This window comes from Lycorma delicatula, chromosome 10 (genome assembly GCF_047948215.1).
Source record: "Lycorma delicatula isolate Av1 chromosome 10, ASM4794821v1, whole genome shotgun sequence".
NCBI classification, from domain to species: domain Eukaryota; kingdom Metazoa; phylum Arthropoda; class Insecta; order Hemiptera; family Fulgoridae; genus Lycorma; species Lycorma delicatula.
In genome coordinates, this window is record NC_134464.1 from 7,870 (window position 1) to 293,159 (window position 285,290).

The 285,290-nt window shown below is 31.0% G+C and overlaps 2 pseudogenes; one reads left to right on the forward strand and one right to left on the reverse strand.

The window, feature by feature from the left end:
* The first annotated feature begins 386 nt into the window (after positions 1 to 386).
* LOC142331637 (dynein heavy chain, cytoplasmic-like) lies at positions 387 to 101,613 on the forward strand (annotated as a pseudogene).
* A 97,353-nt stretch (positions 101,614 to 198,966) lies between these two features.
* Positions 198,967 to 238,970, reverse strand: LOC142331269 (methionine aminopeptidase 2-like; annotated as a pseudogene).
* Positions 238,971 to 285,290: the final 46,320 nt, after the last annotated feature.

Consider the following 285,290-nt stretch of genomic DNA (forward strand, 5'->3'; position numbering starts at 1 on the left):
TGCATTAAAAAAAATACCCCGTCCAACATGTTAAACATATTTCATCATTACACCTTTTTTTTTTTGTGTACCGCCATCATAATCGAATTACACTGTAATCTCAGTAGCTTTCTGTGCCTATGAGATCTATTTTAAAGCACTCGATTCCTGCTAAAAAATTATCTTGATTATAATGCTACCACTTTTTTTAACTTTTTCATGAATTTTGTGTCTCAGTATAAATAACAATGTTGTATTACTTTAGCTGGTACTTTTTAAGGATATTTAGAAAAAAACACATCACAGCTCATGTTTGAATTTGCAGCTGAATAGAATATAGTTGCATTACAAACAGTTTTATCTCTGTAATTATTTCTACGAAATGTTTTTGTTAATTGTTTTTGCAGTTCAAGTATGGAGAGTGATGATGAAGACTTTGAAAGCAAATGTTCAGACTCACATCAGTCATCTCCTGCCAAAGATGTGTACACATCAGGAATTGTAACATTTCAGTCACTTTTTCCATCAATGAAACAGACATACGGTGTTGACATCAGTTCTCCCTTACGACCAGATTCTATGTTATATAAGAGGTATGTAATTAAATGAATTATTTTTAATAAATCTATTTAAACAATTAATTAGTTTTACATATTCTTCCGGTGATTATGTTATGTTTCTGTTGTTTTCATAATTATTCTATATCGCTTAACTTTACCAGGAACAAGTAGCTTGTGCAAATTAATGTAATACTGGAGTGCAACTTAAAACCAAACCCAGCCAGCTTTAACTGCAGTTATTTGAGTCACCTTTAATGCACCTATTACTCATGACACTACCGATTATGTATGTTACTGCTGTTGTCTATTGTTGTCGGTTGGAAAATGTCCATACTGCAGTGCAGAATAGTTTCATTCTTTGTAGTTATTCAGTCTTATTCAGTTACGCCTTATTCACTTGAGGAAAGGGTTCCTACAGTGGAAACTTATTATCCAGATTCTTTAAAGAAATGCATCAAGTATTCCAGGCATAATTTACCAGTACCAGTAGCAAAGCGCAGCATACACAAATCAGTTAAAAAATGGTATACAACACAGTCGGTTTCAAACACAAAACGAAACAGAGAACTCACTATAGTCTAGTCGATATTCAAAGAAGAATTTCTACCGGTCTGAAAAAATCTATACATAAGTTATCATAAAATGTAATGTAAAATATACATCTTTCTATAAGATTGTTTACGATTTAAATTTGAAAACTATACAACAACTTAAGAGAACAGAAAAACTGAAACATCTTAATTATTGCAACCGTCTTCTCAAAAACATTGCCGATGGATGCTGTATTTTACGTCAGACAAGGCACGGGGTCATTTATTTGGGCTTGTTAATTCTCACACTAGGTATCATACGACTGAAAATCGTCACCAGATATTTGAGCATTCATTTAACATTAAAAGAATTTGTGTATGGTGTGCTGTTTCTGGTAATTTTATAGTGGGATTGATATTTTTTGACCAGACTGTCAATTCAAAAGTACCAAATAATTTTCAAAACATTTTACACTCCATTAACAGATTGTGAAAGAGAGTATGTTTTTTCCAACAAGAGAGAGCAACACGTCACACATCAAATGACTAGCACGTATTCATGCAGCTTTCACAAAATAATGAATTGAAAGCGAATGGTGGTGGCCTTCTCCATTTCACAGATTTGTTTAGTCGAATCAGTCGACTCTCAATATGATCATTTGAGACAAAAGTGCAGGCACTCACTTTGAACATCTTTTGTAAGTATATGGTAAACATATAAACTTTTGCTAATCTAAAAACAGAATGTAATTTAATTTGTTTTCATTTCATTCATAAAATATTACATGACATAAAATGTTACATGTGTGTAGTCTGTAGCAGTTTAGATTTAAATTGTTCACCCGGTATATAAAAAATATAGCACAAAAAGATGCCAAGCTGTCTGCCGGGCATTTAGAGCAATCAGGCTTTTTCTATGCGTTGTAGAATTTAAAGTCAGACCTTTCCAGGTGAAAAACAGAGATGTTTCTACACCAGAATGAGATCGGTTGTAGAAATTTAAAACCTCCAGAAAAAAATATAAAAAGTAATTTTTACTGTAGGTGAGATTAATTTTAATAATTAATATTGATTTATTTTATTTCTGTTGTCACAGAAAACCTTTGGTCCCAAAGGGCGGTAGGCACCATGTCATAAGTATATATAAGTATACACAAAATTTAAATGCAATACATAAAATAAAGTACCTACAATAAAAATCAAATAAACATAAACAACAAAATACAAAAAAAAATATTTTAAAATACAATCATTTTACATGAAAAATCATGACACACCAAATGACTCATAGGTAGGTCACAAGATCACTGCTGGTCATACTTTCTACGTCAAAATGTAACTAGATATACTGTGTGTCCCACAAAGAGGTATTGCTTTTAATTTAGTATCACTCACCCATTCCTCCACCGATTCTATTGAAACTTTGCAGACCTTTTAACGAAGGTTCTAAAAATGTTGTGTGAAAATTTTAATCTTCTAGAATTTATAGAAGCAAAATGGCACCTTCCAAATAAAAACATACATTTGAGATAAACTACATTTTTTATTCATTACAAAATAGCTGTTAAAAATGATTAAAAACAGATGATAATTAGAACTAGAATAATTAAAAACAGTTTGATAATTAGTCATGGCTATGACTAACTATTAACTTGTTTTATTCATTTTGAACGGCCGTTTAACAATAAATCATCTGCTTTTAATCACTTTTACCAGCTGTTTGTAATGAATAAAAAATGTAGTTTATCTGAAATGTACGTTTCTATTTGGAAAGTGCCATTTTGCTTCTATAAATTCTAGAAGATTAAAATTTTCACACAACATTTTTAGAACCTTTGTTAAAAGGTCTGTAAATTTCAATAGAATCTGTGGAGAAATGGACGAGTGAAATCAAATCAAAAGCGTAAGCCTCTTCATGGGACACACAGTATATTAATATTAAGTATATAATTATATTATATAAAAAAATGTTAAAATATTTAAATATCTGAATCTGTACTTGCATAAATATTATGGATGAACATAATTAATGATACGAACAATTTTTTTTATACTCTTGTTGGTCGATGAGCTCTCAAAAATTACTCCATAAGTCAGCAGTGAATATGTTTGTATAATATATTTATAAAACCAAAATATACCATTAATAAGGAATTAATACTCAATCAGATTGCAAAATAAACGTTATTCAGTCTCTCAAAGTCGATCTGTATGTTCCTTCCATGTCAGTCATTCATCTACGATACCGATGAAGAAAATCTGTGGTACCAAATCCAGATCTACAAGCAATCCAGTGAAATGATTTAAGTGACGACTGATGAGATCAATCTCATAGAAAACAATAACGATCTATCCAAGGCACTAACAGTGCAAGATTTCGATTCATTAATCTCTCCGGTGGTATTTCTATTTTTATGAAAACCAAATTGGCTATCTGATAATAGTTTATCGCCCTCAAAAGTTTTCGACTGTTCCGATTGCTGCTCTTTCAAAACTTTTAGAAAATGATGATAAAATTGATGCAGAGTCATAATTGTTAAATTCGAAAAGAGAATCTTTATTTTTAAAAACTGGAATAATTTTACTATATATGAAATAATCTGGAAAAACTCCTGTTTTAAATGAATATTTATTAACACGGTGATAGGACTTAAGCCTAATTTGTAATCCAATTTCTTTCTCGTCGTGTCAATTATCAATTTTTTTTGCATCTCTCTCTGGTATTCTACTTTTCTTACATTTGCAATCTTCTTTTTTGTTTAGATCCTACAAAGATAACAAAATTTTATTGCAATACACTGATCTCTTCAGTTTTCATTAACTACAGTGAAATTTTAGCATTAATGAAACTTTTTTCTACTAAATGTTTAAAAAAATTTATATATATTTTTTTTAGTAAAAATATTTTATTGTATCTGAATCAAAAGAATAGTCTTTATACTGGTCTGTAAATTAAAAGAATAATTTTGGAGCTGAAATACAAGTTTTTACCATAGATTCCTTGATCCATCTAGGCAAACACTGAGCATTTCATTTTTTTATCTGTAGAGACATATATAATGTATAAAACCTACCGATCAGAATAAAAGGTTTATAAATTCAAGTCCATTATATACTCCAATTATAATTCTACGTACATTTCTCTCTAACTTTAAAAACTAATAGCAATAATGTAAACCGATGCGAGGATGAGAATAGCCATCCCAGTCTCTAAAGATTGATTGAAAGAACAGCTAAAATTGGTGTGAAATTGTTCAACTTGTGTTATTAATAAAATAATATGAATCGTATCAAAATGTTACAAAGTAATGACAATAGCAAAATTACTACATAGTTCTGGTTGTTGACTCCAGGAAGATATATCTTTAGATAATTAGAAATAATGGAAATGAAATTCATAAGAACCTTTAGTAATGTTATTCCATCTGATCGAATGAGAAGTTATCACATGTAACCAGATTTTCAAAGAACACATACACTTTATCAGCATCTCAGTGAAATTAAGATAAGCAATGTACTGCATATATTCCAAAGTGACTGCCACAAAACGCTATTAGATTAAATTATTAGGTAGAAGTAGTTTTAGAAGACAGAACCGGTCGACAGACCTTACATAACATGAAAATGTTGTAGCCTTCTTTTTCCTTTTACTTTTCCATCTAGATAGCACTATAGCTCTAGAACGGAAAGTATTGTAATCGGTTTAATTTGGGCATGATTATCACCAGATCTTGACATTTTGACACCTAAGGAAACTTAAAAACCGGATGAAGATTTTCCAGATGTTAATATATGTATGTAAGTGCACACGCGTGCATGTGTATGTGTGTTCAGTATAGGTCTCTAAATCACCTTATACTATCAGAACTACCTAACTAATTTTGACCAAACTTGGTCAGATTACTTCTATATATGGGGTATTGATGCCGTTAAACTTTCAACTTAAAAGGCCATGGGGGTGAGACTGTTTTTTTAAATCTTTTTTTGAGCATGAAATGCTTCCATATTATCATCGCCCAGATAAATTTGTAGAGCAAAGTCTCAGTACTTTGAGATTTTGGCTAAGTAAAGTCATATTTTTCTTAACCGCATTTTTTAACAATTAAAAAATAACAATTTTCGCAAAACAAAAATTTTTGCAAAATCGCACCCCCACTCCAAAAAATGCTGTTGTAGTAGTCTGTTATGCTGTGACGTCACAGGCGAGTGGGAGAATTAAATAAATGAATAATATTTTAAGTGTAAAAAAGTAAGTCTTGTTGAGCTCAATCACCAGTGCGATCAAGTTGGTAGCTGGTGCATTAAACCTTGTGGCTACACCAGCTGCCGACCGTACAATATACAAGCAAAATCTGTTGTACTTAAGTTGTGAAATTATATTACTTTATTTAGTGCTGACTGTCGCCGTTAGTACCGCCACATTCACACGAATTAAATACGGTATGGGTGCACACTTTACTTGGAATCATTGAATTAAATATAAATGAATAAAATATTATGTTAAAATAAAATGATAAATATTTTTAATTAAATTGTGTGTGTAAACCGTGCATCAGAAACAACCCACAGTTGTAGAACTTAAGTCCTACAATTGTATTGTAAGCTTTTTTTAAGTTCTAATTTTTTAACGTTTTTCTGTAAAGTAAATTATGAGAAACTATTACATTAAAAAATGTTTGAATTATGTAACAGAGCTGGGAGTTCTTTTTTTACTTGCTTTTCTTTAACTAGATGCTTTATTCATGTTTGTCCTCAAATTTGTATCTTTAATTTAACATACTTCGTGACATGGGCTATTGATGAAATTTTGCACAGTTACTAAGTTCAGATGACAGTACAATATTTCATCATTACTTTAGCAAACATCCTCTGTACTGGGGTAAATTAAGGGTACGGGGTGTAAAAAATTGCAAAACAGCTACATAGGGTTTTTGGGGGGGGGTTACAGATGACAAATCCAATAGCTGTTTGACATAAAAAAATGACAGAAAATTGGTATGGGAGTTTTTGTGGTTTTGAATTTAACATTTCATCATCACTCATGTGTGTTTGTGTGAAAATAGCTATGTGATAAAATTAAGGTAAGATATATGATACCTCAATATTCTGTACTAGGTGATTTATTTAATAGAATTTAACATATAACAGTACAGAGGGCTAATATGAATCTTAGAAAGATTAATTTCAATAAAATAATATATATGTAATATATTTTAACAATTATAACTAATAAATTTCTCAGTTAACTAGAGTATGACTGACTGCCTGCCTCTACGCTAGCTGAATTTGGAAAAAATTAAAATTTATACATCCTCTTTGGTTGTAATTAATTTATTAAAAAAAAAAATTGAAAAAGTAATACATCATTTTATTCTATGAAGAAGTTGCATAACAAAATTTTATTTTTTTCAATGACATCTAATTTGGACTGAAGTCACAAAAATGTTTGCTAAGTTTGTTTACCTTTATCACTGATGGTGGTTTATATTTTATTTTATAATAATTACACCATTTTAAAACCTAAATATTTGAAAGTGTTTCTTTTCTTTTTTTTATATAATTTCAAATTTTTTGTTTTTAGAGAGAGTTGAAATAACTAGAGGAAAATTTTCTTCTTACATACACACACATACACACATGCACATGCACATGCACATGCGTGTGTGTATGCACACTGAATCATAATGCCCTTTTTTAATATCATTTGTAGTAGCTGCATCTATCATTACCACCTGTACTATTTTTACAATTTACAAAAGAAATGTTAAAGTGTGATAAAAATAGACATTAGAAAACTTATTTTTCAACCAGGATTAAATTATACTGGTTGTCACATTGAAATTTTACTGTACATTATTATTATTATTACTATTTTTCAAATGAAGTTTCGTAACAAAACTTCATTGATTTTGAGCTAAAGGTTTTATTGGATATATATTCCTCATAAGAAAATAAATATCCAAAAATTAAAAAAAGATAGAAGAAATCAGTTATTTGCTTACCTTATCCTGTTAATATATGTAAAATTGTTGGTTATTGTTTATTTCATTCGTTGTGCAGACTAGTGTGGAAAGGTGTTCAGTAATAGACTTAAAAATAGATGTTATAAAACAAAAAATGAGCTTAATGACATTATAAAAGCAGATGTTTTATATATAAATCTGTATATACAGTGTGAGGTTTTCTTAAATTTACAATTGTATTTTATTACATTTTTGTCTCTAAAATATTGTTATTGAAGTTATATTATTTTGTTTGTTATTAATACATTTTTTGTTATTTTTTAGGCCCTGCTGGTACCGGTAAAACAGAATCTGTTAAAGCACTGGGTCACCAGATGGGTAGATTTGTTTTAGTATTCAATTGTGATGAAACATTTGATTTCCAAGCGATGGGAAGAATATCGTAGGTTTATGTCAGGTAAAATAAAGTACATTTATAGATGTATTTCTGTGTTATAATTACTTTTTTATGACTTATATTTGGGATTAAGTATTAAGTTTTATTTGTTTTGAAGATTATTGGGTTAAAAAAATTCAAAATTTTGTTTCACCAAACTATATTAAACTTTTGTTTTATATGTGGATTAGTGTTACTGTCAGACTTATTTTGTGTATTTGTAGTTTTAAAAAGTGAAATATTTGCATTTATAAAAAAAAAAAAATTGCTAAATTCTTTATTGTTTAAGACTGCAGAACAGCAATTTGTTACTATTAAACAATATTTAGTTATTTTCCTTTGTGACACCAGGTGGTGTAGTAAGCGTATAATACACTCACATATGCAGTAAGTTTTTATATATGAAGTCTATTTTTTTATTATATTCTGAGATGTATTTTATCTTTAAAAAAATTTTTTTTTATGTACTTTAAAAGTCTCATTATTTAATGTTTTTTCTGTGGTTTTTATTGATGCTCATAATTTTATAATATATATATATATCATGCATAATTTTACATACAATCAAAACTTGAAAATATTTTTTTTTGGAAACACATTGTTTCTATCCTATTGTATATCATTTATTTTACTCTATTATAAATTTTTATCAGAAATATATAGATATGATTTTTTTTACATAAAAATTTTCTTTTTAAATATCTGTTTGAATTAGGTTGGTACTTGGGGTTGCTTTGATGAATTCAATAGACTGGAAGAAAGAATGCTGTCTGCTGTTTCACAACAAGTTCAGACTATTCAAGAGGCTTTAAAATCTCAAACTGATTGCAAGAGAAACGGTTGTAAGTTTTTCTCTTTTACATATTTTTATAAATAATTTTATTTTTGTGAAATTTAAACTAAATAAATGATGATCTATAAAATTTGTTATTTTTATTAGACTTTTTTTCTGGTTGATGTGTGAATTTAAAAAAAATATTTTTTTAGTGTAATAATACAAATAAATTTGAGAATATTCATTGTAAAGCTACCACAACTATTGTTAAATTTTTCAATTTTTTAGATTGTAGTTAAGCGACAGTATAAAGATTTGTCATTAATTTATTATTTTTTTAATATTACAGCGATTACAGTCGAACTTGTGGGTAAACAAGTTAAAGTATCAACAGATATGGCCATATTTATTACAATGAATCCAGGTTATGCTGGTCGTTCCAATCTGCCAGATAATTTGAAAAAGCTGTTCCGTTCACTTGCTATGACAAAACCTGATAGACAGCTTATTGCAGAGGTTATGTTGTTCTCTCAGGGCTTCAGATCTGCTGAAAAGTTGGCGTGCAAAATTGTACCATTTTTCAAGTAAGTTATAACTTAAATTGAAATATATCAGTAATATAAACTAATTGGGATTGAAGGTAATTAAAATTGTTTAACATTTTTAAAATAAGCATTGTGTATGTAACTGTAATTGATATTTTATTATTATTATTAATTTGTTTAATGGTTATAATTCAAGACATAGAAATAATAAGGTTACTAATTAGATAATATTTAAAATAATTGAACGTTGATAAAAAAAATAATCTTGGCTTATTTTTAGTGCTATACTGAGCATCCTTTGTCATGAAGAGTTACATATTTTTTCACTACATGGACTATTGTCATGGTTTAAATTGATTTGGCTCTTTAAAAACTTATCTTTTACTCAATTTAAGCAATCAATTTACAAAAATCTCTTTTTATAACAGTTCATATTAATCTTATTACAGTCATTAACACTACTGACATGTTACAGAAAGTATCATTAATCTTGCTACTGGTTTTAAGTAGTGTTTCAATAAATTTAAACAGCTTTTTGTTGTTAAGAAAATGTATATATAAATACTGTATAGCTAGCTCATCTTACACAAAAAAAGGTAGTGCATTTAAAATATAGTTACAAGGCAATAAGCTTACTTATTACATTTAGGTTAAGAAGGTGCACAACTTTATAATCAAGGTGGCAGGATTAATATTATTTATTATGTACTTTTTTACTGTTGCAAAATTTCTAATGGATATGTTATAACATAATATGTAAGTTGCATTAAGTTTTATTCAAGCTGTTCATTTCCCTTGTTTTGTCAGTTCTGTTTTTACATACCAGTGGCTGATGTTAGCATACATGACTCGTTAGATTTTCATATTTCAATTTATTCTTTAGGGTTGTCATCCTAAATATATAGTTTAGCTTTTTATTTATTATTATTTTAATGAAATTAATTTTTTCAAGGTTAGCATTATTCCTCTGTACTGTTAAATGATATTTTAAATTTTATTAATATAAACCACCTAGTACAGAATATTAAGATAAGATATATCTTAACTTAATTTTACCATTAAAATACTTTCAGGGATCCCACATTCTCAGTTATGAATGAAATATTTAATTAAACTGATATTGAAAATTAAAAATCCAAAAATAATGAGAATTGTGCATTAATTTATTATACAAGTTCTGTCTGTTGTAGTTTTTGTAATACTGTGTTCTCAAACATGGTCTGATGGTTTATCAAATTGAACCTTGATATATTTTACAAATTCTACACAGATTGTTTATTTTATTATTATTAAAATAAAATAATAACATATTTAATAACATATCTGTGTGGAATTTATGAAATTAAATATAATGATTGTGACTGTATTTATATAGGAAATACAAACAGATCCTTTAAAACTAGATTTTTGATCTTTATAAAAATTACAAACATAATAAATTAGATTTATCTAATGCAGCAGACCATATAATAAACAGTAAAAATTCTATTTCTGATGTTAGCACAATTTTAGAAATATTAGAAATTAATGAAGATGGCATAAAATGAAATATATTAGAAAGATACTATATATTTATAACTACAAACAAAATTTCAATTTGATAAACAGACAGTGCTTGAGGGGACAGTCTTATAAAAACTGCAACAGATAGCAGCACTCATATTTTAAATTAATAAGCAGTTTTTATTATTTTACTATTTTTAATGAGGAGTTTAATTAAATATTTCAATCATGACTCAGGATGTGGGATCCCATGAAAGTACATATGGTAAAATTAAGATAAGGTATGTCATATTTCTTTATTATATACTAGGTGGTTTATATTAATAGAATTTAGAATATTTTAGCATTTATCTATGTAACTTCTTCAGAAATTAGTATTTTTTCTTTCTTCTATTTTGTTTTAAGTGGCATCAACTACTGTGATTAATAAATGATTTAAAAAAATGCTGAAAAATCATGGAACTAACTGCATCCAACATTCTTAACTTGAGATATAATCAATTGTATTAGAAACTCATTTTTTGAACTAACAGGCTTTGATTTTTAGTATTTTATCTTGCATCATATATCAACTTCCAGGATGTTATTGCTGAGGACAGTCTGGGTTTTGTAACATAACATCTTTATCATAAAGATGCAGTTTTATTGTCTTTGTTATGTAATTTATTTTTAAATTTATATTATTCTGTTATTTCATTGATTTATTATTAGTTTTGTTACATATATGATGCTGATATTTCTAAAATACTTTACATAGGTTATGTGATGAACAGTTGTCAAACCAGTCTCATTATGACTTCGGTTTACGAGCTCTGAAATCTGTGCTTGTGTCAGCTGGTAATGTTAAACGTGATCGTATACAGCGTATAAAGGAACATAAAAAGAACAGCGGTGAATTCATTGATGAAGCATCTATTGCTGAAAATCTACCTGAACAAGAGGTAATAACTAGCAATTATAATTTTTCTTCTTAAATAGGATTAGCTGGTACGATCATGATCGACAGATTGATCATGATGCACAGATTGTGATTGTCATGTGTAGAGAAACCATACTCAGTAGTAAGTAATCTGATACAGACACCACATGACTTCCTTGTATGCCAATTAAATTACAAATACAATTTTTTTTTTAAATGAAAAGTACATAAAATTTTATTTCACTAATAACTTCAGATTTTTTTCATATTTTTTTTTTTTTTATTGGATTATATCTATTGTAAAAGACTTAAGACTTTTTACAGTTAGAGGTTAATAATTATTAATAAACTAATATATTTAAATTAAAAAGAGAGAAAAGAAAATTAAGCCCGATTCGAACCAATGTGCCTTCCCCTTGTAAGATCTAAATATTTCATTAATTAAAATTTTATTTGGTTATAACTCTGGAATCATTGAAAATAAGTACCACTTATGATATATCATTGAAAAGCTCTCAATGAGGAAATTACTGCAGGTAAGAAAAAGTCCAAAATCCAAATTTTTTGATTTTCGGCTTTTTTGGACATTTTTGGTCGTTGATTGCAATCAAAAAGGAAGGGATCACAACTAGATGTTACAACAGTCCTAAATCCAAAATTAAAACATTCTACGGTTAATCGTTTTTGAGTTATGCGAGATATATTGGTACGTACATATATATGTACAGATGTCACACTGAAAATAGTCAGTGGATTCAGGGATGGTGAAAATGGATATTTCTGTTGAAATCTGAAAACTAAAATTTTTTTCGCGATTATACTTCTTTTACTTCATACAAGGAAGTAAAAAAAACAATGATATATAAGAAATAATTAATCCTTTGAAGACTTGATTGAAAATAAGCTGTATGCAATTCTTATTTTTTAATAAATAAGCTCAGAAGTAAATAATCATGTACTTTATTTTTATCTAGTATCTATTCATAAAAAGTTTAAGTTATATTTTTGTTTTTATAAATTATGCGGTTGTTGCATTATTACTTCATTGTTTGCTGTCATTACTTTTATTTTATTAATCATCTGAATTTTATGAATTTGTGATAAAAATTTACGGAGGATCTAATTAATTGTGAATTTCTTCTTAATTATGCTATTTATAATTATTTTTTCAGTGGAAATAGTATTATTACAGTGTTATTATTAGTTTGTATTATTTGTATCATTATTGGTTGTCTTTATATTAATTTGATAAATTATTTAAATTTATGTTTCTGCACTATTAAATGGGTAGTGTGTAGGAAAATAATAATGTGCAGGTCTGAAAGTTTCTTTGTTTTTTATTTATAATTATTAAATATTAAATTTTAATTTTAATATGAGCTGAAATTACGTTAAGAAATACCAATTTTTATTGAAAAACAACTACAAAAAAATATTGTTATTTTAAAATTGAATTACTGTAAAATTGTCAAAAAATAATAAATAAAAACTTGTTTTATATTAAATATGAAGAAAATTAAATTCATAACAAATTTATAGAAATAAAGTAAATTAAAGGTTACAGCAAAAAACTGATTGATTCTTATGGGATTTTTTTAAAAAGTATAATTTATAATTTTTTTATGAGAAATCAATACTGGCTGTGATCTTACTCATATAAGTTTTACTGTGTAGTTTTTAATAATAAAATTTTACTAGTCAAGGTTTTTCTTACGTGTGTTTGTTTAATTATTAATTATATTTGTGAGTATCTTCTTTTATTTCAGATTTTGATACAGTCAGTCTGTGAAACAATGGTACCTAAATTGGTTGCTGAAGATATACCGTTATTATTTTCATTGCTTAATGATGTTTTTTTGCCTCAAGTTCGGTACACAAGAGCAGAAATGACAGGTAACAATAAAATTATTTATTTCAGTTTTTATAGTTATATATTTACATCGAGGTGTCATCTAACATCATGTATAATACATTAATGAATATATTTAGAAAAAATCTTGAACAATTAAGTCGATGTATTAATCCAGAAATTAATTACTGTGAAACTTGGATAATTAGTACTTGGTAAGGACCACATAAGAACATCAGATCATCAAAAAATTTGTCAAATTGTAAGTTAGTGACTTACAATAAAAAATGTACTGAAATTTAATTTTCCTTTGATTTATTCCTTGATTTCATCCAAGAAAAATTCTGTACCCCTAAAATCACCTGAGTTATGATAGACATCAACAAAAATTTAAGGTGAGGTTTTAATGAAATTGTTATACATCATTTTAATTTTCAGTGAAGAAAATGGTACTTTTTTCTCCATGATGGTAGTTTTTCTCCCATCATTGTTATAGTTGAATTTCTTTTACATCCATCGTTATATCAACATGTTGATTAGGTATATAATTCTTTCTTTCTGTACTGCTTAAGTTTATATGTCTTATAATACTTATGAGATGTTTGTTTTGTTTTTCTCATTTACTATTTTATAAAGTTTCCTCAGTTTTAGATCTTATGTATTTTACAATTTTTAGTATTTTAATCATAATATCAGTGATTCAGGAAGGACTTAACAAATTTAAAAGCATATAAAAATTTATTTAGATAAACTTACAGATTCGGGTGAGGTCTCATTTCATAGCAAAATTTAACAAGTTTTGATTCATGTAGTTCATTAGTACTGAATCTGGCCACCAGCACTGTCACTAGTGTTGTTAAAAATGGCTACATTTACTGGTGCAGAATGTGGTTGTTGCTGTGTGTTTTTGTTTCACGATTTGCACTCGGCAACTACAGTTCAGCATAATTTTCATAGAAAGTATGATAGGGAGCCTCCTAGTAGGCATATAGTTTACTCTTGGCACTAAACCTTTCTTGGTTGTTCTGTTAAACATACAAAATCATCAGGATGCTCATATGTCCCTGAAGCTGCTATATAACTCAGAGAAAGCTTTGCACATTATCCAAAAAAATCACCTTGACATGCATCACATGAGACTGGCATTCCAGAAACAAATGTTTGGTACATATCATACAAATGATAGCACTTGAAGCCAAACAAACTAACCATGTTTCAACACATTACAGATGATGACAAAGTTACCTGGCTACAGTTTTGTGTGGAAATGATGGATAGAATTGCAGACAACAATACATCTTTAGACAATGTAATTTTTAGTGATGAGTCAGTGTTTCACATTAGTGGCAAGGTGTAACAGCCAATTATGAGGTAGCAAAAACCCTCATGAAACTTTGCAGCATATTTGTATCCTAAGGTCAGTGGTTTTTTTGTAAATAAAGATTGTAAGGCCCATTCTTCCCAGAGGCAACCGTAAATGGTAATGTTTTTCTGGACATGCTTCAGTTAGATGATGACCAAGATGAAAGCCATTACTATTAACAAGATGAGGCACCACCACGCTACTGCCTAGAATTCCAAGATTTTCTAGATACTCGATTCCCAGATCTGTGGAGTATTCATGATGATCCAATGCGTGGCCACCTTGTTCCCAGATTTGACTCTGCCAAATTTTTTATTGTGGGGTTTCATTAAAGATCAGGTTTATGTGTACCACCTTTGCTTACTCATCTTGGTGAGCTGACTTCAAATTAACACCACAGCTGCAGAGGTAACTCCTGACTTGCTAAATACAGTCAAAATCAGTGTTTTTCAACCTGTGCGGTGCCCCCTCCTAGGGGCTATGATAACACTAAATGAGGGGTGTGAAAATATTGAAAAGAAAGTATTATTAAAATAATTTATTTACTTAAAGGAAAGCAAAACAGAATACATTCTGACATAATAAATAATAAAATACACATTTATACTGATATAATACACTTCTAAAGAGGTTTGTGTCAGTTCTGCACAATGTATTTATTAATAATTAATTTATCAATACTAAATTAAAAGCAAGTTTAATTATTATTAGTGACTCCCTTCGGCCTGTCTAGCAGAGCAAAGTTTTTCAAAGAAAGGTTTGATATTAGAAATAGACACTCTTGAGTTCTTTTTTCTATTTTTAGCTGAAATCTATATTTTGTCTTCAAAGCAGCCATCACAGAAAATCCAGTTTCGCAAAGGTAATGGTATAATAGAAATGGTAATATGCTAATAAATGGTATAGTATTTCATATTCTCTTGTTTCTGTGCAGAAAATTCATCATCCACCCCTATTCAATTCTACCAAGTTGTCATCAGCAAGAAAATACTTTTTAAAATTGTTTGCCAACAAGGCTAAATGATATTCAATGGTTATAAAAACAACTTTCACATGTTGTTCTTCAGCCTTGTAAGTTTTAACACATTTGCAAACATTTGTAGGTTTTTTGCTTTAAATTTCTGCTCCACAATTCTAGTTTTCTACAAAAAGCATTAAACATTTTGTAGAAAAAAGCTTAATGTTTAATTTCCCTCATATCCAACAAATGTGTATTTGCTCCTTGGAGTTGAAGATTCAAGGTACTTAATTTTAGTAATATATTGACCAAGTAGCTCATTTCCATCACAAATAAACCATCTCAAAACTTCTGTGCTTCCGGTTGTTTTTCCTCTTCTAGAAAAATGGTAATTTCATCTCTTAATTCATAAACATATTGCAAAAATTTCCCATGTGATAACCATCTTGCCTCGCAATAAAGTAATAACGCCAAATATGATGCATCCATGTCTTTACAAAGTACAGAAAAGATTCTTGATTTTAGGGGTTTATAAAATCATTTAAGATAGCAAATAATGTGAGTGCTGTTGCTTTGAGTTCTGTTGGTTTGCAGAAAAGTAGTTCTTCTATTGCTGACATACCATCACAAAATTGAACATAGGAAATGAAATGAGCATCTTTATTGTTACCTGTCGCCTCATTAAGCTGAATTGAAAACAATTTGTCACGCAACTTCCGTAAAAGCTGATGCTGTACATCTTCAGCCATATCACCAATTTGACAGGCAACATTATCATTTGATAGAGGTATGGAATGCAATTGTTTGACAAAATTATCTGCAAACATAGTTTCTACAATCTCAATTGTAACTGGCAAAATAAGCTCTTCACCAATGGTGTGAAACTTCTACATCTGGTTATTTTATATGAAACTTTATAGGAGGCAAGTAAAGCTGTTTCATTTGCAGGCAAAGGTTTTTTAAAAATGGTGTTTGCTTTTCATATAATTTTAATTTTAATTTTAATTCGAAGAGTTGTTAGGGTTTGTTAACGTACTCATTATAAAGCGTTTCCAAATGTCGTTTAAGTTTATTAGGTTTCATGCTGTCTGCTGCCAAAATTTTTGAGCAAATGACCCACAGAGACCTTTCTTCTTCATTTACTTCAGTTCTGGTAAACCCAAAATTTAAGTATTGTTGAGAATATTTTCTTGATTTTATTTTTGGAACCATGCTTGTCTGTGCACTTGTTGATGTTTCACTATTGTCTAATGCTCGCTTACACCCACTTAAATATTTATCCATGATTCTGTATAAACCTACTGCCGTAATATTTAATTTTGTGAATTGTAATTAACATGCAACTAACACGCAAATTACAACATACACATTCACGATAGATTCGATAGCAATAGAAAGATCGACTTGACTGAGACTGGCTGGAATTGAATGAAGTGCAGGATTTATACACATTTGTACAGATGGTCCAGAATGTTTGAGACAAATCGTAACTTCTCGCGAAACCATGAGAATGTCCAATATGGTAGACACAAGACAGAGAGCAATAGAGAGACAGCGATTCTCTCTACAGCGGGTTCTTTGCAGCGGGTTGATGTTGCCAAATATTAATAAATTGACTTATTCTTGGTAATTTTTAAGGTTTGTAATTAAGGTCATAGTGTAGCTTTAGCTTCAAAATACATTATTATTGTATACATTGTTATTATGTGAGAGAGGGGGGCACGATGAAAATTATGATCGAAAATTGGGTCGCAAATACTGAAAGGTTGAGAAATGCTTGTGTAATTGAAATTGACTTCAGGTGGTATGTATGTTGGATTATTAATGGAAGCCATATCGAATCAAAGTAAATGTTGGGTGACAAATTTGATTTTGTTTTTCTATGAAATGAAACCTCAACTGAATTTGTAAGTTATCTCACTAATTTGTATATGCTTTTAAAGTTGTGAAGTCCTTTTTGAATCACCCAGTGTTTTGGATTATAGCAACATAAAAATATTTTGCAATTTTACCATTATTTCATTTATGAGAAATAGGAATATGATCTATAACTACTTATAAATGAAATGAAAAGATGTAACTAAGTCCTAACTGAACAATTGAATGCTGTTATCTATATGTAATTTATATGAATATATTTTAATACATTTTTTTTATACATTGGTTAAAGGTCTTTTAAAGACTTTGTATTATGATAAAATAATATTAGACTCATAATGATGTAATCTGAATTCTGTATTACTGTTATCGCTTAATGATAACAATGGAATTTTGTCTTCATACTATCTACCTGAAAATAGCAATGTACAAGAGATATTTAAAAAGTAATGTCTATCTCAAATCTGCCACCAGAAATGTTTGTCCAGATTTCTTAGTTAAATAGTGATTTTAAACATCCCGTGTTTTTAAATTTCACCAATTCAGAGTGATGCTTTCTCAGTTTATGTAGAAGATTGAAAACACTATGTAGATTTCATTTTTTCCATTGACTTTTATACTTGTTATATCAAATAAATGTAGTTTTTGAAAATAGAGATCTCTTCTTGACAAAAACTTAGAGCAGATAGGTGGACAAACCTGCATTGTCTTATTTGTTTTGGCTGGGCTTTAAAAATGTATGCTGTTGGCTTTCACTTTTTAGGATCTGTAGGATCTTCAAAGTTTTAGAGAACTTTGGCAGAAAATCTAAACATTTAGACTCATTTTGCTATTGAGGTAATGAAATAATAAATTAAAATTTGTAAAGTTTGAACTGAAAATTAAACTGTGGAACTATTGTTGACCAGTCAGTATTACTACCAACTAAGCTACAACACTAAATTTTGATTTATAATATTTTATTAGAAACATGTAATCATGTCTTGTTTAATTTTATTAAATTAAAATTTATTTTTTTTTAAAGGTAAGCATAAATGAAGAGTGGAGTTTATGGTCAAATAAAGTACCTCAGATAAAAGTAGAAACACACAAAGTAGCTGCTCCTGATGTGGTTGTACCAACATTGGATACTGTACGACATGAATCGTTGTATACTTGGCTTGCTGAACATAAACCTTTAGGTATGTATTTTGTTAATTATTATATTTTTATGAATCAATTTTTGTTAAATTGAAATGAATCAGATGTTGAACTGACCAGCTGAGATATAGGAACTGAATAAGTATTCCCGAATTTTAATTCAAACATCAGTTAACTTATCAATTCTTGACTTTACACAAAATCAGTTCTCTAACATCTGATTAACAAAGATACCAGAGTTTGAGTTGTAATAATTTACAAACAATAAAGTTTGAACTTGTTTAAACAGCAAGTTAGTATTAACATTTTCTATAACATACGAGGGACATTCATTAATTAACAAGACAAATTGATGTAGAGAAAAAACTATTTATTCAATGACAATGAAAATTGCTTCTTTTCAACATAGTCTCCAACAATTTTTAGACCCTTGTCCCACTGTTCTCTAAGCTTTCTGATTTCCGCAGTGTAGAAGTTTACCTTGCTGTTTGAACCATTCATGTACCGCTTTTTTGATTGCTTCGTTGGTTGTTGTCAAACTTCTTACCATGTAAAATGTTTTTAAGCAGGCCGAACAAATGAAAATTGGATGGGGCGAGGTCTGGGCTGTAAGGAGGATGTGACAACACCTCCCAACCCAACTTTTTGAATGTTTCTCCTGTTTTCTGAGTGATGTGGGAGTGCAGGTTGTCATGCAAGAGAATCACACTTTTTGAGTGTACCCTAATGTTTTTGCCTTATCGCAGATTTCACTTTCTGTTAGAGCATGTTAGAAAAGTACTCGCTGTTCATGGTATGATGTCCTAAATAATTACTAAAAATTGTGCCTTGCGAGTCCCAGAACATCAACATCACTTTACTGGCTGATGTGTGAGTTTTGAATTTTTTTTGGTGGGCAAATCCGGATGTTTTTGCTCAGGACTTTGCCGTTTGGATTTGTGTTCGAAATGGTGTATCCATGTTTCATGTACGATCTAGAAAGTTACCTTCTACTTCGAACCGTTCTTTGATCTTAGAACAAATGTGAATCCAGGTGTTTTAATAGGCTTAAGTCAACTGTCTTAGAACTCATCTTGAACATGTTTTCTGATTTCACCATGTCATGAATGATTGAATGCACGGTTCCAAATTGTTTTGGAACCACGCATTCACAAACTTGCAGTTTGGAAAATTTTGACTCGCTCATCTTCACAAATGAGATTATTTATGTGATTTTACAGTACAGTTGTCAAACTTCAACTGGTCTTCCAGAGCAATGGAGATCAGTCACACTTCTTATGCCTGAATTAAACTGTTCCACCCACTTATACACATTACTAGGGGTTTAAACACTTTCTACCATACTGTTTCAACATTCTTAAGTAAATTTCTGCCGGTTTCACACTTCTGATAGCAAAAATCGTATCACGATTGTTGCTCTTCTGGCATACACGTTTTAAGCGGAGGTGACATTTTGAAACCAGTAAAAGAGATGGTTATGTTTAGATTAATTATGTTCAAACATCTGATTTAATATGTTCCCAGAGCTGTCAACTTGACCCTCAAAAGGTTTCATTGTCATTCTCTACATCAATTTGTCTTGTTAATTATTGAACATCCCTTGTATGTTTTATTCCTTTTTTCAAATGTAAGAAATTTCCAACCAACAATATTTAAAACACTTTTGTAAATTGCATAGTAAACATACACCTAAACAATGGATTTTTTTATTTTACCTGTTTAAATTTTTAAATAGTATTTGTGGCAGTGGCATCTCCAGTTATTGAATTGAAATTATTTTTTATAGTAATAAAAGCTTTTTAGCCAAACATTAAAAAAATGTTGTATTCAAAATTTGAATAATATTTTTAAAAGAATGTTTAAAAAAGTTTTTTTTATTGATTCTGAGAATTATTCTTGTTATTAAGAGTGTTAAATCAAATACACTCCATGTGAATTAAGTAAACTCCAACCTATAAACACTATTCTTGAGCAGTAATCAACTCTAATTTTGAAGAATAAATATTTTGCTTTTACTTACAATTGCTTAATATTTCATTAAGTAGCCTTTACAAAGTATAGGTAATAATTTTAAATTTAATCTGTACAAATAAATAGTCTGCTGAAAATTTAAACAGACGAATGACACTGATACTACCATTCTGCCTGGTATAGTGGTAGCATCTCTGTCATTCACCCCCAAACGTTCCGGGTCAAATCCTGGTATATTTTAATATGCTTCAAATTTTATCCTTCATTAAATAACTGTAATTAGGAGCCTATTTGCTGTATGGGAGAAAATAAAATAACTGTGTATTACCGTTAAAGGATAATTTCTATATAATTACTGAAAGTAGAATAATGTTTTTTGGATGATCTGTATATAATCATTAAAAATAATGGATGATTTGAAATAAAACCTCATCTCATGAAGAGTTTTATGTGCATATTTTTTATGATTTTGAAAATCTCCCCTTTTTGTATAATAATTTCCAAATCCACATAAGAAGTTTAATACTAGGAATATATTCTTACCTTCTTGACTCATTATTTTTAGATAAATCAGTTGTCCTTGGATAATCAGTTAATTTTTAAATAACCTGATTGTTTTAAAAAATTACACTTGTGCCATGAAATTGAAATTCATTATAATTTAAAAAAAGAAAAATACATATTTGTCAAATTCTTTCATATAATTGAATTTTATTATCATTATTTGTTGTGAACAGAACCATCAAGTTGTAAGGGAAAGAAAATACAAATACAGGATAGAAGTTTTTACTCTGTGAATATGAGGGTAGTTAAAGTATAAAAAATAATTTTATTTTTTAAATTCATTACTCAAAATTAGTAAAAATAATTATTTTTGTATTTATTTGTACAGTTCTTTGTGGACCACCGGGTTCTGGAAAAACGATGACATTATTCAGTGCATTGCGTGCATTACCAGATATGGAAGTTGTTGGACTAAATTTCTCATCGGCTACTACACCTGAACTTTTACGTAAAACATTTGATCACTACTGTGAATACAGGAAAACTCCTAATGGTGTCATGTTGGCTCCTGTTCAGGTAATCATTATGTGTCATTAAAAATATATTATGATTGGTCATGTTATTAATTTTTGTACAATTTAATTTTGTCATCATATATCTGACTAGTTGGTGCATTTCTCAATTTTCTTATTTTCTGAATTAATCATTCTATGAGGGCTAATAAGATCCATTTTATAATATAAACAAAACTTGTAAAGATATTGTCAAAAAAATTGTTTTATTTTACTCTTTACACTTTATGTTATTTTTCTACATAGTTACCTTATTTGTTTAAACCATTGATTCTTAAACATTTTCACCCATCGCCCACATTAAGAATTACAAATTTTCTAGCACCCCCAAAATTTTTAAACTTACCATCTATTAAAAATAAAATTGCAATTACTGTTTTTTGCAATCATTGTTTTTAAACATATTTTTGAGTTGAACTTATATTTTACTTTACATCTTAGTTTTTCAAATATTAGAAAAATATAATTTTTGCCTTTTTTTAATCAGTCATTGAGTCTGTGCATAATTTTTGACGAGAGATCATTTGTCTATTCCAAAAATCTCTGTCATTTGTCACCTAATTCACCTCATTGCAACATTGCAATCATTAACTTTGCTTGACCACAATCTTCCACTCTCATGGGTTTATATCCAACTTTATGTATTATATCATCATCACTTTGGTCACACTTAAGCCACAGGCCATCTTTCTGCTACCCATTATTGCTGTGAACTGTGTAACTAGATTTAGCACTTTTCACAAATTGACATTCCCATTTTCCAATCGAAGTCCAGCATGCCTGCCTAAGGATGGGGTTACTACCAAAATAAACTTTTTTTGGGATTCACATACATATTTTGGGGCCTACCAATTGGATATATGAAAAATTAAAAGAAAAAAAAAGAATTACTAAACTAGAAAAATTAATTTAGTGTTGATTAACACCACTATATCCTTATATGATTTAAGAGTATAGCCTCAGAAATATATTTTTTTCAAGTTTCCTTTATCTTCTAATTCATTTATTATTTATGTATTTTATAGTCGTTTTGACTTATTAGGTAATGATCAGTTAAAATGTATAGTTTTTTCATTAGCTCTTTTAAATTTATCATCATGCTTGTTTTTAATATTTATTTTCATTGTGATGGCTGGCTGGTTGTGATCATGATGTTACCAAAGAAAATTTAAATATTCTAAAAAAACATTCATTATTGTTAAATCAATTTTTTTGTATAATCATAGTTGATTAGTTTATAATTAATGTATGTCTTATGAATTTTTTTTATTTAATCTATATAGCTTGGAAAGTGGTTAGTCCTATTCTGTGATGAGATTAATTTAACTTGGAAAGTTAAATTAACTTGGAAAGTTAACTTGGAAAGTTAGCTTGGAAAGTGGTTAAAGTGGTTAAATTAACTTGGAAAGTTAACTTGGAAAGTTAGCTTGGAAAGTGGTTAGTCCTATTCTGTGATGAGATTAATTTAACTGATATGGATCAGTACGGTACTCAGAGAGTTATATAATTTCTACGTCAATTAGTTGAACATCGTGGCTTCTATCGTACATCAGATCAAGCCTGGGTTACGTTAGAACGTATACAGTTCGTTGGAGCATGTAATCCGCCGACTGACCCTGGAAGAAAACCGCTTTCACATCGTTTTCTTCGACATGTACCTGTTATTTATGTTGATTATCCTGGAGAGACATCATTAAAACAGGTAAACAATAATAATATTTATTGAATTAAAGAATCAATAAATTATATTATTCTGTGTGTTTATTGAAGTTAGCATAAATTGACAGTTAAATAAATGTAAAGAAACTGCCAATTCAACTTGAGATGCGTTATCATACGTCTTTCTTTTGTCTTTACTCACATCTCATCCTGTTACAGCTATTTATTGACCATTATAAGCAAAAACATCATTAAGAAGAATTTACTCATCTTTATTTACATATGCTACTGTAAATCTCATCATTAAATGTTGCAGGGAAATAAAATCTATTTTCTTTAATTAAAATTAGTATGTTGATAGCTTTTTATGAACTGTCTTGTTTGTAGTTCCAACACCAATGTTTTTCTGTCAGGCCAGCTCATTCACATGGACTTGTTGGGACTAAGTTGCAGCAGCAACAACTTAGTCCCAATTTTAAGTAGCAGCTTATATGTCTTGAAGTTTTTCTTCATCAAGTATTGATGGTCTACCACTTTACTTACAATCCATTACAGATTCTGTCTCCTTAAATTTTTTTAGTAGCCCTGTTACACTATGTCGATGGGGAGAGAACTGGTGTGCCTGGTAAACTAACAGAAAACTGGTCTTTCACTGTCTATGTATACTCAGTATGCTCAAGAAGATGTATTCAACAAGAAATATACACCATTCTGAGCACACTCAGTAAGACATGGTGTCAATCTTTTAAGGTGTCGAACACAACAGTGAACAACATAGAGGCAGACTTATCTTGATTTGTCAATATCACCAGCCTGACTGGTTCATGGAAGCAAACTGCATGCATACATTGCAGGATTACCACCAACATTTGCAGAACCATTAATTGTAGCCCACAGAATTCAAACTCACAATATATAATTGTGTTTGTACAGGTGTATAAAAATACACCTTAACACATTTCAAACACATATTGTATTACAAGAGAAAATGTATTGCTTTTGGTCAAAAAAAAGAAAAGAAAAGAAAACCCTTTTCAGGTATTCATATTTTGAGCCCTAGGTATCAAAATGAGGACTTTAAAATTTTTTTTTTGAAAAATCCCACATATATGGAATGCATGTATATATGTGTATTGTTCCCGAAATTGATTTTTATCTCAACACCAGAAGATCCCCCAAAAAACTGGATCTGGCATGGTGCCTTTATATATGAAATAAAAATTTGATACTATCTTAAGTGGGTGAAGAAATTCCAGATGGTTGGGGAGGGGGTCATATCTTGAGAAAAATTTGATGAAAAGCTTACTGCAGTACATTTTGAATACTAGTCTAAACATTCACAGTTACCCAAATTAGTTTTCAAATAAATAATCAACCCTATCCTTAAAATAAATAATATATTTCTTTTTATTTTTTGTAATGATACAAGAGGTGAAGGAAGTGGTTTGGGGGTTAGGGGTGTATCAAGTGATCTACAAAAGTTGGCCAAAAATGTTTTGGCATATTTTAAACATATTACATTATTAATGTATTAATAAGATTATTAAAATGTTACATATTTTATTTTATGAATAATATTTTATATAGATATTTAAGTAATCATTACAGGTATTTTATAGTAGCATAGTTTGCATATATATATATATATATATTTCATTATAATTTTTTGGGGGAAACTTATGCGATTTGTTGCTGATTTTTTTTTATATGTGTTTTCTAGATTTATGGTACCTTCAGTAGAGCTATGTTGAGATTAATGCCACCATTACGAGGTTATGCTGAACCATTAACTAATGCTATGGTTGAATTTTATCTTGCATCACAAGAAAGATTTACACAAGATATGCAACCGCATTATGTATATTCTCCAAGAGAAATGACACGTTGGGTACGTGGCATCTGTGAGGCTATTAGGTAACTTATTAATTTGTATTTCTTAAATGATTTTTTTTTAATAATTTCTAGAAAAAATTATGGTTTGTGTGTAATCGTATAAAAATACTTCTTTTGGAGCATAAAAATTACATAATACTATGCTTGATATAATGTTATGATTTTTCATAAAAACTGCATAAAATAAATACCTTTGGTTGTATTTTTTTTTGGTAAATCTTTCATAGTTTATTACATTATCATTTGTGTTGTACATTATTTATGGTAATCCACCTAAATAGTTGGATATTTGCTTCACTTGTGTAGTTACAATTATGCTACCTTGGCTATTTTTTTTTAAGTCGTATTTTTTTTTTTTAAAAAAGAACTTTTTATTTATCAAGATCTCAGTCCCACTGGGCTGGATTAGTGGTTATATCATTATCCCAAATCAGTTGTTTAACAACTGATTTTTGGAAATTGAAGGTTCTGAGGTTCAAATCGTTGTAAAAAGTAGTTGCTTTTATATGGATTTGAACACTAGACAGTGGATACCGATGTACTTGGTGGTTGGGGATCAATTAACCACATGTCTCAGAAATTATCAGCCTGAGTTTGTACAAGACTCTACACCACATTTATGTTATACATACTCTTTTCATTGGGCCGTGGTTGGTTTACATTGTTCACTAGTTGAACAGATTTACAACATACACATTAGAAAATAAATAAAATTAAAATAAAGATCACAAATTACCAAAAACATTTATTTAATATTCACCCCCTCTCCAAAAAAACATTGTATTTTTTTTTGCTATATCTTGCTTCTGAAAAGAAGTTAATGGGAGTTATTTTAGATCCAAATTTTCTGCTTCAATAGCCCTGTAAACTGCTATAAAAAATATAAGCCCATCCCATTCCAGTGGTATGTGGTAACAAAAAATATTTTTGTAAATTAAAAAAAAAATTGTTTAAAATTTTAAATATTATTTCATCTTGCAAGTATAATACATCTTGCAACTGTGAAAGTATAATGCAGTTCATTGCCAACTATTTTAAATGCATAAGTAATATGTACCCTTACAATTCTGTATACAAATTGTTATTATTTTGTAATTATTTCATTATATATTTAATTTAATTTTATAATTATTACATAGTGATTGCATAACTATTATTTAATGAATTTATTATTTTTGATATTAGTATGTGCTTAACTACTTCTACATTATTTTTTATAATTAAATTGTGTATTTTGTCACAAGTACTCTAACCAAAATTTTACCACAGTTTCCATTGCCTGATCTAGGCAAATACTGTGACAAGTTCTTTTATTATTCTTAGATATGCACAACAACCTGTTGATTGTGTGTTGTTTTATTATATACTAGAGTATTTTTGTATATTTATTTTCCCATTACTAATGAAACAGAGATGGTATTTATTTTTGTTTAAAATCTGTGTTTTTTTGTTATTCCTGCAGTAGCGTTTGGCTAGCAAATAATGAGTAATAATGTTACTTTGTAAATTAATTAATACCATCAATTCTCTTCAACCTTTATATATTTTATAAAAATAAAATTAAGTGACATTCTATAACTAAAGATTAACTATAACATTTTAATATATCTCATAGAATTTTTGCTTAGTCAGTTCATTTTGGCAGCAATTATGATGAGTTATGTATTTATATGTACAATTTTATATATTTATAACTGTTAGTATAATTATTTCTTTTTTTTTAGGCCATTAGAAACACTTACAGTAGAAGGTTTGGTTCGTTTGTGGGCCCATGAAGCTCTTAGATTATTTCAAGACAGGTTGGTTGAGGAATCTGAAAGAAGATGGACAAATGAAAACATTGATTTGGTTGCAATGAAATATTTCCTTACTGTAGATAAACAATCCGCTTTATCTAGACCTATATTATATAGCAATTGGTTATCAAAAGATTATGTTCCAGTGGATCGCAATGAACTAAGAGACTATGTTAAAGCAAGACTCAAGGTATGTGTATTTTAAAAATTTTTTAAATTTTTTTTAAACAAAAAAATATAGTTATTTTTTAAGACATGACCTGTATTAATTTATGGCAGGTGAAAAATTTATTGTTTAAGACTTAATGTGCGTATTTTGTTTATATTATGGTTTTAGAGTTCACATTGATTTTGTCACTGTTCTTTTTAGGATTGAAAACTGAAATCTGTATCAGTTATGGATTGATTCCTCCTGTTATTTTTAATAGGTTGATACATTTAAATTACATCTCTCCCTCCTCCAATAACAAGTTGTATAAAATTCAGAATTAATGTAGTTTATTTACTTAGACTGTTAATAGATTAGCCTTTGGACATCCTTTTCATAGCAACATAGTGCATGTACAGTAGACATCAATCACCTATGCTTATTGTTAAACACAGTCAGTCACCATTCCGTTTTGTACCGCTCGAGTAATACATGTGAAATATGGAGGCCATTATTAAATTTCCCTTCAGTTGCAAGGAACTTGGTGTGATTCATCTTTTTGCAAGCAGAAGAACATTTGTAACCAAGATCCACCATTGGCTGTGTATAGTTGATAGTAATGAGTGATGGTTCTGTGAAAGAATGCTGTACATTCCATTGATTTATGAATTGTTAAAAAAATTAAACAGCATATGTGATAAATGTCACTTCATAAATATTGAACATTGTGATAATTTTCCTCATATTTCATCATCTACCCTTTCTTGGAATTATTAAAGGGCGATTGGGTTTTTGTAAGTACTGTGCACAATGGGTATCAGAACAACTTACAGATGTCCACAAAAAAAAAGGTGGCATTTATATTTTAACAATACCAGAATAAAGAGATAGAATTGGTTCTTGGGACAAGACGTGGATTTGGATCATTAATATTGAGGCTTAAAGAGCCATCCAAACATGCACACACATTGAACAAGCCCAAAAAATTCAAACCAAAAAAGTGATTGGCTACTGTTTTTTGATTGTAAAGTGATTTTGTTAGAATAATATAATGGTGGATATAACAATAACCACAAATAATTATTATGAAATGCTGATAAAGCTTTAGAGTGGTACAGAATAAACAACTAGAGAAGCTAACAAAGGGGTTCATTTTTTTCCATGACATTGCATAACCTCATACCGCCACTAGCACTAAGGATGTACTAACAAGTTTAAGTGGCAAATTTTTGACCATCCCCCTTACAATCGTGATTTGACACCATCTGATTTATATCTTTTTACAAAGTTGAAGAATTGGCTGGCTACTCAACACAGTGATGAACTCTTGAACGGATGAGTACTTTGGCAGCACCATTCTTTTAAAAAGAAATATACAAGCTGGTGTCATGATAAAAGTGCTTGAATTTGGATATAAAGACATAACATAAGTGTGTACCTAACTTATTCATTTTCATTTTTTTTTTTTTTTAATTACTTAACTGGAGGTTAATTTATAAGAAACCCTCATACCAAAATTTTATTAAATTTAAATTATTTTATTTTCTTTGCTTATATTATTTAAACCATTTGCGAAACTGATATCCCTTCATCTATTCTTAAACTTTTAATTTTAGAGAGAGATAATTTTGATTAATAATAATTTATGATGAATATAGGTAATGATTTATGGTTAATATAGGTATTTTATGATGAAGAACTTGATGTACCATTAGTTCTATTTGATGAGGTGCTTGATCATGTTTTGCGTATTGATCGTATCTTCCGACAGCCTCAGGGGCATTTGTTGCTTATTGGAGTATCTGGTGCTGGTAAAACAACATTGTCAAGATTTGTTGCATCTATGAATGGATTATCTGTATTTCAAATTAGGGTAAGTTTTTTTTTCTAGTAACAGATGAATTTTTTTTATTAATGTTATATATGTTATTCATTACGGCTTACACAATGTTTCAGAATTTTTTTGTCTGTAAATTTTCCATATATAATGAGTGTAGAGGGAAAGAAATTGTAATATTATTAATAAATTAGAACTGTTAGATGAGTATTATATTTGTAGATTTAAAAATAAATCTTAATTTGAATGTTGAATTTACAGGCAGACTAAGGGGAAGACTGTAAAATCTATGACCATGATAAAAGATCTGGTTACACTGTTTAATAAATGCCAATAGTTTAACATAGTTGTACGTGAACTTTTGATAAAGTAATGTGGCTATTCTATTTTTTTAAATACCTTATTTTATTGACTCATAGACTTAATAGTTCTTTTCTATGAAAGAACTGTTGATGCAAGGAACAAATCAGCTGATTTGAAAGTCGAAAGTTCTAAGGTTCATATCCTAGTGAAGGCAGTTACTTTAATACAGATTTGAATACTACTACATCATGGATAGTGGTGTTCTTTGGTCCTCCGTTAAAGCCACTACTGGCTAGGAACAGAGGGGGTGGTGTAGTGACCGGACACGCCAAGAGGCGGGATCTCTTCTCCCCTCAGGGGGGAATCGAGATGGTGTTCTTTGGTGGTTGGGTTTCAGTTAATATCACATAATCACACATAACAAGAATGGTCGACCTGAGACTGTACAAGGCTACACTTCATTTACATTCATACATATCATCCTCTGAAGTAATACCTTATGGTGGATCTAGAGTCTAAACAGAAAAGAAAAATTTGTTGAGGTACTTCCAAAACATGTTCTACACTTATCAACAATTTATTATTAATATAAGAATTTCTTTTTTAATTTTTTCTGGTTAAGTAAATTCATTAAACGTCTTATACAAATCAATGGTAACAATAATAATAATAATGTGTTCAATAAAATTAAGTCTATTTTTTATTATTTACTTCTTAATTTGTTAATTGTCTTTTGTTAACAAAACATTTTAATTTTATATTTTAACTTTATCTCCATTGTAATATTTGTCAGTATCAATTATATAATTTTTATTTTATTTTTATATTAGGTACATAATAAATATACTGGAGAAGACTTTGATGAAGATTTACGTTCAGTTTTAAGAAGATCCGGCTGTAAAAATGAGAAAATAGCTTTTATATTGGATGAATCTAACGTTCTTGAATCTGGCTTCCTTGAAAGAATGAATACATTACTTGCTAATGGTGAAGTACCTGGATTATTTGAAGGTAAATTTCTTTTGCTTAAAATATTTTTTTAATACCTTTTTTATTGTTAGGATCATTTAAGCAAATATTTTATTCTTCTTTTTTAATAAGTATCTTGAAGAAATAATGTGAGTCATATATTGTCATATAACTCATATTACATAAACTGTTATATGTTATGTTGTGGACCCATGCTGTAATATTTGGAAGATCCATGTACCTTACTACTAGTTACCTGTTTATTAATTTCTTCTATTCATATTATAGAATAATGTTTGTCTTTGTAATATATACAATATTGTTATAAATATTTAGGTTTTGTTTGATGAATAAACAAATGCATAGATTTACCAGATTTGCTGTACTTACTGCATATAATGGAGGTTGTGGCACAGGCTAAGAAGCTCTCTCAACAGCATAAGGTGCATTAATACTGGTTTTTTTATACTTATTAAATTATTTACTTAAATTTGTGTTTTCTGGAATGCCATGGTTGTGTGTGAAATAAGAAATTTATTTAATAATTATTTTGTTTTAAAGGTGATGAGTATACTACTTTGATGACACAGTGCAAAGAAGGTGCTCAACGTGAAGGTTTAATGTTGGATTCAAATGAAGAATTGTATAAATGGTTTACCGGCCAAGTTATGAAAAATTTACATGTCGTGTTCACTATGAATCCATCTTCAGCACTGTTTTAACAGATGCGTACTTAATTGGTTTGGCGATTGGTCTGATGGTGCTTTGTACCAGGTGTGTTTATTTTTAATCTTTTAAGTGTACGATTAATCAAATATGTTTTTTAAAAAATTAAATATTAGTAATGTATTGATAACTAAAGTGATGCAACAGATATATTTTTCAATTGTATCTACATTTCAAACGATTAGTCTTCTATTTAGCCTTATTGAATTTAGTTTATTAATTTGTATTAATTTTTATAATATTTACAGGTGGGAAGTGAATTTACAAACAAATTGGATCTCGATGGTCCTCCAAATTGGAAAGCTCCCGATTTCTTTCCAGCTGCTTATGCTGGTTTACCTTCAACACCGACTCATCGTGATGCTGTTATCAATGCTTGCGTTTATGTTCATCAGACATTACATAAAGCTAATGCTCGTCTTGCTAAACGGGGTGGACATACAATGGCTATCACACCACGGTAAATTATTATTCTATTTTAATTAATGATTTTAGTAAATGCTCAGTGTTTTTTTTAAACTTGTAAATAAATTTTTCATGATAAATATATTTATTGAAAAACATGGTTTGACGATTATACAGATTTTTTTTATACCTGGTACTCTAAAACCAGTTATATTTTTATTGTTTTCTATGTTTATATATGTATTTTAACAGAAATAGAAATATTAGATAATATAATATAAAATTAGATAACATTAAAATTAGATAATATAATATTAGAAATATTAGGTAATACAGGTGTCGCACAAAGAAAGAATTTCAGGACATGTTCTAAAGTGAAAATAAAATAAAAAACTCTCCAATATTTTAATGACTGTATCACTACAGTAAATTTTTTTTAAATTCTGTCTCTTTCTCAACATGTTCATTTTTAGTTTCTATCTTATTTTCAAATTTATTATTTTGTTCCCTCTTCACATATACTCATTGTGTGAAATTTGCAGAATTTTTTTATCACCAGCTTGAATTTTGCTGAAAGTACTTTTAATTTTGCTTTTGAAAGTACTTTCACATCATAGGTTATTTTGTCTGTGATACATTAGTGTTCGTATACATTATAGGAGTTTTTTTGTATATTAACATGTTTGAATTGCGTGTGTTGTAACGCACAAATGTTTAAAGAATTATCTCCTTAGGCTCTTCTGTTGTTACACTTACTCTTTCCATCCAACTGTCAATACCCTACTATTCTGTACCACTATACATACTAAACTTCTGCAATTGTATTTTTGTATTTTCCACTGTTCCAATTCAACTTATCCTAAGACCATTGTCATTTACAAATATCTATTGAATGGTATTTAGTTGAATGCAGTTTGAACAATCTTGCTGATGTATATTAAAATCATTAAGTAAAAAAATCTTTCAAATATATTTGTACTACGTGTCTCATAATGGATATGATAAAATTTGTAAATGAGTAGTTTATAATACGCAGGAGCCACCAGTTTTACAAAATTATTATTAGAAGAAAGCTATAGTTAGAGTTGAAAAAAGTTATTTTTTTTAATTAGCAATTTACTTATTAGAAATTAAATTACCAAATTAAAAAAAATGATTTTGTCTATAATGACTATAAATTATTATATGCATGCATTTTTTAATGATCTGTTTAAATCAGCAAAATTTTATTTTGTATAGAATTGAATAAATAAAAATCATATCATTTTTTATGATGTAAATAAGGACTTATGATCTTAAGCATAGTCTTAATATGAATTGTAATTTAATAATGATTCCTGCAATAAAATATTTTTTTAATTTAATTATAATTTTAAACGCTACTTACGCAGCAAAAACATCCTTCCACCTGAATGAACAATCAAAAACAAACAGACTCCAGAAAATCAGAAGAAGAATTGGAAGAACTTGCATCAATAAAAAGTACCAGAAAGACGAGCAATGATGGATTGTGACCAACAAAGTCGTGTACAAAGAGTTAAAATCTATCACAGATATTGTGTGTAAGATGAGACTAGGATTCTTTGGAAGTATCATTAGGATGTAAGATTCAAGACTTCTGAAACAGCTGTTACAGTACAATCTTGTGTCAAAAACCACCAAGACAGGATGCAGATAGTTCAGAGAAATAAGAGAGGATCTGAAGACAAAAAGATCACGTACTTTTATCTTGGTAATGACTTACTACCAGACAAAGATAAGACAAGAGAAAATTAGACAAAGACAAGATAAAATTAAATGAAAAAATCAAGGACAAAAACACTCGCTTCACACTCACAAGAAAGAAACTCATAATGTGAACATTTTCAACACCAGAAAGAGCACAAAGATAGGGACATATGAAAAAGTACTGGAAGAACTGCAAGGCCCAAACAGTCCCATCGAAGAGACTTGGATAATTCACTAAGTGATCTATGTGGATATCATAAAAGAAAATAATAATAAAAATCCTACTTCATATGAATTTTTGTGAAGTTTCTTTATCATACGTAAAGCATAGCCTCTCAAAAGAAATGCAAATTATTTTGGTGTCTTGTTTAAAAATTGTATTATTTCAGTTTATGATACCAGTGTTCTTTGACAAACTACTGTGGTAATATTTATTCATTTATTATAAATTTTTTTGGCTTTCAAGGTTAAGTTTGGTATCATATATTTTTGTGTTTACAGATTAAAAAATAAAATTTTACTTTTGTTTTCAGTCATTATTTGGACTTTATAAATCATTTTGTAAAATTGCATCGTGAAAAATGTTCTGAAATGGAGGAACAGCAGTTGCATCTCAATGTTGGTCTTGGTAAAATTGCAGAGACTGTTGAACAGGTTGAAGAAATGCAAAAATCATTAGCCGTAAAATCTCAGGTAATTGTATTTTCTGTAGAAGGTAATTGTTTTCATTTTAGATTTAATTTTATTACTTAGTATTGTATTCAACTGTACTTCCTCCCTCAACAAGAGAAAACCAACAAAAACAAAGGATCTACCACCAAAGAAAAGTGCTTTGCTTCTTCATTTTTTATGTGATCTCGGACTGTACCATTTATATGTAGTTATGTAAGTAAATGTTATTTACTTGTTTCATTAATTTAAAGCAATATAAAAAGATGGTAATTTGTGATAGGTATCTGTTATATTTTTTGGCATTAGTTATACCTTAATTTTCCTTGTACCCTCATTTCCTCGTAGTAATCTTACTTTATTTTTAAATATATCATTGATATTTTATATATAGAATGCAGAATAACAATGAAAAATATTCCAAGTTATTGATGAGCTATGAGGAAAGGAGTTTATTTAAAAATTTTCATTCACCTGCTGTCAGTTTTATTTTACGATTTATGTTTATGAATTACTGTGAATTCTATTTATTTATTTTTAATTCTTATCTGTTAAATTTTTGTATTATTTTTATATTAAAAAATAATTTTGTTTATTTTTAATTTAGGAATTACAAGCTAAAAATGAAGCTGCTAATGCAAAATTACGTCAGATGCTTCAAGATCAGCAAGAAACTGAAAAGAAAAAAGTTCAAAGTCAAGAAATACAGTCTGAAATAGAAAAGCAAACCATACAGATTGCACAAAAAAGAGAAGATGCTATGGCTGATCTTGATAAAGTTGAGCCAGCTGTTATTGAAGCTCAGCAAGGTATTGCTATTTTTTAATACAATATATTTTATCAAATACTTATTCCCATTTTAACCATTTTCTGTAGTTTATTATAATGCAGTAAGTGTTATATATATATCCAAAACAACCATTGAAACATGTCTGCTTATAGATCTATTCTGATATAATTATTATTGTTCTCCATCTGTTTTGTTGTTTTAACATTTAGTGATGTTTTATTCGAATAGTAATGTGTCAACCTACGACCCATTATTTTTTAAATTGACCTTTGCATTTTGAAGAGATGGATTTTTAAATCAGGAATAAAGTAATTGTCTTGATAACTTATTATCTGGAATAACCTATATTTCCCATATTTTCATTGCCAAATATTCTTTCATATGATTTCAATTCAGTATTTGTGTGCTTTAGTTAAACTATATAAAATGTGGTACATAACTCAATTACTGTAATTCAGAATTTACTTTGGGACAAGTGATTTTAGAACATGCAGTATTCAGTTATATTGGAAGAAAAGAGATTGTACTATGTGTCTCCATGTGTAAGCTTGCTATTTTCCTGATGCAAAACAATTAGTCATCATGGTTACTGTACAGTTTTGCTATTACAAGGCTGCTAGGTAGATATTTGGATCTAGACCAGAATGACGATAGTGTCATCATCCATAATGCTCATTCCACAGATGAAAGAACTTATATAATCCAGAGTACATTGGTGCTGTTAGTCTAATAATTTGCATAATCTAATGCATTCAACTAAACACCATTCAATAGCACTAATCCGTTTCTGCATCTAAGATAAAGATAAGTTTTTCTTATTAAGATTTATATTCTCATCTATTTAAAATTCTGAATCATAAAAGTTGAAAAATTCTTGACAATTGCATGAATGAATGGAACAAGTGGCTGGGGTATAGTTAATCTGCTGACATGATAGGCTCATTCTTTTTTAAGTTTAATAAAAAAAAGGACTTAGACAATTCAGAATATTATCTACTCATAATTTTTTTTAACTGGTTTCATCAAGGCAGGAATGTATATATACTTTCAGACTATAACATCCTAAGGTTACTTTTTGTTATAGAAATAACAATTTTTTGGTTGGTTCAATATTCTTGATCTTCCTTTATTTGGGTGTTTAAAAAAAAGGTTATTTTTTATGTTCAAAATGGTTACAAATTAATGAATAAATTAGGTAGCTTAAATGTAAGTAAAGACACTAGAAGGGCTCGTTATAACATAAGTAATAATAATAATTCATATTTTTTTTATTTAAATTTTTTTAATAATATAGTTATTGAATTTAATAAAAAATATTATATACAAAGAAATACCTTACCTATGGGATGTCCACTATCAGCAATTATGTCAGAAATATATTTACATAATTTTGAGAGTAAATTAGTACATGACTTCACTCGTACACATTTAGTTATAATATGGGCATGGTATGTTGATGATATTCTCATAACATATAACCCTGTAATAAACAGTGAACATCTAATAATATTAAACAAATTAAATTTAGATAATAAGAGTTCAAAATTCACATTTGAAATACATAAATAATAGAATGTTAAATTATTTAGATGTTAGTATTGAAATAAACAAGGATAACCAAACTGAAACAATCAGTATATAGGAAACCTACTTCTAATAATATTCATCAAAAATCAAATTATCCTAGTTCTCATAAAATTAACATTTATACGAATATGATTAATTAGGCAATCAAATATATATATAAAAGTTAAATAAGGAAATAAATATCATTAAACATATTGTGGTTGAAAATGGACATGATACTACTTTAATAATTTTTATAAAAAAACGAAATAACTCTCTACAACCAATATATGATACAAAAGATGAAATATACAGAAGTATTTATACACTAATAACATCACTGATAGCATTATTAAAACTTAAATACAGGGTTATTGAAAAGGTTGCAGCAGTTTAAAAATATCATCTATCTCAGAAACTACTAGAAATAATAAAACTAGTATTTTTTAAAAATTCACCAAGTCAAAAAGTTTTTGTACATACCTTAAAATGTTTCAATATGAGCTCCTTTGGTTACTCATAATAATCGACTTCTGCCCAGCTCTGCTGGTTCATCGCAGCTGTAACTGTGGCAATAAGAGTTGTGATCTGTTGTCTTAAATGTTGTACATCCCTGATTTTTTCACTCTAGACAATGTTTTTACTTATCCCCATAGAAAAAAGTCTAGGGATATAAATTATGGGCTTCTTGGAGGCAAAAGCAAAGGACCAGCCCTGATCAATTCCAACAATTAGGTTATTCACTGGGAGTGCATCAAACACCTAGGCTAAAGTGTGGGGGCACACTATCTTGTTGAAACATTACAGCAGCATTACTTTCTTGATCAGTTTGGTCAACTTGTGGGGAAATGTACAGTTGTAGATTGTCTATGCTCAACTGCTTCATCACTTGTTTTGTGCTGTCCAGGGGACTTTCATTCCACATTGCCAGATTCCTTTAACCGCTCGTACCATTGTCTAATGATGTTTGTTTGATGTTTGAGGGGAATCATTGCAATAAACATACTGAAAAGTCCATTGAACAGTTATAACTAACTTATACTCACAAAACGCTAACCATAAAACACATTGTGCTTACTGCTGAACTGTCCCCATTGCACTGACCAACAGTGGCACAGAGGTGTTGTTAGTTGTGCTCTTGTGTGCATCGCCACATCTAAAAACGGTCGGCCACATCTAAAAACACTTGGATGATATCCCGATTATTTTGCAGTTCCAATTAATACTTTATTTCAATTACATATGTTTTTTTTTGTTGCAACCTTTTTCAATGATCCTGTATTTAAACTAGCATAGAAACCTAATAACCAAATAATAATAAATTATACAATCTGTGTGGAATTTATAAAATGAAATGTAATGATTATGATGATATTTATATATAAAAAACAAATAGATCCTTTAAAACTAAATTTCTTGAATATTTTAGAAATTACAAAAGTATTAAATTAGGCTTATCTAATATGGCAAACCATCTAATAAACCATAAACATTCTATTTCTGAAATTAACTCAAATTTAGAAATATTAGAAATTAATAAAGGTTACATAAAAATTAATTATAATAGAAAAATATTACTTCTTTTTCCTCATCTTTTATGACGGCATGGCTTTTTTTAGCCAGTCCATTATCCAAGTCTGTTTGATTGGACTGCTTGGGCCTTATGGTCCTCCCAGTACTTTTTCATATGTTGTAATATCTGTGCCCTTTCTGATGTTGAAAATGTTCATGTTGTCAGTTTCTTTCTTATAATTGTGATGCGAGTGTTTGTGTCTTGATTTTTTTGTTTAAATTTATCTTGTCTTTGGTATCTTCTGCTTTAAGGCCAATTTCCTTCAGATCCTCTCTTATTTCTCTAATCCATTTGCATTCTGTGTTGGTATTTTTGAGTGTTGTTTCAGAAGTCTTGAATCTGGCATCCTCATGATGTGTTCAAAGAATCATAGTATTCTTTTACACATGGTATCAGTGATGAATTCTACCTCTTAAACATGACTTAGTTAAGCCCGCTCCACCACTGCCTGTCTTTCTGGTACTTTTTGTTATGCAGGTTCTTCCAATTCTTTTGATTATCAGGACTCTGTCAGTCTTAGATTGTTCATTGAGGTGGAAGAAAAAATTTTGTGTTGGTCCATTAGGTCGGTTATTATTTTTAGTTTACCAGTCTGCATGAGTGAGTTTACCTTGTTTGTGGAGAGTAGGTGATTTGCTTTGATTTGATTTTGGATTTTTTTATTGTTCTTGTTCACGTGTGGGATGTTAGGTTAGGGCTTTCCAATGTCTCTCATTGCATGTTATCTTTTAAGTAGCAGCCTACTGTATCCAAGTGCTGCCTTCTCGAAATTCTAGTGTTGCTTGATTCAGCCAGTGGTGTATTCCTGAAATATATATTCATGGTTGACTGTCAAAAGGTCACCTGTGGTAGGACTTGGTCCTGAGTTACAACTCTAGATGTGATCTAGTGAGGTATGTCTTGATGATAAATGAAGGTATGAAATTTGTTTAGATTCAGTTCACAGGACAAATTTCTCCTATTTGTTTCGGATATATCCAGGCGCACCTCATGGAGGCTCAATCTGACTTTTGTTAAAGTTGTTATTTTGGAGAAAAGTTAAAAAAGTTCAATCCTAAACTTTACAATGAAAATTACATATATAAATACAAACAAAATTTCAATTTGATATACCATCAGACAGTGTTTGAGGAAGACAGTCCTATAAAAACTGCAACAGATAACAGCACTCATATAAATTAATATGCAATTCTCATTATTTAGTATTTTTATTTTTAAATTTTTACTATGCCATAAAATTATTTTAATCATGACAGGATGTGGGATTCCACGAAAGTACTTTCATGTAGAATTAATGTAAGATATGAGAGTATGTCTTATCATGTTATTCTGTACTAGGTGATTTAAATGTAATTAATTTTATAACTTGATCAGTTGCTATAATTATTGTTCTTTGTATATTTTTACTGTTAAATCCATTTAATTAAGCCACATAGGTGTTAAGGCAGGCTTAGATTGAGTGTGAACTTTTAAATTTTATCATATATAGATTTCGGCTTTTAAAAGGTAAGTTTACGTGAAGTGCATCAGTAATGAGGAATTTTGTTCTCTTCCCATGACCTTATACTGCTTATCAATCTTAATGCCACAGTTATAGCATATTACATACCTTCCTGATATGTAACAGTCAATTAATATGTAACAGTCAAAAAGGACTGAAGAGAAATAATTCAAAACCCCTAAAAACATTCCTTCATCTCTAGATTCTCACAGTAGTAGTTTATCTTAATTTTAATTAGGTTTCTAAACATTTATACTTGGAGCTATAAATGATTGTACCTTTACTTCCTCACTGGATTTTGAGATCTGAACAAGGACTTTCTCTTAGTTATATCATGTTTTCAGACAGTTTTTTTTTTCTTTCATCTTTGATCCACCTAAATGTTTTTACCTTAATTCTAGAAGCAGCGGTGGCAAAGTTCTGTGTAGATAGTCTACATATCATTTATTAATAATTTATGTATTATCCTTTAATAATAGCTATAAATTTTAATATCAGTTCTGTTAAATTTGAGAAAGTACAAAGATAAGCGATAAAAATATGGCAAATCAAAAATTTGTTTTTAGAATTAAACTGAGTAGTTGTAACAAGGAAATTTAAAAAGTGAGCCCATAGATTCTTATTGTTATTTAGTAAATAACCTGAAATTCTTGCAGATGTTATAGCTAATCCATAATTTGAGTTACCATCCTCAACTTCACTAATACTAGAAATCTGAATTATTTCAATATGTATGTTTCTAAATTCATGTAATATAAATGCATCTTCATTGGCTTTTAAATATTAATTTTATATTTTCATAACTAAAAGTTAAAAAAAAACAGTGAAATGTACAGAAATGGAAATTAATTTGTATAATGAGCAGCTGTTAACATTTTAATGAGCAGTGGTAACATTTTCAAAATATTAATACATTCATAAGAACACAGATATCAATAGTAGTTGGTTCAGTCAAGACAAAAATTAACAAAAAAATATGAACATTTACTGAAGTGCTAATACTTATATTAGTAGAAATAACCAGTGTCAGTTTTTTGACTTCGCTGTTTGAAATGCATTATATCTCAAAATATCAGCAGTTGCTGCTTCCAGGATTAAACTTCTGTAGATTTTCAGTGACACTATTTTTTGTTGTTGCAAGTTAATAGACAGTCCTCCAGTAGTAGCCTTTTCTTTATATTAGACAATACTTTCTTCATTCCTCTGTGCATTCAACCTTCAGTTTTATCCGTTTACTCTTATAACAAGTTGACGTACAACAAGTATGATCCTGTACAACAAGTTGACGTATGTTTTTTAACTTGTTGTTAGATGTACGTGCCTAATACCTCATTATATATTTCACTTTTAATTTATATATATATATATATATATATATATATATTCTGATATATCTAAACCATTTGTAGGCAGCAATTTAACAATTTTATTTAATTTTTTGTATATCAGTATAAATTAAAATATGTTTTATACAGGCAGGTTGTAACCCTTCATATAATTTAAGACTAAACTTTTTTAATTCAGTCATAGTTAAACATAACTGGATTTCTTTATTTTGTGGTATTTGCATAATAATTTAATTTTAATTTTTTGAAATATCTACTCATTAAAAGAATTGAAAGAGCCTGCCTTTACATTGAGCATTCTCAATAAATTTAAATTAATAATTTTTTTAAATTAAATTTTGGTTTTGTACATATTATTGACAGCTGTCAAGTCAATAAAGAAACAACATCTGGTAGAGGTTCGTTCGATGGCGAACCCGCCAGCAATAGTGAAAGTGACATTAGAGTCGATATGTCTTCTACTCGGGGAAGGTACTACATCTCCGGTTTGGAAAACAATAAGATCTGTCATCATGCGTGAAAACTTCATTTCTACTATCGTCAACTTTAATACTGAAGATCTTAAGTGTGTTTTTTAATCATAACGCCTGTTTTATTAGATAGATAATAAATATACTTAATTTATTTTACACTCCTCCCTTCTCAGATATATATGTTTCTAAGCTGCTGCATGTTAGGCTGTAGTCACCTCATCCTCCTAGCTATAATATATTCGGTGTATATACGTACATGATTCCAAAAGTTTTACTGTAAAGAATATTCTTTTGTTTTAAGTAATTCTTTACATAAATTTTAAATTTAAAAACGAATAAACATTTTTACAAAATGCATTTAATTGCAAAATTAGACAAAGATTTAATAATTTAATTAATTACATTTCAATACTTACTTAACTACTTTTTGGAATCATTTTCTGATTGTATTGTAGTTAGCTTCATTTTATATTTAATTAGTATATGTTTAGTTAATGGTTAGTTTTTCATATTTTTATTGGCAATAAAAGAAATAGTAATTAATAGTATTTACCCTTTGCTTATATTTAGAAGTGTATTTATATACTTTTATACATTTTTGCCTAAAAAGTTAAAAAAAGGATTTTCATAAATATTTACTTAAGTATTTTTTGAGGAATGTAATGAATGCTTCATTTAATTATAGAATTTTTAAAGCTGTTAATTTTGTGCTCAATGTAGCATGAAATTATTTAATTTTATTTATATTTTTTTAATGCCCCAATTAGTGCACATTTTTTTGGGTTTATTGTAATGTTTAGGAATATATGGTAATTTATCATGATGAGGTATGTTTTTAAAGTTTAAACAAAGAAAGACATGTATTTTTGTGATTTAGATTTTAATGTCATTCAAATTCCATAGACATACATTCTATTACTCTTAATTGTCAATTGTTAGCTTCTGCACAAGATGTGAATTCAACTTTTTATATTTCTTTAAAGTATTTTCATCATAATACAGGTATCAGAACAACATGCTATGTTAAAAAAACAAGCAATTTTATTTATACATGTTTCCTTATTTATAAAAATGGTTCACAAATTTTAAAATAATTTCCATTACTTTCTAATGATAAATAATATATGTTGTAGCCTGTTGAAAGTAGTTTATTGAAGAACATTTTCATATTAATTTTATTTTTCTTAGTTTCATAGTAAGTACAATTCATTATTTAATTTATTTAATACTTACTCCCTGTATACATTTTGTACCACTTTGACCTGAAGTAACTATTTTTTTTTTTAATCCCATTTTGTACTATGATTGTTAGTCATGAACTGTGAAGTAAAACTATGTGCAGCATTATTTAATTTTAGTAATCATTGTAATAATTTAATTTTAATTTTTTGAAATATCTACTCATTAAAAGAATTGAAAGAGCCTGCCTTTACATTGAGCATTCTCAATAAATTTAAATTAATAATTTTTTTAAATTAAATTTTGGTTTTGTACATATTATTGACAGCTGTCAAGTCAATAAAGAAACAACATCTAGTAGAGGTTTGTTTGATGGCGAACCCGCCAGCAATAGTGAAAGTGACATTAGAGTCGATATGTCTTCTACTCGGGGAAGGTACTACATCTCCGGTTTGGAAAACAATAAGATCTGTCATCATGCGTGAAAACTTCATTTCTACTATCGTCAACTTTAATACTGAAGATCTTAAGTGTGTTTTTTAATCATAACGCCTGTTTTATTAGATAGATAATAAATATACTTAATTTATTTTACACTCCTCCCTTCTCAGATATATATGTTTCTAAGCTGCTGCATGTTAGGCTGTAGTCACCTCATCCTCCTAGCTATAATATATTCGGTGTATATACGTACATGATTCCAAAAGTTTTACTGTAAAGAATATTCTTTTGTTTTAAGTAATTCTTTACATAAATTTTTAATTTAAAAACGAATAAACATTTTTACAAAATGCATTTAATTGCAAAATTAGACAAAGATTTAATAATTTAATTAATTACATTTCAATACTTACTTAACTACTTTTTGGAATCATTTTCTGATTGTATTGTAGTTAGCTTCATTTTATATTTAATTAGTATATGTTTAGTTAATGGTTAGTTTTTCATATTTTTATTGGCAATAAAAGAAATAGTAATTAATAGTATTTACCCTTTGCTTATATTTAGAAGTGTATTTATATACTTTTATACATTTTTGCCTAAAAAGTTAAAAAAAGGATTTTCATAAATATTTACTTAAGTATTTTTTGAGGAATGTAATGAATGCTTCATTTAATTATAGAATTTTTAAAGCTGTTAATTTTGTGCTCAATGTAGCATGAAATTATTTAATTTTATTTATATTTTTTTAATGCCCCAATTAGTGCACATTTTTTTGGGTTTATTGTAATGTTTAGGAATATATGGTAATTTATCATGATGAGGTATGTTTTTAAAGTTTAAACAAAGAAAGACATGTATTTTTGTGATTTAGATTTTAATGTCATTCAAATTCCATAGACATACATTCTATTACTCTTAATTGTCAATTGTTAGCTTCTGCACAAGATGTGAATTCAACTTTTTATATTTCTTTAAAGTATTTTCATCATAATACAGGTATCAGAACAACATGCTATGTTAAAAAAACAAGCAATTTTATTTATACATGTTTCCTTATTTATAAAAATGGTTCACAAATTTTAAAATAATTTCCATTACTTTCTAATGATAAATAATATATGTTGTAGCCTGTTGAAAGTAGTTTATTGAAGAACATTTTCATATTAATTTTATTTTTCTTAGTTTCATAGTAAGTACAATTCATTATTTAATTTATTTAATACTTACTCCCTGTATACATTTTGTACCACTTTGACCTGAAGTAACTATTTTTTTTTTTTTAATCCCATTTTGTACTATGATTGTTAGTCATGAACTGTGAAGTAAAACTATGTGCAGCATCATTGGAAATTTGTTTTTTAAATACAGCTGTAATCTTAAAAATGTTATCTTTACTCCATTTCCTGTATTTGCCTAGCTACTATTGTCTGTTGTAGTATATTCCAGATGTTGTGGAAAAGATTACTTTATAAAGGATGCAGTTTACTATCTAATACACAACATGGCCAGTTAAATTCTGATCAAAAATTAATTTCAGGTGTTGTAAATAATATATTATTCTGATCTAAAAATTCATTCAGATCACTGAAAAATGAAAATGGATCAATAAATCACAGTTAATTTTAATGTTTTTCCCTTGTTATATAATGTTTTCTAATGTATTGCATTTGCAAATTAAATCAGCCTAAGCATGTTAATATTTTGTTTATTATATTTTTGTTTTTATTTATGTATGTATTTTATTTATTGTTCATATTAGTTCTATATTTTTGTCATGTTGCATGTAGCTGTGAAAGAGATCAAGAATCAGCAACTCGTTGAGGTTAGGTCTATGGCAAATCCTCCTCCGATTGTTAAATTAACTTTAGAATCTATTTGTCTTCTTCTTGGTGAAAGTGCTAGCGATTGGAAAGCTATTAGAACTGTCGTTATGAGAGAGAATTTCATCAATTCAATTGTTTCTAACTTCAGTACTGAAAATATCACGTAAGAACTGTCCAGTTAATTAATTTTTTAATATGTGTTCAATGATTTTATTAAAATAACTTTTTTTCATTCATCCGTTTAACGTTCCATATCTGAATCACATTAATTAAAATTTGTGAGTTAAAATGTAAGTTGACTTTTATATAAACCTATAAAAAGATTATAACAGTATTCTTAAGTAAAAGGAAACAATTTTAATGTGTAAAATTAGTTGACTTTCTCCTACGTTTAGAAAGTTGTTGTGTTTAATCACTGATTTTTTATAGTATGCTAATAAAAAATCCCCAATTTTGGTGAACCGATTTCTTACTAAATTTAATTTTAGTGCCACCATTAAATAAATCTAACTATCTTAAATCAATCGTCTTTCATTTCAATGGATTGAATGTCAGATGAATTGATTTTTATGTCCACAATTGAACTAAATTAAAATCCCTTATTTAAATTTTGTCCAATATTAGTATTGGTGTTTGTCTCTACATTTATTTTTCTTAACTGGTAATGATATCTAACACGACATTTAATGAATTAAGCATTAATTATTTTATCTGATAAATTTCAGCGTGCAATTATATTTTTAACAAATCTTTAGTAATAATTTTGCTTTTCTTGGTGAATTAATAATTCATTAATTCCCCACTGAAGCTTTGAAGCTTGTACATGGGAATATGGTAATGGGATTTTGTAGCATATAAAAAATGCCATGTCTGACCAGGATTCGAACCTGGGACCCCCAGATGAAAGACTGAAATGCTATCACTTCACCAGAATTTTTAAAACTTGGCAAGTTGAAATCTGCCTTGGTTCAATTAAGATTTTAAATTATTAAAAGTATACAATAGACAGATCGAAAAGAAAAAAATTGTTAAAGGGGCTTAAAATTGTTAAAAATTGGTAAAGGGGCTTATAATAAACGTAAAAAAAATAAATGTATGAGCGTGGTGATGGAGGGTTGATTTGGGAGGGGGGTTGAATAGGGGTGAAAAATGATATTAATGTGATTTCCAATGAAAGTTGACGTCAAAGAAATTTGTGGTTATTTAAGACATAGAAAGGTATACTTTCACCAAGTTTCGTCAAAATTAAATTATTTTTGCGGAAATGAAAAATAAGAAAATAAAAGATTTTTCGCATTTTTCTCAGAAATTTTCAGGTTATGTTATAAAGTGACCTCTACAAAAGTTGTAGATCATGCAAAAATCTACAACTTTTGTATTGGAAATTTTTTCCTTAATCCTTTAAACCCCCCCCCCCCGCCTTCAAATCACCTCTTCACCACATCCACTCATGCATTTTTTTTATTTTATGTTTATTATTAGCCCCTTTACCATTTCCACTTATAAAAGTTCAGGTAACAATTTTTTTTCTTTAAGTATAATTTGATTGGACTACAAAGCAACATCATATGTTGTGTAAAACCAGAAAAATTGTTTAGTACAACTTACTTATTGAGTCACCTCACCATATTGATCATCTTTTACTGATTTTATTTTAACATCATATCATGTTTATATTTACGTTACTTCATTATACTTATCTAGTTTCCATTTAAATTTTAAACTACAATTTACTCAAAAATGGTAATATTATTGTTGTGAGTTTATTTTACTGAACAGAAATTCATAATTCATTTTCTATCTTAGCCTATTAATTTCATCATAATTAATTATTTTCTCATTCATCTTCTTTAAACAATAAAAATAATGCATGGTATTTTTAGATCTGTATGGTTTGTTGCATGATCTTTAAGTTTATTGTTTTTTATTTAAATTTTTAATCAATGTGTGTAAATCATCAGAAAATATAAGTCTAAATGTGCAGTACTTCCAAAAAGTAACTATTATGTGTGTGATTATCCAGCACATACTTCATCTTGGTATATTTATTGCCATCATCAAATTTTTGTATCTCATAAATTATTTATTTATTAATAAGATAATTATTTTTTATTTTATTTTTAATTATAATTGTTCATTGAATAAAACTTATTTCATTTTGAAAAAAAAAAATTTATTATGCAAGCATGCAGTTAATATATATGCATGCATATTAATTGATATATGCAAGACTTGTTTATTGAAATTAATTGAGAGAGAAAAATTAAGAGAGTATTGGTATTGTATGTGTGTGCATGTATTATGTGTATTTATAGAATAAAACTTTTTTTTATAAAAGAGTGTAATACTGTTACTAGTATCATATTCTACAATATGGTAACCAGCGTTAATTAATTAATGAATGAAGATTAAACGTCTTTATTATTCGATTATTTTAGATGTATAAGACGTATTAATTATATGTGCCTATACATATGTGAGCATAGAAATAGATGAAAAATTGTAACAATGAAGCCAATACTGTACAACGTTCTGTTACATGCTCTCTCATACTGTCATATTGTCATTCATTTACACATATTGTAAGTCATGATAATGGAAAGTAAAAGTATCTATGCTAATAAGGATTAAAATCTTTTTTTTTTTCAAAAGAATGTATTTTTTAATCAAAAGGAAGACCATTTCTAAATCATTCTTATTAATTTTAAAGAACACTTCACATTCCTGCATTTATTATTTTGCTCTTCATGGTTGGAGATATTAAATTTATCATAAATTTAAAAAATTCAAAATTATTTATAAACGTGTCTTGTTATATATAAAAATTTGATTAAGTGAATAAAGATTTAAAACTATATCATGTTGCGCTTATTAAGGAAGGTAAATGGTTCCCTAAATCATTTACATGGGATACAAAGACCACAAAAATGTATATATGCAAAACTAGTAGTGACTTCTTTACTGTGTTCTCGAAGTGATGGATTGAATATTCAATGTCATTACTTCAAGAGAAATCAACTCTTATTAACTGTAAAAATTACAGACTGAGAAATTAACTCTTATGCTAACTGTACTTTGAGATGCTTCACATACATCAGATCCAAAATTAAGGTTTGGATAGATAGTGTAGTGCAAAAATGAATATACTTGTGTTAAGATAGATTGCATCGCACAAGACATGAAATGAATGTAAGGATTAGAGTTGCTTGAAATTATGTCACTTTCAAGTTGAAGTGGTACAGTTAGGTGAAAAGTATGGAAGTAATATGTTGATTACTATTGTATAAGTATAGTGCTGTAATCTAAAGGCTTATAAATTTAATGTGCTTTATCTAATTTTTCTATTTGTCTTTTTTTAATGTTAAAAAGATTATTCATATGTATCTTAATTCTAATCTATTATATTTTTATAGCTGGTTTCTTATTCATTTAAATTTATATTATAAACAGTATATCGCTTATGATTTATATTTTTATTGAAGTTGTTACTGATTTAGACTTGCTTATGTTATGATGCATGTAATTTTACACTTTATTGTTCTTTATATTTTTATGTATATAAAACATGATGTAAGCTTTTATTGATATATATTCTATTTTGAATTTAATCTCAAAAAAAAAATATATATATATATATATGCATACATATTTCAGCTGTATGGTTACAATTCAACAGAGCTAGCACAAGATATTTGATTGTTATGAAGAAAAATTATCAATTTTATTTCGGTAATGCTGTGTTTTTACCCATGTAGCATTTTTTTTCTGGTTGAAATGAGTAGTATAGAAAATGATAAATTTCTCGGAAGCTCTTGTACTAGTGAAGATGTCAGCCACATTTGATAGTTTTTCAGGATTCCAAAGACAAAAGTCTGCACTGTAATTTAAAACTTGTCACTGTAAGTGATACTGTGTAGAAGAGATTATGATTGCAAATGTGTTGACATCAAGCAAGACATAAAATCAAAACTAATGTTTGTTTCAAATCTGCTTTGGTTTCAATTATTTAAGTAACAATTGCTTAACGACATGAAAATTTCTTGATACATGTTTATTTTACATATGAGCAACTTTTTATGATAATCATCTGTATCAGTTTGGTTGCTGAATTCACCGATGGGGAGAGGGGTAAGAGCAATCAAATTAGGTGGTTGAATTTGTTTAAGATTTTTTTAAGAGAGAAAAGTTTGGTGTAACATGTATACAAAAATTTTGTAGGCTTTTTTTTACTTTTTGGAAAACACCACAACTACCAACTATCCAGACATCCTTCAGTTGTTCTTTTGCTTACAAACTGATAAAGTTAAAGAATACAGTCAATCATGTTGTGCAACAGGATGGTGTGCTTCCATACTTATTTGGAAGATAAGAAATGTCCTCAGCAGAAGTTGTTCCAGTCAGTGAATTTGTAGAAGTGAGCCTATCATGGAATGAATTACAGATCTTGTTCTATTGGAAGATTTTCTGGGGTTATATAAAGACCATTGTTTATTTCTTTAAAAAAAAAGAAATTATAATTTAGACCATTTTCTAGATTCATCGAATAAATTACTTAAGCAATACATTTCGATTTTTATTTTCATTTTAATCTTAGTAAAGTAGTAAATATCTAAAGAATGCATATGGAATTTTTTGTATCATTTAGATATGTTATCATATTATATACTTTTGTATTATGTATTTATTTTTTTCTTATCACTAATTAATTTCAACATTTTTAAACTATAGCACTGATTTATAGATTCACAGAAGGATGTTCCTGGGTACATTCTGACCAATAATGATGGTGCCATCTATTAATCCAGTTGTTATAATACTTGGCATTGTGAATATTTATATCCATACATAATTAATTAAAACTTCAATAGAATTTTAACAGATTCATTGGATAGCTGTTTCAAAAGCCAACTTGCTAATTTATTAACCTCACGTGCATCATGGAGGTTGTTTTAAATTAAATAAATCAGTTAATAATAATAATAAAAAAATAATTTTTATATTTTAGTGATGAAGTTCGAGAAAAGATGCATAGCAGATATTTGAGCAATCCTGAATATACATTTGAAAAAGTAAACCGAGCTAGTATGGCATGTGGTCCTATGGTGAAGTGGGCTGTCGCTCAGGTCAGTACGTTGTTGTAAAAATCCTTTAGTACACGTTATTTAATGTAATCAATAAGAATTTTCCACAAGACTCGCATATGTGGTATTCATATTATTTTTATAAGTATATAGTAAAAGGAAAGATTGTCATTGTTTTGATGTACAATATTTTATCAATAAATCGAAAGGAATTTTCCATCCTGTTAAGAATGGAAAGGGGTGGTTAATTGTATTATTAAGGATACAAATAGAAATATGAGTTATAATTCTTTAAATATGATTTAAAGAATTTTTCTTAAGATGTATTTCCACGTAAACCATTTTTTTTTTTTTTTACCATTTTAAATTGGTGACCTAAAACTCATCTTTTACAAGTATAGTTTTGGTGCTCAATTGTTAGGAAAAAATAGTGTACCAGAAATTATTATTACAACTTTAAAGTATGGTTTAAAGAAGCTATTGAACAATTTTTAATTGTTTTATATAAAATGTTTAATTTATATAATTTTCATTTGAATCTTATTTAATTTTATAATTTTTGTTATTTTGGTTTTTATTTCTTAAAATGCCTTGAGGTAGCAATAAAACACTAATAAGAGGTCGTATTAGTGGATTGTAATTAATATATTGTACAGTTTTACCAGAAAAACACAATGTAAAAAAAAAGAAGAAAAAAGGGTAATGTAACAGTTGAATGAAGAAATAACAAAAGTGTATCATTTCTAATTACATAAAAATAACTGAACTATTTGGAAGTGATTAGTAAGTTCTTGAGTTAAAAGAAGGGCCTACTTAAAGATAATTATTCAAGCCTTAGTTTTTCAAATGGCAAGAATGTCAAATAAACTTGTGTTTAAACATTTAGTGCGTGTTTAAAAAATGACATAGCTTATGGAATCAACTTTGCAGTAAGACCAGTGATAGATGTTGACCCAGTGATCTTTCTGTAATGGAAGAAACTACTCTTTTAAGTTGTAATGTGCCAAAATAGATCTTCTTGATATCCCACACCTATTTAAGAGATGTTTCATTGTACCTTTTTTAACATTTATTATTGTATTTACTGTTTATCTTTTTTTTAATATACTTTTATTTTTTTAATCAGGTTAGTTATGCCGATATGTTGAAGAAAGTTGAACCATTGAGAGAAGAATTACACAGTCTTGAAGTACAAGCCGATGAAAATAAAAAGAAAGGTGAAGAAATGAAAGCTCTTATTGCACAATTGGAACGTATTATTGCTGCTTATAAAGAAGAATACGCTCAATTAATCTCACAAGCACAAGCAATTAAGGCAGATTTAGAAAATGTACAAGCTAAGGTTTGTATTATCTCATACTTTTACAAATTTCTGTATCTTTATATTATTAATACTACTTTGTTTAACCTCATTTACTAATTTTTCTTATTTGTTGAAAATTATTTTTTATTTCTTTCCTAGTTTATTTATTATGTATAATTGTATTAAATGTACATCATAAGAATTAAAATAATTTAGGGAAACCATCTTAGTTTTACAACATGTTTCATTTAATTTAAGCAAGTAGTAAGGTGCAATATTTATGGCAGTTAAAAGCCTATTGCGTGTATTAGCTGAGCTAGCTCGTGTGTTATGAGTAGTCCCATCTAGTTGCACGAGAGCATTTTTCAACCACATAGTAATGTTATGTAACCACATTGTAATAATATATATTACATTCCTTCTTGTCTTAAACAAGCTAAACTATGTAGTGTTTTCTAGATCATGGTATTATTTTTAAAAAAAGTTAACAGACAAAATACTTCATACAAATATTATTTAAAATTTCACTTTTTTTAATCCTTACCCCCAGAATGCTTTCTCAAACACATTAGATTTCATACTAGAAAATTTTTTACTTATATTCATTGTAACATTTAAATTGAAAAAGTTGTATTAAAAAGAGAGAAAGTTTAATTTTTATATTATTTCTTTTTTATTTTTACTTTCATATCTGCTTGTCATACTGTATAGCTGCACAGGATACAATATGAGGAACAATACACTTATCAGGTCAAATTTTACTTGTCAGTGTTTTTGTAGATCTTATGATTTCATGATCTTGCCTAACCAAAAAACAAAATTTTAACATTGAAAAATTCTAGATATATGTAGATACACATATATATATGCCTATATTTTGCTTTTACCTCCAGACTGGTTGGACCAATTAGGTTGAAGTTTTGCATGATGATTTCTGTATATGGGAGATTAATGCTGTTTAATTTTGATCACAATCAGACAAGGGGACAGAAAGGTTGATATGGACTTTAGGTCCTGTATTTTAAAATTTCACTCAAAGGTTGGAAATATTTTTCTCATAGTTTAATGCACATTATGTAGCTAAAATATTTTCTGATGGTGTTTTGTTTCATTCAAATCCCATAAAGAGGTAGAGGCAAAAGCCCTTTTTTCATCTTTGGCCTTTATTCTTGTACTGATTAGATGATTCCATTTCATTATTATGTCAGTTTGGCTTTTTATGAAGTTTTGTATGGTGCCTTTTAATTTTGATTATATTTGGTCAAGGGAATGGGGAGAATAATTTTCTTTATGTAATTCTTTACTTGCATATTTATATATTTTAATTTCCTCTTAATTTTTCTCAGAAGTAATAATGTGCCAAGGTAAAGCCCTCGTTTTGAAATAGGCTGTATAGTTTTTGTAACCAGAATTCAAGATGATAGGTACAATTGATATAAAGAAAGCTATTAAATTTCTTTTACTTTAGTTTTGTATTGAACATTATAAAATTATTATAGTAATTATAATATTGTTGTATTGAACATTATTATAGTAATTATTCAAAGAAACTTCAAATCGTTTACTTCATCTTGTTTGTACTTCAATAATAATTAAAAACTGCATTATTTGCCTAATTATAAAAACTATTGCATAATAAAATTTAATGTGAACATAATTATTCAGCGATTCAAAATATCACATGAGAAATAATTCTGAAATATGACATGCTCCTGTTTTAGCTACATTCACTAAATATCTAGAGTTATGTGGATAAATTTATGCTTAAAACCATTCTAGAAGTTCAAAAATTTATTAAAAATCATTCAGACTAGCCCAGCAGTTCTTGAATTCTAAATGGATATCTGCACAGAATACACTGTATATTATATTAGATTTATACTAAGATGATGAATTTTTAAATTAGATAAAAGTATTCAGTAACAAGGGTAGTCTAAAAAGCAAAGAATGTTTTGATAATAGGAAATCAAGGTAAGAAGAATTAATTAAACAATTTTTATTTTATATTTACTGGAATACTTAAACTATGTTTCAACATAGTCACACACAAATTCAAACACTTGTCAGAGTGTGGTATCATGTTTTTTGTATACTTTTACTGTACACTTCTGCCATAAAGTTCTTCAACCATTTACTAACAACTTCTTTCAGTTCATTATAATCATGAAAATGCCTGCCTCCTAAAAATTTTACAGAATAAATGATAGTCGCCAGGTCCAAGCTAAATTTGTAGGATGGATCCTGAAAAACATTCCAGTCAAAACATTGAAGCAAAGCTCTAGTTGTTGCAGCTGAGTATAAGCAACCATTATCATGGAAGAAGACAATGCTGCTGGACAACATATTGCACTGTTTGCATTGCATGCCATATCAGAGGCAATGGAGTATCTGACATATGCCTCTGAGTTTATTTTCTGACCTCTTAGCATGAAGTCAACCAATAGGATGTCCTTTCAATCCTAAAACATGGTTGCTATCACTTTGTCTGTACTTGTTTTGCTTTTCTTATGTCCTACATTTAGAGATCCTTTTGAAAGTTGGCTGTTAATATCAGAACATGTTATTATCATAGAAATTTAATTAACTTGTTTTTCTATTTGATAAATTGTGTTAAAATTATCATCCATAAATTTTATTAGTTATGTTGCTTATTATTTTATGGTTTATTCATAATCTAGATGAAGATTTACATTTAATGTAAATATTCTGTTAGATTGGTCTACTTTTGCTTGTTGAAGTAATTTTAGAAATTTGTCTTGTTTTTATGTAATTTTTTCTTTTCATAAGGACTAAAATATAAATGTAATTATATTAAATACATTGAAAAGTTGTCAGAGTAAAAAATTATATAAAATCTGTAAAAATGTTTAGTTTTAAAAATAAGGAAAAAATTAATGGACTTGTAGTAATTTTTTTTTTAATTTTTGTTATTAATCAAAAATATAGTAATTATTTAATGCATAAAATGCTGTTTTGAAATGACAAAACTGGGAAAATGGCAAAAATGGTCCATAACAGCATCAATTATATTTATTAATTAATATTTTTGACAGAGCCTCTGTCAAAAAGAACTAGCAATAGTTCTTTATTTTATAATTAAATTTATATTTCCATAATTTGAAAGAGCGATTTTGGGAAATTTTATTATTTATCATTAATATTTGTATTTGTAAATTTCCTCCTATATTGATTCTGATGATGCACAAAATTGTCCGTAACTCTCTGAAGAATATCAGATTTGGTATTATTAATTTTATGGTGGAATTTTTTTTTCAGTTCATTTATCACGTGATTTCAAGTGGAAAAAACTCAACTTTTAAGGTACCCCTATTAAAAAAGTCAGTGATGCATTTATTGCTGAAGCAAGCTGGTCACAAAATATCACTGAAATAAAAGATAAGAAAGAAGGCTTGGAGATAGGTTACACAAAATATACAAGATCTATTGAGCAGTGTGGTTTGATGGCATACAAGTTCCCAATTGCCTAAAAACGTCCACTTCGTTATTACCCCCTTCTTAAGAAAGGTTTGGCGCTTTTATTTTGAAATTACAGGGCAATTTTGTTTTTTCCATATTTCCTAAAGTATTTGAAAAAGTGTGAAAAATTGATTTTACAAACTTTAAGCAAACATTTACTTTCAGCATGGTTCTAAGGAAAAGTTGTCTAATGACCCAGAATTTCCCAACTTTTAAAAAATATTTTAAATATAGATAATAAAACAATTCCATTTTCACCTTGTGCACAATCTCAGTAAAACATTCAATTTAGTTCCACATTTTTTACTGATAACAAAATTTTGTCATGGAACTGCATTAATTGGTTTAAGTCATCCCTTATTAACAATTAACAAGCAGTTGAAATTTCATCTTTTGATAAGAATATGCTTGTAAAATTTAGGTCCCCACTTCAAGATGTGAAATGTGAAAGTGTCTCATGCTTTTTTTTAATACCTTCTTCAAAATCTTGACGTAATCATTGTAACTCTCTTTGCAGACAACACGCTGTATCTACATCTGAAGATAATTATTTAAAAATAATTGAAAATTCTACGATAATTGTTATTCACTGGGTGGATTGTAACCATCCTCTTTGTATTTGGATAAACTGTGCATTGTGCTTCTTAGGTAGACATAAGATTTCTGATTGCGTAGTTAGAATACCTGTTAATGATAACTATAATTTTTCTGTTACCCATAAAGTGAAATTTCTGGGTATTTTATCAGATGACAAGTTGTGGGAGGATCAGTTTAATCTTGTTTTAACAAAATCAAGCTGTATTGTTTTGATTTGAAGTTTAATAAAATACTAAGCTTATTATGCAAGCTTGTATATTTAAGTAATATTCACTTCTATTATGTATTACTTTTGCTCCTTTTTTTTCAATAATTGAGTTACACATTATGTATTAAAAATTATTATAAGTTATAAAATTGCACAAAAGAATAGAGATATATTCTCTAAATCTGTGTGTGATATAACTATTTAAAAAGAAAAAAGATTTTAATCAATTATTATTGAGAGTCCATATTTACGGTCTCGAAACAATTTTCAATACTTAATATATTTCACTTTTTTTTTTATGAAGTAGTAATACAATTAGTATTGTGTTAAAAAATACAAAAATAGGAAATGAGAACTACTCCAGTAGTAGTTTTGATAAAATATTTTATCAAAATTATTCATAGATTTAAATACATATTCAAATCAATGTTGAATTTATACTTAGTTTGATGTGTAAGTTATTTAATCAAGGATGCAATAGTGGTAAATTATTACTGATTATTTATATTTATTATTATTTTATATAGTAATATTATTTATTATTTAATTACAGAGATTCAATCGTTATCCTTTGATAATTGATCCATCTGGTCAAGCTACAGAATTTATATTAAATGAATTCCGTGATCGTAAAATTACAAAAACTAGTTTTCTGGATGATTCATTTAGAAAGAATTTGGAATCAGCCCTTCGCTTTGGTAATCCTCTTCTTGTTCAGGTAATTGAATATACATATTTATACACATTTTTTTTACATTTATTAATGTTTCCTCTTGAATTTAAAATAGGAGTTGGTGATTGAATTAAAACCAAAAATTATGATTTATGTTTTATTGTGTTTATTGTTTCATAAAATCTCTTTTGGTATTGCTACTTGGAAAAAGAAGGGCCTAATAATTATGAGATCATCATAAATGGTTCTTCCTTCAAAACTGACATTTTAGATGAACATTTTAAAACAATAAAAGTAGGTTAAAGTAAATAATAGTAGTTGAAACCTTCTAAAAGTAGATATAAAAGTTAGATTTCTATTAAAAGTAGATATAAAAGTTAGATTTCTATTAAAAGTAGAAGATATAAAAGGAATTAAACCTTCATATATTAGGGAGATTGTATTATCCACTCGTGTAGACATTTTTAATGTTGTTTTAGTAAATTGCTTGATTATTTTAGTAAAAACATAATATTAAATTAATAAAAAAAATCCTGATCATTTTATCTAAACTGGCATCTGTGAAGTATTTTCAACCAAAATATTTATTTCCATAAATTTGAAAAATAACTTGAAGTTGTTAATAATATGTCCCAAACTTTAATCACCCCATCAACAATAAACCTATTAAAATGTTATTTAAATTAACCCAGTATTATTGAGAAATTCTATTTCAGGTTTACCATTTTTAGGAGTTTTTGGATATCAGATTCATTAACTATTGTACATATTTCTGACATCAATGATGTTTGTATAACATGATGTTATGATGTGATTTTTGTTGGTAACTTTTGTTCGTTCCATTTACATAAAAACTTATTTTCTATTGTGTATTGATGTGTGTAGTTTTCTAAAACTGTATTGTTTTCATATGGCTTTTCTAATCTTAAAAGTATCACACCACACAACAGTAAAAACTAATCTCTGAAAAGATTTTTGTGTTCATTTTACAGTATAATTACCATTTATTAAAATTTAATTGTTAAATTTAAAATATATAAATAAACAAAAATTTTTTAATCAAGAAGTTTATAAAAGTAAAATCAGAAAGTATGGAAAAGTAAATATGTTGGTTGATGGAAAAGCTTGATAACAAAACTGGAGAAAATGCTTCTCATAAGAAAAATATATAAAGGTGATGTTTAAAAAAATTAATGATAATTTTAACTTCTAAATAGTCTTAAAAATAATAAAAAAATACACTTGCCTGATCAAGCAATATTAACTTTCTTTGCAAAAAAAAGTGGGGAAAACTAAATAAAAACAAAAAAAGAAACTTCACTGTAATTAAAATTGAAACTGATTGCTGAATTGTAACAACTAAAGCATCAAAAATTGCCTTTATGCTCCAAAATTGTCAGAACAAGAAATATTTGAGATTGCTGACTTGCAGCTGTAGCAAGTTTGAAAGATTATCCATCTCACTTAGTGCAAAAAATGATAATATCAAGATGCAATTCAGAAATTAGTTCATCATATATCTGGCCAATTCAACCATAATACTAAGGCTTACAACTTTGTACGTAAGTGCATATCAACTCTCTTATCCTGTGAATTAATTAATTTTTTCAACCAGTTTTTTGTATCCACTTTCTATGTCTAAGAGAATAATCTTACTTCTTAGAAGAAATAACTCTTTAATACGCAAGCTTTTACATAGTTTCACTTTTTATTTTATATATGCTTTTGACTTTTATTACATTCCAGTCATAATATTTGAGTTTATTAAAAATGATTTAAAAAATTAATTACAATAAATTTTTTGCAGGATGTTGAAAATTATGATCCAATATTGAATCCAGTATTAAACAGAGAACTGCGTCGAACTGGAGGTCGAGTTTTAATTACACTTGGAGATCAAGATATTGATTTATCACCATCATTTGTTATATTTTTGTCTACCAGAGATCCTACTGTAGAGTTCCCACCACGAGTGACGTTCATTAATTTTACTGTTACTCGTTGTTCACTTCAGTCCCAATGTCTTAATCAAGTATTAAAATCTGAACGTCCTGATATCGATGAAAAACGTTCAGATCTTCTTAAATTACAAGGTGAATTCCACTTGAGATTGAGACAATTGGGAAAACAATTGTTGCAAGCTTTAAATGAAGCTAAGGGTAAAATATTAGATGATGATTCTGTTATAACAACATTGGAGACATTGAAACAAGAGGCAGCTGACATCAGCAAGAAAGTTGAAGAAACTGATAAGGTCATTGCCGAAATTGAAACTGTATCTCAGCAATATAAACCATTATCGCAGGTGAGTGTATCTAATTCAATGGTATATATGTGTATATAAATATATTCATACTCATAAATTATATTTGCTTTTGTTCTAAAGAAAATGCAGATAGTTTTAATCTGAGATCTATTTAAACTGACGTATAACCTACATCCTGTAAAACCTGCAGAAGTATTTTCAGATTGCTGTTTGTGTATGTCAAACATTTTTTTTTTAATTTTGTATCTTTTGAATGTAATAATAATAATTTTTCTCCTATACTGATACCTTGCAATCCAATTAGGCTTACCATACGTCTGGTGGGATTAGCCTGGACCGTCCTGTTTTTTAATTCTGTCCGGGGTTTGAGAATTTTATGATTGGCAATGATTTTTTTAAATTTTAGACCTATAAGTTTGACTTCATGTTTTTAAACATTTTCTTACAGCCGTGCGTCTTTTAGCCATCCTTGAAGCAAGTATTGATGTTGATTTTGACGGAGGTGTAGCTACCGGCCTCACCACAACTTTTAATTAGTCATTTGGCAAACAACAGGGGCAATGTGTTTTTGTTGTTTTCATCTGTGAAGTAACTCGTCTGCATGTTTTTGATCATTTTATCTCTATTTGTTTTTTATCTCATCGTTTAGCAATGGACAAAAGAAAATGTATGTTTAATGTTAACCTGCATAGGAATACAAATTTTTGAAATTGTGAAATGACAGTTAAATGAACGTGTTTATTGCATACTATGTACTGGAGAATTTTCTGTTGCTTATAAAGGAAAGGGTGATATAACATTATATCGCCATTTATATTTGATAATGTGTTGCGTTCTTTGGAAAATATTAATTATATAACAACATGATGGATACCTCAAACAGAAGTGAAGTAAAACTTACTGCAATTGTTGTAAGTTATTTCAGCCTGGAGGAGGGAATTCAAGTTCAACTTTTAAATTTTGATGGAGTGTCTGTGAAACTGCTGAAGTTTTAACTCTATCTTTTGCAGTGTTTGAAAAAATACAAACTTGAAGAAAAGTTGGTTTGTTATACTGCTGATAACACTAACAGTAATTTTGGTGGTGTGAGGAAAAAGGGGAATGAAAATGTATTCAGGAAAGTTCAAACTGATTTAGATAGACCTATTTTAGGAATTGGTTGTTCAACCCACATTGTACACAATTCAGTATAAACAGCATTGTGTGAGGGGTGCTTCTCTACTCCTGGACATAGAAGTTATTGTTATAAAAATTCATAATTATTTTCACATATTTACAGTAAGAGTAACAAAACTTCAGAGTTCTGTGAATTTGTGGAAACACATTACAAAAAAGTATTATCTCATAGCAGCACAAGGTTTCTTAGTTTGTTACCTGCAATAGAAAAAATTCTTTCCATTGTTGATTACTTAAAATCATACTTCTTATTGTGACAAATGCCCAAAATTATTGGATTTTATGAAAATCTAGAAAGTAAATTGTTTTTGAAATTTTTATATGGTACTCTACAATTATTTAATAATGTAGTTCTGAAATTGGAAGCTAATTCGATCACAGCAACAAGCATTTCAGACATAGTCTGAATTAATTTGTCAACTTCAGGAAAGAAAAACTCACAAATTTATACCATCTTCTCCCAAAGAATTGCTATGCACTCTAAAAGAAAATAATGACATTCAGGAACAAAAAGTCTTCTCAAGCGTAGACAATTTTTATAATTCTAGTATCCAATACTTTAGAATTGTGGAGAACCAGTTTTGATAGTTAGTAAGTTTTAATGAATAAATTTACAAACTGAAATTGTCTGGTCTGATTTAGAAGCGAGTGCACAAGTTAATAAAATAATAAAAGATATCTTAAATATTGATTACCTATTTGATGAATGTACATTATTAAACCAAGTAATTCAAAACTAAAGGATTAAACTAAGTTGTGGTTCAAGTTCTGAAAAAGTACCAGCTATTATTGAAGAGAAGTGGAAAGCAATTTTTAAGGTGTTTCAAAAGACTGATATTTCATGTTGCAATATTTCTAAAATGTTTGAGTTTGCGATGTCTTTGCCTGGGTTATCTACTCCAGTTAAGAGAGTTTTTTCAATTACAGGGAACATTTGATTTGCATAAAGGAGTAAACTTTCAGTATCTACTGTTAAACATCTGCTAAATGTTAAAAATTAATTCAGAACTTTCTTGTTGTGAATTTTATGATGTAATTAAAACAAACAAACCATTTCTGAAAAAAGTTATGTCTAGTGAAAAATACAACTGAATATATAAAGTTTTTAATGTTTTAGTAAACTGGTAAGACTTTTAAGTAATTTCAAAAATATGTCCTGGGTTGGACCCAAAAAAATATGGCAAGCCTAAGTCTAATGATCCACTCTTAAGTAAAATGTGTCAAAGAGTTGAACTTAGAAAATAAAAGGATGTGGAATAGATTTAAAGGGAGTAGTAATAATTGATTGCACATTTAATATACTTCCTTAATTAAAACACGTTAAAGAACACTGGATGTACCTACCTCTCTTCTGGAAATTCCTTCTGCATGCCATTGACATGTGGATAATGACAATAATAGTTGGTGTAATTCAACAGAAAAATGTGTGTGTATATGAGTACTTCCTTAAAAAAATATTAATGCTCCATAAGATTACATAATGCCTTATTAATTATGTTTACTCATTGACCTAGTTTTGAGATATTAGTAAATATTGCTTTTTAAATATTTCCACAGTGGTGAAATGTAGGATAAAACATGTACAAAAAAAGCTGGCAGAAAATTACATAATTTACCTGATGATGGCAGTCAAGTTATGCAGTTCATTTTTGAAGTTTAAATATTAATATATTAGCATCACAATTTCAAAGAAATATGTTTTCGACTTTTGGCTCATGCATCAGGGAGCTTTTCTAAAGATTAAATATTCACTAAAATTGATTTTAAATAAACTAAAATAAAAATTTAATGGAAAAATTGTTCAGTTTTTTTTTTAGTGATTTATTGTTTGAAAAATAGGTTTTGAGCATTAAAAATTTTAAATGCGAAAAGAAGACTTTTTCGTTTCGAGGACTCTTACTCTAGGGCAAGCGTTGGGGTAAAATTAATTTTGAAGAAAATAATTTTAAGTGCTGATAATAAATTTAAAAAAATGTTTAAATGTTTAAAAAAGACAGATACAGTAATAATTCTAAATAAATAAAATTGTAAATTTCTAGTAAGGCGATTGCAATTTTTGGCTGAAGCAAGATATAGCTAAAAAATGAAAAAATATTAGTCATTTTTTGGGAAGTGGTGAATATTAATTATAAAGTTTTGCTAATTTGTGATCCTGATTAAAAAAAATGTCAATTTTTGTAAGAAAAATTGTTTGCTAAAATACCCCAAAAAGTTTTGAAATTTTAATTTTGCTAAAATACCCCTACTTCTTTATCCAATTTTTGCAAAAATATAATGCATTATTTTCCCTGAAGGTGATACCTGTTACAAAGTTTGAAGAAAATCATTCAACAGGGTATAGAGTTATAAAACCAAATACATGCCAACATACTTTGCACAAACATGCATCTGACAAAAATAGATTTTTGTTGACTTGGGAGCAATAGAATAAAAATTTCTTCACAGATTATTTACAGTTTTTTTTTTTTTAGTTTTTTGACCAATTTATTTCATCTACTGTCTGGAGAAGTTAGAATGCCAATTGAATTGTCGGATTGCTCTTGAAAGTGACTTTTTTTTTTTTTTAATTTTAAAATGATACCATTAATTTAATTAAGTAATTTGTTTTTCATTCCATACTTTGTTTTCTTATTAGTCACAGAAACTATTTCTAAAAGTTTGTATGAATTAAAATATAATTTTTAAAAAATAGAGAATGTGAAGAATGAATTAGTTTTTTGTGTGCTTTCTTTCACCGAACCAATGTAATTTTTATGTTGGATTGGTAAGTGTCACTCATGCTGAAACAATTGTTCATCAAAAATTTATACGCTTTGTGTTTAATTTTTTCAGGCTTGCAGTAATATGTACTTTACAATGGATAGTTTAAATCAGATACATTTTCTGTATCAGTACTCATTGCAGTTCTTTTTGGATATATTTAGTTCTGTATTGTTAAATAATCCTAAACTGGATTCATTGTCAGATTATAACACCCGTCTAACTACAATAACAAAAGATCTGTTTGCTGTAAGTAATATGAATGTTTTTTTATCTGTAAAATTTTTTTTAATTATCAGATGTTTGACTCAGATGAATTGGTAAAATTTTCAGTGCTTAAATTAACCAATTAATCTACAAAATTAATCATACTTGTTTTAAATATTGTTTACATACTAGATTCATGCTAATAACCTGTTTCATTGTGATCATCATATTTGATCAGTTGCAGGATGTGTTTATTGAATTTGCCATTGCAGTCAGTTATGACTGCATTTAAATAAAAAGTTTTTCATTTTGTTTGCTGCCAATCAGACTTTTTCTAGTTCCTTCATTAAAAAGATCACAATACTAAGGTATACTGCTGTCTGAATTGCTATAGTATACAAGCTGTGGCTATTAAATAACATGACTAATGCTGCTACAGAAGAACTGCGCACAAGCCAAATTTGTACAACCGACAGCTGTTTAGCATGAAGCCTTCTCTTTCGATTGTTGCCACCCCAGTTTCTGTAGACACATTAGTCTGGCCATGGCCTTCGTTTAGATAACATCTGTTTTTTTGTTTTGCGGAAAAAATGAGTTTTGAAATGAAAAGTGTTTTATTAGAGCAAAGGATTGTCGGAAAATTTCATATGAAACTTGGAAAAACTGCTACTGAAACTTATCTTTTATTAAAAAAAGTATATGGCAATGAACATTTATAATGTGCATGGGTGGGTTTTTAGTGGTTTAAGAATTTCCAAGATGGCGAGAAGACATTGAAAGATGATGTTCACCTAGGCCGCCCTTCCACGTCAAAACTGGATGAAAATATTGAAAAAATTGGTAATCTGATCCAATCTGACTGTCTGTTAACTATTCATGCGATTGCTGAAACTGTAAGAATCTGCAAGGCAAATTTTACGTAACAATTTTAACAGGCAAAAAGTGTGCGCAAAATTCTTGCCTAAAATTCTCGTAATCGAACAAAGAGAAGCTTGTGAAAATGTTTATTCTGACACTTTGAATGCCATTGACAATGACCTAAACTTCCTGGAAAGAGTGATAACATGTGATGAATCTTGGTTTTTCACTTCTGATCCAGCATCAATCTATGCATTGGAAGGCCCCAACTTCACCAAGAGCTAAAAAAGCTCGAATGAGCAAATGATAATTCAAAGCAATGATGATTGTTTTTTTCTATTTTCATGGGATTGTTTACCTTTACTGGGTTCCTGAAGGTCAAACTATTAATCAACATTACTACCTTCAGGTCGTTGCTCAACTCTATGAATAACAACCTGAGTTGTAGAACACGTCATGGGTTTTTCATCAGGATAATGCACCAGCTCACACTGCACTCTGTCAAGATGTTTCTAGCCAAGTATTAACATGCCAGTGTTAGACCATTCGCCTTATTCACCTGATCTGGCACCATGTGACTTTATCTATTCCCCAAGGTCAAATCTGCATTAAGAGGAACAAGATTTCAGACCGTTAAAGCTGTCAAAGAAAATGCAGCATGTGTCATGAAAGAGCTTGCAGAAGAAGACTTCCAACACTGTTTTGAACAATGGAAAATTCACATGGAGCGTTGTAGGGTTACAGGAGGGGTGTATATTGAAGGGAATAATAACTAAATATGTATAAATTCAAAATAAAATATTTAACAGCATTAGTCTCATTATTTAGTAGCCACATCTCATATATGCCAACCTCATTGACAGAGTGACATTGTCTGCATTTCATCTAGAATGGTCTAAGGTGAAATCCTGGTAAGACTTAGCATTTTTCATATTTTACAAAGTTTTCATCCCTTCTAAAAAAAAAAAAAAGGCAGTCATAATTGGACATCAATTTATAATTTTGGTTGAACATAAATATGTTTATAACATATTAGTTAGAACCTGACATGTACTATTATCTCTTTTCTCCAGCTCACTTGGGAGTGAAAGCATTCACCCTTCAATATATATGTACATATATATTTTTTTTTTCTATGTAAGAAAAACCTGATTTTAGTTGATTTTTAACATTTCCAAATCAATTTTGCAAAGGCAATGCCAAAAATTTAAATTTTCAAAAATAAATAATTATCTGAATAATCTTTAAATCCAAATAAGCAAGATTCTATTGATGTTAATTGTAATTATCTGAACATATATTGTTTTCCATTTTTACATATACCTTACTTTTCACTCTTTCATTTTCTGTTACTCTTAGGTTTGTTATGAACGAGTTGCCAGAGGTATGTTACATACCGATAGATTGACATTGGCTATACTACTATGTCGTATTCATCTAAAGGGAGTACCTAGCGAACCATCTTTAGATCAAGAATTTCAGTTTTTCTTATGTGGTAAAGAAGGTGTACTAATTGCTAGAGCACCAGCTATTGGAGGTCTTTCACAGGAACAGTTAGATGCTATGTTAAGACTAACTACTCGGTAAGATTTCTATTATTTTTTTTTCAATATTGTTTTGGGATCAGTCCATTCAAGAGGCAGGGCTAGCATGCACAGTTTAAATTATTTTTTTATATGTAGGTATATGTTGGTAGTTTTACCATAGTAGTATGTTTTATGGTATACAATGATGAATATACTTACCCCTAAATTTTTATGAATTTTTGAAAACTAATTTTTTTTTTTTAAATTCAAATTTACACAACTTAGTGTTTTTGTAGATGTTTATGGCAGATAAAAAAGTTTCTTGTATATTGAACCAATAAAAAAAAGTTATAACTTCTCAAAAATAATGAAAAACCTATTAAAAGTGATATTTTGACTCACTAAATAATTGTTCCATGGGGGTTTCTTTTCTTCTTGGCACTTTAATATTTTTATACTTATTACTGTAGTTGAAATAGACTTGTTTGAACCATTCAACTGTAGGCTTCATGTCACAGGCACTTGAAGTCATTTCCAGTCATCAGGAAAATTCATGTTGCAACATGCTCATTTGTGCCTTTTGTATCATTTAGCATTGCATTAGACTGATCAGTCTGACATTAGTCAGTGACTTGTACACATCTTTACCGAATGTCTCAAATTTCATCCTGCTTTTGAAAGTGTTTATTAAATAAATAAGTTTTACTTAATAATATTATATTTGCAAATTTTAAAATCTGTTAAATTTTTACATTATTTTCAAGTAATTTCACGTAAAACAATGGAAGAACAATGTTCCATAGAAATTTATATTCTTCTGATACATAATATTATTGAGCTAAGCTGATAACTGTTAAAAGTGACTGTGGCAATAGACTACAGCTCACTTGTTTCACTTTCATCTTTGCCCAGCCAAGTCAAAAATAACTTGACCAGATCTAAAATAATATCAGAGTTCAGTGTGTCTGAGCATTTGGTTAGACATACTAGAGAATTAGTTAATGAGCAAGGCATTCTACCGGAGTTAGTAAAAGACAAAAAACAGGAATTAGTAATGAGACAATTAAAAAAGTTGTGTTATTTTATGAAGTAAAACAGTGGTACAATGCCAAAAGAACTCATTAAAATTTGTGAATTTAGTGATGAAAATCAACAACTTATTTTTTTACATGTTAATTCAGATATCACTAGTGTTTGTAAATATCATGAAAAAAGTTATTGTCAAAATTCAGTCACTTGTATGGACAGTTTTGTTGTGACCCTTTGAGAACTCATAAAAAAACAGTTAAAAAAAACTTAGAAAAATAACATTAATGCAAGCTCTTAAAGAACACATTTATTTAAATTTAGTTCCTAAAAGTCTCTTTGTGTTAGCTGTTTCAAAGTATTTTTTCTCAGCAGAACAAAGAACTAACTATATGAATGCGAAGACCAAGAACAATACATTGCCCCACATCACAATATTGAACAATTGGATGCTGCTTGTAGCATTTTGGGTTATTGCCTCCATCAAAATTGAAAAAATTGAAGTACAGATCAAAGGCCATCAGCATTAAATTTTAAAATAAATAAGGTATCAAAAAAATTAAAAAAGAATCTTCAATTCTGTTTGACACAAATTTCTGAAATTGAAAATCCAGCTCAATCTTCTTCACATGAATATGATGATCTTATTTTATAACTAAAAGAAAAATGTGTTCTTGCTTTAAAGAAGATAAGGTTAAAATTATCAGTTTACTTCGCCAATCTTGGACTAGATCTAGAATAATATCAGAGTTCAATATGTGTGAGTGTTTGGTTAGATTTACTAGAGAATTAGTTAATGAGCAAAGCATTCTACCAGAGGTAGGTAAAAGTCATAAAACAGGAATTAGTAATGACACAATTAAAAAAGTTGCATTATTTTATGAAGATGACAATAATAGCAGGCTATGTCCTGGTAAAAAGGATTGTGTTAGCACACGTGTTGATGGTGTCAAAGTGCATAAGCAAAAGCGCCTTGTTCTGATAAAGTTGAATGAATTGTATGTCTCCTTTAAAGTGAAAATCCTGAGAAAAAAATTGGAAAATCAAAGTTTTGCGAACTCCATCCAAAATGGTGTATCTTGGCAGTTGCATCTGAGACTGATACAGTTTGTGTCTGTCCCCACCACCAGAATATCAAACGCAAGATTGATGGTCCCAAACTTAATGTTGATTATAAGATTAAATTTTAAAATAAATAAGGTATCTAAAAAATTAAAAAAGAATCTTCAATTCTGTTTGACACAAATTTCAGTAGACAGCTTTGTTTGTGACAAGGATAACTACAGCTGTATGATTAATGTCTGTACCAAATGTCCAGGTAAACAGGCAGTGTTTGACATGCTCAACTTTTCCGAAGAATATATGTTGCCAGATACAATAATGTGGATACAATAAACATAAAATAATGTGATACAATAAACAGTGGATAACAACTGATAGAGCAGAGATTATTACTGTTCTTCAGACCAAAGATGAGTTTTTTTAATCATTAGTGGCAAAATTGGAAAAGCTGAAAACCCACCATTTCGTGTCAAAATCTCAAGCTCAGTTTTACAAGAAGAATTAGGTGAAGAAAAATGTTTGGTGTTGGCAGACTTCGCAGAAAACTTTCCATTTCAGGTGGCTATTTCATAACAGTTGGCAAAAGCAAGCCTGCATACCCTATTAAACTGTCTGATACTAAACATTGATGAAATGTATTCATTTAGTAATTGCAAGCTGAAAAACATCGAGTATTTTTTTGTTAAATCAGATGAGATAGCTAAGATTTCAGAAACTCTAAAAAACCATTTTGACTACTGTGAAAGAGTTGTTGATACTAGAAGCTATCACAAGTATGTTCCTGTGTCAGAAGGCATTGTAAGATGTTACTTTACTTCAGACTCCAAGGACTCTGAAGTCCAAGTATTGTACCACTTTCACTTAAGGAAAAAGATTCTATTGCTTGTATGTATGATGATCAGCGGTGGATAGGAGAAGTAGATATTGGCCTCAAAAATGATGATGTGAAGGTTCATTTTTTCCACCTACCTGGGCCATGTACCACATTTCAAAAGTCTCAACAGGATAAGCATGGGTACCGATCTCCGAAGTCCTAAGAAAGTTAACATCACTTGAACTAACTACAGTGACAGGTCATTCTCACACAATTTCAAGAGAATTATCAGAAGAGATATCATAGCTGTTGGTTAACCACACTAAATAATAAACTTTCTTCGGTATAAAACCAGGCTACTTCATTAACGAATAAATAAAATTTTATTTATTTTTATTTTGTTATTTTTCTTTTATAATTTATTTTTTCTTTGTTAGTGTTTACAAAAATAGACCAATATAAAAATAAAAATGAATTCTTGAAAAAAGATGTAGGCATTTTTGAATCAAAATTGTATTAGGTCCTCTTATTGGTTAAGTTAGCATTAAATTATGATCTATCATTAATAATTTAAAAAAAACTATTTTATAAATATTGAAAATGTCAACTTCAACAACATAGGGACTAAATATAAAAAGTGTAAAGTGCAAAGAAGACAAGTGCTCCCCTTGGAGCACTTATTTAGCAAGTCAAAGTGATATCACTTTTAAGAGATTTTTCACGATTTTTGAGAAGTTATAACTTTTTAATTAGTATTACATACAAGAAAGTTTTTTATAGGCCATAAATATCTACAAAAACACTGCAAGTTTTGCAAATTTGAGATTTTTATCACCAGCCCCATCAGAGTTATTTGAAGCCAAAATTAAATTAAAAAAAAAATTAGTTTTCAAAAAATTTGTAAAAATTTAGTGGTAAGTATAGCACCATTAATATTATTTACGGTAAAACTACTATCGTATATTACATATAAAAAAATAATTCAAACTGTGTATGCCAACCCTGCCTCTTGAAAAAAATTACCAAAAGTGAAATTTCACCATTTTTATGTTCAACTTTATTGGTAATTTTCTTATAGAAAGAAGAAAGATGGGTAAATAAACCACTAGACCAATCTTTTACCTTGAGAAAATTTAAATAAATTGATTTTTGTTTTATCCTTCCAGAACCAATAGTTAGTTGTTTAGTTATGTTTTTTTCTGTAAACCCTTACAATCGCAAAATAGGTGTGCACACCATAACAAAAATGGCCGTCACCAGTAAACAGCTTAAATAAAAAATTTAAAAAAATTAGTTTTAAGGTCCTGAGACATGAATGAAACAAGAGGGTATGTTTCATTTTTATTTTAATTTGTCAAGCAACCAGCTTATGTTATTTTTGGGACATTTCAAATTGATTGACCCTTTACTATATGTTTAATATTAATTTGACTTATATCTATAAGAATTAGGATAATTGCTTTGTTATCTTTAAATGTACTAGTTGTTGTGTAATGATTGTATATCTATTGTGAATAAGTAACTGATAAAAATAAATCATAAAAAAAATTGTGTCTGAAGAGTTATAAACCAGTTGGTAGAAATTTATTTTTATGACATTAAAAAACTTTTTCCTTTTCTTTCTTCTTGGATTGCAATTTATTTGACAAAATATATTTAACAAGTAAACATGAAATATGGCAGCAGATCAATCTGTCCACCAAAAATGGTTTTGAAAAACCAGTCGCAATATAAGACATTCAGTTCAATTCTCTTGTTCTACAATAATGGTTTCAAATTTAAATCATAAAGAATTTTTTTTGGCAAAATGTTATTTTACATCACTTTGTTGCAGTAACTTACATATAAATTTTTTTGACTGGCAAAAATTCTTAAATATTGGCTAAGGCCTATGGAGTCCTAGCAGGCGGTTGCTTATTTTGTTTTGTTTTTGAAACCGAACCCAAATGGTAAAAAATGATGCGCATTACTCTTTGCTGAGATACTGACATTAGTAAATCTTTCTGTGAACATTTGATATGTTTCTTGAAAGGATCCAGAACACATATAAGCTTCCACTTCAGCAATCCTTTTTCTTCAATTGAATAAAGTATTTTAGAAAAACCAGCTACAAAGTACAAAACTATATTGCACCGAAGCATGAACAGTTTACAACTGGCAACAGTAGACAAGAATAATAACATACACAACCAATAGTAATGCTAGTTATAGCAGCAATAGTATCAGTACCAGCATTAAAGACAATACCAAATAACTGCAGTTAGAGCTAGCTCATCTAATATAATTAAGAATGAAATTTTAGTCAAAAGTATTTAAACAATTTTTCCAACAGTTCATTTTTTTCTGTAATTGCTGTTTCGGCTGTCAGTTAAATTAGGAGTTTTTTTTTCTTCTAAACTGTGTATTTTAACACTATACAGTACGTGCAGATTTGTAATTTCAATTACAAATCAGCTGTCAGTAAAAGAGTTATGAAGGATGACAAGACCTGAGTTGTATTTTATATTTATATGTAATGCTGTTTTTCTACTTAAAACCAATTTGATTTATTCCTGTTTGTTTTTATTATTTCAGATTGTCTATATTTAAAAATTTGACAAAGAAAATTCAAGATATGCCAGAATTCAGTGCATGGCTTCAACAAAGTACTCCTGAAAATTGTGTACCACGATTATGGGAAGAAGAAAAGCCTCTTAGCCCAATTGGTTCTGCTATGTATCAATTGTTGTTGATCCAGGTATATCTCTGCTGTTATGATACTTTTAATTCTCCCAACAGTAATCATTTTCTTTCTTTTTATAAAATAGATTTTGGATCAAGAGTTTATGGAACAATGACCTCTTATTGTCTTTCACTCCACAACTCTATTCTGATACCTCTTCATCTGTCTTTTGAGCTTTTACCTTGTCAACCTTAACTTAAAGCATTGCTTTTGTTTCTTTGACTTTCTTTATTCTTTGCTGATAACCAAAGTTCCTTAATCTAAATATTTTCTTATTTATACATTCTTTCACTTCTCGCCCATGTTTCAGCTGATGGAACATGGATACACCATTTAATTGTGTAAAAATTTAAACTTAAATAAATACAATCACTACAATGAGTGGGAAACATTACTATGATGGAAAAAAATGATGACGCTCACTCCAGTACAATCATATTGTTTGACAAGAAGGGACTCGTTCATCCTTTTCAGAATTGCAAGAACTATTTTAACGAAAAATAAGGAGTACTTTTAAAGAGTTAAGCCAGAATAACATGTATGTTACCAAATACAAATGAAGTTTATATATATATATATATATATATATATATATATAATTTTACTAAAATTAAACTTTTTAGGATTCATATCCTCCTAAGATATGTCTTAACTCAATATTCTGTAGTAGGTGGTTTATTTAATAGAATTTATGTTTATATATTTATGTATTCGCTATTCTATATTTAGTTTTATTTTTTCATGGTTTGATTTCATTATGGACAACCCTAGTACTTATTAAAGCATTTTTCTTTGATGTGCTTCATTTTTTCAAGAAAATTGAATTGAACATTGAATAATATTATTCAGTTCTACATTAAAGTAAAGATTAAGTAAATTAAGAATATTTGTGTTATATGACATTGTGAAAAGATTGCTAAAGGACTCTACTATATAGTATTACAAGGAAGATGATATACTATATTCATATAATTCTCTTCATGTTTGGTTTTTTGTGAACACACCTCATATAATATTTGTATGACTTTACAGGAGAGTTGAGACAGTAGCTATTTTTATTGTTACCATTTGTAATAGAACATTTTTAGTTTACTGTAGAGACTTACCTATTATATGAATAAATATTATTTGGGTTTTTACCGATTAATAAATTTTAGTTAATAAGTTTATTCTTCAGCTTTTAGTTAAGATATTAGTTAAGAGATTATTTTGATGTTTTTAGGCATTCAGACCTGACAGAGTGATCGCTGCTAGCCACATACTGGTTAGTACAGTTCTAGGAGAAAGTTTTACGGCATCTGCTGAACGTGAATTAGATCTAGGATCAATTGTTGAAACTGAATTGGCAGCTAACGTCCCTACATTATTGTGTTCAGTACCTGGTTATGATGCTAGTTCAGTGACGACGATCTTGCTGCAGAAAAGGGGAAACAAATCGCTAGTATCGCTATTGGTTCTGCTGAAGGCTTTAATCAAGCTAGTAATGTTATCAGTGTTGCAGTTAGATCTGGAAGGTTTGTTTATTAAAGTTTATAGATGAAGTTTATTTAAGTGTATAGATGATCTATACTTGTTATTGAAATGATTAAAATGATTAAAATGTAATGTAAATTGTAATGTATTAAAATTATAATGATCTGGCCAGATAAACTGGTAAAATTGTTCTTATTGATAGCCAGAAAATCACAGCCTTTAAACTACAATTTCAAAATTTATTTCAGTCAGTTTGGTATAATGAGGTAGTGGTTTTTTTTTCTTTTTTAAGATTAATTCACCATATAGGCTGGAAGCTTGTGCATGAGAATATGAAACAAAAATATGTAAATTTACATATTAGTTTATTACCTTCTATCAGTTCTTTCATTCTGCAATGGAGTCCATAAGTTTTACATTTTAGTGTGTTGTACATACACAAACACTGTGGTTTCTACTTACACTTGTAAGAACACAGTTCTTAGGCCTGAGTTCACAGAACTTTGAAAATTCTATTTTCAGCAATATATGCCTTTGTTTAAACAATGCAAAATCTTCACAGAGATTACACAGAATTAATTTTTTCTGAACATGTTCTCGTCTTCCATTTATCTTAAAAGAAATAAAATCTCTTTTTCCAGGCATCATTCGACTTATTTCCTCACTTTCTTACAGATCACTTACTTTCTGCAGTTTCAAAATCTAAAGTTCTACCAGGTTTAGGATCAGGACATAACGTGACACCTTTTTCTTTAACCCTTTAGCTTTCCTTGAAGTGTACTCTGATACTCCAGATTCATCTTGAATGTCCTTTAAAGTCCAGCTTTTAGGGATCGTTGTTAATATTTGCATCCTGATGCTCTTATCATCTGTAGTATTTAATTTTTTCTTGATGTTCAAAATCTGAATCCATGTTCAATATTTGGCTTTTCAATACTATTTCCGCTTTCTTAAGCTTTTCCTGGTGGTATTTTCTCTCACATAATGTTTTTTTCTGAATAGGTGATTTATTTAAAACAGTCAAATTTAACAGTCACAAATTTTGTAACCTTGTTTAAGAAGTGTAAATGTTTGCACCAAGTTCTTTCTTATGCTTCTCAGGTTTTATTTACAGGAATTATGTCTTGACTTTTCAAATTGATTGCAACAGTTCATTTTACTTGAAGCTGTAGAAGTTGATAGTTCCATGCTGATCACTGTATTCTGATTCAAGGCTGTGATCAATTAGTCATAAAACTCCAAACCTGTGGAGAAAGGCAAGCTCAGTTAACAAAGAGTGACTGAAAAATCTTTAAAAAAAATATATTTTTTGCATCACTTTATAGATATGATCAATCCTGTTGGGGAGTACACCACTGAACTTACTGTTCCAAAAGGTGATCCACGCTGAAGATTATTTTACTTGTCTCAACAGGATGAAACATGTACATTCTTTTTCTGGTAGTAGGAGTGCATGTCATGACATGCTACTTTTCTGCCTCATCAAGTGACCCAGTTTGGAAGACTGGAAGGGAGGGTTTTCATTGATTGAATCTCAATTAGCAGTTGTCATATAGGGGGAACAATTGGAATATTCTGCTGTACTAATTATTACAAAATTATTTTTTTACATGATCCCATTGCAGTCCCATTATGAAATGTTTACCACATGCACAACATGTAAGGAAGCAAAAAATATATTTTTTCAAATTTTTAAAAAGTACACTACTGGATATATTCAAGTTCAAATAATGTTTTTGGTGACCTTGAACTATTAATATCACAAAACCTTGCCAAATGATATCGTATAAAAACCCATTCCAAGAGCTTTAAAGTGATACCAAAATGAGCTCTCTACCTCTTATAGGAGCTAAGAAATTTATTCTTTTGTAATTACCCAAACCTTGCTTTTTGCAAATTTTTTTATGGGGTCTTATACAAAAAAAATGAGTGTAAAAAATCTGAAAAAAAATTTTTTTTGCATGACTTCATGGGTAGCGCCAAACTTGTAAATTCTATTTAAATTACTGGACATGAATCTGAGAAGTGCATTTATTTTCGTTGATCTGATCTGGAATGATCCTTGTCTAGAACAGATATGTCATTCAAATGTAACTTCTAAACAACAAACAATACTGCATTCGTTTCTCCTTTTCTGGTTCTTGGACCTGATAACAGGTTAATCAGGTATGGATGTAATTTTAGAACTTTAGTAGCCTTATGAACACTTCTGTAAACTAGCCCAATCTGGTTAGAAAGTTTTTGAAGAGTTTTTTTGAGAACAAAGAAGTGTTTAATTTATGGTCTGCAAACTATCAACACTTGGACGGCTGTTACGCTTATGGTCATGCATACTACAACCTGTATCCTGAAAACAATTAAATAAACAATATATAGTGGATTTGAGTGGCACATTAGCATCTGGAAAAGCATTTAAAAAATCTTCCGTGTACGATTTTGATTTGCAGTAACTCGCAAAAATAAAGAAATGTTCTTGCGTAAAGACATTGCCGCTCAAACTAACTGCTTGGTGCCATGCCCTCTCTTGCGTGGAGGCGTGATGTAGCAGTGCTAACATATACTATTCTGTCACACAAAAGATTACCTTAATTAAAATATCTTTTACAAATTTAATTTACAAAGCAGAAAATTTTGGGTTTCATGACTTTACAATCACTCTGTAGTACTGTGTAAAAGAATGGATTATTTTTTTAACCGATATTTAGGGCTAGTTTCGTCCTAATTGGAATTCTTATTAATGGTTTTGCTGATCTCGAACTATATCTATTCTTTCTTTCCTATGACTACAAGGTGTGTATCTGGTAATGAGCCAAGTACCTGTACTTAATGTAACTTAACTAGGACAAATTCCTAGATAGGAATATGATTTTTATTATAGATTACATACAGTAGGTTTCTTGGATACAACAGGAACTTTGCTCCAATGTTACGTCCAGATTATAGATAAATAATCTAACATTTGTTACAAAATTATATAATAAAAATTTTGTGTACAGTGCTTGATTAGCTTATTTATCTCAAAATCTTTCTGCAATGACCCATGATAGTTCATCTGACTACTTGGAAGTGACAGTTAATTTCTACAGTTAAAGAATGTTCCATATATATATATATATATATATATATATTTCATTTTATTTTATTAGCCACCAATTTTGTTATGATTATTTAACATTAGCTAAGTATATTTTTTTTCCAAACAAAATATTTAGTAGTTAATGTTATTTTGTATTGTTTTATTTTTTGTTTAATCGTGATTAGTATTCAAAATGTATTTTTTATTGTTATTTTAATTAAGGAACTTTGATTTAGTAATGTTGGTAATAGTATTTTAAGTTATATTTTGAATACAATATTTTTGTCATCCTAGATGTATAGTATATACTAACTACTATACATGTTATTACCATTTACCATTGATGGGAATTTAAACACCATTTATAATATAGTTAAGTTATATATATATATATGTATATGCATAAATATGACACGATATAGAGTTGCCATTTGTATATAATTTATGTGTACATAGTTACCTACATGTGTATTAAAAATAAAACTGTAATTATTTGGTATCGCATTATGTTATTGTTACATTAAATCGACTTCTTTTACTAAGAAAAAAAAATTGTTTGTACTTTTTGCAGTATATTAAAAAAATTACAATTTTATTATTTATTTGAACATAAGATCTTTTATTAAATCATAGAATATATATGTGGAATGTAAGTATATTGCGTTTTGATTCATGTTATTTATGTAATATAGTTGTTACGTTTTCACCCCCTCTTGACGTCAGTCAAGGTTTGCTGAAATTTAGGGGTGGCTAGGGTGTCCACGGCAACAGTTAAAGAATTTTCCAATAATGTAACATATATATTATGGGTGCCCACGGCTACAGTTAAAGAATGTTCCAATAATGTAACATATATATATATATATATTATGATTATTTAACATAATAGAAGGACCAAAAAATGTGTTGTGACGTTGACGGGACACCTTTGGGACAACCTTGTTATGATAGATTTGAGTGAGAGTGGACTGTATGTGTTTGTAGGTGATGAATGAAGACAACACCTTGTTGATTACTGAAGGATTGTTTAACTGTACACCGTCTTGGCGGTTTAAAATAATTTTGTAACATAACACTTGTAACTTATAACTTAACGTTAAAGATAGCAAACATAAATTAAATAAAACTTAAAGTAATGAACAAGAATTGAGAGTCCATCCAGATGTAACCGCCTTGGGTCAGGTATGAGTGCAGACTGATAGAAGACGCTATGTACAGTGCTCGAGAGAGCAGCTTGTGGCGTGATAGTCTGGCAAACTACGGTCAGTAGTTTGCCATGGGCACCCTAGCCACCACTAGTTTTCAGCACCCAACGGTAAGAGGGGGTGAAAACGTAACAATATTGCTAGAAAAATGTTTATTTCCATTTTTTATCTAAACTATCTGATCGGCATAAATTAAACTGTTTGCATTATAGTCAAGCAGAAAAAAGTAACTTTAAAACAGGAGATTGTTTGCAAGTGCAAAAGTGATTTGAAAAGAATTTTCAACAAATGTCTGTTAACAAACTAGACGGACATTTGTTGGTTTTAATATCATAATGTTTAAGTTATCAATTTCAATACTAAACATTTTATGTTAATTAGTTTCTTAAGTAACTATTTAAATTAAATTTAAAGTACTGTGTGTTTCAAATGAATATCGGTATTTTAAAGCAATGTAATAATCTGTTAAGTTTCACATATGTTGATTAATTATACTTGAAATGAAAAAGCAACCCATAAACGTTTTCTTGTACCTTCTGCTTGAAAGTGCTAGTAGCAAAGATTGCAACCCCAACAGATAGTGTTCTGTGTTTTACAGTTTGTAAAGTGTGAATCTATAATTACTGTTCAACGTGTTTCCATGTGAAGTTCCGTTGTGATTCTCCTGAGTGTGGCAACAATCCTGTATTTGTAAACAAAATTGAATGTTTTTAATGCTGTATCCCGACAGGAAGTTTATGGGCCATTGTTTTTTGAGGAAGCAAGTTGTCTGGAATCTATCTTAATTTTTCACAAACTTTTCTCTTTCCACAACTGCAGTATGAACTGCAGAACTGCAGAATTTTATTTGTCAAGATGGTACAAATCTCGCTAGCATAACTTACGTGATTGGTTGAATGAAATTTTCCCTGACTGCTGGAGTGGTCACAAGGGACCAGATGGCATTGTTTGCCGTGGCCTTCACGTTTGCCCAATCCGACTCTGTGCAATTTTATTCTTGGGTTTTTATAAAGGATCAACTTTATGTGCCATGTCACCGTGTTACTAGCTGACCTACCTGACTTGAGACACAGAATTGAAGCAGCTGTCTCACATCAATTACTTCAGACTTGCTGATTAAAGTATGGGATGAATTCTGTTGTCTGGATGTGTGCTATGTGATGAATTGTGCTTACATTGAAAATTTATAGGAAAAACCTTTGAGTGCTCTTTCATTTCATGTATAATTTATCAAAGTAAGTAAAACTTAATTAATAATACATAACTTTAAAACCTTTCAAAATTCATTTTGAAACACACAGTGTAACTGATAATTTGTTTAACTTTATACAATTATTTAATCTCACTATTTGAAGGTTATGTTTATCTAATTCTTGAATATAATTACCTGAAATTCATTAAAGTATTAATTTTCTTTGATTTAGATATTCATGAAGCGATTATAAATCTTTTACAGTATTTAGTAAGGGAATGTTTACTTTCATCTTAATGTCGTATATATATATATATATATATATATATATATATATGGTAACAACACTCCTGTGTTTCTTTTTTTTACGTCGTTAATATAAATAAGAAATAAAAGGGGGACCTTATATGAACCAGTTTTAAGAAATTAAATATTTTTTTCATAATCTGTATAGATATTGTTCGAAATTATATTATTTTCTTCTCTTATTTCATAGTGAATTTATTATTTTCATGGATTTGTTGATATAATTTAATAAAAATCACCCGAAATATGTGATCTTTTACTGTTGTCAAGTGTTTTTTTTTCATAATTTTAATATTTTTTATAAAAACACCTCTAAAAATAACCATGTAACCATAAATGCATTATGTTTGTTTAAACAAACTTTTGATTTTACATTACATTTTATTCAGGGAGGAGGATGTATTTAATTATGTTTATACTATTTTTTATATATATAGTTTTTTTTTGTATGATTTCACCATATAAGTTTGAAGATTGTGCGTGGGAACTGGAGTTTTTTGTAGTGTATAAAAAATGCCATTCCTGATGGCAGGATTTTAACTCAGGACCTCTTGATGGAAGATCGAGGTGCTACCAATCTGCCACGTAGATCGACAGATATAATTTGATGTTTTAATTTTAAAGTTTTTATTTTTTAATTGTAAAAGAATATCTCAGTTCATTAACTTCTTTATAAAAGTACAGACTTTTTTTTTATCAAAGTTTATTGTAATTAATATGTTTGTAATGATCTGTAGATCGATAGATAATGTTTTGAATGCTGCCAAGGGAAATTGACTGAATTTCTCTGTTGATGTGTTTGTTTGTCCTTGTGTTGTTGTATTCATATTTGTGTTCTTATATGTAATATTATGTATGTGTTATTATGTATTATGTGTTATGTATTATGTGTTGTGTGTATTATGTATGTATGTGTTGCTTTCTGTAAACTAGTTTGTAAAATCTATGTTACATTTTTTTTTTTTTAATTTTTTATATAATACGCATTTTTTGTGTTTGTTTACAATGATAGGTATGTGTGTTATTTTTGTACATGTATTGTATAGTAATCATTACTAATTAATGTATGTAATTAAAAAGAGTAATTAGATATTGTTTAATTTGCTTTATGGATGAAAAATATCAGAATACTATAAAATTTGTGATTTTAGCTCGTTTCAGCATCTTAAGTTTTCTCGCACTCCTCTGTCATTTTGGTTGATATTATTCTGTTTCCCAACTAAACAAATTATTATTTTTTTTAGCCATATGTTGTTTATAATTCATTTTTAATCTGTAATTTTTGAATTTAAGTTATATGGATGTAATTCTTAGATTTCAAATTCTGTCCCCATCTCTAAACAACAAAATACACGATTTGCTATCATAATTTAAGTAATACGATAATGGTTTTGTAAATAATTCATTAACTCATCACAAAAGAAAAATCTTTTCTTTGAAGAGTTTAAAAATTCAATTTTCAGTCCCTGTAAAAAAGGATTTTGCGTGGGTTTGTTTGTTGTATTTGCTTACATTTTTATTTTAGCTTCTATTTGTGCAGAGTGGACCGATGGTAGTGCACCAGGTGGCTCGAACGATTCATTCATTCAAACGATTTATCTAAAATTATATTTGTGTTTTGGGGATAAAAAACAAAAACACTTGTGTTAGAGCTGTGTTAAAAAATCACAAGTCAAGAAACGGCTAAAAATGTTCAGGATTTTAAAGCTTTTTGTTACAAAAGTTTTTGTTGTTGTTAGTACGCTAAATTAATGAACGTTATTTAGTTGCAATTGGAAAAAATATTTAACAAAAAATTGTAATAAATCATTTCCATGGCAGGTCTTAGGCCCACCTTTTTCCTCATATATTATATTAAACTTTGTCTTTTATGTATTAACCTTGAGAGTTGAAATTTATTTAAAGAAATAATTTAGGAATTACAACAAATAACACTAGTTTGTATAATAGGAATTTGCGCAAATAACTACTGATGTATTAAAAAAAATATTTTTTTTGCAACAATGAAGTTGTAATTGATTTTACAGCTGAAAATTTAAAAAAATAATTGTAAAAAACTGTGTAGTTCATTTTCATTTTGAACAATATTATATGTCATGAAGAATGAATAAAACCAATAAATGAACTTTGGTGTTATTAAGAATTTTTTTTTCATGAAATATCATTTTAAACAACAACGTAAGCCTGTATTGGGCTTTATAAAAAGAAAATAACAGTTTTAAACAAGCATAATTAAATGTGTTAACATTTTCTTATGTTTTCCTTTAATGTGGAATCAAATCTTTGTTTTACAAACCAGCAGTAGTCAGCTATAATACTGAATCCCTTCTGCCCAGTATTTAGTCCATAATGTTCTTATGAAATGTCTCTCCATGTTCACTGCTAACTGTACCAAAATTTCTTCAAAAGAAATCTGTATACAAATGTAGAAAATGCATTTTTTAGTAAAACTGATATCCTGTGACTTATTACAACATAACAATTGTTTCTGTGTTTTTTTTTCTTTTTTATTACCTAAAAATTCTTTTACCATTTTCACAAACAATTTCCATGTTGTTAACTCCTTGTAGTTTAGTGTTCCTTCAAAAGCTAGGTCTTGAATCGGTTATTTATGTCAGATCCAGTAAATACACCCTCTTTAAGTTTGGCTTTACTTAATTGTGAAAAAGGTCTTTTAAATGTTTGAAGCGTTTATATCCCCTCTTAGCTTTTATTTATTTTGTTTTTTATTTAAACAGAATGCTGTGTGTTGCTCTGCTGTACCATAAACATAAAAAGAACAGCAATATCTGTTTACCCAACTTTAAGGCTCACTAATATAGTCTTCAAATCCCAATAACCCTGCCAATTAAACTGTTTGTATGAGGTCTGTTCAGAGAATAATTGATTTTTTTTTACCCTTTATTAATTTTACAGATTATTGGTCCTCCTTCAAAGTATTCCCCTCCACTATTCACACATTTTTCCCAGCAGTATTTCCACTTTGTGAAGCAGTCCAGGATAGTTTCATTTGAAATGGCCTTTAAGGTCTGTGACGAATTTGCTTTAGTGTCATCAACAGTCTCAAATCAGCTTTCATCACTGATTCTAATTTTGGAAATAAGAAAAAAACACAAGGATCTAGATCTGGTGAGTAGAGCGACTGTGGGAGAACAGTTATCTGATTTTTGGCACAAAACTGATGAATTGGCAAAGCTGAATGTGCGGGTGCATTGTCGTGGTGAAAGAACCATGGTTGTCTCACCACAACTCTGGTATCTTTTTGCAGATTTTTTCATGTAACCATTATAAAACACTTTGATAGTTCAATTACCATTAAAATTACAACGGATTATATTAAATTTATATTTAATTTTTTAATTATCTTAAATTAAAGAAAAATAAAAAAAACATTGCTTTCTTATATTATAAATGTGCTTATAAAAATAAGAATAACAATACTGTTATAGTGAAGCAGTTATAAGTTATTTTTATTGAGAGAGAAAACATTTTAAAAGTTCATTGAAAATTTTAACAAAATTATTAATTTTTAATGACAAAATTAATGTGAAAATAAAAAAAAATAGTTAATTAAATTTACTTTGGTTTGTTTTTAAATATAAAGTTTTATATCGATCGTACTAGAAAAAAATATATTGAATGTTTTATGGCAAAATTTCATTTGATATGTATTTTCACATTTTGTATCTAATTACTCATGAAAAAATTAAAAAAGTAATAACAATAAAGTGTAATTTATCTTTACTTTTATTTTGTGTTTAGTTACAATAATTTGAAAAAAAGAGTTTTTAAGTTTTGGAAAAGTGACAACTTAATTATGTAGTTTAAAACCTGAATAAATTCAGATTTATGTATTGTGTGATGCATGCAATAAATGTATATTGTTTTACGTCAACTTTTGTATTTATAAAAATACGGCTAATTTTTTTTTCTTATTTATTTGTTTATTTGTATGTACATAATATACAAATGTTAGATGTATATATTATATATATTTTTTCTGTAATTAAAAAAAGTATTTATTTTCATATACAGTAAAACCCCTTACCATATAAGTTTTTTACAACCAAGTATGTTTTAATACTTCTGTATGACTTCACTCATATGGCGGTAACAAATAAAAAACCTAAGGTATAGAGTTGCTTTTTCTAACAATAATGTTGTTTTATTATATAACCAGATACATTTGACTTAGTAAAGAAGATAATATGATATCTCTTAATCCCTCATTTTCCTTGTGAACCTGGCATGATATTCTTGTTGTTTTATGAGAATAGTTATGCTTTTGGTTGTGACTCATTTCAGATTGCATACAATCGTTATGGTTAAGTATAGAACTTTTAACATTACGAGGTCTTCCAGGAGGGGTGGGCCGCTTAGATATCCCGCTGCCGGTGATTGGGTAGGAACTACCTTAGTTCCGATGGAAATTTGATGAGGGGTCAAATTAAGATTGTTATCCCGGTGAGGGATCCCTTTGGGGTTTCTCATTTTAGGTGTGGTGTCAAGACCGGATTCCCGGTGGGGGGATCTCTATGAGGTCCCCTCATTAGAGGCATAGCGATTAATTAAAGACAGAGTCCCGGCTGCCTGGGGGGAACGTCAGTTCTCGGCTAGGGAGTTTGAGGCGATGGCACCCCTGGAGTTGTGTTCATGCTTGGTTTTGGGTCTGGCTTCAGGGGGGATAAAAAAAACATAACAGGTCTGTTCAGAAAATAACCGAACACTATTTTTTTAATATTTTTTACTAATTTTACAAATTACTGGTCCTTGTTTTCTTTACTTAGTAAGAATTTAAACATTACTATCTCATAGAAGTAACAAATAAAGTCAAATAAATATAAAAATTTTCCATAATCGTGCATAGAAAATTATACAAATTTTTTATTGGCATTAAAATAATTACTGTAAAATCCATTTTATATGAATCAATCGCATTATTTTAAATAAATTCATTATTTATTTTTTTTATGAAACTTCCGAATCTCTTCTTTTTTTTTATTTTGGTCTGTCTTATTTCAAGTATCAGATTGAATTTACTGTACTAATTTTAGAGGGAAAAAACAAGTTTAAATTTTAACATAAGTTATAAATTATTATTAATACATATATTAAAAAACATTTCAAATAAATTATTCTGTTTTACTTGTAATCATTACACGTTAAGTTATATTTCATAAATATCCAGAATTACTTTCATCCAGACCCAGACCGTGTCTCGTTCCATTTAGTCTGGATGAACAGGGTTTTACTATATTTATATAAATAAAAGATACTTTATTAATATAAATTTTTTTCTATAAATTGGTTTTTTATTTTTTTTTATTAAAATATGAAACATACCTATGGTAAGCAAATCGTAATATTCTGGGAAATGTGTGCTAATAGGTGTAGTCAAATTTATTTTCCCAATGCTTAGTGTAGGATGAAATATGTGAAAATTATCGAACAAATAAAAAGTTTTTGGCTGTAAATTTTGTCTTATAGTAGCGGAATAGACTAAATTTAAATTAATTTAAGACATTATCAAAGATAGTATTATTTTACAGTTTAAAAAAATAAGTCAAAGATAATTTTTTGACTTCGTTTTTGATTTAATCATAAAATAAAGATAATGTTTTTATCTAAATTGGTCAGAGAATATAGTAATTTCAGACTAATTTAGACAAAATTTTATAACTTTATTAAAAACGGTTTTACTACAGGTACGTAGATGTACATGAGTTAATCGATTCCTGAAAATAGAATATACAAACCAATTTGGGCTTCCTGATTACACTCTTCCTTTTTATTTTGTATTTTTATTGATTTTTAGGTTTTATTATCCAGTTATAATGATTTATAAACAAACTTTGAGCCACATCCTACAGTATTATGCAATGGACAATGATAATCATTGACTGTTGTTCAGGTTTTAATAACGGTTCACCTGAGTAATTTTTGAACTATTGAAAAATTATATAAAAGTATATTTCTAAATTTTTTACCGGTAGGTTTAAATTTTATCCCAAAATTGAAATTTGATAATTAAAAATGTTTATATTATAGGTAATATTTTATACATTATATGTACGAGACATATTTTTATGTATTTCAAATAAATTTGTAAGAAATATTTCTGTGATGGTTGTTGAAAAAAATAAATACAAAGTCACTCTTCCAAAACTTTATTTTTCTTAATGAATATAATGATTAATATTTTTATATAACTCATTTAACTATGATTAAAAATATACATAATGAAATCTATTTTATATACTAATAAATAGTAGAATTGTAGAAATAGTTGGTGAATAAAAACAAAAGGTAATTTTATGTGTTGAATTTTTTTTTTTTTTAATACAGGACACCTATTTGTTTAGATTATTATTATTGTAATATTTAAGAATGTTGATATAACAGATTTATGAAATCAGTTGGCATTATATTTAATGTGTTTGTTGTGATATGTATGTTGTTGTCAAATAAAAAAGAAATTACATTTTTTCTGTTTTTTACAATTTATCATTTATATTGAGTGTTTACACTTGTTTTATATTTATTTAAAATTACCTGTGATCGTAACTGCATGTATGTGTTCTTTCAAAGAGAAATCTTATTACAAGATTGTGAAAAGATAAATTTTGACAGTAATATGATTAAGTTTGTGTGTAATTTTAAATTATTACCAGTTAATTGATATGCATTTAAAACTATCAAATCAAGATTTCAAGTCATTTACATTTCAAGATCTCTAGGCCACCATTTTGGGTTTTTCTTGTACAATAATTTGTAACTAACTGATATTTTTTTTCATCGATAAACAAACCAGACTATTTAGAAGTTATACTTTATTTTATAAAGTATCTAGTTAAAAATGGCAGGTACATCAGGGAAAGTCATGTAATACTTTACCAGCTTTTATGATATTCTGTCAAGTCTTCAGAAATCATTGTTGAATTTGAACTGGTCAGCGGTTTTTATCATCCTTGGTTCATGAAGTAAATACACATATAGCTTTTTTCATTTTTGGATCACCATACCATAATTTTTTATAAATTAAAATCCACCAGATTTGTAGCTGAGAGGCACTCTAGGATGAGTCACAAGAATCTGACAATTTTTAAACCAAAATAAGTTGGCAACCCTGATATGTTGACAGGAGTCAAAATGACTATGACCTTACATTGCCTTACATCATAAATGACTATGACCTTACATCAATAAATGTATGTTTTGTTTGCACAGCAAATCACATATATATAATATACGGGTATATATATAATTTTTTTATTTTATAGAATAGGAATTCACTTTTTTCTCTTATCTACTTTTTGATTGATGAAATTAAACAGAAATTTACAAAGATATAGATGGAATAAAAAATGGAATTTTGTGGCATATGAAAAATGCCATGTCTGATTGGGATTCAAACCCAAGACCTCTGGATGAAATGCTGAGATGCTACCATTCTACCACAGAGATCTTATGATAGTATATTTAAAGTATTGATATAATAATACACATTACTCCTTGATTTAAAAATTCTTCTTTTGAACCGATTTTCTCCTCTTGTCATTTTCCCTTTTTAACGATCGTGATATTTTCCTTGCTAAACAGATATTTTAAACTGCTGGTTAACTTTATGTATAGGATAAGTAGTAATAAATAGGAAAGGTACTTAACGAGATAATGACACAGCATATAAAATCTGCCCATAAAATTTATTTTCATATCCTCAAGCTGTATGACTTCAGACTGATGTTATAAAACATCTTATGGCTTTTGTTAGATAATATAATTGTAATTAAGTTTTAATAATTAGTAAAAAATTATAATCAGTAGATTTTTCTGAACTAAGGAGACAAAAGAGTCTAAATTTAAGTCATAAAACCTAAATAATTAGAAATATTTACAAAATATCTTTGTGAATCTGTTTAACATGCATTTATTTCTCTACTGAATTTTGCCTGTTTATTTTATTTATTAATTTTTTTTTTTTTTTTTTTTTTTTTTGTAATTTATTTATATATTAATTCACTGAACTATAGGCGTAGGCCCAATTATCAACTTTTTTATAGTAAGCTGTAATTTTTTTGATTTATTAAAAAAAAAGTCAAGCTTGACCAGGATTAGAACCTAGAATCTTCCATATACAAAGTATAGTAACTACCTTTATATAATTCGGCAGAGTAATGTTAATGTTTGGTGAATTTCACTGTTTATTTTTTTTCATATTATGAAAAACAATAAATTTATAAATTTAATTTCTAGACTGAACTGAATTGAGTAAAACATTTTTATATTAATAAATACTATGCAATATTAAAAAAATTAGTATTAATAAATAATAATAAATTCAAAATATTTATGAATTTGCGATTTGAATTTTTTTTTCAGTTTTATTATTTTATTTAAGTAAATTATTCGTATTTTTTATAACTATTTACAATTTTTTTTTCATTTTAGAATATTTGTATTTAAAAAGGAAAATAAATTTATAATATAAATATTCACTAATACTTAAACGTTAGAACCCTGTTAATTCGGACTTCTTAGAACTGGAATTAAGAATATTTTTTTTAAACTGCTTAATCTAATATTGAAATATTAATCCAGATTTGTTTGGATCATATACAATTCATTTAATTATTTTAATACTATTCTATATTAACATTTCTATTAAATATTAATTTTATTTTTATCTATTTTAAATCATATCAAAAAATTAGGTCATAATAAATTTTTCAAAATATATTTGATAATTGAACCTAGGATTCTTTATTATAATGGGTGAAAAATATTAGTATCAATAATACTAATATTTTTCACCCAATTATTTCTACACTTTTATCACATTCAACAATATGGTACACGGTTTAACCGAATAAATAATAAAATGTCAATACGGATAATATTTTTAGAATTATAAGATAATAACTTAATAAAGAGTAAACGTGGATATAGTAGGAATTAGTGAGGTTCGGTGGGAAGAGGAAGGCGACTTTTGGTCGGGTGATTTTAGAGTAATTAACTCAGCGTCAAATAATGGGCAGGCAGGAGTAGGTTTCGTGATGAACAAGAAGATAGGGAGGGGAGTGGAGTATTTCAAGACACATAGCGATAGAGTCATTGTAATAAGGATAAAATCAAAACCTAAACCGACAACGATTGTTAACGTCTACATGCCTACAAGCGCCCATGATGATGAGGTAGAATGTGTATACGAAGAGATTGGAATGCAAGCATTGGAAAAGGCAAGGAAGGAAATATAGTGGGTGAATACGGGCTGGGCAAAAGGAATGAAAGAGGGGACCGACTTACAGAGTTTTGCACGAAGTATAATTTAGAAATTGCCAACACCCAATTTAAAAATCATAATAGAAGAATATACACTTGGAAAAAGCCAGGCGATACTGCAAGGTATCAGATGGATTATATCATGGTTAAGCAAAGATTTAGAAATCAACTCGTTGACTGCAAAACTTACCCTGGAGCAGACATTGATAGCGACCGTAATTTGGTGATAATGAAATGTAGATTGGGGTTTAAAAACCTGAAGAAAAGGTGTCAGATGAATTGGTGGAATTTAGAGAAGCTTGAGGAAGAGGAGGTAAAGAAGATTTTTGAGGAGGACATCGCAAGAGGTCTGAGTAAAAAAGATAAGGTAGAAAATGTAGAAGAAGAATGGGAGAATGATAAAAAGGAAATTCTTAAATCAGCAGAAGCAAACTTAGGCGGAATAAAGAGAACCGGTAGAAAACCTTGGGTTTCAGACGATATATTGCAGCTGATGGATGAACGTAGAAAATATAAGAATGCTAGTGATGAAGAAAGTAAAAGGAACTATCGGCAATTAAGAAATGCTATAAACAGGAAGTGCAAACTGGCGAAAGAAGAGTGGATTAAAGAAAAGTGTTCAGAAGTGGAAAGAGAAATGAACATTGGTAAAATAGACGGAGCATACAGGAAACTTAAGGAAAATTTTGGGGTACATAAATTAAAATCTTATGTGTTAAACAAAGATGGTATATCAATATATAATACGAAAGGTAAAGTCGATAGATGGGTGGAATATATTGAAGAGTTATACGGAGGAAATGAATTAGAAAATGGTGTTATAGAGGAAGAAGAGAAAGTTAAGCAGGATGAAATGGGAGAAACAATACTGAGATCTGAATTTAAGAGAACATTAAAAGATTTAAATGGCAGAAAGGCTCCTGGAATAGACGGAATACCTGTAGAATTACTGCTCAGTGCAGGTGAGGAAGCGATTGATAGATTATACAAACTGGTGTGTAATATTTAGGAAAAAGGGGAATTTCCGTCAGATTTCAAAAAAAGTGCTATAGTAATGATACCAAAGAAAGCAGGGGCAGATAAATGTGAAGAATACAGAACAATTAGTTTAACTAGTCATGCATCAAAAATCTTAACTAGAATTCTATACGGAAGAATTGAGAGGAGAGTGGAGGAAGTGTTAGGAGAAGACCAATTTGGTTTCAGGAAAAGTATAGCGACAAGGGAAGCAATTTTAGGCCTCAGATTAATAGTAGAAGGAAGATTAAAGAAAAACAAACCAACATACTTGGCGTTTATAGACCTAGAAAAGGCATTCGATAACGTAGGCTGGAATAAAATGTGCAGCATTTTAAAAAAATTAGGGTTCAAATACAGAGATAGAAGAACAATTGCTAACATGTACAGGAACCAAACAGCAACAATAACAATTGAAGAACATAAGAAAGAAGCCCTAATAAGAAAGGGAGTCCGACAAGGATGTTCCCTATCTCCGTTACTTTTTAATCTTTACATGGAACTAGCAGTTAATGATGTTAAAGAACAATTTAGATTCGGAGTAACAGTACAAGGTGAAAAAATAAAGATGCTACGATTTGCTGATGATATAGTAATTCTAGCCGAGAGTAAAAAGGATTTAGAAGAAACAATGAACGCCATAGATGAAGTCCTACGCAAGAACTATCGCATGAAAATAAACAAGAAGAAAACAAAAGTAATGAAATGTAGTAGAAATAACAAAGATGGACCAGTGAATGTGAAAATAGGAGGAGAAAAGATTATGGAGGTAGAAGAATTTTGTTATTTGGGAAATAGAATTACTAAACATGGACGAAGCAGGAGCGATATAAAATGCCGAATAGCACAAGCTAAACAAGCCTTAAGTAAGAAATATAATTTGTTTACATCAAAAATTAATTTAAATGTCAGGAAAAGATTTTTGAAAGTGTATGTTTGGAGTGTCGCTTTATATGGAAGTGAAACTTGGACAATCGGAGTATCTGAGAAGATAAGATTAGAAGCTTTTGAAATGTGGTGCTGTTCGAGAATGTTAAAACTCAGATGGGTGGATAAAGTGACAAATGAGGAGGTATTGCAGCAAATAGATGAAGAAAGAAGCATTTGGAAAAATATAGTTAAAAGAAGAGACAGACTTATAGGCCACATACTAAGGCATCCTGGAATAGTCGCTTTAATATTGGAAGGACAGGTAGAAGGGAAAAATTGTGTAGGCAGGCCACGTTTGCAATATGTAAAACAAATTGTTAGGGATGTAGGATGTAGAGGGTATACTGAAATGAAACGACTAGCACTAGATAGGGAAACTTGGAGAGCTGTATCAAACGAGTCAAATGACTGAAGACAAAAAAAAAAATAATAAAATGTCCGCTTTAAAACACCATTGATTTAAATTTCGGTGGAAACAAATATATAATTAGTTTGTACTAATTAGCTTCTCTTTAGCCTTTCCAGTGTGTTTTTGGACAGATGAGGTTATCTGAGAGCCCTTGCTTCCCGCCATCTTCTGACCACCACTGAAAAAACAACTAAACCAGTTTCATATATTTTTTACCGTCTAAACTAGAAAAGGGAACGAACAAGGAACGTTCCATAAATACGCGGAGTAAAAGAGCTGCCTTCTTATAGGTATAGGAAGGCTTTTATAGGTATTTGAATACTAGATCGTGGATACCCATGTTCTTTGGTGGTTGGGTTTCAATTAACCACACATCTCAGAAATGGTCAAACTGAGACTGTACAAGACTACACTTCATTTACACTCATACATATCATCCTCTGAAGTAATATCTGAACGGTAATTCCTGGAGGCTAAACAGGAAAAGAAAAAAGGTATAGGAATATATATATATAATATGATCATTTCAATAGTTACCACCAGCTATCAGTCCCATCGTTTTTTTTGTTTGCAGGTACGTATTCCATTCTTGGGGGAATCTTTTTAAAATTATTTTCAAAGAGGAGGAACCCACCCTCTCGGATACACCTACTCCGAAATCATAAATGGCAATGGTAACAATTAATTACATTAATTGACAACCCGAAAAAATAATGAATTTTAGTGAAAAGAAATTTAAAATCCACTTATTCACTCGGGGTACGTGCAAAATAACATTTGAGGTATTACTTTTTTTTAAATTCAACAAAAATAACTGTAAAATTTCATGATATTACTTCTTAAACCGTTTGAAATAATCTTAATTCGTGTATTAAAACTGTGAAAATTACTTTTTAAATTACCAGCACAACATTTCGCCCTTAAATGTTTTGTAAATTTTCAAGGGTTGAAAACTTATTTTATTTTAAATGAGACGATGTAGCTTGTAACAACTCACTGGAAGGGTCTTTGAATGACAAGTAATTTAGTACAAATAAAATACAAATTGGTTCACTGGTATTGAAGTTATGATTAAAAATGTGGTTTTTTTAGGTTATGGTGGGGGTGTAGTGTTACTGACCCAAAGAATTAGGTCTGAAATCGTTTGTTCTTGTTAAAAGTATGGGTTTTAAGATTCTCCATCATTGAAAAAACGAACCAGTAAAAACAGCATTATAACATCAGTTAGGCAAATATTTTAACATATTTTTTTTAAATTCAATTACATATCTAAAATCTGTTTCTTCATAACAGTGAATAAATGTGCAGAATGTCTATAATGGATTTGAAAAAGAGAAAGTCTGTTAACAATTACTCTTCTTTATTCTGGTTTACACCCTTCAAACAACTGCTGATGAATATAATAAAATGAATAATTTTTTTTATAGGGTATGAAAAAATGCTGTACGACCGGAACTTGAACTCAGATCCTCCAGATGAAAAACAGAGACACTACCATTCCACCATGGAGATCGGTAATATCGTAAAATAATGAATTTTTTTTTTTCATTTTTTCTAACATTACTTTTTTCTGAGTAATTTTTTGTATTTATTAATTAAACTGTACTATTATATAAAGAGGAAGAGAGTTTTTTGTTTGGGATAAATGAAAAAAATTCTCAATCTATTGCTACTAAATTTTTATCCATATTTCTTGGCATAACTGAGAAGGTTTTTGGATTTGTTTCATCTCAAAAAAAAAAAAATATGTGTTGTATATGTTTATATGTAGTAGTGGAGGTTTGGCAGTTGAAGCAAAATCTTTAATAAATTGAATTGATGAACTGTGAACAGTTAATTAACTGTTAATAATTAAAAAACTGAATTATTCAAAACAATCGAATGAATAATAAATATAAATTTAAATGAATATTTTACACAATTTTTTTTGCCTTCAGTCATTTGACTGGTTTGAAGCAGTTCTCCAAGATTCCCTATCTAGTGTTAGTTGTTTCATTTCGGTATACCCCCTACATCCTACATCCCTAACAATTTGTTCTACACATTCCAAATGTTGCCTGCCTGCACAATTTTTCCGTTCTACCTGTCCCTCCAATATTAAAACGACTATTCCTGGATGGCTTAATATGTGGCCTGTAAGTCTGTCTCTTCTTTTAAGTATATTTTTCCAAATGCTTCTTTCTTCATCTATTTGCTGCAACACCTCTTCATTTGTCACTTTATCTATCCATGTAATTTTTAACATTCTCCTATAGCACCACATTTCAAAAGCTTCTAACCTTTTCTTCTCAGATACTCCGATCGTCCAAGTTTCACTTCCATCTAAAGCTACACTGCAAACATATACTTTCAAAAATCATTTTCTGATGTTTACATTAATTTTCGATGTAAACAAATTATATTTCTAACTGAAGGCTCATTTCGCCTGTGCTGTTTGGCATTTTATATCACTCCTGCTTCATCTATCTTTAGTAATTCTAGTTCCCAAATAACAAAATTCTTCTACCCCCATAATCTTTTCCCTCCTATTTTCACATTCAGTTGTCCATCTTTGTTATTTCTACTACATTTCATTGCTTTCGTTTTGTTATTGTTTATTTTCATGCGGTAGTTTTTGTGTAGGACTTCATCCATGTTGTTCATTGTTCCTTCTAAATCTTTTTTACACTTGGCTAGAATTACTATATCATCAGCAAATCGTCGCATCTTTATCTTTTCACCTTGTACTGTTACTCCGGATGTAAATTGTTCTTTAACATCATTAACTGCTATTTCTATGTAAAGATTAAAAAGTAACGGGGATAGGGAACATCCTTGTCAGACTCCCTGTCTTATTACAGCTTCTTTCTTATGTTTTTCAATTATTACTGTTGCTGTGTGGTTCCTGTAAATGTTAGCAATTGTTCTTCTATCTCTGTATTTGAACCATAATTTTCTTAAAATGCTGAACATTTTATTCCAGTCTATGTTATGGAATGCCTTTTCTAGGTCTATAAATGCCAAGTATGTTGGTTTGTTTTTCTTTAATCATCCTTCTACTATTAATTTGAGCCCTTAAATTGCTTCCCTTGTCCCTATACATTTCCTGAAACCAAATCGGTCTTCTCCTAGCACTTCTTCCACTCTCTCAATTCTTCTGTACAGAATTCTAGTTAAAATTTTGGATGCATGGCTAGTTAAGCTAATTGTTCTTTCCCTTTTTCATAAATATTACACGCCAGTTTGTATAATCTGTCAATTGCTTCCTCACCTACTCTACTCAATAATTATACAGGTATTCCATCTATTCCAGGAGCCTTTTTGCCATTCAAATCTTTTAATGCTCTCCTAAATTCAGATTTCAGTATTGTTTCTCCCCTTTCATCCCCTTCAACTTCCTCTTCTTCCTCCCTAACACCATTTCCTAATTTTACTAAATTTACATAATAATAGAACTAAATCTATATTTTTACTATTATATAAATATTAAGAGGGTTTATGCTTGTTTGGGGTAAACAAAAAACTACCCCATCCTTCACAACTAAATTTTTACCCCTGTTTCTAGCATAACTGAGAAGTTTTTTTGATATATTTCATCTCGAAAAATCTCTAAAATATCTATATATAATGTAGTAGTGGAGATTTGCCTTTGAACCATAAACTTTAATGATTTGTGAGCTGTGAGAGTTAATCACTATGTGAGCTGGGTTTGAACTGATTGATTATGAACATCTAAAAACCAATTTATACATTTTTTTAGTTTCATGGGTTATTGAGTTTTGAAGTTTTTTGAAACCCTGTTATTTTTTTAATTATTTGTAACTACTGAAGAAATCAACCTGATTTTTGGTGTGTAATCTTTATGTCAGTACACCAACTTCTAGATTTTTAAATTCGACCTTGAAAGGGGATGAAGAAAAAAAATTTTTGAACACTAATAGTAAATTTTCCCAATTCCGATCATCGTAAACGAGGTATTCAGTAGATTTTGGCTTGTAAATACTCTTCAGATGAATATTTAAAAACCATATTCGGTTTTTTTTTATTCTGATTTTTTAATGAGTGGTAAGGTATACGGCGCTGTGGCTCAACGACCACAGCCATTGCCACTGTTACTGTATGTCTGTGTGACTGGCTGCACCTGCCTCTGGTTATTTGACTAATGAACATAATAAAAATATTGACCGCTATGGGAAACGTATTTAACCATATAGCGCGGACGAAGCTGTGACGGGGAGCTAGTACATATATAAATGAATGATTTTCAGTGCTAAAATTCACACTATATCCACCAAAATTAAAAGAGAAAAATATTATCTTGTGTTAACAGTTTATAACACTGTTCAATAGTTGGCGCCATGTGCACAGTAATGATAAGAAACTAGAAAGGTAATGCGAAGAAACTAGAAAGTTCTTATTACAATTAATTATTACAATAAAATGTTTTATTTTCAAATTCTAGTTAGTTTGTTACAAGGTATATGCACTTCAGTAAATTAAACGCATAATTTCCACCAAGTTTAATACTTTTAAGGAAAATCTATATCAAAGAAGTATTCGTCACAAAAAAGTGCCATACTTATCGTCAGCACTATTCTAAGTCCTTAATCTTTTTTAAAATTATGATTTTTACCTTTTTAAAAAAATTAATTTTGGTAATTTAAAATATATTAATTTTTATACTTTTATCTTGAAGATTTTAGGTTGGTCAAAATGCGTTGGAAGTTTTCATATTGACATCAAGTTAATTTCAACTCCGAGTAGTGTAGTTTTATTAAATACTGTTTTTTTACACGTTATAGTGTATTTAATTTTATTGTAAAATGTGAAAAATATTATTACAATGTGTTCGTAGTATGTATTTCATTGTGAATAATTTATCAATATATCAAACACGTTAATATTCTTTATTGTTAAAAATTGTTTAGGTTATGTATGAAATTGAGGTTATAAAAGAGTTTATGATTATAAAATTTATTATTTAGCTGTTTCTTTTCATTTTTATGAATTGCCATATTTAGTGTTTTATTTTATTGTATTAGTGATTATTTTCATGGGTTTGCAGTTTTGTTTTAATCATGTTTTTTTCGGTTATGTATTGTAATGAGCGAGAGTATTTGGAATTGCCTTAAAGTTATCTTATTTACCTTTTTATGAATTGATTTACAACAGAAACTTACAAAGAAGCTTGTAAGCAGGAAACGGGATTTTGTAGCGTATTAAAAATTCTATGCTTGACCAGGATTCAATCCCAGAACTACCGGATGAAAGGTAGAGGACGCTACCACTCCACGGAGATCGCCAAATATATGTATAAATTCGGCATAATAATAAATATATATAAATATATGCATAATATCGCCAAATATATATATTTTGTGATTGAGTACCTGCATTCGTTAATATTAATTTACCTTACTGTTTTTGAATCAGGTTTTTACTTAAGTTAGGTTATACTTCATTCTACACTTACTACAATCATTGTATTCTTTTTGCTAATGTATTCCATCAAGAAGAGAAATAAAAACCTGAAAAATTATATTGTAATGGTGGAAGTGTATAATGAATGGTATAATTTCTGATTGATTTGAATTGCATGTAAAGTTCTTTAAATATTACCTGTGATTTTGTTATACATTAATTTATTTCCTTTCTTTTATAGAAAAAGAAAGGATCAACCATAGTTGTTAAGTAATGATGACATTTTTATGCAGGAGAATTTCATGATTAATGGAAAATGGTTTTATGAAGTAGACAAATCAAGTTGCTGAATCCTCTGTAGTCATTATACAAATTTCTATTATTTGTCTTTCTTGTAAGGAGACAGTATCAGAATACAATTACATCTGCTTTACTACTGATAACAACTTAGTAGAAAAGTATTATTCGATTTTTTTACCCTTCATATTCTAGTTTCATTTCTTTTGAATCTATTCCTTTTTCATTTTATTTAATTTCATCTATAACCTGTATTATCAATTCTGTTTTCATTTTTCATTATAATAGTTTAACTTTCATATTTATGAAATCCATTTCTGCCCGTACATTTTTCCATGATTTTATTGATTGCAGTGTTTTATCTTTTATAATAACTAAGCATAGTAATTTTTTTATTTTAGTTTTTCCTAAAAAAAAAATTATTTTCTATTATTGGGTGATTCACATTAAAGAGGTGGGACTATATGTTGTTTCTACCTAATTTTTTTATGTTAATTATAAATTTTAAACTATAAATTACAATTACATTTTCCTTTCTTTCAGATCTATTTGTGCATATCATTTGGATGTAATGATCATTGATGGTTTGTGTATTAAGTATGTCACCACTTAAATCTTCGCATATAATGTTAATATGATTAAATTATAGTAATGGGTTGAATGTTCGATTAAAATTAATTACAGGAAAATTTTATAAATATGACATACATAAAAGAACTGAGTTGCCATTGGTTGGCAAATATTAAATTATCTCGTATCATCATTCTAGTTACATTGACGCTAGTTGTAGTGCCAATATTTACTCATTATTATCTTTCAAATGTAAGTATTGATATTTTTTTTAATAATTATTAATTTTACTGGTTTAGTGTATTTCCCCATTCCACTTTAGTTTGTATGAATTTTTTTATGTTAGAAAATTTGTTATACCATGAGACTATCCAAATTTAAGGTACAGCCTTTATCTTAAATTTTTTTTAGTATGATTATCTTTCATTTTGACGGTAAACAATCTCACTCTACAACATTTACACTTGTTTTCATTGTTTCAACCTTACTTTGGGAACTTTTTCATTAAAAGAACATTACTGCATAATTCAAGTAATATTTACTTTAATATCTGTTTATCTTTACAAAACATAATATTTCAAATTTTGAAGTACTGTTGTACATATTACTTTACTCTTTCAAAGGCGGTTGTATAAGATTTAAGGTTTTTTTTAAAGTAGCAGAATCTAAGTTTTCCTTGTTTATTATCTAAACAGATTATTAATTAAGAGATTACTTTTTATAATGGTGTACTCTTTGTGACATATATTTTATAATAATTATAGTTTTTAGATTGTGAAATACAAGTTATTTATAATAATAATTATTATTAGAGAAATACAGAATATATAAACAAATGAAGAGAAAGAATTATTGACATATGCATTGCGTTGGTAGAACAGATAAGTCTGTCTGTCCATGTATCTTTATTTTGTTAAGGTAAAATGAAGTATTTGTATGGGAATATGTATGTAAGGAGGTGTTAGCAGTGCACTGAGCCTCATGGTTTCCAAAATTTAGGCAATCTAATACAAAAGCTGGTATTTTTAGGCTATATATTGGAGTTGGCAAGAAAGTAATTTCAGTTTTAGCTTTACATTTGTTTTCAAGACTTCAGTCAAATGTTATGGTTTTTTTTTCATTTGGCATTTAATAGCTGTAACTTTTAGCATACTGTAGAAGCAGTTTCTGCATAATTTTGGTGGCACCTATTATGGTGGTATATAGTTTATGGTCAGTTTTAATATTGTTAATTCTATTGTTATTCTATTGTTTTAATATTGTTAATATTGTTTATTCTATATTTTTAATTTATCATTTAGTATATTACAAAACTTCATATGTGTAAAATATTCCTCTACGGTGAACCTGTTTTAGTTATATTTGCTGGTTGATTTGATCTTGGTCTTTAATCAAATTTAGGGTGTACAAAATTTCAACACTATATTGGGGACATGTCCTGTTCTAGATCATCTATCTTCATTTATTGATCAGGAATTGTTTTATTTACAATTACCTTGTTAAAATGTATTCTTGATAAAACATTAAATAATAACTAAATTACCTTTGTAAAATATTTAAAAAAAAACTTTTTAATACACATCTATAAAATGAATTCCAACTTTTTGTGTTAAGTAATTTACAAATTTCAATGGAAAAAGTTGTATATCAGCCAGGTGCAAAAAAACATGAGGAAAAATATTTATACTGCACTACCAAAATGAAGGAGATGAACTGCTTAACTACATTGTAAGTAGAAAAGAGACATGGATATCGTACATTAATATAAGCACCAGTTGATGCAGTAGTGAAACTCATCATCACTACTTGACCATACTGCAATAAAAATAGTTGAAGAATTAAAATGACTTTACTGGAAAATCCGCGAACATTTAATACACAGTCCCAACCTAGCTGTTATTGCTTTTTCCATTTAAAATAGCATCACAGAGGTTGAAAATGATGAACTAAATTAGTTGTTGAAGTAATTTGTTGGTTTAAATCAGCAGTGGGAAACTTTTTTCAAAGATGGAATTATAAAGCTAGCACAGCGGTATGAAAAATGTATTTCAATGGATGGCGACTGAAATATTATATATACAGTATCTTTCATAAGTTTAAGGACACCTTAGAAAAACTGTTTATGTCAGTTTGTCTAAACTTATGAACTACATACAAATCTTATATGTCTGTGAGTAACAGCTTTAAAAAATACATCTTTTGGCGAAAACCGCAATCTTCTAAGTTTGATGCTTCAAATTTTATGGAGTCATTTAAATATTTTAAATGAGCTAAAATTAGCCCATTTTTGTATAAATAAATTACTATTTCTCGTAAAATATGTAACCTAGTCTAATGAGTGTGATATCATTTTAAAGCTATGTTTTAGAGTTTTTCAATAGAGTAATAAGAAAAATTCTAAAAAAATTATTTATTGAATTAAAAAAGCTTAAATGATTTTAAAATTTTCATGAAATTTTTGTTTTTAAGAGAGTAATGTTCAAAAATGTACAAATCACTTAAAAGTGTCAGGTACACCAACCTAGAGTGTCAGGCATACCAACAGTAATTAAAAATGTCAAGTTGGTACTATTATCAGCTGTTTCCCACCAAAACGATGATGAATTAGCATTTGTTTCTTTGAGGTTAGGTTGGTGAAAAGTTTTTTTTATTGGTGGTTTTTGTTGGTGAAAAGTTTTACAATGGGTACGAAAAGTGTTAGTGTAGAAGTAAAATGGCAAGTAATCGGTCTCTGGAAAACAAATAAAACATATAGAGACATTGCTGAACAATTAAAAATATCAAAAACATATGTACAGCAAGTTCAAGAAACTGTTGTTGATCTTTTACGATCTGGTCGACCACGAAAAACGTCAATGAGGCAAGACAGAGCAATTATAAAGGTATCAAAACTTAATCAGTCTGCTAGTTTGCCTGATATAGCGACAGAAGTAGCACAAAATCATGGAATTCAGGTTAGTACTGCCACTCTTTCTAGACGTTTAAAAGAATCTGGAATGGAATCACATTTCGCATTAGCAAAGCCTCCTTCCAGCGCTGTCCACAAGTTAAAATGTCAGTTTTGCAAGCAAACGAAGAACTGGTTGAAAGAAGCTTGACGAAGGGTTGCCTTTTCTGATGCAAGCAGATTCCAGTTGTATTCAAACAGAAAAATTAGGGTCAGGCGAACAAAAACTGAAAAGTTTCTACCAACCTGCATCATTCCTGCTGTGCAAGGTGGAGATGCCGTCTTGGTGTGTGGTTGCATACCTTCAGAGGGCGCTGGACACCTTAGAATAATGGATGGGACAATGAACAGCATACAATACATAAAAAACAATGGAAGAATTCATGCTTCCTAGTGTCCATAACCTGTTGGTTGAGAATTTCATCTTCCAGCAAGACAATGCACCTTGTCATAAATCACGAGTTACCAAGGCACGGTTTGATGCAAATGATGTGGCACTTTTGGACTGGCCTGCTCGTAGTTCTGAACAAAATCCAATTGAGAATTTATTAAATTGGATGGCACTGTAACTTCCTAAAAGAAAACCTAAAAATAAGGCGAGTTATGACTTCAAATCGCAAGTCTGTGGCAACAGGTGACGAAAGAAAAATGCCTGGAATTGATTGAACCAATGCCTGATAGAGTAGCAGCATACCTAAAATCGTATGGAGGTCGTACAAAATACTAAACATTTAAAAAATGATGTAGCATTATCTCTTATTTTTATTTTTTATTTTTAACTTGTCCTTAAATTTATGAAAGATACTATATATATATATATATATATATATATATGGAAAAATAATTTATTATTATTTTTAATATATAAAATTATAATATATAATTATGTAATATTTATTTTTTATTCTTTTTATATGGTAAAATAATATATTTATATAAAATATTTGTTAATTATTTAATATTGATTTTTCAATAATAATGATCTTAATTAGCATAGGAGTCTTATCCAAACTACTACTCTAAACACATAATTATCAATTATGTACTGAAAATGGTCATTAAACATGCTAAGTTTCCAAACTGGTTCAGCAAAGAAAACTTATAAACACCATTATTAACAAAAGGATATGTCAGTGTCAAAGATTGTATAAGATTTAAAGCTCAAGTTTTTATTTTAGTTTGTTCACAAAAGAACGTAATTTATGTAAGTTTGTAAATCAACGTATTGAGATTAGGTTGCAGAATCTGTTACCAAAAAATTTAAAAATTTCTTTTGGTATGTAAAAAATATTGATAATTATAGATCTAAATCCATTTATATATAATTCAACTTAATCCACCCAAGTGCAGTTAAAAGACAACTTCTACCTTATTTCTATATTTATAATTTTTCACAATAGTACTTTTGGAGAATCTTGCATCATCAGTCATGTGATATTTATAAATTTTATAGAATTACATATTAAACGATTAAAAGATTAAAATTGCGATTATATACAAAAGTATATGAAGTTATATAATAAAATATATTAAAAACAAATGTTTAAACATGAATGTGGCCAGCCAAATACTACAGTACTGAATTATTTAAATAAATATCTTATGTAATATCTGTGAAAGTGCTGCTATCTATTGTAGCTTTTATGAGTGTGTCTCCTTCAAAATCTGTCTGTAAGTTTATCAATAAACAGTAAATATTCCATTACAGATGTTAATAATAATTTAGAAATATTAGAAATTGAAAAAAAAATCTGGATATTTTGAAAAAAATATAAATATAAACAGATCAACTTACAGACAGATTTTGAAGGAGACACACTCATAAATGCTGCAATAGGTGGCCACATACATGTTTTTACTTTGTTTTTAATATATTTTATTACATGACTATATATACTCTTGTATGTAATTGCAATTTTAATTGTTTAATATGTAATTTTATAAAATTTATAAATATCACTCAACTGATGATATCGGATTCCATGGAAGTACTTTCATGAAAAATTATAAATATACAAATAAGGTAAGAGTTGTCTTATATATGTACTTGGGTGGGTTAAGTTGAATCATATATATTTGAATTTATATTATTAGTGCAGAGCTGATATGGATCTTGAATGGATTAATTCTAGAAAAATAATTATAGATTTATACCTTGACCTTATACTGTAATAATGAATCTGCTGATAACGGACAAGATATTTTTAACGTTTTTGCTAAGAAATTTAGATTTGTCTACACTTCTAACAATTTGAATTATACAAAAGTAGATTTTAATTATAATGACTGTCTTAGTGATATAACTCTAACAAATTGTGAAGTTTCTTCAGTGGTTTCTAGTTTTAATAAGTGTGTTCCATAGTTATTGGGAAATAAACATCATGAGACCACATTTGCATTATTTTTTTTCAATGACTTTTGCCAATTTTCTGGCAACACCATAATCCCGTCACTGTAGAACTACTGTGGTTTCCGGTTAAAAAATTGTGACACAGTTTTTACAGACCTCTTTTGAAACTAATGTAATACCATTCTGGGAGTTCTGCAGAGACTGAAAAAATGATAGTCTGATGGTGCTAGGTCCAGGTCCAGGCTACACGATGGTTACATTAAAACCTCCCACTCAAGTTCTCTCGATCTCTGACGGGTTGTTAGAGATGTATGTGGTCTGGTATTGTCAGCATGCTATACGAAACCCTTTCTATTGACCAGTTGCAGTTTCCCTAATTGTTGACAGTACAGGTTTGAGTCTATTGTTTTGCCTGGAGGCAGCAGCTGGTGATGCATGATACCCTTCCTATTCCACCAAATGCACAGCATAACCTACCTGGGCATCATTGTGGCTTTTCCACATACTGTGAACCTTCTCCTCACTTAGACCATGATCTTTTTTGCACATTTTTGTTGAAGGTTATCCACTTTTCATCACTTGTGATCAACTGCTTCAGAAACACCTTGATTTTGTTAAGTTTCAGTAGAGATTTGCAGGAAGAAATTCAATAGAATAAATTTTTCGGAGTCAAATCATGCGGCACCCAAATGTCGAGCTTCTTTTTTTATCCAGCTTTCTCAGAATGGTTTAATGCTGTTTGGTGATAGATATTTAGGTCCTTATCATTGTCATGACAGCTTACATGCTGGTCTTCCTCAATTTTTTCCAGCATATGCTAATGCTGGAAAAGGCATGGAAATACATGTACAAAAGGCTCAATACTTTTTAGACTATCTATTATTATAATGGTCTGTAAAAAAATTATAATTTTTCTTTTTTATTAATTAAACTATATGCTTACCAAATTAAATCTACAAATATATAAATTGAATCTTTTTTTACAGGTTCAGTAAGCAGTGAGTTGAGAGATTTAGAGAATAAAAGGCAACGATAACAAGCAGAAGTAGCTGCTTATGATCATAAAATAGATCAACTGAAATTAGATCTTCTACATCAACAGACTGAATTGGATAGATTAAAACTATCAGTTGAACAGGTATCTTAATTTATACCTTTTTTTTATTTTTTTTATTTGGTTTCAACTATTTCTCTTAACCCTAGAACTGGCAATCATTAATTTAGTCACATTGGAACCTGTTGATCACTAGCAGTGCAACTAATCAGCTTTGCTAAGTGGCTTTTTGTAATACTCCACTTTTTTTTACCATCTTGATCACATTGCTTGATAGTAAAGTAGTTTAGAAACTAACAGGGAAATTTTTTATTGTTTTACAATAGCTTTTATTTTAATTTTTATTTTTTTATCCTAGTAAATTCCAACGTATTTGTTTATTTAGTTATGTTTAAGTCGTCTTATTTATGTTTTCATGCTTGGTTTGTTGTGAGTAGTTTGTCTTATTTTTATTATAGTTTTTTTTCTCATTATCTTATATTAAATTATCTTAAACAATTACATGAATACATGAAACATTTTTTTGGAAAATAATGAAGAACAATTCACTTTTGAAGCTGACTTCACTGATGAAAATGATAATCTATTGTACACTAGAGTGGATGAACTCAATTTTTATATATATGCCCACGTATCAGTTTTTTTATTTCTTTTGAGCATGAGGGTAATTGCATCACATCAGCAGAATATTATTTGTCCATCAAAACATTGCATACCTATCAAAATGAGTATCTCCTCAGAAACAGTCATTAGGTTTGGCTAAATTCTTCTATAAAATATTTTGAGTTACTTTTTTTATGATGAATTCATGTATTGTCCAAAATATGAATGAATGCGTACAAAAAGTAATAGCTGATACTGCAAACACCCTTCTAGGGTCAACAATTTTCTCAATAGGAAGAGGTATTTCTAAATAATGTGTGACAAAAAAGGGAAAGACTGAGTCCAGGTATTTGTATACTGGATGTAATTTTAGGGTTCATACCACTTGTTCTTTCAATGATAAATTACAAAAATATGATGGATCGATAGAAAAAAAATTTAAGAAATGAATGATGTTGAATATCCCGGTATATAAAATATTGTTCGTGAATTTTAAGTTTTTAGAAGATTAAGGAAAACTTAAATCCTCTTCATCTTCTCACGTGGATGTCTTTATCTTTTTTTAGAAGATGATGACATCCAACTTCTGTTTGTAACAAGGAACAAGGTACAAAACTAAAAATATGAGTTTAAGAGGATTCTTGTGCGACTATTAAAATGATTACAACTGATTTTGTTGTTAATTGACAAATCTTAGTTTAGAAAATAAAATTTATGCAAAAAGACTGTTTTTTTCCAGTTTGTGCAATATTCATTATAAGATGATCAAAGATGACTATACATTTTACAGATATTATCTATGAAATAAAAATTCTTAGAAATAAAACTATTTGAATTTGATCGTGATGGAAGATGAAACTTTGTATTTTCAGTATAATTTTATACTAAACATCAGTGCTAAATGGATGTCACCATTTAGCAATTCTGGTAAATACAGTAAAGGAAAAAATACTTCACTAAGGGATAAACCTTTGGAAGCAATTGTACTATTAATTACTAGTACACAGCAGAAATAGAAAAAAAGCATAATTTGTATTACCTACAGTTTGACTCCTTCAGTATTTTCAATTTTAATTATCCTTGTTGTCCATACTACACCGTCAATGGACATTTCTATAAGAACTCTGGAACACTTATTGAAAAAAAATTTGTTGGGTTCAAATTAAGGGCATCAAGTGATTGATTTCATTTTAATGACAGTTCGTAAATTCACATAATTCCTGGATATATTTGTCCAGGAATTTTTGAAATGAAAAAAATAGTATTAGTCTCAACAATCTACTCCAGATTTGTCTCACTGCGATTATTTCTTATTTTTAAAATTAAAGTTATCATTGAAAGAGTATCTTCTTCATGATGTTATAGACATCTATCGTGGAGTGACTCAAAGTATATCAAAAGAAGATTTGCAGATGTTTCTCCAATAATTGCTAGATCCTGCCATTCAATCTTTACGTAAAACTAGCAGTTAATGATGTTAAAGAACAATTTAGATCTGGAGTATCAGTGCGAGGTGAAAAGATAAAGATGCTACTATTTGCTAATGATATAGTAATTTTAGCTGAGAGTAAAAACGATTTAGAAGCAACAATGAATGGCATGAAGTCCTACACAAGAACTATCACATGAAAATAAACAAGAACATAATGAATTGTAGTGGAATTAATGTAGATGGACCACTTAGTATAAAAATAGGAAGAAAAAAATTATGGAGGTAGAAGAGTTTTGTTATTTGGGAAGTAGAATTACTAAAGATGGACAAAGCAGGAGCGATATAAAATGCCGAATAGCACAGGCGAAATGAGCTTTCAGTCAGAAATGTAATTTGCTTATGTTAAAAATTAACTTAAATGTCGGGAAAACATTTTTGAAAGTATATGTTTGGAGCGTAGTTGTACATGGAAGCGAAACATGAATGATCAGAGTACCTGAGAAGAAAATATTAGAAGTTTCTGAAATGTGGTGCTATAGGAAAATGTTAAAAATCGGATGGGTGGATAAAGTAACAAATGAAAAGGTGTTGCGGCAAATTGATGAAGAAAGAAGCAGTTGGAAAAGTATAGTTAAAAGAAGAGACAAACTTATAGACCACATATTAAGGCATCCTAGACTAGTCGCTTTAATATTGGAGGGACAGGTAGATGGGAAAAATTGTGCAGGGAGGCAATGTTTGGAATATGTAAAACAAAATGTTAGGGATGTAGGATGTAGGAGTATACTAAAATGAAACAACTAGCGCTAAATAGGGAATCTTGGAGAGCTGCATCAAACCAGTCAAATGAGTGAACAAAAAAAAAGTTATTTTTCTACAGAATTCTATTATATTTAAAGATTTCATCATATTTTTAGAAATGCATGTAATATTTGTTTATAAATATTGCTTATTTTTCAATTTTCTGCTGTGATTTGTATTTGATAAATTCTTCAAATTTGATAAAGGATTTGATGCAAAATGGAAATGATAGCTTCAGTATACAATGTCTAGTAAATCTCTTTGGATGAACTAAAAAAGTTAAGGTGCAAAATAGAAGTGAGTACGTGACCCATGCTTTACATTGTGGTTGTGAAAATAGACTACTTTTTTTATATATTACTTTGTTGTAAAGAAAATTATCTTTTATTTGTCTTTACTGGGTAATCCATTTTCTAAAAGCATGTTTTAAATTTTTTTTAGGGGGCATAAATATTGTAAAATATGTGTTTTTTTAACATTTTCTATTTATTGCAATCCCTCATTTAGATTTGTGAAAAAGACTTGGTTGATTATAAACTAATGGAATAATCATGTATGTTAACATATTTCAAAATTTTCAAAATTATCTCAACATAATACTCTTTTTATTTTATTGGGTATCAATATTAATAAATTAATTTTTTGTTGGATTAATAAAAAACAGAATTCACCAATGGAGAAATCCCTTTTTGTCCTTAGACCATCTTCAGTCTTGTTTCACAATTAGAACCTAATACTTATGCTGAAATTATATAATATAAAAAAGGAAGGAGGAAACTAATAAAAATGACATTTCTTTCTTTTTATGAAAAAGTTTTTTTTTTTTAATTTTTTATTTATTTACAGGCTCAAATGGCATATAGAGAAGCAATACAATGGAATACACCTGATCTTTCACCGCCTTTAGCAATATTTGCCTCTTCACCACCATCATACAATGTTCCACCGCTAACTAAATCATCGCCATGTCATCTATCATCGTGCTTTGATCACTCAAGATGTGCATTAACATCTGGATTACCAGTTTATTTGTATGAATATGATGATGTGTTACCAATTTCTTCATTTCTACGTACTGGTATATTGCAGACTGTCGGTTATAATCCTCATTATACATCTAATCCTAAAGAAGCATGTATTTATATTGTACTTATTGGTGAAGGTGAAGGCTCAGTTAATTTAAGTCATCTTAAGAAATTACCGTATTGGGGTGGTGATGGTAAGTTTTTAAATAATAATTTCTTGCTAAAAATTAGTAAATTAAATTAGTATAGTTGAATTGATAAAAGTTGGCTCTGATTAAATTATTACCAATAAATGTTTTCGAAAATTGAGGTTTGTCAATTGGCAAATTTATAAATAAATACTTATTCAGGTAGTCTATAATTTTACATTGTGTAGCTCTAATCAACATTTGATAAGTGTGCTAATCTAATGATTGAAAAAGGAATTACTCCAATATTTTTACACACTGAGTAATCAAAGAAAATTGTGGCGAAACCTTGGTCAGAGCAGCTTCACAAAATATAAGATTAATGAAAAAAAAACTGCGCAATACTGTGCCAGAAGAACAATTTTTGTTTCTGATGCTGTTCTATTTAACAGTAAGAAACGCACTGATTTTTCAGAGTACAATACATTACATAAGTTCAATTAACCACTAGACCCAACATACAAGCATTAAGTTTCAACTCGCTCACCACTACTCATTGCGTTAGCTCGTATGAAAAACACAATCAACATAACCTCAAATGTTTTTTGACCTTAAATTGAACTTAACTCAAAAATTACTTAACTAATCTTCATCAAATTTTTAGATGTCCATGCCCAACTTTACATACACTAACTAGTACAGCATACCTAGAAATTGAACTACTACTTTTGGAGATTTTCAAGCCACAAAATTTTATAAATAAGCCTATAAGTGTGTGCATATATATATATATATATATATATATATATATATATATGAATGTTTTTAAACATACATATTTAACGTGTTTAAACCATAATTCAACTGAATGGTTTTGTTCATATTATTTATACCTAAAAACATAAAGAAGATTCATTTTCACCTCCTGTTCACACCATGTTACTGAAAGTAATATCGTACTTTCTGTAAAAGAAAGAAGTTACTAGTATAGCCTGTATTTAATTTTTTTAAAATATCAATTGTGTGAAATAATAGTGATGCAGTTATGTGAAGTTGAATAAAATTAGTTTAATTAATAAAGTATAATATTATTTATAACATAGAAATTTAGAAAATGTTAATTGAAAGATTTAAGTTTAAGTAATTGTAAAGAAACAAAAAAATTCTGTTGAATTTTTAAAATGTTCTGTTAAATTGTATTTCTGTTTAATTACTGTTATTTAAAAATTCATCCTTGAAATATTTTTAGATGTTTTTGATCATTAAATTTTTAATTAATTTGTTAATTTTTTTTCAGTAACAGTGGAAGCGTAATGGCATTGTTTTTTTTAAAATGTTTATGAGGTTTAATCAAAAAGTAACAAGAATTTTTTATTTTCTCCAAAAGTATTTGTTCTTTCTTCAATTTATGCTTTTCCCTTCAAAGTAGTCCCCTGTTTTATACATTTATGTCAACTTAACTTCCAGTTTAAAAAACACTGGTGAAAATGCTCTTTCTTTATCATCTTGAACTCAGCTTGCAATTTTACCGTTATCTCATCTAGTGTTGAAAGTGTTGACCTTTTAATTTTGGGAAATAAGAAAACAACACAGGGAGGGCTGGAAAATTGGGTGGTTGTGGCATCACAACAACAGTGTTATATCTTACCAAGAACTGTTGGATAAGTAAAGTGTTACACGGTGTCGTGCAAAATCCACTAGTTGTCCCTCCAAAGTTTGGGTCACCTCACCTCCAAAGTTGGTTCATGCAGATTGTGTAAAACTAATAGGTAGAACTCCTTGTTGACTCTACGTCCTTGTAGTAAGGAATTCATGTGGAGAATTTTATTTTATTGTAGGAAATGTTAAAAGGATCTTCATATTTAACTAAACTTGAGTCCTATTTTGGTTTTGGCTCCTCAGAAAACTTCCATTTAGACAGTTGAGCCTTCGTCTCGATGTCCTACACTTATACCCACATTTCATCTCCAGTTACGATGCATTTGACCGAGTCTGGGGCATCAGCTATGTCAGTATGTATTTGTTCAGTGGTGATTACACAGTGTTTTTTTGTTGAAAATTTAACAGTTTTGGTACAGATTTGGCTTCCATCTGTTTCATGTTAAAAACTTTAGTAGAAATCGCTTTGCTTGAGCAATATAAATTCCTATTTCTTCAGCAACTTCTCTAATGGTGATTCTGTCATTAGCAAGCACAGTATCATTAATGTTTTTGACATTTTCATCAGTGATTGATGTGCTAAGGTGCCCAGACCTCGTGTCATCCAACATGTCTTTTTGCGCTTCATGAATGTGTTTGTACTGCTCATAAACTTATGGTTGTGACGTAGCATTGTCACCAAAGACCTTAAACCTTTTAAATGCTTTGCTGCACTTAATTAAATGTTTAATGCAAAATTTCAGATAAATTCTCTGATCCATCATTTCGCCACACAAAAAATCACCAAACACAATAACGTACATCTTGTTTTTTTGCTTACCAAACACAAACTGAATGTTACAGCTGGCTAAAAATTGACATGTACATCACTGACAGTATTATCAGTATATAGAATAAAGATTCACAAGATATCGCATGCACTTCAAAAGTTCTTGTTATTTTTTTATCAAACTTTGTACTATCTATTATATAAGTAGTTCTGTTTAGTAGCTTTATTTGAGTGAAGCCATTTTTTAGGATAATTTTTTTCAACTGACTTCAATAAAAGGAGAAGGTCCATATTATACTTTTTTTTTAATGAATATTAAATATTACTGTTCACCAGATAGAATGATTTATATGGTTTATCTTTAATTATTTAATGAAAAAATAAAATTTTGATAGTTTAAAGGGAAAAAGTTTTTGTCAAAAATTGGCTTAATTTTTAATCTTCTGATTGAAGAATATATTTTTTTTATGATTAAGCAGTATTGAATTATAAATAATAAGGTTTAGGTTAATATTGCTATGATTTTCATAAATAATTTGACCAAACTTGGTCAGATTACTTCTGCGTATAATGCATTGATGCTATTAAATTTTCAACTTAAAAGGTCAAGAGAGTGAGGCTGTAGAACAAGGTCATTCTCAATATCTCGAGATTTTGCTTAATGAAGGTCATATTTTTTCTTAGGAACGTTGTTTATTAACAATTAAAAAATAACAATATTTGCAAAAAACGTTTTTTTGCAAAATCACACAGATGTAGGACTTTGTCGGAACATGGCGCCATGTTCCGGGAAAGTTCTACAACTGTGTTGTCAGCTTTTTAAATTTGACTTTAACTTCTTAAAGTCAAAATATAAAGAGTACTGTAAAAGGATATTTTTTTAGGTTTTAGTGTAATTTTTTGAAATTTTTTTTTGAAATGGTAGTACATTGTAATAATGAAAAAGTTAGAATTTCTAATTTCGTCTATGTGGTCTAAATTTGTCTACACCAGGCTTTGATCTGGTCACTGCTTTTATGTTATGAAAACTCATTCTGAGGATAATATATCTTGCAAATATATGTTATATTTTAGATAAGAATATATTTATCACTTCATTTAAAATGTTTTTTTTTTTTTTGTATTGCAGGAAGAAATCATTTACTACTTTATTTCTCAAGGCAGGATCTTTCATTAAAATATGTACCTGTATCACCAGAATTAACTTCAAGAGCTATTGTTGTCCAATCTACATTTTTATTTAATAATTTTAGAAGAGGATTTGATATTATAGTACCACCTGTGCTTGGGGCACCTGGTGGTGATGTTTGGGAAGAAGCAGCTTCTATGTTACCCGCTCGTAGAAAAGTATTTATATCATTTCAAGGGAAACGTAATGCTGTCACTATTAAACCTGGCATTGAAACTGATGATGATGATGATGAAGATTTTGTGACTGAATTCAATTGTATGTATTTATTTTATATATATATATATATATATATATTTGTTATTGTATTTGTCTATAAATTCTGTACTCTTCCTGGTAAATTGTTTTATACTTTTGTCTTTGGCATATATATATATATATATATATATATTTATTTTTTAAAAATCAATCCTTTCAAAACCCGTGTCACCTGTGTACTAATAATTATATAATGTAAATCAACTCGATCCACCCAAGAACAGAATTAAGAGATATCTTACCTTATTTTGTTGTACTTTTATAGAATCCCATATCATCAGTTGTACTTAAAAAAAGTACCTTTTGTATAATTACATATTAAACGTAAAAAAATATTAAAATTAAAGATTAAAAAGTTAAAAAATAATAGATTAAAATACAAACATATATGCAAGGTATATGGAGTCAATTAGGTAACATGCATGTGGTCAGCCAAATACAATACTGATTCTATTTAAGTAAATGAAATTTCTATATAATATCTATGAAAGTGCTGCAGTCTAAAATGCAGCCTAAAATGTTCATAAAATCTGGCTTTAAATGATTGTTGGTTTTACCTATATAAATATCCTCACAATAATAGACAATAATATTAAAATATAATTTTATTTACTACTTATTTACTATTTCATAAATAGGGTCCAAGAGAATTATCTCCCACAACAAAAACATTTATAGATATTATTTAAATTTTTATTTCATAGCCAAAAAAATTATTTATTCTTTTTGTCCATAAATAATTTTTGATCATTTACTGTAAATAAATTATGTCATTCGAATGGTTTACATTCTTGGATTATTATATATAATAACATGCTATGTAATTCAAGCTTTTCCCTGAAATTTTGCATCACATGACTGAACATTACTAGATGGGTTTGAGTTTTGCCAAGAATTCACTGGCAAAGTTTGTTCATTGTCTTTAGCTTACATTCGTAAAGTCTGGTGCAGTTTTAAATTATTGCAATTTAGAAAAAAAAAGAGGGAGACATGAAACAAGGGCAAATTAAGGATAAACATTTTAAGATTTCATGTTGTGTTCAGTAAAATTCAGTGTGAGCTGCGTGAGTCATATTTCATACACCAGTGTGGTGTAGTCCACTTCTTGCTATAGTTTGTAGAGGACATCAGGACTGACAGTTGAAGACTTAAGATCTGGAGGCTATTGCTTTCATCCATCTCTTAGTAGTAATATCATTATTACTAATATGCTGTCATCAGTAATAACATGCTATAGCTGGTGTTTGTATTCCTTGAACAATGTATATTTTTATATTATAAATATTAGGTCTGTTCAGAAAAATTGAACATTTTAAATTACATGCCAATGGAGAAATTTAATTGAGTGCAGTTGGCAGAATTGTTCCGCATTTTTGTGATGAGTGATTTTCAGGAGCGACGATGCAACATAAAATTTTGTGTGAAACTGGGAAAACTTTCACAGAGACGTTTCAACTTTTGTAACAAGTTTACGCAGATGATGGTCTGGATCGATTGGACTGTTATGAATGGTTTTCACAATTTAAAAGTGATCATCAATTGAAGATGACATTTAACCAAGAAGGCCAATGATTTAATTTCTTAGAGTTTCTTTTCACAGAGAATCGAATTCATATTTAAACGGTAGAATAAATTAAATTTGTGCTTAAATTGTTGGCAGCTCACAAACATCGTCTAGAAACTGTTGAAACCATTCCCAGTATTGAATTCTCTTTGCACAGTCTCTGGCCAATAACTTTTGAATCGCTTTATATGGGACAAGACTGAGCGTATTACAAATTCCCTTGTTGCAGTTGTTTTTCTGTTAAACTAACTTTTGTACGAATTTGTTAAGACTACATCACATAGTAGTCGATATGTCTTCATAAGTACTGATGGCCTACCACTTCACTCATATTTCTTTACTGATCCAATCTTATTTTTCATTTCATTCAATTCTTCCATAGGATGAAAATCTAATAAAAATTATAAACCGATCTTATTACTCTTCTGTACTGTTCTATACTTAAAAAGTTCTGGCAAGAACGCAAGGCTCAAACAGTCCTATCAAAGAGACTTTGATAATGGCTGACCAAAATGATATTATGTGGTCATAAAAAATTATATATATATATATATATATATATATGTCTCTTCTTTTAATTAAATTTTTCCAAATGCTTCTTTCTTCATCAATTTGTCGCAAAACCTTTTCATTTGTCACTTATCCACCCATATGATTTTTAACATTCTCCTATAGCACAACATTTCAAAATCTTCTAATCTTTTCTTTTCAGGTACTCCAATTGTCCAAGTTTCACTTGAAAGTATAACTTTCAAAAATGTTTTCCTGACGTTTAATTAATTTTTGATGTAAAAAAATTATATTTCTGAATAAAGGCTCATTTCACCTGTGCTATTCGGCATTTTATATCGCTCCTACTTTGCCCATCTTTAGTAATTCTACTTCCCAGATAACAAAATTCTTCTACGTCCATAATCTTTTCTCTTCCAATTTTTATATTCAGCGGCCAATCTACAATATTTCTACTACATTTCATTACTTTTGTTTTGCTCTTGTTATGTTCATGTGCTAGTTCTTGTGTAAAACTTCTTCCAAATCTTTCAATGTTTCTTCTAAATCTTTTTTACTCTCGGCCATAATTACCATATCATCAACAAATCGTAGCATTTTTATCTTTTCACCTTGTACTGTTACTTCGGATCTAAATTGTTCTTTAATATCATTTACTGCTAGTTCTATGTAAAGATTAAAAAGTAACAGGAATAGGGAACATACTTGTCGAACTCCCTTTTTTATTACAGCTTCTTTCTTTTGTTCTTCAATTATTACTGTTGTTGTTTGGTTCCTATAAATGTTAGCAATTTTTCTTCTATCTCTGTAATTGAAACCTAAATTTTTTAAAATGCAGAACATTTTATTCCAGTTTATGTTATCAAATGCCTTTTCCAAGTCTATAAATGCCACGTATGCAGGTTTGTTTTTCTTTAATCTTCCTTCTACTGTTAATCTGAATGCTAAAATTGCTTCCCTTGTCCCTATACTTTTCCTGAAACCAAATCTGTCTTCTCCTAACACTTCCTCCACTCTCCTCTCAATTCTTCTGTATAGAATTCTAGTTAAGATTTTTGATGCATGACTAGTTAAACTAATTGTTCTGTATTCTTCACGTTTATCTGCCCCTGCTTTCTTTGGTATCATTACTATAACATTTTTTTTGTAGTCTGACGGAAATTCCGCTTTTTCATAAATATTACACACCAGTTTGTATAATCTATCAATCGCTTCCTCACCTGCACTGCGCAGTAATTCTACAGGTATTCCGTCTATTCCAGGAGCCTTTCTGCCATTTAAATCTTTTAATGCTCTCTTAAATTCAGATCTCAGTATTGTTTCTCCCATTTCATCCTCCTCAACTTCCTCTTCTTCCTCTATAACACCATTTTCTAATTCATTTCCTCCGTATAACTCTTCAATATATTCCACCCATCTATCGACTTTACCTTTCGTATTATATATTGGTGTACCATCTTTGTTTAACACATTATTAGATTTTAATTTATGTACCCCAAAATTTTCCTTAACTTTCCTGTATGCTCCGTCTATTTTACCAATGTTCATTTCTCTTTCCATTTCTGAACACTTTTCTTTAATCCACTCTTATTTCGCCAGTTTTCACTTCCTGTTTATAGCATTTCTTAATTGCCGATAGTTCCTTTTACTTTCTTCATCACTAGCATTCTTATATTTTCTACGTTCATCCATCAGTTGCAATATATCGTCTGAAACCCAAGGTTTTCTACCGGTTATCTTTATTCCGCCTAAGTTTGCTTCTGCTGATTTAAGAATTTCCTTTTTAACATTCTCCCATTCTTCTTCTACATTTTCTACCTTATCTTTTTTACTCAGACCTCTTGCGATGTCCTCCTCAAAAATCTTCTTTACCTCCTCTTCCTCAAGCTTCTCTAAATTCCACCGATTCATCTGACACTTCAGGTTTTTAAACCCCAATCTACATTTCATTATCACCAAATTATGGTTGCTATCAATGTCTGCTCCAGGGTAAGTTTTGCAGTCGACGAGTTGATTTCTAAATCTTTGCTTAACCATGATATAATCTATCTGATACCTTGCAGTATCGCCTGGCTTTTTCCAAGTGTATATTCTTCTATTATGATTTTTAAATTGAGTGTTGGCAATTACTAAATTATACTTTGTACAAAATTCTATAAGTCGGCCCCCTCTTTCATTCCTTTTGCCCAGCCCGTATTCACGCACTATATTTCCTTCCTTGCCTTTTCCAATGGTTGCATTCCAATCTCCAACTATTATTAAATTTTCATCTCCTTTTACGTGTTTAATTGCTTCATCAATCTCTTTGTATACACATTCTACCTCATCATCATCATGGGCGCTTGTAGGCATATAGACGTTAACAATCGTTGTCGGTTTAGGTTTTGATTTTATCCTTATTACAATGATTCTATCGCTATGCGTCTTGAAATACTCCACTCTCCTCCCTATCTTCTTGTTCATCACGATACCTACTCCTGCCTGCCCATTATTTGACGCTGAGTTAATTACTCTAAAATCGCCTGACCAAAAGTCTCCTTCCTCTTCCCACCGAACCTCACTAATTCCTACTATATCCACATTTACCCTATCCATTTCCCTTTTTAAATTTTCTACCCTACCAACCTTTTTTAAGCTTCTAACATTCCACACTCCGACTCGTAGAATGTTATTTTTTACTTTTCTGGTGATCCCTTCCTTAGTAGTCCTCACCCAGAGATCCGAACGGGGGACTATTTTACCAAGGAAGGCGCCTCCATTATTGCTTTTGAAAATGCAGAGAGCCACATTTTCTTGGAAAAAAAACAGCTGTAGTTTTCCATTGCTTTCAGCTGCGCAGTACTCAGAGGACTGAGTGATGTTGATTTGGCCGTTTAAGTCATTGTGACTCACGCCCCTAACAACTACTGAAAGAGCTGCTGCCCTCTTTCAGGAATCATTCCTTAGTCTGGCTCTCAACAGATACCTCTCCGATATAGTTGCACCTTCGGTCCAGCTACTCTGTATCCCTGAGCACTGAATCCGCTCACCAACGGCAAGGTCTCATGATTCATAGAGGAGGTATTAGACCAACCACCTTTAAAATTTTTTGTATTAAATCATTCAAATCTCAAACTTATCTTTGCTGTAACTTTCAATAAAACCCCAAGCAAAAACGTCCAGAGAAGTGATATCTGAGAGATGTAGGTGGCCATGCAGTTGGACTTCGTCTGATCCAATATCTGGAGAAGTGTTTTGTCATGATAAGTGTTGTGGAGCACCATTTTGTTGAAAACTGAATCTTCCAGGAATCTTAGAAACAGCAAACATCTGAAACATGTAGACGCATGTGTGCCCTGTCACAGTGGACTCTATGAAAAAAACACTTCTCCGACACCATTTTTTCCCCATCATAGCCGACACTTACTTTCAGTATGTTCCTTTCATTCTTGATTACTGTATGGGGTTTGTTTTCGGTACAACAAATTTGACAGTTGTCTTTAATTATCCCAAATGTATGAAAAGTATCCTCATCACTAAATAAAATATTATTAAGATTCTTTTTAATACCTCTATAATTATCTCTGCAGCAAACTGATATAATTGGTGGTAATCATTTGGTTTAATGTGAAGAATCAGTTGTAATGTACACTTCCAAATGGAGTGCTTATGACCGATGTCGTGAACAGTAGAAAAAGGAATCTTCAGTCCGTAACTAGATCGCGTAATAGACTTATCGGGCAGTGAACATATCACTTACTTTATGCACAGTCTCTTAACTAACTGAAACCTTCTGATGATTTCCAGTTTGTGAAACCCATCTTCTAGTCTCCAGTTCATATCCTTGGAATACAATAGATTTGGATGTAGGAGAATTGACATTCAATTCAGTTCATACAAATGCATAACTGATTGAAAGCAAAGCATGAACTGAATATTTTTTGTGGGGGTCTGCATCTTGATGGACTACTACAATTGCATTCAATTCGGTTTGTATATGCTGCTGACTCTAAGAGTATACTGAACAAATTTTTGAGATACATTCTGTCATTTGACCCTAGATTTAAGAGATTACTATGACCGTTTTCTTAAATGTAGGCAATTAGTTTTGGATGCTTTCAGCCCAGACTTCCTGTATATAAAACACATGGGTAGGTCTGATACATGCATATTGATAGAACGTATATAATAAATATATTTACCTGTTATAAATTTGCAAAATAGTTTTGTTTTCCTAAAACATACTTGTGATAATAAAGTTTCAACCAAATGTGTAAATATAAGATAAGTAAAGTACCTTATTATAATTAAGTTAACTCATTGATGATTAATTAATATCCAAAACCACTTTGATTATGAATATATCTTTAAAATATTCAATTTTTTTATACGTGTTAATGTTATTGTAATTCAAATAGTTTTACGTTATTCATAATTACCTTTGAATTATTAGTAATTTTTTATTTACAGGAACCTCCAAGGGAAGTACCAAGAATCGCATTACTCAAAAGAGATGTGTAAATAAATAATTCAGTATATGATGGAATTATGAAAGAAAAATCCATTGAATATAATCAAAGTTATAATTCAAAATCACATTTAAATGTTCATACAAAAACGAAAAATTATGATTGTAATTTCTGCCAAAAATGTTTTAGTGATGTTTCTTAATTAAAGATGCATATTAATTTACACACCAAGGAGAAAAATTATGTATGTAAATTTTGTCAAAAGTCATTTAATATTAAAAGCAATTTAACGACACATCTTAATATTCATAAAAATGAGAGAAATTATGTTTGCAACTTTTGTCAAATGTCATTTAATTGTAAAAGCTATTTAAAGAGACATCTTAATGATCATACAAAAGAGAAAAATTATGTTTGTACATTTTGTGAGAAGTCTTTTAATCAAAGTTCTATTTTAAATATATTTAAATACATAAAATATAATATTTAAATTACATTTAAATATTCATACAAAAGAGATAAATTATGTTTGTACATTCTGTCAGAAGTCTTTTAATCAAAGTTCTAATTTAAAATCGCATTTAAATATTCATACTAAGGAGAAAAGTTATATTTGTAACTTTTGTCAAAAGTCATTTAATAATAAAACTTGTTTCGACACGCATATTAATATTCATACAAAAGAGAAAAATTATATTTGTAATTTTTGTCAGAAGTGTTTTTATGAAATTTCTAATTTAAATATTCATACTAAGGAGAAAAATTATATTTGTAACGTAATTATATTTGAAAAATTATGTATGTAAATTTTGTCAAAAATCATTTAATGCCAGAAGCAATTTAGAGACATGTAAATATTCATACAAAAGAATAAAAATAATGTTTGCAACTTTTGTCAGAAGTCTTTCAGGGAAAGTTATGCTTTAAAAGTACATTTAAATATTCACAGAAAAGAGAAAAATTATGTTTGTAACTTTTGTCAGTAGTCTTTTAATCAAAATTCTACTTTAAAATCACATTTAAGAATTCATACTAGGGGAAAAAATATATTTATAATTTTTGTCAAAAGTCGTTTAATAATAAAAATCATTTAAAGAGACATCGTAATATTCATACAAAAGAGGACGATTTTACTTGTAACTTCTGCCAAAAGTTGTTTTATCGCATTTGTGATTTTAAAAAACACATTTATTTCCACTCTAAATAAAAAAATTAATGCTTGTAACATTTATCAAAAATCTTTTAAGTTTTTTATTGTGCATATTACATACCAATGTGCATGGCACATTGGTATGTAATATTTTTATACATAAAAAATCTTTTAATAGAGTTATATTTTAGAAAGACATCTTAACGTTATTCTTATTAGAGAATCGTTATGACCTTTAAAATTCTTATAGTAAGAAAATTGATTAAGAAAAAATTAATAGCATTCTTTCAAGTGTGTGTAATTTAAGATTCGGATAACAAAATTTATTTAATGTTTATAATTTATTTAACATTACATTTTTCTCACTTTTATATGTTGCAACTAAAGGTGGAGAGGTTTCAATTTATATATTACTGTATTTTATAATGTGTGGGTATGTTTATGAACATTTTAAGTCCAGAACCATGGCAATCAGAAAATTTGGTGTAAAGAGGTGTGTGTAAAGTTCTTAAGTGAGACTTGTTATACAAATCACAAGTTACATGTGTTTTTCTTGAACATTTTTTCCTCAACTGCATTTTCACAAATAACAGTGACATGAATGAATTTAAAGCCTCATTGTGATTTTATATTAAAGTTAACTTATCTGATATCTGTGCCGCAACTAGTTTCACTGTTTTCCTCCATGCTTTTATGAATACCATCGTTTAATTTTAATGGTTCTGAAAATTCAAAATAAATTAAACTTTAGAAAAGGCAATAGAAATTGTTTGTTCAGTTTAAAAGATTATAATTTATCCAGCTTATTAATTTTACACATACTATTTGTTCCGCACAAGATCTTCCCTTTCTAAACCACCCTGATGTATTCTCAAAGTTGTTTATTGATGTGCAATGTGTATTCTCTACAACTTTTGTAAGATTTTATAGATTACTGAAAGAAGAGAAATTCCTTTGAAATTATTAACTTCCATTTTGTCTCTTTTTTCTGTGTCCCAAATGTTCTAAAAATAATTTCTCTAATAGATCATATATTAATTATCTAATATTCATAATTTTAAACATTGCATTGTTATTCTCACCAGATGCTTTATTATTTTTTAGAAATATGATTATATATTCTTTATTTTTTGTTTATTTGGGGGATTTGAGTTTTTTAGTTAAGTTACTGGTTTCAAACAGTTGAGCTTTTCTTTGGGGTTCTTAGCTGTTTCAATAGTTTTTCATAATAATTTGCTAAAGTTTTTCTATCACAAGTTTATTCGACTTAATTAAAAATATTTTTACTTAAATTTTATCTGCAATTAATTTTTTAGAAATTAATTTTCTTTGTGAGTAGACTTATTTTATTGTAATGAAAATCTCAATTTATTTAAATTTCAGTTTTAGAAATACACGTATAAAATATAATTGTAATTCTTATGTGATGATAATAATATTTTGTTTATAATATAAAATATTTCAGAATTATGTATTTTGATTTTTTAATATATCCGTGAAATTGAAACTTATGGATTAAATGATAATTTATATATGTTTATTTAATTTTAAAAGTTGTATTATCGATTAATTTTCAAATGTACATCCCACGTGGTTCATTTTTTAATCTAATAAACAAAGTTTTACAGAAAACAGATTGTTTTTTTATTTAAAACATTCCTTTTTATAAAAATAAATAGATTGTATTAGTGTGACTGAATGCAAGTTTATTAAAAATATTTTGTGTTATGATCATTAAAACTAAATTAAGCTACCCTTTTTGCCCAACCTACATATGGTGAAAGTGTTACTAAAGTATGTGTACATCCAGGTCCTTGGATTTCTGTAACCTTAACCTTTCCATTTTAAATGTTTAGTGTTCCAACTGTGGAGTTCTGATTTTGGTGGCATCTTATCAAAAAATGGATTGTTTTGAGATGCAGCATTTATAAAAATATCATTTTTTTATCTTTAGTGATCAAATAGTAATTAAGTGTCTTTAGGGGCATAATTAGAGGTTTTTAGGGGCATCGAATACTTCGGTCATTAGCCCCATCCCACTTCAAAAAAAAAAATTAAAAAAAGGTTCAATAAACACATTCTCATAAAAAAATGATCAAAATTTCACATTCTTCTATAATTTCAAATCCAAAAGTTACCGCCTAGGCTTTCCTTTCAGCCATCCTTTCTTGTGTTTTTCCATTCTGCGAACGGCCTCAACTTCCGATGACAGTGTGTCTGAGGCTTCGGACATGGCATCGTCTTCTCTTTCTGATGCCAATGACGTTCTGCCGGCTTACATCAGGTGATGAAAGCTTCATTGGTGCTGTAAGCATCGTTGCAATTGAATCTAAACTCGCAAGCGATGCACTTTTGGCGGCTGATGAACTTGATTCAATGTCTAAGGCTGTGCTTGGGCCGGCTGATACAGATGCTCTCGCCACAGCTGTTCTCTGAGCTTTTGGAGCCTCTGTACGTACAGTTTTATTATCGTCTGAGTCTGGTGCTTTTTCAATAATTACTTGCACCTTCATTTTGGTTGACTCAGATTTTTCTTGTACTCTTGTCACAGTATCACTTTGACTCGTCGTCAGAGTGATCTTTTGATCTTTGTCAGATAAATCAAGACTTTTCTTCATTACGTCTATTGATGGCGTTATAATCGAAGGTTTTGCCAGTTTTTTAAACTGCGCTGGTACGGGTCTTATGTCAACGATGTCATTCCGGGAATGAGCCTTCTCATGTTTACTTAGTTGTGTCTGATGAGTCGACTCGATCTTGGAATCGATGATTCTTTCTATCATTGTTGTGAGACTTGGTGCCATCGTATTAAGCAACTGCTTCACGTTGATTTTAGATTTGGGGGGGAGCAGCAGCTGCTTCTGCGAATGTAGTCGATGGTCTAGGTGTATGTAGATTGACTATCTTGTTTGCTTCAGGGTAGCTAACTTTTTGAAGCGTTTTAACTTTCTGAATGGCTGTTTCTAATTTGTATACCGGGCAGTTCCTAGATCGACAGTTGTGGTACCCTTTACAATTAATGCAGACTGGAGGGTCTTTACATGGATCACCCTCATGTATCTTCTTCCACATATACAAATTTCCTGCGCTTCACATCTAGCTGCAGTGTGTCCGAAACGTTGACACTTAAAACATCTCATCGGTTGCAGAATAAATGCCCGTACATCAAGCCGATGGATGCCAGCTCGTACCTTTTCAGGAAGATTTGGCCTATTGAATGTCAAAACATGCGAGGCCGAAGGAAGAATCTCACCATTCTATCTCATAGTAAGTCTGCGACAATGTGTCACTCCCTGACTAGACATTTCCTGCACTATTTCTTCTTCAGTACAGTTAAGAAGATCACGGCAAACAACAACTCTGGATGTATTAAGTGTACTATGCGGTTGGACAGTAACCGCAAATTCACCGATCTTCAACGCCTGGACTTTCTCGCTTTGCATGTCGTTGATAGTTTCGACATGTAATCCATTAAACGTCTTACGGATTTTCTTGACAGGACCACCAGCACAATTAGTAATCTTTCTAGCAATTAACAATGGACTTACCTTTTGGAAGTTACCATTCTCTTTCATAATGACCAAAAATCTTGGTTTGGGAACATTATTTCCAAACAAAGCTCTTCTTAAATCTTTACTGATTTTATCAGCATCTTTTCTCATCTTATCACTCTCCTTACTTTTTTCCTCTTCGCTTATGGCGAATCGGCGTTTTCTAAACGAGGGTGTTTACGTGCACACTCTGCCACGTTAGTTTGTTCAGGAATATTTATCCCTTCTGTAGCAAGGCTAGCCACCGGGGTACACCCCCACTCCAGGGCTACTAACCTTGGAGGTCCGATCCGGTACTCCGGTGGAATCGGCATATGTCCTGGCAAAGAGCGGATGCGCAGTCTCTGCACTGACTCCAGGCTCCTACTCATCGAAGCCTTTAGATCTCCCATGCACCGACATACATGGGCACCATTGCTACATGCTTGCCATCGCAGGGGGCATGTAGACAACAGAAGGGTCTCCGTTACATCTGCAATAACATTGACCCTGGCCGCCACATCGCCAGCTCTAAGTTTGGTATGTATCCACTTCCTAATCAATAAATTGTTCATATCCTGCAGGTAGCCGAAAAATCCAATCTGTCTGTTGACCTGAAGATGGAGACAGGCCAATAAAGTAATACATCCGAGGAATTTACTCGTTAGCCAGCTATACGTATTGTACATAAGTACAGCTGTTGCCGCCCTGGACGTGGAGTGTAGATGTTGTGTTCCGGACGTGGGGATTACCTACCTCAGGGCAAATCTTTTATTTATCATTATTGTAATGTTACTTTATTTTCTTGTTATGGATAATAATTTAAAGATAATTTGTTCCAGCATTTTTTTTATTTTTTATTTTTGACTCATTTTCATTCTCTTTTTTTCAGTTCGTTTCTTGTTTACATGTGTTGTTTTTACACAAGTTTACATGTGTTTTAACCTAACAGAAAGTACATCAATGAAGTACTGAGAAAGTTCTTTTTGTCGGCTTCAAAAGCCTAAAATTTTTGTATTTTTTTAAAGTAAATTCCAACCTTGCAGTCTTGATCCTAACAGTTCAGCTTCATCTTTTCATAAATTTAAATCCCAAATCAAGTCATTTAATTCACGTTGTGATATAAGATGTGTCTTATTGGAAGATAATTCAAAATCAAAATCATTGTTGTTTTCTTCAGTACTGCCTGATTCTTCATCGCTGCTTTCCAAACATACATTCTCAGATGGCTCAGGAACCAGAATAATTTCACTATAGGTACAGGCCTGATTGTAGATTGCAATGAAGGGTATTTTACAGTCAGTATGTTTAGAATTTTTTACAAATTCCAGACACACTTGTTAAAAAAAAGTAACAATCGGTTACATGATCCTATCGTTCACACCAAACCATAGGTACACCAAATGGCAAAGCCTTTTGTGTACCTTTCAGCCATCCTATTAAACATACAGAACAATTAATACATACTATATGAGGAGCCTGCATCTTATCCTGATCAATTTTACACTGAAAGTTCAATTGACATGCTTTTTTAATTAAAGGTGTAAATGTTTTTTTCTATTTGATTTTACGGTAAACTCGCCACATACATAACAAAGGCCACCCCCATCATATACACAATTTCGAGGCATTATGACACTGCACTATTAATAAACTTAAGACATCAATAAGACTGAACAAAATTAATTCATTCCTAAATTCAGTGCTTAATACAAACACAGCTGTGTTTTCAGCTACATGTTTTGGCCTATTTAGACATGATTAATATTGTCCGTGAAGGCTCACTCTTCAGTATTAGACATATGTGACACTCTTCAGTCACATATTAGACATGATGTCATAATATGTGACTGCGAACGGATTTAATTCTTTTTCTAGTATTGTTTATTTATATCTTACAAATTATGTTAAAATTAAGCGATAAAAAATGAGCTAACAAAATACAATATATAGGAGCTTAAAATGCTAACTTTACGGAAAAATGAAAAACATACTTTAATTAAAATAAAAAAAAATTTTCAAAAATGGTGGCCGATAGAAAGATTCTGAGTTCATACTTAAAACAGATTAAAATCATGTTTTACATGTTAATACACAAAAATTATGTTTATCAGTGTAATCAAAGAGGAACTTCTATTGTTTCAGTCACTTATACTTAGAGAATAATAGAAGGGCACATCAATAAACAATTTGAATACATCAGGACGGTTTAGAAAGGGAAGTTAATGAACACAACAAATAGTTTGTATAAGATTAATAATCTGAGAAAGTATGGTGAAATATAAGAACTATATAATTATATTTTAAAAAGGTATGCGATTCTGCTGGTAGAAATGGACATAAATGTTAAACTTTTTAACTGAACAATTTCCACGCCTTTTCTAAAGTTAAATTTATTTTGAATTATCAGTACCATTAAATTAAAAAAATGCTTAAGGTAATGAGATTATGGTCCCTTTTAATTGTGTTCTAGATAGTAAAAAGAATGGAGGAAAACTAAATGCGGTAGGAAAAGTTTAGTTTACAAAAAGGACAATCTAGAAATTAGTAAAATTATGAATTCAACAGTCATATGAAATCAACAGTTTCAAAAAATAAAGACTACCCCATTTTTTATATAAAATTTTGATTTCTTCAACTGCACAGATTATAAACTACATAAATTTCATTATTTTACGAATTTGTGTCATATATTTACTAAAATGGGCACCCTGTCAACTACTAAAAATAAATATGATATCCATAAATTAAAATTTACTTCGTCTAGACAGCAATTCGTTGCAACACCTAGATCGCTGTATGCCAGCAAGTACCTGTCCACCATATTAAATCACTTGGAGCCTTAATTGGCTTGTGGTCAGAGACGTATATGACGTCTCTAGGTTAGCTTCACACAACAGTGCGGTAGGAGCCTTTTCCCTTAGGTAAACTACTGATGTCGGTTCAACGTAGAAACCGCACCAAGGAACTTACACACAGTCCGACAATGCGGCTCTCGCCGCTTGTGAGTGGCCAATTTTACTCTTGACCTCTGAAGTTCCAGGGTGGCCCGGTCTCTGCCCTCCTCCCCTCCAACAAGAGCAGGGCAATCAAACATCAGGTGTTCATTTGACTGGACCTCCACGCAGACGCATAGATCATCAGCTGCAAGAAGCAACCGAAACAGATATTGGTTTAAATTAACATGGTTGGTGAGGACCCGGGCACCCGTTGTCCTTAAAAACGAGCTCCAGGGAAATCATCCCCCCAGATCCTGTATAAACTTATACAACGATCTTCTCTTAGTCGTAGTGTGCCATTCCAGCTGCCATGCTTCCATCACGAGGCTAGCAGCTTCTTCCGCGGGCGGGAGACGGGTTTAAATGAACGAAATTTAGATCCGGTGCATTGTGATCACCGTTCCGCTCCGGTACAGGCCGCATCCAAGTACTTCTTGGCAATCCCGACCTCTTCGCAATCTCCACATAGCTGCCCGAACTTTACCACTAAATCGAGTGGAAGAGCCTTTCCTAATATAGTGGTAGCCTTGTAGGAGGTTGTTTTAAAAATACCAGTGCATACAATTAAGGCTCTGTGCTGGGCACTCCTTAAATTTCGACAAGTGCTTTATTCATATGCAACCTAAGCGCCCAAACTGGCGTCGCGTATGAGGTCATGCTTTCGAAGACTCCTCGGTACACCATGCCCAACAACCCATAGCGTTTCCGAGCAATCCTCCTAAGTTTGTGCATTATTGAGACGGCGTCCGCCGCTACTTGCCTAATGTGATTGCTAAACAGTAACTTTTCATCAAACAAAACACCTAGGTACTTATGAACTCTAACACGGCTGATTTCACAGTCTTTAATGTGAGGGTTACGACTGTACGATAATTTGTCTGCATCCTTGAGAAACATAAACAATCTTGGGCACAGAAATCTTTAAATTTTAAATGTTCATCCAGCCCTCTGCGATTGACAAGGCCGCCTGCGCCCGGTCTTTCACCTGCGGTCGTGAATTACCACGAACTAAAAGAAGACAGTCATCAGCGAAAGACTGGGCCGTAACCCCTTCTGGAAATGTCAATCCCAGAAATCCATCGAATACCAGCTTCCACAGCAGGGTACTGAGAACGGAAACCTGCGGGCTTTCGCTGGTGACGGATTTTTCCACAACAAGGTACGCATACTTAAACAAGAGCCGTAAGGTTGACAAATAGTCACGTACCACGGACTGCAGGGCTACGGGAACATTGCGTTCCAACTCGTAGAGGACAGAACTCCAACACAAGGAAGGAAATGCTGCCTGTATGTCTATAAAAATTGCTAAAATATGTTTACAGTTAGCGCTTTCCACCTCGGAAATATAATTTAAGATGCAATCCTCGGTGCCAACCCCTTTCGTGAAGCCATACTGGCCTCGATTTAGAAAACAGTTCACCTCAATGGTTTCCCAGAGCTCCACGGGTTGAATATAGCTGATAAAACCGGTTGTAAGAGAAATTTGAAATTTAAAAAGGAATTTTTTTTATTCGTGGACACACAATGAAGAGTTGTAATTACAGACCGGATACAATATTATTATTATTATAAGTTAACAATATCAAATGTAAAACTTAAAAATTGAACAACCATAATACAAAACAAATAAAATTAATAATTAAAACTTGCAATATCACAATGAAATAGCAATAGTAAAAATCTAGATTAAAACAAAATTACAATCTGGTATACGCCAAATAACATAAATATACAAAACACTACAATAACAAAGTATTCGAATACAGATGCAAGGTCTTAAGAAATTACAACGCAATCTATAAAACTGACATATTATTACCTGAAATATTTCTAAATATTTTATTTAGTTAGCCCTAATTTAAATTTCCGATGCAATGCTGCATAACAAACACAGCCATAAGGGATGTGGTATCCCTTACTGTTCTTAACTGGGTGAAGTTTATTGCTGATGGTAGCATTCCACTCACTTTCCCTCCACTCATCATGAACCATCCTCTTCAGAAAACAGACAAGATCATTCAAAACAATGCGATCAGTGAAAGCAGCCTGCAAACAAGCTGCTGTTGTGGGCTATCAACGTGCCCGTTGGCTGAACTTGTGTTATGGCTAGGGAAGCAGCAGTAGCTCACACTTGTATTACATTAAATCATCCCAGAAATAACAGACTGAATCTCACAGGGAACAGGTAGTTGAAAGTACAAGTTACTAATTGCCTGAAAGGAACTCATGGAATCTGAACAGAAAAGTACGTGACGATATGTTTGTAATTATATTTAAGCCTTATTAATAGCACAGCTCCACAACAAAACACTGACGATGCTGGTAAGGCCAAACATTTATGTTCTATGTCAATAGACATGCTTTCATAGTTTGACAACTACAAAAGCATTACCGTGTTTAGAGCGATCTGTATAAACTATAGCATCCGGATTCATATTATTTAAAATAATATAAAATTCTTGTTGTAAAATAACCTGATTCATATAACTTTTTATGATATTGACAAAAACTAAAGCAGTAATTTATAAAAAAAGAAGAGAGAGAGAGAGAGAGAGCTGCCAAAGATAATAATATTGAGATCTGTAGATAATTATATATCTACAGAAACCTAGGCGGTAAGCTCTGATGCCTAGCAGGGCACTAGTCTGGGGTGTTCCTCATATTGATTACGATGTGGGATGGAGAACACCATGTCAAAGGGGTTGGACAAGCCATATAGGAGCACATCATTTAGTTTGTCTATACCAAAGAGTTGGCTTACTACTGTTCACTAAGAGACATACAACAGTGCTTGAACGAAACGCACCAGTAGCAAGATGGGCAAATGAATGATGGACTGCCGTGAGCATCCTCGTTCGAGTGGGGGCTTGTGTAGACAAATAAGCCACACAAACATACTCCAAGAAGGAACGGACCAGAGCTTGGTAGTATCGTAACATTCATACTTGATCAGCCACCCAACAAGTATTAGACAGAAACCTCAGCATGTCTAGCATTTTTAGATATTTTACCTTCAGCTCCTTTATGTGACAATCACTGGTCAAAACAAAATCTTAAAATTCTAATCTGGATGCATGGTTCAAATAGTTCACCACATAAAAACAGATGAGGTCAACATCTTCACTCAACCGAGAAAAGCAGATGCATTTTGTTTTCTCTGGGAAAACAGGCAATGTTTTAATAGATCCCTTCACAGAGATCATTGTTGTTTGCTGTGTTAATTGGTGTATTGAATTTTATATAATAGCGATTGATTGAAGTGGTTTTCAGTAAACCAGTATTGGTCTTAGTAGCAGAAGTAACCATTCTCTCCTTGCCTGTGCTCAATGTTACATTAGCAGATGTGTGAGACTTTACTTAGTCTAAAAAACCCTTTACCATTCTGGTTAGTTTTTTGTACATTGTTAGAGAGAGCCTGGACAAGACTAACACCAGGTTGTACAAGATTTCTCATGGTGGGCGGTTTTCTGTATTCCTGATGAGCCAGAATTTAGGAATGAATTAATTTTGTTCAGTCTTATTGATGTCTTAAGTTTATTAATAGTGCAGTGTCATAATGCCTCGAAATTGTGTATATGATGGGGGTGGCCTTTGTTATGTATGTGGCGAGTTTACCGTAAAATCAAATAGAAAAAAACATTTACACCTTTAATTAAAAAAGCATGTCAATTGAACTTTCGGTGTAAAATTGATCAGGATAAGATGCAGGCTCCTCATATAGTATGTATTAATTGTTCTGTATGTTTAATAGGATGGCTGAAAGGTACACAAAAGGCTTTGCCATTTGGTGTACCTATGGTTTGGTGTGAACGATAGGATCATGTAACCGATTGTTACTTTTTTTTAACAAGTGTGTCTGGAATTTGTAAAAAATTCTAAACATACTGACTGTAAAATACCCTTCATTGCAATCTACAATCAGGCCTGTACCTATAGTGAAATTATTCTGGTTCCTGAGCCATCTGAGAATGTATGTTTGGAAAGCAGCGATGAAGAATCAGGCAGTACTGAAGAAAACAACAATGATTTTGATTTTGAATTATCTTCCAATAAGACACATCTTATATCACAACGTGAATTAAATGACTTGATTTGGGATTTAAATTTATGAAAAGATGAAGCTGAACTGTTAGGATCAAGACTGCAAGGTTGGAATTTACTTTAAAAAAATACAAAAATTTTAGGCTTTTGAAGCCGACAAAAAGAACTTTCTCAGTACTTCATTGATGTACTTTCTGTTAGGTTAAAACACTTGTAAAAACTTGTGTAAAAACAACACATGTAAACAAGAAACGAACTGAAAAAAAGAGAATGAAAATGAGTCAAAAATAAAAAATAAAAAAAATGCTGGAACAAATTATCTTTAAATTATTATCCATAACAAGAAAATAAAGTAACATTACAATAATGATAAATAAAAGATTTGCCCTGAGGTAGGTAATCCCCACGTCTGGAACACAACATCTACATTCCACGTCCAGGGCGGCAACAGCTGTACTTATGTACAATACGTATAGCTGGCTAACGGGGCTAACGAGTAAATTCCTCGGATGTATTACTTTATTGGCCATGTCTCACAACAATGATAGAAAGAATCATCGATTCCAAGATCGAGTCGACTCATCAGACACAACTAAGTAAACATGAGAAGGCTCATTCCCGGAATGACATCGTTGACATAAGACCCGTACCAGCGCAGTTTAAAAAACTGGCAAAACCTTCGATTATAACGCCATCAATAGACGTAATGAAGAAAAGTCTTGATTTATCTGACAAAGATCAAAAGATCACTCTGACGACGAGTCAAAGTGATACTGTGACAAGAGTACAAGAAAAATCTGAGTCAACCAAAATGAAGGTGCAAGTAATTATTGAAAAAGCACCAGACTCAGACGATAATAAAACTGTACGTACAGAGGCTCCAAAAGCTCAGAGAACAGCTGTGGCGAGAGCATCTGTATCAGCCGGCCCAAGCACAGCCTTAGACATTGAATCAAGTTCATCAGCCGCCAAAAGTGCATCGCTTGCGAGTTTAGATTCAATTGCAACGATGCTTACAGCACCAATGAAGCTTTCATCACCTGATGTAAGCCGGCAGAACGTCATTGGCATCAGAAAGAGAAGACGATGCCATGTCCGAAGCCTCAGACACACTGTCATCGGAAGTTGAGGCCGTTCGCAGAATGGAAAAACGCAAGAAAGGTTGGCTGAAAGGAAAGCCTAGGCGGTAACTTTTGGATTTGAAATTATAGAAGAATGTGAAATTTTGATCATTTTTTCATGAGAATGTGTTTATTGAACCTTTTTTAATTTTTTTTTTTGAAGTGGGATGGGGCTAATGACCGAAGTATTCGATGCCCCTAAAAACCTCTAATTATGCCCCTAAAGACACTTAATTACTATTTGATCACTAAAGATAAAAAAATGATATTTTTATAAATGCTGCATCTCAAAACAATCCATTTTTTGATAAGATGCCACCAAAATCAGAACTCCACAGTTGGAACACTAAACATTTAAAATGGAAAGGTTAAGGTTACAGAAATCCAAGGACCTGGATGTACACATACTTTAGTAACACTTTCACCATATGTAGGTTGGGCAAAAAGGGTAGCTTAATTTAGTTTTAATGATCATAACACAAAATATTTTTAATAAACTTGCATTCAGTCACACTAATACAATCTATTTATTTTTATAAAAAGGAATGTTTTAAATAAAAAAACAATCTGTTTTCTGTAAAACTTTGTTTATTAGATTAAAAAATGAACCACGTGGAATGTACATTTGAAAATTAATCGATAATACAACTTTTAAAATTAAATAAACATATATAAATTATCATTTAATCCATAAGTTTCAATTTCACAGATATATTAAAAAATCAAAATACATAATTCTGAAATATTTTATATTATAAACAAAATATTATTATCATCACATAAGAATTACAATTATATTTTATACGTGTATTTCTAAAACTGAAATTTAAATAAATTGAGATTTTCATTACAATAAAATAAGTCTACTACTCACAAAGAAAATTAATTTCTAAAAAATTAATTGCAGATAAAATTTAAGTAAAAATATTTTTAATTAAGTCGAATAAACTTGTGATAGAAAAACTTTAGCAAATTATTATGAAAAACTATTGAAACAGCTAAGAACCCCAAAGAAAAGCTCAACTGTTTGAAACCAGTAACTTAACTAAAAAACTCAAATCCCCCAAATAAACAAAAAATAAAGAATATATAATCATATTTCTAAAAAATAATAAAGCATCTGGTGAGAATAACAATGCAATGTTTAAAATTATGAATATTAGATAATTAATATATGATCTATTAGAGAAATTATTTTTAGAACATTTGGGACACAGAAAAAAGAGACAAAATGGAAGTTAATAATTTCAAAGGAATTTCTCTTCTTTCAGTAATCTATAAAATCTTACAAAAGTTGTAGAGAATACACATTGCACATCAATAAACAACTTTGAGAATACATCAGGGTGGTTTAGAAAGGGAAGATCTTGTGCGGAACAAATAGTATGTGTAAAATTAATAAGCTGGATAAATTATAATCTTTTAAACTGAACAAACAATTTCTATTGCCTTTTCTAAAGTTTAATTTATTTTGAATTTTCAGAACCATTAAAATTAAACGATGGTATTCATAAAAGCATGGAGGAAAACAGTGAAACTAGTTGCGGCACAGATATCAGATAAGTTAACTTTAATATAAAATCACAATGAGGCTTTAAATTCATTCATGTCACTGTTATTTGTGAAAATGCAGTTGAGGAAAAAATGTTCAAGAAAAACACATGTAACTTGTGATTTGTATAACAAGTCTCACTTAAGAACTTTACACACACCTCTTTACACCAAATTTTCTGATTGCCATGGTTCTGGACTTAAAATGTTCATAAACATACCCACACATTATAAAATACAGTAATATATAAATTGAAACCTCTCCACCTTTAGTTGCAACATATAAAAGTGAGAAAAATGTAATGTTAAATAAATTATAAACATTAAATAAATTTTGTTATCCGAATCTTAAATTACACACACTTGAAAGAATGCTATTAATTTTTTCTTAATCAATTTTCTTACTATAAGAATTTTAAAGGTCATAACGATTCTCTAATAAGAATAACGTTAAGATGTCTTTCTAAAATATAACTCTATTAAAAGATTTTTTATGTATAAAAATATTACATACCAATGTGCCATGCACATTGGTATGTAATATGCACAATAAAAAACTTAAAAGATTTTTGATAAATGTTACAAGCATTAATTTTTTTATTTAGAGTGGAAATAAATGTGTTTTTTAAAATCACAAATGCGATAAAACAACTTTTGGCAGAAGTTACAAGTAAAATCGTCCTCTTTTGTATGAATATTACGATGTCTCTTTAAATGATTTTTATTATTAAACGACTTTTGACAAAAATTATAAATATATTTTTTCCCCTAGTATGAATTCTTAAATGTGATTTTAAAGTAGAATTTTGATTAAAAGACTACTGACAAAAGTTACAAACATAATTTTTCTCTTTTCTGTGAATATTTAAATGTACTTTTAAAGCATAACTTTCCCTGAAAGACTTCTGACAAAAGTTGCAAACATTATTTTTATTCTTTTGTATGAATATTTACATGTCTCTAAATTGCTTCTGGCATTAAATGATTTTTGACAAAATTTACATACATAATTTTTCAAATATAATTACGTTACAAATATAATTTTTCTCCTTAGTATGAATATTTAAATTAGAAATTTCATAAAAACACTTCTGACAAAAATTACAAATATAATTTTTCTCTTTTGTATGAATATTAATATGCGTGTCGAAACAAGTTTTATTATTAAATGACTTTTGACAAAAGTTACAAATATAACTTTTCTCCTTAGTATGAATATTTAAATGCGATTTTAAATTAGAACTTTGATTAAAAGACTTCTGACAGAATGTACAAACATAATTTATCTCTTTTGTATGAATATTTAAATGTAATTTAAATATTATATTTTATGTATTTAAATATATTTAAAATAGAACTTTGATTAAAAGACTTCTCACAAAATGTACAAACATAATTTTTCTCTTTTGTATGATCATTAAGATGTCTCTTTAAATAGCTTTTACAATTAAATGACATTTGACAAAAGTTGCAAACATAATTTCTCTCATTTTTATGAATATTAAGATGTGTCGTTAAATTGCTTTTAATATTAAATGACTTTTGACAAAATTTACATACATAATTTTTCTCCTTGGTGTGTAAATTAATATGCATCTTTAATTAAGAAACATCACTAAAACATTTTTGGCAGAAATTACAATCATAATTTTTCGTTTTTGTATGAATATTTAAATGTGATTTTGAATTATAACTTTGATTATATTCAATGGATTTTTCTTTCATAATTCCATCATATACTGAATTATTTATTTACACATCTCTTTTGAGTAATGCGATTCTTGGTACTTCCCTTGGAGGTTCCTGTAAATAAAAAATTACTAATAATTCAAAGGTAATTATGAATAACGTAAAACTATTTGAATTATAATAACATTAACACGTATAAAAAAATTGAATATTTTAAAGATATATTCATAATCAAAGTGGTTTTGGATATTAATTAATTATAAATGAATTAACTTTATTATAATAAGGTACTTTACTTATCTTATATTTACACATTTGGTTGAAACTTTATTATCACAAGTATGTTTTAGGAAAACAAAACTATTTTGCAAATTTATAACAGGTAAATATATTTATTATATACGTTCTATCAATATGCATGTATCAGACCTACCCATGTGTTTTATATACAGGAAGTCTGGGCTGAAAGCATCCAAAACTAATTGCCTACATTTAAGAAAACGGTCATAGTAATCTCTTAAATGTAGGGTCAAATGACAGAATGTATCTCAAAAATTTGTTCAGTATACTCTTAGAGTCAGCAGCATATACAAACCGAATTGAATGCAATTGTAGTAGTCCATCAAGATGCAGACCCCCACAAAAAATATTCAGTTCATGCTTTGCTTTCAATCAGTTATGCATTTGTATGAACTGAATTGAATGTCAATTCTCCTACATCCAAATCTATTGTATTCCAAGGATATGAACTGGAGACTAGAAGATGGGTTTCACAAACTGGAAATCATCAGAAGGTTTCAGTTAGTTAAGAGACTGTGCATAAAGTAAGTGATATGTTCACTGCCCGATAAGTCTATTACGCGATCTAGTTACGGACTGAAGATTCCTTTTTCTACTGTTCACGACATCGGTCATAAGCACTCCATTTGGAAGTGTACATTACAAATGCTTCTTCACATTAAACCAAATGATTACCACCAATTATATCAGTTTGCTGCAGAGATAAATTACCATATTAAAAAGAAAGTAAGTGTCGGCTATGATGGGGAAAAAATGGTGTCGGAGAAGTGTTTTTTTCATAGAGTCCACTGTGACAGGGCACACATGCGTCTACATGTTTCAGATGTTTGCTGTTTCTAAGATTCCTGGAAGATTCAGTTTTCAACAAAATGGTGCTCCACAACACTTATCATGACATTAGCATGTTCCTGGAAAACACTTCTCCAGATATTGGATCAGACGAAGTCCAACTGCATGGCCACCTACATCTCTCAGATATCACTTCTCTGGACGTTTTTGCTTGGGGTTTTATTGAAAGTTATAGCAAAGATAAGTTTGAGATTTGAATGATTTAATACAAAAAATTTTAAAGGTGGTTGGTCTAATACCTCCTCTATGAATCATGAGACCTTGCCGTTGGTGAGCGGATTCAGTGCTCAGGGATACAGAGTAGCTGGACCGAAGGTGCAACTATATCGGAGAGGTATCTGTTGAGAGCCAGACTAAGGAATGATTCCTGAAAGAGGGCAGCAGCTCTTTCAGTAGTTGTTAGGGGCGTGAGTCACAATGTCTATAAACTTGGCGTTTATAGACCTAGAAAAGGCATTCGATAACGTAGACTGGAATAAAATGTTCAGCATTTAAAAAAAATTAGGGTTCAAATACAGAGATAGAAGAACAATTGCTAACATGTACAGGAACCAAACAGCAACAGTAAAAATTGAAGAACATAAGAAAGAAGCCGTAATAAGAAAGGGAGTCCGACAAGGATGTTCCCTATCTCTGTTACTTTTTAATCTTTACATGGAACTAGCAGTTAATGATGTTAAAGAACAATTTAGATTTGGAGTAACAGTACAAGGTGAAAAGATAAAGATGCTACAATTTGCTGATGATATAGTAATTCTAGCCGAGAGTAAAAAGGATTTAGAAGAAACAATGAACGGCATAGATGAAGTCCCATGCAAGAACTATCGCATGAAAATAAACAAGAACAAAACAAAAGTAATGAAATGTAGTAGAAATAACAAAGATGGACCATGAATGTGAAAATAGAAGGAGAAAAGATTATGGAGGTAGAAGAATTTTGTTATTTGGGAAGTAGAATTACTAAAGATGGACGAAGCAGGAGCGATATAAAATGCCGAATAGCACAAGCTAAACGAGCCGTCAGTAAGAAATATAATTTGTTTACATCAATTAATTTAAATGTCAGGAAAAGATTTTTGAAAGTGTATGTTTGGAGTGTCGCTTTATATGGAAGTGAAACTTGGACGATCGGAGTATCTGAGAAGAAAAGATTAGAAGCTTTTGAAATGCGGTGCTATAGTAGAATGTTAAAAATCAGATGGGTGGATAAAGTGACAAATGAAGAGGTATTGCGGCAAATAGATGAAGAAAGAAGCATTTGGAAAAATATAGTTAAAAGAAGAGACAGACTTATAGGCTACATACTAAGGCACCCTGGAATAGTCGCTTTAATATTGGAAGGACAGGTAGAAGGGAAAAATTGTGTAGGCAGGCCACGTTTGGAATATGTAAAACAAATTGTTAGGGATGTAGTATGTAGAGGGTATACTGAAATGAAACAACTAGCACTAGATAGGGAATCTTGAAGAGCTGCATCAAACCAGTCAAATGACTGAAGACAAAAAAAAAAAGGTCTTATAATGCCGTAGATGCTCCCAAACATCTGGCAAGAGTTAGATTATTGTCTAGGCATCTGACCAGCTAAAAAAAAGTGCATACACTGAAGTTGACTAACGTACATTAAAACATGACGAGTTGCTAAGTTTATTTTTAAAAAAAAGAAAGAAAGTTATTAAATTATATTAAGATTAGTTATTGCTATATATATATATATATAAATAATACAATGATAAATTTATAATAATTAAAATAAAAACACCTCCTACTGTTTGCTTTTTTTTAATTCTTACAAATTAGCATTTGTGTGGTACACAACTTTTCATCAATGTATTTAATACGTCTGATGAAGTGGTGCACACTGCAAGAGCGCTAATATGTATATTTACACATACAGGGTGAGAAACATAAAACTGAACTGAGAGAGCTTGAACTGCAGTTATTTAAATGTACCTTTATCACTGCTTCTATTAACATCATTTTTGGTGCGTATGTTACTACTCTAACCTACTGCTGTCAGTTGTTAACTATTCATGCTTCACTGCAATAAGTTTCATTCCTTGAGTTGTGCTTTTCTGACGCCTTAATAGATCAAGGAATGGGTTGCTAATCAGTGTTCTTAAATCCTTTCCAGGAACACATCAAATATTCGCTAAAAAATTTCTGAATAATAGAATCCCAGCTAAGAGCAGCATATACAATTCAGTTAGAAAAAGGCATAAAACAAAATTGAATGAATAATCCAAGAATTAAAAGAAAAAATATGCCAAAAAAGAATTGTTTTAAACAATTTTCAATTGTTAAACAACTGATTTCCAAAGAGTTAACTATTAGATCAGCTTGGTAGACTAAATATACACACACACAAACAAGCTTACATAAACTGTATGTAATCCAAAATTTACATAATAAAAAGTTAACACAGTGGAGCACCAATTTTCCAGATATCCAACTAACTACACTTCTTAGTAATTTAAAAAAAAATTAATACATTATTTTAAAAATTTAAAGACTATTCAAATAAATATTTTTTTCAAAAGGATTTTTTTTATCAATCTTTATTTTACTGGATTTTTTAACTGAATCTTTGTAATTCGTTTAGCAAAAATAATATGTATCCTTACTCTTTCATTTTCAACTTTTAAATTTTCTAATATAATCAAGTTCATCTCTTCAATTGCTAAAGGATCTTTTTCAATATCACCATTAATAACATTTGGCGGTTCCTCTTTCAGTTGTAGTAAACCTAATTCCTGTAATACAAAACAAAATTTGAATGCTATAAAGTAAATATATTTATGATTATTTGTATAATTTATAAAATAATAATAAATTGCAACTCTAATTCACTTTCAACACACATTAACAGTTCAGCGACTGTTATATTATTATTATTATTATTATTAGACTTTAATGTGCAAGGTTTTGCGTGGGAAAACCACTAAAATGTTTCTTTTGTAAAATTTTAACATCCAAATGTAAGTCTTAAAGTGCTGCTACTCACCTTAAAACTTATGCTACAAATTGTAATATTTACAATAAAACAAGTGTTAAACTGTTGCAGTAATTCTCCTGATTTAGTTTTTTCTAATCTTACTGACATTAGTGTTAATATTGCTTATGGTGAAATATTTTATCGTGATAAATATCATTTACCACATTGACCATAATTTGAATTCTTATCTCATATCTGAAAAATATATACCAGATTATAAAAATATAAATTTTGGAAGATACAAAATTTCCTTGATGAGTTTGGTTCTAAATAATATTAATTTTTTTACAGCCACTTAAACATGAAGCTTTTTTACTGGAACGTGGAAATGGAATTTTGTAGGAAAAGAATCTCTTGTAATTACTGAATGGCTGTTCTTGTTTTATGGTGGCTTAAATGAAGTTATGTTTGATACTGATGCAAGTATTCTTAGTGAAAAGAATAAGAACAGCAAAATAATATTAACATAATGATTACCACGAGCACCTCACCTTAAATCTATCTGTGAGGCCGTGTGACACAGCTTGTGGCTCACTGATTCTTATACAGAGTAAAGACGTTACTGAAAAACCCAAAATGACTAGGAAATAATTTGATTTCTAAAGAAGAAACAACAGCTGAAAATTTGATTTCACATGCAGTAGCAACAGATAATAACGAGGATAGCCACCAAAACCTTCCAGTTATCAAAAAGGGTACTGGTTCTCTTTTTCAAGAAACACTTTCAAATCATAAAGAGGCTATATAGAATGTCAAAGCATCTGAATGAAATGAAGCGATAGGTAAAGAAATAAATTCTTTTCATCAGAATCAAACATAGCAGCTACCGAAGAAATATCCAGATTGCCAAGGGTGGATAGGTGTTTACTGTCAAAACTGATTTGGATGACATAATTAACTATAAAGCAAGACTCATTGCTAAGGGCTATATCCAACTTCCAGCAAACTTTTCGTTTACTCCTCGGAAAAAGGATGGAACATAACGCCGTTTCATGTAAAGACATTGTTCCTCAATGGACAACTAAACAAGAATGTACTCAAGTGATAACCTTAAGGATATGAGATTGAAAAAATATGTATGCAAACTATGAAAAAGTTGTTACGGCCTTAAACAAGCTTCAAAGTGTTGGTATAAATACTTAACGTACTTCTTATAACAGTATGTTCTAGAAGAAAGCAAGAATGATCCTTGTATGCATCACATTAAGAAATTGTAGTGTTTTTCATGTTGATAAGTCTTATTATAAGTCCTTCTTCAAAGATCATGGGCATAATAACAAAGTTAAATTCTGAATTTGAATTATAATCACATGAAGTTGACAATTATCTTCGGATAAAGATTACTTTAATGGAAAAATTTATACAGATAGATAAGTTATGCAATAGATATGACCATGCAAAGATAATTTTACAAAAATATAGTTTTGACAACTGTAAACCATTACTTTTACCACTTAAATTTGGTTGTAAATCTGGAAACTCTCCTCTAATCTCCCGGTGGACATTACAGGGAAATGGTTGGAAACAAATTATTTAGCTAGTGGAACTCTCCTTAATTCTTTAAAGACCACCTGACAGTTCTTCATCAGGTTCAGTTTATGCTAAAAAGACCAACAGCTGATTTTTTGTCAATCTCATTTTGAGCGAGAAAGAAGAACTGATGAAATTTCATCAGTATCAAAATGATGTTTCTACTGATCACATGTTTGGGTGTCAGGACAGTCCACTTGATAAGAGGTTACATTTGTTATTGTTCAAAGTCAAATATAACATCGCAATTAATATTCAGATGGTAAACAAAAATAATTACTTTGAACTTAACAACTGTTTATGCTTTTATTTTTATAGAACATTTAATCATGTTTGTTGTGTAATATAACAAACAAATAATTGTTATTGTATTGAGTTGGCTGTGAAATCATAGTTTGTTCAGAATGAAAAGGAAGCTTTATTACAACACAGTATTCTTGTGCGAACATGGCAGGTTCGCACAGGATGAGGTGATTGCCGCAATTAACAAGTTAAATAACAAGAAGAGTCCGGGCCCAGATGGAGTTCCGGCAGCGGTCATTAACGGCCTGGCCAGAATAGTACCGTGGGAGATGACGGAAATTTTGAGTTATGGGCTGCAACACCGCACTTCCCTCAATGCTGGAAGGAGGCCAGAACGGTTTTTCTTCCCAAACCGAATACAAACCCAGGCGTTTGCGAGTACCATCCTATCAGCCTCATAAATAATATGGGTAAGGCTGCTGAGAGACTTCTTGCTACCAGGATCCAAGAGGAGCTGGACCTAAACGGAAGACTACATTTGGAGCAATATGGATTCCGTAAGGGCCTTTCGATACTGGATGCGATAAACAGGGTGGTTAGCTGGGCGGCAGAGGTATGGAGCGGTACTTGGAGGACCAGAAGGATCCCATTGATGTTCCAGTTAGATATCAAAAATGCGTTTGGCTCGGTACCGTGGACGGTCATTGTAGCGGCGCTCAGAGAAATGAATGTTAGTGACCACTTGCTAAACCAGGTTGACTGCCTGATAGATGGACGGAGGTTCGCACTTTGGAGGGGGTGGTGAGATTTCCGGTCTTCGGTGGAGTTCCGCAGGGGTCTGTGTTAGGCCCCTTGCTATGGAACATCTTTTACGACCGGGTGCTCCGGTTGCCTTATCCGGAGGGAGTCAGCGTAGTCACTTACGCTGACGACATTGCACTATTGGTGGAAGATAAGGAAATTGGTGATGCAGAGAATAAAGCAAATCGCTCCCTCCGACTCATAGACAACTGGCTAATAAACAACAACATGGAGGTATCCCCGGCAAAAAGCAAGTGTATCCTCTTCACGGGTAGGAGAAGACTGCGCGGCGTTCTGGTCGTGATCCGTGGAGAGGTTATAACTGAGGTCAAGGATACAAAATATCTAGGGGTGACAATAGATAAAAGTCTCAAGTTTGGTAGGCATATAGAAAATGTGTGCAAAAAAGTAGGGCTCACCATAAAAGCCATCAGGAGATTATTCGTGGAACACACAGTACCGGGGGCCTCTAAACGGAAACTGATTGCGTCGGCGGCGGTGTCTGCGGCGTTATACGCGGAGCCGGTTTGGGCTGACGCAATCAGGATACAAAGAAACAAGGATAAACTGCAAAGAATGCACAGAACGGCATTGTTGAGAGTGGTGGCAGGGTATCGTACTCTGTCATATGAAGCTATATGTGTGCTTGCGTCGGTCCCGCCGATAGAACTTCAGATCAAGAGCAGGAAAGCGAGAGCGGAAGGGTGTAGTAGAGCTGAGACCGAGGCGATGACCCAACAGTGGTGGAAAGAAGTACGGGCAGAGACTAACGCTGAGGCCTTGACCGGAAGGTTAATAAGTGATTTGGACGCATAGCTGGATCGCCAACATGGCGAGGTGAACTTTTACATAACACAGATGATGTCGGGTCATGGATGTTTTGGTTACTATTTAAAAAGATTCGGCAAGAGAGACACACCCAACTGCGACTACTGCCAGGAGGTGACGACGCAGAACATACGATGTTCGAATGCCGAAGATGGGTACAATACAGACAATTCATAGCAGTCAATAACCTGAACGCGAATAACATAGTAGTGTGGTCGCTAAGGAGGGAGCAGAACTGGAACGTTTTTAACAATTTCGCCGGTACGGTTCTTCGCACTAAGGAAGAGGAAGTGCGACCAAGGAATCGTTAGGTTCAATCGTAAATAGGGTTAGGTGGACAGCCCCGTCTCTGAGAGCCTGTATGCCCTGCAGGTTTCGGTGAGGGGACGGGGACTCCGGGGAGATTTCGCGGAGATAAAATTAAAAGACCTAGACCCGACCGGCGTGGCTGGTTTTGGGGGTGCGCGCGCTCCTTGTGCTGGTCGCGCCGGTTTGAGGCAAATGGCATAAAGACCGAGATCGGGTTTCTGTCGGCGGGGGTGGGGAACGGCATAGCCGGGCTTTGCCCTCGTCGGCGGGAATTCGAGGCAGGCAAGAAAAGATCTAGTACCGGGGCGGTTGACCTGCCGCGCCGGGTGTAAAACCGGTGGGCGGGAAGACCGCCTTAGAGTCAAAAGACACGTCTCTGAGCCGAGTATACTTAATTGGATGTCCGGCCCTGGGATGTAGGAAAAAAAAACCACTGTATTTATTGGCCTGTGGTATAGTTTATAGATAGCAGAGAACACTGTACGTTTATCATTGTTTCTGATGTTTGCTATAATACATAAAATGGGAGGTAAATTTCAAACACGATTAAGATTGATCAGAATCTTAGGAATGTTCAATCTGATAGTGATTTGTGTACTGACAGTTCTAAAAAAACATAATTTTACAGATTTGAATAAAAGTTATCAATTTCTAGTCAAAAATCATGAAATTTTCAGGTTTAGGCACTGTACAGTTTTTTTACCAACAATAATATAAGCATGCAATGCAATAATATAAGCATTTTTTTTAAACAATCTCCAAAAAATGTTCAAACCTCAAAGGGTTAAAACTGTGGCAGACCAGTTGTGTGGTAAAGTAATTGCAGAAATGAGCATCACTCTCTTCTATGAAACCTGAATGTTGCTGCAATAGAGACAACCAAATGGTTGGTTTGGCTTGACATCTAGTTAAAGGAAGTTTGTGCACTTGATGTTAATTCAAAGCCATATTAATCAGAGTGCCATTAAAGTTAAAAAAAAAACCCGATGTTCCACAATAAATACAAATCATATCGAAACTAGATACGACCATTATGTGAGGAAGCTTGTGAAAGCGGATAGCTTCATTGTCTGAAAAACAGGCAGCAGATACATTCACAAAAGGATCATCATCTGCTTAAAGGAATGGAGATTCTCATCGGTATTAAAATTCAGTATGAATTATAAAATTCTGTGAACTTGAATTATGAACAACGAGAGGCAATGTCATGGAATAAATATTTACGTAAAATGATTTACATCACAGGATTACGCCCACATTATCGATTTTTCATTAGAAAAAATAAATCAAACTTAAATTCTAATTATAGTATAAAATTACTTACTTAGTTAGATAAACAATTGAGAGCACCAACGAAAAATTAGTAAATAAATTAAATATATAAGTTTCTGTCACAATCCTTCAACAGAAATAGTAACAGTGATCAATGATGCCAAAACATAAAACTTTATACTACAATAAACGATGAGTTTGGGAAAAAAAAATATATATAAAAGATAATGCACATCAGAATTAATAAATAAATGTTTTTCACGAACATTTAAAAAAGTTCAATGAAAAAAAATGAATTTACTGAAATTTTTAAACATTTTTTTTAAACATAAAAATCAAATAATATTAACGTTAATATATTAAACAACCGTTAATAATTTTTAATTACTTTACAGATACATGTCCATGATCGGAGATCTGTATAGCGACAAACTGACCCAAATTTTATATATATATTTTTTTATACTTCAAATATTTTATAAGAAATTAGTTTTTAGTTTTTTGGGTTTTTTTACGTCGTTGAGGACATCTACATACGCAAATAATAGCGTCCGGTAGGCATCGTGAATACCGGTGCTCTCTGGTGGTTGGGTTTCAATTAACCAGACATCTCGGAGCCGGCCCTGATGTGCGAGTGTTAGCGTCTCGGCCTTTTATCCGGAGATCCCGGTCAGGCATGGCAGTTTTATACGCTACAAATCGTTCATATCTCATCCTATGTAGCAATACCTAACAATGGTCTCGGTCGACCTGATTGTACAAGACTATACTTCACTTACATATCATCTTCTGAAGTAATACCTTACGGTGGTTCCCGAGGCTAAATAGAAAAGGAAAAGGCATGAGACTATCGACTAAATTCTTTAATCTATTAATTCGTCGGCGATTAATTTTTATAATCGACTACTCCGATTAATATTAGTCGGGAAAAGTAAGTATTAAATAAGGCGCACTCATACGCAACAAAGATGAGGCCGGTTTTATTCATCATTGTACAATTAATTACAAATAAGACATTCACTCACATTAATATTCCATCACATTCTCTATTTATCTGCATAAATATTTAGTGCAACGCATTTTATACTAAACGACGTGTTTAATTGTAATATCTGCTGTTTGCCTTTGCTGGACGGTAATAATCTTAAGTAACTATTTAAAATACTGGATTCATTCTTATTTTATAATTCTCTTTCTATGTAGTTTATTAGGTCCGACACATAATAAATAATATTTTTTTCGTAATTGTAAGTTAGTTACTCTGTCCCGTTATAGTCGTTTACGAATTTTTTGGTTTGCTTTGTATTTCTCCCATCACCACCCCAATCGGTCGCCCAAAAGCATAAGACTAAATGTCTGTGCCACAAACTGCTACTGGGCCTCGAAACAGTTTAGCGACCAGTGTCCTAAATAGCTCCTAGAGCTTACCTAACAGCGTGAGCGGGCTAAGCGCGGTGCCATACACCACCGGCTTACGTTTCTCAACTGCTCACTTGTCATATATTTACTAAAATGGGTAGGCGCACCCTGTCAACAACTAAAAATAAATATGACATCCATAAATTAAAATTTACTTCGTCTAGACAGCAATTCGTTGCAACGCCTAGATCGCTGTATGCCAGCAAGTACCTGTCCACCATATTAAATCACTTGGAGCCTTAATTGGCTTGTGGTCAGAGACGTATATGACGTCTCTAGGTTAGCTTCACACAACAGTGCGGTAGGAGCCTTTTCCCTTAGGTAAACTACTGATGTCGGTTCAACGTAGAAACCGCACCAAGGAACTTACACACAGTCCGACAATGCGGCTCTCGCCGCTTGTGAGTGGCCAATTTTACTCTTGACCTCTTAAGTTCCAGGGTGGCCCGGTCTCTGCCCTCCTCCCCTCCAACAAGAGCAGGGCAATCAAACATCAGGTGTTCATTTGACTGGACCTCCACGCAGATGCATAGATCATCAGCTGCAAGAAGCAACCGAAACAGATATTGGTTTAAATTAACATGGTTGGTGAGGACCCGGGCACCCGTTGTCCTTAAAAACGAGCTCCAGGGAAATCATCCCCCCAGATCCTGTATAAACTTATACAACGATCTTCTCTTAGTCGTAGTGTGCCATTCCAGCTGCCATGCTTCCATCACGAGGCTAGCAGCTTCTTCCGCGGGCGGGAGACGGGTTTAAATGAACGAAATTTAGATCCGGTGCATTGTGATCACCGTTCCGCTCCGGTACAGGCCCGGATCGAAACCGCATCCAAGTACTTCTTGGCAATCCCGACCTCTTCGCAATCTCCACATAGCTGCCCGAACTTTACCACTAAATCGAGTGGAAGAGCCTTTCCCAATATAGTGGTAGCCTTGTAGGAGGTTGTTTTAAAAATACCAGTGCATACAATTAAGGCTCTGTGCTGGGCACTCCTTAAATTTCGACAAGTGCTTTATTCATATGCAACCTAAGCGCCTAAACTGGCGTCGCGTATGAGGTCATGCTTTCGAAGACTCCTCGGTACACCATGCCCAACAACCCATAGCGTTTCCGAGCAATCCTCCTAAGTTTGTGCATTATTGAGACGGCGTCCGCCGCTACTTGCCTAATGTGATTGCTAAACAGTAACTTTTCATCAAACAAAACACCTAGGTACTTATGAACTCTAACACGGCTGATTTCACAGTCTTTAATGTGAGGGTTACGACTGTACGATAATTTGTCTGCATCCTTGAGAAACATAAACAGTCTTGGGCACAGAAATCTTTAAATTTTAAATGTTCATCCAGCCCTCTGCGATTGACAAGGCCGCCTGCGCCCGGTCTTTCACCTGCGGTCGTGAATTACCACGAACTAAAAGAAGACAGTCATCAGCGAAAGACTGGGCCGTAACCCCTTCTGGAAATGTCAATCCCAGAAATCCATCGAATACCAGCTTCCACAGCAGGGTACCGAGAACGGAAACCTGCGGGCTTTCGCTGGTGACGGATTTTTCCACAACAAGGTACGCATACTTAAACAAGAGCCGTAAGGTTGACAAATAGTCACGTACCACGGACTGCAGGGCTACGGGAACATTGCGTTCCAACTCGTAGAGGACAGAACTCCAACACAAGGAAGGAAATGCTGCCTGTATGTCTATAAAAATTGCTAAAATATGTTTACAGTTAGCGCTTTCCACCTCGGAAATATAATTTAAGATGCAATCCTCGGTGCCAACCCCTTTCGTGAAGCCATACTGGCCTCGATTTAGAAAACAGTTCACCTCAATGGTTTCCCAGAGCTCCACGGGTTGAATATAGCTGATAAAACCGGTTGTAAGAGGAAATTTGAAATTTAAAAAGGAATTTTTTTTATTCGTGGACACACAATGAAGAGTTGTAATTACAGACCGGATACAATATTATTATTATTATTATTATTATTATTATTATAAGTTAACAATATCAAATGTAAAACTTAAAAATTGAACAACCATAATACAAAACAAATAAAATTAATAATTAAAACTTGCAATATCACAATGAAATAGCAATAGTAAAAATCTAGATTAAAACAAAATTACAATCTGGTATACGCCAAATAACATAAATATACAAAACACTACAATAACAAAGTATTCGAATACAGATGCAAGGTCTTAAGAAATTACAACGCAATCTATAAAACTGACATATTATTACCTGAAATATTTCTAAATATTTTATTTAGTTAGCCCTAATTTAAATTTCCGATGCAATGCTGCATAACAAACACAGCCATAAGGGATGTGGTATCCCTTACTGTTCTTAACTGGGTGAAGTTTATTGCTGATGGTAGCATTCCACTCACTTTCTCATGAACCATCCTCTTCAGAAAACAGACAAGATCATTCAAAACAATGCGATCAGTGAAAGCAGCCTGCAAACAAGCTGCTGTTGTGGGCTATCAACGTGCCCGTTGGCTGAAATTGTGTTATGGCTAGGGAAGCAGCAGTAGCTCACACTTGTATTACATTAAATCATCCCAGAAATAACAGACTGAATCTTACAGGGAACAGGTAGTTGAAAGTACAAGTTACTAATTGCCTGAAAGGAACTCATGGAATCTGAACAGAAAAGTACGTGACGATATGTTTGTAATTATATTTAAGCCTTATTAATAGCACAGCTCCACAACAAAACACTGACGATGCTGGTAAGGCCAAACATTTATGTTCTATGTCAATAGACATGCTTTCATAGTTTGACAACTACAAAAGCATTACCGTGTTTAGAGCGATCTGTATAAACTATAGCATCCGGATTCATATTATTTAAAATAATATAAAATTCTTGTAAAATAACCTGATTCATATAACTTTTTATGATATTGACAAAAACTAAAGCAGTAATTTATAAAAAAAGAAGAGAGAGAGAGAGAGAGAGAGCTGCCAAAGATAATAATATTGAGATCTGTAGATAATTATATATCTACAGAAACCTAGGCGGTAAGCTCTGATGCCTAGCAGGGCACTAGTCTGGGGTGTTCCTCATATTGATTACGATGTGGGATGGAGAACACCATGTCAAAGGGGTTGGACAAGCCATATAGGAGCACATCATTTAGTTTGTCTATACCAAAGAGTTGACTTACTACTGTTCACTAAGAGACATACAACAGTGCTTGAACGAAACGCACCAGTAGCAAGATGGGCAAATGAATGATGGACTGCCGTGAGCATCCTCGTTCGAGTGGGGGCTTGTGTAGACAAATAAGCCACACAAACATACTCCAAGAAGGAATGGACCAGAGCTTGGTAGTATCGTAACATTCATACTTGATCAGCCACCCAACAAGTATTAGACAGAAATCTCAGCATGTCTAGCACTTTTAGATATTTTACCTTCAGCTCCTTTATGTGACAATCACTGGTCAAAACAAAATCTTAAAATTCTAATCTGGATGCATGGTTCAAATAGTTCACCACATAAAAACAGATGAGGTCAACATCTTCCCTCAACTGAGAAAAGCAGATGCATTTTGTTTTCTCTGGGAAAACAGGCAATGTTTTAATAGATCCCTTCACAGAGATCATTGTTGTTTGCTGTGTTAATTGGTGTATTGAATTTTATATAATAGCGATTGATTGAAGTGGTTTTCAGTAAACCAGTATTGGTCTTAGTAGCAGAAGTAACCATTCTCTCCTTGCCTGTGCTCAATGTTACATTAGCAGATGTGTGAGACTTTACTTAGTCTAAAAGACCCTTTACCATTTTGGTTAGTTTTTTGTACAATGAGTATTCATTCTCTTTTTGTACATTGTTAGAGAGAGCCTGGACAAGACTAACACCAGGTTGTACAAGATTTCTCATACTGGGCGATTTTCTGTATTCCTGATGAGCCACAGAAAAGGACAATTTGTGCTAAGTACAGATCTTTAATATAGGCTTTTCTTCCTTACAAAGGGATCGAGACCTTACCAAATGTGGACCTACACATTTAATACATTTTTCTTTTTCAGCCCATGTGCTATCATCATGTCCGGTACACCTGCAATGCACAAAAATTTGTTCCTTCATCTAACCAATTTTGTTGTGAAAAAACTCCTGACACTGAAACAATGTCTGGGGTTTGGCGTACATAATCGCACATGGACAGAGAGGTAACCAACTTTTATTCAGTCAGAGTAGAAAAAGCAAGGATGTTGGCACATCAACACCATTCTCCTTCATAATGCTCTGCACAGACATGACTGACAGCAGTAGTAACTCTTCTGTAATTTCCGAGAACTCAAAACATCCCTTCCATGCTGAAATTTAGCGCCTTATGGGGCTTTCTTTCTTTTTTTTGTGTTTATCTCTGCACCGTTTCATTATATTTAGTTCTACCACTCATTTTATGGCGCTAGTTTATGCTTCAACTTTTACAAACTTCAATATATGTTTTCCAGTTATATAATGATTAGTAGTAAAAAGGTAAGTAATGAAATTGAATTTACTCGTCAAGTGGTAAACTCGTCATCGTAATTCATTTGTTTAACAGCAGAGGTTCGCTGAAGGCTCAGAAGTTCTAATCCTAGTAAAAATAGTTTTTTTACTTTTATAAGAATTTGAAAAATAGGGGATACAAATTTGGCTAAAATATTTCTATATATGAGGCATTAATCATATTCATTTTTTTTCAAAATTCATTATAGCAGTTGTGGGATATTGTGAAAAAAAGAATTTCAATTTTTTTTTTCGGAGGCATTTTAGAGAACATTATGAAAGAAAATTTATTACCTACAATTCATATCCAATAATTTTTAAAAAAAATCTTCCCAAAAAATCAACTCCCCCTCTTAAAATTGAAATAGGTTTTTTTGCTCTATCTGCCTTTGGAGATAGAATCTTAATATTAAATTTGTCAATTTCAAATTCCCTATCGCATCTAGTAGAAACTACAGCTTTGAAATTTCTCACACATTTAAATACAACTTTATCACATCAGCTGATACTTTTTCATATTACTAAATTTAAATTTTCTAAAACTTTTTATCAGTTTTTTGGAATTGTTAGCATCATTATACTAAGACTGAAAAAGATTACATGTCAAAAAAAGTATAACTAGCTGTACTAATACACTACATAGTTCCTCAGAAAATTTCATTTTCCAAGTTGAATGGTTCTCATGAAAAGGGTACAGAAAGTTAAAAAAATCTAATTTATGGAAAACGTGAATTAAAAGCGGCTGCTTATCTTGTTTTAGTGTATCCCTTCACCATATGACTGGTCATTTGGATTATCCTCTTCAGGAACAACAAATTATCTGCCAAATCTTTAAACACAGGCTTAACAACTTTGGCTGTAGCAAGTGGTACTGGTTTTTTTACAAGCACAATTTGCACCCTACCCTACATATATTTTTTTCTTTAATCTCCAGGACCACCGTTACATATTGCTTCAGAGGATGAGATGAATGATTTGTAGCGTGTGTGAAAATGCCATGCCTGACCGGAATTCGAATCCAGGACTTCCAGATGAAAGGCTGAGGCGCTACCACTCGCACCACGGAGGCCGGCTACCCTATATTTTTGCTTTATTACACTACACCAAGTTTTTCAATAACTAGAGCACAGTTCAAATAAATAAAAATTAGTAAAGTCTCAGTATTATGTTCTAAGTAGCAGCTGTGACAGATAAAAAAATATGAGTTTTTTTATATTTTGAATATATTTTTGGACATAATATGAGTTAATTCAATTCATATAAATTAAACTGAGAATCCAAAAACAATTTATATAGTTGAAAATTGATTTTTACAACCAAAATTGTCATGCCTGTTCCCCTTAAGCATAAAATATCTCTCTCTCATATTATATACACAGACAGATATATCTGAGTAGTATACAGAAATACATTTGGTTGCTATCTATCTCGAACTGCATAGTCCCCTGTTCCGTGTCCAGTTGTCTGACATGCAAATAGTTGTTAACGGAAACTACAAGATATTCACTAATTCCATGCACCCTTGTGCCTCAACCGCCACAGACCAAGGGCTATTAAAAACACACCTGACCCCATTTCACTTTGTTTTGTGTTAACTCTTAACCTCAACATATTTATCACAACTACATCCTAAATTATATGTTTTATTTATCCAGTTTTTTACCTTCTACATGTTACAAAGTTTAATCATAAAATTAACTAAACGTAGATTATTTAATATGTGACCCTAGCTAATATAGTTTTTCAAAACTCTCACAAATTTGATCATCTCTTATTCATCTTAACACCTTTTCAGTTTGGATTTATCTAATATTAGACTTACCTTAATAAACGTTTTCCTGTAATTGCACATTTCAAAGGTATCTATTTTTTTCCTCTTTTTATCTATTTACCTTTCACTATCATGAACTGCTACACTCCATACAAATAATTTAAAGAATCTCCTTTTAATACTTAGGTCTATATTTGATTTCAGTAGAGTTCTTTTGGTCTACTGAGGTCTGAGTGACTACCCATTTCTTTGAAACCGGTGAAGCTCATATTTCACAGTAGAAGTACCTACATGTGGGCGATATCTATGTACAGAAAATAGTAGCAGCCTAGAAACTGGTTATAAACAAAGAAGTAAGGTATTATGCTAATGGCTGAAACCAAATTTAATAAACCAGTTTCTCCTACAGATTACCAAAGTTAAATAATATTAAGTTCTATTTCATTGGATGCTCTTGTAATTTTATTATTCATCGCAACAATTGACTTTTTTAATTGCTAGAGCAGTTTATATAACTAACAAAAAAAAACTTTCAGCTTTTTGGATGGTCCTTTATCTCGCTTATCTAAAAGTTGATTCAGAATCTGTCACTTTTCTTAAGTCTTTGTTCAGAATTATTTATTTTTTATATCAAATTAACAGGATATTCCATGAAAACAAAAAAAAAAATTAATAATAATACAATCTATAATAATAGAATTGCTGTAAGATAGTAGTACAAATATAAAATGTCTTCTTATAGTAATTAATCCTAGGATTTGTTTGCAGTAGTCTTCCTCCTCCAGACAGTTCTATCTTGTGCTAATTAAGGTTTTTCCATTTACATATTATACCCAATATCTTGTATGGTTTGTTCCATATACGCTAGCGAAAAAAAACTATTTGCCAGCACTGAAGCATTTTTCAAATACAAGACATTACTAATAACAAATTTAATTTATTTATTCTCAACTGCAACATGAATACAATACGTATACACAAAAGACAAGTAAAACAATATAATGCATTATATAAAATATAAAGCACTTAGGTAATTAAAAAATTTAGGTCGCACTGATATTTAATCACATTAATATGTAAATAAATTAATATTCCGATAAAGATATTACTGTAATTGCATATGAAAATATATTACCTGCAAAGCAAAAGCTTACAATTTTAATTAGAAAAACACTAAAATAAAATAATAACTTCTTACACACACCCAGTTTTCTTCAGTTATCTTTTTTCTCTCACATACACACTTAAACACACAACACAATATTGTTGCCAACCAGGTATGAATATAAGTATATTAAGATCCCATTTAGATTTAAAATTGGTAACTTTCATGACTAAATCACCACTGAATACAACGCTTTCACCTCATCGATTGCTAAGCAGAAATTCTATTCCTCTAAGTTAAATTTAAATTGATTCAGATTACAGGTGCTTCTTACATTACCAGGCAGTAAACTAAAGAACTTAGGTGTTAGAAAAAGAAAATTATTTTATACAGTATACAGTAAGGCCTAGGAACAGTAATATTTTCTGTAAAAATCTGCTAGTTATATAATAGCTTTCACCCTTAGCTATCACCACTCTGACATTACCACTTCTTTTGTAAAAGATTAGAAGCACCTTATAAAGAAAGAAATCTAATGGAAAACAAAGATATTTTCTAAAAAAAAAAAAGAAGTAATGTTCTATCACACCACACATTACCTGTACAATAACTTCTTATAAAATTATAATCAGATAAAAATAAGTGATGTAGATTGAGCCTCAGCAATGCAATCCATAATTTAATTTCGAATGAACTAGAAGCAAGTAAATTTGATTAAAAATATTTACTGGAAAAAACCTTTTTAATGCTTGAATTAAACTAATCATGATAATTCTGCATCATTCTATCATTCACGTACCAGTGCCGCTGATAACTGCATTTTTATTTAATATAGTTTGGGAACTTTTCAGGCATACTGTGTGGGCACAGCAAAAGGCATTGAGCTTCTTTTTCCAGTATGCTAAGCTCTAAGATCAGTTGCATAAGTTGAACAACACATATGTGGAGCCCATGGTTTGTCTTGACTTCTAACTGAGCAACCAAAATAAAGTTTATAAGCTTTCTAAATTAATGAAGTCACTGACCTCCTCTGAGATTTCAACATAAATTGTTCACAAAAATAACAAAAAACATTGCTGTTATTTACACACTTTCAAGAAGACATGTTGAAGCACTGACAATAGTATTAATATTCACATCTGAAGAAGCTGTTTTTTATACATCAATCCAGAAGATGAGAAAAGTAGAATTAACAATATTGCTTTTTATTATTTATTTGCAACATTTTGTGAAACATCATTGCGCATCACAGATATGAATTACAAAAACCAAAAACCGTATAAAAATGTATTTCTTGAAAATTGAGGGTGATGGGAATAAAATTTAAGGATTTTTGGCATTTGGCGGTTATGTTTTATTTATTTCAGTTGTAGTTTTACAGGAAGCAAAATTATTGTTCCACAGTGTTATCGATAAGAAAAATAGACAAGATGAAGTTGGTTTATAAATGCATCATTTTATTAAAAATAATAATAGTTTTTACTAATTAGTGAGTTTAAGAAACTTGTAGCTGTTGTAAAAATATATTCTTGTTTCAGGTAAATATAAAAATAGATTTCATTATTAATGACAATGATAAGATATTTTCTTTATAAAAAAAAATAAAAACATATTTTATAATAAACAGAAGTGGAAAACCACATCACACTGATATTTTTATCTCTTGAGGTAATTTTGATTCAAACTATTTTATGTGCAACACTTATGCTGCTTGGTTCAATTGCCTTATCATCTAGTAAAGGATATTTACTTTTAATTGGCCAACAAAAGTAGATGTTCTAACTATAATTTGGTAACTGTTAAAATTTCACTGAATATACTTTGATAAAAAAAAAATGATCCAAGGTGTATTATAACTTCATGAAAATTATATTCGTTGAAAACTGAGATTTTTTTTAAAGATCAGTGCAGGTAAATGTTTAGCATATGTTAATTTTGTGAAAATAACACCCCAAAATGTATTTGTTAAGAGTTAACATAATATCTTTATGAAGGAAACCCAATGTAGTAATTAATAAAAATGAAAAAAATATAATCAGTTAAAAAGTAACACAGGAAAGATATAATTATTGAAAATTTTTTAATTTATTTATTTACTACAAAATTTTTTATGTCTACAGATAATCAATTAGCAGAAATGTAATTGTAACATTAAAATGTAATACAAATATGTTGAAATTGTTGAATCTGTTAACAATTTTAAAAAAATTAGTAATCAAAGAAAACAAGAAGATATTTAACAAATAATTTATTAATATTGCACAAAGTTAGATAAAACAAACCATTAATCATATAAGACTCTACATCAATATAATAGTATCTTATCACTCAGTCCTTTGAAATCTAAAATCTAAACCAAAAAATAAATCTACAATATCAGTCATTACTCAAATTGTACTCATAATATAACAGAATAATTAATTACTTTCTATCAAAATTATAATGAAGCAAGCAATAAATTAACAACATGTCTATCGTACAAATATTTATAAATACAATGTAATATGTCACAATTAAGAAAAACACACTCGCATAACTTATCAGAATGTTCAACACTACAACAATTATTTAAATCGGCTTCATATTTCTTAGGATCATACGATTTAATAGTTCTATTTGATATAATTAATCTCTCTAAAGCATTTATTAAATTGCTTTTACTTAAATATTTTCATAATAATTATATCATAATAAATTGGAAATAGTTGTTTAATTTTCTCATCGTTATAAACACAAAAATTATCAGATTCTGATATTAGATTCATCTCATATTTAGATAATTTACAACAAAATTTAAAAAACGATAAATTATCTACTATATTTATAGATTGCATCTTTATTAATTCAGCATTACAAAAATTAATAAAATTAGTATATTGTAATTTTACTTCAGTGTATCTATCCAACTCTTCAGGAAGAACTAAAAGTAAATGTTTTATAAATGATTTAGGTGCATCATGAGGAAAGCCACCAGTAGCTAATAATACTTGGTGGCATGTTGTTTCTCCATTATTATTTCTTGCAGTAACATCAGCACTACCAGTTATAATTAATGCATTTATAAGTTCGGGACCAATAGTGTAATGAAGTAGTGTATTCGATTCACAATCAACCAATTTTGCACAAAAACGTTTTCCTAAACAGTTATCATTTTAACTGATATTTCTTCATCTATATCCACATATAATAATGATCTATAGAAATCGAAATAGTTTATATCTAAGACAATACAGTAAAATATTTTTTCAGCGTAAATCGATTGACGACTTGAAAAAGTATCGAAAATTAGTTAATTATTTTTCTTTACTAAATCTGAATGATCTAAGATAAGCAAAATGGCAAGTTCAACATGACGAGAATATAATCGAGATAAAAATGATGTATGAAATGCATCATCATTCTCATTAATATCTTCTACACCATATAAAAGTTCAATTAAAATTTTAACATCTAAAAAATTATTACAAACAGAAATTAAAGGTGTTTTACTTTCACGAAGATTTGTCAGATATTTACGAACACTCGCTCCACTATCTAATAGTAAAACCAGAATTTCATTATAAAAGTGTCCTTGAAAAAATGCATGGCATAAAGCTGTTCGACCATCTTTATCTATAGCATCTATATAGGCACCATTTTCAATTAATGTAGATATAATTTCTGTTTTAATACTTTTTTCACTATATAGTACAGCATACATTATTAGCGTTAAACCTGTGATGATAAAGGTTTTGTTTTTTGGATATGGTCTTATAGGTGATAATGCAGTTAATCTAAATTGTTAGATTTTTTTAGGCTAATATCTGAAATCAAACAATTTTTTTTTTTTTGCAAGATTGCATTTATTTTATATTTAAGATTCCCTTATGTGTTCCATTTATTTTTATGCATTTGAATTTTCTTATTTAATTACTGTACGTGATGTATTGTTTAACAGTTAATATATTTTAATATATTGTATTAAATACCTATTTTACCTATTTAAAATTATGATGTTCTAAAAGTTACATACATATGAAGAAAATAAAAAATTGTGGTACTTTTTTAAACATACTTAGCTTCAGTGTGGTAAATTTTGAAACAGTCAGGTATACAAAAAGGTACTGCACACTCAGAACACCACCGAGTAGTTTCCTTTTTTCTAGCTTTCCCTGAGGCTGCCTTTGTTTTTTCAGAGCAGACTTTACAGACCTTTTGAGGACTGCACTTTCTTTTCAGTTTGGGGTATTTTCTAAGGAAAGTGATGACCTGTAAGTCTTTGTTTTTACTGCTGTTGGTGTGGTTTACTGTGCAATAACTCCTGCCTTTTATCCTAAAGACATTCCAATTGATATAATAAATTTTTCTAAATGACATTTATTCCCCACGGGTGATGGTCGTGATTCCCATGATAAAATAAAGGCACTGGCAATTTTGTTGATAAATAAATGGAAAAATAATTTTTTCAGCCATTTATTTGCTTACATCAGAATGGATAGTATGAAATAATCTGGTCATTTTTATCCATCAGTTTTATTTTTATTATAATTGATAATCATATACGGTATTTTTTTGAAATCAAAAACTAACATGTGCCCAAGAACGCATATGTACTTCACTTTGTCATTCTATGAACTGAAGATAAGTTAAATACATCTCTAGTGTCTTCAATTTGACACACAAGAGATGATTTCTTCTCGTGTAGACTCATTTCTTTTTAGCTTTTTTTTTTACTAAATTTATTTTTGGCAACTCTTTCCAATAGGACATCCATTAGTCTGTCACTGCCATAAAAAAACCAAAAGCAGCTGGTAACTGTAAAACCGGTCCGTGAATATTGTATGTCCTTTGTCAAGATAATCAGAAAAAAGTTTTTGGAAAACAAAACTTATGGAATTTTTGTTTTTTTTACCAGTGAAAATTTCAAACTGAAGTACATATACGGTTGAGGAATCACAAACAATATATAGTTTTATGCCATAAACAAGAAATCGTATCCTGACTCTAAATCCACATACCTCATCATCAACTGTCAAATTTTCCCTTTGAGAAAAGGGTGATGGTTATTCAGAGATCAAATGGTTCAAAAAAAAAACCTTGGTTCACAGTCCAAATCTTCACAAGAATGGGATTCAGGTAACGTTTCACAAATTAATCTGGATCGTGAATATACATATTTGAAGAGAAAACTATATAACTTGGCACTAAAATATGCACTAACAATTATTATTTTTACTTACGAATAAAAAAAATTACAAACAAAAACGTAACTGCTTTGTTTACACTCAATTCCACACATTTTTGAACTGAATGACTACATTATGTTTTGGGTTGATGCAGATTGTGCATTTAAAATGATCCAGATATGAATAACGGTTCAAGTCCTAGTAAAGTCAGATATTTTTACACGGATTTGAATACTAGATCGTGGATACCGGTGTTCTTTGGTGGTTGGATTTCAATTAAGCACACATTTCAGGAATGGTTAAACTGAGACTGTACAAGACTACACTTCATTTACACTCATAATTATCATCCTCTGAAGTATCTGAACGGTATTACCCGGACGCTAAACAGGAAAAAGAAAGGGGGGGGGAAATATGAATAAGGGAAAATGTAATAATTACATTTTTTTTTTTGAAGAGAATTATTCTCCTCTTTACTCAGTAAAAGGAATCCTCCTTAACATAGTTGTACAGTTGTACAACTAATAACATTATTCTAACTCATGTCTATAATGCAAGAGATTTTCAATTTATTTCATTATTCATTTACAGATGTCTAGGCTTCAACAGAAGGATGGGGTCCATTTTTAAAAGAGAATATACATTAGTATACTTTTATAACAACCCCTCTGTATACAAAATATGATTTTATATAGCTCTGGGATTTTTAATCCACGTCATGATCAAGGCACTGCCATACAATGTGTCCAACAATGGTCTCAAATTTGCTTCAAACATTGACTCCAATGTTTACTACTGTACATTCCGTCTCACCATGTGCTTAAAATTGGAGGCAATACAGTCTGAAAAACAGAAAACAGACAGCATTGCCTCCAATTTTATAATACAATAGTCATCGCAATGAAAATTATACAACTGGCTTCTTACCTTTTTCTTCGTCTTATAAGAAATATGAAGACACTTGACCATGGAGATAACCAAATAATGTGTTAAATAGAATAACACTACAAGCAAAGAAGAAATGGCTTTTTGAGACCACTCATATATAGAAAATTCAGAAAAAACAGATTAGTATGAACCGATGTGATAAAATGTAAAAACAGTAACATGAGATAAGTATAGGAATGGTACATGCACTAAAGAAATTGCCAGTAAAAATTATAGTGTTATAGGAAGAGGGAAAGATATTTAAAAGGTGGAATAAGTGTATAAAGGAACAACACTGTTCAAAAGGAAGCCAAATGTTCTTATAAAGGCTGGAATAAAATGAAAACCTGAAGTAGGAGAAAAAAACTAAAATTGGAAGTTTTATCAGCATCAACAGAACCGATTAAGTCTTAAAGGAGGAGTTCAGGAGATAACAAAATTATGCAATGGGATCTACAACAGTGGGATGTAGTCAGATTTTCTTAAAACAATCATCATTTCATTTCCCAGAAGTGGTGTTAAATTTTAATCTTCTCTTCAACAAAAAGACTAAAGAAGAAAAAAAAGACAATTTTATATACATAAAACAAAATAGATTTACAAGGAATATAGGTATTATAGATGCAATTAGGCTAATCAAAACTATTAGTAATAGGTAAATAGAAAGAGATAAAGGAATAAAATACTGTGTCAAATAGAAAAACTAATGTAAATAATTAAAAGACAAAGAACACATATACAAGATTAATTACAGAATTGTACCTGAATTGGAAAATGGTTACTAAAATACTCAAATTGAGTTTAACCTAGGATGCTGCCTTTATTTAATATGTAGTTGAAAATATGATCAAAAATGCTCTAGAAAATGAAAAAATAAATTGTAAAATGTTTACAGAGATTATACAATTTATTTTTTGAAATGAAGCAAATGACATTAAAAATTGGAATACATTATTGCAAAATAGAGTAAAATGAATATTAAGCGAACAAAAATAATGAGATTAGGATAAAATAAGCCCATGAATATCTGTACTAAAAAATAAGAAAACAGTTGAAGAAATACAACAGTACTGATACTTTAATATGATGTCAACAAAAGATTGCAAAAGTGAAAATGAAATAAAAACAAGAATAGCAACAAGGAAGGAAACATTTAATAGAAAGAAATGGTTATTATGTGGTAAGGTGGTTGATGAAGTGATGAAGGAAGTTGATGAATTTTATTTCATTAATAACTTCTGATTTTTTTTAAAAATTGTTATTGAATTATTAATAATAAAAAAAATAATAATTTTGAGTGACATGTTACACACAAGTTCTCTGTAGTTACTGGACTTATGGTTTCCAAGGAAGTTGTTTACCACATTTTGAAATGATTTCCATGCAGCAACCTCAGTCATTCAAACATTCTTCAAACGCCTACACTCATTAGTTTTCTTATTTTGATAAAAGAAATACATCTTCCTTTATTATAGCATTACTTATATTACAGAATTTTTTAAATACTAGAACCCGGCACCATTACGATCCATTGCTTTAATGAAATGTTTTATAAACCTAGCTTAATGTGTAGTGGCGGAAGATAAACTTTTTCAGGTTTTAACTAATGCCTTTCTTTTTCTTTTTTTTCTTTTTCCTGTTTAGCTTCCAGTAACTACCGTTTAGATAATACTTCAGAGGATGATATGTATGAGTGTAGATGAAATGTAGTCTTGTACATTCTCAGTTCGACCATTCCTGAGATGTGTGGTTAATTAAAACCCAACTGCCAAAGAACACTGGTATCCACGATCTAGCATTCAAATCCATGTAAAAATAACTGGCTTTACTAGGACTTGAACGCTGGAACTCTCGGCTTTCAAATCAGCTGATTTGAGAAGACGTGTTCACCACTAGACCAACCCAGTGGGTTTGGGTTTTAACTAACTTTCTCTGGCTACTCTCTTTTATGTAATGTTGTTTCCTATCCCTGCTGTCCCTCTCAAACAAAAAGCAACAGAACTTAGTGTATCCAAGTTGCAGTCCAAGTAAAAGTGCTATTACTTTCAGATCCCACAAATATTTCTCATACAGATTCCTGCTCAATAAAGGTTTCATATTTTCATAAGATTCCTTCATGTGAACAGTGCATGCTAACTGTTCTGATGGTTATTTATTTCCAGTGTGATGTAGAAAGCTTTCAAACTAAGCTTTGACGAGTCAATAAAAAGTCAGGATGGTGGATATGTCCCAACGCTTCCAGTCCAAATCATTATAATAAGTTTTTGAACAGAGAGAAGAAATGTTCAAATGCTGACTTACAGAAAGCACATATTTTACTGTTTGGTTGTAAAAGATGCATCCTTTAAGTCTTGATGCTAGTATTTCTACTTTATTCTTTGATCAATTTAGATCATGAACCAGATACTTTAATTCAAACTTATTAATTAAATGGGGTTCAGTATATCTATCTATTCTCTTAAAGGTTTGGATCTCTTTCTTCATCGCCTGATAAGTAAGCACAAGATTTGATATTTTCATCTTCATCTAAGCTCCAATGTTTCTGGTGGTAATGGAATTGGAAACTCTTGGCTATGTGGCACTGGCCGCATGGCAGAGGGAATATTAGGGTACTTAAAATACATCTAGTTTTATCTGTTATCCCAAATATCTTTTTGTCCCAAAAATAATAATCTGTAGTGTGACCCTTTGGTTCTCTCCAAACCATTGGAATTGCAAATGAAATGTGAGAAGATCCATTTACCCAACCGGTCAGCAGTTTCACAAGAAGCACAGCAAATATGAGGAGCCCAAGATTTGTCCTGATCACCTAATTTACATCCAAAATACAGTTCATAAGACTTTATCAGTGAAGTTATTTCTTTTCTGAGACTTCAATGTTACCTCACCACAAGTAGCTGAAATTGTTTGGTTGATTAATTCAACTGTTGAGGCATTGTTAATACATTACAATAGCTAATATTGTTTAAAAAGAACACTTTATGAACACACTAATTTAATAAACATACTCGCTTTACTGAACAACATAACTGCAAATATGAAAGCAAACTACAAAACTGAATGTTACACACACGTGAATGAGAATAAAAAATATTTCTCTAGTCTGCACAACAGTGTGTGTAAATATAATGACAGAAATAACTAATGAGTGGATATGTTTATAGTAAGATGAAAATAGGAAGAATGAGTTTTGTTCATTTTAATTGGTGTGTAAATGATAAATATAATGACTTTCTAACAAATCAATGTGACAACAATTAAGGGCCTGTAATAGATAAAGAAAAGGTATTTAACTGACAAATAATATAATAAAAAACATTCACAAAATGCTATGTTTATGGAGTTCATGCAAAGTGACTATCTGAAAATAAAAATATTTATAACAAAACAAAGTCTGATAGAAGAATTCTGGTTTCATATTTGAAATCACCATGAGAAATACTATAAGAATCGGTTATAAACAAAATCAGATATTACATTTGTAGTTAATTTGGAGCAAATGTTAAGACCCAAATTTTTTTGTACATTTTATCTGAAACTTTTGTTTGCTCTTATTGAACTTTTATGTTATTGCCCCCCTTGGTGGCCTATACAGTAAAACTTTCATGATGTTTCTTTTTTCTCTTAACTTTTTTTAACTAGTTACATAATATAGAACATTAGTTGTAACATCGTAATTCAATTTCTCAACTTGTTTCCGTGCATGTCAGTTATTACTGCAAAAAAGTGTTATGTTGCTAACATATATGTATATAAATATCTTTTTTTATTTATTTGTTGTTAAAAAAAATTATCATATATTGCTGAGGTCATGAAATATTAATAGATGCCACAAAAATTATTTAAATCAGATGAGATGTAAAAAAAAAGTTATTAAATGTGTTATTAAATGTCGTTGTGTTTTCAGTTATTTAATACTCTTCAATTAATAGAAAATCTATTTCTCATTTATGAACACATGTAATATATTTTGAGTTACACACAAACACAATTAAAATTATAATTATTGTTTACTTTTAGATTCAATTTTTTCCCTATCATGCCATTTGATAACATCCCTAGTTCTAAACAAAATAATATGCCATCAATAAACTTGACATTTTTATTTCTATTCGGTATAATGTTGCTCTGGTTTAAAATTTTTTAGTCCATTTATTTTTTCTTCATCAGAAATTAAAAACCACTGCGGACAGATCGGATCTATATGGGAACTTACTTTATAAAGCAGTTAGTATACGGAATAAATCACAATATTAACCAGTATGTTGTCTTAGACATGATGGTAATATTTTTTACAGTATTAAGTTAATATTTGATAGCTTAAAAAGACTTTAAGTAAAAAATAAGTTTCCAAATATGTTTTCTATCCATATTCCCCCTTTTGGATATATATTATTATTTATGATAATATTTCTTGCGTTTTTCATTACGTCACTTTTGGTTTTTTTTTTAAATTTAAACTGAACATTTTTACATCTACGTATATATATATATGTGTGTGTGTGTGTGTGCAGAATTTTTTTTTTCATGTCATGCTCCTCATATTCATCTAAATGCAGTTCATTTTAAATTTATCACATATATATATAATCCATAAAAAATCTGTCTTGTACAGTCTGAGGTCGACCATTCCTGAGATGTGTGGTTAATTGAAACCCAACCACCAAAGAACACCGGTATCCACGATCTAGTATTCAAATCTGTACCATTACTAGGACTTGAATGCTGGAACTATCGACTATCAAATCAGCTGATTTGGGAAGACATGTTCACTGCTAAAGTAAAACGGTGAGTTTTCCTTTACTCACTTATAACAGTCTGTGCTTTTATGGAAGCTCTTTTAATTGGATATTGGATAAAAAAATAACTTGGGTCTTTTTTTAACTTGAAGAACTATGCAACCTAGAATACTAAATTTTCCATTCCTATCTAAAATGATGAATGATTGTATACAACTATATACACATTTACTTAGTGTTCACAAGTATGGAAACTCTTAAATTTTTACTCCTTAAACATAGAAAAATAAAATTTAGTTATTACTTTTCCTTAAAACAATTCAGAATAAGACCACCACCACACCTTGAAGCACCCAAAGGGCTTAGGGTTTAATCAAGAAACTTTAATGGGAAGGGTAGGGTTATGACACCTCATTTTGAAAAGCATTAAAAAAAAAGGCTATGAAAACATCAGGCTACAGCAATTCTAATCAAAATGGCAGCCATTTAATATTTTTCAAAAGTGGCCAGCAGTATAATCTATTTCTGTGGTATGAGACCACCGCTTCTTATGTTTCTAAGCTACTATTGAAACTAGCTGTGAAAGGTATTAAATGGCCTCCATTTTGGTCAGAGCTGTCTAATCATTTTTTATGTCAAAACTTTTGTTTTTCTTTGTTCTTTAAAATGTGTCATAACCCTTTTCCATAATTTGTTTCAATTATCCCCATTGTGGCTAGAGATGTGGTTTATGAAAAGTTATTTAAAATTATAATTTGTGAACATATGTATTTATTGTGTTTGTGTATGTGTGCCCATGCGCACGTGTTATGAACACATAATAAATGTTTGTGAGTGTGTATTCATATAAATATGTAATGCTTATATCACATACATATTTTTATGTAATAAAAGCAAGTATTCTGTCCCCCACCCCACCGAAAAAACACATAATTGAAACTGCACATTGATACAGTTGCTAGCTACTTTAAGATCAGCTACCAGTGTAATTATCTTCTATTACTAAATAATAAATAATTTTCTTCATGAAAATCTTTTTCTTTCCTTATTTTTTCACCCATCCATAGTACTGACTTCTTTCTTTTTTTAAATTCTTTCATTTAACCTCTCTCTCCTTCTTAGGTTCATCCACTCTGTTTCTTGGAAAATTTAGATTTATCTACTAGTTTTATTTGTTAAAAAATTATTTCATTGGAAATATTTAATAATTTTAAATCTTTTTCAATTTCTTAACTAGCTTATTTTGGATTTTTCATAAAATAACTTTTTACTTTTACTAGATTTTTCCTAAGAAATTCTGTAGACCTTCAAACTGAATAAGACTTCAGGCAAAGCTACTGCTTTTTAGTGTCTTAATTTGCTTTTTTGGATAAGGATGTTTTATTGTAACCGTTTCTTTAAAATGATAAGCCACTTACATTATTTGTTTTGGCTTTTATTCCTTCTTTTTTAAAAAAAAAAGTCTCTTATAAAGTTAAAAAAGTTTTACATAATTATCATATTTCTTTTTGTATGAGTGGCTTTTTGACATTGTCAAGAAATGGCCAGAACAATTTTCTTTTCAATCGGTACACTTTTAAAACGCTATTGTGAATAGCAATTGAAATTTAGTGGTTTTATTATGGTTTTAGTCTTAAGTCATTCCAAATAGTTTTAGACTAATTTAAACCATAAGAAATGATGAATTATTTTAAAACACATGTAAAACATATTGAAATAATACTTTCTTCACCTACCTAACTTTACTTCACTTAATTTGATTAGATCATATTTAATTAAAGAACAAAAACAAATTATTCTATTATTTACGACGATATAAAACTCATGAAATTAATTATACAGAATTTCTTTGGGAGAATGATAATAGTACTTCTGATAATAGTAGCAATGAAAAGGATAAGTTGAGTTACAAAAAATATAGTAGAAACATTAGGTTGGATTTGTATATTAATCATTTGTACTACATTTTTAATGTTAATAGATTTGTCAACAGCATAAGCAGGATAAATAAACAAACTATCAATAATAATAAAAAACTGGAATCATTAATAATACTATTAGCTTAATATTTTGATCGGTTTAAAAACCAAAGGCTGAGTGACTACATCAATAAACTTAACTATTTGGAGCAGATGTAATAGAATTAATTACTGAATATGTTCAGTTGAATATGAACAGTTCCAGTTTATGATACATCATTTGCTGTTATTGGCAATTATGACATAAGTGAAAGCCATCCTATTGTAACAATGCTATCATCAAAAGATTTCTTAATATAATTTGTGGTCGTAACATTTATTACAAGACAAAATGGTGTTGTAATAATTGAGGCATATCAGAAATATTGAAAGAAAGCTTACACCAGTTGTTTGATGACATTTATAAAAAATATTAGTAACATTATAAATAACAGAAGAATCATCTTTTCAAATATCAACAGATTATACTTCTGTTCAGTTTCAAGAGTTGCCTATAGATTGAAATTTGTTTAATAGCTTTCTTAATTTTGATCAATTACCCGATTATCAATTCTCTTGGTGCTTCTAAAAATTATAAAACTATATCAGTGTTAAAGATTCGTTGACTCTATTAATAGGACATCAGATAAATTGAACAATGTCTCCATTTATTAGTATTTGAACAAACAAATTAATATTAGTATAGTGGAACCAGCGCAGTTTTGTTATTTGACGAATATTTTTGGCCCGGAGTATGCATATAGTCATAATTTATTTCATATAAAATCATTTATAATAGATTTAACAATAAAAAAGCTGATTGGTAATTGATGTCAAGCTCTTAATAAATCGTAGTGTGCAGTATACTTTATTTTAGAGAGAAGACATCTTATGGAATTAACAGTATCATTGTTGAAATGGTACATTGGCAATATTATGTACTTTCAACATCCTAGCCCTCAAAGGGGAAGACACCTGATGATCCTGGTTTAGCATACCACACCCTCCATTTCTAGCCAGAAGTTGCTTTACTGAAGGTCATCATCTTTTAGACCCTCTTAAACTTGATAACTCAACACAGTCGTCAGTTTGCCGTCTTTCAGGAGGCCACCGATGCAAATGCCTCGGCAGACATTTCTATCAGTGTATTTACACAATATACAACTGGCTCTTCCAATCACAACCGGCTACTGTAACTTACAACCCTCAACTATCAAATTAACCAATTTGTGATTGTGCGACCCGCACGCTATCCTCCAACATCAAAGGTTTCACACTAAAACTCTTTCCATATACAGAATCATCTTTTGCCTGTTCTACCGGTTGTAGAAATATTTTATAGCCGACAATTGCGGGTATTCAATCAGTGTTTTTTATTCAGCATAAAGAGGAGATTCAACAATCTATACGTACAATGAATCTAAAGCAAAAGAGGAGGCAAACAAAACAATATCATTCCTGCGACTTTTTACTGAAAATGTTTTAAACTCCAGTATAAAAACTGTTTTCATATTCAATCATTGTTTTCAAATCGATAACACTGTGAGACTGGGAAAGGGAAAATAAATTGGAAAAGAGAAAAAAATTAAGTGGTTCACCTGAATCTGATAGGTTTAGAATAGTTTATATAAAAATGATAATGGTTTTTGTAAGAAAGGCATATGGGCCTGTAAAGGATCTTCCCTTGTTCAGAATAGACATAAGGTTTTTCCCTGTATACTAACTTTAAAAAATTGCAAATCTTGTCATTTAAAAAGTTTTATCCCTTCATTGTTTTACCATTAGATGGTAATGAATTCCATAAATAAAATGAAAGAAAAAAACAAAAAATGGATTTATAAAATTCTCTGCCGGTAGTCTACATAATATTACATAAAAAAAAATATTTAAAAACAGTTTTATCAGTAAGTACCTGATCAGAGTTCGCTTCACTCACCTTCCTGTTGTATCTCATTCTCTTCGCCAATTGTTATATCTCTACTTAAATAAACACACGTGTTTTCAAATCAAAACAATATCTATTTATTATAATATAATGAACAATGATGAAGAAACATTGAAATGCATATCGATAAAAACTGTCCACATAATCACTCCCATTCTCGATACATCGTTAGCTTATATCGATGTACACCAAATGTTTATAGCACTGGATCATCCACTACCTACGGGCTCGCTGAACACAATATACAGACTTTCAAGCAAAGGTTACTACAGGCAATGACTTCATTCAACAGGCAACTACTTATTCAAAGGAAAATTCACGAAATCTTAATGCAATATAGATCTACACCCCTCTCATCTGGTAAATCTCCATCAGAATTATACCTAAAACGAAGATTACATATTAAACGAGACTGAAACCAACACAATCACCTTCCAATATCACTCCCAGTGTACATCAACTAAGCGTGGGAAATGAAATAACATAGTGGTACCTCTCCACTGGCAAACTAATGTAGAGACAAGGATCTGTAGTCCAGAAGCTGGAAAACTTCACTACATGATTAAGGTTGATGGTGTCAGATATTCCCTGAAGAGATACATTGATCAACTACTGCAAGGTGGAGGGTCTACTAACTACTTTGTGCGAGGTTACACCTACCTCAGTGTGTGTGTTTATTTATATAGGTGTGTGTTTATTTATATAGAGACATTCCCATCCAGCCACCATCTACATCCTGATTGTATTCATTATCCTTGTGCTTGTGAAAATAATACAATACATAGAAAATAGAAATGTAAAAACCATTTTCTCAATCACGTACAGTTTTTGTAAACATAAATGAATACTTAAAAATAGAATTTTCCATTGTGATACAAGTTGAAATTTAAAGTAATCTATTAATTGTGATAATTAGTTTTAAATTATGAAATTTACAATAATTATTACATTATCTAGTCTTGTAAGTTTTATAAAAAAATATTTATTACCACGTACGTGGTAGTTTATGTAATGCAGCCCATAGTATTCTAAAATATTTATAAATTGTAAATTATAATGAAAAAGCAGTTTGTACCACCCTTAGTAACAATGGTTATATTATATAATATACAAAATTAATGTTTTATTATGTACAATATCCCTCAGTAAATTAGTAATTATTATTGTGATGTAATATTTATTATTATATTAGTAATATTAAATAAAAATTAATACTTTTATTATTATGAATTAATAATTTTTAGTAAACAGAAATTAAAATTTGGTAAACAAATTTATAAAATATGTTTCAATTCTGATTTTTAATATATCATCTAGACAAAAAATATAAATTATGACTCTAATCAATCAAACCAACTACTAAACATTTACATATTTAAAAAAAATATAAAAGATACAGGTGAAATTATTTGAAGGTAAAATTATTCAAATTTTACTGCAATAGAATGTTGAATTCCAAATGTATACAATTATATCGGTTGTAAAATAAAAGGAATATTGGGACTTCAATTTGTTGCAATATCTCTTGGATAAGATGTACAGTGCTTAATTTAAGGCTAGAATCAAAGAACAAAAAGAATAGTTTTAGTTGTGCGCATGGAGACTTGGAAACTTGACCCCATAAAATTTAATTATGATCTCATCGTATGTAATAAAGAATTAACAACTCTCATCTTTCAGCAAGAATTTTACCATTTTCTATCACAGACAAACCCAGATGCAATAGTATACACAGATAGTTCAAAGCGGAATGATACCGACGGAACTTATGTGTTTGCTGATATTACAAGCGTTTACAATTCTGAACTGTACGCCATCAATATGGCTTTGAACATCATTGTCAAAATATCATCACGTCTTTAACTGCAGTGATTCGTGTAATGCTCCCCAAGCTTTAGAGGATTTATCTAGACATCTGTCGTTACTGATATTCATAGTACAATCTCTGAATTGAATCATCATTACACATAAGTGAATTTCTGCTAGATCCATGTGGTATCCATCCTGGGTAACGAATGAACAGATTCTGCTGCTAAAGATGCATGTACCTGACCACCATTCACCACTCAAGATACAACTACCGATTTTATTATAAACATTAAACATACTCTTCAAAGAAAGTACAAGCATTGGTGCACGACAGAAGTGAAACTTCTTATGCAATATTATATGAATTATTGGTGTAAAATAATGTATACACGAATGATAAAGTTTTTTATTAATAAGAAATCTGAACTAAAAATAAATTAACATATAAAAAATATTTATTTACATAAAACATAGAAAAATTTCAACATAATATCGAAGTTTAATCATCGCATTTTATCACAGAAATTATTGGTTTGTCGTAACTTAAGTAGATTTTATTCTATTTCTAGCAAGTATACGCTTTCTTAAAGATACGATTTGATATTCATTTTTTCTCCATCATGTCAAATTATAAGAGAAGAAAATTAAATGAAGAAAACAGAACATTTAATGTAGAGTGGGAGTTAGAACTTTTCGTTACTTCTGTGAAAGATAAAATGGTGTGTTTGTTGTGCAATACAATATTAACTACTTTGAAAAAGGCAAATGCAAATAAACACTATTTGACTCGTTAAACATAATTATTTTAATTTAGAAGGTGAATCTTGACAAGCTGTGCTTTAGAAATTGAAAAATGAAAAGCATCAGCAGGCGTTTTTTTGTGCTTTTGTAAAGAAAAATACCACTCCAATTGACGTTACTTACAAAATAGCACATATACTTGGAAAAAGAAGCAAACCAATTAGTGATGCAGAAATTAGAGAATGTGTTGTTGAAGTGGTGGGTATGTTAGATCCAGAAAAATTTGATAAATACAAACAATTGCCTCTTTCATGAAAAACTGTAACAGATCAATAGCAAGAATTAGCTGAAAATGTATCACAACAACTTCGTACAATTATACAAAATGAAGATGTTTACTTTTCAATTGCTTTAGACGAAAGCACAGATAAAACGCAAGTTTTACGTTTTATTCGTGCTGTAACTGAAGATTTTCAGTATTACGAAGAACTTCTTCCACTGGGTACACTAACTGGAAGAACTCACAGATTTGACATTTTCGAAAACTTCAGAGAAGTATGTCATCGATTACAATTAAATGTCAGTAATTTAGCCAGTGTCTGCACTGATGGTGCACTTTCCATGAGAGGTAAAAAAGAAGGATTTGTTGCTTTATTAAAACAGGAAAACTTAAACTTGAAAAAATTGACTTCATTTCAATGTATTTTGCATTAGCAAAATCCATCATTTTGCAAGACGTTCTGGATAGAACTATTGCGATTGTCAACTATATTTGTGTAAGTGCAATGTGTTATAGTGAATTTAGGCAGATGCAAACTTTAGACTAGGAAAACGTAGTGTTAATCTACTGCACTACTGCAATAACAGGTAGGCTATCAAGAGGGCAGGTTTTGATAAAAGTTTTAATTTTATGACGACAAATTTTAAACTTTTATCAAGAACAAGAAAAATGTGATCTATCAGATGAAGCATTGAAAGATTGCATCTTTTTCTGATGTCAAGAAAGAAGCCGTAATAAAAAAGAGAGTCCGACAAGGATGTTCCCTATCCCTGTACTTTTTAAACTTTAAATAGAACTAGCAGTTAATGATGTTAAAAACCGATTTAGATCGGTGCAAGGTGAAAAGATAAAGATGCTACGATTTCCTGATGATAGTAATTCTTACCGAGAGTAAAAAAGATTTAGAAGAAATAATGAATGGCATAGATGAAGTCCTGCACAAGAACTACTGCATGAAAATAAACAAGAACAAAATGAAAGTGATGAAATGTAGAAGGACCACTGAATATAAAAATAAGAAGAAAAAAGATTACAGAAGCAGAAGAATCTTATTCTTTGGGAAGTAGAATCACTAAAGATGGACAAAGTAGGAATGACATAAAATGCTGAATAGCACAGTAGAAATGAAATATATTTCAGTCAGAAATATAATCTGCTTACATCAAAAATTAATTTAAATGTTAGAAAAACATTTTTGAAAGTATATGTTTGGAGCATAGCTTTATATGAAAGTGAAGCTTGGACGATTGTAGTACCTGAGAAAAAAATATTAAAAGCTTTTGAAATGTAAAACAAAACAATTTTAATATTTTACGGCACGGTAAAATGAAGCATATATATGAAATGTGGCAAAAATCTAAGTGTTTCAAAAAAATAACATTTTTCAAAACATTGCTATCTCGCTCATATATATCTGCAGAACACTTCACGCAGTGTAAATTTCAGAATGGTTAATAATGGCGTCAATGCACATGATTTGTACCTATTTTGAAAATTCATAACTTTATTCAGAATCAAATTTTGAAATGTTTACTCTAGTTTGTTCTTATATAGACTTATATATATTATGTGGAAAAATTAAGATTTTTGTCCCAAGCCTGTCAACACAGATAAAAAGCTAAAACTTTCAAAAGTTAAAATTTTTTAATAATAATAAAAAAAGAATGAAAAGCTTTTCAGTTCTTACTCAAGCTACGGTGAGTATGGTACCTTATGTAATAATAATTTTAAAAAAATAACTTGATATTTCACCCCTTCATTGCAAATTTAAACTGTAATAATGTAATTTGTTATTAGATATAAATTTTAATGATCATTTTTACTTATTAACTTATTAAGGGTTTCAATGTAAAGGACCAAATTAAAAGGAGAATTTGATGAAAAAGAGATGTTTATCTTGCAATGTTTTGGCATAATCCAGTCCAAAAACATTAAAGTTTATGCTAATGTCTGCAAAGCCAAAAATGAAACGTGCTGCTAAACAAACATGGCCACCAGTCACAAGCAGGCTGGGATAAAAATAGAAAAAGACCTGTTTTGAATTGCCAATTTATTAGGGAATAACTTATAAAAAAATTTTTAAAAAATGATGAAGTAACCAAAAATATTTTGGTTGAATGACTTCATATGGATTGATTCATTATAGTAATTTGCCATAACAGTATTTCTGACTGAAAATACTACTTTATTTCTCATCAACATGTTCTATATGATACACTGATTATAATGGAAAACTAACAGAACTCATTTTTATAGTTACAATATCCTGAAACAGTAACATTCCTGCAAAGTCAATAATAACAAAACTACTTGCTTAAAAAAAAAAAAAAAAAAAATGATATTGATATAACTATCTTTTTATAGTGACTTAATATATTTTTAGTAATATTTAACAAATACACTTGTTTTTTTCTCAGTTCACTCCCCATCCTAAATCTGCATTAAGAAGCTTCGCTTCAAAAAATTATTTTTGATGTAAAATAATACACAGTGTAATAACAAACTAAAATCATTTTATGTAAATAATATATCTAAATTGTTATTACTCTATTATTATATGTTATAAAAGCCTGTTTTACAATACTGAAAAGAAATCAAAACTACTTACCCTTTAATGAAACAGTTTTTATAAATTACGTGTTAATTTTACAACCATGAAGTATTTATAATGAACATATCTTTTTAAAAGTATTATAAGTGGTGATTTTGTTTTTTGATGAGAAAAAAATTGTAAATTACAGCATATGTTAAAAAGTAAAATTGATGCAAATATAAAAAAACACTCAATATACCATTAAATTACTCAGTAACTCTGAATATAATTTCCCTCGATGCTCTTGGCATATTTCAGTGGCTAAGGATCTTAGCAAACAATATAATCAAAAACAAAGAAGATACTTATAAATGATAAATAAAAAAACAAACTTATTTTAAAGTAAGTAAACACATTTTGCAAATAAAATTTTTCATGGTTAATAATATTAAATGAGGGAATGGATCGGGAGACCACAGAAAACTATAAATAAAGATATAATAAATGCATACAAAAAATAACTTTACTAAAAATTACCAAATAAATCAGAAATTAAATGTTTTTGGCTAAGTATAATTTATATACCAAACAAAAATTATCTGTTAAACAATAAATCATATTCAGTAATTAAATAAGAAAATTCAAATACATAAAAACAATGGAACCTGTACAGGAGTTGAAGGGAATCTTTGACAGAAAATAAAAACCAAACAAAAAAGCCAATAGCTTAACAAAAATACTAATTCTAATTATTAATACTACTGTTTTGTGAAAAAGCATTTGAGAAAAACAGTATCAAAGACAACTCTCATTTGTGAACTTTACATATCTACACCGCTTTTGCTGAATCGGTGGAATTCCTAAGGATCTACCAAAATATCTGATCGGCATGGTTCTCAGCTTAATATGTTCATAAATGTTATTCACATATTATAAACCAGAGTAATAGAAAAATCTACATTTTATTTTTTTAAAAGAAGTTTATAACCTAGGCTGGCCTCTGTGGTGAGAGTTCTAGTGTCTCACTCTTTAATCCCAATGTCCTGGGTTCAAATTCAGTCAGGTGAGGTATAGTATTTTTAACAGTGTAAAAATTGCTATTTCATCTCATCCTCTGAGGTGGTATTAATATATCAACCTTAATCAATCTTAATATATGATTTTTAATGGTCAAAACCATTCTCTAATATTGATATTTCTTTGTAAAGTGTAGCTCTCGTTAAAAATTTTTGACAAACGTTACAAACAATTTTTCTCTTGGTGTGTAAATTAATATGCCTCTTTAAATTACAAAGATCTTTTAAGGTTGGTAAAAAACCTTTTGAGAGAAGTTACAGACATAATTTTTCTTTTTCGTATGAAACTTATTTTTTCCTCTTTTGTATGGGTATTAAGAAGTGTCTAAAGTGTCTTTGAAGTAATGTAATTTTAAAGTAGATTAAAACTTTCCTGACAAAATTTTCATTATGAGTAGTAGGTGGGTTTTTAAATCATTATCATGAATGAGAGACTTTATTTTTTCTTTAAATAAAATTTACATCTGAATCTTTTCATCGCAACATTCACAAACCAATTTCTTTCCTTTCTGAATAGGTAACTACTTATATTTTCGACTAAATTTTCTTCTGTTGTTACATCATCACCATATGCACACTTACATTTTTTTTTTTTTAATAATTCCATCACGCACAGAATTATTTATGGATTGCAACGCTTGGTACTTCCCTTGATAGTAACCTGTAAAATTAAAAATAATTAATAATTACCAAAGGTCAATTATTAAGAAATCTGTAATAATACAGATTTTTTAATGTCTGACGGAACAATAATGGCATCATCATGGAGCTCGCTGTTACAAGGCACACGTAACATTTTCGACATTTGAAAACTTTGCTGTTCCTCAGATTCCTGCAGGATACAGTTTCCAACACCAGGGCACTGGGGCGCACAGTATGGGAATCAGTGTATTAGAGAATAATAATACATTAGCAAGACATCTTTTCATCGATATTAAAAACCTTTTAAAAGAAGGCTGTGTTCATCCTTAGCCAGATTATGAAACTCAGATTTTTAACACCAGATATTTGACTGACTAATCCTTCCTTTTCTAATTTTTATTTATTTTTATTAAAACGTTTTATATATATATATTTGCATACATTATCAGTCGTGTATGTTATTAATCTAATCAGTTAATAATATTACGGCTGTAAGTGTCGTTCCTCAAAGCCCTGATGGATCGACAAATGGGTTACTACAATGGAAACTAAAATCGGTATTCTGGAATCCTTTGTATGATTACTTTAGCATTAATGCATCGGCTCAACAAATGAAAAAAGGATTAAAGCGATTAAAGTCGACATTAATTGTTTATAAGAAACAAATGAAATAATGTTAATGTAAATATATAAACATACAAAAATCATCATTAAATAATTCACAATTCAGAGGGTGCTAATGAAAATTATTTTAAGCATATATTTGTGTATATTTTGTTCAGAATGCGGTTCAATTGAATCGTTAAAAACGATTCAGCAATTCAGGCCCTTACTTGTAAAATGAAGATTGTGTTGAGTTATACAAAAATAGCAGAACTGCTGTCGGGTTCAATTTAGATGGGATATTGTTATTTTATTTAAAATGTGACAATTTTTTTTTTGCAAAGAATTGCATATTCATAAATAAACACAAGATAAAAATAAGATATTTAATTTTCTAAATATAGGTCTACACGCATACTTATAAACACCAGTAAACACCAGAGAATGATATGAACCCTAACAGGCTAAGAACATTTCATAGCAAAGAACATTTGCTATGAGAAAGAATTTCAAAATATCTGTTTCCAAGAAAAACAAAAGAAATAACAGGACTAGGCTGAAGAATTACAGCAGACTTTTTTTAACGATAAGAAATGAATTTTGTACTGTATTATGAAATCATGCCAACCGTGATCAGGATTCAAACCTTCTCGATAAAGTTCATGATCGCTGTCACAGATGGCAACTTCGATGAACTGTAGCAATACCGATGAAATCTTAGCTACTATCGTGAAAAAAAATTTTTTACATTAAAATAGAAACAATAGAAATGATAGGTTATCTGTTATTTGCTACAATTTGTAAAGTAAAAATACAGTAGTAAGTTAATAAACCTAAACTTTAGAAATTATATAAATAAGAAATTTCCTGTTATCTGTTATTTGCTACAGTACAAACTAAAACTTTGCTTCATTAACATGCCAGCAAAATTTTTTAACCAGTGCTTAACAGTTTTCAATTCTTTACAATTAAAGAAAAAAAGAAACCTATATTTTGTTCATAACCACATTTATGAACAAACGAACGTATACCTTGATAAAAATTGGAGTGTGAATTTTGCTTCTATAAGTAGGAGCTTAATAAAATACATTTTTTTTAAACACAGATTTATCAGTTAAAATTCTACTTTCAAACTATACAACAAAACTGTTTTCTTATAACTAAACGCTTACAAGAAATATTATGCTTCCACTGAAATTTTAGATTTTTTTACAAAATTTGAAAAATCTTTCCACCAATTTATTTAAGATGCCTCAAGGATTTTCTTTTGTGTAAATAAATATTATTCTATCATTTTTAAATAATACTAATTAAAAGATAATTAAAAAGAAACTGATTTATCTGAATCTTGTTCAGAATGTACGTAAATTAATTTCCAATTGCGACTTCTGAATTGTGAATCAATTTGTGGTAATTTTTTTAAATCAAATCTTTCTTATTATAATCTGGTTATATTAATATAACCAGATATAATATATATTATATTAATTATCTTACACTGATTTCTGATTGATCTGTATAATATATTATTCTGATCAGAATAAAGACTAATTTATTTACTTAGTGGAAATGAAATAAAATATTTTATACGGTTAGGATACACTAAATGACAACAATTATGTTCAAACTTGGATAATTCTAACATTGTTACTTACTTGTATGAGCAGTAATGATAATGATAATATATATTTACCACTCACAGAGTGAAATTTCTGGTTGTTATATTAGATGGCAACCTCTTAGGATTCCTATTCTTTTGCTTTAATAAAACTTGTACCCATGACTATATTATGTTTATGAATATTCTTATCCGAAATATGTCATCTGTTTTTGAAGGAGGCTCCTTCAAAAAGTCAAAATAATAAGTTTCTAGGATGGGTTGTTAGATCGTTAAAACTTGTAAACCATCATTAGTTAGTTAGTTAGTTACATTTCTAACCTAAAACGAGTTATTTATTTTGTAAATAAGAATATTGCCAACAGAAAACAACAAAAATCAAAATTGAATCCCCGTTAACACAGAAGTTCAAATTTTATTATTTGTTATCTCTTTTTTTTTTACAAATTTTTTCTACAAATATTAAATATTTTTAAAAAAATAATGGAGGATAAAAACCGAGGATAATTAAACAATTTCTTATAATATTATCTACAAGTGTCTCTATATGCGAGTGAGGCTTGCTTGGCTAATTTTATTGTAAAACAATTGTCAACAATGAACTGTTCTGATCAAGGCCGGGAGAACAGTAAATCATAAACGAGTTATTTCATCAGTCTGTGATTTCCACTAAAATTTATTCAACTTGGATGTCTTAGATGATTTAATGTCAGTTTATATTATAATTATTATGCAATAATAATTTAATTATAAATTATATAATTAACACAATAAAAGTATACAACCTAAAAAAGTGCAAGAGCAATCAGATAGTAAAAAATTAAAATTTATTGTTTAAACATTATATCAGGCAAACAGGATGTATAATCTAATCAACATATTCTGAGAACAAAAACTACCCCACTTAAATAACCGTGAATGTAATTTTTTTAGTGACGTTTTATTGCCCAGTGTGACCAACAGCAGTTGAGTGAGTAAAAATTTATCAGACCATCACACTAGTCATAAACATATATCTTATTAAACATACATACATACATACATAACATGAACGGTATTTATAAAAGTTTCCACGTCACCTACGAACAATTGATCTAAAAACCAAGCGTACTAACCGCATGCAGTAGATCAGCTGCTTTTGATTAATTGTTGTAGATTTTTTAAACTTAAACATAAAAACATTTATTTTTTTTTTACTATTTAACCGTTTTCTTTGTTCTTTGTGGTATTCTCTGCTTTGGCTATGAAAGGCCAACAACACGAGCAGCCAGTGTTACCAGTGTTATTTAAATTTTGAATGTTAATATTTCATTTATAATCTTTTCTACAGCTTCAGAAGTTATTAAAAATAAAATAATTACGTAAACAATTTTTATTTATAATTTATTTATAAACAAGCAGAAGCAGAAAAATCATTTGTTAAATTTTCTTCTGTTGTTTCATTGTTGAGAAGTTATATAAGAGGTACTATACACAGTTTTTGAAAGACATTATTAACTTGAAGTTTGTATGTCAAAACACTTCTGTTTAATGTCCTTTTGAAGTCTCATACCAAAAAAAATAGATCATTTTGAGGTAGAAAATATAAAATATATATATTTAGAAAATATATATATATTTCATTTTTTATATATTTATTTCATTTCATTTCAACAGTTGTACAGGAGAGATTTACTTTCATCTAGACAAGACAAACTTCAGTAAACACTAGATATAGTGTGCTGCTCAAACATTTCAAGTAACATTAAAAAAGAAGAGGTAATTATAGGTAGGTAAACCTTTAGGATTTAGGTAGGTAAGACAGAAATCTACCTCCATATACAACACTTTGGACTGAAGAGCAATAAATAAGGATGCAATTATATTCAATTATTGGCATAATATACATTTAATCTATTTCACCTAAAGACCATAAAGTAGAACACCTTTCTCCAAATATAATTCCATAACATTTTTGAAACACAACATAATTTTTAAATTACTTATATCAATAAATATATTACTTATAATCAATTACTTATATTTTCTATATATTACTTTTTTCTATTTCTGGAAGTAAATAATAACAGGAAAAATTTAATCGTTAATTAAAATAAAAGACCTGAATTCATTATAGAGACAGACCCTTTCACAATAAATCTAAGCAAATTTTGAAACTTTTATTTTATTTTATAATTATATTTATATTTCATGATAACTAAGAGATCCTGTTACTACGTAAAAGTTGTAAAGCTGTAAAATAAAACACGTTCAAAATTGATTTCTCATTTGATACTGGAACTTTTTTTTTGTAACATTTTTAACCGCTTAGAGGAACTGGTAATTTTGCCTTGCAGACATTGCCTCAGTCGACCCTAAGTGACATGGCTGTAACATTTCTCAATGTTAATTTTCTATATATTTTCAGTTAATACAACGGTAAAAGTATTATTCAGATTTGCCTGGCGGTTCATAAGTTTTATTAGAACCCGATCAATAATTAGAAACAAACACATAGGCACTGTGATTTACAAATAAATAAATAAACACTCTACAGATATATTAAAACATACCAGCAGTGAATAATCTCTCCACGATTGTTTTAAACACTCTATATAAATAAAAATGATCTGAAGAAAACTTCCAATAACTCAGAAACATCACGGTGTAATTCAATTTTCAAAATTTCCTTCTAACTGTCTGAAATATAATACAAAATATAAAAATATTTTATTGTTTTATTTTATAAAAAATATTTATAAATATGAAAAAAAAATGTTTATACATACATCAAATAGCAAAGGAAAGTAATAGTGATATATTTTAGAAAGTCTTTCTACAATCAACAGGTGCTTTAACCATTAGGCTTGCGTAAATACTGTATAAAATACACAATTCTTAAATTCACAAACAATATTTGCCTACAAGATTAACTTTAAACTTTAAAAACATCAGCGAAACAACAATTCCAAAAGAAGGTTAAAGAAAAGAGGGCAGTGAGAAACCACATTATGAAATAAACACTCTAATGATAAATGTAAATAATAAATGATTTTACATTGACCGGTCATAAAATTGTACAAATGCTGCGACTAAAAAATTAAAAAATTCCAGCACTATAAAATAAAATCCTTGAGTTTTGACTGCAATGAAAAGACAAAGCATCATTTCTCTATACAGTCAAAACTCAAGGATTTTATTTTATTTCTACAAACACTTTAAAGGTTGTCTCTTGTTTTTACTATTATACTGATTATACTAAATCATGGATAGTGGGGTGCTCTTTGGTAGTTGGGTTACAATTAATTTGGTAGTTGGCATCTCAGGAATGTATTCACCTCATTCATACGCTTTTTTTTTAAATTTCAAGTTTTTTAATAAAAGTTTTGTATAGACTCGTATAAATAAAAGGGCAGCATGGATCCCTATCCAACACAATGTTAACTAACATTGGTACACTTACCTCTTGAACGAAATAAGGTATACCTTCTTTTTTTTTCATTTTATACGTTGGTATAATTGAGCGATTGTAAGTTCACGGAGAGTACATTTATCGGTCCCCAAATCAAAACTATGCTTAAGGATATAACTTTTCAGGATAAATTTAGGGAATGTGAATTAGCTGCATGGAAGTCCTTCAAAGACATTGATTAGGCATTTTTGTGGCAACAGAAATCATGAAAACTATGTTTTTATGGTTAATAAGCGGTTAAAAACCTACAAACATTTAGCATGTAGGATGTTATTAAAAATTCATTTCCTACACTCCCACGTAGACTTTTATCCTGAAAATTTGAGCTTTGTCAGTGATGAGAGCGTTTCCGGCAGGATATTCTGACTGTGGAGCATCATTACCAAGGAAGATGGGATCCTGAAATGACGGTTGACTATTGTTAGGTTTTATTTAGAGAAACCGAACAAACATCGTAAAAGCGAAAACATTTGTCAACGTATTTTAAAAATTCGGTTCCGATGATGTAAATGTTTAAAAACTGTATCGAATATATTTCAATTCATCTGTATTTCAATAAACAGAAATTTAGCCGATTTAAACAAATTATAAATGAATAAACACAAATAATAACTTTTTTGAAATATTGTTATCACACTGATTATGCATTAATCGGTATAGTATGTATCTAAAAATGTGATGTATTACACAAAATTTTATTATTTTTGAATTCAGCACCCAAAATTTGTTAAAATCACCATGTACAATTCTAGATATACAATTCTAGATATACATATTTTTTTTTTTATGTTTTGCTGCGTTTTAAAAATTCTGTTAGACATTTACTGTACTTACTTTTGATTCAATCCGGATTTGAAACTACGGTTGATAGTCACTTTAACTAAAATTTTCTTTATCTTTCATAGTCATTTTCCACTTTCAATATTACATTTGAGAATCGGTAACCTTTTTTTTGTCACAGCTTCCGTGAGTTTGAAAGTACCTCCAGTACAGAACCTACAACTCAAAATCACTTGGCAAAAAGATTAGTAATGTACAATATGAATAGTTAATTTTTTTTTTTTTTTTTTTTTTTTTTTTTTTTTTTGTTTTGCGTAGGAGGAGGGAAAAGCTCTAGCAGCCACCGCCTGCGCCCGCAACAGACGGTAGTGTCGGGCTCGCACCGACTAAAAACCCTCCCCCTTTATGAAATAGAAACTGGACCTAACCACAAGGCACACGGTTGTGTGCCAAATACATTGAAAAAATTATATTCTATCGATGGGGAAACCTACTGGGACCCTATTAGGGATTGGGATCGCAGACGCGACTTAACTAACTAATAATAAAATAATATCTACGTTGAACCTGAAAAAACATACACAACATATACAAAATTTTACATCTATTTTCATAAAACTTAATTTATACTACTTGTCTAAGTAATTCTAATGTAAAATTTACGTCGAACCTGAAACAGAACATACACAAAAATACACATAAAAAATTCCTACAGATAAGTTCCTATCAGGGAACCCTACTGGGACTTGGACCTACCGCGATTTTATATGAATATTATACTATCAACTTAAAAACTACACAACTTAATTGTAACATGCAAATTTATAATATTAAACAATAATAACAAAATGTAAAATTTATGATGAACCTGAAACAGAAACACATACACAAAAAAATACACATAAAAATTCCTACAGATAAGTTCCTATCAGGGAACCCTACTGGGACTTGGGACCTACCGCGATTTTATATGAATATTATACTATCAACTTAAAAACTACACAACTTATTTTTAACATACAAATTTATAATATTAAACAATAATAACAAAAGTAAATACCTTTAGTAGAAAATTATCCTACAGTAAAAGGGAGTACCGCAATGTAAGGAGGGCCACTTACATGGCAGCTCTCCCTTAGAATATTAAATGAACCGTTGAGTTACCTGAAACAAAAGAAAATAAGACAAATTCAATTAGCGGTTGTGAAATTAATATAGTTTAAATTTAATAAAGAAATAGAATCGCTAGCTAGGTAGGTACATAAGATAAGCTATACCCTCTTCCACTAGATAGATACCGAGAACACTGAATTTTTTACATCTCCGACATCGTTAGATATCCTGTGAGAAATCATTGAAAAACACCATTTTAATAGATCAAGGTGGAAGAAAATAAAGGAATAAAGTGGATGTTAGAAAGGCGTAATCCACAAGGATCGCTAAACAAGACAACTCGCTCAAAGAAATTCTAAGCCGCTTTTAAGGCAGCAGGGATTCCTCTCTTACAAGAACAGAGCGCTTTTACCAAGAATAGAAGCAAAAAAATTATTCTGAATTAAGATTCACCGATATAGATTGTAGCAGATCTATATCGCATCCAGGAATGTGTGTTATATGAACCTATTTGGACGAGCTAAAATTTTCAGCTAAGAATAATGTTGAATACAGGATGTCGGTTCGGTACACCACCTGATCCTTTTACTAATTTTTATATTATTTTTTTTCAAATCATACTTAATTTTTTTGTAGAATAAACTACATCATTTATTTTCTTATTGTTTCCACTTGCTTTGATCGCTCTGGTATTTAAAATTCATGAAATATTTATTTATGTACCATATACTTTGAAAGTACCTTCTACAACAAGTTTTAACAAAGAGATGCGACCATGGTTTCATTAAATTTTCAAACCGCTGTCAGGCAAGAGATTCATCGCCAAAGCAAGCAAAACAATAAAGGACTAAACAAAATTTCTATGTCAAAAAAGAAAAAAAACTTATGAAACCACTTCTAAATTTTCACACAGTATATCTTCTATTAAAATAATATGTTAAATGAAGATATCGCTTTGTTTCATCTATCAAAACCCTGTTCTCTATCTGTAAACGTACATAAAATTCATTTTTATTATAATTAAAAGTTTGGGGGTATCCAAGTGAAAAGATGACTGTCACGACAATAGTTTGATAATTATTTCATTCATTTTACACGATGAAATCTCTCAATATCAATCGTTTTTCATGACTATTCTTTACATTAGAAACAAATAATTGTTGTCAACAAAAAGAATAATTTAGTTAAATTATATATTGCATTTCAATTTTATTAACAACAATGAAAAAATCAAGTGATTTACTGCTAACCGATAAATACTCAAAATATTATTAGGAAGGTTAAAAATATGAATAACAGTCCCTTGAAATATAAGCCAACAAATGTAAAAGATAATCTTATGAAGTTTCATTGCAGTAACTAACAAAATTCATAAAAATTTGTGTATATATATATATATATATATATAAAATTTTAACATTATATGAAATATAAACCACCTAAACACAGTAATTACATTACTTATACTTACCTTATTTATTTCCCATAACTAGTTTGTGCAGTCAGTACCTTAAACCTTCAGTTTGTATTAAATTGATTATTCTTTGTAATTGATTTGTATTTTTTTTTCATTATAAATATTTCCACAGCTACATTTATGTTCATAATATAATTTAAAATTGCACAACAGGTAACATTATAATTTATGTTAAAAAAGAGAACTCATTAAAAAGAATAAGTTTTAATGCGATAAAAACAGAATTTAATACAGACTGAAGATGCAGGGGTACTGCGAAAAACAGTCAGTGCAAACTTATATGGCAAGTTTATTTTATCTAATTACTGTGTTTTGGTGGTTTATATTTCAAATAAAATATATATCAGAGACAAATTAGGCATTGACCGGATACTGGCACTTCTCTATATGTAATGCTACTAAGTTTCGTCTCTTTATTATACTGATGTTTCCTTTATTGCATTTATATTGTAATTTGCCACACTGTGGCAAATTCTGTGTCCCAAATGACATTTAATATCAGATCTACCTAAAATTTTTAAAAAAAGTTAGAAATCAAAATAACTGCAGTATCACTAATGTCCTGACCTTCTCTTTTTCTGTTTAGCCTCTGGAACCACCGTAAGATATTACTTCAGAGGATGATATGTATGAAAATTTAAATGAAGTGCAGTCTTGTTCAGTCTCAGGTCAACCGTTCCTGAAATGTATGGTTAATTGAAACCCTACCGTGAAAGAACACAGATATCCACAATCTAGTATTCAAATCCATTTAAAATCTTTACTAGGATTTGACCCTACAACTCTCGACTTTGAAATCATTTGACTTGCAATGACGAGTTAACGACTAGACTAGACCGGTCGGGTAATGCCCTAACCCTGGCCCCTAGTACAAGTTAAGTGATAATGGCTGGTTGAAGCCACAGAGAAGCTCCATTACTTGGTCGTTCTAACTGAAGCTAAACATTACATAAACGGATGGAATCTTTTAATAAATACTAATATTATTGTGAAATATATATAATGTAGTAAAGAATTAATAGTACCTTAATATTATACCATTTGGCTACACAGCTTTACATTCATCACCACGGCTAATCCAAGGATCAAATCCATCGAGCAGCTGAAAGAATCGATCGATCTGGTACTCTGAAGATGTAGGACGCAGGATGAAGTGACGAAATGTTGAATATAACCCGGTAATCTGTATTATTTCAAGTCTCATTTTTATTTATAGTTTGTAAATTTTTATAGTGAGGAAGATAACGTTCACACTTTGATCTTGATCGCACTTTAATTTCACACTTTATTTACACCAATCACTTTATTTACCCCACAATTTCAGAATATGAAAAAGATAAAATAATTACATACTAAAAACCGGGGTCAGTTCACGCCTTTTTAATGTGCAAGGCAAATATATTACATATAAAAATTATTAAATTTTGAAGTAATTTGGATTACTGTTATGCTAGATGGATTTTTTCAAATAATCATTCTCCTTAGGTGTTTACCACAAAAAAATGGTAAATGTTGCAACTAAGTTAATTTTTTTAATAAAAAAATAAGCAAATAAAGTTAAATAATTTATTATGGCACCTCTAAAATCGGCTGACCCTGGTTTGAAAAAATTAAACTAACATGCAAGCATGCATCTTCTTTGAAGCAGGTGGCTGGCTGAACGCTGATTGGGAAAAGCAAAGGGGTATTCAAAATTTAAAATACTTCAAATAAAAAAAAAAATTCTTAAAATTGTAATTAGATATAAATATGCTCTAACCTTCAATTTGATTAACACCTACCAAAAAAATTTAAGAAAAAGCTTATGTAATATAATAAATATAAAATATATATATATATATATATATATATATATATATATATATATATATATATATAAATAAATATATATTATATCCTACGTGAACCAGATTTAAAAGCTACAGTTAATTAAGAAATTGCTTCTATATCTTTACTTATTTTTTAAATTTCTTGAACTAAATGATTAATTTTGTCAATGAAATGAATAAAATTTAAATAATTTATAAAAAGGGTAATTTTAAAAACCTACTAATTAATATTTCAAATAAAATTTTATAAAGCAATTAAAACTACAAAAGGAATTTTTACGTGATGTAATACTAAAAAAAAATGTAAATTGATTTATAGGGAGGACTTCAGCCACTGGTCTGGTAGTGAAGTGATGAGCTGAAAAGACAAAGAAACATAATAAACATAGAGCAAATATAAATAAACTATATCACCCCCCAATATATAGACACATTTATATACACAGCACCCCCCAACCGAAACCCGATGAACGATATCGGGATGATGAAATACGGTCGCGACGCGGTTGACACGGTACGAATATTTTATGTACCCAGCACTCGCGAGAGCTATTCATTGCATACAACATAGATATTTAAAATGTCAATATGTAATCAAGAATAATAATTAAAAATAATTCTGTATCATATTAGGTACCTGATAATCTAAGATGCGAATAATACACCCGGAACTGTGCAAGAGCACATCGAATCTCCTACCCGTTAAGGAAAAAGTTTAAATAATACACCCCTTACTGTGTCAGAGCATATCAGATTTGCTATCTGTTGAGGAAAAATCTAAAATAATACACCCTGAACTGTGTCAGAGCATATCAGATTTGCTATCTGTAGAGGAAAAATCTAAAATAATACACCCCGAAGTGTGTCAGAGCATATCAAATTTGCTATGTGTTGATCAAAAATCTAAAATAATACATCCTGAACTTTGTCAGAGCACATCAGGTTTGCTGTATGTATAACACACTCTAATCTGTGTGTTTTTACAATTTCATAATTTGAAACTATTTCTAAAAATGAAACCGAATTAGAAGATTGAACTAGGGAAATAGAAGATTTTAGTTTTATAATTTCAACAAGAAAATATTATTGATTTGAAGAAATATAACTTAAGGGATTTTTGTATTATTTTCAATATTAAAAATAGAAGATTTTTCAAAGAAATCAATTACTCAGAGAGTTTTCAATCAATGAATTTACTTGTATTTTCCATATTTCTTTTTTCCCCTTTTGTACTTGTGTAGATGTTGCATTACTATCCAGACCTCTTAATTACCCCTTTTAAGATTCTCTTAAGAATGCATTTTCACAGCATAATATGGCCAATCCCGGTTGTAATTAAAAAAAAGTCGATTTATATTATTGAAAAAAAGGTGAAGTTGCTAATGAATAGCAAATGGAATCAAATTGTGATCGATGACAATCCAAGTGAAAAAGGGGTATTAAATAATGCAAATACTAAATGTAATATTGAAGTTACCTTTATCTGTAGGATTATAGAAAAAAATTAAAACTTATTATTAAGTAATCCATAAGGAGGTCATTTTTCATCAACGATGTAATATAAGTACAAAGGAATTCTATATGTGAACACCGGGTGGTGCAGAATGATTAATAGCAGGTGACAGGTACCGATTAAATCACAAATTCTAATCTTGTATGAGAAAAGAGAAGGTGCTCGATTTCAGTTTTACACGGTTTGGAAAAATGGTTTATAAAAAATATACATTTATAGAAATAAACGAATAATTTCAGTGGATAACCATCGGGCAAGATATGGCATATACTCTAGAAGACTAAAACCAGCGGGTTTATATATTTAGTTTGCTCATACAAAAGGTTTAATGTAGTGTATTTTTAGGTTTAATATTCCCGTAAAATTATCAAAGGTAATAATGATGGGTCTTTTAAATAGAACTAAAATGATTCCTGACCGATATACTGTAATAGTTCCTTGATGTTTCTGGGCCGAAGACTAGTATATGTTCAAATACTGTGTGACGGTGTCAAAAATAGATTTATGTAATGTTAGATGCTTTTAGAATAGTTAGGGCTTTTAGAATACTTAGAAGATGTTTTTAAATGTACTTAGAAGATGTTTTTAAATGAAAGCTAAAAAAATCTGATGTGTTGTATCCTTAAATTTATTTATATATAGATAATCAAAGGGACATTTCGGATTTAATTTTGTTGTTAAATATGATTATTTATTTAAGAAATTACTTCATATAATTATAAAAATAAAGGCGAATCCAGAAAGAAAAATAAAATGAGAGACTGTTTTACATAAACAGATCTAATACGATTGAAAAAAGCCAATACTATGAATTAACAAATCATAAATTTCTATTTATTTTTAAAAAAATGGTAAAGTTATATAAACAGTCTTAAGTGGTTTATATATACCCTCTTACTTAAGATCAATCATATTATAATTTAACCTCTTTGAAGACACATTTCTAATTTAATACTTGAAAATCAAATTATATTACTTTTAAACTTAGAAAAAAGCCAATACTATGAATTAACAAATCATAAATTTCTATTTATTTTTAAAAAAATGGTAAAGTTATATAAACAGTCTTAAGTGGTTTATATATACCCTCTTACTTAAGATCAATCATATTATAATTTAACCTCTTTGAAGACACATTTCTAATTTAATACTTGAAAATCAAATTATATTACTTTTAAACTTAGATATTCGACTCAAATACAGGAGAATGAATGATATACATAAAATACCCATCATCTAAACTTAAATTAGTGTAATTAATGTTAGTAAGTTAGTCGATGTTACCAAAACAATTTTTTATGATAAAACAGTTATATTTGTAAGCTACATAAAAAGAACATGCAATTACAAGCTACATAAAGAAACATGAAATTACTAGCTACATAACAAGTACATGCAATTACAAGCTACCTAATTATTTTATGTATATTATTAAAATTACTGTATTTGGCCAACAAAACCTGTAAACATAATTTGTATATGAAATAGTAAAAACATTTATCTCTCTCCAAAGAGGTTAAAGTTAAATATTTAATTAAAAGGTTAGGAAAATAATGCTTATTGACATTTTTGAAAAATTGTACTATTTGCATTACATTAAAAAACAGAGAATTCACATAAAGAACAAAATTACAGTGTACTACTTGTTATTTTGAAAATAAATAAAACCTTTGCAGTATATGATCATTTGACTACTTGCTTAAAGGCACGAATATAAACCGGGATTGTATTTTTCTTCCTGTATGAAGTTTTTCAAACAGCTATACATAATTAAATAAATTGAGTAAAACAATTGTAACTGAAAAGAAAAAGCAGAATAAAAAATTGTAAATGATTTCAACGAAGAAATTATTTGAAATAATCGGCTAACGTTTTGATATAAATGTAGCGACAAGGGAGGTACCATCAGTATCTTAACCACCAAAGTACCTAACCTAAGAGAGTTAAGAATTACATAAAAAATATATTAAAGCGTAGACAAAAATTCATTTAGAAGAATAAGTAATTAAAAAAATTATGCCCTTATTTTTTCTTTCTACCTAGTCACCTGTATAAACAGAAAAATAAAAAATTTGCACCTGCTTGAAAATAATTAAAGAATACGATTAAACTTTTTTGATTGTATTACATAACAGTATTCAGAAATTTGCGTGCCTGTTGGCAATTCACTAAACACGGTAATAAATCAAATGAAAATGGACGGGGAAAATATTGAAAATGGATTAGAGCAAGTTTTGTTTGGATTAGTGTATTCTGTTGGTATTTATTTGTGAACTGAAGGAATTAGAATAAATTTTGGCAAAAAATCTGAAACAGTATTGGTTGATTACACTGTGAAACAGCTTTACAAAAGATTTCTTTATCAGGTTACAATCAAGGACCCAGAAATGAATGCGGTTAACTACAACTGACGTCCAGGAAAAATTTAGAAATATAGGAAACAAAAATAAATTTAAAACTATGTTTAATTAACATAAAAGATAATTTCTTATTATTATGAATTCTTGAGAAAAAATGAAGAATATATCTTCAATAGTGGAAAATATTTCTAGAAGAGATAATTGGCTTTTATTTCTAGAATTTTTTACAGAATTACAGAAAAAAGAAATTGAATTACATAGATGTGAAAATGTGTGGATGTCCAATAAGATTTGGTTCAATGATTTTGTATAAAAGAAGATCCAGATTGTTCTAGCGGGGAGATAACACAATTATTATGATCTAAAAAACTAAAAAAGAATAAGTGTATTTTAAATATGCACAATATTGTTTTTCTAATTCAAAATACAAACTGTTCCTTAATACAGTTTCTAAAAAATATTTTCCGTTTCATCAGTAATAATTAAAGTGTTCGATACATCAAACAATAAAATTTGATAGTTCCTCCGAGATATTCATTGTACTAAGGTATTTGTACTTATTTTCAGTAGACATTAAAGGTAGCAAAGCGCAAGAAAAAACATGTCTATTCAACACATATAAATTACATTTACTATTTATACAAATAATGTATCCAGATGTAATATAAAAATTAGGCATTTCCTGTAAAATTATTGAAACATTTTATAGCATTTTCTTAATAAAATTCATTTTAGTTCCTACATAAAATTCATCGGTAATTAATTTTATAAAAATTTTGCCACGTTGATGTATTTCAAAAAAAGGTTACATCACCCCTGTTTTTTTTTAATAAAACAAATTTTGTAAAATGGAAGATAATTATTAATCTAGAATAGATTTTAAATTAAAAAACAAAATTTCATGTAAATAAGATCATCATATAAACTGTAGCAACGTGCTTTAAAAAATCTACGTTAAATTTGAATCATCATTAAACTGTAAATTAAGAAAAAAAATGTTTAAAAAAAATAATCTATGTTGCATACAATAAAATAAATGTCCCTCACTTTAAAATAATGTCCTAAATTGTATGGTTTTTCTTTCTAGAAGATTGTTCATAGTTACCATACAGAAGAGATGTTCACTTTTAGACGGCAACGACGCAACTAAAATATGTCTTACTTCGTATAAGGTTACAAGATTGAAAAACAAGTTTCTGCGTCTCTGATTGGTCAATGATATCGGAGTGTTTCGTCATAGACCCGAGCGACTACCTCGTGACATCTCTTAATCCGTTCAACGTTAAAAGAATAGACCAACTCTGTGATAAGAATTGAAAAACAAGTTAATTACATTTCTGCGTCTCTGATTGGTGAATAGTATTAAAAATTGTTTAATCGTTCTAATGAATCCATCCTGTCGTAACTTGTAATCTTCAACACATAATAGCATTAAAATATATATTTGAATTTAAAATAAAAAGAAGGAACTAATTTCAAAATGATTTTTTTACTTTAACCTGTATTAATATATTTATTAATAAAAACAAATTACGTCATCAAAATTACCGATCTAATTGAAAATTAAACAGACATTTTTTTGAATAGTAATTTACAGAACTGAACTTTTGTTTTTTGCATCGGTATTTATTTTTTCAGTTAAGAAAAAAAAATTGGTTATGTTATATTCTCTAAGACAGTAAAAGGTATTAATTTGTTAATTGAAATTTGATAAATAAAAAATGAATTTGTTTATAAATTAATTTCCAGACATAATATTTTTTATTAAAAGGGATATATTAGGTTTGCGCCTTTCCTAACACTGAAGTTTCACATAAAAATTCTCTCTATATCTAACTTCAATTAGACTATGCGCCAAATCGTTTTTGATTACGTCTTTAAACGCCAAAAATACTATGCTAAGAAAGCAAGTGTTGATTCCAACAACGACAGTTTTGTTGTACAATTCAATTTACTCAGAGTCCTCTTGGTTTACTTAAAAATCAAGAAACAGATTTACAAATTTAATAAGCCTGTAATAAAAACATACCCTTCTCTCTTTGCTTTGATCCGCTTTCGGGAGCGAGGTCAACACCTCATCATAGTTACTCGAGGCCTCCTTTTACGTTTCTGAAGCACTTTGACCTCCAGCCTTTTACTAACGACAGATTCTGAAATGACTCTAACTGTCTCTTTATCATCCGCTAAGACAACCAGACCTTTCCTACTGTGTTTTATGTTCCTAATTCTCAAATTTCCTTGAAATATAGCTTTCAAATTTCCTTAATAGTTTTGTGGAGCTTTCCTTCCTGTTTATGAATGTGACTTCTGGTTGCTTGTGGGTTAAGCTGGCCTCTCGCTTGCCTTTAAGCACCTAGGGGTAGAGTTTCCGCTTCGCCCTAATAAGTACAGGCGCTGGGCGCTGGTACCGGGACGGAATTTGCCTCTTTTCTTTAACTATAACCTCCTTGACTTCAGTTGGCTTAGAGACAAGCGCCTCAAATCCGTTCGCCAAAGCACAGTTCCCTAAACTCATGTTTAGCGAACATTTCCCTAAACTCATTATGCCTAGGGATCACTCGTCTTCAAGAAATCCAACAACTGCTCACATAGTTATTCAAATTGTGTACCAGAGATACAGAACTACCAGCCTTAACTAAATCACTATTCAGACTAATTTTTGGTGTATCCCTAATTAGTCTCTGTCATCTACTACTTTGTCGGGCAAGCCGACATATTTGAAATACGAGCAGCCGGTGGCCTGATTCCCTCACGTCACTTTTTGCACGTCTTAACCCCGCTGCTGAATAGTTTAAGCGAGTGCAAGCAATTACGAAAATACTGATTTCTGTCCCTGCTCTGAAAAGACCGTATGCAGGACTAATCGCCTTAATTCACCCAGGTAGACTGTCCGCCCTACCTGGGCGAACCTTTGCTCGTTACAGGGTATTTATACCAAAACCCACCGGGTCGGTCTAGTGGTTAACGCGTCTTCCCAAATCAGCTGATTTGGAAGTCGAGAGTTACAGCGTTCAAGTCCTAGTAAAGCCGGTTATTTTTACACTGATTTGAATACTAGATCGTGGATACCGGTGTTCTTTGGCGGTTGGGTTTCAATTAACCACACATCTCAGGAACGGTCGAACTGAGAATGTACAAGACTACACTTCATTTACACTCATACCCTCCTCATTCATCCTCTGAAGAATTATCTAAACGGTAGTTACCGGAGGCTAAACAGGAAAAAGAAAGACATAAAAAGGGTATTTACACCAGCAGTCGTTGCCACAAAAAGCCGATCGCTTTACAAGGCTCTTGAGGCAGATGCATGTCTAAATCAAACACCAGATACCAAAAAGGAACTCTGTGAAAACGGTCAAATCATGAACGAATCCACCCTTTTTATGCAGATGCTGTTAAAACATTAGTCAGTAAGAATTAAAAACCCGGGGAACGTAACCGCTTGACACCGGTTTAAAAAAACACCAAAGCTAACCTAAGTCACGGTAATAACTTTGATTATACGCATCAGAAGGACCAAAGTATAGGATAAGGTTGCGACAATATTTTAAAGGTGATTGCAGAACAATTTTTTCATTAAAAAAATTCAGGTTATGTTACCCCTTACTATTCCAGCTATTAACCATTTTTTACATTACGTAGTATTTTACAGCTGTTTAGTATTTTTTACCACTAGTTTCAAAGATTGTCACAGGACTTCTAAAGTAGTTCTGTACTGTCATATAAAATAAATGTTGTTTTTCGGTGTTTAATGATAGAAAAATTATTTAACATTCCCTGTACTTTATTAACATTTTTTCTGATGTCTTTCATTTAAAACCAAATGAAAGATATGCAGCTTAAAAATAATTTTACTGCACTTTAATTAAGAAAGTAAACTATTTTCATTGCCTACTAATTTAATTTATAATATTGCCGTGATTGTTTAGGTTGATTTTTTTTTTTTTTTTTTTTTTGTCTTCAGTCATTTGACTGGTTTGATGCAGCTCTCCAAGATTCCCTATCTAGTGCTAGTCGTTTCATTTCAGTATACCCTCTACATCCTACATCCCCAACAATTTGTTTTACATACTCCAAACGTGGCCTGCCTACACAATTTTTCCCTTCTACCTGTCCTTCCAATATTAAACCGACTATTCCAGGATGTGGCCTATAAGTCTGTCTCTTCTTTTAACTACATTTTTCCAAATGCTTCTTTCTTCATCTATTTGCCGCAATACCTCTTCATTTGTCACTTTATCCACCCATCTGATTTTTAACATTCTCCTATAGCACCGCATTTCAAAAGCTTCTAATCTTTTCTTCTCAGATACTCCGATCGTCCAAATTTCACTTCCATATAAAGCGACACTCCAAACATACACTTTCAAAAATCTTTTCCTGACATTTAAATTCATTTTTGATGTAAACAAATTATATTTCTTACTGAAGGCTCGTTTAGCTTGTGCTATTCGGCATTTTATATCGCTCCTGCTTCGTCCATCTTTAGTAATTTTACTTCCCAAATAACAAAATTCTTCTACCTCCATAATCTTTTCTCCTCCTATTTTCACATTCAGCGGTCCATCTTTGTTATTTCTACTACATTTCATTAATTTTGTTTTGTTCTGGTTTATTTTCACGCGATAGTTCTTGCGTAGGACTTCATCTATGCCGTTCATTGTTTCTTCTAAATCCTTTTTACTCTCGGCTACAATTACTATATCATCGGCATATCGTAGCATCTTTATTATTTCACCTTGTACTGTTACTCCGAATCTAAATTGTTCTTTAACATCATTAACTGCTAGTTGCATGTAAATATTAAAAAGTAACGGGGACAGGGAACTTCCTTCTCGTAGTCCCTTTCTTATTACGGCTTCTTTCTTATGTTCTTCGATTATTACTGTTGCTGTTTGGTTCCTGTAAATGTCAGCAATTATTCTTCTATCTCTATTCTTGAACCGTAAACTTTTTAAAATGCTGAACATAGCAATTATACCTGGCGATAATGTTCAGTACTCTTTCGTTATATGTTACCCAAAAATTCTTGCCCAAATCACTCAAAAATAATTATCATGTTAAAAAACCAATTTTAAATCGACAAAAAATGGGAAAAATGTTTTTCAATTTTTGCAAAAAATTTTTTCGATTTTTTCTATATATTTTTTTTACATTATCGGAACGTAAAATTATAATTTTACATTTAGAACGTATATTGTAAAAATCGGTGGGGCTCCGCCCCCCCCCCCCCAAATCCCCTTCAACAATCATTATACAGAGTGATTCAGGAGGATAGGGCAATACTTTGACAACTCATTCTAGAGGCTAAAAATAAGAAAAAAGTTCATATAAACATAGGTCCGAAAACGCTTCGTTGGCGAGTTATACAGGGTGAAAGATTTCGCCCGAGTTTCAGTTGCTCCGGTAAATTAAGGCTTTCTGAAAAACTGGGAAGGTCAATTAAGGGGAAAATTGTTTCTTACGGTTTTTGAGCTGGGAAATCGAAGAAAATAGTCCCAGAACTGTATCTCTCTTAGTTTCCAAGATATCCCGTGTAAAACGCCAAAAATAGGGTCAAAAAACAAATTTTTTGCGTTTGACGAACAATAACGTTTTTAAATTGGCGATAAATCATACATTTTTAAAACGTAAATTGTAGAGAATTTAATTATAAGAAGATTGAGATGTAAATAATGTCGACAGAAAACAAATAAAATTTTAAACACGTCGACTCTTATTAACAACAAAACTGATTAATTTTTAACAGATTAAAAAACGTTTTCGTTATATACAGTAAAAAATAACTGGAGGAAGAAAGAATACGTACTGTTTTTTTTATGATAATGATAAAATGCTGCTTAAAAGTAGTATTTCATGCGGTTTAATAACTTTAAAAAATGCCACCGTTGTGTTCAATGCATTTTTCAACGCGTTGTACTAGATTTTGTGTTGCCAGTCTAACGGTATCTTTGCGTTCTTTGATTATAGTTGCAGCGTTGAGAACGGGAGCGATCAGTTCATCGCGTGCGTCTGCTTTTTGCTTGTAAACTTCATTTTTCAACCGTCCCCACAAACAATAATCCAACGGACTTTACTTTACGATTTGGTACAACACGACCAGGATACCTATTTCGATATTCCGTAACCGCTGCCGCAGCACTTCCATTGCAAAATCCATACATGAAAATCACGTCGGAATATTCGGCATTAGTGAAGATAGGCAGCATTTTTCAAAACAAAACTAAACAGAATTTCCCTTTTTTTAACAGACAATTTTTTATGCGCAGTAAAACGAATACAATATTACACTTCTTAACAGTTTCTGAAAATTTTACGATACGAATTAAATATTTTTTGGCGTTTTACACGGGATATCATAGAAACTAAGATAGATACAGTTTTGGGAGTTACTTTTTTCGATTTCCCATCTCAAAAACCATAAGAAACAATTGAATTTGTCCCTTAATTGATCTTCCCAGAATTTCAGAAAGTCTTAATTTACCCGGAGGAACTGAAACTCGGGCGTAATCTTTCATCCTGTATAACTCGCTAACGAAGCATTTTCGGACCTATGTTTACGTGAACTTTTTTCTTATTTTTAGCCTTAAGAATGAGTTGTCAAAGTTTGCTCTGTATTTCCTTGATTTTGGGCATAAAAATAATTTTAAAATGAAAAAAAACATATTTTTCCTCGCTAATCAAGTATGAACATATTAGGAATTCACTCGATACAACCATTTATAGTTATTTATTTTATTAATATAATTTAATCTAACTTAACCTACGCTCGCTAACGTTCCCTAATTAACACGGTAATGGTTTGAGTATTTAAATAATAAATTCAGTAATTGTAACAATTATTTATTATTTAAATAATGAAAACATTATTGTTAATTTGTCGATGTCAACGAGCGTAGGTAAAAAAATTTTTTTTTCCCTTAATTCTCGCCTAAAAATTGTTATTTGTATCAAAAAAAAAAAAAACAAAAAAAAAAGGGTGCTTAGGACCGCACGGCCGAAGTGAAAACTTGTATGGGATCGCAATCGTTTCGAATTAATATATATATATTACAAGTAGCGTATAACGATTACATTCAATAGCCGCTTTAACCTTTCACCCCTAAAACCAATTTAAACGCGTTTTTTCCACGATTATCCCGTGTTTGTAGTAAAATTTTCCCGCTGGAAGACTGGATTTGCTGCAAAATACATAATAAAACACTGGTTTCAGACGCCCAGAAAATAGTATATTACTATACTTACAGTGTATTAATATACGTTTAATTTTTCTTCTGCGTAACTTATATACAACATTTTTCACCCGACGCCTCAGATTGCCGTTGTAGCCGATTGGTATAACGCGTCTTTCCGCTGCGTTGCTCGTAACACAGTTCGAGTCTTAGGGGGCTAGATTTTTTTTTCACTTTAAATATTATTTATTTATTTATTTAATTCAAACCAACTTTATAATTAATTATTATAAATAATATTTAAAACGAAAATATTAACCAAATTGACGCCCCTGCGTAATTTCAAACATCCAGCTGGGATTAAGGGAATAGGGAATTTCCCACCGGGACTTCCTATTAAATTACATATATACATTTTTAAAAGTACATAAAATTTTGTTTCATATTAACTTGACTTATTATTTAGTATTTACAATCAGAGGTTAATAATTATTAATAAATCAATATATTTAAATTGAAAAAAAAGGAGATGAAGTCTGATTCGAACCGATATCCCTTCCTCTTGTAAGATCCAAATATTTCATTAATTAAAATTTTATTGAGCTATAACTCTGGAACCGATGAAAATAAGTACCGCTTATAATATATAGTCGAAAAGCTCTCAATAAAATTGATCGTGGATCGTGTTTTATTACCGACATGATTTTTCCATAGTTCCCAATTTGAACGCTTAAAACTCGATAACGAAGGCGTTAACAGAAAAACGGCGTTCACCGTTGTTTTTATCATAAAATTTTAAACCGAAATCACGTATCGTACGTCAACCTTTCTATTTAAAAAATTAAATTTGATTCAATACGGCGGAAAAAATTAAAAGCCCACCGTAAAGCCGATTTTTTAACTTTCCTGAACCCCATTTCTTTCTGCGCCCGTACCCGCTTTTTTCGAATTACAATATATTTACACGTTTTTTTTTTTATGAAGGATTCGGCGATTATATTTCTTCTTAGCTTCCGTCGCCCTATTTAGCGCATATACTAACTGCAGAGGCGTGCCTGTAGCACGCCCTCCGCAGCTAGACCCTGTAGACCGGTAATCGCTAGCGCACAGATTTCAGCGTATTTAGCGAAAGATCAGATCCGTAGGTATTACGTCGGGTGAGTGCGATCAAAACAGAGGGCTAAATGAATTAATTTCCGGATAACCGAGATCCGGTCGATCGAGAGTGTACCAGATGAGTTAAACGATTAGCGCTCGACCTGCCGATACTTACGCCGTTTGAATAGTAAAAATCGGACGAGCGGTTGCCGAGATATCACGGCGGCACCCCCTCCCCAATTTCCGAACGGCGCCCCGGGGGCGCTTGAAAACATGATCGTCTGTCGGGAACCGCTGGGAGGGGATGGGGTTGCGTCGAGGTGAGTTGAGAAAATTTTTCAGAGCGCTAGGACCGACCGTTTTCGAGATATTTGCGATTTTCTTTCGAAAATTCGGATCCTATTAAAAAGTACTACATTTTTCCCAAGCCACGATATATATATATATATATATATATGTGTGTTGTGTGGTATATAGATATATAATAATAATATAACAATAAATGTTTATAATAATAAAAGCAATTGTAAAAATTTAAAAAAAAGGAAAAATTAAAAATATCTTTTTAAAAGAATTAAATTTGACTAAAGAAAATAATAAATTAAAAAAATAGAAATCAAGGTAATTAAATGAAGGATTAAACATAGTTACGAGGGATTTAAATATTAAATCAACTTTGAGAGAGATTTCATTTTTAAATGGATTATGACGTTGTAGAAATAGCAGAGGTATTGAAAAATTAAAAGTTCTCACCTGTCTTATATCGATTTATCCTCCAACGAAGATATTTAAAATTAAAAGAGTTCTTTAATTCGATTAATCGATTTTCAGAGAGGTTTAATTTTTAAATGAATTATGTCGTTGTAGAAATAGTAGACATTTAAAGCTTAAAGTCCTCACTAGGTGTTACATGGATAAGAAAACATTTAAAAGCAGTAATTTAAAATTTAAAGAGATCTTTAATACGATTAATCCAAACATTCAATTTTCATAGATATTCAATTTTTAAATAGGCACGATTACGTATGTGTATACAGAGTGTTTCTAAAGTACTGGGCTGGCAATATTTTTTCGAATTCTACTGGTAAAACTAAACGAAAAATATCCCAAACCAATAAACCATAGAGCTTAATTTTTAAATGTATTTTTAATAGGGACGATTACGTATGTGCATACAGAGTGTTTCTAAAGTACTGGGCTGGCAATATTTTTTCGAATTCTACTGGTAAAACTAAACAAAAAATTCCCAAACGAATAAACCATAGAGCTTTAATTTTTAAATGGCACGATTACGTATGTGTATACAGAGTGTTTCTAAAATACTGGGCTGGCAATACTTTTTCGGATTCTACTGGTAAAACTAAACAAAAAATATCCTTAGTTACAGCAATTTCTCCTTTGTTCTCCCCCTGTCCGCCATTTTCTTATTTTTATATAAAACTTTATATCTCGAGATCGGATAGAGGAATAAGATTAATATTTGGTAAGGGTCTCGGTAATAAAGTTTTAAAAGTAGAAAAAAATCAGAAATTAAATACCTTCCTAAATTACAAAACGGCGGCAATGTTTATTTTTCAATCCGTTGTATCTCCGTAAACGTTGGTTTTATCTTTGCTAAAATATTACGCCTTTAATTTTGAACAAAATGTCATTTAATTTTTTAAATCGGGTAACAAATAGTCGAGTTACAGGAAAAAATCGACGTTGTAATTTTATGATGTAATTACTACGGGAGTAAATTATTACTTAATTTGATACATACTACAATCGACTGTAAATAAAAACAGTTAATTGAACTGAATGTAAAGTGGAGGATATAAAAATTAGATATCCGTGTTTTAATTACATGTGCTGATGAAACACAGTCGTGCTGTTCCAGATTAAAATGACGGCGAAATTCTCTATGCGCTCCCTCCACACTGTCATTGATTTTGTAAAACGCTTTGATAGCAAATGCACGTTACACACCACTCCAAGGATCCATGACAACTAAATGGCAGGTTAGGTTAGAGAGACTCACCGGGTTGGTCTAGTGGTGAACGCGTCTTCCCAAATCAGATGATTTGGAAGCCGAGAGTTCCAGCATTGAAGTCCTAGTAAAGCTAGTTATTTTTACACGGATTTGAATACTAGGTCATGGATATCGGTGTTCTTTGGTGGTTGGGTTTCAATTAACCTCACATCTCAGGAATAGTCGAACTGAGAATGTACAAGACTACACTTCATTTACACTCATACATATCATCCTCTGAAGTATTATCTAAACGATAGTTACCGGAGGCTAAACAAGAAAAGAGAGGTTAGGTTAGAGAGGCTGGCGCCACTTATCAAGTGGTAATCGCCCACGGCTACCAACACAACTTTCAAAATTTCCCGTTTCTTTGAATCACCTGTATATATACAAATATATATATTTGTGTAGAGAGACAGAGAGAGTGAGGGGGGAGAGAGATAGATAGATAGACAGACAGATAGATAGAGAGGGAGAGAGAGAGAGGGGGGATAATACGTGAGTAAGCAAGCTCTGTAATATAAATGATTTATTATAAATAATGAACAAATCTGTTCATCTTTTATCTCACTTTTGGCTTTTTGTCTAAGCGATCTAAGTGTGCGTCCATTATGTTTCAATAAACATGCACGCAATGATATTTGAAATGATTCAAATCCAATAAGGGGGGGGGGGGAGTAAAATCCATTTTCCTTTTTATTGTTTCTGTATTGAAACTCCAATACATTCTTGTACTAATTAGATGACTCCACTACATCACCATAGTTAAGTATTTGGGCAATTTCATGCAGGGAAGAAAGATAATAAGCCTAAATTTTCTTCATTTTTTTGTCAATTATCATTTTAATTTATATATTCAGAATGGATTAACCTTTTCCCATCACGATGATCCGCGGTTGATTAGCGCTCCGTGGTGAAAATATGTTGGTATTTAATTGCCTCCCTTCATAGTCTTATGCTGCTACCCTCTTGTGAAAAAAATTTCTAAAAATTAAGTATATTAAAGGGATTTAACAGATTCTGACAAAAAAAACCGTTACGATTGGATATTTTTTATGCCTGTAACAACAAAAAAATTGTAACGGTACAAAAATTACGATAATTTAATTGCAGAATTTTTTTTGCGCATTTCTACCGTGTTTTTTATTATAGAAATTTTTTTTTGCTTTGCGTTTGTGAAACATAGTTTGCAGATTTAAAAAATAATACTTTCAAGCAAATCGGTTGAAAACTGGACAAAATATGATGAAAAACCCGTGTCATAAATCGCAGATTAGTAACATATGTTAGTATAAATAAAAGTAGATTTTGAAAACTACGTTTTATAAAAATCCCCACCACTCAAAAGGCTATTCAGATTGACAAAAACCATTTTTACTATACACTGTTATTCATTACGAATCGATATGTGTTACACGTTTACCGATATCATTTGTCAGAAAAGATATTTATAGACCTCAAGTAAAAGTGACGTATTTATGATCACAAGTCCTTCTTTTTTTTTGTGTGTCGTATAACATAATTTATTATGTGTTTCAATACATCGATATATTGGTAATATAATAAGCTATTTTTGTAAATAATAAATAAATCAGTAATCCTCATAGCAATTATAATACACAAGTCACAGACACACACACAAGCACATTTCTGATAAAAAAATGGTCATATTCTTTCTAGTCTAAATAAAACATTTTACATCGTATAAAAGTCGTTCATAAAACAGATTCCTTTGTGAAAAAAAAACCGACTTAGATGCCATATAAAATGATTTTGTAACAGCGCTTTAAAACTGACGCCGTGCGTAACCAGTTCCAAGGCTACAGATCGAAAAAGGTTAATAGATTATGAAATTTTGTAAAATTATTTCAGATTATAATTCACCGATGCTAAAAATACTGCTTATAATTCATCAAGAAGGTAGTAAGAAAACGGTCACCGTGGATGCTGTATCTGAAATTTTTACTCGAAGACTACAATAATTTTTTTAACATAATACTTTATTTGAATGCTTTAAAATTCTCTTTCTAAGTAGTAGTCTGTTGAGGGCAAAGAAACCTAAAACCACAACGTAACTTTCCTAGCTTTGATGGAAAAAATTATATAAACCATTTTTTTTTCAGAAGTCAATGTGACATTTCAGAATGTTAAATTGCTCCATCGGGTTTCAAAATTTAGTAAAATAACAATTTTTTTTTATCAACTGTTTTAATGGATTTTCAATAAACCACATAATACACTATCCAAAATGTAAACACAATATTCCACTTACTGAATCCAGATACATAATCAGGATCGCATCAAAACTAAAAAAAAATATTAACAAAGCAAAAAAAAAATAAATTTCACAAAAAAGAAACATATATATAAACTCCACAATAATGATCATAATAATAAAAAATAATAACAATGTAACAAAACAGAACAATACTGAGGTTACTGTACACATTTATTTAATAATCAGTTCCACGGCTAATAACCTCTTTGCATGTAGGTCGTAACACGATTGTATGTTCAAACTGAGCAGTATAACAACCCTTTATGTCGCACAATGGCGGATACGCTTCAACAATATCTGAAAAAATAAATAAAATTTATAAACAACACAATAACACACTTACAAAGAAATATTCAACAGGGGAGAGATCAATTTAAAATCTTTCTGTTTTTTAATTCCACGGTCAAACCAGGTTTCAGTTTACATCATCCTCTGAAAAGAGAAGCGTGTGAAAAAAACACGCTTTCTTATGAAGGGTGTCTGATTACTTCCATGCACACTACATTACTGAAGTTGTTCTTTGTTCTTAGTTTACCGCATCTCCACTAGAGCATACACCGACTTTCTGCCAGGTACATTCATAAATCTGTTGCTGGCAATCATTTGAGCGATCGAGTATTTTAATTTGTAAAAAACGAATGAAGGAGAATTATGTGTGGTGATCAATCATTACTTTTTGAAAGTGAAAACCACAAAGAAATTAAAACCGGGGGAGATAATTATTGCGAGTTAGCTTTATCGATTAGAACCGGTTTTGAATATTCTGGATAACGATCTATAGAGATTAAACAGCAAAATATTAAATAAAAATTCATATGATGACTGAGAATAGAAACCGATCACAAAGACTAATGACATCTTAAATGATTAAGTACATCATATTTTGGATAAATATCCAAAATAGTTTTCAAGATGGATGCCATAATTATATCACAATCTATCAAAAGCGTGAGCGAGTAAACATTTTTTAAACACAGTTTAGAGCTGTTTCAACATATTCAAGAGGAAATTTTGTGCAATTTCATATTGGGAAACACTCGTATATTGCTACTGACCTGTTGAAAACAAACAGTCAAAGTACAGGAATTCATTCCACAGAAGAGAAAAACCATTCACATCAACAGCAAAGATAATCGATGGCCACTATCTTTTGGAATGCTCACGGATCTTAATTGACTTTCTGAAAAGCTCTCCTAGTTTCTGAAAAAACTAGGCGATCGTGTCATCTTTTCTGTATAGTGTAAATGCGAAAGTAAAGGAAAAAATCTGCTGTGCACACCAGATGACTTCCTCCTTGTACGCCTATTAAATTACATTTAAAATTATATACATTTTAAATAGTAAAATAATGTTTAAAGTAATGTTTCTTTCTGTCACACTTCATTTCCTTTTTTTACCCTATTTATTTTCAGACAGAAATTCTCTCCTAGGAATAAATTCATGACATCTAGTATTTCTTCTAATTTATCTTTGATTTTCTTTTGAAAAGATAACATCACAGGATAATTTTTACATTTTAAGTTTTTCCTTTAATAGTTGTTACTTCAATGTCAAATTTCAATGTATTACTTCTTCTGTACCAGATTTTGAATGATGGACATAGATTGCCCGTACTTTATAAATATTATCTCCTGGTACAAATATCACAGTATTATGATATATTACTGAACTGATATATCACAGAACTGTGATATATTGTCATAATATGGCTGTAGTGTAGAATGCTATTTCTATCGATAAACAAAAAGGAACGATTCATCAGAATGCTAATTAGCAGGAAAGTTATTGTCCAACCCAAATAAAAACAGATCATTTTACACGCTTCAAATTACTTCTCTGATACTTTTAATTTCAATCAAAACTTTAAAGTTATAAATATGTATACTGCATAAATAAATTTTTGAAAATTCAAATAATTCATTAACATATTGACCACTCCATAATAAAATTTAATATTATACAAAATATAAATCACCAAAACACAGTATCAGAAAAATTATACTTACCATATTAATTCCAATAATTGATTTTCACAGGATCCCGCATCTTCAGTCGGTATTGAATTCTATTCCACAAAAATTAATTCTTGGAATTAATATTCTAAGTATAACTTATCTAATTATTGTGTTTTGGTTGTTTATATTTCATATATTAAATAATATATAATAAAGGACAAACGTATAACTTAGCTTTCTACCAAGAGTACAAAATCTAACGATGTTGCTTACCTTATCTTATTGCTCTTTCAATTGTTATCATAAAAGCGCTGTCGAGAGTTTTCCTCATCATCAGTTAATAAAAATGTTTTTGAAAATTACACGTTAAAATTAAAACATTAAAAATTGTTGCATATTGTAAAATATGTAGTCAAGAAATAAAGACAAACGTCAGTTCTTGTATTGTTGTTGCGGTGAGTTTAGCGAGTTACTACGTTCTCAGATAAAGACAAAGCAAAGTGTGTTTTATTGATGGCCGAATTAAAATCTGTAATTTTAGTTCAACGTGTGTTTTGACGTGATTTTGGAAGAGATCCACCACACAAAAATAACATAACGCGTCGGTTCAAACGATTCGAAGAAACCGGATCGGTTAAGAAACAGAAATCAACCGGCAGACCGAGTGTACCGGACAAAACGGGTGAATAATTAGACGATCGGCAATTAGAAGTGCTGGGAAGTCCATCCCCCGTTGAACCGTCGAATTAGGTATTCCAAAATCAACAGTTCACAAAGTTTTACGTAAAAAACAAAATTTACATGCTTATAAAATCCAGATACTGCAGGAATTGAAACCCGATAATGGTCTAAAACATTCCAATTTCGCTGTTCAAATGTCGTACAAGAATGATTGAAAACGAACCATTTTTAGACGATATAATTTTTACAGACGAAGCTACATTCCACGTGAATGGATGTGTTAACAGACACAATCCACAAATACGAAGCTCTGAAAACCCACACGCAATTATCGAGAAACAACGCGATTTGCCTAAAGTTAATGTTTGGTGTGGTGTGATGAAAACCATGTAATAGGGCCTTGCTTCTTTGCCGAAAAAACAGTTAATGGAGTCGTGTACCTTGACATGTTAACAGATTATTGCTTTCCTCAGCCGGGTGAACTCGAAAACATTCATCGACTTCATTTCCAACAAGATGGTGCTTCTCCCGCACTTCAATGCACCGGTTATGGACACTTTGAACGAAAAATTTAGAGATCGATGGATAGGCTGGCAAGGACCCGTACTTTGGCTTCCAGACCTGACACCTTGCGATTTTCTCTTGCGGGGGTACATCAAAAGCGTTGTTTATACACAAAAAATTTGCGACCTAAACCGCTTAAAAAACAGGATTAATGAAGCGATGACAACCGTTAACGAAGAAATGTTAACTAATGTTTGGAGAGAAGTCGAGTATAGTTTGGACATTTGTCAAGACTAAAGGTGCACATATTGAAATTTATTAATTATGTAAAAAAATGTTTGAGACGACAAATGTGAAAAATAAAAAACAAACTGTAATTTAGTTTTAATTTAAACCATGTTCAAAACTGCACCATTCTTTTATGATAACCCTGTATAAAAAAAAAGAAATACCTTTTTCGCAAAGATATTTAAGTGCCATCTGATATTTAGTACATCCGACTCTGTCCAACCATCTTTTACAAAATGCTAAAGTACCAAAATGAGTATTGATGGTATTCAGTAAACTTCTTGATGATCCCAATCTAGAACAAATAAAAAAAAAGTAACGATAAATAAATTAAGTCCCTAAATACAAAAAATGGAAAAATCAACAAAGTCAATAAACTTAAATATCTTGGGGAAATAATCTAAATCATGGTTTAGAGAAAGAACCTGATCAAAGAAGAATGAGAAAAAAGAATTTGGCCTACCAACAAAAGATATTTACATAAAAAAGGCATCTCAATAAAAACCGATATTAGGCATTGCAATATAATAACCAAGCTGGAAGGCCTAAACGCATAAGAACATACCTTTAGTTTGAAATCAGGTGAAATAAATCCAATATTAATAAAGAAAGGAAAATCTTGGGACCAATAAAAATAGATGAAAACAAATATTTAGAAGTAATAAATATGAATATTTACACGTATTTATGCATTTACAAATACAATCAAACTGAGAAAACATCAGATTCCATCAGAAAAAAAGAAGCAAATTCTTTGGCCACTTAATAAGAACGAATAGCAGGTTCACAAAAAACAAATCTTCAATCATATTTACAACAAAAAGAACAGAATTCAATAAACTTCAGTGCAAAAAGGCCTAAAAGAAATGAAAAAACCTGAAGAAATAGTATAAGATTACGATCAGAAAACTGTTACAAGATTTCGAGGATTCCCAAGAGGAAAAAAGAAAACGTCTGATCAGAAAAAAGAATGCAAAATGTTGCTTCATGTGGTTGTCAGCCAAATTCATTAAAAAAAAGAAGTTAAATAAATAAATAAAAACATGCAAAACTATAAAATGAAATAAAGAATAACATAAATTTTGTTAATTTATTGGAACAACAGAATTAAGTTGTTTTTAACAGAATTTAAATTCTGATAAAAGACATATACAAACAACGATGAAATTAATTTCACAAGAACTACCGGTGAAATATACAAATAGATCTTTTATTCTGATGTTTACATAATAATATATTATTTAGCTCACATTAGGAATGAGTATACGAGATCCGTTCAGAAAATAACCAACCATTTTAATTATGCGCCAACAGATATTTAGTGACTGTGGTTGGCAGAACTGTTATTCTGCATAACCTCCTCTGCAACCACATGTTCTTGGATTATTGGTATCTCATTTAATTTTCACGTTATTATTATTTGAGTGCAACGTGTTTAAGTGTTAGTAAAACGATTTTTGTAATGTGCAATTTTTGGGAGCAATGGATACAATATAAAATTTTGCATGAAACTGGGGAAAACTTTTACAGAAAAGTTTCAACTTTCGAAACAAGCTTACAGAGATGACACTTTGGGTGTACACAATGTTACGAACAGTTTTCACGATTAAAAATGGTCATCATTGAAGGTGGTCATCGACCAAGAAGGCCTTGGACTTCAACTGATGATGACACCTGCATTCAGAAAATCAACTACCTGGTGCGTGCAAATCGCCGATTGACTGTCAGAGAACTTGCACAAGAGGTTAAAGCATCTTGATTGGATAATGCCATAACATTATGAGTGAAAAATTTAACACGGATCGAGTTGCAGTACAGTTTGTTCATTTGATGACAACAAAAAAGGACATCGAGTAGATGTTTGGCAGCAACTTCTTGAACAAGCAGATGACGATGAAATATTCATGCAATGGATCATAACAGGAGATGAAAGCTGGGTTTACAGCTACGATATTGAGACAAAAAGTTCAATCATCACAATGGATTGACAAAGAATCTCCACGCCCTAAGAAAGCATGTCAATTTCGATCCAATGTCAAAGTAATGCTCTCTGTTTTTTTGATTTTAACGGAACTGTGCATTTTGAATTCTTGCCTCAAGGTGAAACAGTGAACCGGGCATGGGCATACTATCAAAGTGATTTACAATGGTTACGTGAAAAAAATCCGCAGAAAGGAACCAGAGGTGTGGTTCTCATGGTTCAACTCATGGTTCCTTCAACACAATGCGCGCCCGCACACTCAGTTTTGTGCCAAAAATCAGACAACTGTCCTCCATCTGCCTCCCTGCTGGTCAAATTATTTTTCTCTTATTTCTGAAATTAAAATCGGCGATGAAAGTTTTAAGACTATTGATGACATTACAGCAAATTTGTCATGGACCTTAAAGGCCATTTAAAATGAAGCTATCCAGAACTGCTTGGCGAAGTGGAAACACCGCTGGAAAAAGTGTATTAGTAAGAGAGATGAATACTTTGAAGAAGACAAAAACCAATCATCTGTAAAATTAATAATAAAGATTAAAAACATTAAATTGGGTTACTTTCTGAACAGACCTCGTAGAAATACTACTCCACAGATAAAAAAAGAAACCTTGATTTATTCGGCATTTGCTTGATATATATATATACATATATATATATCTTTATATATATAAAAATGTTAAGTTCATTTGTGTACGCTTTAAAAACTCAAAATGTTCTGCACCGATTGAGCTCAAATTTTATCACAATATATAACCCACATCAAAGATTGTTTTCATCTATTTTTAATTTGGAAATGTAAACAAAGGAAAACCAATCAGATCAATGCAAGATGGCTGATGTCAAACACAACGACCAATCACAAAGAGCCCGCATGGTCGTTGCCAATGTAAACAAAATCACAACTGATTAAGTATCAAATTTCTTTGAATTATTGTTTTAGCTGTTAAATAACAGCTAAAACATACTGAGCAATAAAATACTGATGTTTTAGCTGTTAAATAACAGCTAAAACATCAGTATTTTATTTAAAAAAAAAAACACCAAAACAAAAAGAAAAAGCCACCAAGAAGGATGACTTACAGTAAATAAATTAAAACACCCAACTTTCTTATAGCCCAGATAGACTTAAGACTATGCAAACAAAAAAAGTCAAAATAACCAAATACACAGAAAATAATATCCCTACATAATCACCAAAAAATCCTTTGTTAGGTTAAATATTCACTTTTGTCTGAATTTACAGAAGGCACTTACAACAAAGCATTGATAAATATTGAAGACAAGTGCTTAGCTAATGCAAATAAAGTTCTTAGTCAATGGGAATGCCAGCACCCACCCGAGCTGAGATTGCTTCATTTGATGTGGATTTACGCCGTGAACAGAGTTACAACATCGGTGATCTTCAGTCATATGTCCGATTAAACATTCCCAAATTAACGCGTGAACAGATAGGCATTTACGATCGCATAATGCAAATGATAAATGACGGAGCTGGGGGGACCTTCTTCTTGGATGCGCCAGGAGGAACTGGGAAATCATTCCTCATTAGATTGATTCTACCAATGGTTCGATCAAAAAATGGCATAGCCTTAGCTCTTGCTTCGTCTGGAATAGCTGCAACATTGTTACCAGGTGGAAGGACTGCGCATTCAGCTCTGAAGTTGCCATTAAACATGCAAATCATCGAGACTCCTGCATGCAATATTTCCAAAGCATCCTGTATGGGAAAAGTATTACAAAAATGTAAACTCACTGTTTGGAATGAATGCACGATGGCACATAAAAAATCGCTTAAAGCTCTTGATCGTTACGAGATTTGCGTGGAATCGTTCAACCGTTCGGGAATGCTTTGATATTGCTCACAGGAGATTTTAGGCAAAGATTGCCTGTAATTTCTCGATCTACACCAGTAGACGAAATAAATGCTTGCCTGAAATATTCAACACTGTGGCGACACGTATGTACATTGCAGTCGACAACGAATATGCGTGTCCAGTTGCAGAACGATCCATCAGCTGAGGTATTCTCACGACAGTTACTGGGCATTGGAAACGGACAACTGCCAGTCGATGAGACGTCTAGACGAATATCATTTCCTGATAATTTTTGTAATTTAGTAACATCGAAAGAAGAACTGATCGAAAAAGTATTTCCTGATATTCAAACTAATCATAGAAATCACGATCGGCTCAGTGAACGAGCTATCCTTGCCGCAAAGAATAAAGATGTTTATCAACTTAATAATGTTTTTCAATCCAGCATTAAAAGTGAGGAAATTGCATATAAGTCGATAGACATCGTTGTGGAAGCAGATGAAGTAGTTAATTATCCAACGGAATTTTTAAACTCACTTGATCTGCCAGGGATGCCACCACACATATTAAAATTGGAAATAGGTGTGCCAATTATCCTGTTGCGGAATATTAATCAGTCAAAACTCTGCAACGGCACGCGACTTGCAGTTAAGAAATTGATGAATAACGTAGTGGAAGCAACGATTTTAACAGGACCTTTCAAAGGTGAAGATGTCCTCATTCCTCGAATACCCATGATCCTGACCGATACACCATTTCAATTTAAAAGATTGCAATTCCCAATTCGACTGGAATTTGCAATCACAATCAATAAAGCTCAAGGTCAATCTTTAGAATTGTGTGGTTTAAATTTAGATGCGGATTGCTTCTCACATGGACAACTGTATGTGCGTGTTCTCGAGTCGGCAAACCAGATAACCTTTATATCTACGCAGACAGTGGAAAAACAAAAAAATATTGTATATCCACAAGTATTGCAAAATTTAACTTCTAGGAAACGTATGCTTTTTTTGTTTCTCATTTCTCATCCATGCAACCACAATGTGCCACAGCGAAGCGTGGCGGGTACAGCTAGTATATATATAAAAGATGGCAAAGTGTTGCATGACTTTCCCAGCTACGACTATTCTTTTTAGCAAAGATTGCACATTCATGAACGTAAAAAAACAGATAAATAAACATTTTACAAAATACAGTCTACATAATTCAAAGATTTATGGGCACCAAACAGCCAATTTTTGTATTTTGAAAACTTGTTCTACCTTTTGAGAAAGACTCAAGGGATGATACACTTAAGAAGGGAATGTACATAAGCATAATAATGTTATGTATTTAAAAATGGTGACAAGCTTAGAATTTTATTAAAGCATTTCACACCGAAAAAACAGAACTGTTGTGAAGATTATTTACAGATTATACCCGAATAAGAAAGTAATAAGAGTAAAGGATGCTCAAACCGAGTGGTTTGACAAAGGAAAAAGGCAGCTCAAACTGAATGGTTTAACAAATGAAAAAGAGTAAGAAATAGTACTGCCTGTAACAGATTTTATTTGATACACACATTGTTAAAGATATGATCAAAAATATTCAAACACATGATTTTAAAATTACAAGATTTATAATATAATACGGAATAAAAATAAATATCGAGAAAAGAAAATTAATGAAAAATAAAAGGCAATAATAAGACGATGAATCTCAGGACAAAAAATGGTAAATTGAATAAATAAAACATACATACACTGTTAATAGAAAATTACAACAGTGAAAAAAGGAAAAAAGAGAGAACGAAACAAAGAATAGTAGTGCCTAAAGCGTTTGATAGAAAGAAATGGTTATCACACCATAAAATGGAGTTAACATTTCAAAATAAGAAGAAATGTACTTCTAAATGGATGTGAAATATGGACACTAAGAAAAAAAATTGAACGATTTTAATATGGGCCAGGAAGAGGTGAAAAGACAACTAACAAATGGGCAGACAAAATGAAAAGGTAACGTGAAGAATTAACAAGAGTAGAAACTCATTCAAAGCAATTCAGAAAAAACTGGCTGAGACAAATTATGAGAGGAAGATTGATTAAAATAAAATCGGTAGTGTAAAAAAAAGTAAAAATTATATTGATGATCTAAAATGAAAATTGGAGATATGAGAATCTTTAAAAAAAACTAGCGGAGCTTCATAACTTTCCTGAGAAAATTAAATAGAACATTAGAGAATGCAAGCATGCAAGTAAAGAATTATGGAATGACCCATGGCAGTTGTAAACCCATACATTGTAACCAAAATTAATAAACATCAATGATATGTAATCAGAATCAAGCAAAAAAATCAGATATTTATAATAGATATTTTATACTGGCCCTCAGAACTAAATGAAATTGCCCAAATGCACAATTGAAGAGAAATAGTACTGTAATGAAATCAACTAATCAGTTTGAGAATGTGACTTGAGTTGAAAAATGATAAGTATTTTTTGAGTATTCAATACGGACGCAGATCTTTTGTGTTCCTTGTTATTAACAGAACCGGTCTCTCTAAATTTTGCAACTGACCTTAATACTAATGTTTTGTTAGAAGCCGGTTTATCCGGCTAGTTATGGCGAAATAAATCTTGCACTGCGACCGCTGATTTCGTACTGAAATACGACTCGACAATGAAAGCCCGTTCATCTAGCAAAAACACCATCTTGTCACTAGCAATACACTGATCGTTATGATTGCATTGTTGTTACTATCGGTAGTGTTCTACTGCGTCGCCACGAAGTTCAGATGTTGGACGAGTCCATTTCAGTAACGAGTAGGGGAGTAAGCTTGACTTTTGAAATTTCATGGATGATGGATTGCGTTTTATATGGGACACTCTGTATTTCTAAGATGTGCAGTATAAAGCTGTTTCCATAGTAAAATATCACTCAGTATATGTATATATTTATATAAAGTGTAAAAAATTTATACAAAGTGAAATTTTGAGATACAGCAACCAGATTTTTACTCCCTTGCTTCCTCCTTCACTGACTGTGATCAAAATTAAACAGCATCGATTTCCCTTATACAAAAATAATTGCTGAATATCTTCTAAATCAGTCCATACAAAACAATATAACTACACAGCCAGAAAAATAAAAATGTTAACAATTAATCAAATTTATACAAAAAAATTTTTAAGAGTATTACCTTAAAGGTATGTAACCGGCATCAAAGTTTTTCATATAATGTGAAACATCCATATCGTTATGTACTTGACCACGTCCAGTCGAGCCAAAAGTTTCTATCGCGTAAAACTCATTTTCCTCCATTACTGTGGCTTCACCACCCTTCACAATGGGAACAGTCTTACCGGCGTGGATACCTAAATAAAAAAGAAAAGAAAAATAATTTATTTGGCTAATACAGCATTTATCTCAACCACTCCTAACACTCTCTTTCCTCTCTCAATTTATGATTCTCTGATTCTGTCATTTTATAAAAATTCTACTTCTCTTCATTACAAATAAAAATTTCATTATGTAACTTAAATTGAATGGTTTATAAAACTGAGTATATTCATCTAATCAGAAGTCCATCTAAACCATTCAGTTAATACAAAAATTAATAATTTTGTGACTGGTTTAATTAAGCAACACTGGGTAAAAGGTAGTAAAAATGAAGATCACAGTTAAATTGTTCCTCTCTTACCGTCGCTCATTACTCTTATCGTTGAACAATTCTTCCTCATATCAGTTCTGTGAACACAATCCTGACAAACCCCCCACTATGTTCTCTAAGTTGATAATACCAAAACTTGAAGAAATAATACATTCCTTTGTATTATTAAGGGGGAGATTGACCATTGACTGCCTCTGGGACTCCTCTTTTTTCGGATTCATGATTGTACATCAGCCACATCAAGTATTAATTCATTAAAGTATAAATGCCTCTTTCCTAGTTTTTATTAAAACATTTTCAAAAAAAAATTAACCGTAATGAAAAAATCATTCATTCATATTCTTCCCTTCAGATAAAAATCCTGCCAATTTTTAGAAAATATTTTTTTAATCGTACATAAAATCAGTATTTAAGTGAATGTAATAAAATCAAAAATCATGACTGAAGAGTTTTAAAATTAACATAAAAAAAAATTTTGAGCATTTAACAACAAACTGAATAATTTTTTAAATAAAACGATGTATGGCTGAAAAAATTTAGTAAAAACAAATAAAATACTAAATTTATTCAGGGTTTGTTCGTCATCCAGGCAAAAAAAAATTAATGATTGATTTTTCACTACAGTACCTGTAATGAATCTGTTTCATTATTCCCTGAACAGGGTACTAAATTAGTTATTATCATCATTCTTGCATTGGTTTCAACAGTTAGTAATTAAAGCCAATTGGTTGTCATCTCGATGAAGTGATAGTAGACACTCTGATCTGAATCTCTGCTGAAAGGGAGTTGGTAAAAAATTCCTCGTTTGGTTCTACATGAGTAAAACCTTATTTTTTACTTGTGAAACAGCGTCATGCTTTGACATAAAGAAAAGTAACTCTTTAGCGAGCATCCTCAAGCTATTTTAGGCATTCCACCAAGAACTTCTGACAGTTACATTCTACAATATAAAAATTTTAATCTTATCGGCAAAAATTCTTTCCAATCCAAAAACATTATAAATCATCATTTTGCAATTGAATTGGCCTTCTTTTTTCAGAATTTTATGACAGTCAATCCAAATATCCAACACTAATCTATCTCTCACAGTTTTCCCATGCATAACATTATTATTATAAATATTACATCATAATCATAAACGATCACAACAATCTGTTGCCCTTCTACTTATAAATAAACTATTTCTGGCAACCTCTATGGTGAAGCAGTAGCATCTCGGTCATTCACTCCAGAAGGGTTTAAATCCTGGTCACACGTAGCTGTAATTGGACTTATACAGTCAACCGAATGAATAAATTCCAGCAACAAGCACAATGAAAGCCGGGCGTGTAATGAAATTACAGTTTGTAAATGATTGATGAATATGTATTTTTGCTAAAATATTTGGTTTTTTCCTTCAAAAAATTAAAAAAAAAGTGAATTTTTTTACCATTACAAGTTACAAAAATTTTGTTAAGTTATTTAAAATAATTTTTCCCATAAAATATCTTTTACAAGTGGCTTTATATTAATGTAAAAAAATATATTTGATAATTACATTTAATTTTATTAATATTTTCTTTACAGATACAATAAAACAATTCTAATCAACAACAAAAAAAATGCAATCTCCAATAAAAATTTAACACCCAGCTCATCTCCAAATAACATTTGCTGGAAACATTAAATGTGCAAAAAACCACAAGAAAGTTTTGCTGCACGGTCAGTAAACTTTCAAAGGTGTAATTTTTAGCAATGTAAAAAACTATCACCGCTAACATTTACTATGACCATCAATGACATAGAATTAAAAAGTATAAACTGTACTAATAACGAATGGCATTTAATAAATAATAAAAAAAAAAAAAAAACTAAAATAAAACTATAATGTAAATACTAACGATATGGTGAAATGGAGTGGCCATTGAGATTACGAATCGATTTGACACGATATGTTTTGCCATCCAATTCGACTTCATATGACTCCATAACTTCCTGTACAGCAGCACCCACTTCACATAACTGAACATCAATTCCAGCAGCCTAAAATAAAACAGAAAATAATGTAATTAATCATGGAAACTGGATTACTTTAAATTTTAAAGGAATAAATTACAACTTATAAAGACTGCTACTATTATACCAGCAGTTTGAAAAAATAACATAACTGTGATGAAGATGCTGTCTACTTCCATTGCTTTGAAACTTTAATGATAACGAAACAAAAAGAAAAATCTGAAAAAATACTATAATTTAAGGAAAAAATATATATATTAACAAATTTGCTGCTAAGTGAGTATACAAGGATAGTTTAATAATTATCCACAATTTCAGTACATAGCAGGAGTATAATAACTAATATGAAGAACATGTAGGGAGTGCAAATTAATGGAAACAATGCTCTGTAGAGGAAAATTTTGAGATTGACACTGAAACTCCAGTTAAAACTTCACCGGTAAATATCAACCCGCCAACAATTCAAGAAGTTCTCGCAGCCTTAAATGAAATAAAAAACTACAAAGCAAGCGGAGAAGACCAGCTTTTCACAGAACTCTGGAAACACTCATCAGTTTATTCAGTCAAAACTTCCCTACATCTATGCCTTGTGAAAATATGGAACAAAGAAAAACTTCCAGAACACTGGACCACAGCCCTCATTCATCCATTGCATAAAAAAGGGGATAAAACTAATCCGGAAAACTAGAGGCATATCTCTCCTGGATTGCACATACAAAATCCTGTCGAGAATCATATACAACCGATGCAAAGACCAACTTGAACTGGAACTTGGGGAATACCAAGGGGGATTTAGGCCATGGAGAGGTTGCCCGGAGCAAATAATATCCCTAAAACTTATGATGGACTTATATAAAAGACGGAAAAAACAACTAATAATCACCTTCGTCGACTTTAAAAGGGCCTATGATTGTATACACCGACCATCCATGCTGAATATTCTGAGAAACCTGGGCCTTCACCCTAAACTCGTAAACATGATAAAATTCACTTTAACCAATACCCAGTCCAGAGTGAAATTCAGAGGTGAACTCTCTCAACCCTTCTACATAAAAACTGGATTGAGGCAAGGAGATTGCCTCTCACCACTCCTTTTTAACTGCGCCCTCGAATTTGTCATGAGAAAATGGTATGAAATAAATCCCAAAAATATAAAAATGGGTACTAAGAAAAACTCCATCACACTAAATTGCCTAGGATTTGCAGATGACCTCGCTCTTTTAGCAAATAATATTCAAGAAGCCAAAACACAAATCAAAACCTAGCACAAAAGATAGGACTTCATATCTCTTTCGAAAAAACTGAACTAATGGCCATAGATCCTCTGGTAATAGAGCACATTACGGTAAACAATCAGAAAATTAAAATAGTAAAACAATTTAAATATCTAGGGGAAATAATAACTTATAATTTAAATGAAAAAGTGACATGGCAAAACAGGACAAATAAAATGATTAAATCCCAAAAATTAACTTGGTCAACATATAACAAAAAATCCCTTTTTTCTAAAACAAAACTTAAACATTATAAAACTGCAGTACAGCCAGAAGTCACTTACGGAAGCGAGAGCCTTTTCAAAATCACTCAGAAAAACCGAATTGAAAAAATTCTGAAAATAGAGAGGAGAATTGTCAGAACGTGTATCAATAAAAAACACCAAAAAGAAGGCCGATGGTGGATTGTGCCAAATGAGGTGGTGTATCGAGAAATAGAGCCTGTTACTGATACTATGCGGGAAAAAAAAATCTCTTTCTTTGGTCATCTCATAAGGACATCGGAAACAAGACTGTCAAGAAATATCATTGAAAATCTCTGGTTCCAAAAGCTAGAAGTAGGATGGATCAAAGAAATTAGAGAACATATGAAAGAATTGGGAATTTCCCTGACTGACCTACAGAATAAAATTGGAAAAATTACAAAGCTAAAAGACAAAAACATTAGATTTAAACAAAAGACAGACAAACGACAAAATACAACGAAGAGGGTGTTTACGGATGAAGAAAAGAAAGCAAGATCTGAACGGATGAAGAAATACTGGGCAGCTCGGAAGAGTAAAATAACACGCTTTCTCAGAAAAGATCCAACTAAAATTGACTTAAGTGGTCCCATGTTGGCCGTAAAAGCATAATAATAATAATAATAATAATAATAATAATAATAATAATAATATATATAACCCTCCAGAATCTTTCAATACTAAAATTGTTTTTTTATTAGAGGACATAAAATATTAAAGTTTGCAAATATCCTGATGTAAAAAATTTGACCCGAGTAGAGAAAATTTTCTCAATTACATAGTATAAAGAATCAATAATTATAAAATACAAGTATACTCCTGGGAAAGTAAAAATTAGAAATAAATAAATATTACCTTGATGCCAGTATTAGTCGCATCTCTAACGGCTTCAATCAATTTATCATATTTCGGGTTGAATGACAAAGTCCAAGCACAATCGATAATACGACCTTAAAAAAAAAAAATAATAATAATAAACTTCTGTTATTTTTATTATACTACAAAAATGGAAACCAAAACATTCAAATTTTTATGCAATTGCATTTAAAAAAATTACTTTATCGAAAACAAAACTTATTAAATAAATACAATAAAACCTTGCTAAAATGGCTGATATCTTCATAACCTCTTTGAAGATATATTTTTGGTTTCTTAAATACGAGGGCTATTCAGAAAGTAAGGAACGTTTCCACCTGACGCCGCCAGGTGCACGCCAATCGCATATATATTGGTGTGCTCGTGCTCGGCACCTCAGTCAGCGTCCAGCCGTGACAACGGGAACATCTCCGCACTGGCCTTTTTTTTTTATATACAAATTTGAAATGTCTGCTGCAATCGAAAATCCTGCCAATTGTGAGAGGTGCGGTCTGCGATTTGTTTTTTGTCGGCAAAAAACTTAAAACCAATAGAAATTCATCGGGAACTGTGTGAAGTGTATGGGAACAATGTAATAAGTGAAAGTTCTGTCAGGAAGTGGTGCATTCAGTTTAAAAATGGCCGAACAAACGTTCATGATAAAGAGAAGAGTGGATGTCCGAGCATTGTGACTGACGATCTGGTCTCTAAAGTTGACAAAAAGATTCGTGAAAACCGCCGTTTAACAATAACTGAGGCTTTCTCTATGTTTCCCACAACTTTCACAGACTTTATTGTTTGAAATTGTTTCACAGAAGCTAAGCTACCATAAATTTTGTGCAAGATGGGTGCGTCACTGAGCGGTTGAGATCACAGGCGGCAGAATTCTATGACACAGGAATTTCAAACCTAGTCCACCGCTATTAAGCGCATGAATTTATATGGTGATTATGTTGAAAAGTAGTATTTTAGTCCCTCTTTCACATGTATATAATAAAAAGTTTTTCTTGTACTTGGTTTTTTAAAATTCCAAAACATTCCTTACTTTCTGAATAGCCCTCGTATCTTAAAAAGTATATTTTAAATACATACTTTCAAAACTACTCAATCAAATTACCTTCATATTTTTTTTGTAATAAAAAATGAAAGACCTCAAAATTTTATTCGGTATTAAATTAAGGAAAATCCCAATACCTGAGAATCATACCGATCTAAATCATGCTTTCCTACGGCTTGCTTGTTACATAATAGGCATAAAATTGATTTATTCAATTTACTATTTTAAAATTATATTTTTTTTAAATAATACCGTTAATATGTGTTCCAAAATCAATCTTCGTAACATCATCGTACTCCAAAACAGTTTTATCACCAGCATTAGGGGTATAATGCGCAGCACAATGATTTCGTGAGCACCTATAAAGAAAAAAACCCCAAATTTTTTTTTTTTTACTTTAAAGACAAAATAGCATTATCCAATAGACATTTTCCATCTGTCATTTACTAAATCAAACACTTACCACATTTCCAGCATAATGTAAATAATAGTGAGGACTAATGTATAATATTTAAATCGCTGATAATAAATCAATAGATTATATACAACAGTATTTGTTATATATAAATAGCTACAGTGAGCTTGCTTTTAATTTCATAATTTGCTGGTGTATATATAGAATGTTTCATTTTAATCGCCCCCAGGGATTTTCTTGTAAACTACGCACAATACAAAATTTACCTAAACAAAAGTTACTCAGATTGGATAGAGGACACCTCATGGTGACCTTGGATTTGACCTTAATTCAAGGTTAATAACATTTTTTCTTATAGAATGACCTATGTTTGACCCCATCAATGAAAAGAGCAGAAAATAATATGTGGTCACACAAATGATGTAGGAAATTTTTTTATGGGGTAACCAAATTTATGGTCATACGGCCATAAATTTGGTTTAGGGGTCAATCACATACAGTATTTGATTAACACAATTAGCTGATTCAAGACAATACCAGATAGCACCTCTTTTCATAACATAGAAACCCACCATTCATAAAACACTATCTCTGATGTCGGGCCATATCATCTTCAAAAAAGTTCCAAGGTCATATATGTGACCACATATTTCCATGTAAAATTTTCTGGTCTTTTGATTGGCGGGATCAAAAATGGGTCATTCCATTTTGAAAAAAATCATGTTAACTTTGAAATAAAGTTAAGGTCAAGTTTAAAGTCAAATTCAAGGTCACCTCCTGAGGTGTCCCCTTCCAATCTGAGTAACTTTTGTTTAGGTCATTTTTTTGTATTATACATAGTTCACAAGAAAATCGCCTAGAGCAATTAGAATGAAATACCTATACATATATGTATATTCCATTTATTAGAATGTTTTACTTTCTCAGTGAATATAGTTAGAATGAATACAAGTAGAATAGCTATATTAAAGGTAAAGTATGGTGATCATGTCAAAAATGAGGTATCAGATTTTTGTTGAAAATTTTTACATTTTAGGGTCCAACTAGTTAGTATATCTAGACCAAAAAAAGCATATGTATCGCACTGCTTTTGGCATTATATCTCAGGACTGACCACACCGATTTTTTTTCTTAGAAAAAATTTTACTTTGACAAATACATTTAGATATGTAAAATACATTGCATATATTCAAAATATATTTTTCAAAAATCAACCCCCACCTCTTAATACATGTTTTTTATTTTGCTCCATCTCACTTTGATCTAAATATGATTCAAAATATTTTCGAAAGTTTACACTTTGTACATAGTACTACCAAGAAACCTCTGTATTTTAAAAAATTATATTCCTAAAATGCATGGAAGTTTTTAGAACATTTAATTTTTTTTATTTTAACCTCTATTGGATGATTTTAGATTAAGAAAAAGCTTTACTTAGCAAATTTGTTAAACCTATGTATGTATATTTTTGGAAAAAGTTTTCTTAAAATTTATTCCCCACTTCTAAAAAATATTTTTTCTGTTTTTTTTTTTTTTGGCAAGTAGTTCCAATTTTGAATGTTTCAATATGGGACTGTTTTACAATGAAAATAAAAATACATAACATGTGTTTAGAAATGCTTCAATTTTTAATTACAGCTCGCAAAACATTTCTTCTACTCAAAGGGTAAAAATAAAGCCATTGGAAGTTAAATTAAGGAGCAAATTTGAGGTTTCATAGAGTTTTCAGATTTGGAATCCATCTATAATGGAATCTTTCTTGATATTCACAATGTCCAACTAGCATATTTCCATCACAACAGTAAACAAAAATTATGTTGGCATATTAATTTGAATATGCAGATATAATCAAAAGAAGTGATATGTGAATACAGTATTTTTCTTTAATTCTGAAAGCACACAAATCTATTCAAATGTAATAAAGAAATTTCATTTACTGATCGGCTGTTAATATTATCAACGTAAAAATAAAAAATCTCTACTTATTTTTTCTATTTAATTCTTAATTTAAATTATATAATGAATCTTCATTTCTTAATATTTTTAATAGCTTAATAATGAAATTTAAGCTATTGATTTATTTATTTAAAACAAAACTGATTTTAGAAATACGCTGCACCTAACATATCTTAGAGATATTGCAAAGGGAACTTACTAAAATTTGGAACAGCGAGAGACTTCCAGAACACTGGTCAACAGCAATCATCCACCTCTTATTCAAGAAAGGCGATAAGATGGATCCAAACAACTATACAGGGGATCTTATTAGATTGTATGTACAAGATCTTCTCTAGAATACTTTATAACCGTATAAAGGATCAACTGGAGAAAGAATTAGGAGAATATCAGGGAGGATTCAGACCCTGGAGAAGTTGTGCAGAACAAATTATCACCTTAAAACTAATTATGGATATGTACAAGTTGCGACGCAAGGGCTTAATCATCATTACATTTGTGGATTTCAGATATATGACAGTATCCATAGACCATCTGTGCTTAGAATTCTGAGGAATTTTGGGCTGCACCCAAAACTGGTGAAAATGTTAGAGCTGACGATGACGGGCACCTGGTCGAAGGTGAAGTTCAGGGGGGAGATATCGGAACCTTTTGACACAAAGACTGGTCTCAGGCAAGGGGACGGATTGTTACCATTACTGTTTAATTGCGCATTAGAATACATCATGCGACATTGGTACGAACAAAATCCAGAGAAAGTAAAAATTGGAAGTAAATTTAACAACGATCTAGCGTTCCTTGCAGAAACATAGGAAGAGGCTGAACACCAGATAGAATCATTGGCCTCTATCGCAGCGAAAATTGAACTTCAGATCTCGTACGAGAAGACAGAAGCGATGTTCAAAGACACAGCGGAAACATTTGGAAATCAACGGTCGCAGAATTAAAATAGTATCAAAATTTAAATATTTAGATGAATCCATCACATGGAATCTAAACGAGAAAATAGCCTGGCAAGAAAGAGCACGCAGACTAGCAATGGCACAAGTGGTCACACGAAACAACTATAACAAGAAATGCATCTCCAAACAAGCCAAGATAAGACACTATAGTACGGTGATCAAACTGGTAGTAATGTACGGGTGTGAAACACCGGGTCAAATCAAGATAGCATCGAGAACTGAAAAATTAGCCAAAATAGAATAAAGGATCGTAAGGACCTGTATCGGCGGGGTATATTTGGTGAAAGGAAAGTGGAGATTACTCCTGAACCATAAAATCTATGAGGTCGTTACACCAATTACAGAAGAAATAAGAAAGAAGAAAATAAAATTCTTCGACCTCTTGCGTTTGGAGGAATCAAGGAAAAGTAAACGACTCTTGGAAAGATCGCTAAAGCTAAAAACGCAACCGGTGTGGCTCACTGAGGTGCTTCAAGACGTCAAAGAAGCAGGCATTGCACTGCAAGATATCAGGACAGGATCTGGAAATTATAACAACTTGCCCGGTATTAAATTTGCAGAAAAGCCTAAAAAGGAAAACTGGGATGGTTTGGACAGAGGAACGTAAAAGGGATTTTTCCAGGAAAATGAAAGAGTATTGGAAGATAAGAAAGAGTAAACATAAATGACTGATTTTGTTTCTAAGACATTTTCCAGTATCAAAATGATCTTTGTTTCAGTTTAAAATGACATTACAATATTTTTCTGTCACATTTTGGTCTGTTTTGTTTTTAATAAATAAAAGTCAAATTTCTTAAACTCTTTTTCATAATCAATCCAACTATAAAATAAATTTCCTCAGAATTAAATTTTCTACAAACTTCATTTGTTTACCGACAATTTAATCAAGTTATTGTAAACCCTAAAACATTTTATGTTTTAGGGTTTACATACAATAAAACACCAATTTTTTTACGTTAAATAAATTTAAATAATGTTTGATATTTGTACCTGAAAAATTATTTAAAAATTAATACAACAAATTTAAATCAATTTGTTAAATACTTGCTAAAACCATCTTTTAAGTATTTGTGGTTAGTTATTTAGCATTAAAAAATTTTTTTTTCAAACTATATTTACTTTATTTTTCACATTTTCTAAAAAAAAAAAAAAATCATAAAATAATTTGTCAATTTAAATTGATTACAAAGATTTTTATTTAGCGTCAGCATTTCTGCCTTTTATTCAGAAGGTTTTGGGTGAATCCCAGTCAAACTTTGGATTATTCATACACTATAAAATTCAGCTATCACAAATAATGACAATTAGGCCTGTTGTCTGGAGAATAAATTCATTAAATCAAAGTCTTTTGCTCATCTTAATAAAACACTGGACAACAAGTTTTAAACATTTTTTTTTCTATTCTCTTTATTTCCTACAATTAAATTCTCTATAAATTTTATTAGAAATTTTCATTTGTTTATTGACAATTTAATTTTTACAGTGAATCAAAAAGAGCAGATTTTTGGCCATTACAACAGTTTTCTCAAAAACTACATTCTATATAGTATGAGATATATTTTATCAATTTTTCAGAACAAAAAACACATAAAATCACCAAATTTGCCCCAATAAAACAGAGTACTTTATTCTTATGAGTAAAAATCAGTTTGAGATATTTAAGTAGTCATAACAAAAAGCAAAGGTTATTTCAGGACAACTGTATTTAGAAACCTTTTTTTTTTTTGTTTATATCAATATACAAAATCAGCTTCTGAAAAACTGGTGCAACTTTAACTCTACAAAGAGTATGAAGAGTACTCTACAAAGTATGAATTTTTAACTTTTAACAATGTAAGCAACAAGCTATAGAATGAAAATGTAAAATAGAATTGATTTAAAAAAAATCCTGTACTTACCCAGTAGGAAAAGCCAATCCAGCTTTCAACCCATTTTCTCCAATCAATGCACGAGAAGTCTTCTCCAGCTCTTCACAAATGTCTATCATTGTCATTCCTGATTTTACCCATCGTTGGATATATTGTCGAGTCTAAAAATAATAAAATATAATTTGATTAAAAAAAAAAAAACTACATAAAAACATATAAACAAGTTTTATTAAAATGGTACAGTACCGTATGATAAAATGGAGATTCAATTCTCTGAATGCACTCATACAAATTAAAGACGCTAGAAAGGTTTTGCGATAATAGACGATAATAGATCATCACAGGTATCCGTTATCACAAGTTAGCGCACATTTAGGCAGCTCCCAACCCGTCCTGCACTGTAGCCATTCTAGTCACTACCTGTGTGATCTGCTTTTTAATTGTTAGTGAAAAGACGCAGTCATGTCGTCAACGGTTAAAAACTGAATACTGCGCAATTTTGCATGCGGCTTAAGTGATGATCACTGTTTAGAGGAAATGACTCCTGTACTTGAAGAGGACTGTCCCCATCGATAATATTTCGGTGGTACCGGCATTTCGAAGAGGAAATTTTGGCCTTGAGGATGCTCCAAGGTCGGGTCGGTCACCTTCAACTGTGACTAAGGGTAACATTGCTGCAGTATGAAAACTTCTTGAGACGGACAGCCATGTGACCTACCACCAAATAGAGGTGTACTTGAGGATTAATGCAGCAGCAGTTCGTGCTATTATATGAGATCACCTTCAAGTTAGAAAGCTTTGTATCCTTTGGGTGCCGCATTACTTGATGACAATCAGATGGCATGTCATATTTCACGGTGCTGTGAAATGCTAAAAAAGTTTGAAAATGGGAAAACTCCCTATGTATACAGTATTGTGATCGGTGAAGAAACTTGGCTGTACTATTGTAATGTCCTGACCCAGGCTCAAAGCAAAGTGCGAGTGTTCTAAGATGAGGAGCCCCCTTAACTATTCAAAAATCCAGATCGGTTTAGAAGAGAATGGTGGCCGTATGTTTTAATGTGGAAAAACTTTTAGAATGTTACACTGGAAAATCAGAAGATAGTCACAGAGAAGCGGTATACTGAATAATACTTGCCTAAAATAATCTAAGCTCTCAAGAAGCTGCACCGAAACTCAACATGAATAAATGGTTTTCATCTCGTTAACGCTCCAGCACATTGGTCTAAAGATATCTTCAAGTATTTGGCCAGCACCAGAAAAAACTGTCAACTGTCACAGCACCCTCCCTACAGTCCTGACTTTGCTCTACGTGTCTTGACTTTTTTTTCCAGGTGAAGAACAGACTGAAAGGGAGGCATTTTGCATTACAAGCGATAAAAACTTCCTAAGGGCTTGAGGTGATGAGTGTGTCCAGATTTCCAACAAAATATGGCAGGGTTTCTTTGAAGACTGGTTTTGAAAGGTGTTTGTGTTGTGGAAATTACTGTGAAAAATTGTAAAAAATGAAGTAATTTTATTGAATTTACCTATTATAACATAAGAAATGTATAGATATTCAATTCACAGCTAAAAGAAAAAAAAAGGAATGTTCCAGGCATTTGCCTGAATGGATAAAGGGATACTGTGATAAAAACCTTGATAAAACCATAAATACACAATTAAAAAATAAAAAAATAAATGTGATTTCGTATTAATTGTTTAATTCACAATTCAGATGTTAATTAAAATTATATGAGCATGTATTTATGTACATGTTTAACAAGCTACAGAAAATTCACGCTTTTTTAATTTTTAATTAATTATTATTTAAGAATTCAATTGAAGAGTAATATTATTTCTGTAAAAGAAAATTGTATAATTGTATTTTCAATAAATTTGTGAAAACATTTTTTCAGAATGGTTCAGTAATTTATTAAAGCCTAACAAAACCCTTTTTCAGAAGCCATAGTATTGTGTTTTTGAGTTACATGTGTTGAGTTTTTAAACATGGTAACGAGCATTCTTTTTAGTATAGATTGTACATTCATAAACATAAACATAAAGATCAATAAACCTTTTCAACTTTCCAAATATGGATCTACATTATTCGTACTAGTATACACCAAACAGCCAATTTCTGTATCTTGATAGTTTGTTCTGATTTTTTGAGGGAACTCAAAGAGATGAGATGATATTTTTCAAATCTCCACCTATTAACAATGATTTATGTTTTGTTCCTTTGCACTATTTCCTTTGGTTTAAACATTTTCCTAGAATTTTTTGAAAGTTTATACTTCATATAGCTATTATGAAATGTCTACGAATTTTTAAATTACAGACCCTGGACCCAAAATGCAAACTTTTTTGAGAATTTTCTTTCTTACTTCAGCCTGTATTAAAGCAATTATTATTTAGAGAAAACTTTACAAATTTAAGCTTATCCTATATATGAATATTTTTAAAAGTCTTTTTAAGTAAAGCAATTATTATTTAGAGAAAACTTTACAAATTTAAGCTTATCCTATATATGAATATTTTTAAAAGTCTTTTTAAGAATTTATTCACTCCTATAAAATATAAATATTCTATTTTTTGGATCTAACTCTTAATTTTTATTAAAAGAAATTTTCTGTATTTTTTCTTCACTTAGAAGCAATTTTTCATTACTTTCATAAAAGATATACTTTATTTTCTCAATATTTTTTAACAATTTTTTTTTAAATTAATTTTTTCTGTTAGGAAACACTTTTTTACAAATAACTTTTTCCTAAATTTTTCCCCACAAAATAAGGAAGCCCCTAAAATAAAAAATTTTTTAATTCAAAATTTTCGAATTTTGATGCTTAAATCTTTTATTTTGATAATCATGACTTGATTGGCAAGTTGGCAGGATATGCATTTCTTTGCCAGGTTTTATATATATATATACATACACATAGACGAGATCTGTTCAAAAAATATGTAGACCAATGTCATAAAACAAAATGTACTTTATTTAGAAGTTACTTGTCTGGGTGCCCTTCAAAGTACTCTCCTCCCTGACGCACACACATATCCCAACGGTGTTTCCACTTTTGGAAACAGTCCTGGAATGCTTCTTTTGTGATGTTCTTCAGTTCCTTTGTCGCATTTGCCTCAATCTCAGGAATCGTCTCAAATCTTCTTCCTTTCAAAGGTCTTTTGAGTTTGGAGAACAAGAAGTCACAAGAAGCGAGGTCAGGTGAGTAGGGTGGGTGGGAAAGAACAGTGATCGAGTGTTTGACCAAAAACTCACGAGTTCTGAGGGCTGGAGAGTTGTCGTGATGAAAAAACCAGTAATCACTCTCGTAAAATGATCTCGAAATCTCGTAACATGATCCAACTGATATCCCCACACACTTCAGCAAGCTCTCTGATGGTCAGACATCGATTTGCCCGAACCAGGGTGTTGATTTTGTCTACATGTGAGTCGTCAGTTGATGTGGAAGGACGTCCAAAACGCTGATCGTCTTCAATCGATTGACGACCATCTTTAAAACATCCATGCCACTTAAAACATGTCGCACACTTCATAGCAATGTTGCCGTAAGCCATCTTGAGCATACCAAAAGTTTCGCTCGCAGATTTTCCAAGTTTAACACAAAATTTCTCAGCAACTCATTGCTCGTTCAAGTCACTCATTCTAAAATCCGCCAACGAAAAAAACACACTTCACAAACAACCGTGCAGCTAAGCAACCAATAATGATATTTGCAATCAAAAAACTGCGTTGTAATCAGCTGATCTGTACGAACATGGCGACGCTTAGCGGATTTGAGTGGAACCAACTGGACCCAGCAATTCAAACAGTCTACGTATTTTTTGAACAGACTTCATACATAACAATGACACAGTCTACTAAAAACATTTTGGGTTTGTTCGAGATTATTCGAACAACCAAATCAATCAATTTTACTTACAATATCTTAAAAAATTGTTTAATTAAAAAAAAAGCAAATCATATTTTTATTTGATTTTTTAGCACTCTGACAATTAACAGTTGAACAGAATTTCAGGTTTCCATTCAATTTTACGGAAGATTGTTTGTAACATGCGGAAAGATACATTTTTCCCCATCTAAAATGGGAAATTACTAATTCTCTTAAAAATAATGAACAAAAGACTGTGATGAATGAAAATTTCTATCACCAAAGCAATACTAATGACAGAATGCATGAACTTTGGTCATTCCTTTACTCATGATGACACTAATTATTTCAGTTTATCTCTCATCAGCTACACAAGATACTACACTACATTCTATCATGTTTAATTCCATGAGTTACCTTATACGGAAAGTATCTTCTGAACTATCAAACATCAATATCTGGTCTCCCTAAAAATAGTGCTACAATTCTACAATTATAATTCCTATTTAAGATTTGTTTTAAACCATCCACAATCAATTAAACTATAGGATTCCATTTTGCTTTCTTTACTTTTTACTTTCTTCTTTAATTCAATTTTAAATTTATATAAAAAATAAAAACTGACCTGGCGATGTGCTTCAGCCGCTTGACGAGCCTCATTATATATATCATTATGCAAACGATCCAACATCCTTGCCTCTTCACTGGTAAAACGTTCTTTAGCAGTTCGACCATCCTGCAAGGTTGGATATTCCATTTCTTGACCGACAGGATATACTCCTGGTAAAATAAAAAAAATTTTTAATAAATAAATCTTTTTTCTGATCGGTATAAAATATATACATCATGTCACAAATGCATATATTATGACAGATCATGGATAAAAAAAAAAGAAGAAAACTGCTTCAGCATTTATTTAGTTGGAACTATGATGTAGGGATAAGATATGGGATGCGTCTCAAAAACCCTCTCCCATGTAAATGTCAATCACACCTTCACAAAGTGTAGCTATGGCTTGCTATCATGGTGCATCCTGTTCTCACAGACATAGCTCTGGCGACTGAGTGGCCATCAGTATAAATGGCCCCCCTTTCTATAAAGTGCCAACAGCCTTTGATGAGCAGGTAGAAGGAAGAGCACTATTGTTCTGGGGGTGTGAAATTGTCCCCAAAGGCAGATGAATCACCAGATCAACGGCACTGGAATACAGAAGACAATGTAATGCAGTGGGAAACCACAGCATTAAAGATCCTTAAGGATTTCAGATATCCTTAATCCTTATTGATCATGGAGTGGGATGGACCTTTTTGTAAAAGACTCTGGAGCTAAAACTTCCCCTCATTCAGATCTCCAGGAGGGGAATAAAAGGTTTCATGCTTATGAAGAAGTAAGATGAAGAACACAGAAAGGGTAACTGTGCAGGGAGGGCTGGACAAATGAAAAAGAAAACAAAAAATATGATAAGAATACAAACATGGAATGTACTGACACTACTGCAAAAAGGTAAGATTGAAAACACAACACAAGAAATGATTAGAAATAAATCAGATGTACTTGGAATGAGTTAAGTAAGATGGGGAGGAAATGGAAAAATGTCAAGTAGGGACTTCCACTTGTACGCTCGGTTGTTGAAAGAAGTGGTAGGAATGGAGTTGGTGTATTAATTATAAAGAGAATAGTAGGTAAGGTAATTAGGGTGGAATATGTTGATGATCACCTGATGATGATAAGGATAGAAGACCTTGTAATAATGCAAGTATATATGCCAGCATCACAATATACTGAAGAGGTTGAGAAGTATTATGGAAAGCTCAAAAATACACTAGAGAGAGAAAGGAAAACGTATTTGTACTTATGGGATACTGGAATACTACGGTTGGTGGACAAGAAGGCAAGATAATAGAAAAATATGGTTTAAATAATAGAAACAAAAGAAAAGAGGGATTAGTTGAGTTCTGCATGGAAAATAATATGGTAGTGGGAAACACGATAATTGAAAACCATAAAAGGCGACATACATGGGTGTCGAGATTGGATGGAGAGAGGTACCAAATTGATTGCTCATACAACAAACGTTGTATGCTCATACAACAAAGATATAAGAACTGTATGAAAAATGCAAAAGCTTACCAGGTGCAGATATAAACTCTGATCAAAACTTAATAGTAGTAGAATCAATTTGAAGATCAAGAAAATAAAGGTTGGTCAGAACCGAAGTACCTATGATTTGGAAAAATTAAGAGTCAAAGAGAAATAGCGAACTGGAAAAAACAAGAATGGGATGGGAGCCAAATAATGTGAATGATCATTGGTTAAATATTAAAAACAGTATAAAAAAAGCAGCTGAGGAATTCATAGGAATTAAGAACAGAGATAGAGTACGGAAGGAGTGGGTCTGTGAAGAAATGAATGAAAGGAGAAAATGGAAAAGTTGAAACAGGAAAGTGTAGTTGTATTATACTCGGCCTGAAAACACCAACTCCGCATATAAAATCAAAGTATTACTTACTATCATAATGTATGCGGTAATAACTATCATATTTACTAATTATAAACTTGTAATTAATTCTTTTATAACCTTTATTTGTACTAAATTATTAAATGCAAAGAAACATTCAATATGTTTTATGGCTTACGTTTGAATCAGTTACACAGTTGTTAGGTGTGAATATCATGTATTCAATGAAGAACTACAATGAAAAATAACATTTACGGATAGACAAAAACAACATGAAATGGGCAACCTACTGAAACAGTCAATCATCATTATCTGATAACAACGTTGAAGTAATATGAACAAGATATTTGCATAACCTTAAAAAATCAGTGCAAAACTATTCTGTAGAGTAAAACGTTCCAAAAAATAATTGTTTTTTTTTTTTTTTTAAATAACAATGCTTTATGTAAAATTTATCAACAGTACAACATTAACAGATCTGAATTTTTTACGTATATTCTGGATAAGTTCTGTTTCATGTTTTGACACGAATACGTCGGCATAACATTCAAATATATATGGGTGCTGAACCTGCATTCATCATTATGAAAACGGTTATTTGTTTAGACATTATGTTTAGATATGTAACATGGATTTACAGTGCTTTAAATAAATTATATGAAATTCATCCACATTTTTCCAGATTCATGTGGACTTACCTAAACAAAACGTTTCCTCAGCAACGAGTCATATGAGAACGTTGATAGCCTGTCCTCCATCATCTACAGATCCTGCTCTGTTGATCCTTATTTGAGGAGTTGCACAAATACATAAACATTTTCTGTTTAATATGAAATCTGAACTATTTAAAAGAACACAGGTTATTAAAACTGTTCTGTCACACCACATTCTCTGTAATATGTAGAAGAATTTGAATGTTGCCTTCATGCCTGCAGAGCAACTAAAAGGAATGTATATATCTACTGATTGGTTAAGATTCTTGGAGAGTTCTTTTCATTCTGATGTAAAATTCACGTATCTTTGTCACGCTTTTTTCTCTAACTAGATGGGTTTGAAACATCGCTGTTACTATATGGCCCAATATTAATAAAATACTAATGACTACAGTCGCATTACATATTTCACAGGAATTTAAAGTTTAATAAAAATTATTTTTATCGTAAATAAACCTAAATTTACATTTTAATTTTAAAATTATAAATACCATCACGAAACAAAGTTGAAACAGGTATTGTAGGCGGATCAGTTTGTTTACATTTACCGCCTTTCCCACGTTTACGTTTACTTTTGGGTTTTTGATTGGTTTCTCCCTCTACATCTTCATTTTCTTTATTAATTTCTCCATTGACAACTTCACCGATCTTTTTTAATGATTTTTCATTAATAGCCAATGTCGATATTTTATCGGCAACATCTTCTTCCTCTTCACCAGGAACATCAGCAGAAGCTTCACCAGCACCTTCAGAAAAAACAAAAATAATTTTTTTTAAGTAATACCAATGAAATTTATCTATTTGTAATTGATTTTGAAGGCACATGTACAATTTTCTTTTGTTATAAGCAAAATTGGATGTCATTAAAAAATGGCAAAAATAATGTAAATTGTATTAAAAAGATGCAACCACGAAATACATTTTATTCAACTTATAACCAACTAGTATGCTGTGTAAAAAATATATATCAAAAATAATATAAGCATACTTAAATATAACATTTTTGTATTTTTCATTTTATATGTAGTCATATCTCTTTTTTACAAACCAGCACCTTGGTATAGGATCAATCTCCATGATCCTAATGTTCTGGTGGATCTCGTCTTTGCTTTGTTCATCAGTACTATTTCCACCATGATTTCTTAAAAATAAATTAATTTGCGAATGTAGTAATTATTTTTAGTAACTTTCTACATCCCATGGTACATTAGGTCTTAAGATGCTCTTGTACTCTGGTGTTTTTTTTAATTTTTTTCAATTTATTGGGTAAAAATCTCTTTATAATCTTGATGTAAAAAACTACTTTTCTGAAATAGATATAGCTGAAGAAAGAAAAATATATATAGTAATTTTTTAGCAGGGAGGTGAATATTAAATAAATATTTTCGGTAATTTGTGATCTCTAAAAATAAAACTTCAACTTTTGTAAGAAATATTTTTAGCTGAAATATCCCGGTAAAAATTTAAAATTTTATTTCAGCCAAAACATCCCCGTCCTTTATTTCAATTTTTGAAAAAATTTAATACATACTTTCTCCCTGAAGGTAGTACCTGACTACAAAGTTTTAAGAAAATTGGTCTATGGGGTTTCAGTTTTAACACTAAATACAAACTAGCACGCATACGGCAAACATCCATCTGACAAAATTATATTATTTGGACGTCGACGCACTGGAATAATATTTTTTTGCATATTATTTATGAATGATTTAAATTAATTTTCTTATTAAAATATTTTCTAAAATGTCTCCAAGCACAAAACTTGTTAGTTTTGTGAAAAAAATCTAAAAAAAATTGTTTTTAGATTTTTTGGGTAATTATTCCCATTACAGCTAAACCCAAGATTGTAAAAAAATGAAGGCATTTGAAATGTGAAGTTAAAGAATTTTATAAATTAGGTTGGCAGATAGAATTTGAAATGAAGCTCATTATTTTAAGTTTTAATCTTTTATTAACATTGCTAATTGTGCGGACAGAATTTCCATTAATAATAATAACAATATTTTTGTAACCCATAAAGTTAAATTTCCGGGCACTTATTTGATGATAAATTCTCTCTCAACTGTATTGTGTTGTTTACTCTAGAATCACAACGCTATAAAAAAAATTTACACCAATTGCAACATATAATCTCTCAGACTACTCTGTAGGTAACGGATATTAAATTCAATAAGATATTTACAAACTTAAAATGAATTCTAATTATAATTTTATTGTTTGGTGTAGTCAACACATTACATCGCTCGGTGTTCCATACAGATATGCTTTCTGCATACGAAATGAGTCATTCCTTTGCGTTTTTGAAGGCCAATAAGCACAGATTTTTCATGATGAAGATCATAGAATTTGTTCTACATTAAAGTCGCTAGCTCCAGCAATTTAATCGATGTGACGTTTTAAAGTTCTTGATAAATTCGGTATATTTTGTATCTCCTGGATGAATTGGCCTGTCGGTTCAATTACGATTTCTTTAGTGAAATCTTTTCTTGATTTGGGTTTTCTACCGCTTTTAATTTGGTGGACATATATTACATAGGAATTAACCAAAACGCTATTTATCATTCCATAAAATACACAAAAAGGCCGTTTTCTAGTTTTTCTTGAGCAACAAATTGCACCCGACACCTTGTCATGTGTATCAACACAGCACTCGTTCTGTCATTATAAAATTCAACAATGTCAGGTTTTCCACTGCTATTGATGCCCCTGTTTTCATGAGCAGTTGATAATAAAATAACATTTTGTTGTATTTTGATCGATAAGAAACCACTGTTATTGTTCCATTACAACAAAACACTGACGTTCCCAATCTCTTATTTTCAACATTTCAATTCGGATATGGTTCATTATTTTTCAATGTGACCACAGTTACTAATTCGTTTCAAGCATTTTGGTTACCAAGGGGATGGATGTGAATCTGCTGTTATCATAAGTAATATTTCTATTGCTACCATTTACAGGTTGTGTTAGTTCTTTGACAAAATATATAGCAGCGCAGGTAGGTTTTAAGTGTACATACCTTTCCCAAGATAAGGTGTGGCATCGATAAGGAATTTTGTTTCAACATCACAAAGCCTGACTATCCTAATACCATATTTATTTGGCTTGACGGCAAATAAATTTTAATGGACAACAACCTCTAAAGCCAAGCGATAGCTTATCAACTATTAAGTACATTGCGGATGCATAATTACTTTTACATAAAATAATAAATTCATCCCATATTTCTGTTATATTGGTGAATTTATCATTCCATTCTCTTTCTTCCCTTGTATCTTTTAAATCAAAACGTAAACAGCTCAATAAACCTATTTTTTCTCATAACTGAAATATAGCGTGAATAACTAGAGGATGCATCAAACAACTCTTCACTGTATAAATGATTGTCTTTGTGAGCTGCTGTAAGGACTAATAACCAAATAAGTGCTTTATTTTGATTATATTTATTTTTATAGTGGTATCCTTTATTTTATATGCAGCAGATTTTATTAAAATTGCTTCACGAGTGAATTTTGTGATTTTTTTTGTAACATCAAATTCGTTATAAAATAATAAAAATTCTTCTAATGGTGTTTCTTTTTGTGCTGCTTCGGTGACTGGTTTACGGGTGAAGTGAATGATATTTCTTGCAGCTGTTCTTGTTCGCACATTTTCTTTACCTGTTGATCTAAATTGTTCTTTTAACATCATCCTTGTCGGACTCCCTTTCTTATGTTCTTCAATTATTACTGTTGTTGTTTGGTTCCTGTAAATGTTAGCAATCGCTCTTCTATCTCTGTATTTGAATCGTAATATTTTTAAAATGTTGAACACTTTATTCCAGTCTATATTATCGAATGCCTTTTCTAGGTCTATAAATGCAAAGTATATTAGTTTGTTTTTCTTTAATCTTCCTTCTACTATTAATCTGAGCCCTAAAATTGCTTTCTTTGTCCGTATACTTTTCCTGAAACCAAGCTGGTCTTCTAACAATTCTTCCACTCTCTTCTCAATTCTTCTGCACAAAATTCTAGTCAAGATTTTTTATGCATGACTAGTTAAGACAATTGTTCTGTAATCTTCATATTTATCTGTTCCTGCTTTCTTTGGTATCATAACTATAACACTCTTTTTGAAGTCTGACAGAACTTCCCCCTTTTTCGTAAATATTACACACCAATTTGTATAATCTATCAATTGCTTCCTCACCTACACTGTGCAGTAATTCTACACGTATTCCGTCTATTCCAGGCGCCTTTCTGTCATTCAAATTTTTTAATGCTCTCTTAAATTCAGATCTCAGTACTGTTTCTCCCCTTTCATCCTCTTCGACTTTTCTGCTCCATATAACTCTTCAATATATTCCACCCACCTATCGACTTTGCCTTTCGTATTATAAACCGGTGTACCATCCAAACACATTATTAGATTTTAATTTATGTACCCCAAAATTTCCCTTAACTTTTATGTTCATATCTCTTTCCACTTTTCTTTAATCCACTCTTCTTTCGCTAGTTTGCACTTCCTGTTTATAGTATTTCTTAATTGTAGACAGTTCCTTTTACTTTATTCATCATTGCATTCATATATTTTCTACGTTCATCCATCATCTGCAATATATTGTCTGAAATCCAAGGTTTCCGACCAATTCTCTTTGTTCCGCCTAAGTTTGCTTCTGCTGATTTAAGAATTTCCTTTTTAACATTCTACTATTCTTCTTCTACATTTTCTACCTTATCTTTTTTTACTCAGACCTCTTGCGATGTCCTCCTCAAAAGTCTTCTTTACCCCCTTTTCCTCAAGCTTCTCTAAATTCCACAGATTCATCTGACACCTTTTCTTCAGGTTTTTAAACCCCAATCTACATTTCGTTATCACTAAATTATGGTTGCTATCAATGTCTGCTCCAGAGTATGCTTTGCAGCCGACGAGTTGATTTCTAAATCTTTGTTTAACCATGATAAAATCTATCTGATAACTTGCAGTATCATGATTTTTAAAGTAGGTGTTGGCAATTATTAAATTATATTTCTTGCACAACTCTATAAGTCGGTTCCCCTCTTTCATTCCTTTTGCCCAGCCCATATTCAAAGCTAAGTTATTATTCTAAAATCACCTGACCAAAAGTTGTTTTCCTCTTCCCACTGAACGTCTCTAATTCCTACTTCATCTAGATTTATCCTATCCATTTCAATCTTTAAATTTTCTAACCTACCAACCTTTTTTAGACTTCTAACATTCCATGACCAACTTGGAATGTTATTAGTTAATTTTCTGGTGACCCCTTCCATAGTAGTCCCCACCCGGAGTTCCAAACAGGGAACTAATTTACCAACAGAATATTTTACCAAGGAAGGTGCCTCCATCTTTATTATATGAAAATGCAGAGAGCTACATTTTCTTGGAAAAAAAGCAGCTGTCGTTTTCCATTGCTTTCAGCTGTGCAGTACTCAAGAGGATTGAGTGATGTTGATATGGCCGTTAAAGTCGTCCTAACCTACACCCTTAACAACTACTGAAAGAGCTGCTGCCCTCTTTCAAGAATCATTCTTAGTCTGGCTCTCAACAGATACCTGTCTGATATGGTTGCACCTTCGGTCCAGCTACTCTGTATCACTGAGCAGTCAAGCCCTCTAACCATCGGCAAGGTCTCATGATTCATAGAGGGAGCTTTCTTATTTTAGTCTTTATTAGAAAGTAGGTAATTCTTTGCAATTACTTCCCTAACCTTAATTTTTCCCATATTGCAATACGTTATGTTATATTAGAGGTCAACATTAAGAGAAAACAAGAGAAAAAATTTGCCAGAGTGTTCGTAGATAACATGAATGAGCAGTTGAAGATAAAGAAAATGGCAATGTCCGTGTTCGGTTATGAGGTAACAAGAGATGCTGTAATCTCTCTGAGATGCTATTTCTCTCTGTAATCATCTCTACACAGACAATAGTCTGTGTAGTGATGGAGTCATGTTCTGATGTGAATCCTTTTCTTTGTGCCGGTTGTGAATATGATATAACTAGTTTCATTATTTTGTCTGAAGATGAAGAGAAACTGGAAAAGTTTTTGGTCGGTCACAATGTGTTGCCTTGTTCTATAACTTGTCCAGATAGTGGGGCGCTCTATGACTTTGGACAAAAATAAAGGTGGCTTTCGATATTACAATCGGGTAGGAAAAACCAATAGAAACAGGAAGAAGATCGGGGTTCGGTTAACCCACCAAGCTGGTCTGGTAGTTAACTCGTCATCACAAATCAGCTGATTTCAAAGTCAAGAGTTCTAATGTTCAAATCCTACTAAAGGCAATTACTTTTATATGGATTTGAGAACTAGATCGTTGATACCAGTGTTCTTTGGTGTTGGGTTTTAATTAACCACACAGGTCAGGAAAGGTCAACCTGAGACTGTACAAGACTATACTTCATTTACATTCATATATAACATCTACAGAAGTAATACCTTACAGTCTTTCCAAAGGCTTAACAGAAAAAAAGAGAAATTAGGTTAGGTTTCTGACTACACAGATTAACTGCTCAAAATTACAGAGGATTTTTTTAACAGATAGATTAGTAGATAATTCTGGGCATTGCCCTTTTCGTTACCTTTAACTGCTCATTCACGTTATCTATGAACGTTCTGGCAATTTTTTTCTTTTGTTTTCTCTTCATGTTGACCTCTAATAAAATGTACTGCAATAATGGAAAAATTGAGGTTGGAGAAATAATTGCTCTTAGATTTAGAAAAAAAAATTTACTTATGTAGATTTGTTACTTTTAAGTTATGTATATTTTTATATATAGATTAATATGTTATACAATAATTGTGATATTAGATTTTTAATATTACTATTATTATATGATATATTAATAATTACTAACATACATATATAATAACGTAATGTAATAAAAGCTGTGCAAGGTATTCTGTGACTTGACTGGTGAAGCCGTGAAAATCACATGGCAATACTTTACTGGCTTTGTTCTAAGAATTTTTTTTTTCTATTGTACTTTTAACATTGCATAATATTTTAAGGTTAAAAACATCATTTCATCAATTGGGTTAAATCAGATCCACAATGATTTCTGAATATTTTGATTATTTCCACAACTGTATTTTAAATATTGTATAAGTCATTTAAAAATCCAATGGTATATAAGAAATAAAGGTCTGTCTGTAAAAGTAAAGTGACAAAGTTATGCAGCCCTTTAGCAGCTTTTTTTTTAAAATTACTAATGGGAAAGATGACTGTGATATTTCAAATCTAAGATTAAAAGTGATCAACTGTGATTTAATCTAAGATTAAAAGTACCGTTCACAAATAGTCACAGATATCATTTGTAAAAAAATATACGTCAATAAAAATGATTTGTCTTTTTCTTGATGTAATTCAGATAATAAATGATTTGTTAGATGAGGTAGATATTTTTGGCCGAAGAAGTTTTAAATATAATAAGAATAACAACCATAGTTTTAGAAATAAATAACAATGATTTTCACAAATATGTAAGATATGAATTAGTATTATCTCTGATATCGTATGTTTAGTAGGTAAACTCATCTTCTCTTCAGTTTAGAAAATGGATTTGATATTAAATAGTTTTTTTTCTGGGGGGCAAAAAACACCTGTGCGTTATCATCGCCCAGAATTTTTTTTTAATAAAAAAATAAAATAAAACTAATCTAAAAGATGAATAAAATTTACAACCCACAGATAAAATCTAAAATAAAACCAAAAGTGAATAGAATTTAACAAAGTCCGAGATGGGTGTAAAGAGCCCATTCTCGGATAACAAAAAGACTAAAAATAAAACTGAAAACCACAAAAGATCTAACATAAAATTTAGAACTAGGTTAAGAACTAAAATAACAAAATTAAATACAGTTTAAAACGAATATAAATTATATAATAAAAATTTGAAATTAAGTGAAAAACAAAAGTTAAAAAAGTGAAATAAGACTCAAAACTAATAATATCACAGTCTTTAAAATATAAAAGCTAAAATAATAAAAAAAATTAAACTATATAAAATTTAACAAATTCTGATAGGGAGTGTAAAAGGCTCCCAACGTGGATAACAAAATCAAAAACACAGAACAAAAAAATTAGAATTGAAAGTAAAAAAAAAAATATATATTAAAACCTCTTCTAGCATAAAAAATATACACGACAATATTAATTTTTTTGCAGTAACCCAGTACTATGCAAAAATTGAAACATCCGGTTTAAAATTTCATTATCATTGTACAAGACATCACAGATGTTTCTGGGTAAATTAAATTTACAATGCAACACCGGATAACATATGCAATCTATGAGTATGGAGAAGCTGCATCATGTATATAGGGGTGCGTGTCTTCCTGACATCAGGTACTCGTGTGTGACCCTCGTATGTCCTATCCCCAATCTGTAGAGGACTACTTCCTCGCTTCGAATGAGGAATAGTCGATATTAAATAGTAATTGTGTACAGTTAGCAAATATGAAAAAAAAAGTTTTTGGCTATTCTTCATGAAGTATAGTCACACTCCAATAACAATGGTCAACATTGTATCAGTAATACAGACCAAATTATAATCTTTATTATTCATTTTGCTTGTAATTTAAATAACAATTAAAAAAGTCCCAGCATATCACATTTTTATGTTACACTATCAACAACTATCAGAATTAAGTGAGTTGTCTTCTCAGTGTTTTATTAATAGTATTGTTCCTTTTTTATATGCTTTGATATTGATGGATTGACTAAACTAGGAATAGATCAGAGACCTGAAGAACGGTACCTTTTTATCAATGAATCAAAAAAAGGAACCTTTTTATTGGTTATAGGGAAATTTTATTCTACTTTTACAAAGCAATTTTACTCCACAATGAAAACAAGAAGCTACCTATACCACTTGATTATTCAGTTTAGCAAAAGAAATGTATGATATTTTTGTTGAAATTCTAATTACAATTAAATACAAACATTTAATTTGCAACTTTTGTGGGAATTTGAATATCATAACTACATTAAGCCCTAAAAAGTTCTATACTTTAGCGAAAAATCATATTATTATGCCCTTATGTTTTCACTAAACCTTTGTTATTTTGCCCTTTTTTTTTCTTTGATCTCTTTTTTTCTTTTGATCTCATTTACATGAGATGAACAGGACATGTTGTACTAATAAATATCACTTACAATACCTAATTATCATATCGATAATATTGTAAACATATCAATAGTATTGTAAAACACTAGTAAAAATTCAAATAACAACACGAAGATTGTTTACCCGTATAAAAAATTACTAAAGTTAGGTTATAGTAAATAACTGTTATCTGTTATTTACATATGGACACAAACAGTTGAAAATAAAAATATGACTGAAAACTACATGAGAATAAAGTGAAGTAATGAAAACATACAAGAAAACTATAAACAACACAAAGAAATAATAAAACTAACACAAACGCAACTTATGGAACCATCAAAACATCGAAAACAAATGCATGATAACAGCTGTTCAGAACAATATGAACAAAGACGTAGAGAACCCATATGCTACTAGCACTTCACCATTAAATTTGGGTAAAAATGGAACTAGACTCGCACAGCCTCCAGTAACCCATCAAAAAACGGAATAAAACAGGTCAAATCATAATGGCAAATTATTTTGTCAAAGTCACTTTTTGGCTGAAAAGTGGACAACAAATTATTTTAAGGGTTAATGAGCCTTGAAGGTGGGTTCAAAAAATATTGCTGGTAGTTTACTTTCCCAGCAGTAGCAGAGTATATTGTTACAGCTAGGAAAGTGTACAGATTGGTTAAAAAAAGTCTTTTTATGAAGTTTGTGCCTTGAGAAATTAAAAAAAAAACTTTTAACAACAAAAATATATTTAAATAAACTACAAATAATATGTAAAAGAAAATGTTTTATTCCAATGTTCAAAAGTCAAAAAATTTATTTTTGTCAAATATAGTTTATGCATATCCATGTTGACCCGTAATTGGTGTTATAACTTTAGACCCCATAACCAATTTTCTTCAAACTTTATGAGCAGATACGATCTTCACTGGCATACAATGTATTTGATATTTGCAAAAAACTGAAAAAAGGGACGGGGTGTTTTGGCCAAAATAAAATTTTAAATCTTTATTGAAATACTTAGCAAAAAATAATTCTTGCAAAAGTTGAAGTTTTTCTTATAGAGATCACAAATTGCCAGAAATGTTTATTTAATATTCACTACTCTATTCAAAAAATTAATTTATAAAATTTTCTTTTTCTTAATAGGCCTTCAAACCAACGTAGACATTTTTTGTCCATTCCACTCCAATGGTTTGTGATAATAAATTTTTTTTTTTTAATTATTAAAAATGTCATATTTTAGAAAAAGATTTAAATGTTTATTCAATTCTATGAAACGAAAAAAATTCCTAGCCAAAAAATACTTTTAAGAATGAATTGCATAACTTGACCGGTATACCCAAGAAAATGGTGTTTGTTTTCAGGAGCATTTTCCTAATTCTTTACCTGCAGATATTTACTCTCAACAGATTTCTTATCTGCATGAAAACCAAACTTTTAATGTACAACTAACATTCTGCATCCCTTATGATGTTACTGTAAAAAATTCAGTTTCTTATTATGTTATAATTTGTTACTTAATAATTAAGTAATAACCCTCGCTTCTATCTCATTTAAAACAGTTACTTTAATTCACATATAAAAAAAATTTCACTAAGTTACCAACACTTTTAAATTAAGATGCGCTGGAATAATTTAGCAAAAAAATAATTCTTACAAAAGTTTAAGTTATTTCATCAAGATCATAAATTACAAAAAATGTTTATTTAATATTCACTCCGCTAGCCAAAAAAAAGTCTACTATTTTTTTTTTTTTTTTGGCTATTCTCATCTACATTTAGCCAAAAATTAATTTAAAGATAATGTTAACATTATATGAAGCACTACTTGCAAATGTTACACATTAACTAAGTGACATATATATAAATTCACAATGCAAACAGCAAATCACTTTGTAACAGTTACTTAGAATCGAGTAAAACTTAACATTAAAACCGAATAAAATTTGTAACTTCTAGTTTCATAGTATTTCGACGAAAATATTTCATACGACTAACAAATACAGGTAAATTTTCATTAATTATTAAAAAATAATAATAAATTCAAAGTAATCATTACCAAATAAATATACTTCTATAAAACAAAGCATGGTCATCGTCAACAAGTTCCAAAATACATACCGGCCTTCTTTTTCTTCTTCTTTCTTTTTTGAAGCTTCTGAAGCACCATTTTCAACTTCTGGATCTTCTACATCGTCGTTAATAGTGACTTCATCTACTAATTTTTCGGCTGGTTTACCCACTTCATCCACAACTGCTGCCATTTTTCCAGTCGAAGCACTATTATGCGGTACACTATCGGGTACTATCGATAAATGAAATTTAGTAACAACCATCACAATATATCGATATGTAGAATAAAAAATTACAGTGCGTGTAATTACTGCTTAGTGTATCCAACATATAATTAATCAAAATAACATATGATAAAATTCAAACAAATATTCCTTAAGGTATGAAAACATTACCTGCTCGTACACGATCAATGTAATAAAAGATTTTTATCAATTTTCAAATCATGGAATCGTTAAATTACTTAACTTCACTAATAATTTATAACATTATAAATAATTTCAATACTAAAAATTATCGGTAAAATGTTGAAATACAATTAGACATTCCAAAAAGAAAGTTTACATCGAATATTATTTATGTTTTTATTGTTAACCTAAGTTGATATATTGAAATAATATTATCACAGCTGACATAAATAATGGGTTTAATAACAGTATGGTAGATTCAGATCGAGGATACCGGTGTTCTTTGGGGGTTGGATTTTAATTAATCACACATCTCGGATTGTACAAGACTACATTTTATTTACATTCATACATATCATCCTCTGAAGTAATACTTTACGGTGGTTCCGGAGGCTAAACAGAAAAAGGGGTAGTAGATTCAAAAAGAAGTTTATTAATTGGAATTCTGCATAAATTAACTTATCCACGTATTTATATTTATAAATAATTAATAAAGACTACTGGTATATTTTATAAAAAATAATCATTTTTTTAAAATATAACAATATCTACCTCAATCAAAACTGTCGACAGAATGAATTCATATTATTGGCACAATACTTCCAAAAACGGGCTATGCTTTAATAAAAAATACCGAAATATTTCAACGACCTTCCCGCCAATCTATTTAAAATATAATTAGGAAACAATATTTTTAAACAATTATTACAATTTTTGCTACGATTTACCGATCATATAGTAATTCTAGCCGAGAGTAAAAAGGATTTAGAAGAAACAATGAATGGCATGGATGAAGTCCTACGCAAGAACTATCGCATGAAAATAAACAAGAACAAAACAAAAGTAATGAAATGTAGTAGAAATAACAAAGATGGATCACTGAATGTGAAAATAGGAGGAGAAAAGATTATGGAGGTAGAAGAATTTTGTTATTTGGGAAGTAGAATCACTAAAGATGGACGAAGCAGGAGCGATATAAAATGCCGAATAGCACAAGCGAAACGAGCCTTCAGTCAGAAATATAATTTGTTTATATCAAAAATTAATTTAAACGTCAGGAAAGGACTTTTGAAAGTATGTTTGGAGCGTAGCTTTATATGGAAGTGAAACTTGGACAATCGGAGTATCTGAGAAGAAAAGATTAGAAGCTTTTGAAATGCGGTGCTATAGGAGAATGTTAAAAATCAAATGGATGGATAAAGCGACAAATGAAGAGGTATTGCGGCAAATAGATGAAGAAAGAAGCGTTTGCAAATGTATAGCTAAACGAAGAGACAGACTTATAGGCCACATATTAAGGCATCCTGGAATAGTCGCTTTAATATTGGAAGGACAGGTAGAAGGAAAAAATTGTGTAGGCAGGCCACGTTTGGAATATGTAAAACAAATTGTTAGGGATGTAGGATGTAGAGGGTATACTGAAATGAAACGACTAGCACTAGATAGGGAATCTTGGAGAGCTGCATCAAACCAGTCAAATGACTGAAGACAAAAAAAAATTACAATTTCATATTTTACTGATTAAAAAAATGATAAAGTTTAAATGTAATTCTACTACAAAGTAATACAAAAAATGAACATACAAGAAATATTAAAAATTTCATTGAAGTAAAAAATTTTCAAAAAAATCCTGAATTTTCTGTATTTTGTCAATGTGTACAAAATTACATGATTAAATAATTTTAAATAAGGCCTTCTGAGTTATTTAGTATTTTCATGTATTTTTACTTTAAATAATTAATAATGGGCATTAATCGCATTTATTTTTTTTATAAATATGTTGATTTTGTGATGTCATTCTTATCAAGGTTTTACTGTGGTTTCCCTTTATTCATCCAGGAAAATGGCAAACAGTTCCTTTTTCTTAAATGAATGAAGTCATTACATCAAACAATACTGGTTTACACATTAAAAAAAAATTTCAGAACTTACAAAAACATGAACTAAATTTATTTTTTATTCTGTATCAAAACCAAATTATTCTTTTCTATAATCTTAAGATTTTCTGAGATGACATTCAGAGATTACAGAAAAATTTTAATTGTGATTTCAATGTTTTATAAGTTGTTACTCTTCAAGTACTTCTTTGCAATAAAAAATACAATTTCAAAAGTGACAAAAATAAAAAAAATGTACCTTTTTAAAGAAATTGTTTTATTTACCAAAAAGTGAACACCGGTATTAGTCATTCGGTCTATCTGCCTTATATATTTGCCTATTCTATTTGTATATCCTGATAGGATCTTTCTTCTTTTTCATCACTAAGAGCATCCAAATTTTGGAGAGAAAAAGTTGAAACAAGAGAATGTAAAACATTTACAAAATTTTTGTGGTTCACTAAGTTTCTTTATTGGCTAAACACTATTTTCAGTTGTTTTCTCTTGAAAATTTTGAAATACATCCTTTAATGAGTTCTGTGCTTGCTAGTTTCTTAAAATTCAATTTGCTATCAAACAGATGGTTAAGTATTAATTTTTTTTATATCGGGCCATAAAATCATTACTTAATGCAAAAAAAACCTTTAATAATCTGATAAAATTATCACTTTATGATCAGTCTTCAACTAAGTAATGTTGATTGGTAGAAGCTTAATTGTCCCATTAACACAAGAAACAGTAGTACTTTCAAAGCCAAATAACTGTCAGCTGATCACAGATTTATCAAAGTTTCACCAAAATTAATAGATTTCAAAGTAAGTGACATACTTTTCTTCATTACTTTAGCATCAAGTACTGCTTCATGGATGGGTTTATAAATCAAGATGTGTATTTACATGTTTTAAAAATCTAAATTATTATAAACAGTTAACGATATGCCAATAGAAAAACTAACATTTTTCAGCAGAGTCAAGACAAAAGCATACAGCAAAATCAGTTGTGAATTGGTTCAAAGATCAGAAATTTAACATTTTATTAGATCGACAACTACAAACCTTTAGTCTTATAGAAAATTTGTGGTCCCATTAAAAAAAAACTATTGCTCATGTGGATTAATTAACATTATTTGTAAAATAATCAGTGTGGAATGGGATTCTATAAGCAAGAATACATAATTAAAATTAGTCAATGCAAATCTATGAAGTTATTAAAGCTAAGAACATATTAATAACTTTCCTTCAAAGTCCTTGTGCTTGGGGTTGTAGAAGTTTCATACAGAAAAAAGATTGTTTTGACATGGAACATTTGGTGAAATTTAATTTTTTTATGTTTAACTGTTGAAAAGTTGTTTAAAGGTTACCGTAATTTGTTAACATTACAATATAATGTTTTTGCATATAAAAAAAAATTATGTAATAATTATCATCAAAGACATAGTTGTGTACATTTATAACATGTTTTAACAAAATAGTGTAAAAAGAAATGTATAATCAATATTAGTAAAACTTTAAATTCTTTTAAATTATTATAGGACGGTTCCATTTTAGTGGAATTATTATTATTATTATGCTTTTACGGCCAACATGGGACCACTTAAGTGAATTTTAGTTAGATCTTTTCTGAGAAAAGCGTGTGTAAACACCCTCTTCGTTGTATTTTGTCGTTTGTCTGTCTTTTGTTTAAATCTAATGTTTTTGTCTTAAGCTTTGTAATTTTTCCAGTTCTATTCTGTAGGTCGGTCAGGGAAATTCCCAATTCTTTCATATCTTCTCTAATTTCTTTGATCCATCCTACTTCTAGTTTTTGGAACCGGAGCTTTTCAACGATATTTCTTGACAGTCTTGTTTCCGGTGTCCTTATGAGATGACCAAAGAAAGGATTCTTTTTTTCCGAATAGTATCAGTAACAGGCTCTATTTCTCGATACACCACCTCATTTGGCACAATCCACCATCGGCCTTCTTTTTGGTGTTTTTTATTGATACATGTTCTGACAATTCTCCTCTTTATTTTCAGAATATTATCAATTCAGTTTTTCTGTGTGATTTTGAAAAGGGTCTCGCTTCCGTAGGTGACTTCTGGCTGAACTACAGTTTTATAATGTTTAAGTTCCCCTCGATATTTAAATTGTTTTACTATTTTAATTTTCTGATTGTTTACCGTAATGCGCTCTATTACCAGAGGATCTATGGCCATCGGTTCAGTTTTTTCGAAAGAGATATGAAGCCCTATCTTTTGTGCTAGGTTTTGATTTGTGTTTTGGCTTCTTGAATATTATTTGCTAAAAGAGCGAGGTCATCTGCAAATCCTAGGCAATTTAGTGTGGTGATGGAGTTTTTCTTAGTACCCATTTTTATATTTTGGGGATTTATTTCATACCATTTTCTCATGAAAATTCGAGAATGCAGTTAAAAAGGAGTGAGAGGCTGTCTCCTTGCCTCAATCCAGTTTTTCTGGAGAAGCGCCGAGAGGGTTCACCTCTGAATTTCACTCTGGACTGGGTATCGGTTAAAGTTAATTTTATCATGTTTACGAGTTTAGGGTGAAGGCCCAGGTTTCTCAGAATATTCAGCATGGATGGTCGGTGTATACACAATCATAGGCCCTTTTAAAGTCGACGAAGGTGATTATTAGTTGTTTTTTCATCTTTTGTATAAGTCCATCATAAATTTAATGGAATATTATTAAAAAAAAAGTTTCATTATCAAAAACTTTAGATTACAGATTTTAAATTGGCACAAAAAAATGAAAAATATTTTTTTTTATTTATTAACACCATTCGCTCTAAAAGAGCAATTGAAAAACAAATATTTTGATGTAAAAAAAATTATTGGGCTACAACAGCCTTAACTAAAATGTAAGCCATGGTAACCATTTTGAAAGCAAACTTCAAAAGTGATCTAATTAAAAATCCATTACAAATCAGTTCCATTACAAATTTAATTAAACACAATTAATTTGAAATTGTTTCAGTCAATTTTATAGATTGAGTTTTCAATTGTTTATATTTCTAGCTATATAGTTATACTGCATATAAAAAAATAAAGTATTTCAATTAGATAAAATGTTGCATGTCAGGTTGTTTTGTGACCAGCTCTAATAAAAAAACAGAATTTCAGCACTGAAAAATTCCAGAAGGATGTATGTATCTCGGCCTGGTTTGTTTTCAATATTTTCGGCTGGATAGATTGATTCCGATGAATTTGGCTTGATTTCTTTAGTTAGGGCAGCATTAATACTATTTAATTTTCATCAAAATCAATTAAGGGAGGCTGTAGACATCCCTCTTGCTAAGCTCAATGGTGCCTTTACTTTGGCAGAGAACTACTGTCCAATTGCTTTAACATGCACCCTTTGCAAGGTGATGAAGAAGATAATAACAGACTGAAATGGCATCTAGAAAGTATTAAATACGGGTTCAGAAAAAAAGATCTACCAAGGATCACCAACCTAGTATTTATACAGACGGATGTGTGTATGAAGCATTTGCCTCTAAGAAGTATCTCCTTAGAAATTGAAAAGACCTGAGATGGTTTGGAAATAGAGGATAATTGTTATCTTACTACAGAACAGTGTTAACAGAAATATGATGAACTTTGTGGTTAATTTTCTGAGCAAATGAACGATCTGATTTAGGGCTAATGGGGTACATTCAAAAGTTTTTAAAATTAAAAATCCCTCAAAGTCTAAAACTAAAAAGTTCCTCAAGGATCTGTGCTACGTGTGATGCTCTTCTTGATGGCTATTATCAGGTAGCAGATGTGATTTTTTTCACTCTGCTAGTGAAAAAAAGTATCTTCGCTGATGATATCACTATCACCTGTAGAGACATGAAAATTAGAACTACTAGGGAAACAATGGAGAATTTGCTGACCTAAGATGGAATACAATGTAATGATTTCAAATTGTCAGTAACTAAGTCAAAATTTATTGATTTTTCTAAATAGCTAGACGAACATAAGAACATGGTAAAATTAAACTTAGGTGAAAATAAGATAAGGGAAATAAATGAGATTAAACTTGTACGTGTAACTGTTAATGAAAAGCTGACTTTCTTGAATCAGATTAAGTTCACTAAGGCTGGATGTCTAAGGAGAATTAACAATTGTTAATTAACAATTAACAATTTTAAACTCATATCATCTTGCAACTGGACTGCTGACAAACACATCATTCTGAACACATAGAACCATTGTTTTGTCGAAGCTGGAATACGGTTCTATCCTGTATGACTGTGCAAGACAAAAAATTAAGGGCTTACTAGATTACTTGCATTCAAATATCCATAGGGGCATTTACCACTTCCCCTACACCAAGTTTACTAACGGAATCTTATTGATTCCCATTAAATTACAGGAGGAAATACCAGGCTATCAAGTAGTAACGTTCTGGTTGCCACATCCCCCCCCCCCCCCAAGCGTTCCTAGCCCTGATGGGCTTTAACAGGAGTCGTCTATCGCCCTCTGACTTTTTATATCCCATAGTAATAAGCCTGGCCTCGTTGGGATGCCATTGATGCAAATGCCCCATCGGTGATTCATTAACTCAGCTTTTGCCTTCACTGTACGCCTCGTCCGGACATCTTGAATGTTGTACATCGTATCCCTCCGAACTAGCTAACCAAGCTCGCGGAAGCGTGAACCTCACGCCTAGTTCTACTTATTATGAGCCAGTTTCGTGAATGTCTCATAATTCGAGGCAATAAACACAATATACCACAAAAAATGTTGATAGCAACAATAAAATTTAGTCCTAATTCCCTTAATGGACTCAACTTTAGTTCAAACCCCAGACTCAGCAAGTACATGATCAGCAGGTCAGACCTCTTCAACTGCTCAAGGCAGATGACCAAGCCCAATTGCAATTTACAACTTGAGAGGAAGAAATCCTTACCACAGCCTTTCAATCTCAGACTGCTTCACTATCTCCAGGAACTATGCCTGTCTTGTTTTGAGGATTCTCAGAAAGGAAATAGAATGTACCACTCCTTGGTTGTGCACATCTCTAAAGATTGAATTTACCATTTGTAAGATGTAAACGGAACCCGCACACTACCAATCTGCTAGGGACCAATTTAGCAAAGAAATATCAGTACACACATCTACACAGACGGCAACTCAGTCTCGACCAATGAATGTAACTCTACAATAATACTTCTGACAACAAGGTAATATATAAGCTTAGTGCCTATTCCTCTGTGTTCTTTTGTGAGACCTACACAATGTAGTCTGCCTTGAGATCCTTCCTGAACTGACTCTATGAGTGTACTTGAGCTGCAGACAATCTGAACCCATTGTTCAAATAATCTGTGATATCCTCTCAAGAATAAACGACAGTGGTATCATATGGGTCCTGGGTTATTGTGGCATCCTTGAAAACAAATGGGCTGATGAGGCTGCCAAGAGAGCAGCAACAAATCGCCTCCAGTTAGAATCAACATGCGAGAGCAACTTCATGAAGACAGTCTGTGTCAAACTACGTACTCAGTCAAATAAGTTCTGGCTGCTAAATCCGCCCACTGCCTTATATGGGATCCAGGAGAACGTGTTCAAGAAACCTTTTATCCCAAACAAGTCATCCTAACACTGCTCAGGACTGGACACACAAAGCTAACCCACGCCCATCTATTTGGCTCTCTCCAGCAGAACTGTGAGGTGTGCAGTGTAAAATGGTCTATAAACCACTTACTCATAGATTGCCCAATGTTCGGGTCTATTCAACAACAATTAAACCTGGTTAAGATTGAAGTGTTTACTCAACCAGAAGAAATACACCAAAGACTGTTCCAGTTTCAATCTGATATTGGAATGAAGAACTTATGCAAGATCCCTTATGGAACACTGTGTGCGCAGTGAAAATAAACTACTGATGATGTTCCAATATTTATTATTCTTGTTCTACTTTGAGTTTATTGTTGATGTCTCAGAGATGTTATGATCATGTAGTAGTTAATATTTAAGTCGCTTATGACTATCGTCACTGATGCGACTATAAATAAATGTTGGGAAAAACTTCTTATTCTCTGTTTTATCATTTCTGATCTTAAGAATTACATTCTGGTACAGATGATTTTATTTCATTAGTTAAACCACTTCGGTTATGTATTCCAGCATTTTCATTTAGAGGTAGGGAAATAATTAAGCCCATTATTTTCCTTTTTTCATCAATTATTGTTTGCTTTACATCTTCAGACTGAATAACCAGATTTTTATGAAATTTTGTGTTATGACTTTTGAGTACAGCTTATTCATTACATTTAATTTTGGTTATAATTGATCAATGGGATGTGAAAACGGGGGTGGAGGTGTTTTGGACAAATTTTACTGCAGCATTTTATCAAACAATTTTTCTTACAAAAGTTGAAGTCATTTTTATCAGGGCAACATATTGCCCAAATTTTTTTGGCCATTCGGAACGGAACACAAGAATGGCAGGAGTTTCAATATTTCTCCCTACAAATCGCAGAGCCTGGACAATGTCCCTACCTGCTGTCTTTCTTTTATCAGGCGGCTTTCATGGGTTATTTAGTGGCAATTACAAATTTTAAGTTTTATTTATTGACAGATTTGGTGATTTGCATTTCTATCCGTATGGATCAGCGTGAAAATTATTTCCTGGGTAAATAAGGAATTTAGATGAATATTTTCTATATAAATGAACCTCTAAATAATTATAACAATTTTCCCTCCCATCCTATTCCTACAGTTTGTGGTAATGAAAAATCTTTTTTTGAATTTTTTTTTTAAAGTTTAATAGTTCAATGGGTTTAAAATGTGAAGGAATATTCTCAAATTTCTATCATATTCAAAAAAAGAAATTTGCAACAATCTTTACCCTTTTCCAAAAAAAATCACATTTGAATTTATTTAAAATTATGGCAGTATTGTTTAATTTTTTCAATATTTTTGAACAATTTTTTTTTAATTTAGAATTTCCACTTGGGGGTTACTTTTTTAACATTAATTTTACCCAATTACTCCCTCTTGAATAAGAATGGTCTCAAAATCAAAATTCTTTTGTAATTCCAAATTATCATTTCCTAAAAAGTTTCACAATAAGATGATAGTTCGTTAAAAAGATAAAAAGCTTCTTATTGATGAGCCAGAAAGTTTTGGCAATAAAATAAGTATTACACAACTTTGCCAGCATTATTCATGAGTTAGCCAACTTTTAAATATAAGTATATATTTCTCAGTAATTATGTAGAATTTTATTTTTATTTTATATGGAAAAATTGATTTAAGTTGCCTGTTAATATGAGTACAGTAAAATCGAAAAATGTAATTTACCGATTAATTTTATTTTATTATTTTAACAGATTTCTAAATTTTATTTATGTATTTGATAGGCCTACATTTCTTTTAATTATTTGAACATTAAATTGTTTTTATATTTTCAATGGGTAAATTGGGTTGGTTTTAGTATAAACATTCTAATTCAACAAAAATGTCCACATAATCCTGTGTTAATAACTCCTTAACTATTAGTCTCAGAGATGTAAATGGGGTGATGTAAAGAGTGAATATATAATCCCCACAATAAATATCATTACCACCTTTTGTATTAAAATGAAATTTAGTACGCAGTCAATGTCTCGTTTTTATTTCAATCTGATACACTAAAATTGACTCGCTGACATACAGACCAATTTATTTGTAAAGTTGACCAAATGAAAGAACTAAAATTTTCCAATGGAAACTTTCAGTTTTGTTAAAAAAAAAATACGATGGTGTCTCTCCCATTTAACTCTGCAGACAAGTCTGCTGTAGCTCAGAGGAAGTTCATCCAAGGTCTACAGCCCCACCCGATTTTTTTAATATTACTTTAATACGAGTTTATTTCTTACATATTGCTTATTTACATTTTGCTTTTGCAAGTCAAATTTCAAAGTTTTTTTTTTGTATCTTTAAATGGATGGTTTGTGTTGTAATAAATAAGTAACGGTAAAGAGGCCGGGTAACGTAGGTTTATAAATAACTTAAATTTCACTCAAAAGTAGAACAATTTTTTTATATAATTCTTTGCCTCCAAGCTAATATACTTTAATGTTCCACTTAATTTTTCCCGGCAAATTCAGGAAAGTTATAAAAATCTTCCTTGCCTTTTTTTACATTATATGATGTACTTATATTTTTAAATATTATTTTCATTGTAATTAAGACAATATTACAATTCTTAATTATGGGTTAAATGTTGACAGGAATTTTTTCTACCATGTTGCCAGCTTTTTTGTAATAATGATAATGTATTAAACGAGTAAGAATAGTTTCCAATATTAACATTTTAGTATATGGTGAATTTTTCCCAGGTTGCAAATGGGCTGTAAACCCTAAAACATAAGATATTTAATAAATAAAACGAGGGCTGGTTTTTTCAACCTCCAATCGTGCATCTAAGTAAACAAGAAATAGACGCACTGATCTCTGTATAACTAAAGAGGATCCCATGTATTGCAACCGGTAAAATTTGAAACATAGACTAGCGCTACCAAATTAGTGACTAGAACTAAATAAAATGAAACTGCGGATTCTGAGAAAGGCGCCGTATACAAAAATTCTGAAATTTTCTACAACTATCCGTAAATGCTCGCTTGTGTTGCGAAAATGACCGTTCTTTTGGTTATCTGACTTTTAACCTCCGGATCCACCGTTCATCAGGATCAGTACCATCAGGATTATAGTCGCGCAAGCGTACAATGGTTTTCCTTAGTTCCCAACCACTCATTCTGTGGCGCTGGAGTATGCTTCAATAATGAACACTTAATTGTATTTTACGCCGTAAGGATCCTCTATCCAGTTATATAGAGATCAGTGGATAGGCAGGAACCAGGTCTGCGCGTCGTACGATTCCGCTGCCCACCCACCACAACCTGCGCCAATTTCGGCTCCATTGCATCAGTTTTAGCTGAGCCACGAGCAATTGAACATGGCTGCTACGATCGATATTCCCGCCAAGTGTGATACGTTATCTGCAGGCAGAAGGATGTAACACTGCCGAAATCCATCACAGAAAGAGCCTAGTGCATGGTGAAAACTTTACGAATGATGGTAATGTACGGGAATGGTCTAGGAAATTAAAGGGCGAATGGACGTCCATGACGAAGGTGGGCGAGAACGCAACTTTGTAGCTACTGTACGCCTGGTTGAACGTGTTGATTTTCTAAGTGATGAACGGAACATTTACAATAAGTAAACTTTCTGCAGAAATCCCAGAGATTTCAAGGTCTTCGCCATACACAATTGTAACTACAGACCTAGGGTACCGGAAAGTGTATGCACGTTTGGTCCCAAACACGTTGAGTGACAACCGCAAAACGCAGAGAATGGCATCAGCCTTAATGTTTCTCACGTGTTACGATAATGAGGGAGAAGAGTTTTTCAAGTCTCGTACTAGCAATGAAACTTGGATCTAGTATGGCAATCTAGAAACCAAAGAACAGTCTAAACACTGGATGCACACTTCTCCAAACAAGCCGAAAAAGTTCAAACAGACACTGACCAACAAGAAAACAATGACTACAGATTTTTGGGACTATAAAGGCGTCTTTTTAGTGAACTTTATGGAGCAGACGACACAAATATTAATGGAAGTTTATTGTGAATCTTTACACATCGCCTTCACAGAGCGATCTAGAACTAATGAAGAGGCATGCTCTTGTTCGGTATTGTTTTGATCCACATTAATGCACGACTGCACTGTGTTAAGTTAACATATTATATTTTTATAATTATATTATTAACGTTTTAAAATCTGTCCAAGTTTTACAAAGCGTTAAAGTCGAATCGGGTTAAAAAGAACACTAAAAGCGTAATTATTTTTCTTTGTTTAGTTTTCCTTTATTTTTTACGCGATTCAATAATGTAATGAAACCGCATAGGTAAGCAGAAAAACAACCGGAAAATAAAACATAACAAAAGGTTGTTATGTTATAATTACGGAGCGAGTTTTTAAGCTTTAAAAACATTAGAAAATATGTACCGCGACACTCGACTATTACAAAATGTATAATTATAATAAACTATAATTAATTACTAATATAAAACAACGACGAAATTAGTAACTAATAATGTTATTATTTATCGAAATCTATTTTTTTAAATTATACTTTTCTATAAGTAGTGGTCACAATACTCGGTTTTCTGATTAATCAGCGATCAAAAGGAAACATATTTAAGCAAGCGGCTGTATTGCTTATCGATTAATAAAAAATTGTACCGTTAATGAAAATGGACGTAACGTTTCCTATCGCTCGAACAGAGGAAATGCTTTTTATAAACTTAAAGGGTGAAGTAATCCCGACCTCGATTCTATCTTTTATTTTTAATCCTTAGACGCAAAGTACTTACGAGGGCGTTTCCAATTTTTTGTTTACTCGAGATCATTTAAGAAAATAAATAAAATACGTGAAATAGTTTTTATTAAACACACGACGAGATAGTTGAAACATTTGAAATAGGCTCTGACCCTCGTCTTCCGTTTTTAGCGAAGAAAGAATTTTTCATGTCTTGCTCGGAACTAATTTTACTAAAGTTTCAGATTAAGAACAATTAAAGGAGAAAGTTTGAAACGTAATCTTTAGGAGACTATTTTTCTAATTTAGTCGGGGGACGAAACCCTTTCTACACGCGATTAATTCTGCAAGTTATTTAAAAATCAATATACGCGTAAAACAGCATGAGAAATTCTATTTCCATTAAAACTGAATCCTAACCGATTTTTAAATTGGGAGGCTTATATTTATATAAATGACCGTATAAATACAAACCGATGCCGATCCGTCAAACGATAAAACTTTTTATCCTGACCGACCGACATCTAAAATAAAAGTGTTACATGCGACTCAACCTTGCGGAAAGTTAAACGATTCAAAAGTTCCGGTAGAAAACTTCTGAAGCTGCCGGTCTGAGTTGTAAGTACAAGAAGCGATCTTGTACTTGGCGGTATAAGCCGACTTTCTCTTGCGAACTGGGGGAAAGATATATAGACGTCGCTTTGGTGACGGCCGACTTGCTTCGAAAGACAACTACTTGGACTGTCTGGCGCGAAACCAGTGTGAGCGATCGTAGGCTGATAACGTATGATATTGCTTACGGAGGCGGTCTAAGAGCGCCAGATTCAGGTCGCTATAATCTAAGGGGCCTGGATCGATACAGGCTGAGATGTGTATGCGATGCTGCCGTACAGGGAATGGAGTGGCGCATGGAGTGCAGGGAGGAGGTGGAATTGATGGCGGAGCAAATCGGCCGGGCCATCAAGACTGGCTGCGATGCGGTCCTACGGCGGCCTAGGCCGATGAACGGACCCATCATAAGCAGCCAGTCCGCTGATCTGAGCGTGCCTGGAGCCGTCATGATCCCTTCTTCCGGGGGGGGCGTCTGTGAAACGCAGACGGAGGCCCGGTAAGAAACGGTGGTCCTCTGATCTTAGCGTGCCGCGCGCAAGAGTGAGGTCCGCGAGGATAAGGTAACAGCGCTGCCCCCTAACGGGGACCATCGTTAACCACCTGCGCGCAGAGCGTCTTCGGATCTACCGGCGCGTCCGAAATGAATACGTTCACGCCATCAAGGAAGCCAAACTCAAGTTCTGGCAGGACTCAGAGCGCGAGTTGCAACGCAATCCCTGGCAGCTCGCAAAGACTTGTTACAAGCCGAAGCCATTGCACGTGTTGTCCAATGTTCGGTGCGGGTTTGGCGGTCGTGACCGCACATTAACATCTGCGGCGACTTACCACTTACTTACTGTGGCGTTCCTGGATGCTCCGTTTCCAGATGCTCCGGAGGGTGAAGCGGAAATCGGCGTTAGGGCGGGTGAAACATCATTCCCTGGCGTTCGGACCGTGGAATCCGAAGATATAGACAGAGTGGTTTCTCCAATGGGATTGAAGAAAGCAACCGGGATTGACCGACCTGACCGGGATATATTTTACCGTCTGCTGCCTGTCATAAGAAAGCCGCTTGGCAGACTCTTCTCGGGGTGCCTAAACCGGGGTTGCTTTCCGGCTTGATGGAAGGTGGCTTTGGTGAGGGCGCTCTTAAAATCTGGAAAGGATCCTGGTGAGGTCAGTAATTATCGACTCATCTGCCTCTTCCCGGTTCTCGCCAAGTCGCTAGAAAGGCCGGTCGTGGAACGGCTCTGGGAAAATATCGATACGAACTGTTTTCTAAATCGACCCCAATATGGCTTCATGAAAGGGGTTACCACCGAGGATTGCATCTTAAATGCTCTTGCTGAGGTGGAGAGCGCCGACTGCAAATACGTTTTGACAATTTTTATTGACATAGAGGCAGCATTTCCTTCCTTGTGTTGGAGCTCTGACCTCTATGAATTGGAACGCCGCAACGTTCCCGAAGCCCTGCAGGCCGTAGTAAGAGACTATTTGTCTAATCTCTCGGCTCTGTTTAAGGATGCGCACCTAGTTGTGGAAAAGTCCGTCACCGGGGAAAGCCCGCAGGGTTCCGTCATCAAACAAAAATTTATGATTCCTATAGCGCCGCTATGGGATGTGTTTCCTGAGATAATGGCTGGCCACCAGCCAGATATAAGCTCCAAGCGCTTTAAATGGTGGACAGGTAATAGCTGGCATACAGCGACCGAGGCGTGACAGCCTAAATTGTTGTCTTTTTATGTATTTAACTTTATTGTTTTATTAGTAACAAGGGATGCGCCTCCCCGATTTAGTATAAGATTTCACAAGTGAGCGGCTGGGACACATAAGCGGGTGGTGAATAGAACCCTGATTAATCCGCTCACGCTGATAGATGGCTCATTAGGAGCTTTTAGGTATTTGGGTCGCTAAACCGTTTTTAGAGGCACAGTAGCCGTTTCTTGGCACTGACATTTGGCCTATGCACTAGGGCGACCGAATGGGGTGGTGGCGAGGGAAATGCCAGTTAACCGATTGGCGGTATAAGGTTGCACGAATTCAAGTTTAAATTGAGGGAGATAAGAAGAAATTTGTCTACAAATAGAAATTACAAGAAAAAAAAACAAATATTTTTACGATTTATAAAACGGGCCATAACCGTGAAGATCAGGAAAACCGATACGGATATAGAAGTATTGGAAACGCGAAGAGAATTTTATAGAATAAAGTATGAAAACAACCGCAAACGTAAAATACACAAAGGAATTCCAACAGAGGAGATGTAAAAACGTTACACTGAGACCAGAAACGATTAAATAATCTACAAGGAAAACCACAGCCAATCGCCGCTTGCTTCCGTCGCTTGACATAACAGAAACGAAATTAGGACCTCTAAGAATCAACTGAACGCGAGAAATTTCTGAACATCAAAGGCTCGTCGGTAAACATCACCGACAAGAAGGAAAGTAACGCCATATTAACATAACAATGTGGCAGCTTTTCTGTTCGGTGATATCAGTAACGAACTGAACGTATAGAAGCGACTAAGATCAAGAATTTATTAAGAGCACAGAAAAAATACATTTCTGTTGCGAGACGACCGCAGTGATGCCGCAGCAAACGGGAGTTAGATATTCAGAAACGATGCAACATATATCTGAATGAAGACGGTAGGTTCAATTAACATGTATCGCTAGATACGTTCACGGATTTCGCGGAAGATTTCAAGGTCATATTCAAGGCGAAACGGAAATCGGTTCTGATCAGAGCCGATAACGACACCAAAGCTATCGCGGCTACCGTCCGAACACCGGTCTCGATTAACGGTAACCGGATTTACTTGGGAAATTCCTACCTTCAGTCGATCGTTCAGAGGGTGTTTGATAAGATGCTCGAATCGAAAAAACTACCGATCGGTTTCCACAAACGGGGCACGCACGAGTGGACATCGACGATGCAGAGCCACAGTAACATATGGACCGTGAAGACCATATCGCAAAGAAAAACCCACGTTTGCAAAAAAATCGGCTTAAAAAACCGATGACCTCGTCTGAAGAATCAGACGGGTTGAAGAATCTGACGGCGTATCCGAGTTTGGTGTACTAACCGTATGACTTGAAGAGGCGACACCAGTAAATGCGCAGGAATTTCATGGACTTCCAGAAGTCGTATTACGGTAGAGAAGACAGCTAACCGGCTTATACGTACGCAGAGTTTTAAGAAAAGATCCTCTCTATGCGGACGACTGCTCCCACCAAAACAAGTCGCTGAAATCGGGACTATGGATTTGAAGCAGTTCTGAAACCTTCGGCGCTCTATCTGGAAACACTACGGCACACCGCTTGTCGCGCATCTTTGTCAAGCGTGGTGCAGCCTAATAAAATAGTGATTGATGTATCGCCAATATGGCTTCGGACGCTATAACTAGTAACTGTAAGTGACACCGTCGATATGGTTTATGACTGTACGTTAGATGCTTACAGAGTCTATACTTATACTCGGTAAGCATCTAACCACACAACTACAATATTGTGTGTGCGTGTGTGTGTGTGTGTGTGTGTGTGTGTGTGTGTGTGTACATATAGATTCCATATAAACCCGTCCCATACAGATATAACTATGGCTGACGAGAGTTCTGTAACTATTTTGTTATTACCGCTCAGGCAAATACACAGCAAACCGAAAAAAAAACAGTTAACGCAATATCTGCCGATAAGCGATACAAGAATACTGAAATGCTATCAGGAAAATCACTAAACGTAACAGAACAGATTCGTGCTATTGTGTTCAGAAACATGTTTGTGTGCATAAAATCAGAAAGAATTTTACGCGATCGAGTCGAGAAACTTACGGAAAAAGTAAATTTCTGTATATAAGAAACGCTAAACCGATTAACGATATAGAAAAACAAAAATCAAATCTACTAAGTACTATCCGAATTCGAGATGTAAAAGTGCTACAAATGACGCTAATCGATCGCCGTATCACGCAAATGCGAGAGAAATCTTTTTCTTCGGGGTAAAACCTACACGATTAGTCACGAAAGTGTCCGATATACAGTCAAATCGACTTTTTCTTATATCGACTATTCACTACTTGCTGGTAAATTAATATTTATAAATTTAAAACTTTCTTCATTTATATATATAAAATATAATGAAACGTAACTTGTTTCGAGAAGTGCAACCTTTAATTTTTCTGCTAATTATTATAAACGCTTTAAAGATTAATCTTAAATTAAAAATGTTTAAAGCAACAGTTTCCTTTAACGGTACCGTCAACCGAACGGGCTTTATTATTTATCCTTATAGTTAATCGTCTTATTTACGACATCTTATACGACTAATACACCGCTTTAGGTAGTGCCTTTTGAGCAAAACATGCGATATCATGAGGCTTGGACTAAAATTTCTTTAATGAGATCGACTAACCCGTAAGAAATAAAAACGATCGAAAAGCGGTACTTTTTCTGAACGGATAAAGTTTGATACCAGAATTAATGAACATCGATGTGACGATGGGCGTTCCGTACCGACAACATTATAAAAGTCCGGTAGGAGTAAGTCGGTAAAAGCTTACATAAAGCTCCGGCTTCGAAATATTTTTTTTTGTAGAGGATATAAAAATAATTTAGCGGGAAAAAACGATTAAATTATTTATAGCCGAATTTAAAATAACTTTTTATTTCCTACACTGCTGACTGTTTTTCGTGACAACCGCAACATAAATAAGAATGTAATAAAAACATTTTTTATACCCGAAAAAGAAAACAAAATACATAACTGAAGTCCAGCTTACAACGAACAATCAGATTCCAATAAAAACAAATTCTTTATTATTTTGTTCCAGATACTGTTCGCGTCAATTTACATAGTATATGTAAACATAAGTACGTCGATCGACGTAAGTAATCGCATCGATTTTGCAAGACGCAAGAACGAAACTAATATCCCAGACACTCGCTACGGTGAACCTATCTGACAACGGGCTAGTAGTATCGTACGTTTTTTGAAACGCTGCGACAAATACAGCCGCATGCAACTGTATTCCCTAGGGACTATTATATAGGTCACCGTTCTTCATTTTCTACTTCAACTTAATCGTAAATCCTCCATTAACATTACACGTAAATAACGGCGAAAAGTTCACTCAAACGATTGTAACTTCTCGATGAATGAATAAAATAGCGACCCGAATATTAATAATAACACTAACACTAAAACCGTCTAAAAACTCGACTTTTTCAATCAGTTTAACTACGTAAGACTATACGTTTGTAAATCAAACAGGAAAGATTGTTTTTTATTATTTACAAAAAAAAATTCCTTATAAAAAGGTTAAATCCACTGACAGTCGTAAAAAAAATGGTTTTGTAATTTTATACGAAAGTTGCATACGAAGCTTTCCCACAGATCATTGGAGTAAATATGGAAGTCCCGTCCTTTCCTTGTGCGCGAGTTCAATTTGTCGGTAGTCACTGACGAATTAGAACCGCGGTACCGGTTTTTTAATTAGACACGAAAATAGCGATTCTGGACGGCAGGTAAATTACTATTACGAAAGCGATAAAAAATAATAAATCGTTTACACGTTGCGATATTAAAACTTTTTAAGCTAAAATGCGGACACGGGACCGGTAAAGATTGTATCCAGGAGTTAATTACAACAAAATTACGAAAATAACTCAAAATTATTAAACAGACAAAATTACCCGTTTGTCTGTTTAATAATTTTAAGGAGATTTTATGAACTCGACTTATTTAATTACCGTTTGTGATAATTAATTATCTACAATAAAATGTGTACGTTACGCTAAATCTACGATCAACCTAACCGCTCTGGAAAATACACAGTAATCTTTGTGCGGTCTACTTCAAATACGACAGTTCCGTTTTTAATTTATTATCGCCCCACGACGTGTACTTTATGTTTTCGTGTTTAAACATCTCTTCGGATTTCGGTAAGATGTTAATCGCATTTGGAACATTCAACCTGTACAGCAGACTCGTATCGATCCCGGTCGATATTTCCAGCTATGATATTCGCTACGGAAGTGTTTACGGGTTATCGTCGGGCGTCACAGCTAATTTACTCTTCATTTCGATCGCTCATTCGCGATCGTTAAGCGCGTCGTTTATCGATTGTAATATTAATAAATCTTTCCTTTTTTAATTAAAGATTCTATTAGATTATTTTTACCGGCGTTAAATTCAATTTGTTTTAAAAAACATCAGACGATCGTTCAAGGCCTACAACAATTCTGATGAGGTAACTCGGGTAAACGGTGCGGAATTCTTGTTATAAAATCTAAACGAAGCGCAGTGCAAAAGTTCGTGTAAGGAGTGACCGTACTCGGTTAGATAGTGTGACCCCGTCTCTACGGAAACGTTCTTGTCAAACAAATCCTAAAAATACGTCCTATTTATATTAAATAGATTAATACCAGTAGTATGACATTTTTATATAAATAAACTCAATTCTGATCGACGTACAGAAATATTAATCTTATAGAAACCGGGTTATTAGTATTTAAAACCTCAGGAAACGATCTGTAACCTCGTTATCTCGGAGTCGCCGTACGGTAAACATTTGCCAGAAAGAGAAGTGTTTTTAGATCGCGCACTTTAAGCGTTTAAGCGTTTCGCGCGATATTTCGCCCAAATCTTGGAAAGCTTTTGTCCTATTCAATAAATCCAGGTAAATTTACAAGCGGTTAATCGCTTTTAACTCCGTAAATCATGTGAACATTAAAATGGAATTGTAACCGGAGATCTAGGGTAAACTCTCACAAAAAGTGTGTTCATAGATAATAAGACGGAAAATGTCCACCGGCACGATATATATATATATATATATATATATATATATATATATACACAGATTTATAATCCACGTAATAACAATCGCATATCAAGTACAATTTTAAGACATTTACCTTAGAAATCTTGCGCTGAAAAACATACACGCATATTTATCTCCGCAATGTTGCCGATAACAACGTTTAAGAACCGAAAAACATCCTTTCTGGGAGCCGTCGGTTAGAACAAAGGACTTCAAATCAATACTTTTGTAACTCTGTCAGAATAAAATTTTGTACACTTACAATTAAATTTTAAAGGTCGGCTATCAAACGAAGTCTACTTCCTGACTGGAGAACGGGTGCGGGAAGAAAACGAAACTTATTTGAAGTTTATTTTAATTTTAATAATTCTATTATTTATTTTATTAAGTTTAATAACTTCATTTGTTTTCACGCGATTAATTCTGTATTCGTTAACGAAAATTAAAATGACGAGAACGCGGTGACCTTACGTAGTACTTTCATAACTATCGATACTAATTTAATCGATCGGTCGAAAACCGAATAACGAACAAAAAAAACGTTGTTACCGACGACAACCGGCAATTATTTTTTGCGACAATAATTTCAATTTCATCCCTAGGGATTTTCTTTGCTTAACCTTCACCCCCGCACCGGTATTCGACTTGTAATCGACGACGTAAGTCAAATACGAGAATTAAAAAGCGGCAATTATCGAATAATTACACGACCGAAGGTTATGAAGGACCTGTATATACTAACGGGAAAATCGTCAATCTGAAGCAAAATGAAATCGCATTTTTACTTTGAAATAATGACGATAGAATGTTTTCAGATACTATTTTCAAACTACAAATTAAAAAAACAAAACTTCAATTGTTTTTCACAGTAAGCGATAACGATAATTTAAAGTTTGATTTGCTTAAAAAGCAACTTCTACATACAAATTGTATTAATTTATACAGAAATAATTTATATTCATTCAATATCCTTAAGTAAAACACAGATTAAGCGCAGCGGTAGTATTAATTTCTTAATCTGTCAAATATTTCGACCGACAAGGAAGGATCTTGTTATACTTCACTTTCGTCTTAGTAAACTAAGAAAAAAAAACGATCTAAGATCTTATATTTTTTTAAAATTAAATCGAAACATTTACTTTTACAGAAACAGTAGGACTCTTTTGAGTTTACAATAGAGAAACCTGAATTTTCTGCCGCTCAACTGTTCGTTTAACAAATAGACGTTAAATACGAATCCAAATATTTATCGATAAACGCCTTCAAAGTTTTCGTTTATTCTGTACCGATACCGATTAATGTAACATTCACACAGCCGTATCGATATAAATTCGCATATTTATTATTTTTACGAATTAACGTGTAACATAACTACTCGTCCCCTTTTTCTCATCGCTTTTTAAAACTAAAAAGTCGCTGCTTTTTCTTTTAATCGAAATAAAATAGAAGTAACTTTAATTCCTCTACGACTATTTGTAACAAAATTACAACGGCTTAAAACCCACGCTACTTCGTTAGCCGAACTAATACCAAATCAAGATAGTATATACCCTAATCTACACGATAGTTATAATGAAACTAAACAAGAAATTTCTGAAAAATTCAAAAAATATTTATACTAATACGTAAATGAACGACTCTATTTTATTAGTGACAAAACAATTAAGATCAGGCGACACCTTAGACGGTTTTTTTTTTGGAAAAGAAGTGAATCGACAATAGATCGGGCGTCAAATTTTGAAGCGCTTCACCCCGAAACTGAGAAAAAATAAAGATAGAATATTTAAACCGAAGCGTTTAAAAACCTTTATACGTTTTTACTATCGTTTACGTTTACACACACTCCTTCCTATTCGCATAAATATCGGAAAAGGTTTCTACGGTGGCTGAAGCTGCAAAAGGTACCTATTACGTTTTCTCAAAACGATAGCGTCTTTTACAATTTTTCTTCTACAATTACGGACAAATTTTGGGATAGGGGCGACAGTTTCTCGGACATTCTAAATTTGATTTTTCTTAATTCTCTTTAACGGTCTAAAATGTATCAAACAGCGTAAATAGATTTTTCGAATTAGAAAGAATCTGTATACGGTGTAACGCTTAAGTGTACATATACTTCAGGCAGCGAGCGTTTACTAGTCCCCGATCGTCACCGCAGTGATTATGTCTTACCTCCGATGTTTGTCAGGCTAGTTTCACAAGAAACGATTTTGATTATATTTAAATAGTTTATATCTGTACGAGCGCGCGGGCTCGTGTTATTTTAAGCTTCTTTCTCAAGTTTTTCTACGGAAAGAAAAGACGTTTTTACGGTCAGATGCCCTTTTTAATCGACTTACTACAAAGGGTCCCGTTAATACGTAAAAGGGCTAAATGAACATTTATTTACGATCGGACCCGATGTTGCTCGACGTAAAAATTTGTTTTTATTACGAAATAGAATTCCACAAAAATATATTTTACCGTAAAAGAGAAACCCGTAAAGCCTGTAGGAAGTAAGAGAAATATAACTTCTTTCCCTTTTTTTATAAGAAGGAATTACGATAATAGGTACGAGTAAAGATAATTTAAAAAATTGGAAAATCGGACGAGAGCCAAGATAAACGACTCTATCGAACGCCGTACGAAAAGTAAGATTCGAATCGCTGATGTACTGGTACTAGTACAAAATTCTAAGCTAAAAAAGTAACTCGTTGCAAATAGATTACTTAGATACGCGTTATTTATTCAACAGAATTCTGTATTTTTCTTTAGCGTTCCTTCCGTTCACTAACGCCACCTGTTCTGCAAAAATTAACGTTTTGTATAACGTACGCGTTGAATCGGAAATCGAAACGAATACAAAGCGACAACCGAGATTAAATGGAAGTAAACATCGATAAGTACACATTCATCACCGCTCAAACACCACTCGCACTGATCAGAGTACTCTCAACTAAGTTTAAATACGCTAAGAAAAACCCTCTATACATACATATATAGCTTCACGTGCGGCAAGCGCCCGTGAAGGCGGAAAAAATGTCCTCGGCATTGCTGAGGCTTATGACCGATTCCGGGGGTCCTAAGACAATCGAGCGCAGAATGCCGGCGTCTACCGCGGTATCGATGATTATGTACGCGGAACCGGTATGGCGGGAGGGCTTCGGAGCGGTGAGAAATGCCCGGAGGTTGAACGGCACGTATAGGAGGGCTGGCGATAAGAGTTGCGCGGCTCTACCGGACGGTATCATCGGATGCCTCGCCGGTGACGGCCGGTATGCCGCCGTCGGACCTTCTGGCCGAAGAAAGATCCGCCGTACTGTGCAGGAAGTCGATAGATAGCGTCTTCATACGGCAGGCCTCTGACACGCATCACGTCGTCGTTAAGATCGCCGTGAACGGTTTGGACCTGGTCGTAGTTAGTTCGTACTTTCCGTACAGAGATCCCGCTGAACAACACTTGGAAAGACGGGATAGAATCGACGACCCGGTAGCGGGTCGTCCTATTCTTATAGGAGTTGATGCGAACGCCAAATCGCTTCTTTGGCACAGCGGGATCGCTCTGAGATATTGTCTTCAGAAATTACTGAGGCGGAAGTCCGTAAAGTAATTTGTAGCCTTGCTAGGAATAAAGCCCCCCGGATATGATGGTATCACGGTAGAGCTCCTCGTTCGCACCTTGATTCTTGGTCCGTCGACTAGGGTTTTCAATAGGTTGTTGTTCGCCGGGCGCTTCCCAGCATGCTGGAAACGTGATGTGTTGAAATTGCTCTTCAATGATGGCGAAAAGGATCCCGCTGTAAGTTCCTCTTACACACCGCGTAACATGACGCGTGTAACGTGACAATTAAACTCTCTTTTCTGGCAAGACTATAAAAACAAGTCGATGAAGTTATATGCATGTCACAAGACGTGCAGTCGTAAGAAAGTCAGTACGGACTTACGTCTCCAAATATGCTTTTAACAAGCGGCAAGACGGTTCAAGACTCGATAAAGAAAAAGTAAATAAAAATTTGAATTTTTGGATCTGAATCGAGTTCACTGTTAATTACAAGAGAAGAAACTAAAATACACGACTAAGTATACAACGGTTTCGAGTTTACTTCTTGTTACTCGTTCTTAAAATTATAACATTATCTACTACAATTTTATATTACAAAGCGTAGACCTAGAACGATAACAATAAAATTGACCTCGATGCTGTGCTATCTATAAACTGCATCGTATCATCGATAACATTTAAGGATCGTTGAATTATTTATTGCGGCCTCACTAAACCGTCAGAAACGGCACCGCTTTTAACCGTAAGTAACATTATATTCGAATGTGCCGTTACGATGAAAGCCGTATTTAAAATATAGTTTATTTAAAAGTATTCTTTAAAAAGAATTCCGTTAACCCGTAAAACAAAACTAAATATATACTAGATTATCGTAAAACTATTAAACGTATTAAGTGTAAGTAAAAAGCAAAACGATTATTTAAGCGCTTTAAATTTAGAATTTAGTAATGTATATTTTACAGTTAGTAAATGGTTTTTATAATACTTTTTTATTCTTTTAGTTGTTGCTTTTCTACTGTTAATTTTCAAATAAACAGTAAAAAACAACAAAAATCTGTAACAAAATTATTCAAACGTAGAAAACAGTCGACGTTTATTAATATCCTCGGCGATTAACCGCAAATAGAAAACATCTTACTTCGAGCGGTATATAACTGCAGTGATCTCTGCAACGATGTTAATCGTCTAATGCTACACCGGGGTATCAAATTCGAGATGTTCTGGAATCGGTCGGGTCAGTAAAAAACGTTCTGTTTACTTACACAACGATTTTATATTACCGAAAAAAATCTACACTTCAAGTCATATATATTTAAATTTTTTCAGACTGAAATATTAAGAACTTTTTTTTTCAATTCAAGAAAATATTTTGAAAAAATTCTGCTTGCCTAGTACACACTTAATGACGATTTCATAAATACAATCTTAATAAATATCTTAAACGCATAATCCTTCGGTCATAGTAATTTCTATATTTAAAGATTTTAGAGTAAATCAGGAAATAAAAAGGCGTTTTGTTTTTTTTAATTTTATTTAAAAAATTTCAATTACATTTTCGTATTATATATTCTGCACTTTAAAGGGGTTCGAAATATTTTCAAAACAAAGTTACGCAGGGGTTGTAGGTAACGCGTAAAATTTGAAGTGTATTCAAGAAATATCGATGTTAAAATTGCGGAAAAGGATCGCATTTTATGTAATAACGGAAAAACTAATTTTTTTTTATCGTCAAAGTCGATATTATTTAAAAAAAAGATGGCGTGTATTTTAATCGCGAAACTTAAAGAAGACTATTCGGAAAGAAAGATAATTCTTATAATTCAAATTCATTTAATAAAGTTATTCTTAGGTATCGGATATTGAATTTTTATAAAAAAGTTTTCTAGAGAACTTTTTATCGTATTCATAAGTACTATTCTCTATTCGAAATCCGAATAGTTAAAACGATCGCAGGAGGTCATTACAGTAACGGCGCGACGGATTAAATCATTATCCGCAATAATTTGCGACTAAAATGCGTTAAGCATTGTTTCGATCGATCCAATCGAATGGAAAATTAGCTTAAAAACCGTCTACACCGATCAATGTAGACCAACGAACGAGCATCGGTGGGGCGAGTTGCCCTCATCGTGAGCCTACGCGGGGATTCGACCCCCTTTCCAGTAGAATCATTCATCGCCCGAGTCACTCAGTCCATCGGTCGGGCAATCTCATTCGGAAGTTTAACCGCTTTAGACTGTTTTCGACTCGAATCGTCCGAAAACCAAATTACCCTTAAAAGCTGCGATTTTAGATTTACATTGTAATTATTATTTTAATCGTTTTTCCTTCGCGTTACGTTTTTGGGTTTTTGTACTATTTCCTAAATATATTTTTTTTATTCCTAATAGCATTTACTAATTACGATATATAATTATTTTATATGCTTGAAATAAATATGAGATATTTTTTTTTAATTTATACATATAAAACAGAACATTTTGCAGCCTTCCTGTTTTCCAAGTCCTAGTCGAGTTGTGTACGCTGTAAACTTCACTAATATTATATTTTCATCGATCGCAACAAAAGTTTACTATTCGCTTGCATCGACTGGATTAATGTTTGTGAATTTCTAAATAACGTATCGTTGTGCGATTTTTTACGATTACATTAACGCGATGAAAATAATGATTATAATAACGCAAAAAAATATGTACTACGTCCGTGAAAAAAAAGACTGCAGGAGAATACCGGTGGTTATTAAATGTAATATCTTGTATTATGACAAACTCTGTGTTATGCGGCATAAGTAGATCTTTTTCGCGTTAAATTTTCCGCATCGCGGCAAAGAACAAATTCAAACTCCGCTTTTAATTAATTACGGTTTTTAATTTTTACGGTATTTTGTACATTAATAATACAAACGTTTTACGAAAGTAAATTTTTTCACGTTCTACTCTACCTCTCGCGTATATATCGCAACACCTACTCTTACCTAAACCGGCGTCTTAATAGAAATAACAAATACAAAGAAATCAATAATAAAATTCTAACAAGCGTCAGCTGCAATTTTGTGGAACGCGTTTACCCTAACGTCTCCGATAAAGTTTCTCGAGTTTTCGCGCCATTTATATCAGAATGACTATCGGGGTTTTTATCGTTACCGTGAAACAATACGATGATAATAGTAAGAAAATACGGTAATAAAAAAAAATAATATCTCCACATCGTCTATCTAAAAACTGTAATTTACCGATTAGACATTTTTCCTCTAAAAGGGCAAAACTATAATGGGAAATTTCCTTTATAAAATAAAAAATAATCGAAACCGGTCTCTTTATTGAAGAGAAGGCTTGAAAGTTTATTAAAAAATACATACGGGATTGAGAATTTAACTTTTAAAATATATATTAACGAATCTTATTATCAGAAATCAGACGATTATTTCTAAATTTTATTTCGTAAGAAAATTTCTACTTCCGTAATAGTGCGTCTTAAAAATAAATCAACAAATACCGATTAAAATGTGCGGTTTAATATCGAATACGGTCCGTAATAAATTAATTTAAAAAACTGGACTAAATTGCACATCGGCTGGTAATCCGAGTGTATAATTGGACACGGAAATTAAGCGTTATTTTTTCCGTAAGATAATGTTACACGATAACACGTGAAAGGCATAGTCTAATTATTTCATTATATTATTACTTTTTATTAAATTTCAAAACAAATCTCGCTTCAATGTCACCTTTTAGATAACGAGTCATGTTTGTAAAAAAAATGTAATTCCTCACTACCTTAAACATTTTCCGGCTTATTAATAAAAAGAAATCTCTTATTATATAAATAATACGAGAGATAATCAAAATTAAAATAATCTTGTTTAAAAATTTTGTTTTTAACGAATATCGAGTTTTTGTTAAGAACAGTAGATAGGGTACTATTTTTATAACCGTCAAAATAATATTTCAGCTATTTTTAGAGTAGAGTTTTAATTAAGTAGAGTTAGCGATTTAACAGTTTACCGACTCACTGTGGTCGCTATTATTCTGTCGGTTTGATAATCTTTAAAATTTGATCGTAATAACAACTCGCTACTATTACGCTTTCTTAATATGTTACTTCAGTTTCGTGTAAGAATTTGTGTGTGCGCGCGCGTGCATGTGTACATATTACCTTGGTTAAACTTTTAAGTGTGCACCTAAATGCACATAAAGTTGGCGAGTTGCTAAGTTTATAAATACTGTAAAAAGACGGTTTAAATTATTTCTTGAATTATAAACTCTCAGTCTTCTGCGGAAGTACGAAAACGAGTAAGGTAAAGGACCTCGTTTGAAAAGTTACACGATGGAGACGCGATTAACACCATACACGACCTCCTTTGCTACCCTTAGCTGTGTATTATATTAGGTTACTTTTGATACATTTGATCGGGGAAAGAAATTATACGTGCGGTTTAAATTTAACCGGTCCAAGCCAGAATCAAATACGCTACCTTTAAAATAACCGATACTTTTTAACGCTTAGCGTTATCGGTTAATGGATTTTTATAAATATCAATTAGCTTATAAAACGCTTCCTCGACTTTTAAAAAATAAGAAAAAAAGGCTTTTAATTTTTTTTTAAACAGCCATTTCTGACTAAAATAGCCGATGTTCGGAAAATGTTAGGTCTAAAAGCGCCTAAATTTGGCTAGGAAAACTAATCTTTCTCGTTTTCCTAGCCAAATTTAGGCTAGTCGTCTCTATCCTATGTAACTGGAGAATACTACAAGAAAGCCTGTCAGATCACCTCATAATAGGATATGAGGTCACAACGGAACCAAGAATAGTGAAGCCGGAAAGAGTAATCACCTTGAGGAGTGGGTATATACGGTTTTCCAAAGTGATATGTGTAAAGTTGGCTGACATAGTCGATCCAGAAGAATTGACAGCAACAGTAACGGCAGAATGCGATAAGGTGAGAGTTTTAGTAAAAGTACCAGAAAAAAGACGCGCACTGGTGGGGACCTGAACTACAACTACTACGTAAAAGAGCCTGGGAATCCAAAAGAGTGTTACAACGAGCAAACAGACGTGACTGTCAGTCTCGTAAGGACAATGCCAAAAAGGAATATGCTGAAACCAGATCCGTGTATGCGTCTGCTATTACAAAAGCCAAGACTAAATGTTGGAAGGAACTATGCGAGGCCAGTGACAGGGATCTGTGGGGAAGAGGCTACCGGTTGGTATCAGAAAGATTAGGATGACGGTTACTGGTGATCACGAAGGATAAGGTATGTGAATATATATACTGGAGCTTAAGACTGCAGGTAAAAAAATGAAGCTGCATAAGAGTCTTGGTCCGGATGGAATTCCGGTTGAAGTTGTCCGAATCCTGGTAGAGGAAGCTCCAGTTACTATTCTAGACTTAATGAATAAAATGACAAAGGATGATTTTATCCCTACTTCTTGGAAGACATCACGACTGGTCTTAACACAGAAACCTGGGGCGCCGGAGAGCACAGTACCATATAGAGACCGATCTGTTTAGTTAATCTCTTGAAGTTATTAGAGCGAATTTTAGTGGCCTGGGTGAGGAATTACATTGAAGAGAGAGGTGGCCTTAGTCAATGGCAATTTAGTTTCCGGTCGAGATCAGCCACTGATCCGGTAAAAGAGGTAATGACAATTGTCGATAATGCGTCAAATTCCAGTGGTCACATTGGTAGATGTCCACAATGTATTCAATTCTCCCGGTCGGGAAGCTGTATTCAAGGTGTTGAAAGAAGTCAATGTGCCTGCATACCTGAGAAAGCTGATTCAAAGATATCTGCAGGAAAGAATCTTGGTGTACCGTATCGGCAACAATGAGCTCGTTTAAAGTTTCTAGCGGGGTACCCCAGAATTCAGTCTTGGACCCTATACTATGGAATAGTACTTTTGATGGGATCTTACGCCTAGAGTACGCACAGAAGGGATGAACGCAGTAGCGTTTGCCAACAACCTCGCTTTGGTTGCAGCAAAAAAAAGGAAATGTTGTGAGGGCAGCAAATGAAGCTTTAGACATGGTAAGTAGATAGATGAAAGCCAGAGGCCTTCGATTATTACATGGGAAATTAGTGGCTATCTCTATCACAGGTAAAAAAATTATAGTACCTACACCGATTGTGACCGATGAAGGACCGATCCAGGCAGTTAAGACCGCAAAATATCGCGGGTTGTGGTTGGACCATAGAAGGTCCATCACGTTTCATGTCCTGGAAATTCGGGTAAAAGCCGAACAGAACTACGACTAGACCGCAGGACTCTAAAAGGAGCTTGTATTCACATGTAGTAAATTCCATTTTGCTGTATGGTGTATCGGTACGGTACAGAGCTCAGAGGTATGATCATAACAGACGACAGGTGGAGGGAGTACAAAGGAGGATAGCTCTGAGAATTGCGTGTGCCTAAACCTCAGTGTTCACAGAGGCTTTATTTTTGGTCGCCAGGGTGTTTCCGCTGCAGCAGTTGGCTGATTTATGGGTGAAGATGAATGAAGATATGAGTAAAGAAGAAGTTTATTGTGAGCTATTAGAGAAGTACCAGATAAGGTGGACGGTTTCGCGTAAAGGTGAATGGACAAGATGATTAATATGTGAGATTGGGCCGTGGATCGGGAGGGAATTTGCGAGCTAAATGAAATGTTCATAATTATATTTATACTATCATTATTACTAGTACTGTTATTATTATTACAACAAAGTCGATTTCCGTTGCGGAGTGGTAACGTGTCTGATATTCATTGGGAAGGTTCTAGTTTCGAATCCCAGTCAGGATTGGTATTTTTTTCATTATGCATAAAATTTATTATCATCTGAATGGGTATCATCCCAGTCGCGTCTTCACCTGCACATCATGGTTAGTTGCATTTCCCATTGTGGTCGATTTTTTTAATTTTATGTTTTTTAGTCAAGTAACCAGAGGCTGCTACAGGCATCGCACATACAATAAGAGTGGCAGAAGCTGTATTTGTTGAGCTGCCATGCCATATACTGCCTGCACTTTTGATATTCACATGAAGATTACACACACACACATTACCCTTTAGACTAAATGTTTTCATACAAAAGTTACAAGTGAATTTCTTCTCATTAGTATGAATAGAGAGATGTCTTTTTAAATTACTCTTTTGACTAAATGTTTTCATACAAAAGTTACAAGTGAATTTCTTCTCACCAATATGAATAGAGAGATGTGATTTCAAACTACAGCTTTGATTAAAAGTTTTTTTACAAAATTTACAAGTGAATTTTTTCTCATTTGTATTAGTAGAGATATGTGTTTTTAAATTACTACGTCGAATAAATGTTTTTTATTATTTGACAACATGAATAGATAAGTGTGATTCTAAATTAGATCTCTGACTGAAAGACTACTGACAAAAAACACATGTGTGAATAGGAAGATTCTTGCAAGAATATATCAGCTGCATTTCAGTAGGTTTGTTGTGTAATGAGGAACAGTATATTTTGGCACTATGAAGAAAGAAACCTTATATAAAACCTCGCACGGAATGTTTATTCTTTATGAAAAGCCACGAGTTTTCAGGAGTGACGTGTGACTTGTCAACTGTACAATCCTACACATACTGTTTTATCATTTCACATACAGTTTGGCATCACTTTTTTAAGCTTTTAATTAAAATAACTAGTGTTAAACAAGAATGCTAAATATTAGGTAAACCATCAAAAAAAATTAAAATATCTTACTTGTTTAAATGTTGTAAGTTTATCATCTGTCATAGCAACAAGAGCAATCAAATTTTCTGTTCGCTCTGCTTCATGCTTGATTTCTTTTTCAATACTGGAAGATAATGGATCTTCATCAAAAAATGAACTATCAGTTTGTGCATCCATACTCTGCAACAAAACATAAAGTAATAATAATAATTTATGAATGTTATATAATTAAAAGCTATTAAAAATATATCTATTTTTCTTACAATGATAAAATAAATTGATTTTCATATAACTAACTCATCCGTGTGAGTACTTCTATAATAATATTCAACTGGAACCTTTCAGTATATAATCACACATGTTAGTGCCAGAAAAGGGAAATATTGTAACCATTGGCAGTAAATTAATAGATCAATAGAAAAATGTTTGCGCTTAAGCACAATCTAAATTGTTTGGTAAAAGAAACAGGTTGCTGATGCAAATATAAAAAACACATCAACCTTGTTTGGAAACAAAATTGTAGTGAAATAGAATAAGGATTATTGAAACCCATAACAAAGTTTCTTATAACATGCTTCATACAGGCAAGGATAGCTTTGTACGCTTTTAAAACATTTATATAAACAATGCTAAATGTGAGCATAAAATGAATATGTTAGTCATCTCTGTTTAAGGCATGAGGCATCTGCTCACTGTATTTTATTTGTTACGTATTGTTGTACAAAATTTTTATCACCATAAAATGTTAGATGCAATCTGTTAAACAAAACTACGAGGATTATCTTTTCAAGGTCTGATCAGTCACGAAATAAAAACCCGCACAAAAATCAGATGAACCTTTGCGCATATGTGTTGCGCACCATCTGTAGTATGGCCTTCAATCATGCCGCGTCACGTCGTTTAGTTCTGAACACGCAGCTAGACCATAAACATGTCTAAAACAATAGCATCTCCCGCCAAGTGAGAAGTGCATGTGGTAATTCGATTTCTTCAGGTTGAGGGGAGTAATGCAGCTGAAATTTATCGACGAATAAGTAATGTGTATGGTGAAACTTCAATGAGTGACAGCAAAGCGCAACAATGGTACAGGAACTTTAAAGCAGGACGTGCAGATGTTCATGACGCAGGTGGTCAGGGAAGGAAGCGAGTGTCAACCGATGATCTCGTTGAGCGAGTGGATGAGGATATTCGAGAAAATCATAGGTTCACAATTTCTGTATTGAGTAATTAGTTTCCTGAAATTTCAAGGTCAGCTCTCTACACCATTGTGAGTGAGAAACTTCAGTACCACATACTGTGTGCGAGATGGGTTCCCAAGATGCTATCCGACCATCACAAAACAATGAGAATGGATGCCTCCCTAATGTTTCTTCAGCGCTACTGCAATGAAGGAGAACATTTTTTGAACAAAATTGTCACAGGGGACAAGACATGGGTCCACTTCGAAACTGAAACCAAAGAACAATCCAAACAGTGTATGCATTCTCATTCTCCCAGTAAACCAAAGAAGTTCAAGCGAACCTTCTCCAACACAAAGTATACGGCTACTGTGTTCTGGAACCGGAATGGAGTTCTTTTGGTGGAATTCATGGACTATCATTGCAGCCTCATACTGCGTGACTCTTCAACATCTATAAAGGGCAATACAGAATAAGCGGAGAGGAATGTTGTCATCGGGCATTGTCTTTCTCCATGACAATGCTCGGCCGCACACTGTAGCTGTAACAAAGAAGCTCCTGCAGCGTTTTCATTGGGAAGTGTTTGATCACCCACCATACAGCCCGGACTTGGCTCCATCCGATTTTCATCTCTTTGTTCACATGAAACTCTGGCTAGGAGGACAACATTTTGGCACAGACACCAAACTGCAGACCAGCATAGAAACATGGCTGAAAACAGAACCGGCTCCGTTCTATGAAGAGGGTATTGGAAAGTTGGTACCACACTACGATAAATGTCTAAATCCGAGTGGCGATTATGTGTAACTTTGTCACAAAAGCATCTTGGGCTGACAAACGCCAGAGTTGATACTTATCGATTAGCATAAGATGACATGACATCTCAATGTTATACTGTGTTTTTAACACAAGCATACTATTCGCCTTGGCTTCTTTCTCTTTTAATTAATCTAACATAGTAACATTTGAAATGAAAACTTGTAAAACTGCAGCATCTCATATGCCATTATCAACCAACCATTAATACACATATAACAGATTTTTTGCATGAAAATTTCAGGAGAAGCATACGATTAACTAAACAAATAAATTTATGTGTTTCTAGTAAAGTTTAAAGTTTAAAGTGTTTCAGTGTTTCTAGTAAAGCCAGACTGCATTAATTTTCTGTGGTACACAGAAACCATTGTGGAAAAGTTAAACATTTAACAGAAAAATATGAGATTATCTCTTCTTGTAGAAAGTTTACGAGAATCTTCAACAAGTACCTTTCAGAAAATTGAACAATCACAATCAATACCAAATTTAATCAAAAATATAATTTATATGATTAGGCGGCTTTGTTTGCAGCATGAGGCATCAGCTCGTTGTATTTTCTTTGTTGTGTATTGTTGTACAAAATGTTTATCTACCATAAAGTTTTATATGCAACCTGTTCATCAAAGCTTTTTTATCAAAAATTTTGTTTTCGGTGAATTTAAAATTATTTATGCAAAATCAAGAATTTATTTGATACTATTTTCTGTGTTATATAATTTTACTCATAAAAAATAATACATAAATGTAACCTCAAACCTTGATACACAAAATAAGTAAATAAATATACGCTGCAATATAAATAAAGTTTTATGAATATGAACAACAATATTCACTGTTTGAAATAACCATCTTCAGAAATCGGTGTGTATAATAACACATTTAAATGTGGGAGAGAAGGCATGATTTGTAGGATCCTCCATGTAAACCCATGCAAACTAACAGATCGCCTCCTCAGTAACATGGTGAACTACAGAATGTCCAAGTTATCATTGGATCCGATATAAGCTCACCTAGGAAACTCAAGAACGGCTCTGTGTTGAAGACATGCCAGAGACAAAATCTAAAAAGCATGGCTACACCGATGACTGGTGGTAACAACAAAATGTAGATCATTTGAAGAGTCGGAGAAGGTCCTGACGGCTGACCTGGAGAAACTGAGAAAGTACTTTCGGAGATGGCGCCTCCAACCAAATGCTAGTAAAAGTTGCTTCCATCTGAGTAACAAGTTTGCTAATAGGGAGCTTAAAATTCTATTCGAGAATACATGGCTCTTTCACAATAAGATACCAAAATACTTAGGCGTGACACTTCATAGAACGCTTTCATTTAAGGAAAACTACACAGAAATTGAAAGTGAGAAACAACATTATACATAAGCTCTGTGGAACAACGTGGGGAGCATCGGCTTCCACTTTGCGCACATCGGCTTTGAACGTCGTCTTCTCGGCTGCTGAATATTGTGCGCCAGTGTGGCATAACAGCCCTTATGTTCGTAGAATTGATGCTCAACTTAATAACAATATGATAATGATTGGCGGGGTTATCAGGTCTACTCCTGTGGAATGGCTCCCGGTATTGAGGCACATACCACCCCCGAACCCGCGTCGTATCAACTCTCTTGTAAAAGAGTACAAGAAGATTATGGACAATTGAAACCTACAAATACATGAGGATATTGAGGATGACAATCATGGTCACCTTCGATCTAGAAAGCCAGGCTATCCAAACAGCAATTGCTGCCACAGAGTAAGGAATTAACCTAACTGACGCCTGGCATTGAAGATGGGCCACAAAGCAGAATAACAAAATCCCATGTATTAATCAAAAGCTTTCGACTTGCCACGTAAGACATGGTCAATGCTAAACAGAATACTAATTCAACATGGTAAATCTGCCTATTTCCTGTATAGATGGGATAAAACACCGATGCCTCTTTGTGACTGTGGTGAAAATTAAACTGTTAAACACATCAACATATTGCTCTAGGACAACTTATCACAACAGTACCACGCTACAACAAATGTCTAAATCCAAGTGGCGATTATGTAAAGAAATATACCGTAACTATGTAAGAACTTGTTAAAAATAAAATAAATTTTATTTTCACTGTGGTTTTAATTTTGTAACCAAGCGGACCTTGAAAAAAAAAATAACCTTCCTATTTACCCCCATTTTCTCCACTAATAAATTTTTTTACACTATAAATAAAAATATCTCATGTCCGACATGAATGCTAAATGATATGTGGGCTATAAACAGTAAATAAAAATATATTTACGAATAGAAAAATTGAAAATTCTTACAATAGCTAGCCTTTATGTCTTTAACTTAGACGAAGATAAAGAAGAAAATAGCTTACTTGTTTAAATATTCTAAGTTCATCAGCTGTCTTAGCAAGAGTACAAATAAATATTCTTGTTGCCCTTTTTTATGTATGTTTTCTTTTTTAATTGGCAAGGAAAATGGATTATCTTCCAAAACTGAATCACCAGTTTGCGCATCCATACTCTACAAAAAATTAGTAATAATAATATTTTAATGTAATAGTGTGACTTAAAGTAAGAGTGATTAATAAAATATTACTGAAATGTAACATCTGACGAGTCAAGAGCTTGAACCTAACTGTAATGTCAAAGATGCTTTAAGACATGTTATGGAACAGAGCACGTTCCAAAGCATCAACCTGTGTTGGTTATGTATGGAAATGACTTGCTATAAAAAAAATCTATGCTTATAACAAATATGACATGAAAACCAGTCATTAAGTTTAACTGAATGCTCATTGAATTTCTATATCTCCAAAAAACAGACATGAGTAAGCAATAACAGTAGAAGTCATAGTTTTTTATTACCTAAAATGATACAATTTTTTGCAAAAGAAAGGTTTTCACCGGGTATATAGACTATGATGCTAAATTAAACAAGGATTATAGAATGTTTTTAAAGTACTAGTGGAAGCCAATTAAGTTGTATTAAAAAGAAAATTTAATTTTTACAGAATCAAAAAATTTTCAGAAGAAAAAAGATAATTAATGAGTTAAGAAGTCAGTAACATAAAATAAGGACATATTCCATGAGCTATTAGAAGAACCCGAGTCAAGAGTGAGTGTCCTAACCTGACCCTTGTTATAACTTTGTCACACAAGATCTTGGGCTGCCAAACGCTAGGGTTGATACTTATCGATTAGCATAAGATGACATGACATCTCAATGTTATACTGTGTTTTTAACACAAGCATACTATTCGCCTTGGCTTCTTTCTCTTTTAATTAATCTAACATAGTAACATTTGAAATGAAAACTTGTAAAACTGCAGCATCTCATATGCCATTATCAACCAACCATTAATACACATATAACAGATTTTTTGCATGAAAATTTCAGGAGAAGCATACGATTAACTAAACAAATAAATTTATGTGTTTCTAGTAAAGTTTAAAGTTTAAAGTGTTTCAGTGTAAAAAAAAACGATTTCTTACCTTCTAGCTATGCAAATATGATTAATTGTTAAATCTGTTATTATACAGATTACTATATCATTATATTTAGTTATATTAATATACTTACAACACGTAAATAATACACACATCTTTCACTCTGTAAAAATAACCACCATGGATTCACAAAGCTTCTACTGAACAAATGTGTGATGAACAAATGAGTTCCTCTCGACTTCAATATCATTCTGAATATCTGTCTGTTGTTCATGACTAATTTCCTATTTTCCAACAGGTCGGTTATCACTCGGACCCATTATTTCAAAAAAAATAACTAAACTTTTCTTACCTTCTGTTTTTCTAATATATTCAGTAGGTTATTATAATTACTACGTTATTTTTAGTTTTAAGTTGTATCCCATCATTCGATTTATCGATGTACGTAGATTATCGATGAACTTTTGGAGCCAGTCAATAAAATCTGTTTTCAGTATTCTATTCAATTTTCACTTTTCTCTTTGTTATTTATGTTTTAATTAATAAATCTTTTTCTATAATTAGAATAGAGACATAAAACGTTGCGACGAGGAGTAATATTTGTGTACAAAAAAAGTTAAAAGAAAAACTTGCTTGTTTTTACACGTTCAAACATATTTGAGCCAAACTATCGACTGACGACATTAAATACATGAATAAAAGTTTAATTGAATAACACTTAATTTGAATAATATTTATTTTGACTTTTTACTTAAAAAGCATGGCTACGCCGATGACTGGGTGCTAACAACAAAATGTAGATCATTTGAAATCACAGGAGGTCCTGATGACTGATCAGTAGAAAATGGGACCACAGAGCATAATAACGAAATCCCATGTATTACTCAAAAGCGCTGGGTTTTGACTTTCCCCGTAAGACTTGGTCAACGCTAAACAGAAACTCAGCAAACTGAGCATTTTTACAAACTCAGCATGGTAGATATTTCCTGTATAAATGGGGTAAAACACCGACGCCGCTTTGTGAGTGTGGTGAAAATTACACTGTTAAGCACATTACAGAAGTTTGCTCTAGGACAACTTATGAAGGGTATCCTGAAGATTTCCTGATGGCAATTCCAGAATCAGTAGCTTATATTAATTTGTTGAATGTTTGTTTGTAATTTTTGACTGTAATTGGTGTTGCGTGTTGGAGCCATACGCTAAATAAATATATATTTATTACGACTCAACCAATATTTTTAATATTTACAACTCGTGCTAATCATTTAATTGCACTGAACAACAGACTGAATTTGACACTACATGCATGTGTAAAGTCAAATTTTTCAAAATTTGAAAACAAATTTCAACAATACAAAGAAAGATTTGATAACTTTCTTATTATGAAGCGACACATCAAAAACAGTCCTGTTAAATAGTATAGACCCTGAAAACTTGGAGGTTTAAAGTTATCAGTGGCACCAAGAAAACTACATACCCTAACGTATGACGAAATAGTTCAAACTTTGACCGATTAGTAAGTGAGAAAAAGAATCTATTAGTTGAAAGACATAAATTCCTCTCACAAAACAAGGATCAAATCAACCAATTCCAGATTTTGTCACACAATTACCTAAATATATTTCAACATGTGAATTCCAATGCAAATGTAAAAAGTTTATACCAGATCTTTTTCTGCATTCACAATTTACTAGAGGACTTTCCAACCAAGACTACGTTATCAATTTTTGCTAGATGATTCAAAATCTTTTCAAGATGCAGTTTCGAAAGCTCAAACCTTAGAAGCACCATTGTTGGCTATCAGCAATTCAATGTCCAGTAGAAAATTCCTCAACCAATGTACACAGAGTTTCTAGACCACGAAGTAGACGAGCAACTATGAAAAGTTTTAACATGGAAAGTTTTTAATCGTTTAACATTACTGATAATCTTTATCGGATTTGAAGCTTGATCTCATCATCCAGTGGATGAATTCTGTCTTTTTGTCTGCTATATGTTGTTTACTATATTTCCTTCCTTGCCTTTTCCAATGCTTGCATTCCAATCTCCAACTATTATTAAATTTTCATCTCCTTTTACGTGTTTACACTCTTAAAATGTACAGGTATGATTTTGTATCAACACAACGTTAATTTTTTATTAAATATCTGAATTCAGATTAATTTGCTTGCTTAAAATAAATATTTAGCATTTAAGAGTATTATATTTGTAATGTACAATCATTCTAATGTAACTTTGTGTTTTACAGGCATGAAAATTTATCAATATTTAAGCAACTTGGATGTAAGAAACTTTATTGTCCTGAGTGAAGCAAAATTTAAATTGAGGTGAAAAATGAAGGGTTTGCATTAAAAAAAAAAATCAGGTTAGTGAAATTGCATTTTGCTTTTTATAACAAGATAGTACATTATAATTTTTAGTGGTATCAACAAAATTTCATTAGTACTAATTACAAAATTATTAAAGCACTAATAATAATACCTATTCTTTGATTTCATCCTTATCTATTTTTATATAATTTATTAAAATAAATTCACACTCAAATCTGTGAATTTAAAAGAGAGCATAAATATTACAAACCTCTTCAGGATTAGAAAACCAAAATATTGTAATCCTTTCTGTTATGGACAGGGAAAGATTAGAAACAAGTATGAAATTATTTCACTGAAAAACACAAAACGTATTTAAAGAAAAAGCATTGTTATTTGTAATTTTAATGTGCGTTTTTTGTCAAGTGGCAATAGAAATGAATATTACTGTAAATTTTTTAGACAAACCAGACATTTTATAAATAGTGGAATTATAGTAATGTATTTCTAAACAGTACCACTTTTGAGCATTTTTGGTTACTACTGGTATTGTTCTCCCAGATAACAGGGTTAAGATAACTTGTCTCCACAGTTCAGTATGTTAAGACTCAAATCCTTGATGAGAATTTTCGGTTCAAGGAATGTTGGAAAAAATGCTGATGCTTTTTATGGAATCAGTTATTCATCCTGATTGGGGGTTGAATTACCCCCAATCCTTTACAAAGGTGTGGTGTCAGCGAGGCAATTATGCTATATGCTGCACCTGTCTGGGCTCACCGCTTGGCTTTTAGGTGTTATGCAGACATTTTGCTACGGGCCAAGCAACTCCTCTTTCTGGCTGTCATAGGTGGTTATAGAACAGTCTCGCAGGAGGCAGTCTGTGTTATAGCCGGAGTCAAACCAAGATATCTTGGCTAATGAACGTAAGGAACACTGCATTTCCAAGGTAAATAACCTATTGACATCACAGAACGAAAGTAGGAGATGGAAGACTGGAGCCTTGTGTCTTGGCAGGTCATGTGGGACGAATCCCACACAGGTTGCTACACGCATGGTATATTTCCTATAGTGTTTGTTGTAGGTGCGATTAGATGGGTTTCCCCCAGTCAGTATATCGGCAAGTTTGGCTAGGTTTCATTTGGTGGTTTCGAGTTAATGCCCGAATTTTGGGATTGAAGATACAGTGGAGCACGTCCTGTATGTCTGTCTCGATATGAGGTCAAACATTCACGATCTGTTAGGGAACTTGAGAGAATGCATTCCTTTCTGGATCTCCATATTAACTGGATGATCCGCAAGGAGTATTCTCTAGTGGCTGGTTTTCTTCGAGCCATTTTCTTTGTTTTTTTCAGTATGGTTTTTCTTTAAAGAAGTGGAAGAGAATCCCATTTACGAGTGCCTGAGCAGTGTCGGGCTCACTAACAGGTTTTGCAAGATGATATTAAATATGTATGTGTTCCTGCACACTACAGACTAAACCACCCCTGGCTACCCACCCTTCTTGATACAGCTGATGTGCATTACTCATGGAAGGAGGAAATACACCCTCACACACATTCAAACACCATAGTCAACAGGTACGGTTGGTTTTGTAGGTCTGCAGAGGGAGTTCAGTTGAGGTATTTGATCACGGCAGGATCCCGGGTGGCTAGGGTTCCGGCCTAGACATTGGATTGGTTGGAGGTAAGCGTAATGGCATCGTGTCACGGTTATATTGGTATTGTTTGATTCGATTTGGGGCTTTTACATCGGTGGCATCCTGACTGATTACTGTGAGATGTAATCAGAGGGTCTAAAAAGACGACATCCAGTAAAGCCCGTCAGGACTTGGAACAGAGGGTGTGGTGTGGTGACTGGTGACGTTACCGTTCTTCCCCCTACAGGATTGGGATGCCCAGATAACAAACACTATTATTGAATTATTTTCTTTATTGAAAATGATGTAATATATGATATATTGAATATGAATAATATATCGTAATATGATTGGTTAGGGATTATGATTGTTTTCTAATAAATTCTATAAAGAATTTCAATCACAGTATAGCTACTATCACAGCTCCTTTTAAGGAAAACAGGTGCTGAAATATTTTGTGATTGTCATGGTAGTGCCCCTTTTGAAGAAGTTCCAGGTCAGCAAGTTACTTTTTTTAGTAATTTTGTGAGATTTAGTGCTCTCGCAACCAATATATAGTATTTAACAAACGAGTAACATTTCAACTTGGAGATTTAGTAGTAATTAATTTATCAATGCAACAGCAAGAATTGTTAATGATTTAAACAATTACAAGACAGTTATTTATTAATTACTAGCAATACACAAAAATTAATATGTTCAATGCGGTGCAGTCATCTGTATTCAGTTCATTATTTTAAAAATATTCTAAATGTTTTATGTATTCTTATAAAAATTTAAAATTAAAAATAATTTATTTATTAATTAATAATAATTTAATTATTTATTTTTAATTTAAAGATTAAATTTTTTTTTTTTAATTTCAGTACTGAAGAAGCATATGAAAGCAAGTTTTCTGAAGCTAAATATGACAATTGAATCTCAAATTTAAAAAAAAATCTTAAAATTTATGTAAAGAAATGTATATTCCAATTAAAACAATTTGATCGCATAAAATATTAATTTATTGTCTGTTTTACATTTAATATACTTTTGTTGTTTGGAAACTTGATTCAGTAGTTATAATAAGGATTCTAAAGTACAGAAGTAATAAAATATGGAAACATGATGTTAATATTAATATAATTTTACTCTTTTTTTATTATGCAAGTAGAAGTTCCTTCCAACAATTCAAAAATATTCCACTTGCTACATTACATTAAATGGTAGCTGCTGTAAAGTAGCAACTTATTCACACTCATCTTTGGTTATATAAATGTTTGTTATACATAAACATTTATGTTATACATATATTAATCTATATCAGAGAGGACATCTGTGCATAACGCCTCTGTAATATATTTGTTCCGGACAATAATGCGAAAGCTTTTTCACGCTACAAAAAAAAAGCTGCATCAGTATAATTATTGATTTTTTTTATTTTTTTTTATTAGTCTCATCCCACAATTTTAAATTAGTAAGGATTTTATATATCGGATCATTTTATTCGGTATACATTTGAGATCATTCTCTGCACCTCACACTTTAAAAAAAGTATTATTTTCATGGGCTTTCAAAACACTGGTAGTGTATGACTGAATATCATGCAGAGTTTTTTTGTACAGTCTATGCTCAGTGTTTTTTAATTAGACACTGTATCAGTGTCGTGAAGAACCATGCAGGTATACCGTTGATCTTTACCGAGGTCTATAATTTTTGATATGTTAATAAATGACTTCAGCAAGACATAATTAAAACAAACAAGTATTATCAAGCAGCTACAATGCTTGATAATACTTGTTCGCCGGTATGTTGATAGAAGATAACGCAGGGATGTTATGTGACGTTAACTAAACTGCTGACACTCGACAATGTTGAGTCTGGCATTAGACAATAGCTATTGTCTAATGCTCGCATGTACAACAATTAACACAATCTCCTATTAGTGTTATTAGGTTTTACATTTAATATCTGGTTTGGAGGACCAAAAACGGTTAGCACCTTCCTTGAATCATTCAAGGATTGCAATTTCTAATGGTGTTTGATGTAATAAATAATTATTGAATTGTAAACAATTACAAAATTATTACACATTCACAAAAATGTAAAAACTTGAATGTCTGATGATAGCCATAGAAAATGTTTAGATAAATTACAAATGTACACTTATAGTTGAGGTTGAATTTAATTTGAAGATAAAACACACGCATCACGTTTTTATATATATATATATATATATTAGCAAAACCAGTTCTTTTGTTATTGTATTTGTCTATGCTCAGACACCCTTCTGTACTAATTACACCAAAGACAAAAGTATAAAAAACATTTACCGCTAAGTAATTTTATAAGTGCAACTGATGATGAGGGAAATCCTTGAAAACACTATTACAAAAAACCAATATGCATAAGGTAAGAAGCATTATTGAATTTTGTACACTTTGTGGTAAACTGTTTATACTTTTGTCTTTAGCCTATCCAAACGAAATTTATTTTATTTTATTTTATTTTATTTCACTTTCTTGTGAACATAACTTCTGTAATTTTGCACCGATCACTTTCAAAATTGATTCATAAAATATGACGCAAAATCTTGGTCAGGTTTGTTAATGGGCAAAATCAGACCGTGGAGGTGGAAATGGACGGGTCTTTTTTTAAAAAAACCAATATCGCAATAACTTTCTTATTAAGTAAAATATCAAATTTGTTATCCTACTATTTGGATAAGGGCCTAAAACTTATCTAAGTAAAGTTTTTTGATATTCCTGACCGTTGGCCCAGGAGATGGAAAAAATGGGGTTTCAAAGACCAAAAAATATATCGGTTAAAATCAGTTATCCATATCAAATCGGTTAACGTTTCTTAAACTTCTGTCTGAAACAATTTTTGATATGACCAACCCTTACGGCAAGGGATGGCCAAAATGAAAGGGTGTTCTTGGAATTGTAAGAAGATTCAATCATTGTTGTATTGAGTAACTTTGAACTTTTTCTTAACTTTAGGGTAGAAATTTTTTTATCCCCTACTTTGCACTAGTTAAACTACCTTCGTATAACGGCGTGCTGAAAGGGATTTTTTTTATTATATTTGTTTTGATTGTCCAGGATGTGAATAAAAAGCCATATTTATAATTTTTATTTTTCTTGTTTGATAATGTTTATTTTTACTTAGAATGTCAGAATCGTTAGGTTCAATGGCTGTGCTTGTGGCTGCATTTTCAATAACCGCAGCAGTATTCTCTGATTCTGTTGCAACTACTTTATGAACTACTACTATTACTGTATCAAACTCTGCTAATGTTTTTTTTTCTTACTGAATACAGATTTATCTGATATTATATATTAGGAAAACAACACTGGTACCTACACCATAACTCTTAAGTTTGGTATGCATCTTACCAGCATTATTATGAATTTATAATGGACAGATTCTTTAAATTGGATAGCCTAAATACAACCTTAAAGATTATTTACATATTTATTTAAGGTATGGTAAATTAGAAAAACTGTAGGTGCAGTTGTAGTTTACCTGTTAATCTCAAAATGATCAGTCTTTAATCTGAAGACTGAGCAGTTGCAGGCATACCTATAAAAAAATGAGATATGTAACATCACACTGTCGCTATACTAGTAGTATTTTATAAATAAAAATACCTCACCCCACACTCCATCATACTGCAAGCTATATCTTCATTAAAACAATGAAATACAATGCATACATACACACGTATGTGCAATATATATAAGGTTTTTTAAATTTCGTTTTGGAAAAGGGTCGTGTAAATAGCTCGGTTATAAATTAAACGACTGCGAAGTCGGGGTTAATCCTGAAATGAAATGAAATGAGTCTTAATAACTGACAAATAGTTTTCAAACGAACTGTCTTCATTGTCAGATTTATCAGGTAGATAATGAAGCATCAGATTTATTATCAGAAAACCACAATATATTTCATCTTCCTTCTTCTAGTGCTAATTCTATATTTTATTTTGAATAATTTTTTTGAGAAAAACTTTTTTATAGATCACTATTGTAAATTAATATAACGGAAGCATAATATAAGATTTCTTTCTCTTATACTACAATATCGTGTATTTATTAAAATGGTATTAGCACAAAATATTGAGCATTCATTGAATGCTCAATGAATTAATTGAGCATTCTAATGATGGGCTGATAATGTACATTAGTTATAGTTATTAGTTCTGTAAGATAGAGTAACTTTTGTTTTTTCTTCTGATACCTTTATGTGTATACCTTTTCCTCCGATGCACTTAATTTATGCAGTGATGATTATTCATCCTTTGTTTTTTAAATTATAACTTTTTGATCTGCAAACAGAAGTTTAGAAACAATCCACTTTACAGATCAGTATTACTAATAGTTTCTTTTTCAGACTATGACATCAACATAATATTGTTGATGCGTCGTATCTGTTAAACTATTTGATTGACATTTATTCCTTTTCTAGTAATTTGCTTTCCGGTTTTTAACTCTATTAAATATCTTTATATACATACTTCTTAATAAATCAATCAAAAGTTGTAATTATACTTGGATTCCCCATTCCTTAGCGCAATTTTGATCAGGAAATTTTGTCGAAATCTATTTGCAAATCTTTAAAGATTAGTTAAATTTTATAATTAAATTTAATTCTTTTTTTTGATAATGCATTTACCTGTGAAGTTATATAAATTTTTATCCTTTATTTCCTGGTTTTCCATGGCAGTTATAAAAATATGTTGACATAAAATAATATAAGGTTAAATTATATTTTATTTTAAAAACTTTATTAATTTATTAAAAATATATTGGCTTTTGGCCAGTACAAGTTTTTAAAAAATTTAATATAATAAAGATTCTTTCAAATTCTGTTTTATGATGAAAAAAATTACATTAAAATTCTTAATTTTTTAAGTTTGAATCTGTATCTGTAGACGACAGAACATAAGTATACCTTGTAATTATTGCAGTGGATGTAATTATTTATTTATAATAGAGACTGAAAGATGTATTTTTTTTTTTAATTCACTTCTTGGCAAGCGATCCAAATTATTGAAAATGTTTAAATTGTAAATTTGTATGGCTTTATTTAAGATTAAAAAATTCTGTGGCTTTAAGATGTTTAAAGAATATCGATTTGCACTACGCCTAGAACGAAAATTTGTTTAAGGTTTAAAGTTATTTTTCAATATATTTGTTACCATTTTAATCTGTATTCTTTATTTCAATAAGAATTTATTTAACGGCAGAAATTTTTTACTAAAATATATCTGTAGTTCAAATTTGATATCGATGATGAGTGACATTGTAGCAGTTTCCATTATTTCTATTTCTTTCACTTTTACAAAATTAATAATTAATGGAGTAATCCTAATACTAATGATAATATTACTTAACTTAATCGTACTTAATTTAACATTGTTGTATAATACAATTTAATATTTGTTACTTAACTTAACTTAATTTATATGATGTGTAAAAGATGAAAGATTATGTGTCCACAAGGGTCTTGCTCGTTTTGTGGCACCATCCCTTTTCTATTAATCTTTTTAGTTAGAGTAAGGGGAAAAAGTAAACGGTTTTATCTTATATAGGAGAATTAGTTTTGGTTCAATTCATAATTTACTTTGGTGGAAACTCATCTTTTCTGCAGTTAAGTATAGAGAAGATCAATCGTCATCAAATATTTATGTTTACTAATAAACCTTTCATCCAATGCTACCTGTTATATATGTAAAAAATCTATTACTATGTTAAGACTAATAGTATAAAGGATTATAATTAATTATATATGTAATCATAAATCATGTAATTACATGGAATGTAACTTTCAGCGTCATCAATATTAATTAGCCATCGTCAGTAGCATTAAGAAGGTGTTTAGTTTCCTATAGGGCTTTATATGATTAGGAAGTATGTTATACAATCTAGGAGCAGTACTTGAAAAGTACTTCATATAACTC